Here is a 288,358-nt window from a genome sequence, read left to right on the forward strand (position 1 = left end):
GAGCCAACACTCTTCACTGTTGCCATGCTGGGAGGTGTAAAGTGCACCTATTCAACCCATAGGTTGGTTGTAACAAATTCTCCTTGAATCTCTTTGATCTTGGTTTCCACTATTCTCTGCAGCCGATTGCTGTTGGCTGTAGTTTAATTTAATTTGGCCAATTTTGTGTCAGGTCTGATTTGTCTGGCTCTGTATCAATTCATAATGTGCAATTTTGGGTTTGTGGTGGCTTGATCACAAGAGTCATTCAGAATTAACTCCAATTGCCCTACACTCCCTTTACTGTTAATAGTTTAGAACATTGTCTGAAAAACTACAATGATCTTAATTTCAATAATTCAAAAATGTTTCGCTGTGCAAAGTGCTCATTTGCCAACCGTTTGCTAGTAATGCAAGTGGAGAAAATAGTTTCTTATCCACCACATTTATTTTAAATAAAGCTCTCTAGAATTTGGAGGTTGAGATGAAGAATGCTGATCTGATACTCAGAAGAAAGTTTTGAATGCCATCACCGAAATACTCAAAATTATGATGTTATTTTATTGGAAAATACCCTTTAGTTGCTTTTCCAAACGTCAATCAATAGTGTATCTCATGAAACCTTTTAGCATTAGGTTAAACATTAGCAAGATGACCTACCACTGATTACCACTAATGCATTCCCTCAGTAATGAATTTGTAGTTGTCCATATTGAGTAGCACTTGAAAAAAGAATTACAGCATCATGGCACAGAGTATACTCTCCATGGGTGATAGCTTTATAGGGATTTTTTATTAACTCAGAGGATGAGTGCGTTACTGGCTAGGCCTGAGTTTAATGTCCATCCCAAAGGGCCGTTAAGAGGGCAGTTAAGAATCAAGCACACTGCTGTGGCTCTGGAGTCACATGAAGGCAGGCCTAGCCAGATAAAGGTGGCAGTTTCCTTCCCTAAAGGATATTAGTGAGCCAGTTGGGTTTTTCTGTCAATCGGCAATGGTTTAATGGACATCATTAGACTCTTCATTCCAGATTTGTATTGAATTCAGATTCCACCATCTGCCATGATACGATTCAAACATGGTCCCCAGTACATTACCTGGGTCTCTGGATTAACACGCTGGCAATAATACCACTAGGCCACTGCCTTTCATGATTCCATGGGTCTACAGATACCTATTACAAGCAGTTGACCACGCATAAGGAATTTTCAGATAGTTTAGTAAGAAGCAATAGATTAGATATGATACATTAGTTAATTAGAACAAAAAAGTACACTACCCATAACAAATTAAAGTTGTAAAAGCAACATTCCTGTCTTTATCTTAAGGGCGTGTTGCAATTCCTTTTTCCTCTTATGGTCTATCTTGTGTCTGAAGGAGGTGATAGCAAGGCACCGATGACATCAAGGCAGCATTTGACTGAGCGTGGGAATGAGGAGACTTTGCAAAATGTGAAATCAATGAGAATCAGATGGAAAATTTTCCATATATTGGAGTCATATCTCATCCATAGTCCAAAGGAAGTTGGTTGTATTTACTGGAAGCCAATCATCACAGCTCCAGGATATTACCGCAAGAGCTCCTCAGAATATGCCATAAGCCTAATGATATTCAGTTGCTTTATTCATATCGCTCCTTCCATCATAAGGCCAGATATGGTGCTGCTTTCTGTTGAGCGCACAATCTTCAGACCCAATTACAGATACTTAACATATCCTGCACACAAGGCCTGGACAACATTCAATCTTGCAATTATAACTGGTCTGTAAGTCATATCATCCAAGTGCGAGACAATGATCATCAACAAAAATGAGAAAGAATCCAACCATTCCTACTTCATGTTCATTGACATTACCATCACCAAATCCTCCACTATCAACATCTTGGGGGTTACCACTGGTCAGAAACTGAACTAAATCAATCAAGTAAATACCAGCTGGAAGAGCAAGTCAGTGGTTGGTAAGTGAAACAAGTAACTCATCTTGTAACTACTCAAGCCTGTCCACCAATGTGAGGCACAAGTAAGGAGCATGATGGAGTATTCTTCATAGTTATTGATGAGTGCAGCTCCAACAATGCTAATAAAGCCTGAGACCATCCAATACAAAGCATCCTACTTGACCAGAACCCTAGCCATGTTCTCTACCAATCAAGCAAATTGGCAGCAGCATATTCTATCTACAAGACGCACTGCAGTGACTCATCAAGGGTCACTTCAACTGAATTTTGCAAAACAGTAGCTTCAATTCAAAACAAACAATGATAACAGAACACCATAACTGGCAAATTTCCTATCTGGCTTGGAAATATTCTGCCATTTTAACCACCACCACCACCACGCCCCCCGACCCCCAAAATCACTTGGTTAAACTCCTGAAACTCTAGACCAAACAGAAGTCTGGGGTACTTACGTAACATGAACTGTAATTGTTGAAGAAGAATTCTCACTATATTGTCTCAATTATATTTAGGAATGTATAACAAACGCTGGCCTTGCCAGAAACTTTCACATTCCATAACCAAAACAAAAAAAAATTCAAATGTTGTTTCTTTGCTCGTTGTTGTTAGGTCCAGCATAACTACTGCACAATAAAGATCATTGACAGTTTTCAACATTTATTCCAAGCTGTTTGATTCAAACTTTGTATGTGAAAAATTGTTTGAAAACCTATTTTTCATTGAAAAACCCAACAAACCTTTCTGTAATATTTCATAATTATTCCAGAGAAGCAACACTTCAATGCAATTAGCATTGTGTTATCTGTGCATCAATAAGAAAAAACTAAGATTGTCATTCAGACTGTTCTTTAGGTATTCTTTTTAATGTAAAGGCAGCAGTTCTTTCTGCCTAATTCACAAGGTTTACGGTAAACTATCTAAATTGAACAGAGAAGGATCTTCCAGCCTGACAGAACTCTAACTTTTATGCTCTCTCCATAGGTGTTGTCTGGACTGCTGTTTGCAGAATTTAGTTACTGAAGATTGGAAATAGCTTAGCACTGGTACCCTGCATTTTCTAAGCATGGTTGTAAACAATAGGATTTTGAAATTCACTAACAATCCCAAAGGAGAAACTTACTATTCTGAGGAGTACTGTAAAGGATGATCAAATCTGCAGTCAAGTGGAAGATCCAATTTGGTGAGCACTGGTGTATGTGAAGCATTACTGGGGGAGACTTAAGGTTTGAACCCCACTGTTGGAGATCGTAAAATCTGAATTCAATAAGGATCTGGAATTAAAAGTCAATGATAAACTTGAAATCACTGTTGATGGTTGTAAAATGAGAATATGAATCCAGATCTATGGCAAAGTAGATTTGATATACAGTTAGGAGGGAAGCTGTTCATGAAGTCCTCAACATTGATGCTGGATCCCGTAAAGTCTCATGGCATCAGTTCAAACATAGGCAAGGAAACATCCTGATTACCATGTCCTGCCACCCACTCCACCACCTCATCCACCACATAATCCCCACGACCAACAAACACACACACATTTATTAACAAAATGTAGAGCTGGACGAACACAGCAGGCCATGCAGCATCAGAGGAGCAAGAAGGCTGACGTTTCGGCCCTTTTTCTGAAGAAGGGTCTAAGCCCGAAACGTCAGCCTGCCTGCTCCTCTGATCCCATTGGTACAGTATTTTTATTATGTAAATGTCAAGCTCCGCCTACAAAACAATATAATATATTCGGCCGCACCGGGTTGTTGTATTGAGTACAAACGCAGGGAAGGAGCTGTGGACCTCAGGTAAGTGGACTATGTTCAAGTCATAAACTTGACCTGGCCGTAACCAGGTTTAAAGACTGCGTAAATGGAAACTTTCACAGCAAGTTAAATAAACAAAATCTTGAACCTCCATCCTCGTCCATTCCACCGCCTGCCCCTCAGCAGCTGTCAGGGAGGGAGAAGGGTTTTAACGAAACGCAGGAAGAGCTGGGTCCTCGACAGTCTTTTTTTTTAAACGAATGAAACAACATTTGGAGGGAACCTGGGCAGGGACGAATATAAATGTAGAAAACCGGACGCCCTACTCCTCACAGGTACCCGCTTGATGGGCGTTAGTGGCGCGCGCAAAGACTGCACATCTGGCCCCTCCTCCCGATCTCCCCCTCCGGGCTTGTGCACAGGCTCGATTGCTTGGCCTTTGATTGGTGAGAGATCACACACTTAAGCCCGCCCCCAGCTGCCATTGGCGGGCTGAAGCTGTCAATTGGCCACGTCCCCTGACGGGGCTCGAGGCGGTGGCGGTTAGACTGATTCGGGAGAGCAGTCCGGCCGGTAGCTGACAGATCCACGGTGAATTAACCAGTTCCCGTCGGATAGATTTTGTTTCCTTTTCTGGGCTGAGCCTTCAACTATCCACTAACTTAATTGCTCCCCTCTCTGTAGCCCCGTCGTCGGAATAAATACTACATTTTTCTAGATGCTGTCAGTTCCGAAAGAGGGCCACTGGATTTGAAGCATTAACCCCGTTTTCTCTTCACAGATGTTGCCAGACCTGCTGAGTTTCTCCCAAAAAATCTGCTTTTGTTTCAAATGTATTTATTTTATGTTCGTTCCTGTGATGTGAGCATCGCTGGCCAGGCCACCATTTATTGCCCATCCTAATTGCTCAGAGGGCAATTAAGAGTCAACCACAGTTGCAGTGTATTCTCAACAAGTACTCAGTATCTGCCAAGGGAGAGAAACAGAATTGAATTATCGAACAATGTGATGGGCTACTCTTCACTTGCCTTCTTGGGTTCAGATCCAACAACATTCAAAAAGCTCAACGCTATCCAGGACAAAGCAACCTTGACTGACACCCGATTTACCACCTCCAGCATTCGCTGCTAACGTAAAATGGCAACATCGTGTGCTATTCACAAGATGTTCTTTATGGACTTCCCCCACCACTCCCATCAACAGTATCTTCCAAACCCACAACCTCTACCACCAAAAAGGACAAAGGTAGCAGAGACATGGAGACTTCATCACTTGAATGTTCCCCTTCAAACAATACAACATCATGCTTCGGAACTATGTCACTGTTCCTTCATTGTTACTCTAAATCATGGAATTCCCCTCCTGAAAGCACTTTAGGTGTACATTACTTGGTTTTAACAAGGAGATTCCCTGTAAGCTTCACAGCTGCGCATGCTCCTGTACTCCCCTCAGGGTGGTTGGCATCAGCATACCAGTCACAGCATTAACGGAAGTCTCTGCCATGTATGAGCATTGGAGTTCTGTGTAGCCAGTATAAATATTAGAGGGAACTCTGTTTAACACCAGCCTCTCAAGTGTAATTAGAAATGGAGAAATAAATTTTGACTTAGCCAGCAATACTTACATCCCTTGAAACAAGAAAAAACTTCTTCAGAATAACTGCTAATATGCTCATTGACAGCAATATGTTTAATCTTTTCAAGAGAGAAGTAAACGGTGCATTAAATTATTGCTGATTATTTTATTTTGGCCTGTGGTGAGGGAGAAAAGTTATTTGTTACACACAATGGAGCTGGTGTGGGTCAGAGAAGAAGGGAGAATCTTGGCAACAACTGGATGATGCAAGTCTATCAGTATCAAGCAGTGACAGTCTAGTGGTGATAGACTAACCTGAGATTATGAGGTTTCTGATGACAATACTAATTGTTCAAATCTAACTTTAGTCATATACTGTGCCATGAGATTACACATAGTGATTGAATACAGTTCTGTTGCTATTAATGGTCCATGGTTCCTTATGAATTCTTAGCTTTGAGCTTCTGAATATTTTCAAAATATACCTCATTTAATACAGTGGTAATCCCACACAATATGATAGAGTGTGTGCACATTATGAAGATTGGACTTTGGTGACTGCACAATGAATATGCAGCTATTACTGCTACAAATACTTTCATGAACAGAAGCATCTGCAACAAGAAGATCGAGGCCAAGATCAAGTCGGTTTCCACTTCTTGATTCTCACATCGTCTGCATTTGATGTCTGGCTCAAATGTGTCAGACAATAGGGATGACAATAAGCCAGTCTTGTCGTGGACATTGCTGCCCTTCATCCAGAGTACGTTCTGTGCCCTTGTAATCCTTAGTATTATTTCCAAGTGATGCTCAAAGGGAGTACTGTTTGATGAGCTGAAACAGAATAGCAGGAAAATTCATAATAGAATGTTAGATATTAATCTATAGTTGAGAATATAACTTGTGATTGTCTACTGCAATAATGTAGTAGGAAAAATGTTTTTAAAAAAGCTTCAGACAGCTTGCCATGTTTGCCGTATATGAAAACTGTCAGTTACTGCATGACATTCGGCCAGAGCTTCAGTAGCTAGTCGTGAAATCTCTGAATAAATAATAGTTATGGAAAAGTTTAAAGGATTTCTGTAGAGGTAGTTAGTTTGATTCTTTACTGATGTTTTCATGACAGCACACAGTAAATTTCTTGCTGACCTGATTACTCACAAACTAGGTTAAAATTTTATTAATGATTAATTTACTAACATTTTAAATTTCTTGAGTTTTACTTGTATATTGCAACAATGTTTAGCCTTCCAGTCAAAAGAGATCAGGCTTGAAATTCCATACCATCTTTGATGTGTAGTCAATCCTGTAAGTTAAGGATAAGTGAATGATTTTCACCAGATTGTCACCTGAAAAAATTAAAGTCGTCAGATTTCCTTTCCATGATGCTTATGCAGAGTTTGAAACCTAGGTTGTGGGAGTTGGAATGAGAAACATAAATAACGTTTGCTGCCAAATCTACTAAGGCTGGTGAGAGTGAGGAGCTTTGAAAATATGAGGAGTGTTAATTTAGCTGAGAACAACTTTTGGATTAATTCATTTATACATTTCGTCTGGACAATCTGCAAGGCAATCAAGACGATCGTTGTGCTAGTGGTTGGAATGGAGAGATTGTTCTTAGCCAAAGCTGCTGAGTGATATTGTATATCACTCCCCATCATTCACGGTTATGCAGGTTGGCAATAGATTGTATCATTATTTTGTTGCTGAGAAGTGCAAATGACTTTGGAAAATTTACAACTGATTATAACTGTTCTGGAGTAGAGGTCGATCCCTTTCTGATAATTAAAACCAAAACACTCAGAAAAGTTTGCCTCGCCTCATAATCTGGAAAAATGGAATGTGGTATAACCTGCCTGTCACCTCCCCATCTGTTATAAAGGAGTGGTGAAATAAAATGAACTCCTAACGGTAACTCTACAATCAATAAGTAGCAATTTACTTATCTGATTCTAACAGTTAACAAATTACGGAACTACTACAAACCAAACAATTCCTCTCACTACTAACTATTCCCGAATAAAACAAAATTCTAACAGTATGTTGTTTCAGTAGATGCTGAGCAGGTGCTGGTTGGTAACACTGTTGATGACAATTTCCATCACTTTACTGATGATTGACAGTAGACTGATGGGGTGGTAATTGGTTGGGTTGGACTTGTCCTGCTTTTAAAGTATATGACGTATTTGGGCAATTTTCCACATTGCCGGGTAGATGCCTGTGTTGTAATTGTACTGGAACATCTTGTTTAGGGTAGCAGTAAGTTCTGGAGCACCAGTCCTCAGTACTATTGCCAGAATTTTGTCAAGGCCCATAGCCTTTGCAGTATCCAGTGCCTCCAACCGTTTCTTGATATCTTGTGGAGTGAATCAAACTGGCTAAAGATTGGTATCTGTAATGCTGGGGATCAGTGGAGCAGGCCGAGATGGATCATCCACTTGGCACTTCTGGCTGAAGATTGCTCCAAAACTTCAGCCTTATCTTTTGCATTGATGCGCTGGGCATTTCCGTCATTGAGGTTGGGTATATATGTGGTCCTTCTCTTCCAGTGAGTTGTTTAATTGTCCACCACCATTCATGACTGATGTGGCAGTACTGCAGAGCTTAGATCTGATCCATTGGTTGCGGGATCACTTAGCACTGTATGTCACTTGCTGCTTATGCTGTTTGGCGTGCAAGTAGTCCTGTTTGGTGGCTTTACCAGGTTGACACCTTATAAACAAAGAACAAAGAAAATTACAGCACAGGAACAGGCCCTTCGGCCCTCTTAGCCTGTGCCGATCAAGATCCTCTGTCTAACCAGTCATCTGTTTTCTAAGGGTCTGTGTCCATTTGCTCCCTGCCCATCCATGCACCTGTCCAAATATATCTTAAAAGACACTAACGTGTCTGCGTCTACCACCTCCGCTGGCAACGTGTTCCAGGCACCCACCACCCTCTGTGTAAAGAACTTTCCACGCATATCTCCCTTAAACTTTCCTCCTCTCAATTTGAACTCATGACCCCTAGTAATTGAGTCCCCCACTCTGGGAAAAAGCTTTTTGCTATCCACCCTGTCTATACCCCTCATGATTTTGTCGACCTCAATCAGGTCCCCCCTCAATCTCCGTCTTTCTAATGAAAATAATCCTAATCTATTCAACCTCTCTTCATAGCTAGCACCCTCCATACCAGGCAACATCCTGGTGAACGTCCTCTGCGCCCTCTCCAAAGCATCCACACCCTTTTGGTAATGTGGCGACCAGAACTGTTCATAGTACTGCAAATGTGGCCGAATCAAAGTCCTATACAACTGCAACATGACCTGCCAACTCTTGTACTCAAAACCCTGCCCAGTGAAGGAAAGCATGCCATATGCCTTCTTGACTACCCTATTGACCTGCATTGTCACCTTCAGGGAACAATGGACCTGAACACCCAGATCTCTCTGTTCATCAATTTTCCCTAGGACTTTTCCATTTACTGTATAGTTCGCCCTTGAATTTGATCTTCCAAAATGCATCACCTCGCATTTGCCTGGATTGAACTCCATCTGCCATTTATCTGCCCAACTCTCCAGTCTATCTATATTCTGCTGTAATCTCTGACAGTCCCCTTCACTATCTGCTACTCCACCAATCTTAGTGTCATCTGCAAACTTGCTGATCAGACCACGTACACCTTCCTCCAAATCATTTACACATATCACAAACAACAGTGGTCCCAGCTCAGATCCCTGTGGAACACCACTGGTCACAGGTCTCCAATTTGAGAAACTCCCTTCTACTACTACTCTCTGTCTCCTGTTGCCTAGCCAGCTTTTTATCGATCTAGCTAGCACACCCTGGACCCCATGTGACTTCACTTTCTCCATCAGCCTGCCATGGGAAACCTTATCAAATGCCTTACTGAAGTCCATGTATCTGACATCTACAGCCTTTCCCTCATCACTCAACTTTGTCACGTCCTCAAAGAATTCTATTAAGTTGGTAAGACATGACCTTCCCTGCACAAAACCATGTTGCCTATCATAAGCCCATTTTCTTCCAAATGGGAATAGATCCTACCCCTCAGTATCATCTCCAGCAGCTTCCCTACCACTGACATCAGGCTCAATGGTCGATAATTACCTGGATTATCCTTGCTACCCCTCTTAAACAAGGGGGCAACATTAGCAAGTCTCCAGTCCTCGGGACCTCACCCGTGTCAAAGGATGCTGCAAAGATATCTGTTAAGGCCTCGGCTATTTCCTTTCTTGCTTCCCTCAATAACCTGGGATAGATCCCATCTGGACCTGGGGACTTGTCCACCTTAATGTCTTTTAGGATACCCAACACCTCCTTCCTAATGTCAACTTGACCTAGAGTAAGCAAACATCTATCCCTAACCTCAACGTCTGTCATGTCCCTCACCTTGGTGAATACCAATGCAAAGTACTCATTAAGAATGTCACCCATTTTCTCTGACTCAGTGCATAACTTTCCTTCTTTGTCCTTAAGTGGGCCAATCCTTTCTCTAGTTATCCTCTTGCTCTTTATATATGAATAAAAGGCTTTGGGATTTTCCTTAACCATGTTTGCCAGCAATATCTCATATCCTCTCTTAGCCCTCTTAATGCCTCATTTCAGATTCGCTGTACATTCCTGATATTCTTGCAAAGCTTTGCCTGTCTTCAGTTGCCTAGACCTCATGTATACTTCCTTTTTCCTCTTGGCCAGTCTCACAATTTCACCTGTCATCCATGGCTCCTTAATCTTGCCATTTCTATTCCTCAATTTCACAGGAACATCTTCTTCTGGTATGCCTGGTGTTGGTTCAGTCATGCCCTCCTGCACTCTCCGTTGAACTAGGGTTGGTCCTCTGGCTTGACTGTGATGGTTGAGTGGGGAAAGATGACGGGCCGTGAGGTTAATGATTATGCCAGAGTGCAATTCTGCAGCTGTTGATGGCCCACAGCGCCTCATGGATGCCCAGTCTTTCCAAAATCTGTCCCATTCAGTATGATGGTAGTGCCACAATGGGCATTATTCTCAATGTGGTTAATTTATAAGTGCCAATGCTGATTTGACTAAGGCAATAAGGTATGGGAGCAGAAGTAGGCCATTTGGCCTGTAGAGTCTGTTCCCCCTTTCAATGAGATCATGGCTGATCTGATAATCTTCAACTCCACTCTCCTGCCTTTTCCCCATAATTCATGATTTCCTTACTGATTGAAAATTTCAGTCTCAGCATTGAATGTATAGAAACTGGAAAGTTATGTTGTAGTTCTACATGATGTTGGTGAGGCTGCACTTGAAGTTTGTGTTCAGTTTTGGTCACCTTGCTATAGGAAGGATGTTATTAAACTGGAAAGAGTGCAGAAGATATTTACAACGATGTTGACTGGATGTAAGGGCTTGAGTTATGGGGAGAGGTTGGACAAGCTAGGACTTTTTTCTTCAGAGTATGGGAGACTGAAGGGGGGTCTTTTAGAAGTGTATAAGATCACGAGAGGCATTGATAAGGTGAATGTAGTCAGTCTTTATTCCAGGGTTGGGGAATTGAGGAGTAAAAGGCATCAGTTTAAGGTAAATGGGGGAAAGAATACATGGGAACCTTTGGGGCAATGTTTTTACACAGAGGGTGGTACACGTACGGATTGAGCTACCAGTGCAAGTGGTTGAAGTGGTACCATCAACAACACTTAAAAGGCACTTTTACAAATACATGGATAGGAAGAGTTTGGAAGGACATGGGACTAGTGCAGGGAAATGCGGCTAGCATGGTTGGACATTTAGTTGACATTGTCCATTTTTGGCTGAAGACTTGTCTCCGTGCTATAGATCTCTACGATTTTAAACATAATGTTCTCCTTATCTTTGTCCTAAGTGGGCAACCCCTTGCTGTGAGATCATGCCCTCTGGTCCTAAATTCTCCTGCACCTATTGTCTATTGTCTATTGTCTAAGGTAAACAAACTCTTTGAATCTACACTGACAAGCTCCACAGTGGTGCATGGTAAAATAGGACAGAGCCAGAAAATTGTCAAAGGGAGGTCAAGCCTGACAAATCTTTTAGAATTTTTTTGAGGAAGTAACGGTCAAGTTGAATGAAGCAAAGTCAGTGGATATGATCTGTTTAGATTTTCGGAAGGCCTTTAACAAAGTGCTGCAAAGAAGGCTGCTAAATAAGATAAGAATCCATGTGTTAAGGCCAAGCCACAAACTTGGATAGAGGATTTGCTGACTGGCAGAAAGCACAGAGTAGGGGTAAAAGAGTCTGTTTCACAATGACAGCTGTTGACTAGGGGAGTTCCACAGGAGACAGTCTGGGGACCATAACTCTTGACGTTATGCATTAATGATGTAGACAAAGGAACTGAGGACATTGTTGCTAAGTTTTCAGGTGATACAAAAATTTGTGAAAGGACAGTAAGTGGGAAAGTTGGAGAAGGACTTGGACAGGTAAAGAGAGTGAAGAAAGAAGTGGTCAATGGAATACAATGTGGAAAAATTTGAGGTTTGGTCGGAAGAATAGAGGTGTGGACTATTTTCTAAAAGGGTAAAGGCTTTGGAAATCTGAGGCACAAAAGGGGCTTGGGAATCCTAGCTTAGGAATCTTAAGATTAACATGCAGGTTCAGGTAGCATTTAGGAATGCAAATGAAATGTTAGTATTAATTTCAAGAGGTCTAAAATACAAGAACAGACATTAGCTAAGAGACTGTATAAGGCTCTGGTCAGACTGCATTTGGAATGTTGCCAGTTTTAGGTTGTGTATCTAAAAAAGGATGTACTGGTGTTCATGGGTCCAGGGCAGAAGGTTTAAAAGAATGATCCCAAGGATGGAGATCTTGTCATATGAAGAGTGGTTGAGGACTCTGGGCCTTTATTAGAGGGGGGTTAAAGGACGAAGGAGGGTGGTGGGATCTCATTGAAACTTACAGAATACAGAGAGGCCTGGAGAGAGTGGATGTGGAGAAGATGTTTCCGCTAGTAGGATAGACCAGAAGTCAATGGCTTAGCCTCAGAGTGTCGGGACCCTTCAGAACTGACATGAGAAGGAATTTCTTTAGCCAGAGAATGGTTAATCTGTGGAACTCATTGCTGTAGAAGACTATGGAGGCCAAGTCATTGAATGTATTTAAGAGAGAGATAGATAGCTTCTTGATTGGTAGGGGTTTCAAAGGTTATGGGCAAAAGGCAGGCGAATGGAGTTGAGAAACAAATCAGCCAAGCTTGAATGGTGGAGCAGACTCTAGGGGTCGAATGGCCTAATTATGTTCCTATGTCTTATGGTCTACACATCTTATTTGCTTCAATAATGTATCTTCCAGTTCTTCTAAACTTCAGTGAGTAAAAGCCCAACCCATTTGACTTCTCCTCATAAAAAAATCCAGAAACAATCTATTGCCTATAATGCTTGTACAAATTTCCTTGGATAAGGTGACCAGAACTGTTTACAGTATTCCACATATAGTCTGACAAGTGCTTTGTATTGTTTTAGCAAGACCTCCCTATTTTTATGCTAAATTCCCTTTGAAATAAAGGTCAACAGCCCATTTACCTTTTTATTATCCTCTGATTTTGGATGCCAATTTTTTTTTATTCATGCACCCCAAATTCCCTCTATCTTAGAGCTTTCTACAGTCATTCCCATTTAAGTAGTATTAAGCTCTTCAATTGCCCACTCACTTAACCAGTCCGGATCCCTCTACAAACTCATTATGTCATTCTCACTACTTGCCTTCCCACCTATTTTTATGCCATCCTCAAGCCTGAAGGTAGTTTATTCACTGCGTTCATCTATGTAATTAATGTGTATTGCCCAGCACTGATCCCTGTGACTCTCCACTAGTTACAAGTTGCTATCCTGAAAATTCCCCTTTATCCCAACTCTCTGTCAACTACTAATTAGCTAATCATCTTTCCATGCTAATATTCTACCCCAACACCATGAGCTCATTAAGTATCTTAATATGTGGTACCTTATCAAATGCCTTCTGAAAATTCAAATATATTACATCTATTGATTCCATTTTATCCTGTTTGTTACCTCCTCAAAGAACTCGAATAAATTTGGCAGGTATAATCTCCCCTTTATTAACCCATGCTGACTCTGCTTGATTATATTATGTATTTCAAAATTCTCTGTTGTTACATCCTTGGTAACAGACTTTAACACTTTTCCATGACAGATATCAAATTAACTGGCCTCAAGTTACCTCATTTTTTTCTCCCTCCCTTTTTAGATAAAGGTGTAATATTGGCAGTTTTCCAATCTTTCAGGACTACTGCAGAATCTCTGGATTCTGGGAAGTTTATGATCCATGCATTCACTGTCTCTGTAGCTCCTTACTTTAAAATCCTTGGATGCCGCCCATCAGGTCCAGTGGATTTTTCGAGCTTTAGCCCCATTAATTTCTCTAGGATCTTTTTCTCTAGTGATAGTCATTGTGTTTATTTCATTCTACTTTTAGCTCCTTAATTATTTACTATTTTTTAAATCTTTTATCAATTTTATATTACTTGCTGATTTTCCCTCTGTCATTTGCAATTTTTTGCACTTTTTTTCTTGCAATTTGATAGCATCCTTAACTTCCTTTGTTAACCACCTTTGGTTTACCCACTTCCTGCAATCCTTCTTCCTCACTGGGACCTAATTGTACTGCAGTATTCGGTAGCCTATGTCTGAGCATGTATTGTAGCACAAGCAACCTCTACTAGAACTTTGCAGTGGAAAATCAGGCTGAAGTCATGTCCCCTAGAAGCAAGCTCAGACTGAGTAAGGAGCAAGAGGGTTAACTGGAGGAAGGGTTAATTCACTCAAGGTCAAAGGAAAGAATTTATGCATAGGGCCAGAGGAAGTGAGAGAGGTCCTTAATGAGTGCCTCACATTGGCATTAATCCAGGTAAAAGACATGGATGATGATAAATTTAGAGAGGGATTTGTTGATAGTCTGAGGCACATTGATTGGATGAGATGTCAGGTGTTTTGAAAAACATTAAAGTAGATAAGTCCCTAGGGCCTAAAGGGATCTATTTCAGGTTTCTTAAAGAGGAAGGAAAGAGATTGCTGGGGACTTGGCAGAGATCTTTGTGTCTTCTTTACCCACTGGCAAGGTCCAGAGACTGGAGAGTGGTCAGTCTTTGGTCAAGAAAGGCAACATGGATGATCCAGGAAGTTATAGGATGGTGAGCCTTATATCAGTGGTAGGAAAATTGTCAAAGAAGAGAAGATTCTTCAGAACACGATATATTTGTATTTGGAGAGGAATGGACTTATGAAGAAGTCATCAGGGGAGGTCTTATCTGACAAACTTGATTGAGTAGTGAGTATTGAAAACTATTGATGAGAATAAGGTAGTACATTTGCCTACATGAACTTCACAAAAGTATTTGATAAGATCCCTCATAGTAGGCTGGTTCAGAAGGTAAAATCACATGGAATCCATGGTGACTTGGCAAGCTGGATACAAAATTGGCTTGGGCAAAGAAGACAAGATTGTTGTTGAGGGGGTGTTTTTCTGACTAGAGGTCTGTGATCAGTGGTGTTCTTCAAGGATCAATGCTGGGATTTCTGTACTTTGTGATGTAAATAAATGATTGGGATGAAAATGTACGTAGCCTGATTGTTAAGTTTACAGATGAGACAAAGAAAAGTTGGAGTTGTGGATAGTGAGGAACAATATGAAAGGATGCAGTAGGACATAGATCAGTTGGAAAGTTGGGTGGAGAAATGGCAGTTGGAGCTTAACCTGGACAAGTGTGGGTTGAGTATTTTTGGAGGTCAAATATAAGAGTAAAGTGTATAGTAAGTGGCAAGACCCTGAGGAGCATTGATATCATAAGGATCTTGGGGTCCAAATACATAGCTCCATGAAAGTGGCAACACGGGTGGATAACAGGCAGAGAAGGCATACTGCATGCTTGCCTTCATTGGTCAGGGCATGGAGCATTGAAGTTGGCAAACCATGCTGCAATTGTATAAGTCTTTGGTCAGGCTACGTTTGGAATACTGTGCGCAGTTCTGGTCATCACAATATAGGAAGGAGGCTTTAGAAAGTGTGCAGAAAATGTTTACTGGGATGTTTTCTGAATTGAGGTGTATTAGCTATAAGGAGAGTTTGTTTTCATGAGATCATTGGAGGCTGAAGGGCGACCTGATAGAAGTGTATAAAATTATGAGAACCAGGGATAGGGTGCATAGTCGGGGTCTCTTTCCAAGGGTGGAAATGTCGCATACGAGGGGGCTTAGGTTTAAGTTGAGAGCAGGAAATTTTAAAGGAGGTGTGCGAGGAAAGATTTTTAGAACGTGGGTGGTAGGTGCCTGGAAATCACTGCTAGCGGAGGTGGTAGAAGAGAATAAGATAGCAAAGTTCAAGAGGACATCTGGACATTCACATGAACAGGCAAGGAATAGAGGGCTCTGGACCATGAGTAGGCAGATGGGATTAGTCTAGAAAAGCATCACGGTCAGCAAAGACATGGTGGGCTGAAGGGCCTCTTCTTGTGCTGTACTGTTCTATGTTCTATCATACCATTATGATGTGAATACGGTTTGCAAAGAGGCTTGTAAAGCAAAAGGCAGTTTAGCAATTTGTTTTCTGACAGATATTTAGGGGAGGCAATGGCCTAGTGGTAATATTGCTGAACTGTTAATCCAGAGACCCAGATAATGATCTGGGAACGTGGATTCGAATCCCACCACGGCAGAGGTGGAATTTGGATTCAATAAACATCTGGAATTAAGATTAATGACCATGAAACCATTGCCAATTGTCAGGGAAAAACCCATCTGGTTCACTAATGTCCTTTAGGGAAGGGAATCTGCCGTCCTTACCTAGTCTGGCGTACATGTGACTCCCAACCCACAGCAATTTGGTTGACCCGAAACTACCCCCGGGCAATTATGGATGGGTAATAAATGCTGCCTAGCCAGTGATGCCCTCATTCCATGAATAAATAAAATCTAAGATTTCTAAGATGATGTAACCATTGGAAATGGCGTTAGCTTCATGGAGCCTAAACTTACTCACCTGATACAGTAAAATAGCTCTTGTTCTCCGACCTGTGGCACTCTGCTAGTACCCTTGCAATTGTCTGTCAGTCCATTATCCCCCATTGCTACTGATCTTCTTGAAATAATGAAGTCCACACTAGGCTTTCTAGGCCTGAATCTACTTGGTGTCACAAAAACAGAAATTGTTGGAGAAAATCAGCAGGTATGGCAGCATCTGAGGAAAGAAAGCAGAGTTGACATTTTAGCTCCAGTGATTCTTCTTCAGAACATGTGAACTGCTTGATGTTATCTCCCAAACTCCCTCCAGTGTCCTACACGGAAAGTAAGCAGTCTTGCACAAACCATTGGAAAAGTGCAGCATGCTAGTGTTAGGGCAGACAAAGTACATGTAAATCAGATTGTATGTGAATGCATAAAATTGCCTAAATGATTTTTGCACAAAAATAGAATGGCATGATTTATACATTTAGCAAATAACCTCAATCCAGGAAACATCCCAGTAAATCTCTTCTGCACCATCTGCAGAGCCTTCATTCTCTTTTGTGGTGGAAATATAAATGTTGGGATCTTCTGTGAGTGAAGTAAGGTGGAACTGTTGCTGAGTGGTGAACTAAGGAACCAACCCACAAAGGAACTGTTTAGGTTTTCTCTTCCTCTTTGTCCTCCTTCATTTTTTTAAAATTCATTCATGGAATTTGGGTGGCATTGGTTGGGCCAGTATTCATTACCCATCCTTAGTATCCCTTGACTGCCTTCTTAAATTTTAACAGTCCATTTCTAGACCCACAACACCATTTGAGTTCCATGAATTTGAACTGATGATGTTGAAAGAATGGTGTTATATTTCCAAGCCAGGATGATGTACAGCTTGGACAGGTGGTGTTCCTATTCCTACTGCCCTTGTCCTTCTAGATAGTTGTGGTCATGACTTTAGAAGATGCTGTCAAAGGAGCCTTGGTGAATTTCTGCAGTGCAACTTGTAGATGGTAAACACTGCTGCTACTGAATGTTAGTGGTGGAAGATTTTTGTTGGTGTTGTGCCAATTAAATGAGTTGCACTGTCCTGGATGGTGTCAAGGTTCTTCAATTTTATTGAAACTACCTCCATCCAGGAAAGGGGGGTATTACATCATCCTATTGATTTGCACCTTGTAGATGTTGGACAGGCTTTCAGGAGAGGAGAGTTACTTGCTGCAAGATTCCAAGCCTTTGAACTGCTGTTGTTGCCTCAGTAATTTTATGCCTAGTCCAGTTCAGTTTCTGGTCAATGATTACCCCTAATATGGTTAGTAATTGGTGAGTTCAGTGATGATAATGCCATTGAATGTCAAGGGTTATGATTAGATTCTCTTTTGTTGGAGACAATCATTGCCTGTCACTTGTGTGCAAATGTTACTTGTCACTTGTCAGCCCAAGCCTGGTAATTCAGGTCTTGCTGCATTTGGATATGGACTGTTTCAATATCTTAGGACTGATGAACGGCGCCTGAACATTGTTCACTGATAATTGCACATCATCACTTCTGACCTTATGATAGAGGAAAGGTCGTGGATGAAGCAGCTGAAGATGGTTTGGCCAAGGATGTTACCCTAAGGAAGTCCGGCAGAGATCCTCTGGAGCTGACATGACCAACCTCTAACGACCACAACCATTTGCCTTTGTGCCAGGTATAACTCCAAACAGTGAAGGACTTTGCTCTTGATCCCCATTGACTGCATATGCTAGGACTTCTTGATGCCAAACTTGGTCAAATATGACCTTGATGTGAAGGGCAGTAATTTTCACCTCACCTCTGAATTTCACTCATTTGCCCATGTTTGGACCACATCTACAGTGAGGTCTAGAGCTGGTGCCCTGGTGGCATGAGATGTCTTATCATGATGGCATAGTTGTGCAACATCCAGCAACTAATCAGAGGCTATCCACTCCTTGATACTCAGCAGCACCACCGGGGAAGTGGTGGCTACTGCTGCTAAGTTGAGGCTTAGATTGCTGAAGGACTCAGGCACAAGCAAATGATGGCAGAACCTGTGGCACAGTGTTGGAGGTGGGGTGTTGATGGCCACAAAGGCAGGCAATTGCTCTCAATGAAGACCCTGACTGCCATGTTCTTGCCTGATTAAATATCTCCTAGCATCTAGAAGGGCACATGATGATGAAGTAGAATTTCCACATCCGGCTCAATGCCCTAATTCGGCCAATGGAGAACTCACTGCCAGTTAATGGCACAGAGCATCTCCAGGAATAAGGAACTACCTGCTAAGCTTGGAAAAGAGAGGAGCCAGCAGCCTCACTATGCATTGAAATGACCAAATAAAAGGTAATACATATGATGTGCTGTAAGATTCTCACATCCTAAGACTTGTCGCCATATAAAAACAAAACATGTTTAGAAACGTGCACCAGACTGTTTGGGTTCATCACTGTCCCAATGGAATATTCCATTCTCTCCTCTCAGGCTCATTAACAAAGTTTATAAGAATCTTAATAGTTTTCTAATTTGATATGAATGAGTTCCACATTTTGTCCCATTTTCCATCTTTCCTTTGAAATTCTGGGTACATTTCAGATAGATTGAGATTCAGTGATGCCCTCTAAGAAGGTGAACCCACATTGACCCAGCACCCAAACTGGACCCTCCCAGCAAAAGCTGAAGATTCAGCCCATTGAAAATCAGATATACTTTGTTGAATATATCACCGCAAACATGGACAGACTATGTATTAGGAACTTAATAAATAATACTGGAGTATAAATTTATTTGGGCCCAGATTTAACAATGTAAGGGCAGCACACATATCTTATTCAAGGGAGCTGAGGACAATTCAAAATTGGGCCATGTCCAAATGTTACAGGTGAACTGTCTATTGTGCCTTTACAGGTAGTTTATTGATCAGAAGGATTGAGTTGTAGAGTGTTTGCTAGGTGGCTGTGACATCTAGGTGGAGTGCAGGACATGCCCCTCTCTATATAAATAGTGCTGAGATGGAGATGGTTGAAAGCTTCAAGTTCCGAGGTGTAAATATCAGCAATTATCGATTCTAGTCCATCCATGCCAAAATACAATCAAGAAAGCAACACCAATGCTTCTACTTCCTTTGAAGGCTAAGGAAGTTCAGCATGGCTGTGATGTCTCTTACCAATTTTTATAGATGCACTGTAGAAAGTACCCTATTTGGATGTATTACAACTTGGTATGGCAACTGCTGTGCCCAAGGTGGCAAGAAATTACAGAGTTGTGAATGCAGAACACCCCATCATGAAAACCAGCCTTCCTTCTATTAACTCCATTGACCCCTACCACTGCCTCAGGAAAGCAGCCAACATAATCAAAGACCTCTTCTTCCCACTGTTATCAGACTTATGAATGGACCTCTCATGTATAGAGTCGATCTTTCTCTGCACTTGCTCTATAGCTGTAAATTTTATTCTGCTTCCTGTGTTATTACCCTGATGTACTTAAGTAAGGTATGATTTGTTTGGTTAGCACACAAAACAATACTTTTCACTGTATCTTGGTATGTGACAATAATAAATCAAATCAAATTATCTGATAAATTGCAGAATGGTGGTGAAAGGATGGTGACTTGGACAGTGATGACTGGTGGATGTCTTGGACATCTGTAAAACATTCAGTTCTAATATGGTGTAAGAACATTTTGGCTGTCCTTGAACGTTGCTCATATCCCTGTGAAATTTATATTCTTGCTCCGTAATCTCAAATATAGACTTTTGTAATAAGTAACTACAGTTTGTTGCTCAGATTACTTCAGTTTTAAAGGAGAAATAAATTTTAATTTCCCATTCTTGGTAATTCAGAAAAGTTGTGATTTTAATATTTAGAATTTTTAATACACAGGAATGAAAATAAACAATACTTTTTTCAATAATTATGTTCTTCATAGACTTTGCCCATAGAAGCCTTTGAAAATTTAGGATCAATTCCCGTGAATTGAGATATTTTGTTTGATCATGGGGTAGTTCTTGTGTGCCTAAACTACTTTCACATCATTTACAATGGTAATTAACTTTTCTTAATTGTGTTTAGACTTATAGAAGTATCACTGAATATTGAATGGACTGTCAACATCCTGCTTTCAGCGTTCACAAGGAAGATTAAGGATCAGAGGCAACTGCCATTTTTTGAAAAATAGTGACAGCAAAAATGTGGCGTTCAATTACAAAATATTTGCTCAACAGCATAATATTTCAAAGCAGAATGCAAAGCCTACCAGCTGGAGAGAACGCTCTTCATCGTCCCAAACAAGAAGTTTCTCTTCAAGGTTACAGACACCACACACCCACAGCTTTTAAAATAAGCATGCCAATTTCAACTATCGGAAAAATAGAAGCCGTTGATAAACAGCGATGCATCATTGTTCACTGGGATGATGGAAGCCACAGCCAGTATCCTTATGTATGGTTAAGGGATAACTGCCAATGTCCCCAGTGCTTCCTGCCTTCAGCTAAAGCAAGAAAGTTTCCCATAGAAGATTTGGATATGAACATTTCTGCAGATAAAGTCATTTCGACTGATGCAAAGGTATTAGTACCTTGAACGATTCTCAATAGAGTGTTTGAAAACTACTATTTCCAGACTAAATTATTTAACTATGTATTAATCTGGAACCACTTGTTGTTGCATCATAAAAGGTCGATTTATAATCCAGATCAAACCTTTTTACCGTGATTAACTTTTTGTTACCATATTAATGTGCCACAATTTGTCAAATTGTCATGAAATGTAGAATACTCTTTGTCATTTTAACCTATTTAAGGGATAAAATTGAAATTTTTCTTTAAAAATCCATAGTAATGTAGAATGATATCACAATAGCATGAATAATTGAGGTAATTGGTGGCACAATGGTTAGCACAGCTGCCTCACAGTGCCAGGGACCTGGCTTTGATTCCAGCCTCAGGCAACTCTCTGTGTGGAGTTTGCATGTTCTCCCTGTGTCTGTGCGGGTTTCCTCCAGGTGCTCCAATTTCCTCTCACAGTCAAAGATGTGTAGGTTAAGTGGATTGGCCATGCTAAATTGCTTGTAGGGTTCAGGGAGGTGTAGATTTGGTGGGTTGTAGGGGGATGAGTCTGGATGGGATGCTCTGCGGTTTGGTGTGGACTTGTTGGGCCGAAGGGCCTGTTTCCACACTGTAGGGATTCTATGATTCTATAATACACAACAGCCTGATTGTGTGTATTATTCTTTTTAGATTATATATGGATGTGTCAGATCCAGTGGAAGTCATTCTCAAATTTGATGCATATTTTTCTGCTATTTCTAAAGAGCAGTCTGTTTATCCTGGCAGAATTTGAAAAGTTGCAGGGTTCAGAAAAATAACTGAAACCTCCAATAATCTTGAAATTATCTCATTTAATTACACAGTGACTTCTGGGCAGTGATTCATATATTTTAACTGTTCTAAAACAATGTCATTTTGTTTAGAAAAATAAAAATTAGCTCATGTATATATTTGTAAACACAATGTCAATTCTATTTTCCTGAAATGTTCTCTCCAGATCGAGGCAGGTGTGAACATTGAACGTTACACAAAATTACAGAAAACAAAATAACCTCAACTGAAAATGAAAGACAATAACCACTAAGTTAGTGACAACAAAGTGTGGAGCTGGATGAACACAGCAGGCCAAGCAGCATCTTAAGAGCTTTTGTGCTCCTAAGATGCTGCTTGGCCTGCTGTGTTCATCCGGCTCCATACTTTGTTGTCTCGGATTCTCCAGCATCTGCAGTTCCCATTATCTCTAATAGCTAACTTAGTTATCTTTTTCAAAGGACCATTATATGAAAATATTTAAAAACTTCTCAAACATAAAAACAGAAAGATTTTAAAGTCACAAAATGTTGTTTATTAAACAGTAATACTGGGCAAGATGTGAGCCAGAATATAAAATCTGACCTAGGGGTCGTGAAACCAGCGTCATTTGTGTCAGTGTAATTGATGACGAGGATTTGAACTTTGTTCTTGTTTATTGGGACTTGAAAGTCACGGCAACGATAACTACAAGGCACCTGAGTGTGTATTCCACTTAATTGTTTAATGGCCTGAGGAATAAACGGGCCTCTGCTTAATTTTGTAGAAACCAATTTGTGTAAATATGTAGTTCAAGTTTTTAAAATGAGTCTTTTTGAAGACAAAACTATTGGGTAGCTAATTATAGTAATTTATTTTCACCACTATTTGTCTGCTAATTTACAGTGTCAGTAGCACTATTTATTTTATTTTTGTTGCTTTATCATACTGCTTTATCCCTGTTTACTTCACATTTGGTCCTAAAAAATGGAATGGAGTGAGCAGTAATTTTTGGTAGTCTTATAATTTCTTTTCCCTGCACTATATTTTTTGTAATCTTACAGTAGGTATAAGATCTTAACCTCCCAGCAGAAGTTGAAAGCAAAAATTTGAAAACAGTGAAAAGATGAATTGCTTTGACATGGTTGAGTTTCATTAAAATTATGATTGAACCCTAAGATCAGTCTATCGATTTTCCTAAACTGTACACTAAACCGTGAGTTTAGTATTGCTCTGACGCACTAATGTAAATATTACCCACGGCAGAAGTGTCCTTCCTTGGATGCAACGCGATGCCTGTGACTTGGAATTTTCATTTACAAGGAGGAGGGAGGTTGTCTTTACAAAATATCAATATGTTTATGCTGAATGAATGTTACAGAAAACAGTAAGTTAAAAAGTTAATAAAATGTGAGGCTGGACGAACACAGCAGGCCAAGCAGCATCTCAGGAGTACAAAAGCTGACGTTTCGGGCCTAGACCCTTCATCAGAGAGCTTCTGGGAAGGAAGGGTCAGCAGACCCAAACTCTGGCTTTTCTTCACAGATGCTGCTAGACCTACTGAGCTTTCCAGCTTTTTGTATGAGTTTGTACCCATTTCTGGGAAGGAAGGGTCAGCAGACCCAAACTCTGGCTTTTCTTCACAGATGCTGCTAGACCTACTGAGCTTTCCAGCTTTTTGTATGAGTTTGTACCCATTTCTGGGAAGGAAGGGTCAGCAGACCCAAACTCTGGCTTTTCTTCACAGATGCTTAAAAAGTTACTTTTTCAATGACAATTTACATCTCCTTCTTCTCACATATTATTCAATATTAATATTGGGGTCTCTGAACAGAACATATTCTGAAAAATGCTGAAATGTTTCAAAAATCTTTTAGTTGGTATTTGTTAACCTGTTACTTGCTGAATAACATTTATATACGTGGATTTATTGCAGGAAAAGTAGAAAATATTTTCTACCATGTCTTTGAGGCCCCTTTTTCCGCAAGTTCAAATAAAAACTGTATCGTACTTAACAACAGATTTTTTACACGTAAAATATTCAGCACCTGAAGACTTCCAGTGTCCTCATAGGCACCACAGAGATTACTTCCTTCCTATGAGGCTTGCTGTTGCTAGCCAATAAAATTTGGTGAAGCCTATGTACCACTTAACATAACTTCTTTTCATCATAGAAAACATGACATCAACAGATAGTCAAGTGTGAAGAAAAATTATGAAACTGGTATAAATATTCTTTTGCATTCCGTCTGGGAACTATCTCCACTCTGTAAACGTCATTTATGCCAATAGCTCCCTGTGCCTTTCCTTCTTGTTTCTTTCCCCATCTTTCCCAATTCTTTCTCCTACCCTGACCCATCCAGTCTTATTACCTGAGTGGGTACATATCTGGCAATTCTTATTTTCAGTAGTTCAGTCACAGACAGATTAAAAATTATAAAATAAAAATACTGGGAAGACTCATTTACTGTTGCAATAAATGTATCTATCCAAACTTTGTAAAAAGGCAAAATCCTGTAAATTTTAGCGAATGTTGTAAAAAAAAAGTTTACATAGCAATACAGACATGAGATTTTAATTTCATTTATAGTCTTAATCAGAATTAACTCTTATTTCTTTCATGCTAATATGTTTCTACCCTTGGCATTTTAGTTTGCCCTGTTAGACTAAATCTTCAGCTTCATTCTTTGTGCTAGAATTTACAATGAAGACCCTAGAAAAGTTGATACTATTTAGTAGGTTTTATTGTAAATCAAATGCTTAGGAACTGTCAAAGTCCTAAGCACAACCTCAGTAAACCAAAAACACAGAGCCTTACCAATCTGGAACACACAAATATGTCTTCACTGTAGCTAATTCTCTTCTCACTTGTTTATAGACTCCTGGACATGTGCTCATCAGAGCTCTTTAAAATCTTCTGCGTGAATTACTCACTCATTGGTACACATAACCATGCCAAATCCACCCATTACATGATCAACTAAAAAGGGCAGTTAAATATAAATTCATGTGAAGTTAATCTAATGTGTAGGTATGTATCTGATGAGTAACTTAGGTAATGGAGTAATTGGAGCAGCACGGTGGCTCAGTAGTTAGCACTGCAGCCTCAGCACCAGCGACCCATATTCGTTTTCAGCCTCGGGCGACTGTCTGTGGGGAGTTTGCACATTCTCCCATGTCTGCATGGGTTTCCTCTGGGTGCTTCAGTTTCCTCCCACAGTCCAAAGATGTGCAGGCTACGTGGATCGGCCATGCTCAAATTGCCCATAGTGTTCAGGGGTGTGTAGGTTCTCGGGGGATGGGTCTGGGTGGGATGCTCCAAGGGGCAGTGTGGACTTGTTGGGCCAAAGGGCCTATTTCCACACTGTAGGGAATCTAATCTAAGCCATTCTTTGGTGTGGTCATTGCCAGTTACCCAATTACACTGCAAATCCCATCTACATGTATGGCTTAGAAGAGGTGGACGCGAGGAAGTTGTTTCCGTTAGGCGGGGAGACTAGGACCCGTGGGCACAGCCTTAAAATTAGAGGGGGTAAATTTAAAACTGAAATGACTCAACATTTCTTCAGCCAGAGAATGGTGGGCTTGTGAAATTCATTGCCACGGAGTGCAGTGGAGGCCGGGATGTTGGATGCCTTCAAGGCAGAGATCAACAAATTCTTGATCTCAGAAGGAATCAAGGGCTATGGGGAGAGTGCAGGGAAGTGGAGTTGAAATGCCCATCAGCCATGATTTAAATGGCGGAGTGGACTTGATGGGCCGAATGGCCTTACTTCTACTCCTATGTCTTATGGTCTTACATTTGACTATAATTCATCTCTGAAAATGTATTGGCTCTTAAGTTGATTGTGAATTTCATATTTTTCTGCACCCACAGTCCTTCAGCGGAAACAATGGGTTGACTTTCAGAGGGCCCCACCTTGACCTTGGGTCTGTCAATCATGAACTGAATGCCTTTGCAGAAGGGACTTCTGTGGGTTCGCTTGTCATGTTCCTGCATGGCAAACATTTGACACGCAGTTAATGCCAACTATGCAGGAAGAGACACTTAACTGCACAATTGGTGTCTATGTTTGGCCTCAATTTGTGTTGGAAGGCTTTCCTGGCACAGATTAGCAGGGTGGTGGCAGGAAGGTGGTAGGGTCTCCATCTCCCCATGTCCACCTCAGCCACGAAACTCCCTTGGGTTGGTCATTAAATTCCTCCTGCTGAGTTCATTAGAACATTAATTTGATAACATCTTTATTCTTTTCAATTTTGAAATGCTCATCTTCTAGTAGTACTTCTCATACATTACAATATTTCTTGAGCTAGGAGATGACTTAATCTGTTCGCAAATGTCTACCAAAAAAAATTCTTGGCCAAACCAAAGGTTGGCATTTGAAAGCAATTTCATATGATTCATTCCTCTAATTTTATCCCTTTCCAAGATTGGGACTTTGCTTCTATTCATGTCCTTACACAAAGGTTCAATTATGATTTTTTTAATGGGGGAAAATCATATTATAAATTCAGATTTTACTTTGAACTGTCACAAGACCTTGATGCACTAATATAACAAGTTACATATCTTAAAAATAAATATTTCGTGCTATTGGTATGGCTCTAAATACAAATGACAGAATAAAGTGTGATTTCCTTTCAAATCTGTTTTTACAATTATCACAATTTTCCTCCAGATTTCAGTTGTATGGCCTGACCAGCACGTCAGCGAATTTGATTCCAGTTGGTTAAAAGCAAGACGCTTTGCTCAAATAACAAGAAAAGAGAAACAAGAAGAGCTTTTCTTAACAGGTAAGACAATTATTGCTTCATTCTCTAAGCATTGCATTGAGGCAAGGGAATGATGCTCTGTGCTGTATCGGTTTACCGTGCTGTATCGGTTACCTGCAATGTTGTTATTTTTGGCTTAAAAGAGGAAAAGCAATCATAATTTAAATTCACCTTCTGTCTCCCTTTGCCTGTGACATAGTCTCAACCTGTTATGTGAAACAGTGTATCATTACTACGCTGGAATATTTTTATCAACCTATTTTTAGCATTAACTGAGCTTTCATTAAAAAAAACATAATAAGCAGTACCAAGCATTCCATAAGTTTATGCTGATTACCACTATTACCTGAAGGAAATATCATAAAAGTGGAAGTGAGTAGAATTTGGCTGCAATTGTATTTTTGCTTGCTCACGAAAAAATAATTTTGCTTCTTGCACAGTCTTTGCCAATTATTCGCTGTAGCTGCAAAGTCAGCTGCTCATCAAGTATTCTATTTCAGTGATCAAAGAACACTCCAGGCCACTAATCTGAGTATTGATCAGGTTCAGAAACCTGCTGGTTCTGTTTCAATTCCTCTGTGTCTGCTTTGGAAAGCGCACTACAGATTTTGTTTTAGACAAGGCATAGCATATAAGACTAAACAAAGAACCGTGGATGCGAGAAATCAGAAACAAAAACAAATTACTGATAAAACTCATCAGGTCGGGCAGCATCTGTGAGGAGAAAAGAGTTAACGTTTTTGGTCCAGTGATTCTTCTTGAGAGTGAGTTCAATAATATTTTGTTTTTAACAGAGCAGCCTCAGGATGACTTAATTGTAGTGATTAAAATTATCAGAGGCCAAAAGCAAGTAAATAGGTTTGCCCTCTTTCCATTTTTAGAGGGGGTCAAGAATCGGGGGCATTAATTTTTGCCTTCTTGAATGGCTTTAGTCCTTGGGTAGCTGCAACCACAGTGTTTTAGGAAGGGAGTTTCAGGATTTTGTCTCACGACAGGGAAGGAATGGTGATACAGTTCCAAGTTAGGATTGTCCATGGCTTGGAGCGTAATGTGGTGGTGCCTCTCACCTGTATTTGCTGCCATTCTCCTTGTGGCAGTGCAGGAGGCCCGTGATGGACATGTCGTCTGAAGAATGGGAGGGGGAGTTAACAGTCCATCTTCCGCACCTACACAGGCCCCAAACCCCACCTCTTCCTCCGTTACATTGATGACTGTATCGGTGCCGCCCCTTGCTCCCCAGAGGAGCTTGAACAGTTCATCCACTTCACCAACACCTTCCACCCTAACCTCAAGTTCACCTGGGCCATCTCCAAAAAACCTCTCATCTTCCTGGACCTCTCAGTCTCCATCTCAGGTAACGAGCTAGAAATTGATGTCCATTTCAAGCCCACCGACTCCCACAGCTACCTAGAATGCACCTCCTCCCATCCACCCTCCTGCAAAAATGCCAGCCCCTATTCCCAATTTCTCCGCCTCTGCCACATCTGCTCCCAGGATGAGGCATTCAACTCCCGCACATCCCAGATGTCCAAGTTCTTCAAGGATCACAACTTGCCCCCCGCAGTGGTCGAGAACGCCCTTGACCACGTCTCCCGCATTTCCCGCAACACATCCTTCACACCCCGCCCCCGCCACAACCGCCCCAAGAGGATCCCCCGCGTTCTCACACACCACCCCACCAACCTCTGGATACAACACATCATCCTCCGACACTTCCTCCATCTACAATCCAACCCCACCATCCAAGCTATTTTTCCATCCCCACCCCTGTCTGCTTTCCGGAGAGACTCCCTTGTTCGCTCCACACTCCCCTCCAACCCCACCACACCCGGCACCTTCCCCTGCAACCACAGGAAGTGCTACACTTGCCCCCACACCTCCTCCCTCACCCCCATCCCAGGCCCCAAGATGACTTTCCACATTAAGCAGAGGTTCACCTGCACATCTGCCAATGTGGTATACTGCATCCATAGTACCCGGTGTGGCTTCCTCTACATTGGGGAAACCAAGCAGAGGCTTGGGGACCGCTTTGCAGAACACCTCCACTCGGTTCGCAATAAACAACTGCACCTCCCAGTCGCGAACCATTTTAACTCCCCCTCCCATTCTTTAGATGACATGTCCATCATGGGCCTCCTGCAGTGCCACAAGGATGCCACCCGAAGGTTGCAGGAACAGCAACTCATATTCCGCGTGGGAACCCTGCAGCCCAATGGAATCAATGTGGACTTCACCAGCTTCAAAATCTCCCCTTCCCCCATCGCATCCCCAAACCAGCCCAGTTCGTCCCCTCCCCCCACTGCATCACACAACCAGCCCAGCTCATCCCCTCCCCCCACTGCATCCCAAAACCAGCCCAGCGTGTCTCTGCCTCCCTAACCTGTTCTTCCTCTCACCCATCCCTTCCTCCCACCTCAAGCCGCACCTCCATTTCCTCCCTACTAATCTCATCCCGCCTCCTTGACCTGTCCATCTTCCCTGGACTGACCTATTGCCTCCCTACCTCCCCACCTGTACTGTCCTGTCCACCTATCTTCTTTTTTCCCCATCTTCGGTCTGTCTCCCCCTCTCTCCCTATTTATTCCAGAACCCTCTCCCCATCCCCCTCTCTGATGAAGGGTCTAGGCCCGAAATGTCAGCATTTGTGCTCCTGAGATGCTGCTTGGCCCTCTGTGTTCATCCTGATTCACACTTTATTATCTTGGATTCTCCAGCATCTGCAGTTCCCGTTATCTCTGATACAATCAAAATCAAAGACACAGGTTTCATAGCTATTTGGAGTTTCTCCAAGATAGACAGCACCTGATTTATGAAGGCCCAACTCATGACAGCTTGAACTTACAAATTCGATCCCACACAGGGGTTTAATTTTAAAGACCTGACATCTGGATACTTCTTGTACTTATGAACAGCTGCTCTACATCAAACTGTATCTTGTTCTGACTTGAGTACAAATGGACTTGCGAACAGATTTCAGAATGGAACCTGTTTGCAACCCATACGCTTTGGCAATAAGTTCTACAGATTAACCACCCTCTGGCTGAAGAAATGCCTTCTCATCTCGGTCCTAAAATACCATCCTATCGCTCTGAGGCTGTGCCTCATCTCTGTTAATGGAAACAGCTTCTCCACATCCATTGTATCAAGATCTCTCAGTATTTTGCAGGGTTTCAATCCGATTCCCCCTTATTTTTCTAAATTCCGTCAAATCCAGACCCAGCGCCCTCAAATGCTGCTCGTATGACAAGCCCTTCATCCTTGGGATCATTCTTGTAAATCTCCTCTGAACCCCCTCCAATGCCAACATGTCCTTCTTTAGCTACAGAGCCCAAATTCCTCACAATATTCCAAAAAAAACAGTCTGACCAGAGCCTTATTCAGCTTCAGCAGTACACCTCTGCTCTTGTATTCTAGCCCACTTGATAGAAATGCTAATATTGCATTTGGCCTTCTGTCAACTGAGTTTTCATGTTAACCTGAAGAGAGTCCTGAATTTGGATTCCTACTTCGCTTTGTACTTCATATTTCTGAAGCCTGTCCCCAGTTAGAAAATAGTCTGCATCCCTGTCCTTCCTATCAAAGTGCACAACATCACACTTTCCTACTTGGTATTCCATCTACCACATCTTTGTCCATCCTCCTTGCCTGTCCAAGTCCTTCTATCCCCCTCTGCCTCCTCTCACTTGTCCTTCCATTCATCTTTGCTTGTTCCTTTATTCTTAACTTTATTCTCTCCAATTCATGTTATCTCAGTTCCTAATCTCTTTAGAGTTCAACATTTTATAATTCCACCTCTCTCTTTCCATTTTTCTTTTTTCGCTTCGTCTCTCTCTCTAATTCAGGTTTCCTTATTTCCAATTCGCTTTTCCCTTATTTCCCCTCACTTTCTATTTCAATTTTCTTCTCTTTGTCTTTTCCATTTCAAGTCTTTTCGTTTCTCTTTTTCTCTCAAAATCATTTCTTTCAATTTCTAGCTGAATCCTAGCTAATTCAAACAATGATGCATCAAGTTCAGGTTTCACTCCTTTTAGTCCTGGATGCTGGTAATTACTTTAAGCATTTTATCTCTATGAAATCCTGACTTCATTTCTACCTTCTACTTGTGTATTAACTCTCTTGGTTTAGCCTTAGTCAAATGTTTTGTATAATCCACGGATGTATCTGTTACTTCCAGAAAAATCTTAGCAACATTCCAACCCATTTTGAAAGTCTATTTTGTACAATAAACTTCACCACAACATTCCTGTTAAATGGCTAGTACTTCCACTTCTACATTTCTTGAAAAGAAACAGATTTGTCTTAAATTCAATGAATTCAAATCCTGCAAGAGTACCCATTATGTTGTAACAATGATAGTAAGATTGGCCATGTCGCAACCCAGAAGGTAATGTCATGGGCCAGATTTTCTAGTGAGTGACAAACTCACACAGTTGCCACTCTGGCCCTTCTGTTTTTTTTACAAAAGAAGAGAAGTCCACATTTCTGAGAGGAGATTCTGCTCTGGTTTTTCTCAGAAAAAAGAGGGCATACTTTAATCCTGGGAGTTCTGTTGTAGCGTGGAACTTTCAGAGGAAGGCACATCAGCTTAATTTGAAAATTAAAGGTCCAGACTGTGACTTTGACAGCTGTTATCAGAGGACAATTGTAAAGTAAGTGTGATGTTAGGTTTTTGGGAGGTTGGTGTTGCCAGCTGAGTGGGATAGTACGGTGCCAGGTATGTCAGATGCCTAATGAATGGTGTAGATGGTCAGAAGCAAAATGGGTCAGGAGTATAATAAAATGTGAGGCTGGATGAACACAGCAGGCCAAGCAGCATCTCAGGAGTGTGCTCCTGAGATGCTGCTTGGCCTGCTGTGTTCATCCAGCCTCACATTTTATTATCTTGGAATCTCCAGCATCTGCAGTTCCCATTATCTCTGGGTCAGGAGTATGGTGGTAGCTAAGTGGAGTGCTGTATTGGTAACATGCCTATGGAGCCTGCATAGGGTTTGGAGTTGGGTTTGGTCAGGCAGAGTGTTGAGTTCAATAGTGGTGCTGTTGGCGGCTGGGGAGGAGAATGGGTCCAGTGACAGCATTTCAGAGGAGTTTGTGGCTGGTTCTGCAATGGGCTTGGAGTGACCAGCAGGAGCTCTGGAGGGTCGTTCCAGCAGAGGGGTTGTTCAGGTGTAGATTGGGTGGGGATATCAGTATGGCTGTCGGGGTAATGGCGGGTCCTGGCCTAGGGGTTGAGGTGGCAGTGGGGTGGTTGTTGGGTATTTTGTAGGCAGGGGCTTTCAGTCCTGAGCAGTGAGGTGGATGCTTGGTCCCGGGACAGGGGTGTTGGATCCCTTGTGAGTGTCAGGTCAGGATCTAGGTTTGTAGGAGGGATGTGAATGAGATCATTATAAGGTCAGTTTAATAGTTACTCAGAGCTATACTATATATTTAATAGTCTAATTTTTTCTTAGTAATTATTTTATTTAAATTCATTGGAACCATTCAAAGTCTGTAATATATTTGGAGACTTTCACTGGATTCCAGGTGTAATGGAATTCAAGTGCAACATTCAATTTGGAGTATGCTACAATGTGTATTCCGTATGTTCCCCTGCACAATTCCAAGCTACACTTAGGCAACAACTGTCTGTCCAGTGAAAAATCTGCCCAAATATGTTTAATTTTTGTAGTTGGTTACCATGGTGTATAGTCACTCAAACATGTTCACGCAAGGCTGCAGATATTCAAACAATGGAATGTGAGTTTATTACACAATAGGAAAAAAAATTAATTGGAAAGATAATAACACAAACAGCAGAACAAAGGCTTGATCTGTCTTTCTCAGTCATGACATAGATTATAAGAGCATGGAGGTTATGTTTGAGCTGTACAAAACTTTGGTTAGGCCACAACTGGAGTAGTGCATACAGTTCTGAGCACTGCATTACAGGAAAGTTGTGATTGCACTGAAGGGACTGCAGAGGAGATTCACTGGGATGTTGCTTGTGATGGAGCATTTTAGCCATAAGACAGGCGGTATAAGCTTGTAGGTAACACATTGTAGCACTGGAGGACACAGCAGGCTGGGCAGCATCTGAGGAGCAGGAAAGCTGATGTTTCAAGGGATCCTGACCTGAAACATCAACTTTGCTGCTCCTCTGATGCTGCCTGAAATGTTGTGTTCCTGTAGCTCTATACTGCATTATCTCGACTCCAACATTGGTAGTTCTAACTATCTCTGGGTAAGCTTGTTTTGTTTTCTTTGGAGCAGAAAAGTGGGACCTGATTGAGGTGTGTAAGATTATGAAAGGAATGGAGAGGGTGGATCGAAAGCAGTTTTTCCTCTTAGTTGAAGGGTAAGTAACAAGGGGACATAATTTTAAGGTGAAACTCTGATAAAATAGTGAAACTTGATCTGTCTTTCAAGAAAACCATGCTGACTCATCCTGATTGTGTCATGATTTTCTAAATGTGCTGCTGTTCTTTTCTGAATCAAGAACTCTAGAATTTTTTTGGTGATAGATGTTTGGCTAACTGGCCTAAAAGTTTCCATTTCCTGTCTTTCTCCCTTCTTGAATAGAGATTTTTTTTATAGTTTCCTAACCTGCTTGGATCTTAGTGAATCTAGCAACTTTGGAAGACTACAATCAAGAAACTTGCAGTGGAACACACCGCTAGAAGCAGATGAAAGTTGTGGAAGCAAAGTCAGAAGAAATCTGATATACATCTAAATATTGAAGCTGACAATGAAGAATTCTAAAATATCTGGAATACTGTGAACAATTCTGGGCCTCTGATGTGAAGAAAAATAAACTGACATTGGAGGCAGTTCAGAGAAGGCTCCCTGGGCTGATTCCAAGTATGGAGGGACTGTCTTCTGAGGAGAGATTGTGTAAATTGAGTCTGTACTCATTGGAATTTACAAGAATGAAAGGCAATCTGATTGAAACATGCAAGATTCTTAGGGGACTTGACAGGTTAGATAGAGAGATGTTGTTTCTTCTTGTGGTAGAGTCTATGACCATAGGGCATTATCCAGAATTAGTTAGCATCTAAGACAGAAATGTTAGGGAAATTCTTCTCCCAGAGTGTGACAAAACTGTGAAATTCTTCACTGCAGAGGTTGTCAAGGTTGGTACATGAAGTATATTCAAGGCCTAGATGGACAGAATTTTAATCAGTGAGAAAATCAAGTGTTATTGGGAAAAGGCAGAAGAGTGGAGCCAAGGATTATCAGATCAGCCATGATTTTATACAATGACAAGCAGACTTGATGAGCTGAAAAGCCTACTTCTGCTGCAGTGTCTTATGGTTCTTAAATTGTTCCTTCTTGTTATGAATGTATCTCTATTAGAAAGGGGGATTTTTATCTGATAGGATGATGAGCGCTTGCTGCCTCATAGTGCCAGTGGCCCGGGTTCGATTCCCTCTTGGGCAACTGCCTGTGTGGAGTTTGCACATTCTCCCCGTGTCTGCGTGGGTCTCCTCCGAGTGCTCTGGTTTCCTCCCACAGTCCAAAGATGTGCAGTTTAGGTGGATTGTCCATTCTAAATTGCCCATAGAGTTCAGGGATATGTAGATTAGGTGGGGAGATAATAGGAACTGCAGATGCTGGAGAATCCAAGACAACAAAGTGTGGAGCTGGATGAACACAACAGGCCAAGCAGCATCTCAGGAGCACAAAAGCTGACATTTCGGGCCTAGACCCTTCATCAGAGGGTAATGAAGGGTCTAGGCCCGAAACGTCAGCTTTTGTGCTCCTGAGATGCTGTTTGGCCTGCTGTGTTCATCCAGCTCCACACTTTGTTGTCTTGTAGATTAGGTGGGTTTGGGGAATGGGTCTGGGTGGGATGCTCAGAGGGTCGATGCGGACTTGTTGGGCTGAAAGGCCTGTTTCCACACTGTAGGGATTCTATAAAAATAAAACAAACATCATCAGCACCTGCGACTCGTCCGTCAGTCAATCATCATTAAAACTTGTAGCAAGCAGCAGGCACCTAAGTCATGCATCCTGCTGATTCTATGCAAACCAAAGAACTATTTAATTTACGTGAAACTCTGTTAGGGTCAACAGTGCACATACTGGCCATAACTACTCTTCATGTTTATGGCAGCATGTGCAAACTCTGCCGCAGATTTTTGTTTGTGATACAGAGTCCTTAAAGTTGAAAGAGACATATGCAAATCCAGGCTGGAGGACTAGAGCAGATAGAAAATTAGTTTCCAGTCAACTCTGATCAATATTGTTCTGCTTGAACCCAGCAACTCTTTTACTTCTTCCCTAAAGTGTATTGAAGAAAATCCCGCAAGAGCTGCCTGATTGTAATACACATATCTTTATTACAACTTCTTTACAGATGACCTTTTTAGTTACTTCGTCAAACATTCACAGAGCTATATTTAAATGAGGACAAAAAAGATTGGCTTTTGAATGTAGTGTAGAGGATTCTGACCAGAAATCAGGGAATATTAAAGGCAACTTACATTTGCATAGGGCCTTTAATATTGCAAAATGACCCAAAGTGCTCCATAGGAACATTACAAATTAAAACTCCACTTTAACACAGAACAGAAGACATTCAGCTTGATTAAAAAAAATGTTTTTCAGAGTGTCTTAAAGGAATATGAATTGAAGAGATGGAATTTTGGACCATAGGGCCGAGGCAATCAAAAGTATTGCTGTCATGGATGGGATCATGAAAATCCCTGTAGGCCATTACAGGTGGGCAATAAATGCTGGCCTAACTAGTAACGCCACATCCCATGAACAAACAAAAAGTATCAGAAATCTCAAGATGCCATAATTAAAGGAGCACAAATATTTTGACAAGAGTGTGGGCTCCAAGAGATTCCTAAAATAGGGAGTCATGACCAGCGTCTGCACTGTTGACCCTAAAATGATTTCATGCAAATACAAATACTTATTTGATGATACAGTATTTGAGTATTACTGATAAAAGACACAAATTGTCAAAGCTTTTCATCTTGCTCTCATCCAGACCATTTACAAAAATAAAACAAAGGGGAAAACCCAACATTTATATTGGATGAAATGAGAGTGTTGACCAGTGCACTCTAATTGGTTGACACATTACCATGAAGAATGCAGCTGTTCATGATGATTGATGGTTAATATCCAGTATTTGTTTAGGTTTCAAAATAGGCAAGATGACTTTGATTAATCAGGGTACTTTCCTGAGAAATAAACTATTGAATGATAGTCACCTGTTATATTGAGTATAAACAGGTGTGATGCATACACAGATAGTAGGAACTGCTGATGCTAAAGAATCTGAGTTAACATGGTGTAAAGCTGGATGAACACAGCAGGTTAAGCAGTATCAGAGGAACAGGAAAGTTTGATGTTTCAGGTCGAGACCCTTCTTCAGAAATCAAAAATTCTGAAGAAGGGTCTTGACCTGATGTGTACATATATTTTTTTTCTGTCTGCAAATAACAGGATCCTTGGTGTCAATAATAGATAGCTTTCAGTATGTGCAAGTGACCCATTTGAATGGTAATCCTAAATTGGTTGTCAGTGTGTTTCTTTGCAGATATATTTATGCAGCAAACATTCAATTGCAGAATCATATCCAGTGTTGGACAATGTGTGTTGTGTGTTTTACAAGTGCAGTGTGGTTTGGTACAGTCAACTTCTTGCATGTTGTGAATAGTAAACTGTGGGTGTGTCCCTAGACACTTTTTTTTGCTGCAGCATGACAATGATTGTTGCTGGTGCAGCGGAGGTACAGCATTGAAGTGCAGAAGTATATTGCAAGTGGATCAGAGATCATGAGGGTTCTTATAGGCTGGCATATGTTGGATTCCAATGTCCATGGACTTGGCAGAGCCCACGGAGCAAGTCCTGAAATGTTAGTGTTTGATTTTTAATGTGAAGATTGTTCAGAACGTTAAAACTGAATCTGTCAGGTGCTTGCTCTGGTTTCCTTGTTTTCCTGACATTGAGTTTGTTTGCTACATTTAGCAAGATTGGAGGATGAATATTGGTGAGCTGAGTTAGACTGTTGAAAAGGTGCCTAGCAAAACCTGGCCCTTGTCAAAAGGCAGCTCAATGCTGCCTAGCAAGACTCTGCCTGTGAAAAGCATAAAAGATGGCATGAGTTGCTCCTGACTTTGGAATGGAACTTATCATACTTGTTACCTGAGTTTGCCACACATCTTGCTATAGCACACGTTGCTCGGACTCCTATAAGAATCTTACCATTGAACAATGTTGCAACTGGGCTCTTGTCAATGTTAGTCTTTAATTAAATAGAGAACATGCCATCATAATACAAACAAACCTTTCCCACTTGTTAAAAGGCTTTTGTGATTCAGCAAGAGAGCCTTTTCTCCAGAATATTCAACTTTTTACCTTATTTTTGTCATGTCCTAGATATTAACAGTGGGATATGGCAATGATAATGCCATTAAGGGAAGATAGCATGAATGTTGCTTTCCACATTTCAGCTGAAACCTGAATTTTGATGAGGTTTTGTTGTGTAAGTGAAGGCAGCTGCTTCCCTGTCTTCATGGACAAATGTAAACAAACATTATAACAGTGTGGAGCTGAATGAACCCTTCATTAGGCCCTAAATGTCAGTTTTTTTTTTGTGCTCCTGAGATGCTGCTTGACCTGCTTTGTTCATCCAGCTTCACACTTTGTTACCTTTGGATTCTCCAGCATCTGCAGTTCCCATTATCACGTAAACAAACATTAGCTTTTTTTTTAACATAAAACTCATTCTTCTCTAAATCTTATTCTGTTTTTCCCATCTTCTATTTCTACCTGCATTTGGGACCTACCAAGATTATATCCATGCTGTAGTTTTAATGTGTGTTCTGAAAGGACAATTATGGCATTTGAGATAATTAAAACTACGGGGGGGGGGTGGGTGATAAATGCTTTGATAGGCAGGTTTGACATTAACAGAAAATGTGATAATTGATACAAGTTCAGTCACACGTGAGAACCCATTGTAATGAAAAATATTGATCCTGCATATAAACTAGGATATTAGCAAGGGTGCAAATGATCAACGTTACATTGCATGAGGTGTTCCCATTTATTTATCTTTTAGTAAAATATAGAAGCCAATATTTGGGTGACTGGATTCCATGCCTGACAGCAGTTTTGTCAAAAAATGTCAAGGGTTCTTGCCAGCTTTTCATCTACTATCTGATCAATTTAGCCTGTGTGATGTATGTTAAAACATACTGTATTTTGTACTCACTTGTACCAAATGATAGCAATTGTTTTATTAGTACTTCATAGAAAGGCAAGAAAATTCATTACCAATTTTAAAATCATTCGTGAGTCTCGGCATACTACAGGATATTGTCAGTTATTATTCTTAACCACTGACTTCGTTCAGGTGTGCTTAAAATATAACTTATCAAATAAATGTTGCAGGGTTTAATCTCCAATATAAATTATTACCTGGGAATACTATCAGTGCGGAATGCTACATTCTCAGGCTATAAGACTAGATATTAACAGACATGTTACTATAGCTAATAAAATGTGAGGCTGGATGAACACAGCAGGCCGAGCAGCATCTCAGGAGCACAAAAGCTGACGTTTCAGGCCTAGACCCTTCATCAGAGAGGGGGATGGGGTGAGGGTTCTGGAATAAATAGGGGGAGAGAGGGGGAGGTGAAGGTGTTCCTACAGACTAAGGGGGTGGCCATGGGCACCCGCATGGGCTCCAGCTATGCCTGCCTCTTTGTAGGTTACGTGGAACAGTCCCTCTTCCACACCTACACAGGCCCCAAACCCCACCTCTTCCTCCGGTACATTGACTGTATCGGCGCCGCCTCTTGCTCCCCAGAGGAGCTCGAACAGTTCATCCACTTCACCAACACCTTCCACCCCAACCTTCAGTTCACCTGGGCCATCTCCAGCACATCCCTCACCTTCCTGGACCTCTCAGTCTCCATCTCAGGCAACCAGCTTGTAACTGATGCCCATTTCAAGCCCACCGACTCCCACAGCTACCTAGAATACACCTCCTCCCACCCACCCTCCTGCAAAAATTCCATCCCCTATTCCCAATTCCTCCACCTCCGCCGCATCTGCTCCCATGATAAGACATTCCACTCCCACACATCCCAGATGTCCAAGTTCTTCAAGGACCGCAACTTTCCCCCCACAGTGATCGAGAACGCCCTTGACCGCGTCTTCCGCTTTTCCCGCAACACATCCCTCACACCCCGCCCCCGCCACAACCGCCCTAAGAGGATCCCCCTCGTTCTCACACACCACCCCACCAACCTCCGGATACAACGCATCATCCTCCGACACTTCCGCCATCTACAATCCGACCCCACCACCCAAGGCATTTTTCCATCCCCACCCCTGTCTGCTTTCCGGAGAGACCACTCTCTCCGTGACTCCCTTGTTCGCTCCACACTGCCCTCCAACCCTACCACACCTGGCACCTTCCCTGCAACCGCAGGAAATGCTACACTTGCCCCCGCACCTCCTCCCTCACCCCTATCCCAGGCCCCAAGATGACATTCCACATTAAGCAGAGGTTCACCTGCACATCTGCCAATGTGGTATACTGCATCCACTGTACCCGGTGTGGCTACCTCTACATTGGGGAAACCAAGCGGAGGCTTGGAGACCGCTTTGCAGAACACCTCCGCTCGGTTCGCAACAAACAACTGCATCTCCAGTTGCAAACCATTTCCACTCCCCCTCCCATTCTTTAGATGACATGTCCATCATGGGCCTCCTGCAGTGCCACAATGATGCCACCCGTAGGTTGCAGGAACAGCAACTCATATTCCGCCTGGGAACCCTGCAGCCTAATGGTATCAATGTGGACTTCACCAGTTTCAAAATCTCCCCTTCCCCAACTGCATCCCTAAACCAGCCCAGTTCGTCCCCTCCCCCCACTCCACCACACAACCAGCCCAGCTCTTCCCCTCCACCCACTGCATCCCAAAACCAGTCCAACCTGTTTCTGCCTCCCTAACCTGTTCTTCCTCTCACCCATCCCTTCCTCCCACCCCAAGCCGCACCCCCATCTACCTACTAACCTCATCCCACCTCTTTGACCTGTCCGTCTTCCCTGGACTGACCTATCCCCTTCCTATCTCCTCTCCACCTATCTTCTTTTCGCTCCATCTTCGGTCCGCCTCCCCCTCTCTCCCTATTTATTCCAGAACCCTCACCCCATCCCCCTCTCTGATGAAGGGTCTAGGCCCGAAACGTCAGCTTTTGTGCTCCTGAGATGCTGCTCGGCCTGCTGTGTTCATCCATCCTCACATTGTATTATCTTGGATTCTCCAGCATCTGCAGTTCCCATTATCTATGTTACTGTAGCTCCTGTTCTTGGAACTAAAGTGAAGAGCTCTCCTTCATGATCTACAACTTTTGAAGCAAAAATAGTCTGTGATAGATTGGGTTCCAACATTTGATTTTATGACAAAAGGAAGAAATAAATGCAGGGATGGAGGACTGAGGCAAATTCTGAGTTACTACTTCACAGCAAGAATGTTTCTTTGTGAAAAGTCCTTTATCTGAGTTCAATAGCCAGGGACGAATAACTTTGGTTTTCTCCATCGTTCATGCTTAATCTTGGCTCTAATCCCCTGATGTGAGTAAGGAAGACTTTGCAAAGCCAAAAGTCTAAGTTTGTAATTGACTTCCTTACTGCTGAGGCTGAATATTGATCTTTCTAGTGTCATTTTTTTTTTGAGGCTTTGAAAAGATCACTTAATAGCTAGTTGTGACAAAGTTGTGGAAGATGTTGGACACATCACCCAAGGACTGCAATAGTCACTGAGCTTTGAAAATGCTCTTTTGAAAACAGAGCTGTGGAGAATGTGAGTGTGCTTCTGTGGAGCTGCTTACAGGAGGAACAAAAAGAGCTCCTTCTCCTGTCTGGAGCTCTGGTCCCTTGTGTCCCATTCTCATTTTCTGTGCATATCCCTGAATGGGCAACTGGGCTGGTAAAAGCAAATCTTGGATTGTGGTAGCATGTCACATGGGTCTTTTCTTGCCAGTCCTCTGGGTAATCAGAAGTCTGCTGACTGTGTTGTTCAAAGACTTAAAATAGGTGAATGCAGAAGACATTCATTTGCTTAAGTCTTCATTGCTATCACCTAAGAAATGGCATCAAGAGTTTACACGGTTTGTGACAATTACAAGGATTCGGGAGAGAGAAATTGTACGAAAGCTACAACGCATGTTTGGCTAACACAAATTGGCCGTAACATGATTGTTGAATGGTGAACGCTTTTTGGATAATGCAAACTCTCTACTGTAATGTATAACGATTTTCGATAGTGATTTCTCTAGAACATGATTTTCTATAGTGGAACGTTGTACTATCGTGTTCTGGGGGAAATGCCTGTAAAATTCTATAGGAGTGAATTGTTCACCATCTTGACTATCTCCTGCAATCTCTTGCTGTCTGTAGTTCCATCTATGTAGATTTGATATCTTTCTTCGAAAGAGAATAATGTTGGAGTAGAGCAGGAACATGCAAGACTTTCATTACAGATGGTTGTAAACCCAAGCAAACATTTCCCTATGCTTCAAGGAGCTGCAGTAAAATTGAAGCTCTGCTTTAATTTTTTTTCAGTGCTTTAGAGCTTTCCAAGTACTTGTGTAGAGTGTATACAGCTTGCATTTGGCATAGTTCCTATGTGAGTCTCTGCAGGCTGACATTGTGCTAACAATGAATTCATAGTGCCGAGTTTAAGATGCAAAAGATTGTTGCCAAAGGGCTCTCAGACAATTGTATATCTACAAAAGTTTAGAACTTATGTTTCTCCTCTCAGTGAGGTCAGCAATTGTTTTTGGCTTTGTGCTCCTATTTCTTTGTACTCGTTCGAATTGAAGGATGATATCCCTTGCAACAGTCTATCTGGCATTGTCTTCAGTATCTTTAATTTACAACTATGAAAAATAGTATCTCTCCACATTCTACAGCAGCTAGACAATTTTCCTCATCATCAAAGCAGGCTTCCTTTATTTCTGACGTGGTGATAGATTGCACACTGTACACTTAAAGTATCCATACGACAGACTTGTGAGAACAATTAGAGGTCATGCAGTAAAAAGGACAAGTAGCAATATGGATATAAATTGCTGAGTGATAGGAAACAGAAAGTAGTGGTCAATGGAAGTATTTTGGTCTGGGGGAATGTCTGGAGTGGAGTTCCCCAGTGGCTCATATTGGAAGCTTTTCTTTTCCTGATATACATGAATGATCTGGAGCTTTGGGTGAGGGAAACAATTTCAAAGTTTGTAGATGACATGAAACTAGGAAATATTGTAAACTGAGAGGAAGAAAATGTAGAAATCCAATTGGACATGGACAAGTTGGAGAACTGGTATGTTGCAGATAAGGTTCAATGCTGAAAAGTGTTAGGTATGCATTTTGGTGGGAAGAGCATTGAGTGAGCGGCAATATAAGGTAAGGGATATAATTCTAAAGGGGGCACAAGAGCAGCAGGTCCTGGATATACACAGACCGCTGAGGATGGCAAGACATGTTGAGAAAGTAACTAGTAAATCATATTGTGTCCTTTGCTTCTTAAATGGGGCATAGAGTGTGATGGGTGCTGTTGAACTCATATGACAGTTGTTAGCCCTCACCTAGAATTTTATGTACGTTGCTGGGTGTCACACTATAAGAAGGATGTGAACTCATTGGAGAGAGTACAGAAATAATTTAGGAGAATGGTTCAAGGGATGACAAATTTGAAATTAGATTGAAGACATTGAGATTGTTCTCCTTGGAGAGAAGAAGGCGAAGAAGGGATCTGGTTGAAGGTTTCAAACTCATGAGGGGACTAGAAAGGAAAAAAAAAGTGAGGAATTGTTCCCACTTGAGAAATGATCAAGAACTCGAGGGCCTAGATTTAAATTTATTTGCAAAAGAACTAAATGCAAGCTGAATTTTTTTAACTCAGCGAGTAATTTTAGGGTATGTTTATACGCAACTGGAATTGTGGTGGAAGCAGGTTCAACTGAGGCGTTCATGAGGGTATTGGTGATTTTTTGGATAGAAATAATGTGCAGTGGTGTGTGGATAAAGCAGATATTTGACAGTAGGTAATGATGCTCATTTGAATAGCTGACACCACAGGCTGAATGCCCCCTTCTGAGCTATATAAGGGCTTTTCCTTGCAAAGTTGAGAATGTGGGATTTTCATGGCATCCTCAGCTGGTGATAGAATTAAACCTGTGCTGTTAGCATCACTCTGCAATACAAACCCACCACTAAACCACCCGACCCCAGCCTTCTGGGGGCTGTAATATTCCTCTGATTCTGTAATGTTCCCATCTGGAAACTTTTCTGTTAAAAGTGATCCATTATAGAGATGACATTCTGCATTTGGTTATGAGTTGCAGACTTTAAAAATATTAAACTTTATGAAGGCTACTGTGTTTCCTCTTTAGTGTCTTTCATACACTCAAGACACCAGCCAATTTAAGCTGCCATCGGCCTTTAAGCAATTAGGCCCCATTGATAATGTTACCAGACATTTGCTTAGCAATAAGCTAGTCATTGATGCACAGTTTGGGTTCTGCCAGGGCTACTTGGTGCCTGACTTCACCGCAGCCCGGTTCAAAAATGGACACAGCTGAATTCCACGGGTGAAAAGAGTGACTGACTACTTTTGACATCAAGGCACATTTGAATGAGTGTGGCGCTAAGGAACCCTAACAACAGGAATTGGGGGAAAAACTCTCCACTGTTTAGAGTCGTGCCTGGTACAAATGTTGTAGTTGTTGGAGGTTAGTCATCTCAGATCAAGATGTCTGTGCAAGAGTTCCTCAGGATAGGATAGGGTCCTAACTCCAACCATCTTTGTCTGTTCATCAATGACTTTCCCTGCACTATTATGTCAGAAGTGGGGATGTTTGCTGATGCTCAATTGCACAATGTTCAACAGCATTTGTGACTTCTCAAATATTAAAGCAGTCTATGTTTAAATGCAGCAAAACCTGGAAAATATCCAAGTTCAGGCTTACAATTAGCAAGTAACGTTCATGTCATTCGATGGTCAGGCAACAATCGTCTGTAAACGAGAAGCTAGCATCATTCCTTGACATTCAATGGCATGACTACCACTGAAATTTCTGCTATCAACAACCAGAAGGATACCAAAACTGAACTGGATTAGCAATATAAAGAGAGTGGCTACACAAGCAGATCAAAGGTTAAGAATACTATGATGAGTAACTCACCTCCTGACTCCCAAGTCTGTCCAAAGCATAAGTCAGGATGGAATACCCCCCACTTGCCTGGATGAGTGTAGTTCCAAGAACATTCAAGAAGATTGATATCATCCAGGACAGAACTGCATGCTTGTCTGACACCACATCCACAAACATGCACTCTCCACCACCAATGCTCAGTATCAGCAGTGTGTGCTATCCACAAGATGTACTGCAGTAACTCGCCAAAGCAACCTACATAACACCTTCCAACACCACAACCACTACCATCTAGAAAGACAAAGGCAGCAATACATAGGCAGACCACCACCTCCAAATTCCCCTCCAAGCCATTCACCATCCTGACTTGGAACTATATCGCTGTTCCTTCACAGTCACTGAGTCAGAAATCCTGGAACTCTCTACTAGCTTTGAGTGTATTCAATGGACTGCAGTGGTTCAGGAAGGCAGTTCAACTGCATCTTTTTCAATGGCCACGCAGGTTGGGCAATAATTCTGGCCTAGCTGGCGGCGTCTACATCTACGAATGAATTTAAAAGAATTAGTTGTGCCTTCAAATAGAAGCAAAATACTGCAGATGCTGGAAATCTGAAAGAAATGAAGAGAATTACTAGAGAATTTCTGAAGAAGAGTCATACTGGACCGAAACATGAACTTTGTTTGTCCATCCACCGATGCTAAATTTCTCCAGCATTCCCTGTGTTTGTTTTAGTTATATCTTTCTGTTTTCAAGAAATTTGGACTTTGGCATCAACTCAAAGAATTTCCATGGTGTTTAAATCAGATGCAGTTGGAAATGGGTATGAGTGTCAGCTGTGGGGCTGGATGAGAATCTTTAACCTTGTGCACATTGCAGGTCAACTTGTTCTCAGGTGTTGCATTCAACAGCATGGGTCTCACATAAATTGGTGTTGTTTGTTTAATGAATGTAGAATTTCCTTCCCCAGATCTTTTAGTTTGACTTGTCCATCAATCCAGGCACCAGTCATTCACAAACCCTTAAATCCCATGATATACGGCAGATGGAATTCAACCTGGAAAAGTGTGAAGTGATTCATTTTGGAAGGTCGAATTTGAATGCAGAGTGCAGGGTTAAGGGCAGGATTCTTGGCAGTGTGGGGGAGCAGAGGGATCTTTGGGTCCACATCCATAGATCCCTCAAACTTGCTACTGAAGTTGATAGGACTGTTAAGAAGGCATATGGTGTATTGGCTTTCACTGGCAGGGGAATTGAGTTTATGAGCTGTGAAGTCATGCCGCAGCTCTATAAAACCCTGGTGAGACCATGTTTGGAATATTGTGTTCAGTTTTGGTCGTCTCATTGTAGGAAGGATATGGCCTTAGAAAGGGTACAGAGGAGATTTACCAAGATGCTGCCTGGACTGGAGGGTGGGTCTAATGAGGAAAGGTTGAATGAGCTAAGGCTTTTTTCATTGGAATGAAGAAGGATGAGAGGTGACTCGGTAGAGGTGTACAAGACGATGAGAGGCATTGATAAAATGGATAGCCAGAGATTTTTTCCTAAGGCAGAAATTACTTTTACGAGGGGGAATAATTTTAAGGTGATTGCAGGAAGGTATAGGGGAGATGTCAGAGGTAGGCTCTTTCCACAGAGAGTGGTGAGTGTGTAGAATGTGCTGTCGGCAGTGGTAGTGGAGTCAGATACATTAGGGACATTTAGGCGACTCTTGGATAGTTACATAAATGACAGTAAAATTTAGGATATGATCTCAGAGTAGGATAATAGGTCAGCACAACATTGTGGGCTGGACGGCCTGTACTATGCTGTACTGTTCTGTACCCACTGATCTTGGGACTCTCCCAATGAAGTTGCCTCCCATTATGCTCTTAGAAAATCTTTAACCCAACTTTTCTCATGGGTCTGATGAAACCTGGCCTTTTGCATTTTTTTTAGCAAGGTTCCATGTTCCATGTAGTGATGTCGGCCAACTTCAGATGACAATCTCTAAGCTGGAGTTCAGATGGTACCACATAATTCATTTAATGACTCGTGGTTGTGACAGATGAAATAGGCTGTGAAAATGTGGGATTTTTCTGTTCTAGCTAAATTCCTAATGCCCAGTGTCAAACTTGAGAGTTAAATCTCCTTTTCACTGATGTTAGCGGTTACATCACCAAATGTAGAAAAACAATTAAACAATTGTATTAAAAGAACTAATAACAAATGATATTTGAAAGAATATTCATCTTTTGATATTAAGCAATCCCGGTAAAAAGCTTAAAGAGGGTATTAGTCGTATAATTTTCCAAAAATATGCTGACATTTATAGTAGAACAGATATAAGTAAAATACACAGCAAGGCAATTAATGTCTGAAAGAGAAAGATAATGCAAGCTCAGGCTATAGCTAGAACAGCACATTACATTTAGTTTCATTATAGCTTTAATACATATCAGTTTTCCGCATTCGTTTAAAGAAGGGCTATGCAGAAAATGCCACACATTCAAACATCAATAAAGGATAACTTTTACTCATTGGAAGAATAGCTCTAAAGTTTGTTGTTTACCAGAGTTAGATAATGCTACTAGTTTATGTATGTATTTTTCATTTTGTTTGAAGTTGTGAGTGGGAGTGAGCGAGGAAAGTAAATCTCAGGTTATGCAAGAAGGAACCTGATATTTTTAATTTTATTGAAACATATAGATAGTCTGACAAAAGTTCCACCACTGTTCCTGTAGATTCCGTATGCTGGAAGTTATATGCTCTGCCCATTTTTATTTGGGGGTCGTGTAAAATAAAATAGATACCCAGCCCACCACTTTCCCACCCACAACAAGTTACCCCCATAATGTAGTAGTGATTGGGCTCTGAAATTGGCAGCCTATTCACCATATGTTAATAAACTATTTGGTCAGTGGAGGAGTCACGATCATTATTAACGACCACAACAACCAAAGAGTGGCATAGTGGCTCAGTGGTTAGCACTGCTTCCTCACAGCACCAGGGACTCAGATTTAATCCCACCCTCGGGTGACTGCCTGTGTGGAGTTTGCATGTTCTCCCTGTATCTGCATGAGTTTTCTCCAGGTGCTCTGGTTTTCTCCCACAGTCGAAAGATGTGAACACTAAGTAGATTGGCCAATGCTAAATTACCCATAGTATTCAGGGATGTGTCAGTGAGGGGGATGGATCTGGGTATAATTCTCTGAGGGTCAGTGTAGACTTGTTGGGCCAGAGGGCCTGTTTCCACACTGCAGGGATTCTATGATCTTATTATGTTAGTCAGATTTGAATAAAGTTAGAGGGAATGGGTACTTTGCTGGAATTCAACTTTTTTCAATAATTCTAAAATGACCTCTGATGAGAACACCTACAAGATAGTTATTTGGACAATTTTCAAAATTGTACAATCCTCCTGCCAACACTCAACTGGTTACCAGTTACATTTACTGTAAGAATCAATGGAAACGCCAAAATGATTACTGGAAATTAAACTGAAGCAAACAAGAGGGATTTGCTTCTCTCCATATTATCAAGTAAACTTTAAATGAAAAGTTCTGTTTGTGGAGCCACTTTGCATCAAAATATCAACAACATTTATGTAGTGTGGGATTTGTTCAAACAAACTATGCGGTAAATTCAGAGCAGTTTGAAGATCTGTTTTCTGAAATGCAGAGCTTGTACACCTTAGCTCTACCATCACTTAAATCAACAAATACAGTGGAGGGTGCCATAGCTTGTGAAAAGACATGAATTAAAATACAGGCAACTTCTGGAAAAACTCCTAAGCCACTGTTAACTGTTGGAAACATTATAAAGAATGTTCAATTTAATTAGACATTTTATTTAAACCAGTTCTGAAGTCTACACCTACAAGTTAAGGGAATGGACAAGTAAATTATAACCAGAGACCGTAGGAACTGTTGGTGCTGGAGTCTGAGATAAAAAATTATAGGTTTGGATGAAAGGGATAACAAGGTGTGGAGCTGGATGAGCACAGCAGACCAAGCAGCATCTTAGGAGCAGGAAAGCTCACGTTTCAGGCCTAGACAGGGTCCAGACCCGAAATGTCAGCTTTCCAGTTCCTCTGATGCTGCCTGGCCTGCTGTGTTCATCCAGCTCTGCACCTTGTTATCTCCAAATCATAACCAACTTTTATTTAAACTGATGTCAGAGAGCACAAATTGGGCTAAATCAAATGAATTTTGCAAACAAATGAAACTCAGAGCCAAACAACTTTATAAGGTAGGTTATGATTTTCAATACAGTATGGAGCTAGAGGAACAAAGCAGGCCAGGCAGCATCAGAGCAGCAGGAAAGTCAATGTTTCAGGTTTACTCCCTTCATCAGGACTTCATGGTAAACCTGAAACGTCGACATTCCTGCTCCTCTGATGTTACCTGACCTGCTGTATTCCTCCACACTGTATTGACTCTGACTCCAACATCTGCAGTTCTTGCTATCTCTGAGGTTGTGATTTTGTGGCTCCATAGTATCATGGAAACCGGATGAATAGCCAAAGTGCAGCAGATTATTTACTTTGGACCATCAGGACAGAACTGAAGTAAGCAAGTACAAAACTAAAAGTAATACCTTGTAAATTCTTGAATGGAGAAGGCTTGTTAAGTTCAGAAACCACTTCACTTCAGGTGAAAAGCTCCGTGCAAGCTGGAAGAACAGCACCTCATTTTCCTTTTCTGTACTCAATAGCAAGTTCAACAATTTTAGGGTTTGAGGCACTTTCTCCCATGTCCTTACCCCAACCCCCACACACTGGGCTTTGTTGTCACAATAGACAATAGACAGTAGACAATAGGTGCAGGAGTAGGCCATTCGGCCCTTTGAGCCAGCACCACCATTCATTATGATCATGGCTGATCATCCACTATCAGTATCCTGTTCCTGCCTTATCCCCATAACCCTTGGTGCCACTATCTTTAAGAGCTCTATTTATCTCTTTCTTGAAACTATCCAGAGACTTGGCCTCCACTGCCTTCTGGGGCAGAGCATTCCATATATTCACCACTCTCTGGGTGAAGAAGTTTCTCCTCAACTCTGTTCTAAATGGCCTACCCCTTATTTTAAAACTGAGTCCTCTGGTTCTGGACTCCCCCATCAATGGAAACATACTTCCTGCCTCCAGATTGTCCAATCCCTTAATAATCTTATACGTCTCAATCAGATCCCCTCTCATCCTCCTAAACTCAAGTGTATACAAGCCCAGTCGCTCCAATCTTTAAACATATGATAGTCCCGCCATTCTGGGAATTGACCTCGTGAACCTACGCTGCACTCCCTCAATAGCCAGAAATGTCCTTCCTGAAATTTGGAGACCAAAACTGCACACAATACTCCAGGTGCGGTCTCACCAGAGCCCTGTACAACTGCAGAAGGACCTCTTTGCTCCTATACTCAATTCCTCTTGTTATGAAGGCCAGCATGCCATTAGCTTTCTTCACTGCCTGCTGTACCTGCATGCTTGCTTTCATTGACTGATGTACAAGAAAACCCAGATCTTGTTGAACTTCCCCTTTACCTAACTTGACTCCATTTAGTTAGTAATCTGCCTTTCTGTCCTTGCCACCAAAGTGGATAACCACACATTTATCCACATTAAACTGCATCTGCCATGCATCCGTCCATTCACCTAGCCTGTCCAAGTCACCCTGAATCCTCATAACATCTTCCACACATTTCACCCTGCCACCCAGCTTTGTGTCATCAGCAAATTTGCTCATATTACTTTTAATGCCTTCATCTATATCATTAATGTATATTGTAAATAGCTGCGGTCCCGGCACCGAACCTTGTGGAATGCCACTGGTCACTGCCTGCCATTCCGAAAGGGTCCCGTCTTTGCTTCCTGTCAGCCAGCCAATTTTCAATTCAAGCCAGTATTTTGCCCCTAATACCATGTGCCCTAATTTTGCTTACTAATCTCCTATGTGGTACTTTATCAAAGGCTTTCTGAAAATCCAGGTATATGACATACACCGGCTCTCCCTTGTCCATCTTCATAGTTACATCCTCAAAAAATTCCAGAAGATTAGTCAAGCATGATTTTCCCTTCGTAAATCCATGCTGACTCTGACCTAGCCTGTTACTGCTATCCAAATGATTCGTAATTTCATCTTTTATAATTGACTCCAGCATCTTTCCCACCACTGACATCAGGCTAACCGGTCTATAATTCCCTGTTTTCTCTCTCCCTCCTTTCTTGAAAAGTAGGACAACACTAGCCACCCTCCAATCCACAGGAACTGATCCTGTATTGATAGAACATTGGAAAATAATTACAATGCGTCCACGATTTGTAGAGCCACCTCCTTACCACCTCCTTTGCAGACCATCAGGTCCCGGGGACTTATCAGCCTTCAGACCTAACAATCTATCCAACACCATTTCCTGCCTAATATAAATATCCTTCAGTTCGTCCATTACCCTAGGTCCTTCAGCCACTATTACATCTAGGAGATTGTTTGTGTCTTCCCTAGTGAAAACAGATCCAAAGTACCTATTCAACTCTTCTGCCACTTCCTTGTTCCCCATAATAAATTCACCCGTTTCTGTCTTCAAGGGCCCAATTTTAGTCTTAATCATTTTTTTTCCTTTCACATACCTAAAAAAGCTTTTACTATCCTCCATTATATTTTTGGCCAGTGTGCCTTTGTACCTAATTTTTTTCTCCACGTATTGCCTTTTTAGTTATCCTCAGTTGCTCTTTAGAGGTCCTCTGGCTTCCCGCTCATCTTTGCGATGTTATACTTCTTTTTTATCTTTATACAGTCCTTAACTTCCTTCGTCAGCCACGGCTGCCCCTGCCTCCCCTTAGGATCTTTCTTCCTCTTTGGAATGAACTGATCCTGCACCTTCTGCATTATATCCAGAAATACCTGCCACTGTTGTTCCACTGCCATCCCTGATAGGGTATTGAACCATTGAACTTTGGCCAGCTCCTTCCTCATGGCTCCATAGTTCCCTTTGTTCAACTGCAATACTGACGCTTCCGATTCTCCCTTCTCCCTCTCAAACTGCAGATTAAAACTTATCATATTATGGTCACTACCTCCTATTGGCTCCTTTACTTTGAGGTCCCTGATCAAATCCGGTTCATTGCACAGCACCAGATCCAGAATTGCCTTCTCTCTGGTAGGCTCCAGTACTAGCTGTTCCAAGAATCCATCTCGGAGGCACTCCACAAACTCCCTTTCTTGGGGTCCAGTACCATCCTGATTCTCCCAGTCTACCTGCATGTTGAAATCCCCCATAACATCTGTAGTGATACCTTTGCGATAGGCCAATTTCAACTCCTGATTCAACTTATGCCCTACATCCAGACTACTGTTTGGGGGCCTGTAGATAATTCCCATTAGGGTCTTTCTACCCTTAGAATTCCTCCGCTTAGAATTCCTCCGCTCTAGCCATATTGACTCTACATCTCCTGATTCTATGTCCCCCCTCGCAAGAGACTGAATATCATTCCTCACCAACAGGGCCATCCCACCCCCTTTGCCCGTCAGTCTGTCCTTTCGATAGCACGTATAGCCTTGAATATTCATTTCCCAGGCCCTGTCCACTTGAAGCCATGTCTCAGTTATCCCCACAACATCGTACCTGCCAATTTCCAACTGAGCCTCAAGCTCATCCACCTTATTTCTTATGCTTCGTGCATTCATATATAATATTTTTAATTTGTTACTCCCCTCACCCTTCTTATCAATCCCTATTTCACCTGACCATTCTGTATGAACCCTTCTTGAGTTTTCTGCTTGGTTGATTCTGTTATCTTTCCTAACTTCTCTTATTTTCACTTTCCCTTTAACTTCCTTCTTACATTTCCAGTATGTCCCCTCCACCCCCCCCACTACTTAGTTTAAGCACACCTGCGTTGCAGTGGCAAACCTGCCTGCCAGAATGCTGGTACCCCACCTATAAGGTGCAACCCGTACCTCTTGTATAATTTACATACCCCAGTGATCCAAGAATTTGAATCCTTGCTTTCTGCACCAGTTCCTCAGCCACACATTCAAGTCCATTATCTCTGAATTCCTACCCTCTCCAACCCGAGGAACTGGAAGCAAACCGGAGATTACCACCCTGGAAGTCCTGCTTTTCAGCCTTGTTCCGAGTTCTATGAAGTCCCGCTGCAGCATGTCCCTCCTCTTCTGCCCGACATCATTTGTGCTGACATGCACCACCACCTCTGGCTCTTCACCTTCACCCTTGAGGATTCTCTGCACTCTGTCAGTGGTGTCCTGGATCCTGGCACCCGGAAGGCAACACACCATCCTCAAATCCCGCCTGTTGCTGCAGAAGCCCCTTTCAGTCCCTCTCACTATGGAGTCCCCTATTACCACAGCTCTGCATGATGTCCGCCTCCTCGGCTCTGCCTCCATGCCAATTTTCGATTGGCAGACCTGTCCGCCTCTTGGACTGGCAGTGTCGTCTGTCTCGACAGTTTCCAAGAGAGTCAACCTGTTCACGAGAAGTACTTCCCCCGGGGTCTCTTGTATTTGAATTATCTCGTCCTTCCTCATTGTCATCTCCCTTCTCTCTTCTGGTATCCTCGGTGTAATGACCTCGCTGAAGGTCCTGTCCAGAAAATTCTCGTTCTCTCGAATGAGCCTGAGGTCATCTAGCTCTTTCTTTAGTGCTGCAACATGCTCCTTCAGAAGCTGAATGTGTTCACACTTTCCACAGCTATAGGAGCCAGAAGCATCATCAGTGTCCCTGACCTCCCACATCATGCACGAAGCACACTGAATCAGCTTGGCAGTCAAGTCCTTCACATCCTTCACCCTCTTCACCCTGGCGTAATCTCCTCACTCAGCCTCTTCACCAAGACTCCAGAGCCAAAGACGCGCACTTCTCTCACCAGACACTTCCCTCAACCCCCTTTTTTCTTGCTGCGAGTCTGTGGACTCTTAATTAGATTAGAGGAGGAGGGTGGGAGGGAGGCCCTACAGTGGTCTGCTATTACACACAACCCATTGTTAGCAGCTAATAGTTTCCATTTGCAGCTAATCATTCTCTTCAGCTGACCATTATCCACTCCTTTGTCTGTCCAACTGTTCTTCTTTTCCTTTGGGTTCTATCGCCACCTATCGTTTACTCCTTACCCCCTTGCCCCACCCTATTTTCTGCATAAAAACCAACATTTTCAAACTACCATCCGTTCTAAAGAAGGGTTATTGGACCCAAAACATTAACTCTGATTTTTCTCCACGGATGCTGCCAGACCTGCTTAAATTTTCCGGCAACTTTTGTTTTTGTTTCAGTGCTCTAGATTAACTTGAGTTGGAAAATCAGGTAAATTAGGGAGTTTTATGCACTTATTTTAAAACCTTTAACTTTCGTGATTACTATGGGAGAAGGTGTCTTGATTTCCAGTGCACTACTCCAGTACGTTGTGACAGAATAGGACTATGGAACCTTTACATCGACCTGAAAGATAATTTCACTGGTAATGTAGTTCTCCCTCAGTGCCGTGTTACAGTACCAGGATAAACAAAGCTCTCATGTCTCTGGAATGCACCTTGAACCCATGATTTCGAAATGAGCTAAGAGTGTTACCATTAAGTTAAAGCTATCTTTCAAATCTTGTGTCAAGGTGGACAAAAGATAAAAGGAGAACGTAAATTTAAGTGTGTATTCTGGAATTGTGTTCACTGTGTAGTTGTATGTGGGGAAAAACAGAAAGACCATTTTAGAAACTTCCCGTGGGTACTTCCATCAGGTGAATTAACCTCTCAGTCTACATTTGTGTACAGACTAAGAAAAACGCACCCAAATTGCCCCCTGCTTGATCAAACTATGGGTAAACCAATGTATTCACCTACATATATATAATATTATATATATAGATGAACAGGTCAGAAGCTAAGATTTCTACAGCAAATAACACACCTACACACTCCTCAGAGCCTTTCCACCATCTGTAAGTCATGAGTCAGGTGTATGATACATGAACGAGTGCTGTTGCAACAACACTGTAGAAGTTCACCACTATCCAAGGCAAAACAGCGCATTTGAGAGGCACTCCATCTCACATTTTCAACATTCATTCCATTCGCCAGCATTGTACAGCAGCAGCAGCATGTACTATCTATAAGATCCACCTCAACAACTCCCCACAGCTCCTCAAGTAGCTTCTTTCTAAGCCGCAGCATATACAACAGAGAAAGAAAAGGGAGCAAATGCAGGAACAGCAACTATTTTTAAGATCCCCTCCTAGTTACACACTATCATGACTTAGAAGGATATTATTATTCCTGTATTATCACTGAGTCAAAATTCCAAAACTCGCTCCCTAACAGCACGGTGGATGTACCTATACCTTGTGAACTGCATAGGTTGAAGGGGAAAGCTGGTGAGTACCTTTTCAAGTGCAATTCGGGAGGGACAATAAATGTTGGCGTAGCCAGTGGCATCCACATCTGTGAATGAATATAACAAAAGTGCAGGTATGCACCTTAACAAAGGCCTGAGACAGAATGTCCTTAGATGCTGTTTGCTGATGTGCAAAAATATCAGCCAGAATCTTCTGTCTATAGGATGTTGGGTATAGTGATTGTAACAAGGCCAGCTAGGTGGACCTCATAGAATATGAGTTCGCTGACCGGAGCTGTTAATCTGGTCCAATCAGGGAGCCCTGGCTGACAGAAAAGAATAGGACTGTCAGAGATTCTGTGCACACTGAGGGCGCTGGCTCTGAGGGCACTGGATCAGTGTCAAAGGCTCTCCATGTGTAAATAAAGATTGACTTGGTGACAGGATATTTCCCTCTCTGGTATTATTTCAACTGGTACATTCAGAAAAAGGCACCATCCCTCTTCCTTGCTCTTTAGTTTTATACACTGCTATTTATGAGATCCCCTGATCAGAGTGAGACAAGACTGGACTTAGTACCCAGTTGTCATTTGGCCTCGAGAAAATTAATTGTTTTCACAACATATTGATAGAAAATAAGTCGAGAAGCTTTATGTTTATGAGATAGCTTTTTGGAGCAGCTTGTGGTGGAGCACATTTGGGAACAGGTAATACTGGATTTAGTGTTATGCAATGAGGCAGACTTGATAAGCGAGCTTATGATGAAGGAATCCTAAGGAGACAGTGATCATAATATGATAGAATTTACTTCGCAATTTGAAAGGGAGAAGATAGAATCAGCAGTAAATGTATTACAGCTAAATAAAGGCAACTAAAGCATGTGGTAGGAGCTGGGCAGAATTGACTGGGAGAGGTGCCTAGCTGGAAACACTGTGGAACAGCAATGGCAGGAGTTTCTCAGAGCAGCCCAGGAGACACAGTTAAAATTTATTCCTAGGAAAAAGAAGCATGGCACAGGGATGATGAGGCAACCATGGCTGACAAGAGAAGTTAGGGATAGCAGAAAAGTAAAAGACAAAGCCTACAATGTGATACAGGGCAGTGTGAAACCAGAGGATTGTGAAGCTTAAAAAGACCAACAGAGGGCAACAAAAAAGAAATAAGGAGGAAGAAGATTAAATATGAGGGTAGGCTAGCCAGTAATATAAAGGAAGACTATAAGAGTTTCTTCAGATATATAAAGGGCAAAAGAGATGCAAAAGTGGTCATTCGGCTGCTGGAAAATGTTGGAGAGATAGTGGTGGGGAACAAGGAAATGGCCGAGGAACTGAATAATTACTTTGTATCAGTTTTCACAGTGGAAGACATGAGTACTATCCCAAAAATTTGAGAGAGTCAGGGGCAGAGCTGAGAATGGTGACTATCATCAAGGAGAAGTTGTTAGAAAAATTGAATGGCCTGAAGGTGCATATATAGGACCAAATGGATTATACCCCAAAGTTCTTAAGGAAATAACTGAAGAGATAGTGGAGTCATTAGTGGTGATCTTTCAGGAATCGATAGAGTCAGAGAGGGTCCCTGATGACTGGAAAATTGCTAACGTGACACCCCTGTTTAAAAAGGATGGAAGGCAAACGACTGAAAATTATAGGCTGATTAGCCTAACCTCGGTCATGGGTAAAATTTTAGAGTCCATTGTGAAGGATGAGATTTTTGAATACTTGGAAGTGCATGGTAAAATAGGGCAAAGTCAGCATGGTTTCATCAAGGGGAGATCATGCCTGATAAAACTGTTAGAATTCTTGGAGGAAGTAATGAGCAGGTTAGTCCAAGGAGAACCAATCAATGTTATCTACTTGGACTTCAAGAAGGCCGTTGACAGGGTGTCGCACAGGAGGCTGCAGAGTAAGGTAAGGGCCCATCGAGTTAGAGCTAAGGCACTAGCATGGATAGAATTGGCTGTATGGCAGAAAGCAGAGACTGGGGTTAAAATGGTCTTTCTCAGGGTAGCAGCCAGTGACAAGTGGTGTTCCGCAAGGGTCAGTGTTGGGATCACAACTTTTCACTTTATACATTGATCTATTTGAAGGAACTGAGGGCATTCTGGCAAAGTTCGCAGATGATACAAAGATGGGTAGAGGGACAGGTGATATTGAGGTGGTGGGCAGGCTGCAGAAAGATTTGGACAGGTTAGGAGAGTAGGCAAAGAAGTGGCAGATGGAGTACAACATGGGAAAGTGTGAGGCCATGCACTTTGGTAAGAAGAATAAAAGCACAGACTATTTTCTAAATGGGGAGAAAATTCAGAAGTCTGAAGTGCAAAGAGATTTGGGAGTTATGGTCCAGGATTCTTTCAAGGGAAACTTGCAGGTTGAGTCAGTATTCAGGAAGACAATTCAACTCTGGATTTATTTTGAGACCACTTGAATATAAAATCAGGGATGTACATCTGAGGCTCCATGGGGCTCTGGAAAGGCCATATTTGAAATATTGTGGCCAGTTTTGGGCCCCATATCTCAGGAAAGATGTACTAGCCCTGGAGCAGGTTCAGAGGAGGTTCATGTGAACGATCCCAGGAATGTAAATCTTAACATATGAGGAATGTTTGAGGACTCTAGGTCTATAGTCGATGGAGTTTAGAAGGATTAGGGGGGATCTAATTGAAAATTACAGAATACAGAATGGCCTGGAGAGAGTAGATGCTGTGAAGCTGTTTCCATTAGTAAGAGAGACTAGGATCCAGAGGACACAGCCTTAGAACAGAGGTAAGGAGAAACATCTTCAGCCAGTGAGTGGTGAATCTATGGAATTCACTGACACAGAAGGCTGTGGAGGTTAGGTCATTGAGTATATTTAAGATGGAGATAGAAATGTTCTTGTCTATCAAGGTGATCAAGAGTTACGGGGAGAAAGCAGGAGAATGGGGTTGAGAAACTTACCAGCCATGATTGAATGGTAAAACCAATTCGATGGGCTGAATGGCCTAATTTCTGCTTCTATGTCTTGTAGTCTTATGGCTTCAGCTCATCTTTTTGTCACTTTATTTAAGTTTGATATTTAGTGCACGCTCTATTTGAGAGGCCTCTACATTCTGGACAAAAGCAAAGAAGCTCCAAGACAAGGCAAAGGAGCCGAAATCACTGCATCACAAGCCTTTATCAATTTTGTTCTCCTTTTCACACTGAAACTAAGCACCCTCAGCTACAAAGGAAAGGAAACTTGATGGTCAAAGTCTACAGGTTTTATTTTTCTTTAATATAAAGTCAGCAGTTATCTCTTTTGATTCCTTTCTAGTACATGATTTTACTGTTGAGGGACCTACAAGACTCCCTGCTGCTCTCCCTGCTTGACAATTTTAATGGTATCAATTGAAGTGAATGCCTTGGAGCAGCCCCACTTACAAATAGTTGGGTATGAGACTTCAGGACATCACAACAAACATTTCAACGGTTTGACTTTGGAAATCCGTGTGAAGTCTAAATTCTCAGGAACCAGCTTTTAAGAAGTGGAAAACTGGCTAGGTTTCTGCCCTTGATCACTATCCAATTAAGTCTACTGAAAGTGCATGTTTAGAAGAGGATAGGATGAGTCTGGATTATGATTCTAGGAAAATTTCACTGTCAAGACTCACACGTGAACCTATTTAGGCAAGATAATCGAATCCTGGATTCTGGCCTATTTCATTTTAAAATTACAAGCACTTCAGAGATTTAGAGCATTATGCTGTATAGTATATCATGTCTAGTTACAAAAAACATACCATGGAGTTGAATATAGAATGCTGTGCCATGTGCCAAAGCACTTAGTATATTTAATAGAAAGACTTAGCTGGAAGTTTTCCTTAAGTAAATGACTTCAGCTTGCCTCTGTGGAAAGTTTTGTTCAGTTTCCTTTGTCAGAACATACAAGACTGATTTAATGCACTGAATACTACAGAGGAAACTACCCATGTCTCGCCTGGCTTGAGCAATTGGTGCACATGCCAGATGCAAACTAAGTGGTGGTGAAGGTTTCCAGAACTATCTGATTTCAGTCACAGAGAGATCACTGTGCTCATAAACTGGATTAAGACAAAAATAATGAATTTCAGCTCTTGTGAACTAACAAGAAAACATTGGAGATAATGTACAGAATCTTCCCAGCAATTGAGAGAAATGTTGGAGAATTGTGTGAGAAGTCAAGCAAAGCTTTTCTTCATTTTGGAGTGTCAAGTTGCATTTCTCGGTTACTTGCATGGAGAGGTTATTCTTGCTGTTAAGTGGTGAGAGGCCTATTGACAAACATTATCGCTCATTTTTACCCTCATTACTATGTAATCTTGTCTCATTAATATGCTGGTCCACGTTTTATGACTTCTTTCTGTCAAATAAAACAAGTGCCTTGAATTCCTAACATTACATTAAGAACAAGTAGCTGGTGACTCAAGTTAATCACTTGTTCTTCTAAACCTCCAAATTTGGATGCTCAACACCAATGTCTCAGGGCACAATCCAGTGCAGCAGCTGCATGCACCTCACATCCACTGATGCTGGCATCCAACTCCAGCCAGCTTTTCCTCACCATGATTGCCCATCTCTAATGCACTTAATTACACTTCTGCACTTCAAAGCTGCATTTTGGTGCGCAGCAGTACCTCTCATTGTGATGTAGCTACAAAGGCATCTTGCGTGCACAGACATGCACCCAGTTCATGGAATGGACTGGGCTGCATTTCAGGACTTCTAGTTTGCTTTCTTAGAGCTCACTTCACACCTACCTGGATGCTCACAGGCACTACGTACCTTAGCTTGCCTGGCCTTGCATTGCTTTTTAGCATTTTGCCCCCTCAGCCAGGCATAGGGTACTTGTGTCTGACTTGCCTTTTAGCACAGACACAAAGCCAGGAAGTTTGTCCTGGTTGTCAACAGCCATCAGTCAAGGGCGTGGGCATGTTTCTGTACGGTATTATGCTGTGTGAATCTCAAACCCACACCATGTGCAGTAGCATACATGGAAAATGCATTACATCTGTTTCCAGCCAATTTGCCATGTCTCAAAGTTTAGATGGAGTGGTCATTGGTCAAAGGAGACACCTTCAGTCAGAGAGTCCAAGCAGGATAAGTCAAGCCTCTAATATCAGTCTGGGAGGTAGGCATGAACTTTAGCTACTCAGGGCAGTCAGTTTCAGGATCCTTCCGTCTCAGCTCTTTCTGCCCAATGACGGGCAGGTTCCTCTCAGATTGAGAGGAAGGGAGGGCTTGAGTGAAATGAAAATGGGTGACACAGCTGAAAGTGTGAGTGCTACTGGGGGAAAGGTAGTGAGATGTCCCAAGTGAATGAGTAAGAGAGACAGTGCACGATTAGTTGTGTGCGGAATTGGTCAGCTAAGAGTGTTTGAGCAGCTAAGATATTGCATGAGAATGGTAAATCATGAGCCTTGATGGGAGGAGAGTGCAGATTTAGAATGAATCTGAGAGAGCAGATGTTGGCACTTCTGGTTGAGCAGAAATGATCATTGATCTACTTCCTATGTTTCTGAATGTTCCTTCCAACTGCTGATCCAGTTGACAATCTCAGCCAAACTGGCTGTGTCCCTGCCACGGCCTCATAATTCGGTCCTATCAGAAAAGAAATCCTTCCTATGCACCACCCCACCAAACAGGATGTGCAAATCTGTATCCATAATGCAGGGGTGCCAAATTTCTCTTATTTGCCATGTTCAGGGCAAATATCACGAAATGCGCAAGGCAGCTCTAGACTGACCAAGCTTGACGAAGTGAACAAAGGCCGTTTAAAAATGGTACCCGTAGAAAGGGTCCGAGGATATCATGCAGTGGTGAGTACTTTCCAGTCATGGAAAGTTGGAAAATCAGAATGGTATTGGTCAGGAAGAGTATCATACAGGCAAGGCAGATAGTTAATGAGTAGAATTTGGGATCATGGCCTCATAGACCGAAGCCGTCTGTGAAACTTGACCAAAATGTCACATCTAAACTATGGTAAGACTCAACCCAGTATTTTCTTCAAATTTAAACAAAATTGGCACAAAGCTCAAATGTGATGTGAGAAATGAAGAAGTCACAACTGAAACATTCTCTTATGTTGTAACACCAATACATTTTTATGTAGGGACTTATAAACACACGATCAAATGCTTCTCTAAAAAGTAATGGAAGATCTCTTGAAATAAGGATGCAATTCTTTCCAAAAAAAACTTTCCATACGTATGTTTGAATTTTACATCATAGTCCTTGTGAAAACATCTTGCAGTTTATAAATCATTTTTATGGTCCTTTTTGAGGACTGAGAATTAATGCAAATATTTACTCAAACCATGGCTGCAAAGTTGTCCTTTTCAGTAGGCTGTTTGATGTAAACATAAGAATGAGTTTAGTCAAATAAGATGCAGTTTGTCTGCAGGTGACATAGTTTGTTCATTGTGGATATTGTCCGTATTAATAATAAAACAATGAACGGTACTAGTTGTTGCAAGTATTTGTGTTGGATTGTAGTCAGGAGTCAGTAAATTACTACCTTCACTTTGTATATTTTTACTTCCTCACAAAACTAACAACCATAAGACAAATAAGGGGGATCTGACATATCTATTAAGTGATCTTTTATGTATTATTTGGACTTCTGCGTTGTTGCTGCTTACTCCTACCTTCAAAGGTGTTTTGCTTTGAGTCATTTTGACAGATCTCTGCTAGAGCTCAATAAAACAGCTCAATTTAGATAAGCATTTAATAGTCTCTAACTTCACATTAACATTCCTGTGTAATGTGTTAATACTTATTCAAGAACTTTGACATCTGGCTTTATTGCACATATGTTATATGTTAATGGATTTTGATTGGGCTATAAGCAATCTTTTATATATTCTCCCTTGAGACTCATGCCTATGATTTTGTAATTCTCAATTGGGTTTGCATAATCTTTGTATATGGCCCCTCAGCTTAGTTGCTTTTTTTGGCAAAAATTGGAGGAGTCATAAAAAGAGGTAGGATTCCTGGAATTGGGTCCCACCTGCAACTTTAGATAGCCCTAATGTCATTTTGACTCTATAAATCTGTTGATTTGTTATTTAGGAATTTATAACAGATACCTGTTATAAATTCTACGAGTAGGCTATACATGTAATTTTTTGAGTCAGAACCAAATGAAATGTCAACAATTTAATTTTATTTCAAGAAATGACAAGTTAGGAAATGTCTCTGGCTCAGTTTATTTCTGTAAATCTAGTTTATAATAATAGGCTACTTGAAACTGAAAAAGACATTTTTGTTACTTGACCTGTCAAAAAGTCCCAGATGATTGGAAAACTGCCAGTGTAAGACCCCCAGTTAAAAGGGCACTCACAAGTAATTATAAGCCTGTGCGCTTAAATCAGCCATTGACATAATGTTAGAAGTTCTTATAAAGGATATGATAGCATAACATATAATAGGATGAAGCAGAGTCTACTTGGCTTCATGAAGCTGAAATCATACCTGACAAATTTATCATAGTTCTTTGAGAAGGCAATTAGTTTTTTTTAAAATTTCATTCATGGGAAGAGTACGTCACTGGCTAGGACATTTATTGTCCTTCTCTAATTGCCCAAAGAGCAGTTACAAGTCAACCACATTGCTGTGGGTCTGCCTTCACATGTAGGCCAGAATAAGTAAGAATGGCGATTTCCTTCCCTAAAGGACACTAGTGAACCAGATGGGTTTTTTCTTGACAATCAACAATGGACACATGGTCATCATTAGATTCTTAATTTCAGAAGTCAATTTCCACTATCTATCATAACGGGATTTGAATTCAAGTCCCAGAATATTACCTGGGTTTCTGGATTAACAATTCCATGACAATACCACTAGGCCATTACATCCCTAATTGTGATAGTGGGATCGATAAAGGGGAAGCAATAAATGTAATATATTTGGATTTCCAAAAGGTGTTTGATAACTTACTACACATAATGCTTTTTAATAAGATCAGAACTAATGGTGTTTGGCATTGTTCATTAGCTTGGATAGAGCATTGACTAACCAACAGAAGGCGGAGAGTTGGGGAACAGCTACATTTTCAGGATGAAAATCTGTAACTAGTGGAGTGCCACAGTGATCTATGTGGAGACTAGAATTATATATATAAATCCTTTGAATGAAGGAAACAAATTATCTGTTATGGGTTTGTGGATGCCATAAAAATAGATGGGAAGAGAAGTAATGAAGATGATACAAGGAGTCTTCAGAGGGAAATAGACTGGTTAAGTGAGTGGCCAAAAACTTGGCAGATGTAATATAATGTGGGAAAATGTCAAGCTTTGCACTTTGGCAGGAAGAATACATGAGATTAATATTAGCTAAATGGGAAACACCGCAGAAAACAGCAACATAGGGGGTTTTCCTAATGCATGATTCACAAAAAGCTAGCATTGAAGTTCAGTCATTAATAGGGAAAGCAAATAGACTGTTGGCTTTCGTTTCAAAGAGAATCAAGTGTAGAAATAGAGAGATCTTGTTTAAACTATACAAGGCACTAGTCAGATCACACCTGGAACACTGCGAACAATTTTGGTCCTCTAATCTATGCTATGCTAAACCAGCATTAGAGGCAGACCAGAGAAGGCTCACTTGGTTGAATCTGCATGTCAAGGGATTTTCTTATATGTAAATTGGGCTTATACTTATCAAAATGTTGAAGAATGAGAAGAAACTTTATTGAAACATCAGATTCTTAGCAGATTTGATAGAATAGGTGCAAAGTGGTTGGTTGCCTGTGTAGGAGGGATCAGAGGACGTGATCTCTGAGCAATGGTTAGCCTATTTAAGATAGAAATGAGGAGGAATTAGAAGATAGTCAATCTGCAGAATTATTTACCCCAGAAAGGATGGATACATATCTCAGTCTTGAATATATGTTAAGTATGTTAAAGGCTGAGATAGCCAGCTTTTAATCTGTAAGGTCATGAGGGTTATGGGGGAAAGGCAGGAAAGTAGAATTTATGATTATCACATCAGTCAGGCTTTCATGGAATGGCTGTGTAGATCTGATGGGCTGAATGGCCTGTTTCTGCTCCTATGTCTTACGGTCTTAGTCTTCAAAAAGATACGCTTTTGTGTATTTCAATGGTTATAGGGTTAAATGGCAAATTTCAAAACAAACATTACCTCTGACTGATGTGATGGGAAATATACTTTATGATTACAGTTCAGGTCAGACGGACCATTTCATAGCTAACATAAGAGCCTGTTTCTTTTATTTGTTATGTTTTCTTTGCATCGTCTCATCATATAATTAATAATGAAAGTGGCCAGGGAGTATATTTACCTTAATAGTGGAAAAGTAATTAGCCATGCTTAACAGTGCATTTTAATGTTTTAAACATCTGCACAAGGTGCAGAGAGCCATTTTTAGAAATATTTATAATGGAATATTAATCATTTTGTTCCAGATCTTTTCCATTATGTAGTATGAAAACAAAATGTCCACACAGTATAAATCATATCGGTTTCAATCTGGTCAATGAGAGAAGCCTCTAATTTAAATTGGAACAAAACATTCTGTGCACAGTATTTGCTGTACTCATATTCTTTGATCCTCTTTCATATTTTGTGATCATCGGTGCGTATCTGTCTGACAACAATGAAATTCCAGTAAATCTATCCAGATTGTTGATCGCTAAAATAAGACAATCCAAACAATAAAAACTACAACATGGAATTTTATTCATACCAAATAGTCCAAAGGACTTCTTTGGTGTTGTGAGTTTTAAACAAGTGCCAGGCAAAGATCGTCTCCAACAAAAGCAAATCTAACCTTTACCCTTGGCATTCAATGGTATCACAATAAATGAATTCCCCACTGTCAACATCCTGGGGGTTACTGTTGTCCAGAAGCTAAACAGGATTAGCCCTAGAACTATTGAAGCTACAAGTGCAGGTCAGAGACTAGAAATTTTGCAGCGAGTAACTCACCTCCCAATTCACCAAACCCTGTTTACAATCTACTAGGCACAAGTTAATGATATGATGGCGTATTTGCCATTTGCATGGAGGAGTGCAGCTCTAACAATATTCAAGAAGCTTAACGCTGTCCAGGACAGAGGAGCCTATTTGATTGGCATAAGCATTCCCTTTAATCTGCCTATCTGTGTACATGTGCAGAGCTCATTTGTTCCATGTGTTGATGCAATCACAGCATTGAATTCCAATTCCAGGAGCCGCTGCTGCACATGGTCCTCAGAGGCTCGCACTCCCAAAAAGAAATTAGAAGGAACAGTGATTGGTGCTATGACTACCAACATTTACTTCCTCCGTCATTGAAACTCAGTAGCAGCAGTGTGTACTATCTCCAAGATGGACTGCAGAAATTCACCAACACTCCTGAGACAGTACCTTCCAAATCCATGACTACTACCATCTAGAAGGACAGGAGCAGCACATACATGGTAACACCACAAGGTGTAAGCCCCCCTCCAAGCCACTCACTGTCCTAACTTGGAAATATATCATCGTTCCTTCACTGTCAGTAGGTCAAATATCGTGGAACTCCCTCCATAATAGCATTGTGGGTCTACCTACAGCAAATTGACTGCAGTGATTCAAGAATGAAAAACACTGCCCCCTTCTCAGGGCAATTAGGAATAGGTAATAATTGCTGGCCCAGCCTGTGACATGACATCCTATGAATAAACAAAAAAAAACAGAATCCTCCTCCTCCTGATCTTTCGCCCTCCCTCTGGCCTCCAGCTGCTCATGTCAACCAGCTTCTGTGGCCTTTATCTGAGAAGGTGCCACGTGCGTCTTCTATGCTTCCATAAACGAGGTGCAGTGCACCCTTTAGAAACACTAAGGCCTTCCTTGCACCTGTGTGCAACAAAGAAGTTGGCCTGGTAGATCAAAACCCAACCTTTCACTTTCTTGAGTAGCAGAAAGACAGTGTAGTTAAGTTGTTGACTCTCCCAGGGTAGCAAATGCAAACCGAATTATAATCCTGCAGGGGGATCACAACTCTCCAAAGAGCTATCATGCTAACTGGAGCAATTGCACTCAGAACAGATGTGCTCTTACCTGGTCTAATCTCTACACTCCAGGTTCCTGACATCGAGGATTTCATAATCTGATTTGAATGGAGGCTGCTGACCATTTAAATGGCCAATTGCCTCCACAAACGCAAATATGTGAACCATGGCCTATCCCTCAATTCCACTCTGCAAAAATGGGAAATACTTTGTTCAGGGGCAGGACTTAAGATTTCCAACAGCTCCTGCAATTGATAGCACAACAGAGGGGCTCTCTGTCGAGGTGTATAGCCTTGCTCACATGGAAAATTTATCAACAGCATTTGGATTTTAATCCAAGAATGTTATTAAATACTGCTCAGAGCTTTTACTTATAATTATGCAACACACTATTTCTCTTTTTATGTAAACAGTTTTTAGACTGTCTACTTTGTAGTCAGTGAGAATAACAATAACAGACATTGCATTTTAAATTCAACTAGTAATTAATCACATGGATCAGGCTAAAAAGAATTTAGATGGAGTAAACGTCTTCCTTCTTTCTGTTCTGAGTATAATAGTTCAAGGTTCCGTTAAATGAAATGTTCAAAGCTTGGCCTAAGAGCTCTGAAATTCGGTTTTGTGGGAAACTTGTTTTGAATGTTAGTGCTGTTCCAGGAATCATATGTGGTTTTAATAGTATGACAGATTTATTTTCTTCAAATTTCCATTTGTAACTGTGAATAACATGCCACACCAATACAAGGCATGCATTATGCTCATAATTGGAAAACAATGGGAGAAATTTGACCAAGTTTCACGCAATTTCTTGGACGAATGAGGCTGGAAAAGTAATGAGGAACAAAGAAATGTCAGAGAACCTGAACAGGTTCTTTACTTTAGTCTTTGTGGTGGAAGACACCAGTAGTATATCAGAACTTCAAGAGAGTCAGGGGGCAGAGTTGGGTGTAGTGGCCATTACCAGGAAAGCTGGAAGGTCTGCTGGTGAATAAATGACCCCAACCAGATGGATTACACCCCAGAGTTCTGAAGGAAAAGACTGAGGAGATTGTAGAGGCATTGATGGTAATCTTTCAGGAATCACTGAGGTCAGGTAGGATCTCAGAGGACTGGAAAATGGCTAATTTAACACCCTATTTTGGATGAGACAGAAGACAGAAAATTATAAGCTAGTTAACCTGATCTTGGTTGATGATAAGATTTAGAGTCCTTTATTGAGGATGAAATTAAGAACAAAATAGTGGACAAAAACGCATCCCTCTCTGATGTGCTCAGTGCTTTCTATGTTTGGTTTGAACAGAATGCCCCAGACACCCTAGATACACCTGTTTCCTATGTCACTGCTGCAGCTGTCAGATCGGTCTTCATTAGAGTAAACCCAAGGAAAGTAATGGGCCCAGACAGACAGTCTGGCTGTGTGCTTAGTCCTGTGTGGACCAGCTGGTGGAGGTATTCACCCACATCTCCAATCTCTCCTTACTACAATCTGAAGTCCCAGTCTGCTTCAAGAAGACTTCCAGCTCCCCACTGCCAGAGAAAACAAATGCAACATACCTCAAGAACTAGCGCCCAGTGGCGCACCTCCATAATCAATGAAGTGCTTCGAGAGGCTGGTCATGGTCGACATCAACAATAGCCTTCTGGCTTGCCTCTTTGCCTACCACTGAAAGAGATCCACAACGGATGCCATTTCCCTTGCCCTGCACTCATCCCTGGGACATCTAGATGACAATGACACCTCCGTCAGGCTCCTACTCAATGATTAGACAGCACTGCCTTCAACACCACGATCCCTACCAGACTAATCGCAAAACTCCGAGACCTAGGCCTTGACTGCACTCTCTGCAATTAGATTCTCAGCTTCCTGACCCGCAAACCACAATAAGTGAAGATAGACAACAGCACCTCACCCATGATAATCCTCACACTGGCACCCCACGTGACTGTGTAGCCAAATTCCATACAACGCCATCTACAACTTTGCTGACAACACAGGCCGGGTATCAAACAACGATGAGTCAGAATACTACAAGGCCATAGAGTGCTTGGTGGTGTGTTGCAATGATAGTAATCTCTATCTCAATGTTAGCAAACCAAAAGAACTGATCATTGACTTCATGAAGAAAGGAAGAGGACACACCCCTATCTACATCAATCGAACTGAGGCGGACAGAGTCGAGAGCATCAAGTTCCTAGGAGTGACAATAACCAACAATCTGTTCTGGACCTCCCACATAGATGAGACTGTCAAGAAGGCACATCTACAACTCTTTTGCTCAGGCAGCTTAGGAAATTATGCATGTCCATAAGGACCATCACCAATTTTTACAGATGCACCACAGAAGGCATTCTCTCTGGGTACATAACGGCCTGGTATGGCAACTACTCTACCCAGCTCCGTAACCAACTACAGAAATTCGTGTGCTCAGCCTAGCCCATCATGGAAGCCAACCTCCCAACCATAGAGTTCGTGTACACTTCTCATTGCTGTGGAAAGGCTGCCAACGTCATCAAAGATTCCTCCCACCTTGGCAATGCTCTTCTCTAACCTGACATTTTTCCGTGTCCACCCTTGTCTGCCTTCCAGAGAGACCACCCTCTCTGGGACTCCCTTGTCCGCTCCACAACCCCCTCCAACCCCACCACACCCGGCACTTTCCCCTGCAACCGCAGGAAGTGCTACACTTGCCCCCACACCTCCTCCCTCACTCCCTGTCCCAGGCCCCAAGATGACTTTCCACATCAAGCAAATGTTCACCTGCACATCTGTCAATGTGGTATACTGCATCCGCTGTACCCGCTGTGGCTTCCTCTACATTGGGGAAACCAAGCATAGGCTTGGGGACCACTTTGCAGAACACCTATGCTCAGTTCGCAATAAACAACTGCACCTCCCAGTCGTGAACTATTTCAGCTCCCCCTCGCATTCCTTAGACGACATGCCCATCCTGGGCCTCCTGCAGTGCCATAATGATGTCACCCAAAGGCTGCAGGAACAGCAATTCATATTCTGCTTGGGAACCCTGCAGCCTAGTGGTATCAATGTGGATTTCACAAGCTTCAAAATCTCCCCTCCCGCTACTGCATCCCAAAACCAGCCCAGCTTGTCCCCTCCCCCTCACTGCAGCACAAAACCAGCCTAGCTCGTCCCCGCCTCCCTAACCTGTTCTTCCTCTCACCTATCCCCTCCTCCCACCTCAAGTCGCACCTCAATTTCCTACCTACTAACCTCATCCTGCCCCCTTGACCTGTCCGTCCTCCCCGGACTGACCCATCCCCTCCCTACCTCCCCACCTATTTTTTCCTCTCCACCTATCTTCTCCTCTATCCATCTTCGGTTCGCCTCCCCCTCTCTCCCTATTTATTTCAGAATCCTCTCCCTATGCCCCTTTTCTGATGAAGGGTCAAGGCCCGAAACATCAGCTTTTGTGCTCCTAAGATACTGCTTGGCCTGCTGTGTTCATCCAGCTCCACACTTTGTTATCTTGGATTCTCCAGCATCTGCAGTCCCCATTATCTCTCATCTAACCTCTTCTGTCAGGCAGAAGATACAGAAGCTTAAACACACACACCAACAGGTTCAAGAACAGCTTCTTCCCTGCTGTTATTAGGCTGCTGAATGGACCTTCTGACTTCAAATCTGTATCATTATGATAAAGCAAAGCAAATTGCAGAGTATTTAGAAGTGCATGGCAAAATAGGGCTGAGTCAGCAAGGCTTCATCAAGGGTAAGCCATGACTGGAAAATCTGATAGAATTCTATGAGTATGTAGTGAGCAAGTTAGACTAAAGAAAACCAGTTTATGTGATCCTCTTGGATTTTCAGAAGGCCTTTGACGAGGTGCCACTCAAAGACTGCTAAATAATATAAGAGCCCATGGTGTTAGGGACAAAATCCTGTCATGGATAGAGGATTGACTGACTGGCAGAAGGCAGGGAGTATGGGCAAAGTGGCTTTTTTCATATTGGCAGCAGGTGACAAGTGGAATTCTGCAGAAGTCAGCATTAGGACAACTATTACATGTACATTAACAATCTGGATGGAACGAACTAAAGACATCGTTGCTATGTTTACAGAAAGCACAAAGATCTGTGGGGGGAAGGACAGTGTTGAGAAAACAGGGAGACTGCAGAAGGACTTGGATAGACAAGGAGAGTGGGCAAAGAAGCAGCAGATGGAACACACTGTGGGAAGGTACACTTTGGTTGGATGAATAAAGGTGTAGCCCATTTTCTGAATGTGGAAAGCCTTTGGAAATCTGAAGCACAAAGAGATTCAATTGTCCTAGTTCAAGATTCGCTTAAGGTTAACGCGCAGGTTAGCAATTAGGAAGCCTAGGACAATGTTAGCATTCATTTCAAGAGGGCTAGAATACAACAGTAGAGATGTATTGCTGAGGCTGTATAAGGCTGTGGTTAGACCACTTTTGGAAAATTGTGAGCAGTTTTGGACCCTGTATCTGAGAAAGGATGCTCTGATGTTGGAGAAGTCCAGAGGAGGTTTACAAGAATGATCCTGGAAATGCAGGGCTTGTCATTTGAGGAGAGGTTGAGGACTCTGGGTATATATTGATGGAGATTAGAAAAATGAGGGGGACCTGATAGAAACTTACAGAATACTGTGAGTCTAGGATTGGGTAGATGTAGAGAAGATATTTCCTCGGGTAAAAGAGACTAGGACTCGAGGGCATGGATCAAAGTGAACAGATAACTTTTTAGAGTGAAATGAGAAGAAATTTCTTCAGCCACAGAGTGGCGAATCGGTGGAACTCATTGCTGGAGATGGCTGTGGAGGCCAAGTCATTGAGTGTCTTTAAGACAGAGATAGATAGGTTCTTGATTAGTAAGGGGATCAAGTGTTACTGCGGGAAGGCAGGAGAATGGGGTTGAGAAACATTTCAGCCATGATAGAATGGTCAAATAGCCTAACTCCGCTCCGATATCTTATGGTTTTCTGTTGGGAACACCACTGGTTGAATTTGTGCGTCCTATTCTCATTGCTTGGAAGAAATTTGCGTCAGGAACCCACCCGTGCCAGGACCATAAGCACAACATTTGAAGAAGTGGCTGCTTAGCCCTATTCAGTGAAGAAATACTGGTGGGCTGCTGAGATTGGAAAGTCAATTAGAGGCCTATATTGCTGAGAGATCAATCGTCCTCCCATCAGAGTTCGGAGCTGCCAATGTTGGTAGGGGAAAAGAAGCGTGCCTCAAGATGCTCTGAAGAACTTTTACAATCTTTAAACCAAAGTTGCCTCAGCAGCAATGACTACAAGGTGAATAACAGAACCAAGGAACGCACCTTAAACCTTTAAGAATCACTGGTTAGATCACTTCTGGATATGTCGCAATGGAAAGGATAACAAGCCATGGGAACTATATGGAAGAGATTAAATCGATTGAGTCAGTGATGAGGAAATTCCAGTATGTAGAAAGACTAGAGCAGCTGGAATGGTTGTCTTTTCAGCTGTTCTCTTTAGAGTAAAGAAAGTTAAAGGAGAAACGTGTTCACTATATTGAAGAATTTAGCGAGAAGGTACATGGTTAAGATAATTGATGGAAAGTCCAGGAAGAAAATGAGGAGAACTCAGTCGTTCTGAGGTGGAATTCATTACCTGACAGCGTGGTAGAAGGAAATGTAACAGTGACTTTCAAATGGAAATCAGATATATTTAATTAAAGGAATATTTAGCAAGGCTGTGATGAAAGAATATTTCAAATAAGAGTAGAAATAGACAAAATGCCCCTCATCTCTCTAGCAGTCAATTAGATCATTGCTGATTTATTATGTTAACTCTGTTTTTCTGTCCCATGTCCCCATTGCCTCATTTCATGTGCAAAACGTTCAAAAATTTGATTTTATGATGGCTATGTTATGATGGTTTCATATTTGGGATTTTGAATTAATAAACATTCTATTGATTTGTATGTTAGCTTGTTCATGTTCCTTTTTCTGTCTTACTATCTCTAAGATGTGTTGTATCAGTATAATAATTCTTAACTTTGTTGTCCATCTTCTGAAAGTGCCTGAGGATAATTTTGTTGAACTTTGATAATTGTAATTATGAGAAAGCTTCCAATAGTGTTTTCTTCTTGCCAAGAGATGACTGGCTAAGTTATTTTATATTTCTGGGAATATTTGTGGTTGGCTGAGTAACATTAGCACAGACAGTTGACAAAGCACATTGGGTTTTTGCCTGGTTGGTATTAACTTTGTCACGATACAGTGTATGATTAGTATGTCCAATTGTTGCTTGTAATACTTTTATTGCCACTTTGAGTTTAGGTTTCACTATTTTAAAGAAGACTGTAAGTCAGTTTGCTAAATGAGCCACGGGTACATTGGCGTGTATCTTAAACGAAGACAGCTATCTCTGAAGTACCAGCCTTTCATTATCAGGCATTATAAAACATCATTACGAACTAAATCAGATGTAAACATTTGTAAATTCACAGATTTTGCAAAATGGAAAATTATGTCATAGTTTTAAAATGCAATGGAAATACACCATTTAGTATAAAGACTTTTTCAAAGAACTTCCTAACTCAATGGTGTAGCTAGCAGCAATTTGAGCATGCACAGAATGTGAGAAAAAAGTAACTTCGATTTTGTTTAATACAATTACTTCTTTAGAATTCAAGTAAGCTAGACAATTAAACACACAGTATGTCCATTTTCATGCACATGTTTGAAAGTAATGTTTTGTGCTTATTTCTGGCGCGTGCTCTTCCAACGATTAAGAAAAGTTCATGCAGTCCATAATGGTGAAATGAAGGCTGAATTTTACCGTTGTTTAGCTTGGTGCCATGTTTGAGGAGTTTCTTAGAGGGTTTCCGACCATGGCTCAGAACAAATTTTCTCACATAGTCTTCTTACATAATTATACACCCCTGCTTTTTTTTATCATGCAATAGCAGAGGTGGAAGGCTTCACTGCTGCAAGGAGCATCTGGTGATCACACCGTGGGTGCCACATTTAAATCACAGTTCCACAGCATTGCAAACACTGCAAGCTATAACCTGGCCATCACGGTCCACCAATAACACTGAGCAAATTGATGGGAAAGGGAAGGCAGCACTCCTCTTTGCCACCAAGAACATTTAGGTCTTGGTGGACAGGATGGTGGAAAGGAATGTTGTCCTCTTTCTCCAGACCTCCAAAGAAGGCCGCTGCACCAGACATCCCAGGCTTAGATGAATCAGTGCTGTCTCCAGTGTGAAAGAAAACTCCCAGCAATGGTGAAAGAAGGTCAGTGATCTTCTGTGCTCCACAAACTGAGAAATAATGAGATGCAAATTCATGCAAATAAGATCCTCGCCACTTACTTACAAGATTCTCATCCAGGCATTAAAATCTTACAGCGAAAATTGACTTTCTGTTCTGGTGTTGGGAACAAGGTATTTTTCATTCTCACTGTATTCTCCAAACTGCTTACCATTATCCATGCCACTCAAGGACTGTGAAAATTCCATCCCAGATTGCTAGGCCATAGACTGGTAAACTATGTGCTCAACATACCCATAGTCAGAAAAGGTAGCAGCCTCCTCTTGCAGTAACAATATTTACATATGTTGCTAGGACACAGGTCCTGAAAGCCAGCTGAGGAGGAACTCAGCACCCCTAGAGGCAGCAGAACCACAGCTTTTGACATGAGTATTATGAAATAAAACAGCTTTAAGTTTACATATAGTTCTTTAATGAGAGGACTAAAAGCAGCTGGAACACATTCTCGGCAACAAAACAGTAAGCAGAGCACTACAATACTGAGCCTTTTTAGACCCTTTAAAGTTTCCAGGCATAATAAGACCATAAGACCACATAATATAATGATTCTGCATGGCACTATATTTAACTTTGTTCTCTGTATGGGCCATGGTCTCCTGAATGTACACAGTATCAGTCTTGAAACCTACAAAATATAGTCTTGTGAGCCCCTCTCACAAAGAGCAGTTGGCAGTTATTTAATCCAATGCACTATTTGTCACCGTTTTGGCATTTCCTGCTACGCTGACACAGTGTTATTCAGAGGTGGAACTTTACAGTTATTCTCAGTCAGCACTTATACAGAATTGAACTTCACCAACTGCAAGAAAGGAGTTTGATGTACGATTTGAATTCTAGCCTGCAAATCTTAATGAAATGCATTTTATGAAAGAAATTCCAAAGCTGAGGGAGCAGATAAAGATTCAAAGTGCCAAATGTCAACTAAATTAAATCTAAAATGCAGCTTAAATCAAAGGCTGTTATTTTGAACATACAGTAATAAAATTGAAGTATTTTGTGGAAGAAATTACTATGCATCGCGCCTGTTTTTAAGGCTCAAAGCATATCAATTAAACAGTGGGCCAGTCTGCTCCGAACATATATAATGGGACTTTTTTTGCATCTGAGGCAAACCTCTGAGTATCTTGTCATCTAGACTTAAAATAGAATGTGACATGCCTGTGGAGAAAGTTATATATTTGGCATATTTAAAATTTATACATATCAATGTACCAAACAAATAGACATAAAACGAAAAGGAAATGTACTATGAAGGTGGTGCAAACTGATTTACTTTGGTCATTTTTAGGTAGAAAAGAGAAATCTTGCAGCAGGATTGTACAACCTAAAAGTTGTAATACCATTAAATTTTCAACATTGTCACAACCATTAAAATATTTTTGACCACTACATCAGATCTTTCTGTTAAACAATTCTCTAACTTAAACGTACATATTCACATGTCCAAAATAAAGAGCTCAAAAATATTTTGTGGGGAGAACAACAGCATACCCTTCATGTCTTTTTGTAAGTGTGATAGTGTCTCCAATTTGTTTCCAGTTCCAAACTACTCAGTTAGCTTCATTTGTAAACAATTCTTTGGCTTCTGATTGTCTGAACATTACAGAAACCGAAGGTACAAGAACAGAGTCCACAGAATTACAAATTCTCAGAATTATTACAACATAGAAGGTGGCCATTCAGCTTGTCGTGCCTGTGGCAGCTGTACAAACAAAAGTCATTTTCAACTGTTTACAGTTTCAACATTCAAAAGACATTTGGTCAGGTAAATAAGTAGGAAAAATTTAGAGGAATGTGGATCAAACGCAGGCAAATGGGACTAGTTGAGTTGGGAAACCTGGTTGGCTTGGAAGAGTTGGGCCAAAAGACCTGTTTCCATGCTGTATGACTCTATGACTCTAGTGATTGAAATCATATTAAATGCTTTAGAAATTGTTTTTACCTCATTACTTGGATATTAAACAGTTAATCTTTGTACTCAAATGTTACTTTTTAATTCATAGACAGGATGTAGATAGACTGATGAACAATTCAGTTGTGTTGCAGTTTTATCTTCTTAATAACCTTGTTGGTTTATATGTTGCCAGCACATGTTCTAACTAAGTTTCAAAAATCTTGGTAGTACTTTATGTCTGGCAGTGAGGATAAATTTATTGTCTGCATTAAGCATCGCTACTTCCTGATTTACACACCACTGATAACTTTGGAGCCAGTTGATTATTTGGAAATTCTGAAGCATCTGAAAATAATTTTCATTAAACTCTGGAAAGTGAAGTTCCTCTTCCAGGCAGCTCCACACTACAACACATTCCTTCATTCGAGAAGGATGAATAGAGAGTGATGAGAAACTTTCTTTATCAAGGGCTGAAGGGCCTGTACTGCGCTGTAGTGTTCTATGGTAGATTGGCAAGATTGGAACTGAAATCAGAAGGCTTCAAAATTATGAAGGGCTGGATAAAATAGATAGGAAGAAGCTGTTGCCACTTGTAAGGGATCAAGATATGAGTGCACAGATTTGAAGTGATTTACACGCATAACAAATGTGGTGTAAGAAAAAGACCATTTTCACACAAGTGGTTCACTGCCTGGAAGTGTGGTGGAGATAGGTTCAGTTGATGCATTCAAGAGGGTATTGGATGATTATTTGAAATAATGTGCAGGACTCTTGGGGAAAGGACAGGAAACACGACAGGCCGATTGGCCTCCTTCTGCACCGTTACACCTCTGTGAAAGATCCTGAAAAATGTGGACCATTTTTACTGTCTTAGGAGTTTCCTCTCAATGAAGAAAAGCAGATAACAAAATGTATTATCACCTCCAATGTGCTGATTGAGGAAAAGACTGAGGTCTAGGATCTCAAATCTGCATCGAAGGCCATTGTTTACTGCAGAGTAATAATTATCATGCTGTTATCCCTGCTTCAGAAATTTGGATAATTTATAGCAGGAATCTCAAAATACTGGAGAAGTAACAAAAGTCACATCTTCACAAGACCTTCCAAATATGGTGGCAAGAGAGCTGGCCCAACAGCAGTGCCCTCTTCCAAACCAGCATGCCAACAGCAGGACACTGATCATTGAAAACAGGCTCCAATGGTCGGGACATGTCATTCATATGCCTGACATCAGAATCACAAAGCATGTGCCCTACGTGATACTTGGTAGGGCAGAAGATTGCCTGAAAGTTACTGAAAACACTTTAGGGATGTCCTTAGAGCATCCCTGAAGAGCTCAAACATGATTGCTGACTCATAGGAGTCCATGATTTGTAACAAAATTGTGGAAATTGCATGAGATAACTTAATAGAGGTCACTAAGGGACGCCCTCCTTGAGGCCAATTTTTGGTAAAATTCGGTCTATTATTATGGAACTCCTCACCCAAAGCGTTGTCCTTTTAGCACTCAATCAGCAGCAGCTCAGGAAGAACACTTTTCGCCCCCATTGCAGGGAATAAAAAGACAATGGATAAATACCAGCCTTGCTGTAAAACCACTCCATTATCGCAATTTATGCATGAATTTGTACAAATGATTTTCAAACTGACAAATGGATTGAGAATACAATTAGCAAAATAAATATTAAAATATGTACAGTTAATGCACGTTACTCTACAACAAGCAAGATTCTAGTTTTAGACATACCCTGGGTGACAGTGATGTTAAAAATATTTTGTGCCTTTCTTCCAGAAAATTTAAATCTGGATGTTTACACTTTGCGGTATATACTTTTATTTTGAAAGTAAATTTCCATGGCTATGGGTGCTAAGAAAAATGTACTGCTGTTAAAATATTCACTTATACTCTTGTATCCATAATCAGACAGAAGCGCTTTCATTAAGCTATGAGTTTAAAGATCAGGATGGTTGATGTCATTGTGGAAATATTGAAGCTGTGCTGAAGCCATCGTATTTATAATGACATCAGCCAGCCTAGACTCAAGACCTCAATGAAAACTTTTTGTACATCATGGTCCACTTGCTCAAGAGCTCTGTTCACTCATCATCTGTGAACCAAATAATCTGACAGCAGTTTGAGTTTAAAATCTCTATAGATCACTTCAGAGTCACTTCCACTCTGCATCTGCAGCCTCACACACTTTTGTGCCAATGGGCCAATTGACTTTGGCCTGCTGCAAAACACCTTTCTGCTCTTTCAGCTCTAACTTCTGTGGCACGGCCTTCATCTGCCTTGGCCCTACTCTTCGAACTTCCTCCCCCAACCTCAAACTTCTCTGTTTCTCTATTTTCTGCTTTATTTTTAAAAATTATATTGAAGATCCATCTCCTCAACTAATCTTTCAATCAACATTCCTAATACTTTGAATGAAATTAATTGAGTACATAACACTCAACAGGCTATTTGGCCCAACCAGTTTATAAGATGCTAAAGAGGATGGATAAAGTTGATATAGAAAGGATGAATCCTCATCTGAGGCAATCCAGAACAAGAGGGCATTGTTTTAGGACAAAGGGCATCAGATTTAAAGCAAAAATGAGGATAACTTACTTCTTTCAAAGGGTCGTGATCTGTGGAATTCAATACCCAAGAGTGCAGCAGTTGCCGGGACATTGAGTAAATTTAAGGTGAAGATTGATTTTTAATGCATTGAAGGGTTATGGAGACCAGGCAGGAACATGGAACTGAGGCTGAGATGAGATCAGCCACGATCATTTCAAATGGTACAGCAGGCTCGAGGGGCTGAATTGCCTACTCCTCCTAGTTCTTATGTTCCTACATTCATATTCTGGGGGCATTTGGTATTGCTGGCAACTCTGCATCACCAGGATGACTACTATGCAAATAACAATCTTGAAACTGAACGTAGACAACCAAGTGATTGTCTGGGTCATGTGAATGGGCCAGATCCTACCCATTCTGGGCATCTAGATACACACACAGCCTGTTAATGGCCTAGTGTGAGAAGTCAAACCATCCTCCTCCTCTTGAATCTAGTAAAACTGAGATTTTGTGTAGCACAGAATACAATTAAACCTGGAACTTTTCAGGTCCTTACGACTCAGATATTTAAGGGATGGATAATGTAGCTAAAGATTTTTGTTAAACTGAACATGAAAGAAAGATATTTAGGTTTGAATAATTGGGATGAAACAATCAATATTTATCAATAGTGTCAACTTGATGTTTTTCCATTAAATTGTATGTGAGAAATACAAATACTGTACCAACTGTAGGAAATAAAAACTGAAAGAACTGTGGATGCTGTAAATCAAGAACAAGAACAAAGTTGCTGGAAAAGCTCAGCAAGTCTGGCAGAATCTGTGAAGGAAAAAGCAGAGCTAACGTTTTGTGTCTGGTGACCCTTCCTCAGAACTGTAGTTGTTGGTCCTGGCAAAGTTGGGTACATGAGAACATAAGAACCAGGAGCAGGAGTAGACCATCCGGCCCCTCGAGCCTGCCCCGCCATTCAATAAGAAGGGTATACTTGGGAGTTATTAGTTGAACGAAATGTAATTGTTTTATCATATATGGCTAATTTGTATTGAATCGACCAATTTATTTTGGCAACTGTGAGTAATTTGTTTAGCGCTAAAATAGTGGGAAAGTTTTGGCATAATGACTGCAGTATTTTTTTGATGATCCATTGCTATTTTCAATCCAACATTTACATCTGCAGTGCATTTTTGAAGTGTTCTGGGAGACTGTTAAAAATGCTTACCTTGTACCTACACAGCAGAACTATGACACACACCACTTTGTGAAGTAATTCCAAGCACTGAGTGAGATGTCTTTTGGATGTCACTGACCTGCCATTGGTCCAAACTTAAGTAGATCTGGAAACAACCCAATGTAATAGATCTGTGCAATTTTTGATAAAGCACAAAGTAAAACTTAATATCCTATTATACACTAGTTTTTAAATTAACAGTTGTATAATTAAAGATCTTACTTGTATTTCACAACAAAACTTATATTGATTCCTCTATATGAACTGAAATAATTTACTTTGCAACTGCCCCCTGGCTTCCAAAGCTGATTGATCAAATACTAATTGCAGAGGCAGAAGAGGAATAGTAAGATGATTACAGTGAAAAAGGCTACACTGTTTTTCACAATTATTCTTTTGTTACAGTTTTATTCATGTTTCTGTCATGTCAAAAGCAGGTGCATTGCAGATGTGATGCTAATTACTTGGCAACTTAGGACACTGCTATACTCTCCTCAGATTTTAATCTGTCAACCAGTGCAGCTTGTTTAACTGATATTTATTATTCTTTGACCCATTAAGGCAAAATTCAATATTTCTTACTGAAACCACATGGTGTGCTGTTTCTCCCTATTCCTGACATCTAAAACAAAATACTTCTCAATGAAATCTTTTACTTGTCCATTTTGTCTTTCATCACCTCAGAAAATGCTAAATTGTTTTAGCTGCAAACAAACTGATGAAGGTCAATTTCCAGCAATGAATGGGTTACACAATTAGGGGTTAACATGAGCCTTATAGGTTTTAGGTTTTTAATTACATATTTGTATTGTTGGGATTTTGAGACTGTGTTTTACCAAACATTTGGTTTTATCCATCAGTATTTGTGCTTAAGTTGCTGAAAATAATCTGTCAATAAAATGGTTTAAAGTTCCTCCGAAAATGTCCAGCTTTCCACAGATGCTAAGCAACATTAATCCCTGATGTATGCGGCCAAAGTCTACAAGCCCTTCAAAGGCTATGAATGTTCGCCGCATTACGAGATAGAGCTTCAAAACTTGCTAAGAGTATGTACATCGTACTTAAAGAAGAAGGGAAGCCATTGACAATAGTGGAGCATTAGACATGGTGGCAGTTGAAGTGGCTGGAATATTTCCATTCAAGTGTCTAGGCAACATCTATGTAGGGAACAGGTTAAGTTGGAATGCAAATCAGATACTTTCACAGGTTAAAAAGATTTATTCTAAACCTTGTGAGGTTGGATGAACACAGCAGGCCCAGCAGCATCTCAGGAGCACAAAAGCTGACGTTTCGGTCCTAGACCCTTCATCAGAGAGGGGGATGGGGTGAGGGTTCTGGAATAAATAGGGAGAGAGGGGGAGGCGGACCAAAGTTGGAGAGAAAAGAAGATAGGTGGAGAGGAGAGTATAGGTGGGGAGGGGATAAGTCAGTCCAGGGAAGATGGACAGGTCAAGGAGGTGGGATGAGGTTAGTAGGTAGGAGATGGAGGTGCGGCTTGGGGTGGGAGGAAGGAATGGGTGAGAGGAAGAACAGGTTAGGGAGGCAGAGACAGGCTGGACTGGTTTTGGGATGCAGTGGGTGGAGGGGAAGAGCTGGGCTGGTTGTGTGGTGCAGTGGGGGGAGGGGACGAACTGGGCTGGTTTTGGGATGCGGTGGGGGAAGGGGAGATTTTGAAGCTGGTGAAGTCCACATTGATACCATTGGGCTGCAGGGTTCCCAAGCGGAATATGAGTTGCTGTTCCTGCAACCTTCGGGTGGCATCATTGTGGCACTGCAGGAGGCCCATGATGGACATGTCATCTAAAGAATGGGAGGGGGAGTGGAAATGGTTTGCGACTGGGAGATGCAGTTGTTTATTACGAACCGAGTGGAGGTGTTCTGCGAAGCGGTAAACAACTGCACCTCCCAGTTGCAAACCATTTCCACTCCCCCACTTCACCAGCTTCAAAATCTCTTTCATCTCTGATGCTCTCTGATGAAGGGCCTAGGCCCGAAACATCAGCTTTTGTGCTCCTGAGATGCTGCTTGGCCTGCTGTGTTCATCCAGCTTCACACTTATGTATCAGGATCAGTCCCAGATGTGATTGTCAGAGAGAGCTTGAGGCAGGAAGGGCATCTGGCTATAAAACCACCTACCAAATCCAAAAAGTGGTTGATTTGAATCGAAATGGCACTGAGGGCTCAACTGAAAGTGACATGCAAGTCACAGGCTTCAACCTGAGTCCTGTGAGAAATGAGCAAGCATTACCATCCAGTGGATAAGTATGACTAAAGAAGGAAGCACAAAGGACAAGTGACCAAGAAGTAGACAGAACATCAGCTGGTAGAAACTGAAATATCTAAAAGGGGAAGGGAAGGATTCAGAGAGTCATAGAAACTACCAAGTGAAGTATAAAACATCATGGAACATTGGTGGAACCCTGTGCTGAATGTGATTAGGAAAGCTCACAAAGAAACACGTGAAAGATCGTCATGGAGGAGAAGGGCCAGAAAAGAAATTTCATGGTAGAAAGAAAACACAGAAGGCTCAGTCAAATGAAAAAGGGCCTGTCAAAGCAGTGGAAGCTGTTGGAGCTCAAAGAACATAAACAAACCCATAAAAAAGGCTAGAGGAAATGCAAAGCAAATAATTACTAGAGAAAATTCTACAACTATGGAAGAAATAAACAGAAGTTTGGACATCAAAGTCAGGCAAAAAGACATCAAAATGGCAACTGCCAGAGATAGGTTAAGAAAAGATGTTGGAAATATTCATACAATCAAGAATGCAGGTTAAGTACATTTGTGAAAGAGGATGAAATTGAAGAGAAGTGGCACCTATAATTTAATTGGCTTACAAATGAAGAAAACCCATGAACAAAGGTAGAAGAGGGTGTCAGTGAGGAGCATCAGAGAGGAAAGGGGGCTGGCAAAAAGAGATTGAAGCCATCTGATCCACAGAGGGAGAGGAGAGGTACTGAGGCAAGTGGTGAAGATGGAGTTGCCAGGAAGAGGGAGATGCAAGCAGCCTGGTTTTGAAGGAGGAGATGCAATGTGAGAAACCTAAATATAGCAGAATTGAATTTAGAGTTGGTGCCTGCCGAGGCAAGGAGTGATCAGTCAGCATTTTGTCACCAGATAAAATGGGGAGAAACTAAAGGAAGAAGCAACATTTACTATTTACTTCATGTCTTTCTAAAGACATAGGTATTTCAGTTAAAGCTTCTCAAGTTTTGAAATTAAATACAGATTCATGTATATTATATATATTGGTGTCTTATGTTTAGAACAATGCAGTTGACTGATATTACAAATTAGATGATTTCATGTGAAATAACTGTTCCACGAGACGGGGTTTGGCATTTGGCATATTGCAATAACTGCACAAAACTAGTAAGAAAGCAATTAGGAGGCTTGAAGACTGTTTTGTGGAACACCTATAGTCAGTTCACGACAAATGACTACACCTCCCAGTCATGAACCACTTCAGCTCCCCCTCCCATTCCTCGGACGACATGTCCATCCTGGGCCTCCTCCAGATGCCACCCGAAGGCTGCAATAAGTGCACCTCCTATTTTGTTTGGGAACCCTGCAGCCCAATGGCCTCAATGTGGACTTTACAAGCTTCAAAATCTTCCCACCTCCGACCTCACCCCAAATCCAGCCCAGCTCGTCCCCACCTCCTTGACCTGTCCATCTTTTCTCCCACTTATCCGCTCCTCCCACCTCACTCACCTACCAGCCTCATCCCCGTCTCCTTGACCTGTTCATTTTCCCTTGACTGACCTACGCCATCCTAACTCCCCACCTATATTCACCTTTACTGGCTCCATCCCACCTCTTTGACCTGTCTGTCTCCTCTCCACCTATCTGCTCCTTTATCCACCTTCCGACCACCTCCCCATCTCTTTCTATTTATTTCAGAATCCCCTTCCCCTCCTCCATTTCTGAAGAAGGGTCCAGACCCGAAACGTCAGCTTTCCTGCTCCTCTGATGCTGCTTGGCCTGCTGTGTTCATCCAGCTCTGCACCTTGTTATCTCAGATTCTCCAGCATCAGCAGCTCCTACTATCTCTAAGAAAACAATTACTTTGCATTGAAGTACAACAGCTTTCCAGTAAGACACCTGTATAGCATGTTTTACCTTATGAGTAAATAATTACCTTCAATTCAAATGACAGACTGACTTGAAAAGAATTACAAATACTTTGATTTGAATTCCAGCAATGACAAAAGAGTTTAGTTCTAGTCACTGCAAAAACCATTTAGCACTTCAAATGATTTCACATTTCAATGCCAATTTCTATACTGTGAACATCGGTTGCCAGGAGTTTGTGCTGGATTACTCTGCTGCTCCTGCAATCCAGAACAAACCGGCACAAATGATCATAGACTTTTAAATACAAATTATCTTTGTATAAATCAAGTTTTTGTCTGTTGCACATGTTTCCAAAATGTTGCAGTAGAAACTGGGGCACCCACAGAATCAGACACTCCTACGGATTGAATTCATCACTGTAAGTTTCTAGTAATTGCATCCATTTGCAGATCTTTATGGCTCTAAGAATGAAGCTTATTATTCCGAGCTCAAGGGCTCTATTGGCAACCTCATAAAATCTTATAAACAATAATCCTTTTTCTTAATTGCTAGAAACTGGCTTTTGTTGGTATACTATCGAAACACCTAAACCCAAACCCACACACACGCACACACACACACACACACACACACCCACCTCCTATAAGGGTCCATTTGAAGCACAGAATTTGGGATAATGTAGGTCCATTATGAACTGAAAAAATTTCATTTAAATTTATTATTTCTGAATGCATGTCATTACATTGTTGAGCAATAAATGCTCCTCAAATTATTGAGTACCAGCCAATGAAATGGCAGCCTCATGACTAATTGAGTGTCTTATTTCCTACATAAATACCGGCCCAGCTTGCATTTTGAGTCATACTCGAATTAGTACAAAATTATGGGGCCTGAATTACAGAAGATGAAATCCCACACTATCTCGGAGAAGCTGAAAAATCATTGCCCACCTCAACAAAGGTGTTACACAAGTACCCATTTCACAACGAGCTAGAACAACTGAATTAATGCTTCATGAGTTATTTACAGTTGAGGAGAACTTGAGAAGAATGCTGATGGAGATGTAGAAGGTGGCAAGACAAGTAGGAAAATCGAAAGTACCAACACATACCTCTTAACAAGGTCATACATATGTGGTTCACCAAATGAAAAACTTGAGACATCTGACTCTGTTATTCAGAATTCAGCTTTAACGAATTTCCTCCTGATGAATCAAAATACAAATGCCACGAGCCCTGCCTTTGGTTATCCCACATTTTACCCATTTTGTAATGTAGAAAGATGTTTCAGGTACAGGTTCGATTAAGGTCAGTCATTGTTCCATTATGATTTTACCTGTGATTCTTTGCTTCCAACTTACCCTGGTTAAATTTCCTCTCATTCCATTGAAATATATCAAAGTATCTTTAAAATGTATTTTCGTCTTAAATTCTATTTTAAATGCTGCCGGGTGATTTTGGCTAATGGAAGATTATAAGATTGACAACATAGACTTAGATGTACTGTTGCCAGAGATAGGCTATTAAATTTAAATATTACAACATGCTTTGTGTGCAGACATTGAAATTAAAAGATTTTTTTCTGAAGTAAATGTGGTTTATGCAAGTATCAAATTCCTTTATTGTGGCATGTTGTAGTTATCTGTTTGACCGAGCTATATCTTAATCACTTTATTTTTATCTTTTATCCCCATTTTCAGGAGTCCATTAGCCAGAAACTCCTACTACAATTCATGGTGATAAATATAGTTTAATAGGCTTACAAGAGACCTATAGTCTGAGTTACCATTAGTCTATGGCAACCACAGTAACATCACAAACAACAGCGAAGAAAGCTGACTTTGGAGTGTGAACAATGCAGGCAGGGACCAAGATGAGCAGCAAACTAGCTGCAACTGCAGAGTCAAAAAAAGGGCCACAGCAGGAGCTAACTTAAAGATGCCAAGTTTTTGAAATCGGACCAATAAAAATAAGAGCCAGATTTTGGCAATTAAAACTTTTATAGGTTTTGAAAACAACATCTGAAATTATTATTGAAGGACTATGAGATGTAATAATTCCCTGCAAAGGCAATGCAGAGGTAAAGAGAATGTAACATTGTAATACAACAATTTTTACAGCTATGTGAAACAAATCTGAATAATTGAACTTGAACAGTTTTATCTTGTAGCTGGTAATGCAAGATATATTTTCCAGACGCTTGTACATCGTTCTTTGGTGTCTAAGTTGTAATACAGTATAATGGGAACCTTGTGAACTGGCTCTCGCGATAAAGCGACAAAAATTATATACCAGAAAGACTGGACGTTTACTGTGTTATCGCGATCTATGCAATGGTTGAGCGGTCAGTTGAGGGTGCATATGAGAAGGTTTTCTGCTAGTACGTTATATTTAAGACAAAGTTGCATTATTATTTAAGGGATTTAGGCTGCAAATAAAGTAAAACACTAATGTGTTTTTACATCAGTTATATGTACCTCATGTTCAACCAGAATATTTAATCAGCATTACAATCCTGATCCCATTGGTGCCAAAATAAGAAGTTTGCAATATGATGAGAAGGCATATGTTATGACATGATAAAATGTAAGATGATGTAACATTGATATCAGCAGTCACATGCTTCCCAGACTAAGAAGACAGGGTGGACTGACCTGTTATAAATCTGTATTACAAAGATCTGTGTGACGCATAATAGTGTGTTTAAAAAAAATGTTAGCTGGGACTCCTGACAGTCAGATAACTTGGACATGGATAAAGTAGAGACTGAGGTGCAGGACACTAAGAGTGGAGACAGTACATCTAAGAGATCAGTCTCTCAGCAGTGCAAGACTGAATCCGAAGTTGCAAACCTCCTGGAAGCTTAACCTTAAGGATCAAATCAAACCATGGTGGCAGTGATGGAGACTCCAATTTGGAGAAATGTTAGAGTTACAGAATGAAATCTTTAAGGAAAAGAATTAGCAGCAGACCAGGGAAAACAATTAGAAACTTACCTAGAGCTAGACATGTACTGAAGCCCATGACAGTGGTAGCATCAGTTGAGTTACTGCCCTTGCTACAGCATTTTGAAAATGCAGCATGCATACAGAGATCAGTGTCAGGAACTGTGGAAGGAGCAGTTCCTGTGATATTGAACAGCAAGAGGTTTGCAGGGCAAGAAGCTGAAGCAACTGTTAGTATGTTCCTGTACATAGTCAAGCCTGTAGCTGACAATGTCTTCATGAGACAAAGGTTGGAAGAAATTACTGCAAGTTTCAAGTCTATCCTTAAGGCTTTTGAAGTATATCTCAACCAAAATCAGAACCACATAACTGAAAGAGCACAATTTAACAAATATCCCAGAGACCAGGGGACCAGAGACCAAATAACTGATGCGGAAATAAAATATGAAATATGAACTAATTCATGTTTAGGTCATTAAAGGAATCTGTGAGGACAAATTGTCTGATATTTTACAATCAAAGGAGGACTTGACTTTGGACAAGCAATTCAGGATGTGACAGAGGCTGAGGTCAGGGTTAAAAATCAGGCCATTACCCCAGAGGAAATACAGAGGCTTCAGTTGAATCAGTCACTTGAATAGGCCACAATATAGTTCCATCTACTCAAAAGGCCTCACCTATGGGGAGAGAATGGGAATCTGGTACAGCAGCCATTTTAGGATGTTCACATTGTGGAGCAAAGCAATTCTACAGATGCCATGAATGGAGAGCAGTGTGTTTCTAATGCAGTAAGATTGGATGTTTGAAGTGGTTTTGCAGATTTAAATACACCACCTCCAAAAACCGAATGCAATTGCCGTGGAGAAAATTACTGAGAAGGGAAGAAATTTTTGAAAAGCAGAAAATTAAATAAATTGCAAATGAAGAACAACCAAGGAAAAACTGCTTTCTTCAGTGAAGTCAAAGAAGGCAGAGTCAGGACATTCACACAGGAAGTGAAAGTCACATGACAGGTATTACCTAAAATTCTACGCAGCACTTTTAACTGACAGGTTGCCTTGGTTTAAATTAGTAGTTGCCCAATCATCAACCATTAGACAATAAGGCCCAGGGGGCTCATTCCTTCAAGTATGAGGTCATTTCATTCCCACATTTATTCACAAGAGGCAAAGGATCAAACAATACTCTATGTCATAATGAGTAAAGCCATTTCAGTAGGAATGCAAGTATACAATTAAGTTTTCTGGAAAGAGTGACTACAGTATTATAAGAAGACAATGGAAAGGAATTTCATCAGGAATTCCCATTCTCTCGTTCAAGGTCCAAGAAAGATCAGGAAAGAATGTCAAATCACATTTCTTTAGGAGGTCAATAATATACTCCCAGGAGGGTTCTACTTCCATTGCTGGAGAAGGTTAAAGCACAGCTTGATAGTACAATATTGTGAGTGGAATAGCATCACTGACACAGCCAACAAGATGGAGTTCAGAGCTTGTAACAGACCCCAAGTCAAATGGTGAGCTCAGGCCATGTGTAGAGTGGACACATTGAATATAGCAGTCCAGAGAGACAACCAGCTAATGTTTTTGGTAGTTGGCAGTCTGAGAATACTAGCCCATAGCATAATTTTCAAAGTTAGATGGTACCATCCATCTTTGGCAAGTACCCCAAGCCTACAAGCCAAGGCTTTTAAATTATCTTTATCACATGTTTCAAGTAATTTTGCTTTAATAATCTACCCTTTGGAAGATTATCATTCACTGAAATATTTCAAGTTGGGATGTCTCAAAACCTGGAAAGGAGGAAGTGAATAATTTATCATTTAAATGACCTATTTCTATAGGACACGACAAAACGGAGCCCGATCACAGGGTGTGAACTTCTAAATCCCTTGCAGAACGCAGGCCTTACATTGAATGAGAATTGTTAACTTTCAAGGACGAGAATTCAATTCCTGGGCTACCTCATCTAAAAGGAGGAAGCCATAAGACTATCTGGTCCCAGGTTTTCCCAGTAACCCTGCACCTTGCTTTAGTTCAAAAGATCATTTTGAATAAAAGCCGAAAGAACTGCGTTTGCTGTAAATCAGGAACAAAAACAGAAGTTGCTGGAAAAGATCAGCAGGTCTGGCAGTCTGGCAATCATTTTGAACACCTTGGTTGAATCTGTCTCCAGCACAACTCCAAGCATTCTAGGTCTTAACTGTTTGCAGTGTGGTAAACATTTTTCTCACATTATGTGTTTTTTTGCAAATTAGTTTACACCTATGCCATCTCATTTTTCATCCTCTTACAAGTAGGAACAGCTTCTCGTGATCTGCTGTAGTCAAACCTCTCATAATTTTGAAATACTTTTAGATACAGAAAAGTTAGTGGAAGGCAGATGTTCAAGGATGGTGTCTGTGGAGAAAACTTACGACTTTTAAGGGCAGAATGAACCTAAACAGGGATTTAACTGAAAAGAAAATCGGAATAGTAACAGTCGCAGGAAAAGAAGGGAGCAGAATAGCAGTGAACTTCATTGAGAAGTGAGCCGAAGCTTCTCTTATAGAATAGCAATTTATTGTCACATGTATTTACAAAGCAAAATAGTGAAAACTTTTATAGCTAGCCTTAATTGATGATAGAAGTCGTAAATAAGAAGAAAAATGAAGTAAACATTCATCACAGTTCAATTAATGGCTCTTGGATTCAGGGTATGCTGGAAAACTGGGCCAAAACTGTCACACAGCACCAGGCCAAGACCGCCCAACCTCTGCAGGACTAGAACTCCACATTGGGACACTGTGCTGCTGAAATACTCAGAAGCCACTGAAAAAGACTTTTACGCCCGGACAAGTCCTCCACGCTGGGACAAGACTGCCATGCCAGGCCGAGAATGGTCCTCCTGGACAAGACCGCTGCACCCAGAGACCTCCGTGCCAGAACCAAGCCTATGTTGCCATTTCAGGCTGCTGGAAGTCACCTCGTTGCTGGGCTTAGGCCAGGAGAAGATGCCTTCTGCCGATGTCATTAAAAGATAATGTAGCATAATAATTGGAAACATTAAAAAGAAACATAGAAAGAGAAACAAAGTAAAGTGGACAGAATAGACAAGCTCCTGGGCTGAGGAGCCCACAAGTTGTGCAGCTACTCCACCACCACCTTGGATATCTGGGAGGTGAGATGTATTTTTTGGGATAAGAGACAAGAAACTAGCTCATGAAATTTAAATAGGACTAACAATGGTCATTAGGGTGACCCCGTCTAACCCCAAACTTGACCCTCCAATATCAGAAGTATTTACTATTTTAACAAAGGCAACAAGAGCATCTAAATGGTTGGTGAAAGAACACCTCCACTCACCTGAATGATCACATATATGCCCTTTGGAGTATCACACTGAACAATAACTTCACAATTACAATTTTCCTAGAATTTGGATCCCTCCAATTCACCTCACCTTCCACCTAGCCTTGCAGACTTATTTTGTAAAAGTTATCTTTTGTTTTGATGCTGAAATAGCTGCACAGAGGCTGATATCCTGTCACTAAGTCGCCCATTATTTATACATGCACAGTACATGGACTCTGACCAGCTAGCTCAGAGCCAGTCCCTAGAGTGAGGAGACTTTGAGATTCTTGTTCATATCTGTCAACCAGGGCTCCCTGATTGATCCTGGTTAATAGCTCCAGTCAGAGATCTCATACTCAATGAGGTCCACCTAAACCACGTTCCAATCACTACAGATGCCTTCTCTAAGCTATTTCTACCTTTTCCTGCAATATGTGAAAGATGACAGTAAGTAGGGGGAAGGATTTGGAGACTATACAGAAAATTAAAACTATTTATACTTCTCCCAGGAAAACATAGTTAATAAAAGTGGTGTAGTGACAAACAGATTTTTTTTGTGTTGGCTTAAAGTAATTTTCTGAGTGCAGCCAGGTGATTGTCCACTTCAATAATACTTTCATCACTGCTTATTTTGCAAGGAAGGAGAATGATGTCACAGCAACTCAGGATTAATTGAAAAGTTATGTGGACGGGTGATCAGATCAGTCTCTTTAAAATAATAAATGAATTTGAGAAGGTAGATACAAAGGAACAATACCCTTTGATGGAGAATTGAATGGACATGATCTTAAAATTATAGCTTTGCAATTTAGAAATGTATTCAGGAAGTATTTGTTCACACCAAAGGTAAAAAAAAATCTGCAGCTCTCCATCTGAAAAGACTATGGACATTGGGTCGGTTAGAGCTTTTGAGTCTGATGATTTACATTAAGTAAGGGTTATTAAGCTACATGAATTAAACACAGGTAAATGGGGTTGAGGCAAGCTCATCCATGAACTGGCCGAATGGTGGACCAGGCTGGAGGAACTGAATTTGTCTACTTCTGTACCTTCCTTTGAAGGCTGTTAGTTGTATTTATTGCTTTTTCCTGAGGCAACATTGAGGAATGCAGCTAAGGGACAATTGAAAATCATATATCTCAGACATGCTGCTCAATTGTACAAGATTAAAAATAGCCTTTGTCTGTTCCAATTCCAGGCAGACTGTAGTTCTTTCCAAACACAGAATCAAGTATTATCTACTAACTTGAGTTTCTCAAGGATGTTCCTTGAAGAAACTGGAGATAAGGTGACAAATTTAGCCTAATTAATGTTTCTTCTGGTTCTAGGGAATAAAAAAATTGCTGAATTGACTCGAAAACAAGAAAGTACAATCTCTGAGCCAAGCCCGTCTTGTTCAAATTCAACCTTTCAATTAATCCTGAGTTGCTATGACATCATTTTCCTTACTCGCAGAAGAAGCAAAGATGGAAGTATTACTGAAGTGGACGATCACTTGGCTACACTCAGAAAATTACCTTAGAGGAACACAGTAAATATAATGCTGACAATTTTTGGAGTTTTAGTTTGAGACTCAGGCCAACATAGTAAATATAATGTTGACACCTTTTGGAATTTTTCCTTGAGAACCGCAGATCATCTTTACCTAGCACTAGCCATACCTCCCTGCCATTATTAAACATTGATCTTTACAGTTTCATGTGAAATGTTAAAGTAGAATTACATTTTTAAAGAATGAAAGATAAACTGTGTTTAAAAAGCTGATATGGTTCCTCCCTTTTCTGTGCTTTAAAACATGTCAGTTTTTGTTTAAACGGAACTTAAACAAGTTTAACGTGTTGAAATAAACTAAAATATTACGCTATGTAACTAAGAAGTGTTGTTTCTTTTAAAGGGATTCTGCAGGTTATGTTATTGAATCGATGATTGTACTGATTCAGAGAAATTTTGGGCTGGACCTTCAGGGTTAAGAGTCTTACGGTTGTAATTCTAATCCGGGTTCTGTGCTGTATCAGCACATGTGGTGCAACATGATTTTTAAAGGCAAGGGTTTGAATGTAGTCCAGTTGGTGGTATTAAAAGCAGCCTGGACTTGGGACTTCAGCATGGAATTCAGTCTAGCCTCAGGATCAGTCAAATGTTTCAGGCCAATGACTGTGATGTAAGGTGGGTGATTTATATATAAATATCTCGAGTTGTGGGTTTAGTCTGTGTCCATGATTGTAATTATTTCTGCAGCCATGGTGTTTATTTTTTAAACACAGTTTGCTTGTGAGACTTCGTGGAGAGTAATGGGATTTTCTTTTCCTTGACTGAGTTTGACAAGCAAATAAACTAAATAGTTGTGTGTTAGGTTTTAGATAGAATGATCCGGAACTTGTTTTTCTTTGGCTTAAGAAAACAACCAAAAAAGCTCTTTTATTTCACATTTTGCAGAAATCTTAGCTGAGGCTGGATGTGAAAAACAGTTGCTCCTAAAGAATGGAGACAGTTTAGAACTGTTAAGAAATAGATTACCTCTGTGTAAGGAGTGCAGTTTTGAAGTGCTAGACCAGAAGTGTTTGGTTAAAACTCTAAATGGGTAATTGGAAGCTGTAGAAATAAACCTAATTATGTGAAGATCGAAGAAAAAGACTAGCAGATTATGAAGATAGAAATTGAAGTCACAGTTACATTAAGGCTATGTATGTGATAAAGAGGAAAATTCTTTCTGGTTTGAGTATTGTAATCATGAATTTACTGCCTATTTTGTGGAAAGATATCACATGAGATGTTTATCATGCTGCAAAGAGAAACCCTGAAGCAAAAACTGATTTTTTTTAAATGTTTGTATCAAGTTACTGAATAAGACCCATATTTTCACCATGACATTGAGCCTCTCCATCAAGGTGTAAATGACACCAAACATCCAGAATTCTATGTCGGGCCCTCAAATCTGGCATTTGTCATTTTCATCAGGTTGGGATTGGGAGGATGGTTTGTAGGTCATGTGAGTGAGTGTTTTGCAGGGGTGACTGGCCACTCAAATGATCAATTGCCTCTGATCTGATGCGGAAATTAAACCGGGTGAAAGCAGGCATGTTCTTAGTGCACTTGATTTGGATAGCCAGGGTACACCTTTGGAGAGTTAAGGGATATGTGTGGATATGGTCCTAGGACAACTTGGAAAATATCAAGATCTGTAACATCTGTCAAAATATGTTTTTTAAAGGAGAACACTCGGGCTGTAATGTTCCTGGATACAGAACTTTAAGTAGTAGAACTTTAAGTAATAGATCCAAGTCCAGATCTTGGTGAAACCTCAAATTGTCTTGTTCCAACTGTCATTTAATGCAGTATGGTAGCACAGCAGTTAGCCTTGCTGTTTCACAGGACCAGGCTTCCTTGAGCGACTGTCTGTGTTGAGCTTGCATGTTTACCCTGTGTCCATGTAGGTTTCCACTGGGTGATGCAGTTTCCTTCCACAGTCCAAAGATGTGCTGGTTAGGCGGATTGGTCATGCTAAAAATTACCCTGTAGTGATCAAAGTAGGTACTGTGCATTCACATTTTGACTGGCAGTGGTAAAATCTCCATGTGGGGTTAATGAGGACGAAGTGAGGGCGGGTGGAATGTTCTTCGGAGTGTCAGTGGGTCAAATGGCCTCTTTCTGCACTGTAGGGATTCTGTTGACTTTATTTTTATCTCCTCTCTCTATGGCTGTTTAGGTACTAGGTCAACTGGCATAGTAAAGGCAGGGAAAATGGTGGTAGGTGGAAGTAGGCACAAAGATGGCATAATATGAGGGCCTATGTGTAGAGTTCATTAAGTAGCATGGATGGGGAATGAATTGTGTGCAGGACTGAAGGGGAGCGAGGGAGACGTGAGGGCTGGAAGAATATATCATACTTTCTTCTTTTATTTTTAATCTTTTTACACAATGCTTGAACCCTGAAATAGGCTTTCCAACCATGCCCAAATCGAAAGTGGGAAGTATGAGCAGCCGTTTTTAAAAGCTAGGTTTGTGTAACTGGAAATTCTCCCACCTCTACACGCTTAAATAGGAATGAAAGTCGGGATTCACAGTGGCTGTCTGATTCACCTGGGGGCATACAACAATCGGTATCTGTAAGAGTCTCTCCTGCTTTAGGAGATTATGAAACATCAGCCAGTCAACCTGCATTTATGCAGTTCATTATTAAGTTATTTACTTGCACTTACTTCATACCTTATTTCAAGGCCTTATTCAAAGCACTTCACAAACAAAGTAGCTACTATACATTCATATTATGGCTAGAAACTTATGCCCTATAAAAGAAAGGAAGAAATAGCTACATACATGAAATATTTGAAATAGTAGACTTAATAAATCAAAGTTTACAAAAAAACTAGATTTTTAAAACAAAGTCTCCTTTAGGGTTCACTTCACACTGTTTCCATGTAAAGGTAATGGGGGTACTTTACTAATTTTTCCCATCTTCCCTAGATAGAACTCAAGATCAAGAACTTTCAATAAGTCATCTCCACTTTGTCTGTGACTCCAGGACTCCCTCTACAAATGTTTCAGTTAAGAATGGAATAGGCATGAATAAAAAAGCATTGTGTTGAATTCATTGTTCACATTATGGAAGAGTTTAATTGCTTATTTGAAAGAAAAATACTCAGGTCTGGCATCATCTTTGGAGAGTGAAACAAATTCAAAATTTCAGGCCAATGATCTTTCATCAGGACTTGGCAAATTAACCAACTGAGCCAGAGGTTTGCAGGTGTGGATCCTACTCCAGGATTTGCGTGTATAATTGAAGATAACATTTCAGTACTGGTGTGTCAGTATTCTGAGCTGACAGCGATGCAAAGTTTCAGAAACGATTTTAAACAGATGTTTTATTTGACTTTTCAGGCAAAAAAAGATGAATCAAGAGATCATTTGTTAAAAAGAAAAGTACTTAAAATGACATTTTTTACAAGTCTGAACATGAGTTCTAATTTGTTTTGAAACAGACCAACAGAATTGGGGGTCAGAACTTCAGATCCCTACTGCCAACTTTGAAGAGGTGCTGGACAATGATGAAGTTGCCTATCAATGGCTGAAAACTCTCCGTAGAATAGGAGTTATGCGTCTGAAGCATGCTCCAACAGAAAAAGGACAAGTGGCTAAACTGGGAGAAAGGATTGGCTACCTGAGGTTGACATTTTATGGGTAGGTAAAAGAAATAATTCAAATCATTATAACATGTTACGGCAAAGTGCAACTTTGAAAAATCAAGCCCTGCATATATTTAGCTATGCCGGACATGTTGCTCTTTGAACTAGTGAGGAAGAAAATTTGAAGCTGAATGGCACAGAGCGTCTTTGAGTTAAAGAAATTCTGTCTGATGAGAGGTCTCTGAATGTTTGAGCTGCAGCTAGTTGCAAAACTGCAAGTGTAAAACCTGGGAATTGAAAGCATCCATCTCTCCCTCTCTGTCCCTCCAAGTGGGGAATAGGATAGAAAAACCAAGGAAGCTTAAAATATTTTTTTTAAACCAGGTCTGGGTCCTATGTTTCAAAGTAAAGAACAACCATTGTTTCAGACAGTAGCGTGGCATCCATGCTAAAAATCAAGAGGAACTGCATGAGATAACTTAATCCACACTTGGCATCTAGACTTTTGATTTTCAGGATGTAATTTACCCAGAGAGTAGTCAAGAGTCAACCATCTGGAGTCACGTGTAGGCCAAACCAGGTAAAGATACCAGATTTCCTTCCCTAAAGAATGTTACTGAACCAAATGGGTTTTTCCAACAATCAACAATGGCTTCATGGCCATCATAAGAACCTGAACTCCAGATATTTTATTGAATTCAAACTTTACCATCTGCCATGGTGAGATTTGAATACAGGTCCCCAGAACTTTAGCCAAGTTTAAGAATTACTACTCTAGCAATAATACCACTAGGCCATTCAAGGCCCATCAAGGGTCCAGCTTTTCCTCCAAAGTGGACTCGTCTGCTGCAATAATTAACAATGGCCTCAGTGAGGGAATTGGGATCAATAGAAAATTAGCATCAAAGTTGCATTTTCATATAGGTGGATGTTTCCTAAAGAAGAATGCCAAAATTGTGGCAGCACATGTGGAAATGACTAGACATTGGCTTGATTGCAGAGAAGCCAGAAAAGGTGGTGAAATTCAAATCAATGTCCAGGGAAGTGAGTGGAGCAGTTTGAATGAAGAATGAAGGAGGACACCTCAGTCAGGAAGTTAGTACTAGAGTCTCAAAGGATGCTTGGCAAATGATGAGGTGTAGTTTTTTTTAAAAAGCTGTATATGTTGAAAGATAAGGGGCAAAAAAAAACAAGTATTCTAATAAGGTCATGTCGCCACCAGAGCAAATTGGACTGTATAGACAAGCCAACAAAATAGTAGAAAACAGGAATTACAGCCTAGCATTTGTACATTAGTCCATGTAAGAAAGACAACCAAATCATTCGTAGTGAAGGTGCGAATGGTAAGGGCATTATTCACAAGTGAGAAAATGTTTTTGAAAGCTACGTACATGATGTCAATGGTTATTTATCTGTTGCTAGGTCAAAGGTTCGTCAGTAGAAGAGGTAAGAATGATGATGAAGAAAATGGGAAGATTGACTTCTCAGAAACAGGCAGGGCAAGTGGAAGTTTTTGATTCACTGAGCCAGCAGTGAGTCCTATGTAAGGCTTGAAAAGACTACTGAAAGGGGCTGTGGGCTCATTCAAAAGGGATTTAATTCTCAGGCACTGTCAAGTACTTTTGAAATGCCTTCTCATTCACAGGAATATTCTTCCTATTAGAAATAATATAGAGTGAATAGGTTTGAGTTGTTTTTGAAGTAAACCAATCTTTTATACTCAACAAAAATGATGGATTCTAGCAAATGAATGTTTTAAAAGAGTCATGGGCCACTCCAGTTTAGAATATGTTCAACAAAAACAAGTTCTATTTGTACTTGAAGTCTCTGACTTTATCACCTCTTCCCTGAACACACTAATTTTTGTACCACTACATTTCCAGAAGAAGAAGCAGTTTTGTTCAACCTGGTTTGTATTCAGTAGCAGTCCCTAGTGGTTACTTTGTCCCATACATGCTCAATTATGAATATAGTGATGAAAATCTTGGAATGTGTTAATGCTGTTATTCATGAAAGAGTTGATTTGCCTTCTGACTTCAATATGCCTGTTGTTGTTTTGAATAAAGGTTGCTTTTAATTGAGTTACACTTAGGTTATAGGTCAAGTAATGGTCTTAAGCTACAAATGCTTAAGTGTGTATGCAGTCCCAGATAGAAATCACACAGTTAAAATTTGAAAAGAAAGTCCCTTCCCATGAATTACTCCCTGGCTTGCCACATGATCTCTCCTCTCTAGCCATGCCATGGTGTCATTATTTAGACTTACACTTACATTTTCAAGTTTCTTTTATAATTTCTTGCATGGCAGTTACTAGCTCTTTGACATTCAATGGCATCACCATATTAAATCCCCCATTATCAAAATCATGGGTTTATCATTGACCAGAAACTAAACTGAAAAAGCCGTATAAATACTGTGGCAACAATAGCAGGTCAGAAACTAGAAATCCTGCAGCTGATAACGCACATCCTGACTCCCCAAAGCCTGACTACTATCGATAAGTAACAAGTCAAGACTGCGATGGACTATTCCTCACTTAACTGGATAAGTGCATCTCTAACAAAATTCAAGCTTTATACCATCCATAAAATAGCTGCTTGATTGGAACAATGTCTATAAGCATTCAGTCACTCCATTACCAATACTCAGTAACAGCATTGTGTACCAGCTACAAGTTGCACTGCAGAAATTCACAAAGGCCCCTTAGGGAGCACACTCCAAATCCATGGCCACCACCATGTAGAAGGACAAGGACAGCAGTTGAATGGGAACACCATCAATTCTAAGTTTCCTTACAAGCTACTCATCATCCTGATTTGGAAATATATTGCCTGTATCACGGGAACTTGCTCCCTAATGGCCTTATGGTGTAACTACACCACATGGACTGTAGCAGTTCACGAAGGCAGCTTACTACTACCCTCTCAAAGGCAAAAGGCAATAACTGCTGGCCTAGCTAATAAACTCGTTTTCCAGAAATGTTTTTTTTAAAAACAAGCTAAAGTGCAACTTAATAAATTCACATTGAAGAAAACCAGGCATCACAAACCTGAGTAAATAAGACAATCAACTATGTATCTCCTGAGCCAACTAACAGATGAAAGGATTGTGAAATTAATGGTGCAAGGACTGAGAGGGAACGTTACTTGGAGTGGGCTCAAAAAGACAATTGAAGAAAAGGGAAGAAGATTAGATTAAAGAATGGAAGAAAAGGAACAAAGAAAATATGAGAAAGTGAACATGTAAGAATATTAGCAGGATGGGTTAGTAAATTTGCAGACGACACTAAGGTCGGTGGAGTTGTGGACAGTGACGAAGGATGCTGTAGGTTGCAGAGAGACATAGATAAGCTGCAGAGCTGGGCTGAGAGGTGGCAAATGGAGTTGAATGCAGACAAGTGTGAGGTGATGCACTTTGGTAAGAGTAACCAGAAGGCAAAGTACAGGGCTAATGGTAAGATTCTTAGTAGTGTAGATGAGCAGAGAGATCTCGGTGTCCATGTACACAGATCCTTGAAAGTTGCCACCCAGGTTGACAGGGCTGTTAAGAAGGCATACAGTGTTTTAGCTTTTATTAATAGAGGGATCGAGTTCCAGAACCAAGAGGTTATGGTGAAGCTGTACAAAACTCTGGTGCGGCCGCACTTGGAGTATTGCGTGCAGCTCTGGTCACCGCATTACAAGAAGGATGTGGAAGCTTTGGAAAGGGTGCAGAGGAGATTTACTAGGACGTTGCCTGGTATGGAGGGAAGGTCTTACGAGGAAAGGCTGAGGGATTTGAGGCTGTTTTCATCAGAGAGAAGAAGGTTGAGAGGTGACTTAATTAAGACATTTAAAATAATCAGAGGGTTAGATAGGGTGGATAGGGAGAGCCTTTTTCCTAGGATGGTGATGGCGAGCACGAGGGGGCAAAGCTTTAAATTGAGGGGTGAAAGATATAGGACAGATGTCAGAGGTAGTTTCTTTACTCAGAGAGTAGCAAGGGAATGGAACGCTTTGCCTGCAATGGTAGTAGATTTGCCAACTTTAGGTACATTTAAGTCGTCATTGGATAAGCATATGGACGTACATGGAATAGTGTAGGTTAGATGGGCTTGAGATCGGTATGACAGGTCGGCACAACATCGAGGGCCGAAGGGCCTGTACTGTGCTGTAATGTTCTATGTAAAATCTAACTACAATTAAAACTGAAGGAAAATTATTTTCTGCACTTCTAATTGCTAGCTGTGACAACAATATTTATTGCACATCTGTTCCTCATCCAAGCTTAGCTATTCATAACCATAATTACCGTGCATTTCAATGCTATTTGGATAGTGAATTCTGGATTAGATTACACCACTTAGAACATTTTCCCCTGACTTACTACCTGTATTCTGTATAGGGCATCAATTCCACCAACTGCATTAGAAGTTATTAAATGAATAGTGATATGGTAAAGCTACTTATAGGTTGATATCCTTAATTAGGAACTCCTTAAAAATGATTATGTACTCATATTTTATAGGTGATCCGGCATCGGGTCCCCGTTATGAAGAGAAAAAAAAAATTATAAACAGATCCCAGGCTTTCATTAGGTGGCTAGGTGACTGAAATTCTGAGAAACTTAAAAATGTTATTTAAAGAGTTGCATTAATACAAACATAAAACTGTGATAAAACTGTTGCCTGTATGCTGGAGTAATCTTTTCAGTATTTCATGACTAAAGAGCAATTCACTACTGTGTTGACAAGTAAATAAAATTTGTTTACTGCAACAGCCATGAAAAGATTATATCCTGATTGCGGCAGTTATTACTTTAGAAAACATATTTGGTCCAAGTTTAAATAAAATTATCCTTAATCTGTTAAAACAAACATTTCTGACTGTACGTAGTTACTAGTTTTAATTATAGAAGATATTACTCTCACATATATAGGAGAGATATATATCTAGAGATTGTTTTCTCTATTCATTAGACATTATTGAACAAATCTGATTAATTTAGGGGCCCACAAGTCATCCTAAACTTACTGCATTTTCAGCATTTTCTGTTGTTGGTTCACTTTTGCAGCACCCACGGTATTATTTTAAATCTTCTCAGTCAACTTAAGTGACTTTCAAACATGAAGAAGGAATGATTGAAATCTTGTCGGGGCAATAGGGGCCTTGAGCTTCGTGAACCAGTGAGACACTCACATTGCTTCCTTTCAGGCAGGTCTTCTGCACTTTGTGTCATTCAGGTACTTGTCAGACAAGTGAGGAGCCCTCCCCTGTGATCAAAGACTACATTCTCTATCTTTTTATCTTCTGCGCAGACCTCCAAGGACCGTAGATGATAGTCACTTACAAAATCAGTGGTCAATGCTAAGCACAATGTCAGAAGGCAACCAGCAGTGAAGACCATTGGAGCAGTCGCACAGCTTAACATTGGTTGAGGACCCTGGGTGTTAAACTCCCCTCCACTGAGGGCTGCTGGCCAGTCAGAACCCACGGGTTCTATGGAACATAATTGCCACCCAGTAGGCGGCTGCTGCTCCCTATATGATATGTACTTGAGGCCTAAGATTCCATGCAATCGCAGAGTATCTTCTGAACCTTGTGAGAACAAGAAATGTGATTGAATCAGGCAAGATTTGGATTCCCTGATGTGGGTTTGAGATGTGGAGATTAAGTCACCAGTGAGTTTGTGGCATATTAGGCCTCACGCCATCTTGTGGCCAGAGATTGGCATCACGTCATAGAACTGATGCCAACACAATGGGCCAAATGGCCTCCAACTGTGACTTATTGATTGTGTGAATATATTTGCGTCGCTTGAATACTCCATAGCGTAAAACATTTGTTTGTTTATGGCCTATCTTCCAGCTAAAGTCAGTAGCACATGGGAGTCTTGTGATAAACAGTTCACTTTTGTTTAAAAGCGATATGAAAAAGTTGGCTTTGACCAGTTGTGTCTGTAATCAGTTAGTTACCTTGTTGAAGTCTGTGGCACAAGGGAGGAGAGCAGGAGAATGATAGGTTGCCTGGAGACTTGGGACTGATGCGAGAGAGTCAGGTGTCACTTTGGGGGTGTGGAGTGGGATTGGGGGAAATGAAGAAGTGCAAAAGGTAAAGGTTCAGCCTAGTGCCCAGAGTTTGGTGGGAACAGTCAGTCACGTCAGAGAAATGAAGGGCCAAAAGTTAATGTCAGCGCTGTCCAAATGTGGGTCCATCACAGGGTTTATTTTATGATGGTGAAGAAATAATGATATAGTTCCAAATCAAAATGGTGTGTAGCATGAAGGTGGAAGTTGCTGAACTGACAGGCAGATACTGCAGATCAAAGTCAGATCCATCGGAGCTGTGTGTGGCCTCACTGGACCTGCCTAAACTAGTTGCACTCAGGTTGGACAAATGTAGAGGTAGTTGATCCAGTTGAATAAGTAGATGGAGTTGTATCTGCTACAATATGGATTGCAATTTGAGTGCCCTAAAGGATATTGCATATAGGAACAGACAACAATGAATATGTGCAACAAGAAAAGGACCAATCATGAAGTAGCTCAACTTATATTTTGTGAAAGGCAAACCTGGTGCCATATAGATACAAATAATTCACAGAATCACTACAAAACAGAAGGTTGCCATTCAGCCCAGATCTGTGAATGACTATTTTACTTAGTGCAATTCTCCTGTCTTCTACCCATAACCACATACATTTTTTACTTGTCAAATTATAGTCTAAATCCCTCTTCATCATTTGAACCAGCCTCCACCACAGTCTCAAGCAATGCCTTCTAGTCCCCTAGTATTTACTGCACGAAAATGTTTTGTCTTACACCACTTTTGCTTCTTTTGCCAATTACTTTAATTTTTTTGTCCTTTTGCTCTTGATCCTTTCTTAAGTAGGAACACTTTATCCCAATATACTCTGTCCAGAACTGTCCTAATTTTGACGACCTCTGTCAGATCTCCTCTCAACCTTTCAACCTTTTCCAAGGAAAACAATCCCAAGCTCTGCAATAACAAGGTGTAGAGCTGGATGAACACAGCAGGCCGAGCAGCATCTTAGGAGCACAAAAGCTGACGTTTCATCAGAAACCCTTCATCAGAAAAGGGACAGGGTGAGAGGGTTCTGAAATAAATAGGGAGAGAGGGGGAGGTGGTTCGAAGATGGATAGAGGAGAAGATAGGTCGAGAGGAGACAGACAAGTCAGAGAGGCGGGGATGGAGCCAGTAGAGGTGAGTGTAGGTGTGGAGGTAGGGAGGGGATAGGTCAGTCCGGGGAGGAGGGACAGGTCAAGGGGGCGGATGAGGTTAGTAGGAAGGAAATGGCGGTGCGGCTTGAGGTGGGAGGAGGGGATAGGTGAGAGGAAGAACAGGTTAGGGAGGCTGGGACGAGCTGGGCTGTTTTGGGATGCAGTAGAGGGAGCGGAGATTTTGAAGCTTGTGAAATCCATCTTGATACCATTAGGGTGCAGAGTTCTCAAGTGGAATATGAGTTGCTGTTCCTGCAACCTTCAGGTGACATTGTTGTGGCACTGCAGGAGGCCCAGGATGGACATGTCATCTAAGGGATGGGAGGGGGAGCTGAAATGGTTCACAAATGGGAGGTGCAGTTGGTTATTGCAAACTGAGCGTAGGTGTTCTGCAAAGCGGTCCTCAAGCCTCGGCTTGGTTTCCCCAATGTAGAGGAGGCCACAACGGGTACAGCAGATGCAGTATACCACATTGGTAGATGTGCAGGTGAATATCTGCTTGATGTGGAAAATCCTCTTGGAGCCTGGGATGAGGGTGAGGGAGTAGGTGTGGGGGTATGTGTAGCACTTCCTGCGGTTGCAGAGGAAAGTGCCGTGTGTGGTGGGGTTGGAGGGGAGTGTGGAGCGGACAAGGGAGTCACGGAGAGAGTGGTTCCTCTGGAAAGCAGACAAGGATGGGGATGGAAAAATGTCTTTGGTGGTGGGGTCGGGTTGTAGATGGCAGAAGTGTCAGAGGATGATGTGTTGGATCCAGAGGTTGGTGGGGTGGTACGTGAGGATGAGGGGGATTCTCTTTTAATGGTTACTGCGGGGACGGGGTGTGAGGGATGAGTTGCAGGAAATGCGGGAGACACAGTTGAAGGCATCCTCAACCCCTATTGGGTGGGGAAGTTGCAGTCCCTGAAAAACGAGGACATTGGAGATGTACGGGAGTGGAATGCCTCATCCTGGGAGCAGTTGTGGCGGAGGCAAAGGAATTGGGAATACGGGATGGCATTTTTGCAGGAAGATGGATGGGGGGATGTGTATTCTGGATAGCTGTGTGAATCGGTGGGCTTGAAATGGACATCGGTTTCTAGGTGGATGCCAGAGATGGAGACAGAGAGGTCCAGGAAGGAGCGAGAGGTATCAGAGATGGCCCAGGTGAACTTGAGGTTAGGGTGGAAGATGTTGGTGAAGTGGCTGAACTGTTCAAGCTCCTCTAGGGAGCAAGAGGAGGCGCCGACAGTCATCAACATAACGGTGGAAGAGGTGATGTTTAGGGCCAGTGTAGGTATGGAAGAGGAATGTTTCACGGAACCTACAAAGAGGCAGGCATAGCTTGGGCCCATACAGGTACCCGTGGCTACACCCTTAGTCTGTAGGAAGTGGGAGGATTCAAAAGAGAAGTTGTTGGGGGTGAGGACGAGCTCGGCTAGGTGGATGAGGGTGTTGGTGGAGGGGGACTGTTCGGACCTGCAGGACAGGAAGAAGGGGACGGCCTTTAGACCATCTGCATGGGGCATGCAGGCGTATAGGGACTGGACATCCATAGCAAAAATTAGGTTTTGGGGCCTGGGGAATTGGAAGTGCTGCAATCTATTTTCACAATCGAAGTTCCTCAGCACTGAAACCACTCTCTTAAATCTGTTTTATACTCTCTCCCAGGCCTTCATATCCTTCATACAGTATATCTTCCAGAACTGGATGTAATACTCCAACTGAAATCATGTTTTAAAACATTTCCATACAACCTTTTAGATTTCGGACTACATACCCCTGTTAATAAAGCCTGGGATTGTGTATGTGTTAATTGCGTTTGCAACTTATCTTTCTGTCTTTAGTGATTTATGCACATATACCTCACGTCCCTCTGCTCCTGTACTTGCTGTAGAGTTGTAACCTTTTGCTTAATATTGACTATCCATGTTCTTCCTACCTGAAATGAATCACCTCAATTTCATCCACCACCTGTCTGCCATTTCAACAATATTCTATGTCCTCTGAAGTTCTACACTATTCTCCTCAAGGCTTCTTCATTTCCAGTTTTTATATCACCCTCAGTGATAAAAACTGCATCCTGTATACCAAGGTTGATGTTAATATATAACAGGAAAACTAAGAGCCCAAATAGTGACGCCTGGGGAACTCTACCGCAAACCTTCCTCCAGCCTGGAGAATAGCTAGCAGCCACTACGCTGCTTCCTATCATACATGATGCTACTGTGCCCTTCATTCAATGATATAACTTTTCTCACCAGCAATGTATCAAAGACCTTTGAAAGTCCATACACACTATATCAACAGCATTGTCTTCACCAACTGTCTCTGTTGCCCCTTCAAAAATTTCAGCAAGTTAAATAGACATGACTTTTCTCTGACAAAATCCACGCTGGCTTTCCTTAATTACCATGCATTTGACAATGTGGTTGTGAATCTTTTGTCAAATATTATTTCTAGAAGTTTTCCCTCCAAAGTTAAACTGACTGCCCTGTAGTTAATGGGCTTGTCTTAATCTTTTTCAAACAAGAGTGTAACCTGGAGCATTGAAAAATTATGTTCACTGTCTTTGTAATTTCCGCTCCCGCTTCCCTCAGAATTCTTGGACGCATTTAAACTAGTCCTATGCCTTTAAGTACAGACAGCCTATCCAATACCTCATTATTATCAGTCATAAACCCTAAAAATAATGCTTTCTTCTTTAAGAGTAGTACCAATAAAATCTCCAAGGATGACTTGGACAAACAAACTGCTGTTGGAAAAATATAAAACAGAGAAATTAAATCAAAACAGTAAAATCAGGAGCACTTATAATTTCGACCAATACCCTCTAGCCACTGTAGGTTCATAGAAAGGGCCTCTCTTGGCAGATATTAAAACAGAAAGAAGTCATAATTTATCGTTCTGTGAAAGCAATTGGCCAGTACGAAGCAGTTGTTCAAGACAGAATTTACTGTAATACAGAACAAGTTTATACCCACAAGGGGCAGAAACACTATTTGCCAAAAAGACTACCAGACTGAAGAAGTGAGAGACAATGTAAAGCTACTAGAGAAACCTCACAAAAATGAAAGAAAGACCACAAATGGGCAGCGTACAATGACAAACAAAGGGTGACAAACAGATAGTAAAAGATATAATAAAATATTGAAAAGAAAATTAATATAAAAATCAACACTTTTTAAAAACAATAACATTAGGAAAGAAAACAGGATCGTCAGGGTGTCGTGTGTGTCTTTTGAAATCTGATAATGGTGATACTGAAAGGGAGGAAATGAAAGTGGCCAAGGTCATTGGAAGCCTGATGGGGTACAAGTTATAAGGTAGACACAAGTGAGTCTAAATTGAGAAAAGACTGAGGTGGTAATGATCCGGGCTCAAAACTAAACAAGCCTCTTGAAAGTAACATTCCATCTTCTTCCTTTAGTCAAAGATTAAAAGACTTAGAGACAAACAGAATTCAAATGCCTCAAGCAGAATAAAATTTAGAACACAAATTCCCCTAACTCTGGAAAGACATAGTTAATAAAGGATCAATTATTTATTGAGGAGGAGTGTTCAAATTAATCTTGGATTTTGCTCGACTGTTAATCCAGAGACTCAGATAATGTTTGAATCCAAGTCTAATGATGACCATGAATCTATTGCTGATTGTCGGAAAAACCCATCTGGTTTACTAATGTCCTTTAGGGAAGGAAACTGCCATCCTTACCTGGTTTGGCCTACATGTGACTCCAGGCCCACAGCAATGTGGTTGACTCTGAACTGCCCTCTGGGCAACTAGGGATGGGGAATAAATGCCGCCTAGCCAGCGATGCCCTCACCCCATGAATGAATAAAGAAAAACAAATTTGAAGTTACCCAGTTTAGGCAGTTGACTATTCACGTGTGTTTTTAAGATAGGTTATTAAGTGACAGCAATTTAGAGATGATACATTAGAAGCATAGCCAGGAGAAGTGTACAACCTGTTAAGTGTGATTCACAGAAGACAAGATAACAAAGTGTGAAGCTGGATGAACACAGCAGGCCAAGCAGCATCTCAGGAGAACAAAAGCTGACGTTTTGGGCCTAGACCCTTCATCAGAGACAGGGATGGGGAGAGGGTTCTGGAATAAATAGGGAGAGAGGGGGAGGCGGACCGAAGATGGAGAGAAAAGAAGATAGGTGGAGAGGAGAGTTGCAGTGGGAGATAGATTCCCTGAGGTTGGTCCGGAGGGAGGAGGGTAACTTCTTCAGGTTAGGCATTCCTGGAAGAGGCTTCGCAGTGAAGTTAACATTGTATCAGTGATAATGGGAACTGCAGATGCTGGAGAATCCACGATAACAAAGTGTGAAGCTGGATGAACACAGCAGGCCAAGCAGCATCTCAGGAGCACAAAAGCTGACGTTTCGGGCCTAGACCCTTCATCAGAGAGGGGGATGGACAGAGGGTTCTGGAATAAATAGGGGGAGAGGGGGAGGCGGACCGAAGATGGAGAGAAAAGAAGATAGGCGGAGAGGAGAGTTGCAGTGGGAGAGAGATTCCCTGAGGTTGGTCCGGAGGGAGGAGGGTAACTGCTTGGCCTGCTGTGTTCATCCAGCTTCACACCCTGTTATCTCCTTTGTCTTCCTTGATATCTCGTCATCTGTCATCCATCTGGAGAAGGTGGCTGCCTTTTGAGTACTGCCACCTGACAGGGCTCGCCCCTATCTCCGAGCAGTTGTTGATATACTTCACCTCTCGGGGCTAGCAGTTTATATAATGTCAGTTTTTTCACCTTTCTAACCAATGAATGCAAGACAAGTACCCAACATATCAGTATGGTCCCCTCCATCTCCCAGCTTTTTAGATTACACCATGCTGAGGGTCATTTCCTAGCCCTTACGAAATACTTGCATAGATAAGAGAATACAAAGGCCATATTCTACCAAGTTAGCAATGTCAAGACGGAAACAGTTTCTTTGCCTGGGTGACCTTATTGTGTCATGTAGATTTACAGAACAAGAAAAGACCCATTAGCCAATACATTCTTATCAGTATATTCTTATTTACAATCATAGAATTCCTACAGTGCAGAATGAGCCCATTGGCCCATCAAATCTACATCGACCTTCCAAAGAGCATTCCAGTCAGATTCATCCCCCTACTCTATCCCCATAATCCTGCATATACAATGGCTAATCTACCCATCCTGCACATCCCAGGACACTATGGGGCAATTTAGCATGATTAATCCATCTAACCTGCACATTTTTGGTGAGAAACCGTGGAAAAGACATTCTCAGAACTATGCGAAGTGTTAAGGAATTATTTCACACCCAAGCCGCCGATGATCATGGAATGGTTTAGTTTTTACCAATAGGTACAGCCAGAAGGAGAGTCCGTCACAGAATTTGTGACTGCCTTAAAGAGGTTAATGAAACATTGTGAATTTGGGAGGTTCCTCCAAATGCCTTGTGGGACTGTTTGGTTTGTGGCATCCAACATGAAGCCATTCGAATGGAAACTATTAACAAGGAAACACCTGGATTTCAAGATAACGTTTGAAATTGCTACTTCAATGGCGTTGGCTACCAGCAAATCAGTCACGTTGGTTGATGACGCCTGGGTGCAACAAGTGGTGGAAACTCGGCAAAGTGTGGTACCATCTATAGGATGGCACTGATCTGGCAAGAGTGGCCACAAGGAGACAACACATTGGTCTAAAAGCCCTGTGCGGCAGGTGTAAGTGAGTGGGCCACATTACCTGAAAAAGCCAGATATGACTCAACGAAAAGAGGTGTCTGAAAGAGATGTATCAGAGGGCAAGGCATATGGTGCATACTGCTAGTCAGGGAGTAGGCAGATCTTTTTATTTCTAATGACAATTGATGATCATAATACAGTGACCATTCATAAGATTAACATTTAAATTCTAGAATTTTTTCTATTGAATTTAAACTGCACCGGCTGTGGAGGTAGGTTTCGAACACATGTTGCTGCTGTACTACTCTGACCATCTGGATGACTAGTTCATAGACTATGTCACCATATCAGATTATAATAATGGCTCCAGCCAACATCCAGATTTGCTGTAATTATGCATCATGGAAGTCACTTTCCTGGTGTTAATTGGGAATTTTAAGCATTTTTTTAACAATTTACCATCACTGAGATCTGTTATTGCATGTTCCGTTCCTTTGAATGCATCTCATGGCTTTATTACGAAGGTTATGTTAAAAATTGAAAAATTTCCGTCATTGAATGTGTATTGCCAAATGTACAGGAATGATATCTAGATTGACTTGGATTTTCAAATTTAGAGAAATTTGTCTGTCATGTGTATGAGATTCCGTCATGCCAGATTGTTTACGCTGCTTTTATCTATTTTCTAATCAACCTGATCAGAGATGCTGTTATATACCTCTGGAGCAGGTAGGAATTGAATCCACGCCTGCTAACTCAGAGGAAAGAGCATTACCACCACAAGAGCCCTTTGATACTGTTTCTATTTGTTTACCCCCACACTTAGCTGGCTAATGAGCTTAGACTGAAATTTGCATGTTAGTAAACCTTGTCAAAATGAACACTTTCCAATTAGATCCCCATACACATATTAACTGTGCATGGTCTTCCTTCCTTTAAATAATGTTGGTTATGTTTCAAACATTCATGTAGCAACAACTGTGTCCTTTTATCATCATTTCTGAATAAATATGGGAAATGAGTCTGCACTTTTTATCTAGGAATTATCACAGTTGAAGTATGTATTAATGTGGGAAATATACACTTAACAAGAATTCATGCTCACAATGTGAAATCTTTTAGGAATAATAAATAAAAATGACTTTATTTCATACTTCATCAACTCACATGTGGTTACAGATGTATCTTTGCAGATTTTTGAAGGAACTTGTTAAATAACTTTTGCATAGAGACATGGTTTTAAATTTGTAAATCAAGTCTGTTTTCTAGAACGAGGTTGTATAGATCAAGGCTAGAAGTCGAACGTGACAGAAATGTTCTACCAACAAAAGTGGACCTACATTTGCCATAGCAGGACATGTATCAGCTGTTGGTTGGATTTGCCATTGTATGTTTAAATTTAAAACATTTTTCTGGGAAAGTTAATGAAAATGTAATCTGCTTGTGTCACAGTGAAGGAAATTTGGCACCTGCAACCTGAAGGCATAAGAAAAACCTGAGAAAATAGGAACAGGAGTAAGCTGTTCAGACGTTTGAGCCAGTTCTGCCATTCAATGTGATTCTTGTTGATCATCCAACTCAATACCTCTTCCTGCTTTCTCTTTTGATCCTTTTAGCCCTAAGAACTATATCTAATGTCTTGAAAATGGGGTAGACAAACTGGAGGCTAGAAGAACACAGCAGGCCAGGCAGCATCTGGAGGAGAGGAGCAGTCCATGTTTCAGATATTACCCTTCTACCTTGGATTCCAGCATCTGTAGTCTTTTTTTGTCTCTTCTTCTTAAAAACATTCAATGTTTTGGCCTCAATTGCTCCCCAGGTGACGGAATTCCACAAGCTCAGCGCTCTCTGGGTGAACAAATTTCACCTCATCTCAGTCCTTTCTGCCTATGTAATCTTAGACTGTAGCCCCTGGATTCCATTTCTTCAAATTAAATTAGATTAAAAGATAGTGACTTTCACAATCAAAGATGAACAAGGAAGTATAAATTAAATTGGGTGAATAAACAAAGAACTGAAACCAGGGTTGAGGGAAATTGCTTCTAAGAGAAAAGGAGAAACAGTCAAAAAAAAAGAAAATAAATCTACAATTTTGAATCACCAAAATCATTACAATCTGAGGAAGTGAAAGTAGTTCATATTAATTTGGACAAAGGTCTAACTTCATTCATACTTATCACATTGTTAAAGGGCATTTAAACTGCAATAGACAAGTCTCCATCTTCTGTGTGAGTTTATTTTACACTACAGCAAATACAGACCGTTCAGTACATTTCAATGCTGTGACAGTGTCATTTTTATTTAGCGTTTCAAACATAATTGAATCATATATCTGTCCCTTGCTTGAAGTTCCCATCATAATTTCACATCAATAATTGCTGATGTCAATAAAATAATTTTGGACAGAAAATAATGGACACTAAGTTTTAAAAGTAAAATTCATTTTCACAGTTCGCTATAAAAGGTGCTCTTGTGGTACTGCACATTGGTGTGATAACTGGAGGTATTGTGCATCAGTTAAATCTCTGATGATATTAACCCAAATGGTTACAGACACTACTGGAGAAATTGTATTAAGCTTTCATAAATGAGCAGTTTTAAACTTTCTCAATCCTTGTGAATACTCCAACTGACCAGTTCAGTGAGTTCTGATTAAGTGTGTGTCTGTTTGTAAACAATGGGATGAATTGCAAGCATGATGTTGTAATGGAGCAAGATTCCATGAGCTGCTGATGTGTGCAGATGTTTGTACTGATACAGAATTTTGAAGTGCAGCTGGTATAAATATGGACAAATTTGGACTGTAATCCAGACGAGAAGCTTTCTAGTCATAATCCTGGGGAAATATGACAGACTGACCACAACTCTCCAATGCTGCAAAAAGTTCAATTTTTGGCACACAGCAGTCTTACACATCCAGTCCAGTGCTAATTGACTTGGTCTGTATTGTCTCTGGGGGAATCATAGGTTCTGTCCCTAGCCTACCAAACAAAACCACAGTATTCTGTCTCTGAGCAAACATATGCCTTGCAGAATATCAAAATTGCTAACTATGTCAAGTAAATCATGCATTCTTGGCAGATTATTCCTCTTCTTCCAGACTTCTTTCCATCTTGATTATTTTTTTCTTCAATACCACTTAGGTGCAAGAAATTGAATGACTACACCTGATATTAGAGGACTATATTTTAAAAGAACTGGCTACATTCTTTGTAGAGATTCTGATTACATTTCTTTCATGCTGTAATGGTTGTTTATTTCTAATTCTATCTGTATCTTCATTGAGTGATAGAATCAGCGGCCTGATTTATAGTAAAGACTTAACTGTATCTATTCATGACTGCCAACAAATTGCTAGCAAACATATGAATGATTGCAGTACAATATCAAATGTTTTAAGGTAACAACTATAACAATTCACCATTTATAGCCTTTAAGATAGTCACATTGATGAAGCCACACATTTAACAGCTCAGCATAAATACCATATTTCCAATAAATTAGGTAAGCTTATAAAAGGTTCAGAAAATAGCTCCATTTTGCACCATGAAACTGATGCCATGTTTTGGATTTGTAGAAATTATGGTATAATTAGTTATATGAATGGTGTTACTTGTGTATTGCTTTATAGCTACCACCCATACAGATATGTTAAATAAATTTCAGTAAATTTATACCCCTTCCTTAATGAAGGCATTAAGTTTGCATTAAGATGGCTGCACCAGATAGACCATTCTAAAACATTTCTGTCATTCTCTATATGTTAGATGGTTATTTATATTTGTAGAAAGCACTTAAGTTAACATCAAGACTGCTGTATTTTCTTTGCATCTGCTACCACCTACCACTGTAGCTGAAATCATAAACTCTAATAAATTTAAAAATAGAAGACCAGGTTTTCCGTCAATGAATACGTGGCACACGTTACGCATGAATGCTAATTATTGCTCATAGACCTTCTATAAGATGTTGCAATGGAAGCTCCAGTTATCCAACTACCTGAAAGCAGTAGTCCCATATGGAGCACATGAGACTCATTTGAACTGAACAACTCTTAACCAATCATATCTGAAAAATTATTAATAAACAGTAGAGTCTGAACCAGGGAATGCCAGTTAAACAATATCACAATTTCACATCAAATTGTTAACAGAAAACAAAATTATGAGGGAAAGAAAGTTGGGAATAAGACAGAAGGAAGTGGTGTGGTGGTAGGGAGCTAGAAAGAAATATTGAAATAAAATTGTTGCTATACATTTGTAAATCTATCCCTGTTGTTAAAAATATGAAGGAATGATACTCCATTCTTGTTAAAATTTTCAGTTTCAGAGAGGTTATTCAGCACTAATGATGACTTATTGCACTGTTAGAAGGATATTTACAACGGAGTGGCTAAACCCTAACATTTTTGCTGAGTTTAATCAGTATATCAAGTAATTACAGCAAATGCACTTGTTCCATGCATTTCAGTAGGGTATCCCCCAGCACAACGCAATTATTGCACATCTTCAGGAGGTACAGGGCATCTTGGAGTGTAACTTTCTGATTTATGCATTTAACCATGCATCCCAGAACACGACTTACACATTAATAACAGTGAGCACTGATAGTATCACTGTTGTTTATACTACAATTTCAAGTCATTTTTGTGTAAGGGGATCCATATTAATACCCAAGTGGAAAATAGTGGGGGTTTTTTCAGTAAGAGAAAGGTCTTTACAATTGCTGTGTGTTAGACTAAGAAAATAAGGTAAATGTAGCTGTAAATCAGCTGGTAAACCCACAGGAACAAATAGAAAGCTTGAACAGCTGGATAATTTGGCAGGATGTTCTTCTCGCAATTGCCTACATTTGGCTAGAATCCCTTAAGGAACACAAGGCTCTGAAATGGTAATATGCCCACAAATAGTTTCAGAAGAAAAACTTCAGACTTGGACTTTGGAGATTACATTAAATTCTGCAATTCTTACCCAAAACAGGGTAAGAGGACCAAAGTTCCCAAAGTGAAGTTGTTGACAGCTATAAGAGAAGCAGCAACTGAGTTGCAAGATAGAAAGTTACTGCACTATGCTGTCATTTGTTCAGGTCTATGCAGTTGGAGAGTACAATTCAATATGAAGAAAACGTCCTGCAGAGGAGTGCCACAGTTGGATCTTCTGATTATTTTTCCACAAAAGTGTTTGAAAGAAAATGTCTTAAATTTTTTTTAAAATGTGCTGAAATATATTGGAAAGCGTAGTGAGCACTGATAGTCTCACTGTTGTTTGTACTCTTTATTTGCATGAATATAGAGTGATGTGAAAGAGTAGACAATTAAGATGCTAATTATGTAACTATGATTATTTCTTCATGGAACACAAATAAGGCGCTAACTTAGTCTCAGTAACAACTTATACTATTGCTTGGTTAGGTTACTGATTTCTGAGATTGTGAACAACTAGAAAAGTAATGTGAGAAATACGCCATCGGAGTAATCCAATTGGTGGGAGAGCCTGGATAATTACAGGGGAGGCTACATTCCACAGAGAGCCCACTCCCACTGGCAGAAGAACTGAGCTCCGTTTAGTCAGCAGCAGGAAGTGGCTGATGCAGGGAATTCTTCCATTAGTTAACTGAGCTCAGTGTTTAGGCAGTTAAAAGCCATTATCCCTCAACTCTCTGGAATTTATTGTGGATGCCATATACTTTAGGAAGAGGCTCTTTAGCCCTTTCTGTCCATGCCAGTCTTCAAGCCTGGCATGGACAGAAAGAGCTGAAGAGCCTCAATCTATTCTAATTTCATTTCCTAGCACTTGGCCCATGGCCTAATATGCAGAAAAAATTCAGGCTTTCATCTAAATATTTCTTAAATGGTGTGAAGGTTCTTGCTTCACCCTTTCAGGAAGTGAGTTCCACATACCCATGGTTAGAATTGTAGAATTTCAACTGTGCAGAAAGAAGCCATTCAGCCAATCGACTTTGCACTGACCCTCTGAAGAACATCCCCCCGCAAGACCCAGTCTCCCCAATGCTATCGCAATCACCACTCGCCCCTCCAACCAGAGGGCAATTCAGAGTCAATTAAGGCCAAACTACGTAAAGATGAGTTTCCTTCCCTAAAGGACGTTAGTACACCAGATAAGCTTTTCCTGAGAATTGACATCGTTAGACTCTTAATTCTAGATTTTTATTAAATTCAGATTCCACCATTGCTACAGCAGGATTGAACTCAAGACCCCAGAACATTACAAGAGCCTCTAGATTAATAGTGTCCCCATGTATATTTAGTTTTACAAAAATCATGTCAGGGATTCTCACATGAATCTCCTGTATTTCCTGAAGGCAGCCCAGCTAACACTGTCAGTGTCAAGTGCCAGCAGTCGCTCCCAGGAGAGGGGTCTTCTCAGCAATCAGTGGCCAATCTAGGGACACAGCCTCCACAAATGGATACTTGCTGAGACTATCTCCACCCCACTGCCTGCTCTTACAGTGGATTTGTTCAACCCCAGCTACGTCCTCCCTATGAAATCAAACCCAACCTGCTAACACTCACCCGTCTTCAGGGATCCAGCCATGATGAAGGCCTTGTTGAATTATTGGCAGCAGCTATCACTCCTGATGGCACCATTTGTAATCTAAAGCTGCTGCTTAATGATGGGTATTGATGCTGTAAAAGATGGGATTTCTGTCCTGCTCGGGACTTATGCCTCTAAGGGGACAGGTCCTGACACTTGCACACTGGGTGCTTCTTGAAGATGTGACCATAAGATGTTGAAGCAGAAGTGGGTTATTTGACATTCTTTTTGACATTCAGTAAGATCGTAGCTGACCTGATAATCCATTTTCCTGTCTTTTCCCCATAATCCTTGATTCCCTTAATGATTTAAAATATTTGTCTACCAGCCTTGACTATAATTAAAAACCCAATCCTGACTTGTACTCTGCAATAAAGAATTCCATAAATTCACCACCTTCTGAAACTGTACTACTAGTTACTCTGAGATTATGTGTCTGGTCCTAAATTCTCCTGTGAGAAACCACCACTCAGCATCTACCCTGTTAAGCCTCCTAAGAATCTTATGGTTTCAATAAGTTGCTTCTCATTCATCTAAACTCCAAGCAGTATAGGCACAACCTATTCGACCTCTCCTCAATTGATCAGCCTAGTGAATCTTGTTTGGATCTCCTCCAGTGCTAGTATATCTTTCCTTAGCGAAAGGAGTCCAAAACTGTTCACAGTACTCCAGGTGTGGTCCAACAGTACCTTATAAAGTTTTAGCAAGACTTCCCTATTTTTATACTCCATGTCCTTTGAAATAAAGGCCAACATTCCATTTACCTTCCATATTTCTTGCTGAACTCTTTGATGTGATTTATGCACAAACAAACCCCCAGATCTCTCGGTGCTGCAGTCTTTTTCCATAAACTAATATTCATTTTCTCTATTCATCCAGCCAGAGTACATAAGTCATATTTTCCGATATTAAATTTCATCTGCCAAGATATTTCACACTCCCTTAACCTTACGTATCCTTCTGTGACTCTGTTATCGTCATCACTTGCCTTCCCACCTATGTTTGTGTCATTTACAAACTTGGTAATAACACATTCGTACTCCTCTTCCAAGTGTTGTAAATAATCATGGCACCGGCACTGATCCCTGTACCACTCCACTCATTACAAGTTGTCATTCTGAAAATACGAACTCTGTCATCCATTCATTAGCCAATCCTCTATCCATGCGAATAAAACTACCCAACAACATTGGCTCTTAGCTTATTAAGTAACCTAACGAGCAATGCCTTATCAAAACACAGGTTTTCAATCAGTCCTCCAATGGTGGGTGAACTTGTATCAAATATTACCCATTGGGTGAGACTCTAACTCATTCACAATTTATTTCTTATGCCAAATTAAAATCAGCTCTAGACTCCAACACCACAAAGCAGAACGAAAACAAAGTTGCTGGTAAAGCTCAGCAAATCTGGCAGCAACTGTGAAGGAAAAAACAGAGTTAACTTTTCGGTTCCGGTGACCCTTCCTCAGAACTGGACCCGAAACGTTAACTCTGTTTTCTCCTTTGCAGATGTTGCCAGACCTGCTGAGATTTTGGAACCCCGCCCACGGCCGACGACCTCATCGCTCCGCCCACAACCTCCACAGCCTGCAACCCCAGAGGAGACAGCCACACTGAGCCCTGCCGCATCTTCACCATCCCCCCAGACCTCCCACTGACTGAGGACGAATGGTCAGTCCTTAGCAAGGGGCTCACCTTTGTCCCCCTACAACCACACATCAACGAATACCAGTCACGGTCGGACATAGAGCAGTTTTTCCGCCGTCTTCACCTCCATGCCTACTTCTTCAACCGGGAACCCAACCCTCCTTCCACTGACCCCTTCACCCGCTTCCAACACAAATCCTCCTCCTGGACACCACCCCCAGGCCTCCTACCCTCCCTCGACCTCTTCATCTCCAACTGCCGTCGAGACATCAACCGCCTCAACCTCTCCACCCCTCTCACCCACTCCAACCTCTCCCCCGCAGAACGGGCAGCCCTCCGCTCCCTCCGCTCCAACCCCAACCTCACCATCAAACCCGCAGACAAGGGTGGCGCAGTGGTAGTATGGCGCACTGACCTCTACATCGCCGAGGCCAGACGCCAACTCTCCGACACCACCTCCTACCGCCTCCTCGATCATGACCCCACACCCGAGCACCAAACCATCATCTCCAAAACCATTCACGATCTCATCACCTCAGGGGACCTCCCACCCACAGCCTCCAACCTCATTGTTCCCCAACCCCGCACGGCCCGTTTCTATCTCCTTCCCAAAATCCACAAACCTGCCTGCCCTGGTCGACCCATCGTCTCAGCCTGCTCCTGCCCCACCGAACTCATCTCCACCTATCTGGACTCCATTTTCTCCCCTTTGGTCCAGGAACTCCCCACCTACATCCGTGACACCACCCATGCCCTCCACCTCCTCCAGGACTTCCAATTCCCTGGCCCCCAACACCTCATATTCACCATGGACGTCCAGTCCCTGTACACCTGCATTCCGCATGGAGATGGCCTCAAGGCCCTCCGCTTCTTCCTGTCCCGCAGGCCCGACCAGTCCCCCTCCACGGACACTCTCATCCGCCTAGCTGAACTCGTCCTCACACTCAACAACTTCTCTTTTGACTCCTCCCACTTCCTACAGACTAAGGGGGTGGCCATGGGCACCTGCATGGGCCCCAGCTATGCCTGCCTCTTTGTAGGTTACGTGGAACAGTCCCTCTTCCGCACCTACACAGGCCCCAAACCCCACCTCTTCCTCCGGTACATTGATGACTGTATCGGCGCCGCCTCTTGCTCCCCAGAGGAGCTCGAACAGTTCATCCACTTCACCAACACCTTCCACCCCAACCTTCAGTTCACCTGGGCCATCTCCAGCACATCCCTCACCTTCCTGGACCTCTCAGTCTCCATCTCAGGCAACCAGCTTGTAACTGATGTCCATTTCAAGCCCACCGACTCCCACAGCTACCTAGAATACACCTCCTCCCACCCACCCTCCTGCAAAAATTCCATCCCCTATTCCCAATTCCTCCGCCTCCGCCGCATCTGCTCCCACGATAAGACATTCCACTCCCGCACATCCCAGATGTCCAAGTTCTTTAAGGACCGCAACTTTCCCCCCACGGTGATCGAGAACGCCCTTGACCGCGTCTCCCGCATTTCCCGCGACACATCCCTCACACCCTGCCCCCGCCACAACTGCCCCAAGAGGATCCCCCTCGTTCTCACACACCACCCTACCAACCTCCGGATACAACGCATTATCCTCCGACACTTCCGCCATTTACAATCCGACCCCACCACCCAAGACATTTTTCCATCCCCTCCCCTGTCTGCTTTCCGGAGAGACCACTCTCTCCCTGACTCCCTTGTTCGCTCCACACTGCCCTCCAACCCCACCACACCCGGCACCTTCCCCTGCAACCGCAGGAAATGCTACACTTGTCCCCACACCTCCTCCCTCACCCCCATCCCAGGCCCCAAGATGACATTCCACATCAAGCAGAGGTTCACCTGCACATCTGCCAATGTGGTATACTGCATCCACTGTACCCGGTGCGGCTTCCTCTACATTGGGGAAACCAAGCGGAGGCTTGGGGACCGCTTTGCAGAACACCTCCGCTCAGTTCGCAACAAACAACTGCACCTCCCAGTCGCAAACCATTTCCACTCCCCCTCCCATTCTCTAGATGACATGTCCATCATGGGCCTCCTGCACTGCCACAATGATGCCACCCGAAGGTTGCAGGAACAGCAACTCATATTCCGCCTGGGAACCCTGCAGCCATATGGTATCAATGTGGACTTCACCAGTTCCAAAATCTCCCCTTCCCCTACTGCATCCCTAAACCAGCCCAGTTCATCCCCTCCCCCCACTGCACCACACAACCAGCCCAGCTCTTCCCCTCCACCCACTGCATCCCAAAACCAGTCCAACCTGTCTCTGCCACCCTAACCGGTTCTTCCTCTCACCCATCCCTTCCTCCCACCCCAAGCCGCACCCCCCGCTACCTACTCACCTCATCCCACCTCCTTGACCTGTCCGTCTTCCCTGGACTGACCTATCCCCTCCCTACCTCCCCACCTACACTCTCTCCACCTATCTTCTTTACTCTCCATCTTCGGTCCGCCTCCCCCTCCCTATTTATTCCAGTTCCCTCCCCCCATCCCCCTCTCTGATGAAGGGTCTAGGCCCGAAACGTCAGCTTTTGTGCTCCTGAGATGCTGCTTGGCCTGCTGTGTTCATCCAGCCTCACATTTTATTATCTTGAGATTTTGCAGCAACTTTGTTTTTGTTCCTGATTTACAGCATCCACAGTACTTTTGGTTTTTACCATGAAGCATAAACTGGATTTTGGAACTGAGACATTGCGCATGCAAGGAAAGTATCAGAATTTGTGACTACGAGAGAAGTGAAGGGTCTAGGCCCAAAATGTCAGCTTTTGTGCTCCTGAGACGCTGCTTGGCCTGCTGTGTTCATCCAGCTTCTTTATTTTGAGAAAGAGTTAAAGGGCAAAGAAGCAGAAGCTTTTGTGCTCCTGAGATGCTGCTTGGCCTGCTGTGTTCATCCAGCTTCACACTTTGTTATCCTATTTCAAGCTGGATGTCCCAATTAAGTAGGTGGTATAGCAGCATAATTAGTTTCATCATAAAGCATGTTTATATTGGGACAAATCCTCAGCATTCTTGACTTTTGACTGTTCCACCATAGATGGCTGTGCATTAAACGATCTAGGCCCTAAGGTCTGAAATTATTCACTCACATTCCTCCCTTAAGGCATTCCTTATGTTGTTCTGTAAGCTCAGAACAGGCTGACGAGCACTGTTCATATTGAAATGCTTGTAAGATGACTGTCTGCAGTGTGAGTTCATTTGACTATCACAGACCAGGAAGGATACTTGCACATTGTTACATATCAATCCAAACATCCGCCTTTTCACAAAACAAAAGCAAATTTGCATGCACTATTTTAAAGTTATCCAAGTTACACACTATGCAAACTATGGTTCTCATGCATTATTTGATTTCGTCGCATTTGTGTGATTTTGTGTGTGTTATTTACACAAATAGGGTATCTGATCTTTAAAATGTTTTGAGTCTTGAGATGGTATATTTGTGGTTTACTCTTCAGTGTCTGCTGTTTCAAAACCATCTCAGATAATTCTCCTGATTTACCAGCTGTCTTAGACTCATCTTTCCTTTAGATGCATTAGTCCTGTTTGGCAAGGCATTCGTTACATTTTTTTGATTTAGGCATTAAGATTCATTTATGGTTTTGCAGTCAGACCCTGCATCATGATGTTTGTTGATCCGCCTATCAGTTGATTGGGTCTGCAAAACACCTGAAATCTTTGACGTATTAGTCTATTATTAATCTTATTGCCAAGGTGAATGGCTTTAGCGTTACATCTAATATCTCGAATATCAGAACTAGAACCTTGTTGTGTTGGGCTCTCAGGCTCCTTCATCCTCCCGGGGTGAGCATCATTCCATCACAGATTTTCAACTTTACCTTAGAGATTTCCATTTTTGGATCACTGTTTGGTGTAGCTTTATACAGGTCTGCAAAGCTCATAATGTTTCAGGGAGCCCCAGTGTCCATCTAATGCTTCATATTCTTTTGGTGGTCTCAATCTGCTATCTTCATCGCAAGAGAAACATCACTACTTGCAAGTTCCCCTCCGAGCCGGTCACATCCCTGACTTGAAAATTTATCATCATTCCTTCAATATCATTGGGTCAAAATCCTGGAATTTCCTACTCAATGGCAGTGTAGGTTTACCTAGAACAAATGGACTGATGTGGGTCAAGAAGGTAGATCACCACAACCTTCTCAAGGGCACCTGGGGATTGACAATAAATGCTGGCCCAGCCAGCAATGCCCATATCCCATGAATGAATTTAAAAAGCTCCATACCATTTTTCAGAATGCGTTCTGCAGAACGGTCACGCAACCCAAAACATTAACTCTGATTTCTCTCCACAGATGCTGCCAGACCTGCTGAGCTTTTCCAGCAATTTCTAATATACAGCATCCGTAGTTCTTTTGATTTTTACAAGTGAATTTTCTCCTTTAGAAAATATCTTGCCAACCTGTCCCAAGATGTAGATGTGATTCAGATGATTCAAACTGATATCTGTCAGAATCATGCTTGATTTGCTAGAATCATTCATTATCCAACAACTCCGTAGAAATTGTCTTTACAGTATTTTTAGGCTTTTTGTCAGCTTCATAGCTTTGTATGCAAAGGATTTCACTACTTTCCATTAAAGCACTTCTCCTCACATTAGACATGCCTTCTTTCGTTTTATGATATGACTTTCACATTATTTGCAACTTTGCTAGTTGCTTTTCTCCATCTTGTTGCATTTGAAATGTCTGTTTGTCAACATAGTGGTTAAGTCTGAGCTGCTTACTAACTCAGTGTACCAGTCTGGGCACCTTCTCCACATTGCATTCTAGCTGTAGTGAGGCCAGCATTCAGGTGCCCAAATAGACAAGTTTCTGAGAGCTGTGATAATCCAGCCAGAAAAGCTATTTTTACCTTGATCTCTAATATTAAACATATATAGCCTATAATTTACGTTCACTTGGAATTCAGAGCATGCCTTCAAGATTTTCATGTTTTTCATACACTTTAGAGAGATTTTGCGTTTAATACATTTTGAAACAATCTTCCCCTAACAGTGATGAATGTGGTAAATCTTAGCTGCGGTGGCTTGTTAATAAACTCTGTTGCAATCAAGTGGAAAATCTGTCAGTTCACTTTAATATCAACTTTCATTTTGACTCACCCAAGGCAGGAAACGTTGAAGCTTGACTTACCCAATGTTACAGCTGTGGTTTATTTCTTTGTTCCTTTCAATTTTTTTTTTAAAGTGGCTTTTACAATTCTAAACATTCCTGTATTTTTCTTTCAGAAGATGTGTTTCTATACAGCTCTTCCATACTCAGTTCAACTCCCACACCTGACTATGTTCTATGTTCAAAGCACAACAGTTGTGTGTGCACTCAAAACTGAAAATATCAGTGAAACTCAGCTGATTTTCCAGCATCTGTGGAACTGAAATGTTTTGGAGTCCGAAGAAGAGTCCATGGACTCAAACTCTGTTTCTCTATCCTCAATTGTCGCCAGACCTGCCAAAGTTCTCAAGCATTTTCTGTGTTTATTTCCAGATTTCCAGCATTTGCAATATTTTGTCTATCATAGTCTTATGTACTTCATGCCTTTAATGAAGTGCTTATAAGATGGCTGCTTGCAGTATGTGTGCCTTATGCCAAAGCTCACATAACTATGGCAGACAAGAAGGACATTTGTCCATCATTGTATTTCAATTAAACCATCTTTAAATGAACTTATTTGGCAAGTATTTGGGTCACATCTCTGTGATAAAGTGTCAAATTTTCTTCCACAATGTTCTGGTAAAATACCTTCTGACTTTTATTTATATGATTATGTTAAGGGTGCAAGTTGTTTAATAGTTGAATCCTTGGCTGTTGGGAAATAAAGCAGCAAACTTTATCATCTATATATTTCAGCTGTGAGTACACACCAAAAATATTTCATTTCCTTTGGGACTGGAGTCTTGAAAGCCACAATAAATGTAAACTTGTTCTTTATGTAATTCATCTCATATTTTGTTACATCAAGAGTTCTGTTCCGTTCACCTTGGGAGAGATTAAAGAATGTACCTGGAAAAGACATTAGCATCAGGTATGCATTATAAAGGATGTTTCAGACACCTACATTATGCAAAACCAAATTCCCTAAAATTAATTTGTTTAGGCTTCCTAAATGACATGCTGATGCAAGAATTTGTAGGCAGGGAGGGTGATCAAATATGCACCCTGTGTGCAGGTGACTGTTGTAAAGGAAGAAAGAAAAGCTCCAATATCCTACTACTTCATCCTCTTTACTTTTCACTGCCAACATTCTTGCTGTTCTTTCCTTTATGTTTCACAGCTAGTATATAATATACTTAGGTCCATTTAAGGGACATGCTTATGATATTACTGCATGGTAAAAGTTGTCAGTCTCCATCTTGACAATTCCTCTTGAAGTATGGCATGCTAAGGGAAGAATGCTCCAGTTTAAATCTGAATTGCTTAGCTTCACAATTGCCTGTTGTAATATATGTGAGATATCAGAAGCTGTAATAGAAGTCTGTTAAATCATTCGGTTCTTGTTACCTATGTTTTGTTCTTACATTACAGGAGCTGACACAAGTATCACCTCATTAGGTATGAGTAGCCTGGTGAAGTCCATTACCACCTCAAATGGGGGATTGAGAGACCAGAACAGAGCTGGGTTGATGGTGGCCATTTAGAAGGACACACATCCCAGATACTATGTCTTATCTCATCCTTCCTGGGCTCAAATTACTACTAGGACATCAATGACTTTCATCTGCTCTGATCTCACAATCACACATGGTGGTGCCCAGCATTCTACCTCTTAAAGCAACAATCTAATCACATCTATCATTCTCCTCAAAGTGTTGCGCATCATGTCCAATTCACATTTCAACCTCCTCCTTACTGCTATGTGTGGCTTATTTTAACTGCTTGGATCTCTGCTGGACCCATATATTTTTGTTTCCCTTGAAAGCAAGTTGCTTTGTTGTACAGTGATAAGTTTGACCATTCATCCATGAGAAAGTCTACAAATGCTATACATTTATGTACAATATCTAGACGTTGGTTAGTGAAAGCAAATTCCTGGTTGCAAGGATGTCGGGTCCTCTAGTGGCTGGTTGTGTATCCTGTGCCATGTGCAAGATCAGGAACCTCATTTCTTTTCACTATAGAGCAAGATATTTGCTCCCATAAGAGCATTTGCTTAATTTTGCAACCAGCAAATCATTCATAATTACTAAAGCTTTAGTCTGAGTAAATCAAGAGAATCTGTTTCCATATGCAGAAGAGTCTGTAACTAGATGCTTCAGACTTACAAAGGTAAGCAAAGGAACTAGAAGTGACACATGGGAAATGTTTTTAAGCAATTAAGATATGAGAGAGTGGTGAAAGTGGATTCAGTAGTGACTTTCAAAAGGGAATGAGACAATTACTTGATAAAGGAAATATGTTCTGGTGGTGGAAGAGTATCAGACAGAGTGAAATATCTGGATAGCTTTTTCAAACACTTGGCAAAACATTATGGATAGAATGACCTCCTGTGCTGTTTCTCATCCTAACTCTCATCCCAAGTTCCTGCAGTTTCAGTTCACTTCTCCTTAATCAACACTACCATTTCACTTACTGCTTGAAACCCCTTCACCAAGCCCTTGGCCTTGTTACTTCCTTCCTTCCTTGAAGAATCTCTACTATTCAAAGATCCTTTTGCTGCATTTTCTCCTACTCCTCAGCATTGTTTAATCTCTGATGGACCCTTGTATCTTTCCAATATTAAATGCATGTAGAAGTGGGAGCTACAGTAATTAAATGAGGAGAAAGAAAATTGCATCGTCATATCTGATGTTCAGAAAAGGAAACATTTGCAGCAAAAATAAGAGTCCTAAAAGTAAGTTGCATTGAAGCGGCTACTTCACAATACACAGAGGTAATCCTGAAAAGACCAAAGTATATGGTGGAATTACTTGAAGTGGAAGCAAATAAAGAAATTGGCGTTCAACAACAGAATGATAAGCAGTGAAGCATAAGCAGAGCTATGTTATTACTTTTCAAATCAAAGGCTAGGAGAGGGAGTTGGTGACCTTGATGCTGAGAATACTTTTCTTAACACTTTGCTGAAAGTTGGTGGTATCTTTCTGCTTCCAAGAGAGATCTTGTACAGAATATTATCGGGGTATGGATGGTGTGGACGATGATGGGATTTGACCCAGAATCAGGCAAGTCATCCAGCGTAGCTCATTTTGAGCAACTTGCTGTATGTTCTTTGCATTTGCCAAGTGGTTTAGCAAGTTTCTTGCTCGGCAGAGGCAAGTTGCCATGTAAAGGAGTTTAAAACTTGTTGCACACCTTATTAAAAGCACAACTCAACTCATTAATATGCAACTTCCTGTCTAACCAGATGCACCAAACAAGCTACACATAGAGAATTCTCAACATAGAAATCAGACCAATTTCCTGTGACCAGCTTGCCGCCGGCGGAAAATAGCCTCCATGTTGCTCAGCGTCAAACATCATCTTAGGACGTGATCCATTACCACCAACTGCATACAGCCCTTGCCCAAGGACATTGATATCCATCCTTTGCCAATTCCTTGTGACCATCATGGTCCTTTACTTGGCAGACTGCATAGGATGGACAAACTTGCATTAAAGGAGACTCTGGCAACTACCATTGAAAGGCTGAAGCAGGGACAGTTTGCACCCAGCTCATGGATTGGACCATGCTGCATCTCAGGGCTGCTCACTTATTCTGATGATCGTTCCTCAGCATCCAGAGTAGATGAGGGAGACGTCTTGCTGAGCAGTACACAGATTAACACCTACAAACATTACCAGCATAGCATGTGCTTAGACATCAAATGCCATTGGTGCTTTGAATCAAATATCATCAGTACTGTGACACAAATAAGCAGTAATAACTTAAAAGCAGGTGAATTCTGGCCAAAAGTGACTAATTGTCAGTGCAACTTCCTAGGCAGCTCTGGGAGGAGGGGAACAATTATGTGTTGTATGCAATGTGCGTATGGCGATGAACTCTAAGTGGAATGTGTTGCTGAGCAAAATCAAAGGAGAGTTATAGCATAACTCTGATGTGATGTGGAGACCACATTCTACCTACCAGCCTCATCCCCACCTCCTTGACCTGTCCTTGACTGACCTACCCCAATTCTAACGTTCCATCTACACTCACTTTTATTGGCTTCATCCCTGCCTCCCTGACGTGTCCGTCTTTTCTCCCACCTATCTGCTCCTCCCACTTCAATCTCCACCCCCACCTCCTACCTACCTGCCTCATCCCCACCTCCTTGACCTGTCCATTTTCCCTTGACCGACCAACCCCCATCCTAACTCTCCACCTACACTCACCTTTATTGACCCCATCCCTCCTCCTTGACGTGTCCATCTCCTCTCCACCTATCTGCTCCTTTATCCATCTTCCATCTGCCTCCCCCTCTCTCTCTATTTATTTCAGAATCCCCTTCACCTGCTCTGTTTCTGAAGAAGGGTCCATACCCTAAACATCAGCTTTCCTGCTCCTATGATGCTGCTGTACACCTTGTTATCTCTGATGTAATGTGTTTGTCGTACAGCTGGCATGGCACCGTCACCAAGTTAGTAAACATGCTATGACCAGGACCATGGGCAAACAGATGATAGGGTTGCTGAAGCAGTTCAGAGCATTCTCAGGATCCCCACAGTATAGTCCAGACGCAGTGTGCAGCAAAATCCTAGTATGGTGACTGCCTAACTGAAGCAGGAAACAAATTGATGTGATAGCTGCTGAACAACTGGGGTAGCAGAGACACATGTCTGAGAAGGAGGATGACATTGAGCTAGAGAAAGCTCTCCTTGTTCATGGCAGTATGCTGAAAGTGCATTGACCTGGAAGCCAGGCATGACCTAAATGACACCTGGTTCTAGTAGATCAGCATTGGGTGCAGGATGTCATCATGGAGTGTCAAGCAATCGTTGGTCAACGTCCCAGAATTGATTTACCTTGTGGGGCAAACTGCCGCCCTTACTCATTTCCTTTGTGTTCATTTTTGCCGGTTGTCTATAAATGTTAATGGTTGGACTTAATTTGAATGTGTCTCTATGAAGTTCCCTTATTGGGAAATGACAAGATGTGGGTGTCCAGTGGACACTGGGGAAAGAATAGTGGTAGGTTAAGTGAGAAAATTTAGAAATTTAGCCATTAATTATATTAATATGTCCTTGTGATAACTGTAAAGGGAGTCTCCTCCTTATCCACCACTATTCCTTGCCCCAGCCCCAGTGGAAGTAGTCCATATCCGAGCTTTGGCATCAGTTTGTTTGCGTTGATTTCAAGCATTTTCTTTTCAAACTTTGCCTCTGCAAAGTGTTTGGAAAAGAATAAACAAAGGCTCAGGGGAAAAAAGATATTAAAGGGGTGAATCTTATTTCCTTTTGGCCAATTGTGAGTTGCATTGACTGTTTGAAGGGTTCTTGTCAAGTGGCCCAGTGAGATTCCTCGCCATCAGAGATAATGGGAACTGCACATGCTGGAGAATCGGAGATAACAAAGTGTGGAGCTGGAGGAACACAGCAGGCCAAGCAGCATCTTAGGAGCACAAAAGCTGATGTTTCAGGCCTACACCCTTCGCCGTATTGTATGAAACGCACCTTATTAGCTACTTACCTCACCCTTATCGTAGCCATCACAGATTATTCTTCTCTGTGTCAGATTCTTCAAATGTATCTAAAAATGAGTGGCTTGAAACTAAAGTACTTGAAGCTTCTTTCCCTTCTCACAATTATTATGAATATTGTCACAGCATCAAGCATATCTCACGTCTGATTCCAGTCCCATCCTCCCACGTGCATTGCTCAGAATAACTCACCACTCAGCAGACATTTGCCAAAAGACCCTAGCACCTGTGCCATCTTGGAAATGCCACCCAGACAAGCATTGGCAATCTGCCTTCATTGTTTGGGCAGAGTAATGGCACTTCAGCCGCACTGCTCATAGTGCACAGCAAGCAAGGCTGACATTCCCTTGCATATACAACCCCATTCTGTCACTTAGTCACTGTTTAATCACATGGTTTACTTGCCCTTAGCTACTCCTCACAGCCTGTTGCTATGACAATACTCATAATAAATGTGTGAAGGGAAAGAAGCTCCAAGTACTTCAGTTTCAAACCACTTATTCTTAGATGAATTTGAAAAATCCTCACAAAAGAATAATCTGTGACAGATGCAATAATAGTCAGTTAATTAATGAGGTATGCTTGCTGTGATATGGTGAGCAATCTCGCAGAGTCATATGATGAGAATCCCCCATCCAACGCACCCTTGTCTGCCTTTAAAGAGAGACCACTCTCTCCACGACTCCCTTGTCGGCTCCCAATCCCACCACACCCGGCACTTTCCCCTGCAACCACAGGAAGTGCTACACCTGCCCCCACACCTTCTCCCTCACCTCCATCCCAGGCCCCAAGATGACTTTCCACATCAAGCAAATGTTCACCTGCACATCCGCCAATGTTGTATACTGCATCTGCTGTACGTGGTCTTGCTACCTCTACATTGGGAAAACCAAGCGGAGGCTTGAGGACCGCTTTGCAGAACACCTATGCTCAGTTCGCAATAAACAACTGCACGTCCCAGTTGTGAACCATTTCAACTCCTCCCCACCCCCCATTCCTTAGACAACATGTCCATCCTGGGCCTCCTGCAGTGCCGTAATGATGCCACTTGTAGGTTGCAGGAGCAGCAACTCATATTCCACTTGGGAACCCTGCAGCCCAATGGTATCAATGTGGATTTCACCAGCTTCAAAATCTCCCCTCCCCCTACTGCATCCCAAAACTAGCCCAGCTCATCCCTGCCTCCCTAACCTGTTCTTCCTCTCACCTATCCCCTCCTCCCACCTCAAGCCACACCTCCATTTCCAACCTACTAACCTCATCCCACACCCTTGACCTGTCCATCGTCCCCGGACTGACCTATCCCCTCCCTACCCTCCACCCATACTTTCCTCTCTACCTATCTTCTCCTCTATCCATCTTCGGCCCGCCTCCCCCTCTCTCCCTATTTATTTCAGAATCATCTCCCCATCCCCCTTTTCTGATGAAGGGTCTAGGCCCGAAACGTCAGTTTTTGTGCTCCTAAGATGCTGCTTGGCCTGCTGTGTTCATCCAGCTCCACACTTCGTTATCTTAAACCAGTAATGCAACTCACTTAGCCATGTCACCTCTTTTCCCTCAGTCTTTGTTCACTTCTTTTGCAAACGTACAATAATTCACAGCAAACACTTGGCAGAGACAAAGTCTGAAAAGAAAAGGGTTAGAATCAATCCAAACATGGTTTTTCGCTCACCAAAGCTTGGATATGGACTACTTCAATGGGTCTGGGGAGGGGAATAGTGGTGGATAAGGAGGAGACTCCCTTTACAGTTGTCACAAGGGCATGTCAATATAAATAATGACTAAATTTCTAAAAGAACATTTTTAGGAACAGATTAATCATCTTTGTGCAGATTCTTCAAATGTATCTAATAATAAACGGATTGAACTAAAGTGCTTTGAGCTTCTTTCCCTGCATACAATTATGAAAATTTTCATAGCAGCAGGCTATGTGAAGTTTCCAACAAACCAATATGGTCACAGATGCACAGTAAGGAGTGCCTCACTGTAGATTGTACTGTCCTTGGAATTTTTGCTTTTGAAACCATCAGGAATGGGGCTCCTCTTTTCTTCCCTGCCACACAACATTTGAGTAGCTCTCTGTCAAGCTGAGACTCAGAAACACACAGGCAACTTCAAACCAACAAGATGCTTTTCATGTTTTAATATTTGTAGTGTGGTAGTGATACATTTCTTTCCGTAAGGTGTAGCTACCTTAGTTAAAGCCCACTGTTTGTAAAGCATAACTTTCCTTTGGAGCTTTGGACATTGCTGACAATTTGGGATAAAATAATGAAGTTTTTTCAACAACTCAAAAAGTTGGAACTTTGGTCTTTTCTTCTCCAAAGAATTTCCTTTGTTTGAAACAAGCATTCTGTGTGTTGAGCGATGTATTCCAGGCTGTGTGTCCAAGACTTCTGGGATCACCAACGCTCAACTTTTGTCACTATACTTCATTCTAGATATGATTTGTTTAAAAGGCAAGTTACATGGACAGCAACAATAACCCTTTTTGCATCTTTTGCTTAAAATTACATTAAAAACTGGCAGAAGAATTCATTCTTTCCAGATTAGGACATAGAAATGAAGACTTTTTCCTTGTAATATAATGTGCTATATTTGACAGCAAATGAGCCATTTGTGTTTGTGTAATACAGTAGATGTGCCAGATTTGATTCTGATTAAAAAACATGTTATGTACAGAAAAGAGATCAAGTGGCAAACATACTTTGATACCATTCAGAATGATGCATCTGCATGTTACATCTATTCTGCTGTGGTTTAGCTGGTATTAATTTTCCCTGAACCATAAGGCTGTAGGTCCAAGCCTCACTCCAAGAGCTGAACATAAAAATGTAGGCTGAAAGTTCAAAAGGCAAGGCTGAACAACTGGCTCAGGGCAGATTCGATTTTGAGAACACCGCCTCTAAGATGATGTTAAGGTATACCTCCACTCAGTTCAGAAAGATGAATGAACAGCTGAAAAGAAAGCAATTAGGTTGAACTATAAGTTCTGTATACTGAATTTAATGAAACAATTACCTGTTTACAGGAAGACCTTGAGAAACTCACATATAAAATGGATAAGGCTCAGCAGGAACAATTACAGAAACATCAGCTGGAGTTCCAAATAATGATGGAGAAATTTAGACCTGCAGAAACAGCTGGAAATGCAGAGCACACGACAGTATATTGCTCATGAAATAATCTTTATAGAAAAGAATGCTAGCAATGATGATCAAGTGAAAGAACTCAAACAAGACAGAGGAACCCAAACAACTTTGAAGCACCAAGTGAAAGATGACCAGGCTTCCAAGAAAACAAAGAAAAAATTGAAGAGGCTGGACAGTTGTTATAGAAGGTCATGAGGAAACCATGCAGGACTAATAGAGCCTCTAAGTTTGATAGAATAAGAAAAATCTAGGATATAAAATCAGGAAATTTAAAGATGAGCTGGAAGCAGTTAAGGAACAAACCAGCATATGCTAAACAAATTAAATCATTTGACAGTTAAAAAAGATCTTAACAAAATAAAAAGAAAATGTCAAACATTTTAATAGCAATATTCTTTATAAACACTTAATTTCCATTCGAACCAGGTGACCATTTAACCAGACATTCAGCTTGACAGTTGTGATTTGGATTTTGCTAAACAATTTAACTATTCCAAATCTGATGTAGGTGCATTTTCCAGAGTGTGCACTCTCCTGGATACCGGCCTAAGAGTTTCCCTCCTCAGTTTAGGTCTAGTGGGTCTCTTTTGCTGTCTTAAATTCGCGTACCAGCAGCAACTACAGTGGCTTGCCGATTCAGATCCTGAAGAAAATTTGAACCATTTGGCCAAAACTTGGGGGTTTTTTTGGGTTTTGTTGTGGACTGACCTAGAGTCAGTCTGTTCAGGATATGTCCTGAGTGAGCTATGCAATTGTCTTCTCTCAAGGTTTGTTCCCCAAGCTCAGTCAGACTGGTGAGGGGTCTATTTCCATCAGAATACCTTGCAACGCATGTGTTTTGCTGCTTTTTCCAATGATAGAACTGGTTGTAGTGCTTGTTTGAAGTCCAGTTGGGCTTCAGCTGGTAAGTTCCTTTGCATGGCTACATCAATAATCCCACATATTAAATGGTCTCTTAGCATCACATTAAAGATTAAAACAAAGTCTTATGCCTATACTAGTCACCTTAAACAAGTCCAAAATGCCAATATGGATTGCCCTGGCTCTCAAATTGTTCAGTAAAACTGATAGCATCTCAAAATTAAAGGAGGCTTGGAGTTGTAATATTCCTTAATAGAATCTGTCAACTCTTAAAATGTTTTAGTATCTGATGCCTCAAGAAACATGAGGCTCCTAATAATCAAAAAAGCTGTGGGTCCACAAGCTGTCAGGAGAATTACTTATTGCTTTTCATCTGTCCAGGTATGATTTGCTCAGAAAAAATAATATTCTTTCCACATACTGGCCCCAGTCTTTGATGGCAAGATCACACAAGACAAGCTTCCCAAATAACAGCATGATGCCAGAAATGCTTACCCCCAAATTAAAGACAACTGTTGCAAACAAATTTCTTCAGGAGCACGCTTTTCTCTTAGCGTCTTTGAAATAACTCCACAAAGGCAGCTAGCCTGTCACTAATCACATGGCAAGCCCTTGAAACTGATCTAGCTTGCTCAGAGTGAACAAAATGTCTGACATTCCTATTCTAATCTGAAAACATGGGATCCCTGATTGGACCAGGTTACTAGCCCTGGTCAGGCAACTCATATTCTGTGAGGTCCACCTCGCTGACCTTGTTAAAATCACTACAAAGACCTTGCTGGAGAGGGAGCCAATGTAAATTATTCGCTTTTTCCTTGAAGAAAGTGAAGCAAATCATCTTGAAGTCAGAATTTCTGATAAATCTACTACTTAAATAAGTTTGCAGGTATTTTGAAAATTTTACTACTTTAAAATATCTCATGAGTAAGAAATCTACGAAACAAGAATACACTTATCATCCTGTTGAAGTGCCCATCCGCTTATATTGTTGTTTCTCAGATTCTGTAACTCAACTCATGCTTCCAATGTCCTCCACACCAGAAACCCCTTAGCTAATAAGCCATAAAGTTTTGAGGTAACAGATTGGAGGAATAAAAAAAAAGGTACATATCTGAGAAATACCTGATTTTAGGTAGGAGTTCAAATCTATGGGGCCTATATTTAAGGCGAGAGGAGAAAGATTTTAAAGGGGCCTGAGGGCATCTTTTTCACACAGAGGGTGATTTGTATGTGGAATGAACTGCAGTGGTAGATGCAGGTTTAGATAGTTAGGATATTTAAAAGACACTTAGACAAGTACATGAATAGGAAAGGTCTAGAGGGATATGGGCCAAACACAGGCACAGAGGACTAGTTTAGGGTGGGAAACTTGTTCACCATGGACGAGTTAGACCAAAGGGTTTGTATCCATGCTGTATGACTGTGACTCTGACTAGACAGTCTATTAGGGCCAATGATAAATCAACTAAACAGGTTCAATTAAGTACAATGTTGCCGAGAAGTTATTTCTTGATTATCAAATCTTAATCTGCACAGTAATATATGATGGAAATTGTACCCTTTAAATTAAACTCTGCTGCCTTTCTCCTTACAGTTTTAGTTCCATAGTGCCCTCTATTGAACCAAGTTAAAAACATAAGTTATCAACTAGAAAGGGAGTAGGTAAGCTAGAAGAATTATTAAAGCACGTGGTACTTCTAATCAAATAATTTACAGTTCCTTAAATCACATATTTATGAAGAAGCTAAATAAAGATTGATGTGAAAATGCAATGCTGTGAAGTTTTAAATAATGTGGTTGAATTAACCATTGCTTTATTTTAATGCATGAGAAGAAATTGAAGTACAATTATGATTATTTTAGTGTTGGCTGAATATTTTTGTATTAATTCAGGCTATGGGGGCTTTGCTGGCTGGGCTAACATTTGTTATCTATCCCTAATTGTACTTGAGAAGATAGTGTCCTTGAAGCACCATCATCCCTTGATCCCAATATTTTAGTTGTTACTATTGCCCTTACCCAGTTGCAATTGCACTGGAAGGGGACATTTTAATGAGGGCACTGGAGGACTAATGACCCAGCATCAAAACCGATGCTGTCACCACTGACCCAATCTCCAGGAATCCCAACACAATTAAGTCCCAAATTGGAAGTGAGAATCCTGCCACTAGGACACTTAACTTTAACGAGGACATTTAATTCCAGTTCTTCCATCCCACTGCAGATGGAAATCATATGCCAGAGAGCTGCCGGTGAATTAAAAGCTGGCAGTTTTCCCCATCATCAATTACTACTGAGGTCAGTGGGAGGGAAGAGAACAAACAGGATGCGTAAGATAGTGCGACCAATGTCTAATCAGATACAGAAAGATACACAAAATAAAAATAATAGAAGATTAGATTGAAAGAGTGAAAAAGCAAGAACACAAATATTTTTATGAATTGTTATTTTAAAGCTCAAATCCCCCAGTGACATATGAAACAGTGAAATTTGATTGTAAAAGTTGATTTTCAGCACCACTGGGGTTTTCAGGCATAATCAAGTTTTACCACGTTATTAATGAGGCTTCTTAGACTGAAATGGACAGCCTCCACTTTTTTGTCACTATAGTCGATTTTTACCAAAGTAAAATGTCACATTGTTCAACACATTTAGATGAACAACTAGACAGTGGGATGTCTTCTTTGTGCATCTCAGACAGCATTTTTTTGGATTATCATGCTTCGTAGCATATTTGCACTGATATGAAGTTGCTGTTTAATTTGTGCATAAATAGCAGTGCTGCTATTAGCATCAATTTCCAGATTCCAGCCGAGATTTTGGTTAATAATTTCAAGAAATATAAACGTCTATAGAAAAGTTCCAAAACTATTAGTTAAACTAGACAGCTGGCTCTAACTGGTATAATCTCCTTTACAATGATGTCTGGGCCCAGTGACAAGTAGTTACAAGTTGATCTGCTTTTGATGGAAATATTGCAGTGCAAAGACATTTGTTGCATTGCTAAATGCACTTTAATAGTTTACGCGATACCAATTTATGACTGTAAATAAACTATTAAAGGCAGGGAAAAGGGTGTACTGTTTTGAGCTCATTATTTTTGGCCAAATTAAGTAACACTACCTTTCAGGGAACTACCTTAGCAAGAATATGATATGATTTCATGTCATTTTATCTGCCTCTCTTCTTTTTAAAAGGCTCACCTGGCAAGTAGAAGATAAGGTCGATGCCAACAATGTGGCTTACACAAGTGGGAAACTGAGCCTACATACTGATTACCCTGCACTGCATTATCCCCCTGGGGTAAGACTGCTTACTTTTGCCGAAAACCCATAAAATTATTTCATTTTAAAAAATATAATGAAAAAATTTAAATGTAAAGCAAGCGGAAATATGTGGTGGGATGGGTACAAGCAAACTTTTTATTTTACTGGAATAAAAATGTCCACTGTTGCTTAGGCAACATCGTCTAACAGGACACGTTTGTCGAGTGTGAGTCGTCTCTCTCTTTGAAAACCATAACTTTATAAAGAAGAGAAAGGTGTTGTCATTCAGAATTTGGAACAGATTGTTGAGATGCTGAAACTTTCTGCTAATGTTTTAAACCCTTCTAGAGAAGTGAGGTAGGGGATTGTTGCAGGAGTGCAGGGACCATCTGGTATTTTCACTGGAAAGAAAAAGAACGTAGACGAGAGTGGGTACAACAATGATCAGAGCTGAAGTGATTTTAATGATTTCTGGGTGATATTTGAAAGGAAATTTTATTGGAACATGTTCTCTTTTCATTAAGTAAAAACTGGAAAATTGTTAAATTGTTGGAAAGTGGAAAGAATGCAGATTAAAAAGTGGATCCTGTTGTTTGCTGATGGAAGTCCAAGAAAGCAACCCAAAAAATTTGGAAGTATCCATGCATAGGTAAGGTGGAAGATTGAGTTATAGAGTTTTTAACAACATGCAAAGACACCTTTCAGCCCATTACGCCTATGCTGGTAATCAAACAACCCCCAAGATGGACCATCGTGTAAAAATGATGGAAAATTCTTCATTGTATCAACTCATTTCAATTCAGTCTGTTTTCTCTTCATTTGAGTTTTGAGTCATGGAAATCAGGAGAATTTACTTAATCCTCAGGAAAAAGATATTCCTTCAGTAGTCCTTATATATGTGTCAGCTATGACTCAGCCGCACAATCACCTGAGTGAGAGGTTGTTAGTTCAATCTCATCCTGGGAACTTGAGCGCAAAGATTGAAACTCCCATGCACTACTGAGGGAGTACTGCCTGTCAATCTTGCTGTCTTTTAGATAACTGATGCTCAGACTTCGAAGACATGAAAGAACAACCCCAGCACTGTTTTGAAGATCAGTAGAGTTGTTGCCCCTGTCCTGGCAAATATTTATCCCTCAGTCAACATCACAAAGAAAATATTTGTCATTAACACAAACCAACTGGCAAGAACTTGCGAGGCACAAATTACCTTCTATGTTTTCTACATTTTCCCACAGTGACTGTACTTCAAAAGTACTTCATTGACAATGGGGATCCTGGGGAATGAAGATTTTCTGTATATTAATTAGATTATAGATCAATAGAAGTTTGGAAAGGAGAGAAGGGAGGAAAGAAGGAGAGCAGAGAAATCACTTCTAAACAAGTGATAATTAAACATCCTAAAATACATATTTTTCAGGAAATTACTTTTTTTCAAATGTTCAATTAAATAAAATCTTTTTCTTCCATTCAATTGGCATCATTATTCAATATATTTCAGTTTCTGTGCTGGACACTTTTGAGGAAGAGGGGTTTCTTTTCTCTCAATGGCTTCTGTAACTTTGGAACTCTATCTCTGAAGGTGGTGGGCACAGGTCATTGAATATTTTTAAGGCAAAGGTAAATAGATTCTTGTCGGACACAATATTCAAAGGTTGTTAGGAGTCAAAGGGAACATGAAATTCAGAACAAAGACGTGATCTTATTGAGTGGGGAAGAGTAGCCAAACACCCTAATACTTGTATGTTCGTTTGAGTTATAGCTTGGTTATTGAAGGATTGTTCCAAGGAGTCCGGAATTCGAATTAAAGTAGCTTCAATAGCGTTCTTTAATCAGATTCCCTCTCCCAGGCTGAACCCTGGGATGGCAGGATGTACGTGTGATTTGATAAGTTACAACTATATTCACGAGAGTTCAGAAGGGTGAGGCGCAATCATATAAAAACAGGGTAAACACAGGAAGGATGTTTCCTGTCCCCTATTCCATCCCCTATTCCCAATTCCTCCGCCTCCGCCGCATCTGCTCCCACGATGAGGCATTCCACTCCCGCACATCCCAGATGTCCAAATTCTTCAAGGACCGCAACTTTCCCCCCACAGTGGTTGAGAACGCCCTTGACCGCGTCTCCCGCATTTCCCGCAACACATCCCTCACACCCCGCCTCCGCCACAACCGCCCAAAGAGGATCCCCCTCGTTCTCACACACCACCCCACCAACCTCCGGATACAACGCATCATCCTCCAACACTTCCGCCATCTACAATCCGACCCCACCACCCAAGACATTTTTCCATCCCCACCCCTGTCTGCTTTCCGGAGAGACCACTCTCTCCGTGACTCCCTTGTTCGCTCCACACTGCCCTCCAACCCCACCACACCCAGCACCTTCCCCTGCAACCGCAGGAAATGCTACACTTGCCCCCACACCTCCTCCCTCACCCCTATCCCAGGCCCCAAGATGACATTTCACATTAAGCAGAGGTTCACCTGCACATCTGCCAATGTGGTATACTGCATCCACTGTACCCGGTGTGGCTTCCTCTACATTGGGGAAACCAAGCGGAGGCTTGGAGACCGCTTTGCAGAACACCTCCGCTCGGTTCACAATAAAAACTGCACCTCCCAGTCGCAAACCATTTCCACTCCCCCTCCCATTCTTTAGATGACATGTCCATCATGGGCCTCCTGCAGTGCCACAATGATGCCACCCGACGGTTGCAGGAACAGCAACTCATATTCCGCTTGGGAACCCTGCAGCCCAATGGTATCAATGTGGACTTCACCAGCTTCAAAATCTCCCCTTCCCCCACCGCATCCCAAAACCAGCCCAGTTCATCCCCTCCCCCCACTGCACCACACAACCAGCCCAGCTCTTCCCCTTCACCCACTGCATCCCAAAACCAGTCCAACCTGTCTCTGCCTCCCTAACCTGTTCTTCCTCTCACCCATCCCTTCCTCCCACCCCAAGCCGCACCTCCATCTCCTACCCGCTAACCTCATCCCACCTCCTTGACCTGTCCATCTTCCCTGAACTGATCTATCCCCTCCCTACCTCCCCACCTATACTCTCCTCTCCACCTATCTTCTTTTCTCTCCATCTTCGGTCCGCCTCCCTCTCTCTCCCTGTTTATTCCAGAACCCTCACCCCATCCCCCTCTCTGATGAAGGGTCTAGGCCCGAAATGTCAGCTTTTGTGCTCCTGAGATGCTGCTGGGCCTGCTGTGTTCATCCAGCCTCACATTTTATTATCTTGGATTCTCCAGCATCTGCAGTTCCCATTATCAAGGATGTTTCCAGTGACTGGAAGTTCAGAATCAGGGGTCACAATCTAAGGAAATGGGGCCGGCCTATTAAGGACTAAGATGTGGAGAAATTTCTTCACCCCGGGAGCCGAGAGCCAGTTGAATTCTCTGCCGCAGAAAGCGGTTGAGGACGAAACATTGAATGTTTTCAAGAAGGTGTTGCAGTCATTCCATTGTATCCACTAGGGTTCTGTTTCTAAGAAACTTCTCAAAAGATAAAATTTGCAAGTGTGGACCCCATTAAAATACATGTGAAACCTTGGGTAAAAATTGCAAACTGGCCAGTTTTTGCCGCAGATGTTGAATTTTGTTGCAACATATTTTTTGGCGCAGATAGGTAAATTCGTGAGGCGTGAACTCACAGATATTGAGGATGTACTACAGATATATTTCTTGGTGTTGAAGGGATCAAAGGTTTTGGGGCAAAAACAGGTACTGGTTTGGATGATTAGCCATGATCATATTTAACAGCAGAGCAGGCTCAAAGGTTTGAATGGCTTATCCTACTCCTATTTTCTGTGTTCCTATATCAACAATGTCCTTTTAAAATCTTATGATTTAATACATCCAATATCATAAAGACCATTTTATCATTCTGATATCATTTAAAAGGTTAGGATGGATTAATAGAAAGTGTATATATAATTGCTCATTAATGGAGCATTTATGATGCTTGTGGAACCATATCTATCACGTCAGTTAGCAGAATATATTCATGCATGTGCAGTTTTTTTTGTGTCCAGACCAATAATCTTTGTGCCATAAGTAAATATGGAATGTTATGTTTGATCACCTTCAACCTATGTGCTTTGATTTTGCACGATAACAAGTTTTCAATATAACCAGTTCTTCCTGATCCATTATTATTTACATCCTCAAAGAATTCTAGTTCTTTGTCAAACACAATTCCCCTTTCATAAGTCCATGTTGTCTTTGAGTAAGACCATTTGTATATTTTAAGCGTACTGTTTTCACAAAAGTATAATAGACTCCAGCATTTTCCCTCTGACTGAATTAAGGTTAACCAGTTTATAATGCCTGGTTTTCTGCCTCTTGGCTTTTTTAAACAGTATGGTTACATTTGCCACCACAACGTACAGAATTTTGGAAGATGACAACCAATGTTTACACTAATTCGAAGAGTTTTTCCTTTACTATTCTGGGATGTAGATTATCGGGCTCTGAAGATTTATCACTATCAGTCCCATTAATTTCTTCAGCACTACATTTTTACTAATGCTAATGTCCATTGAGTCCTCCTTCTTAAAAGAATACTGCTTTCCTATCAACTGTGGGAAGTTTTTTTGTGTTTTCTTAAATGAAGATGGAACAAAAGTCATTGTTTAATTGCTCTTCCATTTTCCTGTTCTCCAATATCAATTCTCTCATTTCAGACTGTAAGGAGCCTACATTAGTCTTCCTTAATCTTTTTCCTTTTATATGCTTATAGAAATGCATGTAGTCTGCAATAATGTGCTTCACAAGTGTGCTCTAACATGCCGTTTTTAAAGAAATATTCTTTTAAATGTTCACAATCGACCATTACTGTGATATCCTTCAATTTACTTTCCCAATCCATCTTCTCCACAATTAAAAATGTGGCTTTAGAATACATTCATCTCTTAATCAATGTGAAGGCTGTCATATTTTGGCCAGCTTTTCCTGAAGATCTTACTGCACTTATGAATGAAACCTGTTTTGTTACACAAGTGTAGCATGCTACCTATATTCCACACCCTGTTTAGCCATGTTATTTGTTTACTTTCTTAAACCAAGTCAAGGATTTCCATTAATTATGTAACGGGCAGATTAAATTGATCATCTAGTGAGACTTAGAAATTGCTAATGGCAGCTGAAGCTAGTTATTTCTCATCATCCACTTTCTACCCACAGTAGCAAGATCTTGTTACTGCGTAGCTCCATGATTTACTGTTCTATGGAACGGTCTTGTTCCTATCAACTTGTCTTCCAAATTACTTTTGCCAACATAAATTGTTCTGTCTATAAGAAAAATAAAAATTCTCCATGATTATATTATTTCTTTCATTATAATCTCCTTTTATTTCTTGATTAATACACAGCTCTATAGCTGCTGTGGAGTCATAGAGGTTTACAGCACAGACAAAAACCCTTTGGCCCAATGTATCCAAGACACTTACATAGTGGAAGCAGGTCATCTGGCCCATCAAGTCTACACTGCCCCTCTGAAAAGCATCCCACCCAGATCTACTCCCTTACCTTTTCCATGTAATCCTGCATTTCCCATGGTTAATCCACCTGTCCTGCACATCCCTGGGCACTATGGACAATTTAAGTTGGCCAATCCACCTAACTTGCACATCTTTAGACAATGGGAGGAAACTGGAGCGCCTGGGAACTTGAGAGCAAAGATTGAAAATTATGGGAAGAATGTGCAAACTCCATACAGAGAGTCACCTGAGGCTGGAATCAAACCCAGATCCCTGGTGGTGTGAGGCAGCAGTGCTAACCACTGAGCCACATTTAAAAACGACTACCTAAGTGTTCTAAGATAACAAAGTGTGGAGCTGGATGAACACAGTAGGCCAAGCAGCATCTTAGGAGCATAAAAGCTGACGTTTCGGGCCTAGACCCTTCATTGGAAAAAATCCCATTTTCCAGCACTTTGCTCATCGCCTTGTGTGCCTTGGCATCGCAAGTGCACATCTAAGTATTTCTTAAATGTTATGAGGCATTTTTGCCAGTATCACCCTTTTATGCAGATTCAATAGTGAGAATCAGTGAGACTTAGAAATTGCTAATGGCAGCTGAAGCATTGCTTTCCATTCCTTCCACTTAAACAAATCCTGTTCTATGATGCTGTTGTCAATTTTCTCATCTGCCCTGAAGACCTAAGCCCTCGTCCATACAGGTGGCAATAGATCATACCAGTTAGTTAAGAGCAAAGATCCACAGACTCTTGTGTTGCAAATGTAGCACACTACCTATATTCCACACCCTGTTTAGCCATATTTTCTTAAACCAAGTCAAGGATTTCCATTAATTATGTAACGGGCAGATTAAATTGATCATCTAGTGAGACTTAGAAATTGCTAATGGCAGCTGAAGCTAGTTATTTCTCAACATCCACTTTCTACCCACAGTAGCAAGATCTTTCCTCACTCATGTACTTTTATCATTATTCACCATTAAGGATTCCCCCACAACTCCCATCTGCAGACTTAGAGAACAGATTCTACTTCCCTAACTACACTGAACAAAAACCAAAGTACTGTAGATGCTAGAAATCAGAAACAAAAACAATAATTGCTGGAATAAACGTTTCGGGCCTAGTGACCATTCTTTGAAGGGTCAATTTCTGCTTTTGTCCCTCACTTCACTGTTCCCTACCATTACAACGTTGCTTTCCATTCCTTCCACTTAAACAAATCATGTTCTATGATGCCATTGTCAATTTTCTCATCTGCCCTGCAGACCTAAGCCCTCATCCATACAGATGGCAATAGATCATACCAGTTAGTTAAGAGCAAAGATTGAAACTTCTCAAGCAGTACACTGGGGAGCCCCTTACCAGACTGGCAGTCACACCTGCCTGCTCGTTACCACTAACTGGATCCAAGCTAAAGGATGTGACTACCTCCTGGATTGACATGTTCAAATGACTCTTCCCTATTCTGATGTCATGCAACATCTGCACCTCTGGCCACAATTCAATTCTCTTAAATTGGAGTTACTTGCGTGGTTGGCATTTACGGCAGCTGTAGGTTGTCTTGGATTGAGGTGCTGTCCACAGTCTCTTGTGTTGCAAAAGTAGCATGCTACCTATATTCCACACCCTGTTTAGCCATTTTATTTGTTTATTTTCTTAAACCAAGTCAAGGATTTCCATTAATTATGTTATGGGCAGATTAAATTGATCATCTACTGGTAACACAAAGCACTAGATGTCATGGAGGCATAAAAAAAGCTTGCCTGCCCTCTCTGTATGGAACTCCTGTTTGCACCAATTTCCTAACTTTCCCACACAGTATGTCAGCAAATGATTTTAAAGTTATACATCTTTGTGAGCCTCATCCCAGGTTACAAGTGCTGACTCAAGCTTCCTGCTCACAGTAATTATTGTAGGTATTTCCTAACAAATTTGTTCAGAAATGTTATTACACATCACTGGAACAGGTGCAACTTGTTCAGGGGTAGGAACGCTACCACTGGACTATGAGGGGCTCTCTCACTAATTATTACCAAAACAGGTGATAGCTTGCAGCTGATTAGCTGTTAGCACCAGCTGCCCATCTGGACCATTTAAGTACTAAATAACTTACAACATTGAAAATTTTAAAATAAACTGAATTAAATTCAAAAAGTAAAGTAGATTTATCTTAAAAATGCTTACTCATTACTACTTAACTGAGTTCAATTCAGAGTGAGTTCCCAACTTTTAATCCGCTGTTTGTGATGTACTCCATTTTGCAACCACAGTTATAAAGTTTGACAGTCTCTAGGGAGGTTACTTTAATCATCAGCTCATTCAAAACTCTACAGAAAGTATTATGCCCTATACCAGTCAACCATCATTTGTATTCTCACTGATGTACTTTGGTATCCAGTCTCCAGCTCTTATAATCCTTGTGTTCAAACTTTTCTATATTCATCACCTTCCCGAGACAGTATTCCCAAAGTCTGCATTAGTCTAACTCTAGTCTTTGTGCATCCCTTTATTCCATCTTGGGCATATATCTTAAGGCCTCCAGGATCAATATTCAATCAACCTCTTTCCTTATTATTTGCCTTTTTATCTCCCTCTGTTCCTTTAAGGCCTTGCTTGAAGTGTATCCTTATGGCCAACACTTTTTCACAGGTCATTGTATTTCCTTCTTTGGCACATCATTTCTTTAATATGCCTCTGATGTGTCTGGAAACATTTCCTATATTAAAGATATTATGATCAAAGATTATTGAGATTAATTCTTTTTCTTTCTCCACACCCGAATGTTTGTAGCATTTTCTGTGTGTATTTCAGATTCCCAGCATCCACAGTATTTTGGTTTTCGGCAAATCCAAGGTCTTGTTTTGCTCCTTTATTGTGCACTTGGCATTTCCACTCTTTTTAACTTCACAGCAAAGTTCTTTAACTTGTGGCTAACAGATAACAATTCACCCATTTTAATCTGTATTTAACTGATCACTTCATGATGAAGCAATGACCCAGGTTGCTAGTCTATATTTAAAGCTGTCATCGCTGACTCTCAGCTTCATTGCTGGCTTTTTGAAGTTTCTTAATAGCATCTGAGAATTGAAGTTGCCATGTGTGGTGTCTGTCACCGCTGTATCTAAAATGACTGGAAATAGCTTGGGAGAATTGCAAACACTTGAGGATTCTTCGGCATCTCCTGAGACTGGTGAAATATTCCAAATCAAGAACACCCCCTAGTGGGTGAAAGTACATCAACAGTTTGCTTCTAAGGGAAAGGAGGGGTGAGTTCTTTGAACACAAAGTACTACTGGCTTTTACAGCTTTACCTCCTTCAATATTTTAAAATCTGTACACAGCACCACTTAGAATATTATTTGATCTCCTACTTTATTCATCCACCATCCACTGTAATAGCTGTCCAATATATATCATTTTGGAAAAATCTTGGGATTGTATATAACAACTTCAGGATGGGGTTTCTGGAAAACTAAAAATGCAAATGAGCATTCATATCGAGGGCTCTGTACAAACTTGACAGGCTTTTGACTTGTCGAGCAGTTGTCTGAGAAGCTCAATTGGCTATTGACCAACTGGTGATTATCTTTGGAAGAAAGAGAAGATCAGTTAAGATCTGAGATAATGGGAACCGCAGATGCTGGAGAATTCCAAGATAATAAAATGTGAGGCTGGATGAACACAGCAGGCCAAGCAGCATCTCAGGAGCACAAAAGCTGACGTTTCGGGCCTAGACCCTTCATCAGTTAAGATCTGTTCGGCATTGAATTGCTTGCAAAGTGCATACCTGGCAATAGGAGATCCAAAATAAATCCAGCCTCAATAGCAATCTAGCAAATCAGATATCAAAATCAGTCAAGTCTGTAAGGCACATAAGCAGAAGGTGGTGGAAAAGCTCAGCAGGTCTGGCAGCATCAGTGAAGAAAAGAAAGTCTTCAAGGCACATCAATTAGTGATTGATCCACCTTAATGAGAAGTGAAAGAGCAACCTCAGCAGGGACTGGCATTCATCTTTTTAGCTGGATGTGATAAAGAAAGCTAATTCTTTAATGAGAAGAATGATCTGATTTGGACTCTTTTAACAATAGTCATTTAAACTTCTGCAAAATACGTATGCACATGTACCCTCAGCCTTAAGTTTTCCTAACCTGCACCGTCTTTTATAAACTCGCAGTGTGATCCATGGGATGAGTTGTCAGGGAAGTGGAAGCTGCACTTATGGATTTGTCAGTGGTTTGACTGAGAGTCCTTTAAGTATGTTGATGAGTTTCCAATAATGCCAGACTAGTTACCCGACTCCCCCTGAAAAAAATGTCAATTACAGACCACCAGTGACACCAGCTGGAAAGCTTTGTGGCCCAGACAGTCTCACTCTCATATTTAAAGAGTAGGAAGGTTGGCAGCAATAAAAAAGTTTAAAGTCATTTTAAAAGGTGTTAACAAATAAATCAAAATATATTAGCTGTTTACTTTTGTAAAAGCATGCAGAATCTTAGTTTCCTGAAAGACCTTTTCTGTCACTGTGTACTGTCCTTGTGCATCTATATAAGCATTCCTAAGATTACAAAAATACCCTTGATAGTTAATCTCCAAATAAATTTCTAATGCATCCCTTGTTCCACATTGAACTACAGCCTTCCATCTAATGAAAAAGTTCATTCTCAACCCACTTGTGACACTAAATATTGCACAACATGTTTTGGTTTATGCTGGCAGCACTCTGTACATGGTGTGTACCCAACATGTAAACTGGAGAAGTATCATCAAAATATTGGGACTTGGGTTTTAAAAATCAATAATCTGTATTTTTTCAACCAAAATTTCAGCACTCAACTAGCACTGTGCCATGTTTTTAATGATATGCTTGACAATAAATGCTTCTAAAGAAAAGCATGAAAATAGCACTTTTAATCCATTAAGAATGACATTTTATTTTGCACAAGCTTTGCATTTTTCCAAAACCACAGAAAAAAGTGCGTTCATATGCACATAGGGACAATACATCCATCACTCAGCATTTCAGGAGAACTTCAGGTAAGCTTTAATTGAAGGCAAACTATAAAATTTACTTCTGTTGATTCTCCTAAGAAGGATTATTCATAGTATCTGACTTTGTTAAAATTGTGACGCAATCCAAACAAAATTCCTTCACCTATCTAGGGCTGCTGCTTCAGGATATCTGATAGTCTTAAAATATTCAAAGCATATGTTACAAAAATGCTATGTTGGGAAAAACTACAACTATTCATGAATCTTATTACTTCTTGCCACAATTTTAGTTGTGTCTTTTCAATCAAACTTTTCCACCAACACAGCTTCCTGTTTTTGCTGTGTCAACCATTATAGAAGGGACAACACCTCATTTTCTGCTCGTAGACCCTGCAGCCTTGTGGACTCAATATCGAGTTCAATAATTTTATGGCCTAAATTCTCCCATGACCCAATCCCCTGCCCCATGCAGGAGGCCTTGTTATCACATAGCCTGCCAAAACACACTACCCATTGTTTGCCACTAACAGTCTCCATTAACAGCTATTCACCCTCCTAGCCAGATCATCATCAAGTCCTTTGTCTATCCAACTGTCTTTCTCTCTCTTTGGGCTCTGTCTTTTATCCTATCATTTACTCCCTACCCCATCCCCCTCCCTATTTTTTACATATAAGCCAATGTTTTGCCAGCTACCATCAGTTCTGAGGAAAGGCCACTGGACCCGAAGCGTTATCTCTGACTTTTTCTTCACAAATGCTGCCAGACTTGCTGAGCTTTCCACTTCTGCTTTTGCTCCTGAAGTACAGCATCCGCAGTTCTTTTGTTTTTTATCATAGAATTTTTAGTCACTAGGTGGCTTTGTGGGCGTGTTTCTGAGGTTGTTCATCTCCATGACAGGCTTGTCTGTCTGTGTAAAATATAGAATAAAAACCGAAAGGACTGCGGATGCTGCAAATCAGGAACAAAACAGAAATTGCTGGAAAAGTTGAGCAGGTCTGGCAGCATCTGTGAAGAAAAATATCAGAGTAAACATTTCAGGTCTGGCATTCTGAGGAAGGGTCACTGGACCCGAACCATTAACTCTGATGAAGGCTATTGTATGGGAGCATTTTTGATGTGTTTAGAATTTTCTTAGCTTTCACATCGATTAGACTTTACTGAAATGTGCAGCCACAGTTCAGGCTTTTTAAAAAATGATTCATGAATTGCCTTCAAAACCGGAAGCTCAGCAGGTCTGGCAGCATCTGTGAAGAAAAACATCAGAGTAAACATTTCAGGTCTGGCAATCTCAGGAAGGGTCACTGGACCTGAACCATTAACTCTGATTTTTCTTCACAGGCGCTACCAGACCTGCTGAGCTTCTGGTTTTGAAGGCAATTCATGAATCATTTTTTTTAAAAAGCCTGAATTGTGGCTGCACATTTCAGTAAAGTCTATTCAATGTGAAAGCTAAGAAAATTCTAAACACATCGAAAATGCTCCCATACAACAGTCTTAATTTCACCCGCATTCATGTATAGGTTAAATAAAAACTGAAAGAACTGTGGATGCTGTAAACCAGGAACAAAAATAGAAGTTGCTGGAAAAGCTCAGCAGGTCTGGCAGCATCTGTGAAGGAAATATCAAAGATAACGTTTTGGATCCGGTAACCTTTCCTTAGAATTGGTGGTAGCTGGGAAAACGGAGGTTTATATGCAGACAAAAGGGAGACAGATGCAATAGTGAGTTAACAATAGGATAGAGCCCAAAGAGAAAGAAGAGCAGATGGATAGTCAAAGGAGTTGATAACAATCTGGTTAGGAGGGCGAATACTTGCTCTCAGCAACTTTTGTTTTTGTTCACGTGTAGGCTGTTGGTGAAGCTGATCTGTTAAGGTAAAATATTTCACTTGCAATTTGTTACCCTTTCCTCAACAAATGTCTTATGTTTGAAGCTGCTCTCATTGATTGATTTTATTGTCACGTGTACTGAAATACAGTGAAAAGCTTTGTTTATGAGTGGGACAGGCAGATCACTGCAAGCAAAGGATGAGATGAAAGGATGGTATGTTGCATCCCAGGTGCCAGGGCCCATGATGTCTTAGATCGTATCTTCAAGATCCTTAAGGGGGAGGATGAGCAACCAGCAGTCGTAGCACACATTGGTACCAATGACTTAGGTAGAAAAAGGACTGAGACTGTGGAAAACGAGTACAGGGAGTTAGGTTGGAAGCTAAAGTCCAGGACAAACAGGGTAGTTATCTCTGGGTTACTACCAGTGCCACGTGATAACAAAGTAAGATATAGGGAGAGAGTGCAGCTAAACACGTGGCTCCTGGGAGGGAGGTTTGCTAGAACTGTACGGAATGGTTTAAACTAGTTTGGCAGGGGGTGGGGAACCTGATTTATAATTCAGAGGATGAGGTATTCAGCCTTCCAATAGACACAACAAGGAGTGAGGTGTTTTATAAAGAAATGCGGTTGATGGAGCGTAACTGCAGACACTGAGATGGTTTGAGGGGTGTATACTTCAACGCAAGAAGTATCAGAAATAAAGCGGATGAACTTAGAGCATGGGTTGGTTCTTGGAACTACGATGTTGTGGCCATTACAGAAACTTGGGTAACTCAGGAAGATGAATGGATGTTGGAAGTTCTGGGATTTTGATGCTTTAAAAGAGGAGGGGGAGTGGCACTGCTAGTCAGGGCGAGTATACTGAAAGGCAGTTCGAGAATGATACGTCCACAGAGTCAGTTTGGGTTGAGGCCAGAAACAAGAAAGGAGCAGTCACTTTGGGGTTTTTTTACAGACCCGCGAATAGTTGCAGAGAAGTGGAGGAGAGGATTGAGAGGTAGATACTGGAAAGGTGCAGAAGTCACAGGGTTGTAGTCATGGGTGTCTTAAACTTTCCAAATATTGATTGGAAACATTTTAGTTGTAATAGTTTGAATGGAATGGATTTTGTCCAGTACATTCAGGAAGGATTCCTGACACGGTATGTAGATAGACCAACATGAGGCAAGGCCACTTTGGAATTGGCGCTTGGCAACGAACCGGGCCAAACGTTAGACCTGTTGGTAGGAGAGCATTTTGGCGGTAGTGATCATAACTGTTTCTTTCACGATAGTCATCTATAAGGATAGGTACATACGGCAGGATAAAGTTTATAATTGGATGAAGGGTAATTACAATTCAGTTTGGCAAGAACTGCGTAACATAAATTGGGAACAGATGCTGTCAAGGAAGAGCACCACAGAAATGTGGAGATTGTTTAAGGAATGCATTCTGCATGTGCTCGATATGTTTGTCCCTAGCAGGCAGAGAAGATGCAGTTGAGTGAGGGAGCCATGGTTCTCGAGACAGGTAGAACAACTGGTTAAGAGGAAGAAGGAGGCTTATGTAGGGTTTAGGAAAAGGGGAATGGAAAAGGCTTTAAAGGGATACAAGTTAGCTAGGAAGGAGCTGAAGAAAGGGCTTCGGAGAGCTATACGGGGGCATGAGAAAACCTTGGCGTATAGGATCAAGAAAAGCTCCAAGGCTTTTTACATGTATGTGCAGAACAAAAGAATGACCAGAGAAAGGGTAGAGCCAATCTAGGATTGTAAAGGGAATTTGTGCACAGAGCCTAAAGAGATAGGAGAGGTCCTTAATGAATACTTTTCTTTAGTATTCATAACTGAGAGGGACCTGGTTATGGAGGAGGATATTGTGAAACAGGCAGGTAAGCTAGAGGAGGTTGATGTTAGTAAAAAAGATGTTCTAGCAATTCTGAGGAAGTTGAAGATAGCTAAGTCCCCCGGGCCTGATGGGATTTATCCAAGGATTCTATGGGAAGTGAGGGATGAGATCGCAGGGCCTTTGGCGATGATCTTTTCGCCCTCACCGTCCACAGGTATAGTGCCAGAAGATTGGAAAGAGGCAAATGTCATTCCCTTGTTCAAAAAAGGGAACAGGGATAACCCCAGAAATTACAGACCAGTTAGTCTTGCGTCAGTGGTCGGCAAATTGTTGGAAAGGGCTCTGAGAGATAGGGTTTATGATCATTTGGAAAGGCACAGTTTGATTCGTGATGGTCAGCATGGATTTTTGAGGGGCACATCGTGCCTCGTAAACCTTATTGAATTCTTTGAAGAGGTGACCAAGCATGTGGATGAAGGTGGAGCAGTGGATGTGGTATACATGGATTTAAGTAAGGTGTTTGATAAGGTTCCCCATAGTAGACTCATGCAGAAGGCAAGGAGACATGAGATAGGGGGAAATGTGCCAGATTAGATTCCGGATTGGCTGACCCTTAGAAGACAAAGGGTGGTAGTAGACAAAAAAATATTCACCATGGTGCTCAATTACGAGTCATGTACCACAAGGATCTGTTCTGGGTCCTCTTCTATTTCTGATTTTTTAAAATGATTTGGATGAAGGAGTGGAAGGGTGGATTGGTAAGTTTGCGGACGATACAAAGGTGGGTCACATTGTGGTCAGTCCGGAGGGCTGTTCTAGGTTACAAAGGGACATTGATAGAATGCAGAGCTGGGCTGAGAAGTGGCAGATGGAGTTTAACCCTGAAAAGTGTGAGATGATTCATTTTGGAAGGACAAACTTGAAAGCAGAATACAGAGTTAACGGAAAGATTCTTGGCAGTGTGGAGGAGCAGAGGGATCTTGGGGTTCATGTTCACAGTTCCCTGAAAGCTGCCACCCAGGTAGGTAGAGATGTTACGAAGGCCGATGGTGTGCTAGCTTTCATTAATAGAGGGATTGAGTTCAAGAGCCATGAAGTTATGCTCCAGCTATATAAAAGTCTGATTCAGCCACATCTGGAGTACTGTGTCCAGTTCTGGTCATCTCATCACCGGAAGGATGTGGAGGCATTGGAAAAGGTGCAGAGGAGATTTACTGGGATGTTGCCTGGAATGAAGGGAAGATCTTACGAGGAATGGTTGAGAGACCGAGGGCTTTTCTCTTTAGAACGATGAAGGTTGAGAGGTGACTTGATAGAGGAGTGCAAAATGATCAGAGTTATAGATAGAGGAGACAGCCAGAGACGTTTTCCTAGGGTGGAGGTAGCTTTTACTAGGGGACATAGTTTTAAAGTGACAGGAGGTAGATATCGGGGAGATGTCAGAGGTAGGTTCTTTACTCAGACAGTTGTAGGGGCTTGGAATACATTGCCGGAGAGGGTAGTGGAGTCGGCCTCATTAGGAACATTTAAGCAGCTAATAAATAGGCAAATGGATGATAGTATAAGTTAGGGGTCGGGTTAGATAGACCTTCGGTTTCAGGTAAAAGTTTGGCACAACATCGTGGGCCGAAGGGCCTGCACTGTGCTGTACTGTTCTATGTTCTACGTTCTGTTAGGAATAAGATTTATGTGAGGATCATGTTAGGATCATCTTACAGCTAATACTGATGTTGTTTTTCAGGACCTTCATTGTTTTATTTTGAGCATTACAAAATTCATGTTGCTTGAAAGTAGAGCATCTAACCACTAATCACTAACTATTTTGGATTTTCCATAAAATGACTAATTAGTCTGCTCCTTTATCCATTGCTTGCCATGGTCCTTATTGACATCAATGACTGATAGGCATGAAGTCTCTGGGGAGAAAATTGTTAGAACGATAAGTAAAAGTCAAAAAAGATGCAGAGTTTTCTGTACGATTCTTTGGACAAAAATTATTTAAGGTAACTGCTTATTTGGTGCAGAGTTGTGGACATGTTAGTCATCTACCAGTGCCAGAGCAATCATCACACATTACGATTTCACATAGATGACCACATTCTTCAGTAGATGACTACCAGGGAATGCATAATTTCATTAATAGGGGAAAAGTTAGAGTATTAGGTGTAAGTGAAACAAGTCTTTTAGTTTTGAAAATATTAATGGGATCTAAAAACAAAGATTATCTCGAATGAAAATGAAAACAAAATATTCTAGATGTTGGATAACAAAGTGAGAAGCTGGATGAAAACAGCATCTCAGGAGCACAAAAGCTGGTGTTTCGGGCTGAGACCCTTCATCAGAGAGGGGGATGGGAGAGGGTTCTGAAATAAATAGAGAGAGGGGGGGAGGCAGACCGAAGATGAATAGATGAGAAGATCGGTGGAGAGGAGAGTGTAGGTGGGAAGGTGGGGAGGGGATAGGTCAGTCTGGGGAGGACGGACAGGTCATGGAGGCGGGATGAGGTTGTTAAGTGAGAAATGGAGGTGCGGCTTGAGGTGAGAGGAAGGGATAGGTGAGAGGAAGAACAGATTAGGGAGGCGGGGACGAGCTGGGCTGGTTTTGTGATGCAGTGGGGGGAGGGCATGAGCTGGGCTGATTTTGGGATGCAGTGGGGACGGGGGAGATTTTGAAGCTGTGAAGTCCACATTGATTCCATTGGGCTGCAGGGGTCCCAAGCGGAATATGAGTTGCTGTTCCTGCAACCTTCGGGTGGCATCATTGTGGTTCTGCAGGAAGCCCATGATGGACACGTCGTCTAAGGAATGGGAGGGGGAGTTAAAATGGTTCGCGAGTGGGAGGTGCAGTTGTTTATTGCGAACCAAGCAGAGGTGTTCTGCAAAGCAGTCCCCAAGCCTCCACTTCGTTTCCCTAATTTAGAGGAAGCCACACCAGGTACAGTGCATACAGTATACTACATTGGCGGATGTACAGGTGAACATCTGCTTAATATGGAAGGTCATCTTGGGGCATGGGATAGGGTGAGGGAGGAGGTGTGGGGACAAGTGTAGCACTTCCTGCAGTTGCATGGGAAGGTGCCAGGTGTGGTGGGATTGGAGGGGAGTGTGGAGCGGAAAGGGAGTCCCTCCCCCACTGCATCCCAAAACCAGCCCAGCTCGTCCCAGCCTCCCTCACCTGTTCTTCCTCTCACCTATCCCCTCCTCCCACCTCAAGCCGCACCTCCATTTCCCACCTACCAACCTCATCCCACCTCCTTGACCTGTCCGTCCTCCCCGGACTGACCTATCCCCTCCCCACCTCCCCACCTATACTCTCCTCTCCACCTATCTTCTCCTCTATCCATCTTCGGTCTGCCTCCCCCTCTTTCCCTATTTATTTCAGAACCCTCTCCCCATCCCCCTCTCTGATGAAGGGTCTAGGCCCGAAACGTCAGCTTTTGTGCTCCTGAGATGCTGCTTGGCCTGCTGTGTTCATCCAGTTTCACACTTTTTTTAGATAATAAAATGTGAGGCTGGATGAACACAGCAGGCCAAGCAGCATCTCAGGAGCACAAAAGCTGACGTTTCGGGCCTAGACCCTTCATCAGAGAGGGGGATGGGGGGAGGGAACTGGAATAAATAGGGAGAGAGGGGGAGGCGGACCGAAGATGGAGAGTAAAGAAGATAGGTGGAGAGGGTGTAGGTGGGGAGGTAGGGAGGGGATAGGTCAGTCCAGGGAAGACGGACAGGTCAAGGAGGTGGGATGAGGTTAGTAGGTAGCTAGGGGTGCGGCTTGGGGTGGGAGGAAGGGATGGGTGAGAGGAAGAACCGGTTAGGGAGGCAGAGACAGGTTGGACTGGTTTTGGGATGCAGTGGGTGGGGGGGAAGAGCTGGGCTGGTTGTGTGGTGCAGTGGGGGGAGGGGATGCACTGAGGATGCAGCCTCACATTTTATTATCTTGGAATCTCCAGCATCTGCAGTTCCCATTATCTCTCACACTTTTTTTATCTTGGATTCTCCAGCATCTGCAGTTCCCATTAACTCTAGATGCTGGAACCTCCATACATTTCCTGCCAAACCTGCTAAGTTCCACCAGTACTTTTTGCTGCTGCCTTGAATTAGTTTAAGATGACTTGCAGAATGTACAGTGTCAGCAAAGATTAATGATCATGGAATTGGGAACTTTTGTCTTTGCGTAAAAATGTCTTCGACTGAAAAGGCCTAACTAAAAATGCAAACACAGTGAACACATTCCGCCCTGGGGACTGAAGTAGCGCCTCAATAGTTTTCAGCTGGGAACCCTGTTTTGAGACTTAAAAGGACTAGGTAAAATTTCCCAACAAGTCTGTTGTTATCTTAATACTTCATTTGATTTCAAAGTCCTGTGTTGGGATTGGCAAAGAAGGGAAATGTAGACAAAGGAAACAAAATCAGTCTGCTGCAACTAAAATTGAGCCATCTTAAATATAATCAGTCTTTAATTAGTCTATCTTTCTAGGAGGTTCACTCCTGGAAAGGCAGTTAAAGCCCCTAAATTATTAACCTAGTGATTGATCATCACCTTATGCTGAAATTCATGGTTTCAAAGTTAATATTTTTGAGATAGACCTCAATTGAAAGAGGAATCTAGAAAAAGAAACTGATCCTTCCAGTGTCTAGAGAATCATACACTAAAACTGAAATTGAAAGCCAAAACTGTTCGGGAGACTGAAACTACACAAAGGGACATAGAGCCATCAGAGCTCAGTGATGATGTTGATGATCCAATGGGGCAGTACAGGAAGGCCGAAGAAGATGGAGGCTCGATCCAGAAGTTGAGAATAAGCTGATAAATATTTGCTCGAGTTATTAGTAGCCATACTAGTATTTGTTAACCCCAAGTATGGCTGCACTGGACTGTTGTGAGTATTATTTCATATTGTATTCTAGCAATGCAACCTAAATTCAGCCTGATGAATATTTCGCAGGCTGCTATGGAAGGCAAAGGAGGAAAATGCTGGGGCCTGGCAGATATATTTAATACTTTGCCGCCAACAGACAAAGTGCCACATGACTGGAGGATAGCCAATGTGGTTCCTTTGTTCAAGAAGGTGGCAGGGATAGGCCAGGTTATTACATACCAGTTAGTCTGTTGTCAGAGCTGGGGAAATTATTGGAATTAATTCTGAAGGACAGGATTAATCAATACTTGGTAGGGCAGGGATTGGTCAGGGATAGTCAGCGCGGATTTGTTAGAGGAAGATCCTGTCTAGAATAATTTAATTGTGTTTTTTGAAGAGATGACTAATTATATTGATGAAGGTTGTGCAGTTGATGTGGTTTTCTTCCGGCTTCAATAAGGTCTTTGGAAGGCTTATCCGAAAGGTCAAGCTCATAGGATCCAAGACAAGTTGACAAACTGGATCTAAAATTATCTCACAATTAGAAAGAAAGTTGGAAGCTTTTGACCACTAATGTACCACTGGAATGGGCACGGGGGCCCTTACTGTTATGTACATTAATGATTTGGATATGAATGTAGAAGGTATAATTAATAAGTTTGCAAGTGATACGAAATTGGCGGTATTGTTGATAGTGAGAAGGATGGTCTCAGCCTACAAGCTGATATGGTTAGCTGGTATATTGAGCAGAGCAAAGGCAGATGGAACTTAATCCTTTTAAGTGTGAGATGATGCATTTTGGGAGGTCTAATAATGGAAGGATGCACACAATTAATGTAGGCCCTTAAGGAGCACTGAGGAGCAAAGGGACCTCGATGTACATGTCCATAAATCCCTGAATATATCAACACAAGTAGACAGAGTGGTGAAGAAGACATACAGGATGCTTGGCTTCATTAGACATGGTGTAGAATATAAGAGCAAGGAAGCCTTATTACAACTTTATAAAAAAAAATTGCTTAGGCCACAGATAGAATACTGTGTGCAGTTCTGGTCGCCAGACAATCAGATTATTGTGATTGCACTGGAGAGAGTGCAGAGGAGCTTCACCAGGATGGTGTCTAGGATGAAAAGCCTGTTATGAGGAGAGACTAGATACGCTGAATTTGGTTTCCTTGTTAGAGATGAGGCTGACGGGAAGATCTGACTGAGGTATACAAAATTATTAGAGGCATAGACAAGGCAGAGCGTGAGAATAAATTTGCCATGACATGCCCAAGGTCAGAGGGCATAACTTTAAGGTGAGGAACAAATGGTTTAGAGGAGATTTGAAGAATTATTTTTCACCACTTGATGTTAGATATATGGAATGTGTGCTGCCTGAGAGGGTGATGGAGGCAAGTACTCTTGCAACATTTAAGAAGTGTCTGGGTGAGTACTTAAAATGCCAGAGCATAGTAGACAACGTGGCGGTAAACGGGATCCATGTAGTTTGATGTTTGTTGGTTGTCATAGACATGGTGGGGTGAAGGACCTGTTTCTATGCTGTGTGACTCTCTATGATTTTCTAAAGCTCTTTGCCTGCACCAAGGCCTTGTTACATTAATTGTGCACCCATAATTATTTATCAGTTATTAATGCAGAGACTGTTTCTTGGTGTTAAACCTTTTGTAATACTCCTATCTGATGTAATCAGGACTAAAGTAATATTACACTTAACCTACATTAAGAGATGCAACTAAATATTGTCCAAGCACCCTAACATCTAAAATCAGACAAAAATCTAATGAATGGGAATAAACTGCCAACACTTGTGTACATTCTAGTAGACCTGTACACTTGTACCTAATGTTAGAGTTAGATTTGAGAAAGATCATCTAAGTCACTTATTTCATTGCTGTTTGTGGGAGCTTGCTGTGCCCACTTCAGCTGCCACATACAGCACCTCACCACAGTGACTGGATTTCAAAACATGACAGATACTTTGTGATATTTTGAAAGTGCAGTCACAAGATCTCAGCAAGGCCTACAGAGTAACCTACAGAAATAAGCTCTGATAATATTAATAGAAAATAATGATGTTCAAGTTTCCTTAATACATTGAAGTTGATAAGACGCAACTGTAATGCAAACATCCACAACAAACTAATAATTCTGAATGTATTTGCTGAACGTCGACAAGGTAATCCTCTGGCAAAGGGCTTCCTATTGATGGATTTTGTCACATTTTATGCATTGACAAATGTTTCCCCTTGTGGGATGCCACATTCTTAGACACTGTAAATATTTTCATTTCAGAAAAAATGGTGTGGGCTATGTTTGTAATGATACCACTATCTGTACGCTGGCAGCTATTAATGATGAATGTAATGGTTGCATGGAACATTATTGATATGACAATCGCTCAAGTGGTTGGTTATAGAGTCCCTAATGTTTTCCAAGTTCAGAATTTTCTTTTATAGCAGCAAGGGAAGAGTTGTCATTGGTGTGGTGCAAATGCTCAAAAATATACAAAGTTTAGATAAACAACAGTGTTCCTTAGTTTCTATGCCGATCTGAATCAGTGTGACTGTCACCATCATCAGTCAGTAACGCTCACAGGCAACCGGTTAGCTGAAGCTTTCTCCCCCCAGATCCACCAAAGCTCCCAGGGTTCCAGATTCCCATAATTAATGGGAGTTGCTCCTAGAAGGATTGATTTTTAACTCTTCCTCCCTGGTGGAAACCAGACAAGCACACAATCAAAAATCGAAAGCGAAAATAACCCTTTCCGATCTGGCAAATATGCATTTTGAGCTAAAGCAGCAAGTCAGGGCTCAAACTACAATTTAAACTAAGGCCCAAGAGGGAAAGATTAGTTTTGCCTTCCCTGTCAGGTGAGATGTGACATTATAGAGGTTTAAAATATCATGAGGGGCGTAGATAAGGTGAATAGCAAGGATCTTTTCCCTAGAGTGGGGGAGTTCAAAACTAGCGAGCATATTTTTAAGGAGAGAGGAAAGTGTTTAAAAGAGGACATAAAGGGCAACTTTTTTTTACACAGCGAGATGCTCATGTTTGAAATGAACAGCGAGAGGCAGTGTTGGATGCAAGTACAGTTACAACATTTAAGAGACATTTGGATAAGTACATGAATAGGAAAGATTTGGAGGGATATGGGCCAAACACAGGCAATTGGGATGAGTTTAGTTTGGGAACATGGCCAGTGTGGGCTAGGTAACCAAAGGGTCAATTTCTACGCTGTATGACTATATGACTCTATAACTGCTAGAAACAGGGACCAGGGTCAGAAACAAATGAGTATTAGTAAAGAAAAATTTTTCATTTTATATATCCTTGAGCAGGAATTTTCCAATGTGCGCTACTATGAATAGTAATGAATATATGAGCTGCAAATTAGCCCATTATTTTCAATAGCTTCACACAAGCGGCAATAAAATTCTACCTTCTACTAGCTATCTCTAGCATGTTGCTCAAGAACTGGCTGGGGCAAAAGCCCCAGCGTAGAGTGCCTGCATCTCTGTTTAAACTAGCCATACTGTGAACATTTACTTGTCTCTTGCCCCAGATTCAGCTTCTTCACTGCATAAAACCAGCAGAAATTGGAGGTGAAACACAAATAGTGGATGGATTCCACGTTGCCAATCAACTGAGACATCTGAATCCTGAGGCATTCCGAATCCTCACCTCAGTTTTGGTTGATTTCACAGACACTGGAGTTGACTACTGTGATTTCTGTCTCCAATCCAAACATAGAATCATTGAGTGAGTACAAAAGCAAGCAAATGAATTTCTAGCATGTCAATGCTTCTGCAAAAACTTAGAAAATCAACGACAGTAGTCTTTTCCTGCTCAGTTAGTTCACTGTCAGAGTGGTGTCAGAACAGCATGACCATCTGCCAATTCTTTGGCGTATATCCTTTATATCTTCATACCAGGACAGTGGTTCAGTTGAGGCCCTCTGTAAGGAGGCTACTTCTGGGGATGAGGGGAGCACAGAAGAGGCAGGTCTGGTGCTACTGCAGCACAAAATTGGCAGCAACACCTCAGGGAGCCAGAGATTTACATGTGTGCCAACATTTACTTGCACTGCTATGCTGGGTGAGAAGGAAGAATATTCAAATTTGTTATTTCAGAACATCTGGTGAATATTCAGGCCCTGACTTCTAGTGGATGCGATGTGCTCCAGAATAAACCAAAGGAGGCAGGCAGCTGTAACCCAGACGGAAGGATGAATCAGTCCAAATGCATTCAGAAGGGAGCTCAAATTTTGTCTATTGCTGAGAAAATGCCTATGAAATGAATTGCGCAAAGTTTTTGGGGATGTTTGCATGTAAAATTAGCTAACTATTTTCAAAACAAGAATCTTGGAGACCATGCATGGTAGCTGCATGTCAGTAAGTTGCTGAGGGTAGAAGTTTTCCATTTTGTTAAAGTGCAGGGGTGAGTGTGTTAGGTAACAATGACCATGTCACCTCCACCACCAAGAAAAGTCTTCTGTTGACACATCGCAATTAGTTGTCTTAGAGCTGACATGCGAGTTTCTCAACAAATCGCCAGCGTCGTTACTGGTGTCCTAGGTTACCCAACATTGCCAGCCAATCAGAGATCAGCAGCTTTTCATAGAATCTTTGAATAGCTACAGTTTGGAAGCAGGCCATTTGGCCCATCGAGTCTATCCTACTTTTTTCTTGTAACCCTGCATTTCCCATGGATAATCCAGCTAGCCTGCATAACCCTGGACACTATGGGCAATACAGCATGGCCAATCCACACTAGCCTGCACATCTTAGGTCTGTATGAGGCAACCCCCACAGACATGGGAGAATGTGCAAACTCCACACAAGCAGTCGTGTGAAAGTGGAATTAATCCTGGGTCCCCGGCACTGTGACACAGCAACGCTAGCCACTAAGCCACCATGCTGCCCAGCTTTTGGGCACTAAAGTCCACCAGCCGGCACCTACTCCTTTGGGATCGAGATGCAAGAACTCAAGTACTTTATATACAATAATTAAGTGCTTTTTATACATTTTACACCGTTCTTGTAGGGTGGCGTTGCATGGGTTCACAGGATGAGAGGAGTCAGAAACAAGGCCGGGGGTCAGCTTATTTCAGCCATTCCTTGTCACCAACTGCCTCCAAATTTAGACAATTGAAACAGCCCCCATCTGGTAGACAAATCAGAAGCAAAAACTGAAACTGCTGGAGAAACTCAGCCTAGTCTAGCAGCATCTAGAGAGAAAGCAGAGTTATGTTTCAGGTTCAAGTGACATTTTAAGAGTCATTAACTCTTCTGGAGTCACCGGACCTGAAACATTAACTCTGTTTACTCTCCATAGATGCTGCCAGACCTGCTGAGTTTCTCCAGCAGTTTCAGTTTTGTGTATGATTTCTAGCATCCACATTTCTTTGTTTATTTATGGCAGGCAAATCGTCTTGGTTTCCCAATAATGAAACAATGTAGCTTTCTCACTCACTGGGAGATAGGTGATCAGGTGATGCCCTTAACTAGCCATGACTTTATTACTTAAGAATATTAAATGGCAGGAGTCAGGAAGGTTACCCATAGACTGTCATGTGAAGGACTGAATTGGCAAGACGGTGAGAAGGGAAAACAATTATTTGTTATTCATCCGGGATTGTGTGCCATTGCTGGCGGGGCCAGCATTTATTGCCCATCCCTATTTGACCTTGAAAAGGTGGTTGTGAGCTGCCTTCTTGAACTGCTGCAGCCCATGTGCCGTAGGTAGACCCACAATACCCTTAGGGAGGGAGTTCCAGGATTTTGGCCCAGCAACAATGAAGGAATAATAGTATATTTCCAAGTTAGGATGGTGAGTGCTCTGCAGAGGAGCCTGCAGGTGGTGACTTTCCTATGTATCTGTTGCCTTTGTCCTTCTAGATGGTTGCAGGTCATGGAAGGTGATGTCTGAGGAGTGATGGTAACTTTCAGGTCAATATCTCATAGATAATACATACTGCTGCTACTGAGCACCGGTGGTGGGGTGTCAGAATGTCCATAGATGTGGTACCAATCAACCAAACTCTTTATTCTGGATGCAGTCAAGCTTCTTGAGTGTTTTTGGAGCAGCACCCATCGAGGCAAGTGGGGAGTATTCCATTGCACTCCTGATTTGTGCCTTTAGATAGTGGTCAAATCATGTTGACCCTGGAGAGAAACTCGTCCTGGCAATGGGTACACCTTGCGACATCTTTTTGCAATGAAGACTCCTAATGCACTTATTGTGTGATCCTTCTTCTCCTTCCTTCTCGTTTGTACTGTACAAGTGCCATCCAATGTCCACCTCCAAAAGGACAGAATGTAATCATCTTCACTTAGTTTGCTAAAGTCTTCAGCATCACAAAGTCTCCTTTACACATACATATTCAATGTTCTTACTGTCACTAAATCCCTCACAGTCAACATCCTAGAGCTTACCAAGAATAGAAACTGAACTGGACCAGCCACATAACTGACTATAAGGGCCATTCAGAGGCTGGAGATACAGTGACATACAACTCACCTCTGTCTCCCCAAAGCCTGTTCATCATCAACAAGCACAAGCCAGAAGTCTTATGAATACATGGTGACTCACATGCTTAATTAAAAGCTGATAGACAACAAATTGGTGAGTTTGTCATTCTTATCAGGCACCTCAATACTGGCAGAACAACACCGAGATTGCTGGCCAATCAGTGGCTAATAGCTTCTGAGTCCGAAGGATCACTAGTTGAGGTCTACTCTAGAGGGGATCCAACAGCTTGAAGGTATGTTATTTTTATCTTCATGGGTAGGTGTTGCAGGGAGAAGAGGGTTTAGGGACTCATAGCAAAGGTAAGTTTTCAGTTGCAACCCAATTGCACACCATCCAAGGCCCCCGATTATACCTACTTTGAGGTGATTGGAGGCCTGCCCCAAAATTCAGCAGGTAAGTCTTCCTAATTCTTTAGTCAGAAAACTGGCCACCTTTCTCATCTATCAAAGGGGCAAGTGATCAGGGAGTTGATGAGTTGAGTTCCTCATTTGATTACTAAAGGACCATGATTGCTGGTGAGCCAAGAAAGTAAGCCATGGACAAAAACAGAAATTGCTGGAAAAGCTCAGCTTATCTTGCAGCATCACTGAAGAGAAATCAGAGTTAATATTTCAGGTCCAGCGTCCCTTCCCCAGAACCATGCATTTAATTACAGAAGTGGTGAGAACTTTCTGTCTAGGTCAACTTGCCCAATTCTTCAAACCACCTCTATTGCTCTTCCAAGGAAGGGAAACTCCCATGCAGTGTCAGAATAAAACATTTCCCATTGATGGTAACGTCTCTCATTGGGTCGTTAGCCTTTTGAACTCCCTTCCTCAGTGAGCAGTGGAGGCTGGACCATTGAATATATTCAAGGCTGAGTTAGACAAATTTTTATCCACGGAGACACGGCCACAATCATAACTTCCATGACATTGTGTATGCCATAGCAAGCTGTCATGTCTTGTGTTTTGATCCCACCCAATGGTAACCCAGAAGGAAATCCAAGCCACCGTCTCTATTAATCCGCCAGCATGAGGAAAAATGTTTAATTGATGATGAACTGTATCCCAGGAATGTCTGCTCTTCCAATCTGACATGAGCAAGTGATTATGCTGAGGTCCGTTTCTTGTTGGCTCATGCTCCAGTTTAAATTCCTCATGGTACTAGGGACATCTCTCCTCTATTGGACTGGGGAAGGAATATATCTAGAGCAAAAATCAGCAGAGCTGGATGTACTGTAATAATCTGCTGGAATGTATTTTGAGACATGGGCCCCTGTCTTCCTGTTAGAATCTGAGTCAGGGCAGTGTAGTGGTGGGCAGTGGGAATTAAAAACTCTGGGATCAGCTTTTGCCCACTGTATCCACTGCCTTCAGGGGCAAAATACATAACCCACGATGGTGGAGTTTTGTTCAAATGCAGATTTTGATGGAGCTTTCAGCAATGATAGTTACTGTGTCAAGCTAAATCTGACATAGAAGGAGCTCATGGGCCAGAAGAAGACCAAGACAGGCTTTTCTTTTAAATTTATACTTGTGGCCCACATACAACATTTACTATGAAGAAACTGCTCAGTGAAAAAGTATTATTTGTCCATTTATTCTTGCTTCATGGCTGTTGATGAGACATTGAGACTTTTGTGTAGCCATGTAAACTAATTGTGATGAACATATAGTGTTTTTGTCTAAAACTAAATTGAACTTGGCTTCCTTAAAACCAAACCGTCCTTACTGTATGAAAACTGACTTTGTTAAATCTCTAATAATTCTGTATCAAATTACTTAGTCTCTGCCAGATTTACAAAGCTGGTGCCAAGTTATTAAATTCAAATGCACATATCTCGCAATGTATTTAGTCAGAAGCTTTTTTTTAAATGTAACCCATACAGATTTATGTGCTCAGCTTGTCCTATTGAAATTGGAGTGTGTCGTAACCCTTTAGAGATTGATACGATAATTCCCTCACTGGGTGGGACATGAACATATGAAAACATGCAGCTCAGCATAACATTAGTGACATTTAAAACAAAAGACTGAAAACTTTCATGCATGTCAGGCAGCACTTGTGGAAAAAGAATCAAGACTAATGTCTCAGGCCAATGTCCTTGCATCAAAATCAGGGGCAGGTACTACTTTAGCATCCTGCAAATGCTTGAAAAGTGGTGTGAGGGATCTTTGGGGGCTTATGGTGGTAGTGGGTGCATTGACCAGGATTATGCAATAAAGTAGAAGCTCTGTGATAGACGAATATGTCACGAAACCAATAATGAGTTTTAACACATTGGACAGTTATGCTGGTTTATTTAACAAAAAGCCTGTGGATTGTTTTTGACACAGTGACTTTTTAATCCCCTTTTTCTAATTTGAGGGAACTGACCTACATTGACCCAGCTATGTACCTTGATATATGGCACAGCTGAGGTACACAACTAGCCATGTGGGAAGATCATAAGCCTAAGCCCATATGCTGCTACACTCCACGTCTGTCTGCAACATTGATATGTATTGTACAACCATGCTGCCAAATCTAAATTTTTACAATAATGAAAACTGTAGCGTACTTTTAACTCTAATACTGGTCTCTGGTACATCCTGGATTTTAATTGTTACACCATTGGTGTGTGTGGTTTAAATTGGCCCCCTCTCTTCCTAGCTTTTCACTTTTAGAGCACTAAATATGCACTTTTTTGTCCAAGCTTTTGGCCATCTTACCAAATATCTCCTCACATGACTCTGTGTCATTCTTCCTTTGATCATGCTCCTGTGAAGAGCCTTGGGACATTTTATTACAAAAAGTTGCTAAATTGTGTTGTCATTGCACTCTAATTCAACAATTTGTTCTGCTGAAGAATGTTATTTCATTCATTGAGAAAGATTATTGTTATTGCAAAAATAACTTTAAGCACTGACTGTGAGAGGGCTTGGGAGGGTTATTGGAAGGCTGGAAAAGCTTTAAAATCAGCATGAGAAAATGTTCCCTAATCCTTCCAAAGTGCTGGATAGCAATATGATCACAGGCTAAGTATTTTGACTGCTTCAAACAAAGATTTAATCTTTGTCGAGAATGAGAAATTTGCTTACATGGTGAATTCCTGAAAAAAACCAAGAGCCTTAAATACTGCTGAAAAAGGACACGTTTTATCAAAGCTTTTAATCAGCAAAACTTTTCATAAGAAATACCAATTCAAGGGGAAACCAACATTTATGCTGGACAAGAAGAGAGTACTGATTGGTAAAGGTTATACCATTGATGGTGCACCCATTAACTGCCAAACGTTGTTTAAATCAGGTTGTCTGATTGTTCAGGGCATTGCCATGAGAAATGAACCAGCACATGTTCAAATGTCTGTCATTTGTTTTGTTGAGATGGAAAAATCACAGTGCACTTTCAAAATCTCAACTGTCGAGCCTTTGCTCAATCTCGAAGGCTGTAAAGTGCAAAAGCTGATAATAAGGTGCTGTGCAGCAGGTCTAGGACAGAAATATTGGCATGACAATAGGAAAATTAGTAATACTGTATTAGCTGCTCACAATGCTGAGGAAGGTAATGTGACTGTGGTACCTGGTTTGCTTCAGAACATGGTCGAGCAGTTTCAAGGCTGAAGAGATTACAAGAGAGTTGCAGTGGGAGAGAGATTCCCTGAGGTTGGTCCGGACGGAGGAGGGTAACTTCTTCAGGTTAGGCATCCCTGGAAGAGGCTTTGCAGTGGGGTTGAAATTGTATCAGTGATAATGAGAACTGCAGATGCTGGAGAATCCAAGATAACAAAGTGTGGAGCTGGATGAACACAGCAGGCCAAGCAGCATCTCAGGAGCACAAAAGCTGACATTTCGGGCCTAGACCCTTCATCAGAGAGGGGGATGGGGAGAGGGAACTGGAATAAATAGGGAGAGAGGGGGAGGCGGACCGAAGATGGAGAGAAAAGAAGATAGGTAGAGAGGAGAGTATAGGTGGGGAGGTAGGGAGGGGATAGGTTAGTCCAGGGAAGATGGACAGGTCAAGGAGGCGGGATGAGGTGGTAGGCGCAACTCTCTTGTAATCCCTTCAGCCTTGAAACTGCTCGACCATGTCCTGAAGCAAACTAGGTACTACAGTCACATCACCTTCCTCAGCACCTGCCTACAGAACCGGACCATCCGCAATAGACTACAATCTAAATTCAAGCCTTGCCAATTTGGCCCCAGCCGTGACCACCTCTACACCCAGAACATTCAGACCATTCAGAAGCGTTTCTCCCTGCGAGTCCTGAAACAGACACTCGCAGCCATGCGCCAGCGCCTCCAGGCACTGCAATCCAGCCTGCCCCAGTTCAGAGCCTCCCACTCCCAGACCTGCAAAGGACCTCTGCTGTTTTTTATCCTCCGCAGGATCCACAGACTGAACACCCAGTTCTACTCAGCTTTACTGGACTCCAAAAATCGTAAGTACAACAAACTCAAACACCTCTGCTCGGTTCACAACAAACAACTGCACCTCCCAGTCGCGAACCATTTCAACTCCCCCTCCCATTCCTCAGATGACATGTCATCATGGGCCTCCTGCAGTGCCACAATGATGCCACCCGAAGGTTTCAGGAACAGCAACTCATATTCTGCTTGGGAACCCTGCAGCCCAATGGTATCAACGTGGACTTCACAAACTTCAAAATCTCCCCTCCCCCCACTGCATCCCAAAACCAGCCCAGCCTGTCTCTGCTTCCCTAACCTGTTCTTCCTCTCACCCATCCCTTCCTCCCACCTCAAGCCGCACCTCCATTTCCTACCTACCACCTCATCCTGCCTCCTTGACCTGCCCATCTTCCTTGGACTGACCTATCCCCTCCCTACCTCCCTACCTATACTCTCCTCTCTACCTATCTTCTTTTCTCTCCATCTTCGGTCCGCCTCCCCCTCTCTCCCTATTTATTCCAGTTCCCTCTCCCCATCCCTCTCTCTGATGAAGGGCCTAGGCCCGAAACGTCAGCTTTTGTGCTCCTGAGATGCTGCTTGGCCTGCTGCATTCATCCAGCTCCACACTTAGTTATTTTGGATTCTCCAGCATCTGCAGTTCCCATTATCAATGAAGATTCTTGTTTGTGTTTAATTAGTAAACGGAAGGTACATATCTATGGTTTAGTTAGTTGCCCACTAAGTAATGCCGTTCTGAAGAAGGGTCACTGGACCTAAAATGTCTGATTTCTCTCCACAGATCTGCTGAGTTTTTACAGCAATTTCTGTTTTAGTTTCTGATGTCCAGCATCCGCAGTTCCTTCAGTTTTTTAACGTTTCGTTGATGTTGATTTTAATTTGTTCCAGCAAAAGTCTTCATGTGAAGTCCTGCTGGTGTGATTCTCTCTGTCAGTCCATCAGAAACCATACACTTTAAAAGTTCTCAGTCCCTATGGGGAGCCATGATAAATTGAGGGCTCACTTGAAATGCAAATTCAGAGTCTTTGGAAAAGGTATGTTAGATTTTCCAGGGTTTATCCAGCAAAAAGTCAACATAGCTAGGTTCAATATGTAAGCATTTCTAAAGAAAGATTCTTTGTCTGTTAATGCCTACAACAGTTAACCAAAATTAATTTGAAGTGTGTGGTGCTGACAGTCCTGGTAATAAAAGTAGAAATTGTTAAAAGTATGGACTCAGTGCTTGAACTTTGAGGAGAAAACTAGCACTCAGTCTGAGTTCGCTGAAATTTAATGAAGCAACTGGAGTTTGAGATAGAAATAAAAAAAACCTCAAATTTGAGAAGGAAAGTTTGCAGACGACACAAAGGTCGGAGGTGTCGTTGACAGTGTAGAGGGCTGTTGTAGGCTGCAGCGGGACATTGACAGGATGCAGAGATGGGCTGAGAGGTGGCAGATGGAGTTCAACCTGGCTAAATGCGAGGTGATGCATTTTGGAAGGTCGAATTTGAAAGCTGAGTACAGGATTAAGGATAGGATTCTTGGCCACGTGGAGGAACAGAGGGATCTTGGTGTGCAGATACATAGATCCCTTAAAATGGCCACCCAAGTGGACAGGGTTGTTAAGAAAGCATATGGTGTTTTGGCTTTCATTAACAGGGGGATTGAGTTTAAGAGTCGTGAGATCTTGTTGCAGCTCTATAAAACTTTGGTTAGACCGCACTTGGAATACTGCGTCCAGTTCTGGGCGCCCTATTATAGGAAAGATGTGGATGCTTTGGAGAGGGTTCAGAGGAGGTTTACCAGGATGCTGCCTGGACTGGAGGGCTTATCTTATGAAGAGAGGTTGACTGAGCTCGGTCTCTTTTCATTGGAGAAAAGGAGGAGGAGAGGGGACCTAATTGAGGTATACAAGGTAATGAGAGGCATAGATAGAGTTGATAGCCAGAGACTATTTCCCAGGGCAGAAATGGCTAGCACGAGGGGTCATAGTTTTAAGCTGGTTGGTGGAAAGTATAGAGGGGATGTCAGAGGCAGGTTCTTTACGCAGAGAGTTGTGAGAGCATGGAATGCGTTGCCAGCAGCAGTTGTGGAAGCAAGGCCATTGGGGTCATTTAAGAGACTGCTGGACATGTATATGGTCACAGAAATTTGAGGGTGCATACATGAGGATCAATGGTCGGCACAACATTGTGGGCTGAAGGGCCTGTTCTGTGCTGTACTGTTCTACTGTTCTATGTTCTATGAAAGCGAATGTGAAAACTGAAACTTGAACCAAAACCAGAGGAAAATCTTTAATTTCAAGGAGAGCGACAGCAACAGAGATAAACCCAAATGGAAAAGTTGGAAAGAAAATTTGAACTTGAAAGAAAAAAATTGATTATTTAAGCAGGGGTTGGCAAGACAACTTGATAGTGAGTCAGCTTTTAACTCCTGGTTTTGATTTGGCAGAATCACTCAGTGAGGATGGAGTTGAAGTGCACTTGTATCATTTGACAAAATTATTATTAAACTGTATTGGCCCCAAGAGGAAGTTGGACTACTTTATTGAAAAATGTGCTTGTGGACAAAGCTTTAGATGTACACTTATTTCTTTCAGTCATACACTCTGGTAATTATGATAGAGTGAAAGCTGCTTTCTTCAATGCCTACAATTTTGTGCTGGAGCTTTCAGTACTTGAGAAACTTGAGGAAGTCAGACTCTGGTGGAATTTGCTGAAGGGAGGGAAATGATATTTGAGAGATGGTATAGTTCCATGAAAACTCGAATATGACTGAAAACCGTAGAGACAGAATGCTAATGGAAGAATTTATAAATAGTATCCATTTGGAATAAACTCGCACCTAGAAAACCCTAAAGTTTCTGACATAAGAAAATCTGCAAGTGACAATTACAAATTGTCTCACGGTCATTTTATCAACAGCCTTAATGAACTCAAACAGAAATGCTAGAGATGTGAGATCAGATCAAAGTGAGGGAATTGGCCCAGGGGAAAAAAATTCCCTCCCCCCTCAGAATAGTAAGTGAAACAGTCTGAAGGCTAGATTTGTTTCATGTGTAAGATTAATAGAGTAGCACAGGATGCAGGAAATAGTGGAGGATTGCTGTTTAAGAAGGAAATAACCATTTTCTTGACTTGCGAGGCAGACAAACAAATCATTTTTCTTATTCATTCACAGAATGTGGGTGTTGCTGGCTAGGCTGGCATTCAATGCCTATCCCTAACTGCCCACAGGGCACTTGATAGCCAACCACATTACTTTAGATTTATAGACATACGTAGGCCAGGCCAGATAAGGATGGCAGTTTCCTTCCCTAAAGGATATTAGTGAGCAAGATGGGTTTTTCCATTTGTTTTTTATGGGTTAACTGGTTCAGTCAAGTTGTTGATGCAGGTAAGTGACTGAACCTCCTCCAAAAATTTGCTCAGTTAAAAGAAACATTGAAAAGATGTACTGATGGGAATTGTTTACTCACCCTTTTGTTTAGAATTAATTTAGAATTCGGTTTAATTTCCAGCCCTGTAATTGTGAAGATTTTGCCTACTTTGCCTCATGAAGTTAAAACTACAAAATGATCTAAAAGAGTGAACAATATGATCAAGCATGGCTTGATCAAATACAGTCAACACGGCTTTGTGAGGGGTAGGTCATGCCTTACGAACCTTATCGAGTTTTTTGAGGATGTGACTAGTAAGGTTGATGAGGGTCAAGCTGTGGATGTGGTGTATATGGACTTCAGTAAGGCATTTGATAAGGTTCCCCATGGAAGGCTCATTCAGAAGGTCAGGAGGAATGGGATACAGGGGAACTTAGCTGCTTGGATACAGAATTGGCTGGCCAACAGAAGACAGCGAGTGGTAGTAGAAGGAAAATATTCTGCCTGGAAGTCAGTGGTGAGTGGGGTTCCACAGGGCTCTGTCCTTGGGCCTCTACTGTTTGTAATTTTTATTAATGACTTGGACGAGGGAATTGAAGGATGGGTCAGCAAGTTTGCAGACGACACAAAGGTCGGAGGTGTCGTTGACAGTGTAGAGGGCTGTTGTAGGCTGCAGCGGGACATTGACAGGATGCAGAGATGGGCTGAGAGGTGGCAGATGGAGTTCAACCTGGATAAATGCGAGGTGATGCATTTTGGAAGGTCGAATTTGAAAGCTGAGTACAGGATTAAGGATAGGATTCTTGGCAGCGTGGAGGAACAGAGGGATCTTGGTGTGCAGATACATAGATCCCTTAAAATGGCCACCCAAGTGGACAGGGTTGTTAAGAAAGCATATGGTGTTTTGGCTTTCATTAACAGGGGGATTGAGTTTAAGAGTCGTGAGATCTTGTTGCAGCTCTATCAAACTTTGGTTAGACCGCACTTGGAATACTGCGTCCAGTTCTGGGCGCCCTATTATAGGAAAGATGTGGATGCTTTGGAGAGGGTTCAGAGGAGGTTTACCAGGATGCTGCCTGGACTGGAGGGCTTATCTTATGAAGAGAGGTTGACTGAGCTCGGTCTCTTTTCATTGGAGAAAAGGAGGAGGAGAGGGGACCTAATTGAGGTATACAAGATAATGAGAGGCATAGATAGAGTCGATAGCCAGAGACTATTTCCCAGGGCAGAAATGGCTAGCACGAGGGGTCATAGTTTTAAGCTGGTTGGTGGAAAGTATAGAGGGGATGTCAGAGGCAGGTTCTTTACGCAGAGAGTTGTGAGAGCATGGAATGCGTTGCCAGCAGCAGTTGTGGAAGCAAGGTCATTGGGGTCATTTAAGAGACTGCTGGACATGCATATGGTCACAGAAATTTGAGGGTGCATCCATGAGGATCAATGGTCGGCACAACATTGTGGGCTGAAGGGCCTGTTCTGTGCTGTACTGTTCTATGTTCTATGTTCTATGTGAGAAAACAGGTAACAACATTACTTGAAACAAACAATGCAACAAACAAAACTCTCTTAAATGGTTCAGCTGCATCCAGTGCTAATGCCAATCAGCTTGAGGAAGGCTCTTAAACATATTTTAAATCTTCAAAATGATAAACCTCTTGCTAAGAAGTAATTGCACAAAGCATGAACTAAGTAGGAAGACAAAAAGCAATGAAAATCATTTAGATTAGATTCCCTACAGTGTAGAAACAGGCTGTTCAGCCCAGCAAGTCCACACCACCCCTTGAAGCATCCCACCCAGACCCATCCCCCTATAACCCACGCACCCCTGAACACTATGGGCAATTTAGCACGGCTGATCCACCTAGCCTGCACATCTCTGGACCGTGGGAGGAAACCAGAGCACCCGGAGGAAACCCCCACAGACATGGGGAGAATGTGCAAACTCCGCACAGACAGTTGCCCAAGACTGAAATTGAACCCAGGTCCCTGGCGCTGTGAGGTTGCAGTGCTAACCACTGAGCTGCCGTGCATCCATTTATGAATGGATGAAACTGTGTCAAGGTTGGTTAATACATCATCAATATGAATCTTAATGAATTATCAGCTGGCCAAGGAGATGGAATGTGCAGAGATTTAAGAATAAGGAAGTTACTGAAGGATGCTTTGCTGCTGGCGGTGTTGGAAGACTGAGTGAAGTGACTTTCAAAAGGACACTGGGCAATTCACCCGAATGTGACAGGTAGAAGGGAGCCTGATTCGAAAAGCTGGGAGGATCTCTTTTTAAAAGTTTTTATCTCTACTGGGACCAGAACCAACCCTCTGCCACTCAAATTGTCACTCATACCAAATTACATTTATCTATCACTCCTGTGCTCACTGATCTACATCGGCTCCTGGCCCAGTACTACCTTGATTTTCAAATTCTCATTGGTTTTTTTCAAAATTATCAATAGCCTCACCCATTCCTTCAGCCTCAAAGCCCTGCATGATATTTAAATTTGTTGAGTTCTGGCTTATTCAGCATCCCTGATTTTAATTGATCTACTATTGGTGGTTGTGCCTTTCAAGCTTAGGCTGTAAGCTTGAAACTCTTCTCCCTGAACCTCTCTGATTCTCTACCACTCCTTCTTTCTTAAAACTTTTTAAGGAACCACGCTTTTGGCCATTTTCCCGCATATCTTCCCCTGTGAAGTGCCTTTTCATTGAAGATACCAGTTACTACAGATCCAGTTATGTCAAGGTTATTAACATCCATGGAAAAGATTTTTAAATCTTTGCTTAGATTATTTTTGTTGTTTGACTAAAATGTATTATTTCTGTGTTAGAAGAGTTCATGATCACACAAACTGATTAGACACAGTGGCCAATTTGTGCAGTATGATCCTTCAGGTTTAACACTTACCAAATTTTGCTAATGCAACCATTTATTTCTAAGATTCAGGCAATTCGTGCTTGTTTGGAATCAACTTACACCATTTGATGAATGGACCAAAAGAGGCATGAAAGACATTAAATGACATAGTTGTTCAATTATGGAGATACCAAGAACATCAAACATTGAGTGTTACCGCCACCTATGGGAATTATGTATTACTGCCACTTATTGGTGGAAGTGGGCAGTGAAGTCAATTTTAACTGGAGTGGCTTGATGTAGTGGTTCACTGATCATTTCATGCTCATTCCTGGCTGCTGTCATTTTCAAAACGCCTTCCCCAAAGAACATTCAGTTCGTCCTCTTCAAGACTTAAGTCAGGAATGGAATTTGATTGAATGCTTTGCACTTACTGGATGAATGTATCTCCAATAACACTCAAAAAGCTTGGTACCACCTAGGACAAAGCAACTAAATTAATTGACACCCCATCCCCCACTATGTAAACATTCTCACCCTTTACCACCATGTAGAGGAACAGCAGAAAGCAGTTAAATATCAATGAGATTGCTGTAGTGCTGACGTCATGTGTAGATCAGACTGGTAAGGACAGCAGAATTCCTTCCAATAAAGCATCAGGTGATTCAATTGATGATACTTTCATTGTTATTCTTACTGACATTTGCTTTCAGTTCCAAGTGAGTAAGACCCAATTTTAATAGTAAAATTGGTTTCAATTTATCTACTGTTTAGGTAGTTTATCTCAGTTTGCAACATAAGTGACTTCCGTAATAAAATTCTCCAACACAGTAATAAAACTATTTTTCAGGGTTTAAAGAATATCATCCAGTGGAATGAGTTGAATTGAAAAGGCATTGTAGAGAGTACTTGTAGAATGTGTTGTATTTATAGACAAGGCCTTCTGTTCAAATGTCTCCATTTTGTCTTCCTGTTGCAGAGCCAGTGATACATCAGTTAAGTTTGGGCTTTTCACATTTCCCCTCTTACAGAAGAACCCCTGTAAACATTTGTCCTAATTGAGGAGGGTAGTGGAAAGGGAGAAAGTGGAAGAAATCAACACTTGCAAAGAGGAATGAGACAAACCAAACAGAGACATACAGAGAGAAGGCAAAATGTGGGGAGAAATTGGAGATTGAAGTGCCCTTAAATGTGCCAGTATGAGAAGGAAGGAAGACATCAGGTTTTTTGTTTATTCATTTGTGCAATCTGGGACATAATTTGCTGGGCCAGCATTTATTGCACAGCCCTAGTTGCCCTTGAAAAAGTGGTGTTGAGCCGCTTTCCTGCAGCATTGCAATGTATTTTTTTAAACTACAATGTCCTCACTGTCGGTAAATCTGCTGCCATTTGGAAGGGAGTCCCAGGATCTTGACACAGTGACACTAAAGGAACATCGATATATTTCCGAGTCAGGAGAGTGAGTGGCTTGGAGGAGAACTTACAGGTAGTGGTGGTGTTCCAATGTGTCTACTGCCTGTGTCCTTGTATATCGTAGCCACCATGGGTTTGGAAGGAGCTGTCTGAGGAGCCTTGGCAAATTTCTGCGGTGCGTCTTGTAAATGTTACATACTAATGCAACTGAGTGTCACTGGTAAAGTGAGTGATTGGCACTACAGCCACAAACAATCAAGTGGGCTGCTTCTTCCTGGATGGTGTCAAGCTCCTTAGGTGTTGGAACTGCAACCATCCAGGTAAGTGGGGAGTATTCCATCACACTCCTGTAAACGGTGAACATGCTTTGGCAAATGTTCAATTCCTGGCTTCTGACTTCTCTTGTAGCTACACTATTTATGTGGCTAGTCCAGTTCAGTTTCTGGTCTATGGTAACCTCTAAAATGTTGATAGTTGGGGATTCCTCGATGGTAGTACCGTGATCCCTGGAATGGTAGGTTGAAAGTACGATGAACGGCTAAGGATCGTGGGATTGTATTCATTAGAGTTTAGAAGGTTGAGGGGAGATCTAATAGAAACTTACAAGATAATGTATGGCTTAGAAAGGGTGGACGCTGGGAAGTTGTTTCCGTTAGGCAGGGAGATTAGGACCCGTGGGCACAGCCTTAGAATTAGAGGGGGGTAAATTTAAAACGGAAATGAGGAGACATTTCTTCAGCCAGAGAGTGGTGGGCCTGTGGAATTCATTGCCATGGAGCGCAGTGGAGGCCGGGACGTTAAATGTCTTCAAGGCAGAGATCGATAAATTCTTGATCTCACAAAGAATCAAGGGCTGCAGGGAGAGTGCAGGGAAGTGGAGTTGAAATGCCCATCAGCCATGATTTAAATGGCGGAGTGGACTCAATGGGCCAAATGGCCTTACTTCCACTCCTATGTCTTATGGTCTTATGGTCCTATGGTGATTGTTAAGGGACATTGGTTAGATTCTCTCTTTTTAAGTCTGATCATTGCCTAGCAGTTATGTGGCATGTATGTTCTTACCACTTGTCAGCCATAGCCTGGATATTGTTGAAGCCTTGCTGCATTTGGTCAGCAATTGTTTCAGTATCTGAGGACTTGCGATTGGTGCTGAATATTCATAGAATCTTAGAATTATAGAGTCCGTACAGTATGGAAGCAGTCCATTTCGCCCATCAAGTCCACACTGACCATCCAAAGAGCATCCCAGCCAGACCACCTCCTACTCTGTACCTGTAACCCTGCATTTTCCATAGGTAATTCACTTAGCCTGCACATCATTGGAGGAAACTGGAACACCCAGAGAAAACCCACATAGAAACAGGGAGAATGTACAAATTGCACACCATCAGTCACTGGGGGTGGAATCGAACCTGAGTACCTGCACTGTCATCAATGAACATCCGTCTTCTGAATTTATGATGGCGGGAAGCTCATTGCTTAAGCAGTTGAAGATGGTTGGGTGTGATGTTGGCAAAGTGCAAGGCAGGAACAGATAAGCTGAACATCAAAAGAAATGATTGAATAATCATGCAAATGTTTGACAAATGAGTTGTAAATTTGCTCTCACAATAAGAGCCTGACGCTGTAAATGGAATCCATGGCAGTAAGTAAAATCAAATTAAGTTATCAGAATATGAATTCAGTATTTATTTTAGACAGCTTTAATCAAGGATTATGATTCATTCATCGTTATCAAGGTATACTTAAGCCTGAATTTGTCAATAACGCAGCTATATTTAATTCAATTCATCTGAAAGCTATTTTATACTTAGGCATTTTTCTTCGGTTCAGTGTGCTTATTATCGGTCAGCTAACAACTCCATAGTTTTGGGCTGAGAACTTATTTCTGAAAACAAACTATTTGAAGAGATCTCTGTGCTGCAATCTAATACTCTTCTCTGTTTATCACCAATTCTCCTCCCCCTCTTTATCTGTATATAGTTTGGATCATAATGGAAAAATTGTTCAAATCAAATTTAACAATGCTACTCGAGACTCAATCCTTGATGTCCCTCTGGAATTGGTGCATCCTTTCCTTTCTGCTCTCAAGGACTACGTGAATCTTATGTACAAGCCGGAAAACCTAATTACTTTCAAGATGGAAGCAGGTGAGTTTACCAAACAATATCGTTTTCTGTTTGTTATTTCTGTTTAAAAGTGCTGCAATGTTTAGTGGTGAATGATTTACATCCTGCGTACTGTTCAATAGGCAATATTATCAATGACCAGTGTCTTCAAATTATGTACACATACGAAATATTTGCATGGATTGAGATATTTAATCACGATTTATAAAAATGTTAGCTCTGGTTTAGTTGTGGGGCAAAGTTGAAGAATTACTTTTTGGCCAAAATGTGACAGTCAACTTTTTAACACCTAGCCCATTGAAAATGTCACGACATTCCAGCCTCATTTGATGTATTTGATTTTCACTGACTTTGAACTTGCCCAAGGTTCATGCTATTGGCAGAAATTCCAATTGAAAATCAAGGCCCCTTGATATATTTGGCAGTGTAACATGAAAACGTGAATTTTAGAAAAACACGGGAAAAGGTTTATAATTATAAGACCTAGTGGGGTGCAGCAGAATAGTTAAAAGATTCCAAGATAAGTTCTTTTTCTCAAACTACTCCAGCATACATTGGAGAAGGTGAACACAGGGAGAACTCTGTGGATCCTGTAGCAAATCCTTGGACCTCTCCTTCGCTGGCCTTTCCTGCCCCAGCACATTATGGAACTCCCCGCCCCTACCACCTTCCTCAAACACAAGCTTAATTTGAACCAATTACTGTTCCCTGGAATCATTATTAATGGTGCCTTTCAACCATAGGCCTGAAGTATTGGCTGGCAGACTAATTTCAAGTAATAAAATCTAAGCTGCCAATTCAAAAATCTGACCAGTCACACTCCCTTCTGAACTAGTACCATTGTCAGAGGTCTTCCACTCTCCAATGCAAATTCCCATGAATCTCTCTGCATAAATTTATTTCAAGCGTTGGTGTGGAGAATTTGGGGAGGCATCTAAGAAAGTAATAATATTTAGGGAACCATCTAATCAGGAGATACAGACAATTCTCCATAACTGAGAGGAAGCCGATACATGACAACAGTACCACCTGCAAGTTCCCCTCAAAGACATGTACCATCCTGACTTGGAAATGTATTACTGTTCCTTCGCTGTTGCTTAGTTCTGTATCTCCCTTCCTAACAGCACTTTGAGCAGTAAATGTTGGCCCAGCCTACAGCATCCATACCCCAAGAACTAAAGAAGTAAAAACTGTAAAGTGCTTTTCAAAGAGCCTGCCATCCATTTCCTCTCATTGGCTCTGGTTCTTTTGCCAATCACTTTAAATCAGTTATTTATGCTGTTTATTCCACCCAATGGGAACAGTTTCATTCTACTTGGCCTGCACAGATCACACATGATTTTAAACAGAGCTATCAAATCTCCTTTTAACCCTCTCTTCTCCAGTCCCCAGCTTCTTCAGTTTCTTCATGTAACTGAACGTCCCTCAAGCCTGAAACAACTCTCTCAGCTGTAATGGATCACACCAAACCCCCCTCAAATATGTCAAGGAGATAGCTTAGACCCTAGCTTTTATTTTATTTCAAGACAAGTGTAAAGTGTTATGTTGCAGATGTAATTCCATTGGTTACACTATTCAGCTTTAAGTGAAACACACATTATTCTTACCTATAGATAACATACAAATAAAAGAAAGAAGAATTGGAATAATTTCAACTCTGTTGGAAAGTTTAACAGAATAATAGATTATTTAACTACTAAACAACAACTGTTGCAATGTAGCAATATCTCAAAAGCACACTGTTGGCAAACGCAAATTCACTAAAATAGATACATGCAATATGCATCCAATCCAGGAGGAAAAAACATCAAGAGAAAATTCTGGCAGACAGAGAGAGAACTCAGGCATTTTACCATAGCAGGGAGAGACGTTTGGAAGCTTCAAAACCCCAACAACTACTGGAAACTGAACTAAAAGCCTGCTTCTTTGGGAGCCTGACTCCACCCATTCATGCTGCTTCTATTGATCCAATTTTATTTTAAAAAGTTCCAAAGTCTCTCAAATTAGTTACTTTATTGGCTTAGAATAGACCATTTGGTACCTCTGTCTCAACCTCTCGTCATTAAAAGAAACAGAACAAAATGCACCCCTTAAAGCCATAGTATCATCACATGACACACTGTCAGTGCCTTCACATTCTTCCTGAAGTATGGTGCAAAGAATTGGACACGATTCTCCGTTTGAGGTCAAGCTAGTGTTTACAGAGGTTTAACATAAATTGCTTGCTTTTGAATTATATAGCCCTACTTATGAAGCCCAGAATCCCACCTGCTTGTGTGGAAACAAATAAAGAGTGAGAAAGATGGAAGAGACAAACATTGGGGAGGTGTAAGGAAGAGATGGACATGGAAAAAAATTACGATACCTTGATTGTTTACATACTTTGCTCAATAGTTTATGAGTAGAATCTTCCTCCGTAAGGTTGTACTTAAAGAAACATAGTTCCTGTTTTTAATTGCAGGAGATATACTAACCTTTGATAACTGGAGGATATTACATGGCCGTCAGAACTATATTTCGAGTGCTGGTTCTTCACGTCACCTGGAAGGAGCTTACGCAAGTTGGGACGAGGCTTTGTCACGACTACGTTGCTTAGAGAAGGCATTGTATGGCAACAAATAGATACTTCAGATATTAAAAAACGGTTGTAATAGAGCAGGCAACAATAAGCGATTTTTAGGATTAAAACAGTAAATTCTAAAATTTGACAATGCATGCCCCAGATATAATCATGTAAGAGAAGCAGGATGTGTGAGTTAATACTTATACGATTCTGGGAATAAGACAATGTTAGTATTTCAGAGGATCACTTAAATCAAGCATTTCTGACTGGGACGGAGGCTGGATTGGGAAAGTGTTACTGAACAGTGTTCCCTCTGAACTATGAGCCAATCCATCAAGCTGAATAAATGAGTTTTACTGCAAGTCTAGCTCACAAACAAAGAACTGGTGGCCTCCAATCTAATAGAAAATCAACAAACAAGTGGCAAGCTGACATGATTAATCAGTTAGAATTAAAATCCAAATTTCACCCCGGTTGATCGTTGGAGCACAAAGCCTCTCACCACTTCCCTCCCTCAACTCTCCCTTCCTCTTCCAGTCTCTTTGCCAGGTCTTCACTCATGTCATGCTGTGGCTGGAAAAGCTTTTGAGTGAGTGGTTGACTAGTACACTGTATTTATGCAAAAATGTGGTCTTAGAAAATAAAAATATGGAGTTGACTTATATGTTGTCAACTTTATGCCATGATGTAAGGTACAATATAAAGGAAAGTACTTCATCATTACATAAAATAATCACATATCTAGATTTTAAAAATCCACAATACAGTACAGAATTAAGTATGCAAATGTATGGAGTCTGAAGAAAAGGCAGAGGAATAAATATATGAAAATAATTGAAAAATGTTTTGCCACAAACAAAAAATTTCAATTCTACCAGTAAAAATATTCTATTTTCCAAGCTGTTTGTAGAAACCCAATTTATTGTTTGAAAATTTAGCAGCTGATTCAAGCAAATGAAAAATTCAATGAAATGGCAATAAATAACTGTCTAGAATGTAATAGGCCTCGGAGGCCAATTCCACTGGTGCTTTTAGGTGTTATGGAGTCTGCAAATGATGTCTGAAAATGAATTGTCACTTTAGTCTGTTTTTAATGCTGGGTATCATCTTTAACCTTGCGCTTGGAAGAGCCACCTTCTAGTGTATCATTAAGAAGTTAATTATCACTGTAATGTGTGCTTGCAATATAAGTACCAAACTGAATCCACTTGACAACCAATCAGCACTCTCCACTCCTACAGTCTGCAGCCATTTTCCTTTAGTATTCTTACAAATTGTTCAGCGCAAGACGAAAAGCTTCGACAAAAAGTGTCTTTCTCAGTAACATTGAAGGTCTGCACTGTTTGCTGCTGACTGTCTCCCATGGTATTTTCCCAGATGACCATCTTGGCAACTTGTACTATTTGCCACCTCTGGCAATATGTAGTACTAGGTAAGGTTCGTGCTACAACTGCCTAGGGTGGGGTTGTGCACTGGAAATAAAGCCCCGTTATACCCAGAGTCATCACAAATGTGAAAATCTGATTAAACAACTGAATTGCCAAAGTTTGAAAAACAAGAAGATGCACACCAGGTTTTTACGATTAAGAAGAAAATATCTATTTATTATAATCAAAGAATTTTAACAAGTGGCAAGAAAGAGACATGAATTGCTAACTTGTAACTATAAGTTAAAATTCTACCACTCTTAAAAATTCTTGCACACAGACAGACTCACAAAGATTATAAATGAGGAAAGAACAAAAATGTTGGTGAAGCACAATTCTAACACGAATTGGAAATACAGGCATTGTTGAGCGGTTTTCCCTCTGTTCTCTTCTGATGGGGTCATGGAATTTTGGATGTGCCAGTTCCCCATTCTTTCATTCATTGATGGTTGAAGATTTGCCCTTTCAGTGTCTCAGAAGATGTTTGTCCTCATTTTTCTGCCACAAAGGAATTTGCACAGGGAGAGAGTGGCAAGCTGCTCAGAATTTTCTTTAACTTCTCCACACAGAAAAGGGAGAGAGGGAGGTGCTTTCTCCTTCAGAGGCTGGATGGTCATGCAGTATTATTCAAACAAAAGTGTCACCACCCGGCCAGGAACCAATGAAGAAGTTGTTACAATGCTGAGTGCTCCTGAACAGACACAACTGGCCCTGATTGAAAAACCAATCAAAGTCTGTCACTGTGCAAGAGGTCTAGCACTTCATCCACTGCTTGAATAAGGCAACATAATAAATATAACTCATTGTAAGTTCTGGTAACTTTTTTTAAAACTGTGATTCAGGACAATATCTTTTCCCATCTTTTAGTTCTCTGTCCGGAAATAGAAGTTGTCTTTACAATTGTTTCATGGTATTTGTTACCACAGAGGGCTACAGAGACTGGTTCATAATGTATATTCTTGGCCGAGATAGAGACAGATTTTTAATCAGCAAGGGATTCAAATGGTGTGTGGAAAAGGCAGGAAATGGTGTGGAGGATTATCAGATCAGTTGTGATCTTTTATTGAATGGAAGAACAGACTCGATGGGTCAAATAGCCTACTTCTGTTCCACAGATCTACTGCCCTATTGGAGAAGAAATCTCTATCCTAAATGAGTGACTCCTTACTCTGGAATTGTGGCCCGTGATCTTAGACTTTTCCACAAGGGGAAATAACCTCTCAGCATCTCCCTTTCATGTCTCCAAAGAGTCTTATATATGTCAATAAGGTCCTCTCTCATCCTTCTAAACTCCAACGTGTATAGGCCAACAAATTCATCCTCTCCTCATAAGAGAATCCTTCCATACCTAGAATCAAACTTTTGAGCCCTCTATAGACTGCCTCCAATACCAGTATATTGTTCCTTAGGAAAGGGGGCCAAAACGGTTCACAGTATTCTAGGTGTGGCCTAACTGGTATCTTCTTTAGCTGTAGCAGGAGCTCCCTATTTTTTACTGAGTTCCCTTTGAACTGAATGTCGACATTCTATTTGCCTTCCCCATCACTGAATTTGTATGCCAACTTGTTATTTATGAATGAGGGTTTCAAAATCTCTTTGTGATTCAGCTTTCTGTAGGCTTTCTACATTTGAATAATAGTCAGATCCTGTATCCCTCCAGCAAAAGTGTATTACTTCACATTTTCCCACATTATACTCAATCTGCTCAATATTTACCAGCTCATTTAAAATTTCTATGTCCATCTATAGACACTTTGTGTCATCCTCACATCTGCAAAGTTGGCGATTTTTTTGCCTTCATTCAATGGGTATTGCTGGCTGGGTCAGCATGTATCGCCCATCCCTAGTTGCCCTTGAGGAAGTGGTGATGAGCTGTCTTTTTGAACTCTTGCAGTCTACATACTGTAGGTAGACCCACAATGCCTTTAGGGAGAGACCCAGCGACAGTGAAGGAATGGAAATTTATTTCCAAGTCAGCATGTTGAATAGTTTGGAGGTGGTGGTGTTCCCATGTTTCTGCTGCCCTTGTCCTTCAAGATGAAAATGGTTGCGTGTTTGGAAGATGCTTTCTTTGGTGAAGTTCTGCAGTGCACATTGTAGATAAAGCACACTGCTGTTTCTGAGAATCGGCGGTGAAGGGAGTGGATGTTTGTGAATGTGGTGCCAATCAATCGGTTGCTTTATCTTGGATCATGTGAAGCTTCTTGAGTGTTGTTGGTGCTGCACCCATCCAAGCATGTGGGCATATTCGTCACTCTCCTGACTTGTACCTTGTAGATAGTGGACAGGCTTTAGGGAGTCAGGAGGTGAGTTACTGTCCGCAGTATTCCTAGCTTCTGACCTGTCTTTGTAAACACTATATTTATGTGGTGAGTCAACTTGAGTTTCTCGTCAACGGTAACCCTCAGATGTTGATAGTGGGGTAATTCAGTGATGTTAACACAGTTGAATGTCAAATGCCAGTGATTAGATTGTCTTTTATGGGATATGGTCTTTGGCTGCATTTGTGTGGCGCAAATGTTACTTACTACCCGTCAACCTAAGCCTAGATATTGTCCAAATCTTGTCAGATTTGAGTGTGGACTGCATCAGTATCTGAGGTTCATGAATGATGCTAGCATTGTGCAATCAATGGCAAACATCCCCACTTCCACCCTTATGACGGAAAGAAGGTCAATGATGAAGCAGCTGAAGGTGATTGAGCTGAGCACACAACCCTGAGGAACCCCTGCAGGGATATCCTGGAGCTGAAATGTTTGACCTCGATCAATCACAACCATCTTCCTATCCACCAGGTATGACTCCAACCAGCAGAGAATTTTACTTTGATTTACTAATGTCACATGTACTAAGACACAGTGAAAAATATTGTTTTGCATAACAAATCAGACCAGACAAATCATACCTTACATTGTTATATCAGGGCCTGGATGTGAGTTTGCTCACTGAGCTGGAAGGATGCGAGCAAACTCACATCCAGAAACTCAACCTGAGCTACAAATCTTCTCAAAACTCATTATATCAGGGTAATAGAACAGAATGCAGAATGTAGTATTTCAGCTATAGAGAGTTTGCCCAATACCCATTGATCCCAGTTTTACTAGGGCTCCCTGAATCCAACTCGATTGAATACAGCTTTGAGGTCAAGGGCATTGACTTTCATCGCACCTCTGGAATTCAGCTCATTTGTCCATGCTTGCACCAAGGCTGTGATGTAGTCAGGGTCTGAGTGGCCCTGTTAGAACTCAAACTGGGCATCACTGTATGCGTATTGCTGAGCAGTTGCTGCTTGATAGCACTGTTGATGACACCTTCCAACACTTGCCATCTTGAAGATGTCCTCCTTATCCCAACTCTTCGGTTAGCTAGCCTATCCTGTATCCAAGCTAATATATTACCGCTAACACCATGGGCTCTTGTTCCATTTACCAGCCTAGTATGCAGTACCTTATCAAGTGCCTTTAGAAATCTCAAAACATATTGCATCTACTGGTCAGAGATAATGGGAGCTGCAGATGCTGGAAAATCTAAGATAACAAAGTGTGGGGCTGGATGAACACAGCAGGCCATGCAGCATCTTAGGAGCACAAAAGCACAAAGGGGATGAAGGGTCTAGGCCCGAAACATCGACTTTTGTGCTCCTGAGATGCTGCTTGGCCTGCTGTATTCATCCAGCCCCACACTTTGCATCTACTGGTTCCCATTTACTAATCTTGCCATGGTGTACCAGTCCAATCCACTCCTGACTGTTAGTGTAAGTTGGAGTGAGAAGCTGGTCCACACTGCTCCACACAGATCTTGTCTACCTAGAACTTTAGGGTAAACACTGCCTACATCTTGTTTTAGCACGTCCAGACAAGTTCAAATGATGGCAATCAGAAATTGTGAGCTAAAGCTAGACTTTCATATCGTCCTGTTAGCAGTTATTCAGTTCATGTTTTCACCTTTGCCCTCCAGATTTCCTGGATTCAGGTAAGAGACCAGCAACACTTAGCTTTACTCAAAGTTCCATCTCTTATCTAACTCTTCTAGAACTCTTAACAATGCACTTAAAATAAAACAAATAGTGTGGGCTGCAGATCTGAAACAAAAACAGAAATTGCTGGGGAACTCAATAGGTCTGGCAGCATCTGTGGGAAGAAAGCAGATCTAATATTTTCAGCCTGGTGACTCTTTATCAGAGTCCTGATGTGTCACATGCAGCAAACCTTAATCCTCAAAAGCCACATATTAAAAAGTCTTTCATCTTTTCTGCCATTGTTTCACCCCCTTGTATTTCCTCAATACATTCCAAAAGTTCAAAATTCACTCCACCAGTGGAAATTCCATCCCTAAACATCCCTCTTCTCTTTGAAAACTTAATTCTTTGACTGAGCATTTATTCGTCTTGAATAACATCCTCTCCTTAGGATCATTGTCAGGTGATGAAGGAGCTGTGTTCGGAAAGCTTGTGATTTCAAATAAACCTGTAGGACTATAGCCTGGTGTTGTGTGACTCTGATTTTGACCACCCCAGTCCAAACCAACACCGTCACATCATGGCTACCTCAGGATCAGTGTCAGCTCTTACCTGATTACACTGTTGAGCCTTTAGAACTGCCTTCTAGGCACTTTTTGACATCACGTGAAAATGAGCCCGAGTTCCACCAGCTCCAGAGTTGTGTAACAACATCTCCGAACAGGTTGATTAGAAAAACAGGTTAAATGATTTTTTTAAAAAGTTAGCAGTTTAGATATTGAATCAAAATATCCTACTGTACCTGTGTATTAGGTTTATCTTCTGTCAGTATGTGATATTTTTTGAATTAATGCAATGTCTTTTGTATAGCCACTTACGATTGTACCAACTGAATAAGTACGAATATTCATCCAGCCCATCTTATAACTTTTGATGATTCTTATCCACTTCTGTTTCATACTCTATGTAGATTTATAAAATTGCCCACCATGTAATCCTGTTGATTAGTTTGATATTGCTTTGTTTAGCATTGTAAATAAATTTATGATCTATTTTTGAATGTAATTTAGCCGTTTTAAATACAACAGCCACATTAATGCATTCCATTAATCAAAAGGCCTCCAAAAACTGCACAGTCATTTCAAGGCAATCTGAGTCAATGAACTAATCGTGCTAAAGAAACAGAAGTTGTTGGTGAAATGCAAGAGGTCTGGCAGCATCGGTGGGGAGAAAGCAGGCTTAATGTTTCAAGTCCGGTGACTCTTTGTTAGAACTGAAAGCAGCTGGGAGTAGGTGGTATTTACGCTGAATGAGATGGGACGATCGATGGGGGTATAGTTGAACAGATAGGTGGAGATGGAGCCCAGAGAGAGGAACCATTCCTTCTGGACTCCCTGGTCCACTCCTCCTCCATTTCCAACACCTCCCCACATCCCCACGACAACTGTCCCTGTAGTCGCAGAAGACGTAAACCTGCCTTTTCACTTCCTCACTATCCAAGGCCCCAGTCATACCTTTCAGATGAAGCAGTGATTTACCAGAACTTCACTCAATCTAGTCTATTTACTGCACACAACATGGTCTCCTCTACATTGGGGAGTCAAAGCACATACTTGGTTTCCCTTTGCAGAACACCTATGTTCTGTCCACAAAAATGACCCTGAGTTGCTCCTTCTGCCGCAACACACTACCATGCCCTCTGGCCAACATCTCTGTCTCAGGCTCACTGTAGAGCTCCAGCAAAGCTCAGTGCAAGCTGGAATAGACTCTGGATGAAATGTTAATTTTGCTTTCTCCCGAAAGATCCTGCCAGACCAGCTGAATTTCACTGTCTATTTCTGTTTTATGTTTCAGATTCCCAGCGTCTGCAATTCTTTGTTTTGTTATATATAATTTCGCTTTCTATCCTAGAAGAATGGAATCAACAAGTGACTGTGTGTACGGAACAGGCTTCACCTACAGCCAGTCAGAATTAAATCATGCTCTGTCTGGTCCAATCAGAGTTTGTGGATACCGCTGATCAAGTTGTGGTTGTAATCTTTGGAAATCATTATTAAGTCCTCACTTCAGTAGTACAGTGTGCAGAAATCAGAAAGAAGACTTTCAAAAAAGAACTTCATCCCAGTTAACCAAGAACTAGTATTCCATTGTAAATCAGTTGAATTCAATGTCTTGTTTAGTGTCACTTGTGTTGTATTTGTTTTGATATCAATACATTTGTGGACCTTGCTGAAACACACATGCCCAGAGTGGTTTTGTATTTGGTCAGACACTGAGTCTTAGCATGAGGGCTAAATTGGATGTCAAAATTCTAAGCACACATTATATTTCATTTAAAAATCTGGAGAGTGAAGATCTAACTGTACAGACACATTTGTGTTGAATGTCAATGTGTCCCTAGTTGGCAGCACTGTCAAAGTGTGCTGAACAGAACATTGTATTTCACAGACACTAGTTCATGATCGCTCCTGCCGCAGCAACAGCCAAGGTACTTTTTCACTTTTAGAAATCAATATACTCAATTCCCATTTCAAGTGATCAGGAAGGTGAATGCAATAGAAAGATAAGGAACTTTACCACAGTTTTGTATCATATCTGTAATTCAGTGTAAAGTCTTGGTCTCTTTACTTGAGACAGGATATTAGAAGCCTTTCAGAGAAGGTTTATTCCACTGACTTCTGTGATGTAGGGACTGTTTTATGAGGAAACGTGGATATGTTGGGCCAGTTTAGATGCATGAGAGACGGCCTTTCAAGACATAAGATTCTGATGGGACTTGACAGTATGGAAACTGAGATGATTCCTCTTGTGGAAAAGACTGAAACAAGGAGAAGGGTCTAGGCCCGAAACGTTAGCTTTTGTGCTCCTGAGATGCTGCTTGGCCTGCTGTGTTCACCCAGCTTCACATTTTATTATCTTGGATTCTCCAGCATCTGCAGTTCCCATTATCTCTGATGCTTTGAGGGTTTTTCTGTTTAAAGTGGAGATGAGGAGGACGTTGTTCTTTCAGAGCATTGCTGGAGTGGAATTCTCTTCCCCAAAGAGCACTGACTATTTTATAGACAGGGTCAGATAAATTCTTGATTGACAAGGAAGTCAAAGAGCATAGGAGGTGGACATGAAGGTGGAGTTGAGGCCGCAATTAACACAGCAATGAATTTGTCCAATAGTGGAACAGTCATGGGCCCTGCTCCTAAACTGTACATTTATATGACTTTTTCCAACATATTTTCATTTATTATAGAAATATGAGTGCTAATCATAAACCTTTTGCTGTCCTGATTTAATTAGCTCTGCTGCATAAATATAGCTCTAGGTGATCATTAAACAATGATTTGACGTTTTGTTTAGTCTACTGTGTGAAATTTACTTCAAGGAATGAACTGATTGTAAAGGCAACAATTTATCTTTACATGGCATCTTTAATATAATGAGACATTCAAAGGCACTTCATGGGAACATTACAAAATGAGGCAGAAGGCAGAATGTGGGCATAAAACTCTTTTTCAGGAATGCAGCCAGTGGAGTTTGGCAGGTGTCTGTGTTGGCACAACTATTCACATTATACTTTAACGAGCTGGATGAAGGAAATTGCGGCATTGTTGCTAAGTTTGCAAATAGCATAAAGATAGCAGGAGGGACACGTCGTGTTAAGGCTAAATGGGGAAAGGCTTCAGAAATCTGAAGGGATTCAGGAGTCCAAGTTCAGGATTCTCTTAAGTTTAACATACAGGTTTAGTTAGGAAGACAAATACAATGTTACCAAGGTTTTTGAGAGGGCTGCAATAAAAGAGCAGAGGTGCGGCTGTGTAAGGCTCTGGGCAGACTGTATTTGGAACATTGTGAGCAGTTTTGGGCCCAGTGTCAAAGGAAAGTTGTGTTGACTTGGGAGGGGGTCCAAAGGACATTCACAAGATGAAGCGCTTGTCATGTGAGAAGCAGTTGTTGATCTTGGGTCTGTACTTGATGGAGTTTAAAAAGTTTCGGGGAGTCTGATTGAAACTTACGGAATACTGAGAGGCCTAGATAGAGCAGATCTGAAGAAAATGTTTCCACTAGTTGGAGAGACTAGGACCTGAGGGCATAGCCTCAGAGTGAAGGGACGTCTGTTTTGAATTGAGATGAGAAGGAATTTGTTAAGCCAGAGGGTGATGAATCTGTGGAACTCATTGCCACAGAAGGCTGAAGAGGCCAAGTTATTTAGGGTCTTTAAGACTGAGGTAGATAATTTTCTGATAAATAAGGGATCAAAGGTTACAGGGAGAATGGCCTAATTCTGCTCCTATGTCTTACGGTCTCATGGTATAACAGCAAGCCATGTAAGGAGATATTATGTCAGATGACCAAACGTTGAGTCAAACAGGTAGGTTTTAAGAAGTGTTTTAAAGGAAGAAAGTGAGGTGGAGGTGGGAATTCTAAAACATACAAGTTGACAATTTCATGAAGCCACCAACATCATTTCATACTCCTGTGCAGAATAACTCATTGGTTCATCTACTGAACTTAGAAACCAGTGGTCATTATCAAATTACAGGTATTTTATCCTGGCATCCACAAATATTAAATAACTTACATTTTCACTAAATCTATGACCTCAGCTTACTGTTGATTACATTCTTTTCAATTGCCTTATCACAATGTGACTTCAGTTGTACCCATATATATTTCACTTTGTACTGTTGCTAAAGAATGAAAAATGTACATTTGTGCGTTGTCTTAAAAAGATAACATGCAGTTAAAGCACTATAGGAAATCACTGTGGGAATGAACCTAGCTTCATACATTACTTCGATAAGCCATCTTTCATTATGATAATTAAGTTGAAAGTAGGCGACTAGTTCACCACAGACACACACATTCACCAATTATTTGTCCAAGCAAAATGATACATGATAAAGTTGGTGCCTGTGGGCTGTGTGCAGGTTAGGGATGAATGAATCAGGCTCCAGTCAGACTCTGTTTGATTCAGTACAATCTCTGCTGACGTCCCACCGCGGAACATAAAACCAATATATTCACTGAGCCTGCCGCCTTAATTATATTGGTTTATGGAGATCAGTTTGGCTTCAAAGTTGGTCAAAACCTGCCTTCTAATGTTCAATATGATTCATCCTAATCAGGAGTGTCAACTTAGCGCCCACATAAACCAGACCGACAACTGATTTAGGTACGTTCCCTGGCCGGCCTGGTACAAGATTTCATCCTGAACTCAGTCCTTTCCACCCATTAACTTGCAGATTTGCATCCACTTCCAAAAGCCACCCTTCTATTATCTGTGATTTTTCTTTATTTTAAAACTATGCCCATATAATACAGAGGATGCACAATAATAGGTGACTTTAGCATGGCATTTTACTTTGTTCAATCTGCGCTAGTAGCATTGTTTAACCTATATTTATGTAGCACCTTCAGTGCAAAAGAAATTACATTGTAAAAGATACCACAGAGCTACTTTGTGATATTTGGTCAAATGACTGAAAGCTTGGTCAAAAAGGTGGCCGTTAAAGAGCTTGTTAAAATGAAGGAAGCATGACAATGAACAAGTGAACTGAGGAAGGGTTTTGCATCTGAGTAATTCTAAGTGCAGTCACCAACAGTTGACCACCAACAGGAGGAGAAACATTGCAAGTGATACTCCAGCTGTCTTACGAGGAGGGGTTGAGTGGGTTACAACTATACTTGTTGAAATATAGAAGAATGAGAGGCAGCCTTATTGAAATATACAGAAGACCTAGGAGACTTAACACAGTTGATGCGGAAAGGTTACAGTCGTAGAGTCATTCAGCACGGAAACAGATCCTTCGGTCCAACTAGTCCATGTTGAACATAATCCCAAGCTAAACTAGTCCCGCTAATCTGCTCCTGGCACATATCCCTGTAAACCTTTCAATTTCATGTCCATATCTAAATGTCTTTTAAATGTAATTATGCCCGCATCCGCCACTTCATCAGGAAGTTCATTCCACACACTCACCACCCTCTGCATGAACAATTTGCCCCTCATACCTTTTTTAAATCACTTTCACCTTAGAAATGTGTCCCTTAATCTTGAAATCCCCCACCCTAGGGAAAAGACAACTCCATCAACTCTATCTATACCTCTCATTATTTTATAAACTTCTATCAGGTCGCCTCTCAACCTCCTATGCTCCAGTGGAAAAAGTCCCAGCCTATCCAGCATTTCCTTATAATTCAAACCTTCCATACCCAGCAACATCCTAGTCAATCTCTTCTGAATACTCTCCGGCTTAATAACCTCCTTCCTTTAACTGGGCGATCAGAAATAGACACAGTATTCTAAAAGACGCCTCAGCAATGCCCAACATAACCACAGCATGGCTTCCCAACTCCTAAACTCGAAGAACTGAGCAATGAAGGCAAGTGTGTCAAATACATGTTAACCGCTCTGTCCTTATGTGATGCAATCTTCAAAGAATTATGTACCTGCACCCCTAGGTCCCTCTGTTCAACAACACTATCCAAGATCCTACCATTAGTTGTATAAGCCCTACTCTTGTTTGTTGTACCAAAATTCAATACTGCACATTTATCCACATTGAACTCCATCTGCCATTTTTCAGCCCATTGACCCGTTTGATCAAGAGCCCTTTGTAATTTTAGAAAACCTTCTTCACTGTCTACAATGCCACCAATTTTGGTGCCATCCTCAAACCAACTAACCATGCCTTCTATATTCTCATCCAAATCATTTCAATAATTGACAAACAAAAGAGGACCCAGAACCGATCCCTGTGGAACACCACTGGGGACAGGCCTGCAGTTCAAAAAACAACCCTCCACCATTAGTCTCTGCCCCCTGCCATTAAGTCAATCCTGTATCCAATTGGCAAGCTCACCCTGAATCCCTTAAGACCTAATCTTACAAATTAGTCTACTGTGCAGAACCTTGAAGGCTTTTCTAAAATCCAAATAAACGTCTACTGCTCTGCCATCATCAATTTTTTTGGTAACTTCTTCAAAAAACTCAATCAAGTTTGTGAGACATAATTTTCCTCACACAAAACCAAACTGATTATCCCTTACTAATTTTTGCCTAAATGTCAATAAATCCTAAGTTTTATATTGACCTCCAACAATTTACCCACAACCAAATTCAGACTCACAGGTCCATTGTTCGCCAATTACTCGTTACAACCTTTCTTAAACAAAGGGACAACATTAGCCACCTCCCGTCTTCAGGTAGGTAAGAACGAAAGTAGGCAAGAACAAACCCACCACCTGGGTCATACTGGAGAGGTAATATGCTGAGTCTTGTCAACAGTTGCAGTCAGATGATGAAAGGAAATGACTGCTAGTTTATCCTTCATGAAGTCACCAAGGGTGTTCTCTGTGACTGCAACAAGAAAGAGCTGTTTCAATATTATCGTAAGATGGGACTCCAAGAAAAGGTAAGTAGATATTTGGGAACTGATGGATCATTCAGACTTTTGGAAAGGAGCGGAAGGTTGGAGATGGAAGAAAAGCTTGCAAGGGTGGTCAAATTGACGGCTTTTTTTTAAACAAATTATCATCAGAAGACAGATAACATTCTTCTCCCATGCACCATCCCTACAAGCTGTCACAAAGTGAAACCTTCAAGATCTACCTTCAAATTATTTCCATTGAAAAGTTACTATAATCAGGATGATAGTCTCAGCAGAAATTGCCTGGTTTAGCTTATATTGTCTGAGTTCTTCTTGTTGAATTACAGACATTAATCTGTGATGCTGAGGCAACTAGCAGCAAAAGATAGGATAGACAAAGATAGCACAGTGTGGAGCTGGAGGAACACAGCCAGCCAGGCAGCATGAGAGGAGCAGAAAAGTTGACATTTTGGGTAGGGACCCTTCTTCAGAAATGGGGAGGGGGAAGGGAGGTCAGAAATAAATAGAGAGGAGGGGTGGGGCTGGGGAAGGTAGGTGTGATGGTGATAGGTGAGTGCAGGTCGGCAGTGGCAGGGATTGGTCAGTGAGGTGGGAGCGCAGACAGGTGAGAGAGAAGATTGACAGGTTGTGTCAGGTCAAGGAGGCGGGGATGAGAGGGAGAGTTGGTCATGGGATGAGGCTGGGGGTGGGGAGATTTTAAAACTGGTAACGCCCACAATTAGGCCATTGGACTGAAGGTCCCTGAGGTGGAGGCCACTGGGAGGTGAAGTCGTATGTTGCGTACAGAGTGTGGGTGCTCGAGTAAATGTTCTCCGAGCCTGCACTTGATCTCACTGGTGTAGAGGAGGATACATCAGGACAGTGGATGCAGTAGATCAAGTTGACAGATGTGCAGGTGAACCCCTTTCTGATATGAGAGGTTTGCTTTGGGCCTTGAATGAAGATGAGGAGGCAGGTGTAGCACTCCCTGTGATTGCAGGAAAATGTGCCGGAGGTGGTGGGGCTAGTGGGGAGTGAGGAGCAAACAAGGGAATCGTGGAGCGAGCAGTCCCCATGGAAGGCAGATAGGGGTGGGGAGGGAAATATATTTTTGGTTGTAGGGATGGATTGTAGGTTGATATGGAGGTAGGTGGGGTGAAATGTGAGGACAAGGAGGATTCTGTCTTTGCTTTTATTGGGGGGAGAGGTTGTGTGGGCAGAGGTATGGGAAACACAAGAGATATGGTTGAGAGCATTTTCGACCACTGGTTGGGGGAGGTTACCGTACATCTCTGATAGACAAAGATAAACTTTTCTCACTGGTTGGGGATTCTAGAACTACGGGACATGGTGTGAGAATTAGGGCCAGCTCATTCAGAAGGGATGTTATGAAGCACTTCCAAACACAGAGGGTGATAGAAGTTTGAATCTTTCTTCAGCAAAACACAAGTGATGCTCAGGACAATAAAATGTGAGGCTGGATGAACACAGCAGGCCAAGCAGCATCTCAGGAGCACAAAATCTAACGTTTCGGGCCTAGACCCTTCATCAGAGAGGGGGATGGGGTGAGGGTTCTGGAATAAATAGGGAGAGAGGGGGAGGCGGACCGAAAATGGACAGAAAAGAAGATAGGTGGAGAGGAGAGTATAGGTGGGGAGGTAGGGAGGGGATAGGTCAGTCCAGGGAAGACGGACAGGTCAAGGAGGTGGGATGAGGTTAGTGGTTAGGAGATGGAGGTGCGGCTTGGGGTGGGAGGAAGGGACGGGTGAGAGGAAGAACAGGTCAGGGAGGCAGAGACAGGTTGGACTGGTTTTGGGATGCAGTGGGTGGAGGGGAAGAGCTGGGCTGGTTGTGTGGTGCAGTGGAGGAAGGGGACGAACTGGGCAGGATTTGGGATGCGGTGGGGGAAGGGGAAGTGATGCTCAATTCGTTGTTAGTTTTAAATCTGAGGTTGAAAGTTTAAGTACTGGAGTACACAGGAGGATGAGTGTAGGGAGGACATGGTCAGGATCTCACTGTCACAGGGGTGTGCTGGCAGACAGCAAGCTGGATTGAAGTGTATCAGAGATAATGGGAACTGCAGATGCTGGAGAATCCAAGATAATAAAATGTGAGGCTGTGTGAACACAGCAGGCCAAGCAGCATCTTAGGAGCACAAAAGCTGATGTTTCGGGCCTAGACCCTTCATCAGAGAGGGGGATGGGGTGAGGTTTCTGGAATAAATAGGGAGAGAGGTGGAGGCGGACTGAAGATGGAGAGAAAAGAAGATAGGTGGAGAGAGTATAGGTGGGGAGGTAGGGAGGGGATAGGTCAGTCCAGGGAAGATGGACAGGTCAAGGAGGTGGGATCCACTGTAACCGGTGTGGCTTCCTCTACATTGGGGAAACCAAGCGGAGGCTCCGAGGCCGCTTTGCAGAACACCTCCGCTCAGTTCGCAACAAACAACTGCACCTCCCAGTCGCAAACCATTTCCACTCCCCCTCCCATTCTTTAGATGACATGTCCATCATGGGCCTCCTGCAGTGCCACAATGATGCCACCCGTAGGTTGCAGGAACAGCAACTCATATTCCGCCTGGGAACCCTGCAGCCCAATGGTATCAATGTGGACTTCACCAGTTTCAAAATCTCCCCTTCCCCAACTGCATCCCTAAACCAGCCCAGTTCGTCCCCTCCCCCCACTGCACCACACAACCAGCCCAGCTCTTCCCCTCCACCCACTGCATCCCAAAACCAGTCCAACCTGTCTCTGCCTCCCTGACCTGTTCTTCCTCTCACCCATCCCTTCCTCCCACCCCAAGCCGCACCCCCATCTACCTACTAACCTCATCCCACCTCCTTGACCTGTCCGTCTTCCCTGGACTGACCTATCCCCTCCCTACCTCCCCACCTATACTCTCTCCACCTATCTTCTTTTCTCTCCATCTTCGGTCCGCCTCCCTCTCTCTCCCTATTTATTCCAGAATCCTCACCCCATCCCCCTCTCTGATGAAGGGTCTAGGCCCGAAACGTCAGCTTTTGTGCTCCTGAGATGCTGCTTGGCCTGCTGTGTTCATCCAGCCTCACATTTTATTATCCTGGATTGAAGTGTGTCTATTTTAATGCCAGGAGTATCCGGAATAAGGTAGGTGAGCTTGCAGCTTGGATAGGTACCTGGGACTTCTATGTTGTGGCCATTTCGGAGACATGGATAGAGCAGGGTCAGGAATGGATGTTGCAGGTTCCAGGGTTTGGATCTTTCATTAAGGTCAGGGAAGGTGGTAAAAGAAGGGGAGGTGTGGCTTTGTTGGTCAAGGACAGTATAACGGCGGCTGAAAGAACCTTTGATGAGGGCTCATCTGCTGAGGTGGTCTGGGCTGAGGTTGCCGAGGAAGGTTTGTCGACTGAGTCACTATGGGTGGAAGTTAGGAACAGCAAGGGAGCAGTCACCCCACTGGGGGTTTTCTACAGACCCCCAAATAGCAGTCGGGAGATCGAAGAACTCACAGGCCAGCGGATTGTTGAAAAGTGCAAACGGAACAGGGTTGTTGTTATGGGTGACTTCCACTTTCCCAATATTGATTGGGACCTCCTTAGTGCAGATGGTTTGGATGGAGCCGTTTTTGTCAGGTGTGTTCAGGAGGGTTTCCTTACTCAGTATGTGGACAGGCCAACGAGGGGAGAAGCCATTTTGGATTTGGTGCTCGGCAATGAGCCAGGACAGGTGCCAGATCTCGTGGTGGGAGAACACTTTGGTGACAGTGACCCCAACAGCCTCACATTTACCATTGCCATGGAAAGGGAAAGGAGCAGTTACCAGGGGAAGATATTTAACTGGGGAAAAGGAAACTATGACGCTATCAGACAGGAGTTGGGAAGTACAGATTGGAAGCAATTGTTCCACAGAAAGGGCACAGCAGACATGTGGAGGCTGCTTAAGGAGCAGTTGTTGCAAGTGATGTATAAATTTGTTCCTCTGAGACAGGTAAGAAGGGGTAAGATTAAGGAGCCTTGGATGACGGGAACAGAGGTGCTGCTCATCAAAAAGAAAAAGGCAGCGTATGTAAGGTAGAGGAAGCAAGGGTCTAGCACAGCTTTAGAGGATTACAAGCTTGCTCGGAAGGAGCTCAAAAGTGGACTGAGGAGGGCCAGGAGGGGGCACAAAAAAGGCTTGGCCGGAAGGATTAGGGAGAACCCGAAGGCATTTTACTCATATGTGAGGAATAAGAGAATGACCAGGGAGAAGGTAGGGCCGATCAGGGATAGCGTAGGGAACTTGTGGGTGGAGTCTGAGCAGAAAGGGGAAGCCCTAAATGAGTTTTTTGCTTTGGTTTTCACTGAGGAAAGGGACCTTGTTGTGAATGAGAACTTTGAGGAGCAGGAAAACAGGCTTGAACAGATCAAGATTGAGGAAGTTGATGTGCTGGAAATTTTGGCAAACATTGAGATTGATAAGTTCCCAAGACCAGACCAGATTTATCCTAGGTTGCTCCGGGAAGTGAGAAAGGAGGTTGCTAAGCTGCTGGCGAAGATCTCTGCTTCCTCACTCTCCATGGGAGTCAGACTGGAAGTTTGGAGGGAGGCAAATGTTGTTCCTCTTTTCAAGAAAGTTAATAGGGAAATCCCTGGAAATTACAGACCAGTCAGTCTTACGTCTGTGGTCAGCAAAGTTTTGGAAAGAATTCTGAGGGATAGGATTTATGACTATTTGGAACAGCATAGCATGATTAAAGGGAGTCAGCATGGCTTTGTGAGGGGCAGGTCATGCCTTACAAATCTTATTGAGATCTTTGAGGAAGTCACGAGACAGGTTGACGAGGGTTGAGCAGTGGATGTGGTGTATATGGACTTCAGCAAGGCATTTGATAAGGTTCCCCACGGCAGGCTCATTCGTAAAGTCAGGAGGTAGGGGATACAGGGTGATTTGGTTGTCTGGATTCAGAATTGGTTGGCTGACAGGAGGCAGAGAGTGGTTGTAGATGGTAAGTATTCTGCCTGGAGGTCAGTGCTGAGTGGTGTCCCGCAGGGCTCCGTTCTTGGGCCTCTGCTCTTTGTAGTTTTTATAAATGACTTGGATGAGGAGGTTGAGGGGTGGGTTAGTATGTTTGATGAGACAAAGGTTGGAGGTGCCGTTGATAGTATCGAGGGCTATTGCAGGCTTCAGCGAGACATTGACAGAATGCAGTGCTAGGCTGAGAAATGGCAGATGGAGTTCAACCTGGATAAATGCGAAGTGATGCATTTTGGAAGGTCGAACTTAAAGGCTGAATATAGGATTAAAGGCAGGATTCTCGGCAGTGTGGAGGAACAGCGGGGTCTTGGTGTTCAAGTGCATAGCTCCCTCAAAGTTGCCACCCAGGTGGATAAGATTGTTAAGAAAGCATATGGTGTTTTGGCTTTCATTAACAGGGGGATCGGGTTTAAGAGCTGCGAGGTTTTGCTGCAGCTCTACAAAACCCTGGTGAGACCACACTTGGAATATTGTGTCCAGTTCTGGTCGCCCTATTATAGGAAAGATGTGGAGGCTTTAGAGAGGGTGCAAAGGAGGTTTATCAGGATGCTGCCTGGACTGGAGGGCTTGTCTTACGAGGAGAGGTTGACTGAGCTCGGACTTTTCTCTCTGGAGAGAAGGAGGAAGAGAGGTGACCTGATCGAGGTGCACAAGGTAATGAGAGGCATGGACAGAGTCGATAGCCAGAGACTTTTCCTCAGGGCAGGATTGACTGCCACGAGGGGTCATAGTTTTAAGGTGTTAGGAGGAAGGTATAGAGGAGACATCAGAGGGAGGTTCTTCACCCAGAAAGTTGTGAACGCATGGAATAGTTTACCAGTGGTAGTCGTGGAAGCGGAGTCATTCGTGACATTTAAGCGACTGCTGGACATGCACAAGGACAGCAGTGAATTGAGGGGAATGTAGGTTAGGTTATTTTATTTTTGGATTAGGATTATTCCACAGCACAACATTGTGGGCCGAAGGGCCTGCACTGTGCTGTACTTTTCTATGTTCTATGTTCAATGTAAGGCAGGACAACGCCCTACAGGGAATTGTCAACAATATTTTCCACATTGCAGCTAAATATGCTGATGTAGCACCAACTTGGAAGTTCACTTAGCAGATTTTGTTTTTAAAATCTTTTACTTGTAAATTGCGTTTTGGTGCGTTCAGAAAAACACAAGTGGCTTTGCGAGTCTTACAAAATGTAATATAACCACTATTTGCAATAACACAACATTGCCACAAGGTGTCAGTGGTTGTGTTTTTCAGTCAGAATTTCCACTCCAAATCTACAAAATGGGGTAAACTTTTGAATTCAAAAAGACAGTGCCCTGCATTATATGATGTTATGCGGTGTTGCTGATATATGAAACAGTGTGATATTTTGACCAACTTGAGCAATTTAATTACACACAATAAAAAGTTCCGTTCTCATTTCTAGCTGTCACATTATCATCGAATTACAGAAGTCACGTTCACAATTGATTAGCTCATACGTAAATTTCTGTTTTCTTTTGCAGCTTCTCAAAATATACCTTTTATGTGTACATGCTTTTTCTTGTAAAAAAAAATCTAAACAGCTGAAGTGTTTGGCCCAATCCCAAACTGATCCATTGTGCCTGGCAACAGATATAGTGTTTCTAGATCCCAGTCGAAGTGGGTAATCTCCATCCAAAATATCAGTGCCAGCAAGCCATGTCCATACCTAGCTCTCTGGGAATGCTCCCACAGACTGGAATGTCTGTACTTTTCTTTTATAGTTTTCCCAGAAACCATGTCCACCCTGAAACCCTTTCTGCCCTAGTTTTGTTCCCGACACCAGTTCTCTCACTAAACCTCAGCTACCACCTCCAAAGTGTGGGACTTCCTTAATGAAGCTGACATAATTCACTTGCCCCCACCCACCCTCAAACACATTCTCTCCACTGCACCCTCAATGCCCAGACCTTCACTCAGGTTGCATTTTTACCCAATTTAACTACAAACTGGACCATTGCCCCAACCACCTCCTCCTAAAAGCTGAAGTATTCAACAAATAAGCAGAAGCTTTGTTTTAATTGGGGCAACTCTGCTTTAATTTTTCATTTCACTGGATGTGGGAATCATTGGTGAGGCCAGTATCTATTGCCTATCCCTAAATGCAGAGAGGGCAGTTACATGTCAGCCCCATTTGCTGTGGATCTGGGGTCACATATAGACCAGACCAGGTAAGGGGCAGCAGATTTCCTTCCCTAAAAGACATTTGATGGTTTTTTTTTAACCAATAATCAACATTGTAGGTATTGGGCTAGCTTTTAATTTCAGATTTGAATTGAAATTTCACCATCAGCGATGTTGGGATTTAAACCAGCACTCCTAGAACATTAACTTCAGGTTTTAAATTAATATCTATTGACCTTAGCACTATGCCACCACCAATACCTCTCTTTCTCATAATTAAGGAAGCTCTGGATTGTTTCTTTTCCTAACATGCAATGTGTATAATTGCCTGTAATTCGCAGCTGGCTCACAAAGTCAGTTTTATACCCAGTGCGACATAGTTCAAAATTGCCTCTCTGCCAATTTTTGTTTGCTGTATAAATATATGCACAACTTATCACAGCCCCAAAAATATCAAAGATAACAAAGTGTGGAGCTGGATGAACACAGCAGGCCAAGCAGCATCTTAGGAGCACAAAAGCTGACGTTTCGGGTCTAGACCCTTCATCAGAAAAGGAGGACGGGGAGATGGTTCTGGAATAAATAGGGAGATGGGGGAGGCGGATAGAAGATGGATAGAGGAGAAGATAGGTGGAGAGGAGACAGACAAGTTAAAGAGGCGGGGATGGTACAGTAGAGGTAGGTGGGGAGGTAGGGAGGGGTTAGGTCAGTCCGGGGAGGATGGACAGGTCAAGGGAGCGGGATAAGGTTAGTAGGAAGGAAATGGGGGTGCGGCTTGAGGTGGTTGGAGGGGATAGGTGAGAGGAAGAACAGGTTAGGGAGGCGGGGACAAGCTGGTTTTGGGATGCAGTGGGGGAGGGGAGATTTGAAGTCTTGGAGATCGCTTTGCAGAACACCTACGCTCAGTTCGCAGTAAACAACTGCGCCTCCCAGTCGCAAACCATTTCAACACCCCCTCCCATTCCTTAAACGACATGTCCATCCTGGGCCTCCTGCAGTGCCATAATGATGCCACCTGTAGGTTGCAGGAACAGCAACTCATATTCTGCTTGGGAACCCTGCAGCCCAATGGTATCAATGCGGATTTCACAAGCTTCAAAATCTCCTCTCACCCCACTGCATCCCAAAACCAGCCCAGCTCGTCCCTGGATCCCTAATCTGTTCTTCCTCTCACCTATCCCCTCCTCCCACCTCAAGCTGCACCCCTATTTCCTACCTACTAACCTCATCCCGCTCCCTTGACCTCTCCGTCCTCCCCAGACTGACATCTCCTTTCCCTACCTCCCCACCTACACTCACCTCTACTGGCTCCATCCCGCCCCCTTTAACCGTCTGTCTCCTCTCCACTTATCTTCTCCTCTATCCATCTTCCGTCCGCCTCCCCCTCTCTCCCTATTTATTTCAGAACCCCCTCCCCCTCCCCCTTTTCTGATGAAAGATCTCGGCCCGAAAAGGCATCTTTTGTGCTCCTAAGATGCTGCTTAGCCTGCCGTGTTCATCCAGCTCCACACTTTGTTATCTCGGATTCTCCAGCATCTGCAGTTCCCATTATCCCCAAAAATATCAAGCTGTTCTTCACGATTTATTCAACTATGAATGTATTGGACCTGATGTTAAATTGTCCAATGCTAGCAATGTGCACAGTGCCTTTCGGCTTGCCCTGTAAAACAATAATCCAAGTTAAGCAAACAACCAGTAGGAGGAAGAAAGAAACTGGGAAACACAGTTCAATAGCACCAGCCAATATGCTTCAATGTAGTATAACAAGGTGTGGAGCTGGATGAACACAGCTGGCCAAACAGCATTAGAGGAGCAGGCAAGCTGACATTTCGGGTCTAGACCCTTCTTCAGAAATGGGGGAGGGGAAGTAGATTCCGAAGTAAATAGGAAGAGCGGGGGAGGCAGATCGAAGATAGACAAAGGAGAACATAGGTGGAGAGGAGACAGACAGGTCAAGGACACAGAGATGGAGCCAGTAAAGGTGAGTATAGATCTTGAGTTAGGGAGGGGTCAGGTCAGCCCAGGGAGTGCGGACAGGTCAAAGAGGCAGGATGAGGCTAGTAGGTCGTAGATTGGGGTGGGGCTTGAAGTGGGACGAGTGGACAGGTGGATACATTCATCCAGCTCTACACTTTGTTATTTCAGATTCTCCAGCAGTGGCAGTTCCTATTATCTCTGCTTCAATGTGTTGTTCCTTTTGCACTTCCTTTCTCCAGATAATTTCATTCTTTGCTACACTAATTACAAAGTCTCTTAGTTACTGGTTAAAGGCAACAGACTGTAGTAACTGGTAGCGGAAATAACTGGTGTCCTTTGGTACTTCTACTGCAGAGAGATAGAGACACAATATCTGCTCTTCCAGCAGTCCAGCAGATTCTTAGCCTTTATTATAAATTCCCAACTTGTTCATCTGCACTGGAGCCAGAGTTGCCCTCAGGCTGATGACCTCTGGCATCCACAACTGGTCACAATTCCACAAATCAACATTAGTTATATTAAATACAAATATACATATGTATATTTATATATATAAATATTATTATTTAACAATGCTTTAACAATAATGTAATGATTTTTAATAATTGCAATTTATTATAAGCATTTCTCATAAAATGTTAGTCAGTGGCATATTATTGGTACAGATTATTCTAGACAGAGACCATGGTCAATGACTTAGGAACTATCTTGTAGCAATCCCCCCTCCCTCATCATCTACACACCACAATGGACAAAAGAGTGCTTGCAAATGGCAGAAAGGTAGAAGAGAATTCCTTGTTTTGAAGCAAAAGATTCTGTGCTCCCATTGCAATCTGACACGACAACACTCTCAATCATGCCCCTACCATTTTAGTTCATCGACTTCCACACTATTTTTCCGTCCTATTCCCTTTTCCCTTGTTTTCTTCCTAGCTGGTGTTATTACTGGACAAGTCAGATACCAAACCAATATCTGGCTTAATCCCAAAACCAGTCCAACCTGTCTCTGCCTCCCTAACCTGTTCTTCCTCTCACCCATCCCTTCCTCCCACCTCAAGCCGCACCCCCATCTACCTACTAACCTCATCCCACCTCTTTGACCTGTCCGTCTTCCCTGGACTGACCTATCCCCTCCCTACCTCCCCACATATACTCTCTCCACCTATCTTCTTTTCTCTCCATCTTCGGTCCGCCTCCCCCTCTCTCCCTATTTATTCCAGAACCCTCACCCCATCCCCCTCTCTGATGAAGGGTCTAGGCCCGAATCGTCAGCTTTTGTGCTCCTGAGATGCTGCTTGGCCTGCTGTGTTCATCCAGCCTCACATTTTATTATCTGGCTTAATAGGTCTTTTTTCTTTTTTAAAATTAACGCGGTGGTCTTTCATTGAGGTGCAAGCACCCAAGGCTGAGGATTTTGCTTTAATAACAAAACAGAAGTTTATATCAAAAGAAATGGGGCTAAAGTAGCTAAACTGGGTTATACACATTTAATAAAATTTAAAAGATTTCAAAACACACAGCAAGATAAAATCTCATCTACCCAATACCATCACTTTACACTACTCAAGTACCGGAAAGAGAGTTCATTTCTGCATCACATCTCTAGGTTTAACTGAACTTTTTCTTTTAATGCACAGTCTTAAAGAGTTTAATAACCTCTTCTTTGATTCCTGAGAATGGAGCTTAAATTTTCTTAGCTTCAGATATCCCCTTTATGGTAATAACAAACAATTCTGAATGGAATTTTCAAACTAAAATGCTTACACTGATGCAATATACTTCCTCACTGGTCCGAAACAACCCCTTTCTACAGGAGGAAATGTTTCTCGTCTAACCCCAATCGAGTGTCTAATCTACAGAATTTCCCAAAGCAAAAATCAATTCTCGACTCTCCTAAACCAGAAACCAGCTAATATCTTTTAAACGTTAAATAGCTTGGGACTCTTCTCATTGGATTTCAGACAGATGAGAGGTAGTCTCACTGGATATAAGATCCTTAAGATGCTTGACAGGGTAAATGCTGAGAGGATGTTTCCCCTCATGGGAGAGTCTAGGGCGAGAGGTGATAGTCTCAGAATAAAGTATGCCAATTTAAGACTGAGTTAAGAAGGAGAGTTTTTGGAATCCTTGCCACATAGAGTTGTGGGATGTAAAGTACTTGTACACACTTAAGGCTAGGATGTAGATTCTTGATCAGTAGAGGAGTCAAGGGTTATGGGGAAAATCCTGGAAAGTAGACACAAAGAATATTGAGTCAACCGTGATCCAATTGAATGGCAGAGCAGGGTCAAGAGACCCAATATCCTACTCCTGTTCCTGTTTTTTATAGTACTATTGTGTTCTTAATATTTTAACGGTAGACTTTCACCACATTGCCAGATAGGGAGATGGGGATATCATGGTTATGTCACTAAACTCATAATCCAGAATCTCAGGCTAACATACTGGGGACATGGGGTCAAATCTCACCCTTGCTTGACAAATTGGGATGTGATGATCAGCATCAGTGATGGTGAGCTTAAAACCACCTTTTATTCTTCTAAAAACCTATACTAAACTATACTGTTCCAAACTTTAGGGGCGACATTGTGGCTCAGTGGTTAGCACCACAGCCTCACAGGGCCAGGGACCTGGGTTCAATTCAAACCTTGGGTGACCGTCTGTGTGGAGTTTACACATTCTCCCCGTGCCTGCATGGTTTTCCTCCCACGGTGTTCAGGTCCATTGTTCCCTGAAGGTGACAACGCAGGTCAATAGGGTGGTCAAAAAGGCATACGGCATGCTTTCCTTCATTGGGCAGGGTATTGAGTGCAAGAGATGGCAGGTCATGTTGCAGTTTTATAGGACTTTGGTTCGGCCACATTTGCAGTACTGTGTGCAGTTCTGGTCACCACATTACCAAAAGGATGTGGATGCTTTGGAGAGGGTGCAGAGGAGGTTCACCAGGATGTTGCCTGGTATGGAGGGTGCTAGCTATGAAGAGAGGTTGAGCAGATTAGAATTTTTTCATTAGAAAGATGGAGAATGAGGGGGCACCTGATTGAGGTCGACAAAATCATGAGGGGTATAGACAGGGTGGATAGCAAAAAGCTTTTTCCCAGAGTGGGGGACTCAATTACTATGGGCAATGAGTTCAAAGTGAGAGGATGAAAGTTTATGTGAGATATGTGTGGGAAGTTCTTTACACAGAGGGTGGTGGGTGCCTGGAACACGTTGCCAGCGGAGGTGGTAGACACAGACACGTTAGCGTCTTTTAAGATATATTTGGACAGGTACATGGATGGGCAGGGAGCAAATGGACACAGACCCTTAGAAAATAGATGACAGGTTAGACAGAGGATCTTGATCGGTACAGGCTTGGAGGGCCGAAGGGCCTGTTCCTGTGCTGTAGGTTTCTTTGTTCTTTGGTCCAAAGATATGCACGCTGGGTGGATTGGCCATGCTAAATTTCCCATAGTGTTCAGGCGTGTGAATAGGGGATGGGGATGGGCTTGGGTCTGGGCCTGGGTCCGGGTGGGATGGTCCAAAGGTCAGTGTGGACCTGTTGGGCCGAAGGGCCAGTTTCCACACTGTCGGGATTCTATGATCTATATGGTTCACTAATGCCTTTAGGAAAGGAAATCTGCCATTCTTACCTGGTGTGGCCAAAATGTGACTCTATATGCATTGGGTTGTCCCTAAACTGGCCTATCAAGACATTAAGTTCAAGGAGCATTCAGGATGTGCCACAAACATTGGCCTGGCCAGTAATGGTAATACCTCATAAAATTAGAAAGAAAGAAGGCTTCCCAAGACTTCATGTTCACATAATGCTGATCCAGACAATAAAATGGACCAAAAGAAATAGGAGTAGGAGTAGATCATTCGGCTCTTTGAACCTGATCCAAGATTCCAGTTAGCCTGACATCGGTAATGAGGGAAATGCTCAATTCTGTTCCAACAGGTTTAATAGCGGAGCACTTGGAAAACAATGACAGGATTGGAAGAGTCATCATGGATTTATGTAAAGGAAATCACGCTTGGCAAATCTACTCGAATTTTTTCAGAATGTAACTAATAGAGTAGTTAAGGGGGGGAGCTTGTGGATATGGGTTTACTTTGACTTTCAGAAGGCTTTTGCTAAGAACCCATGTAAGAGATTAACTTGTAAAATTTAAGGACAAGGGATACTGTATTGAGATGGAGAGAAAACTGGTTGGCAGACAGGAAACAAGGAGTAGCAATTAAATGGTCTTTTTCTGAATGGCAGGCAGTGACTAGTGGGGTAATGCAGGGATCGGGGCTCGCACCAGCCTATCCACGATAAATATTTATGATTTAGATGAGAGAACTAGATATCTCCAAGTTTGCAGATGACAAAAAACTAAGTGGGAGGGTGAATTATGAGAAAGATGTGAAGATGCTTCAGTGTGATTTGGACAAGTTGAATGAACGGGCAAATGAATGGCAGATGAGTATAACATTAATAAATTTGCTATCCAAATAGCGATAGACAAGGAAAAAGGGAGGCATGAAAAGACCCGGGTAAAATTATACACCAGTTGTTGAAGGTAAGCAGACAGTGAAGAAAGCAAATGGTACGTTGGCTTTCAAGTACAGGAGCAGGGATGTCTTGCTGCAATTGTACAGGGCCTTGGTGAGACCACGCCTAGAGTATTGGAGAATTGTGTCCCGTTTCGGTCTTCTTATCTGAGGAAGGATGCTGTGGCAATGGAGGGAGTGCAACAAGGTTTGCCAACTGTTTCCTGGGATGATAGGGCTGACATTTGAAGTGAGACTGGATCGATTGGGACTACATTGGAAATGAGGGGGAGATCTCATTGAAACCTATAAAATTCTAATAGGACTAGAGCTAAATGCACGAAAGACATTCCTGATGGTTGGAGAGTCCAGAATCAGGTTCAAAGGGTATTGGATAAGCCACTTATGAATGAGAATGAGGAGAAATTTCCTCACCCAGAGATTGGTGAGCCTGTGGCATTCTCTACCACAGGAAGGCACAATATTGAATTTTTCAGGAAGGAATTAGATATCAGAGATAATGGGAACTGCAGATGCTGGAGATTCCAAGATAATGAAATGTGAGGCTGGATGAACACAGCAGGCCAAGCAGCATCTCAGGAGCACAAAAGCTGACGTTTCGGGCCTAGACCCTTCATCAGAGAGGGGGATGGGGGGAGGGAACTGGAATAAATAGGGAGAGAGGGGGAGGCGGACCGAAGATGGAGAGTAAAGAAGATAGGTGGAGAAGGTGTGGGTGGGGAGGTAGGGAGGGGATAGGTCAGTCTTAGATAGAATTAGATATAGTTCTTTCTCTAAAGAGATCAAAAGGTATGGGGGAGAAAACGGGACCAGAGTAATGATTGGATGATCAGCCATGATCATATTCAATGACAGAGGAGACTCAAAGGATAGAATGGCTTACTTCCGTTCCAACTTTCTTTTTGTCTGTTATTTCTACGCCATCCTGGATGACAACTTATTTGAATTCATGTTCCCAGAGTTCACTGTAACTTTGTCCTATATACTCTGAAATACATCCCAATTTAAATCTGTAGGAACTCACTCCAAGTAGAAAACATTTCAATGTGGTTTGAATATCTCTGCAGTGAGTGCGGGGCAAGAAAATATGGGACAGATTCCAAAAGTCTGGCATAGCAACATAATCTATATGTACTCACACTTGCAACATTCTGCCGCAGCTAATTCAGCAAATGGTAAGAGAATAAGCAGCTCATGGATTTCAGAACCTTCCAGAGACAGTAATTATAGGAAATATCTTCAAGTGTGGTTTCGTACCCAAAGCAAGGAGTGGTGCCTTTAAGCCTAATAGGATGTTTTGCCTGAACAAGTATGTAGCTCCCTCAGGAGAAAAAAGCCGCCAGTGCTTTTCAGACAACATTCCTGTCTGTTTGACAGCATGTGCTGAAGTTAGCTTACTTCATCTGTTCCTTCCAAACTCACAGTATCAGGGCCCCAGGTTCAATTCCACCCTCGGGCAACTGTCGATGTGGCCTTTGCACAATCACCCTGTGTCTATGTGGGTTTCCCCCGAGTGCTCCAGTTTCCTCCCACTGTCCAAAGATCTGCACACTAGGTGGATTGGCCATGGGAAATACGGGCTCACAGGGACAGGGTAGGATGGTGGGCCTGAGTGGGATACTTTTCTGAGGATCAGTGCAGACTCAGTGGGCTGAATGGACTCTATCTGTAGGGGTTCTAAACAGGGAGAGACTTCAATTTGGAGGGTCAAGGAGATGGAGAGGCCACGATTTGAGGGCCAAGGAGATGGAGAGGCCATAACGCAAGGGCCAAGGAGCAGGGAGAGGTCACTGCTTGGAAGGCCGGGCTGGATGATCAGCCATGATAAGATTGAATGGTGGAACACAAAACTGATTTCTTATTTTCCATGTTTCTGTGAGTGGTGATGAAGGCCTTCAATGCCAGGAGAATCAAACGGCTGGTTCAGGAGCTGAAACAGGATCACTGGTGAGAAAGACATGTCCCAAGCAGCAAGATACATATTATAATAGTTCAAACTTATTTTCTTTCAAAAATTATTTACCAAAGTAGGGATATGGCAATGTGAAATATTTCAATTTAGGGTGTGTAATGTTTAAGTATTTGTTTCTTTCTCATTAGGAAGTTTCTACAGATCCTGACCACAGTTTTAACATTACTTCCTATGGGAACCAATGCTTCAATTCAAGTTGACTCAAATAATGTCATGATTTTCAGGGATGTAATCTCAATTTTAAGTGAGGACTTTACTGTCTGAATCTATTCTTAATGACATCAGAACACTGCTGTAAAAAGACAAACTTAGTCAAAGCTTTTCATCTTCACTCATCAGGACATTTTGCAAGAAGAACAATTCAAAGGTAGGCAGAGAGGATATGTACATGCACGATGCCAGCTTCAAAGTGACAGAATAGGTACCCATGATGTAGAGGTGCTGGTGTTGAACTGGGGTGGACAAAGTTAGAAGTTGCACGACATCAGGTTATAGTCCTTTATTTGAAATCTTAAGCTTTTGGAGCACTGCTTCTTTGTCCGGACTGAGTTAAACCTGCCTGATTTAAAATTTAGACCATGCCAGGCAGTTAACTGTCAATTATCATCCATTCAGCATTCTCATGGCAATGCCTCTAACAATTGGACTCCACTTACCAACCACGGAGCGTTTTCCTCTCATACAGTATAAATGTTGTTTTCCCTTTAAAATGGTATTTCTTGTGATTTGTCCTGATGAGGGCAAGATGAAAAGCGGTGACAAAACATGGGGCGGCACGGTGGCTCAGTGGTTAGCTCTGCAGCCTCACAGTGCCAAGGACCCAGGTTCGATTCCAGCCTCGGGTAACTGTCTGTGTGGAGTTTGCACGTTCTCCCCATGTCTGCGTGGGTTTCCTCCGGGTGCTCCGGTTTCCTCCCACAGTCCAAAGATGTGCAGGCTAGGTGGATCGGCCATGCTAAATTGCCCATAGTGTTCAGGGGTGTGTGGGTTATAGGGGGATGGGTCTGGGTGGGATGCTTCAAGGGGCAGTGTGGACTTGTCGGGCCGAAGGGCCTGTTTCCACTCTGTAGGGAATCTAATCTCATCATATCTTTTTCAGCAAAATCAAGTTTTGTACTGCCAAATGATATTGATGATCATGTGACTCTCAGGTGTTATTACCAAGTATTAAATGTATTTTAAAATGCTGCTTACAACAAATATAATAGCTTAATACCACTGTAGCCTGCAGATCCATTGGTGACCATTCAATGAACATTGGATAGAAATACATTCAATGATAGCCCAGTGTAATCTCACCAGCAAGCCTTGGAAAATTGGTTTATTAATTAATTAATTGTCTCTTTATTTTACGGGAGTATCTGGACATTGAGGCTATTTTGGAGCCTTTACTCATGTCATTGGACTTCTCCCTTTCCTTGTGCAGGAAGAGTTTGCAAATCTGTGGCTATCAATCTCTATTATGCCTGCTAATGGTTTTTCCACAGAATTGGCTGCCATTATCTATATTTTGGGACAGTCCTGCAAGCACTCTGCATTGGCCAATGTAAAAAAACACAATCCTCCAGTAAAACCTTTCCTGGACTAATGCCTGTGGTGAAATGAGGCAGTTGTTTCAGAGTACACTCTCTGACTTTCTGGTGAACTTATGTAATCTAAAATAGATTTTAACAAAGATGCCCTTAAAAAGGGATAACTGTAAACGCATACACACTGTGCTTTACTAATAGCACTGAACACATCCCCCTTAAATGCTTGGTTAACATTTTCAGTAGTTTAACACAAGCTGTCAGGAAATTCTGGCAATGAAAAGTTATAGGAACACAATGTTTATTCTGATGTTTCCTCTTGATATGGAGCACAGATAGGTTTTGCTGGATTAAATGAACTAATTTAAAACTACATTGCATTTGTATGTGATGCAGAAAATGACAGTCCTGGATCATATCCACTGCTTTACTTTCATACAGTCATATTCTAATCAATGGCACTACAAACAGTTCACATCAAAATTCATGTAACACAAGAATCAAAGTGACAATAACAATTGAAGAAAGTGAGCCTTGTTCTGTTGCTAACCTTGGGAGTGAAATGAAAATTGTTGCTTGGTGGTTCAGAGTGTTGCTGAAAAAAAAGGAGACATGTTTTCAAAGCATTTCATCTCAGACTCATGGAATAGAATCACAAGAGTACAAAAACTCAAGGGGATAAGTGATTTATACTATTTTTCCCCCTTTGTGATTTGAAGTCTTGCAAATCTGCTCTGAGTGGAAGACAAAAATCTTTAACATATGTTTCCTTTATCAGTCAGAAATCACACAACACCAGGTTACCATCCAACAGTTTATTTGAAATCACAAGCTTTCGGAGCCCTGCTTCATCATCAAGCAACCAGAACTGTTGAAGAAAGCAGCTCACCAAGTGGAAATGAGCAATTAATACTGGCCAGCCAATGATGCGTATGTCCCACATGTGAATGTAAGAAATAGTTTGACCTCTTCCCACTCCTCTACCCTCTAAATTGTGACCTCTACCCACTGCTCAACCCTCCAAGTTGTGGCCTCTCACCATTCATCAACCCTCCACACATCCTCTGTCCACATCTCAACAGTCTGCGTGCACAACTCCTCATTGCCCATGCCACCCTCCAGCCATTTATAACTCATGGGCTTGCAATTTTGTTCAAGATCCAGATTCAATGTGAAGTGGGCTATGTTTTAATAAGGGAGCAGCCTGGGTAGGATTATTATTCTCATTTCTGTAACCATAAATCTACACCAACCACCAAAGACCATCATATGGCATTTATTGTCAGTTGCAGAGATAAAAGCGTCCCCACTGCAATGAAGGAATGTCCTGCCATCATGTTTATTTGAACAAGATGCATTACACAAATGCAGATCTTGCCTTTCGAGCCAAGTGCCGCATGTTGAGTATCACTGGATAAGCAAAGTAAAACAATAATTTTGCTAACTTTATTTTATTAGAAATGAATTGAATTGTCATCCACTTGTTATGAGCTTATTTTGCAACAGATTTCTAGCACTTGGATTGAATGCTGGTGGACATTGTTTACATCAAAAAATTCTTGCATTGCATCATTTACTGATACAACTTCTTGCGCACTTTCATTTAGTGTACACTTTACTAATCCTTCACAACCCTTTGTCCAGTCTTTTGCACATGCACACCTGAGGGCAATAATCTTCATGTAAAGAAACCACCTTTTAGTTTGTTAAGCAATTTGACTTCAAATATGGGCCAATTTGTTAACATTGGAGTTAACGTAGCTTTCGTTAATTGTGAATTCTTGTGTTCTGTTCTTTCCTGAGCCTATCGGCAATATTTAGAATTTACATTTAATTTTGTTTGATGATATTATATTTTGCTAGCTACACAAGTCTCCTCCCTTGGAGAAGATTTAAGTACTTAAGTTTAATTTAGCGCAAGTATCAAAATTGGTGCTAATTGCTTCCATTTTACTATGCAATCATTATTTATTGACAGGTTTGGAAAAAGTCTAATCCTGCTGAAATTCTAAATAGTTGCTTTCTTTGTTACAAAAGAAAACTCCAAAATAAAAAATGGAAAAGTTATTCTACATGAAATGTAACTGAAATGACTACAAGTAACTGAATTTATATTAGATGGTCTGTTCTGTCGGTAAAGTTTATTTCTCTTGGAAGGTTAAAGTTCGATGAAATGTTGAGCCCATGCAATTATTTCCGAGATGGGATATTCTCAATCGTCAGCTATGTAGATAATAAGGATTTTTCTTTCCTTGTTTTTGCCTATTAGAGCGTAGCTTAGCCATCATGGATTGGTATTTCCTGCACACCTTTAGATGTGGATAATTGGGGTGCTGAGCCAACATCCAAGATAGAGCAACCTCAGATGCAACTGTGTTAGAATCATAGAATCTTAGAGCTATTTAGCGTATTGAGTCACACCGACCATCTGAAGGTCATCCCATTAAGACCCACCCCATCCCTGTAGCCCTACATTTCCACAGGCCAATCCACCTAACCTGCACACCCTGGACGCTATGGGCAATTTAGCATGGCCAATCCACCTAACCTGCACGGCTTTGAACTTAATTCACTTAATTTTCTCAAAGTATTTCTCCATCAGTTCCTGCACTTCATCTCAGTTTATTACAGTAGCACTATCCAAAGCAAAATAGATGTGCATGCAAGTTATCTTGTAAATGTACTGACTCAAAATAATTGCAAGACTATCCAGGGATTATAGGGAAAGGTTGGATTTTGTTCCGAAGATATGATTCCCACCTCCCAGTGGAGAGCTACTGGGAATCCAATGTCATTTGATTGTGAGGCACAATGTGATTAATTTCCAGTCAGACAAATTACTAAGTGGCTGAATTTCCATCTGATCTTCCCGAGGTGGGACTGAAATCCCACACAAGACAGTTGCTGGATATCAATGTGTCAGTGCCAATGACTTGCCATGGGAGAGGGCTAGGAATATAGAAACGTAGAAAATAGGAGCCGGAGGAGGCCAATCAGACCATCGGGCCTGCCATTATGGCCATGGCTCATCACCCAACTCAATAGACTGCTCCTGCTCTTCCCCCAAAATCCTTCAATCCTGTTATCTCCAGGTGCTATATCCAATGCCAAGGGTCACAAACTACACAGATAAACAAGGACAGCATGGACCTAATGATGGAGGGAAGTTGACAATGGAAGGGGACAAACAGAGCAGAAGGCAGGGTATAGCTGATGGTGGTCGCTTCCCAATTCTGGATCGCTCAATCAGGCACTGAGTGCTTGTCAACAAGGGAAACCAACTCAGCATCCTTTGGGACCCTTGAGAAAACTGTGTGATTCACATTAAAACCCTGAGCCAGCACTAAGTCTATGCAGCCTTAGGAATGACTGGCTTTAAGTTATGCATAAATGAGCCTAACTACCAGTTCTGCTACCAGTATAGAGGCTCCCACATCAGCCCATTGCGAGTTGAGGACGGTTTTTCCAATGTTTGTCCAGTTAATCTGGCCTCAGTCGTTGGTAAGATTTTACAACCCGTTATTAAGGATGAGATTGAGGAGTACTTGGAAAAACATGGCAAAATAGGGAAGAATTACCATAGCTTGATCAAGGGGAGGTCATCCCTGACAAATCTGTTAGAATCCTTTGAGGGAGTTAAATGAGCAATTTAGACAAAGGAGAGACAATGAGTTTGATCTATCTGGATTTCCAGAAGAAATTTGACATGATGTTGCACAAGAGACTACTAAATAAGATAAGAGCCCAGTGACCTAAGGGGCAAGTGCTGGAATGGATAGAAGATTGGCTGACTTGCAGGAGGCAGGGACTGGGTATAAAGAGGTGGCAGCCAAAGACAAGTTGAGTTCTGCAGGAGTCAGTATTGGAACTACACCTATTAACAATCTGGGATGAAGGAACTGAGGGCATTGTCGCTAATTTTGCAGATGACACAAAGGTAGGTGGAGGGGCAAGTACTGTGGAGGAAGTGAGGAAACCACAGAATGACTCAGATGGGCCAGGAGGGTGGGCAAAGAAGTGGCAGATGGAGTACAATGTGGGAAAAGTGTGAGGTTATGCACTTGCGTAGAAAGAATAGAGGTGTAGACTATTTTCTAACTGGGGAAAGGCTTCAGAAATCTGAAGCACAAAAGGACTTATGAGTCCCAGTTCAGGATTCTCTAAGTTTAAGATGCAGGTTCAGTCAGCAGTTAGAAAGATAAATACAATGTTAGCATTTATTTCCAGAAGGCTAGAACACAAGAGCAGAGATCTACTGTTAAGACGGTATAAAGGTCTGGTCAGACTGCATTTGAAATATTGTGAACAATTTTGAGCCCTGTATCTAACAAAGGATGCATTGGTGTTGGAAAGGTCCAGAGGAGGTTCCTAAGAATGACCCCAGGGATGAAGGGCTTGTCATATGAGGAGTGCTTGAGGACTTGAGATACGTACTCAACTGAATTTGGATGAATGAGTGACATCATTGAAGTTTACAGAAAATTGAGACACCTCAATAGAGTGGATGTGGAGATGTTTCCACTCGTGGGAGAGACTAGGATCCGAGGGCACAGTCTCAGAGTAAATGGACAAAACTTTAGAATTGAGATGAGGAGGAATTTCTTCAGCCAAAGGGTGATGAATCTGTGGAACTAATCGCCATAGAAGGCTGTGGAGGCCTAGTCACTGAATGGGTTTGAAACTGAGATAGGTAAGCTCTTGGTTAGTAAGTGGTCCATGGTTATGGAGAAAAGGCAGGAGGAGGGGGCTGAGAAACATATTAGTCATGCTCGGACAGTGGAGTAAACTTGTTGGATTGAATGGTCTAATTCTGCTGCTATATCTTATGGCTTATGGTCTTATGATGTTGGGACTTTAATGAGATTCCCACTGACATTCCCATTCAGGCAGGCTCCACTAGAACCAATCCCAAGTAATTGTTCTGATGTTTCATTGCTATTGTGAGCCGTTGAAAGGAAACATTGTCCTCTTTGAGACTTATATCACGTTTTGTGATTCTTTGCATGCTCCTGGCATCAGTATAAAACATATTAAAATTCAAAAGTTGCTACGATTGCCCTTGATGTACCTAATATGAATGAGTTGGCAGACCTACCGTTCAAAATTTTAATTTTCTTACTTAATAAAGGAAAACCTGTTGTAATATTAGGGCTTTCTTGGGACAAAAGATCTCTGCCTTCACTATTCCTCAGAACTCAGCCTTGACTATGTGTTGTATTCCATAATCAACTGGCAGAAGGTGCCATCTGAGTAGAATTCAATCTTCATGTTCTTTATCGAAACAGGATGGTCCAGATTTTCTAATATGAGACACAAAGTGCAGCATCATTGACAGGAAGTTAGCTGTCAGGAATGGTGTGGAAATATTAATGCAGCAGATTGGCCCTTGAAGACCATAAGATGTAAAGTGTAGGAGCAAAGTAGGCCATTAAGTCTGCTCCACCATTCAATGAAATCGTGAAATCTGATAATCCTCAACTCCACTTTCCTGCCTTTTTCCCATAACACTCGGCTCCCTTACTGATTAGAAATCTTTCTATCTCAGCCTTGAATGTACTTTTGGAGCCTCAGTCCTTCTTCAGGTGTTAGTGAGAGAGGCAGCATCAGACTCAGAATTTATAACTGACACTACCTCTCTCACTAACACCTGAAGGAGTGAGGCTCTGAAAGCTTGTGTTTTCAAATAAACGTGGTGGACTATAACTTGGTGTTGCATGATTTCTGACCTTGGCTACACCAGTTCAACACCAGCATCTCCATATCTTGAATGTGCTTAACAACCCAACTTCGACAACCCTCTGTGATAAAGGATTCCAGGGGTTCATGGCTCTCTGCAAGAACAAATTCCTCCTCGTCCTGGTTCTAACTGAGCAATCACTTAATCTGAGATTATGCTCCCATTCTTCCAAAAGAGGAAACATCCTTTCCGCATCTACTTTGCAAAGTCAACTGAAAGCTTTGTATGCTTCAGTAATGCCTCCTCACATTCTTCAAAGCTCCAATGAGTACAAGCCCAGCCTACTCAACCTCTCCTCATAAGAAAATCTTTCCATTCCCAGGATCAAGGGTTGAAACTTCTGACAGGCAATTACGTGGTGTCCAGAATTCTCTGACGAAATCACAATTCTGAATTGGAGCTGGGGTTTCAGAGGGTTCTAACAGACTGAAGTTACAAGAAACATTTGGAGAGCTGATACCTGCTCTGATCCCAGGGGAATAAGCGAATTGAACACTCCAACCCACCATAGCATCATCTCTTTGACAACCCACATAACCCTCCCACACCCTGCTAGACCCAATGCAGCCCCAAACTCATGGCATCTCCTCATCCACACGTGTGCCATCTTTCACCCATGATTTGTCATGAGAAAGTGCCACGGTTTCAACATTGATCCACCTTGGTCCTGGCTCTGTACCTTTCCTGGCCAGACTGGTTTAAACTGAAGACGCTGCTGACCCAGAGGTTTCACAGTGAGAGCTCTACGGATGAGTTTGTAGACTTTACATGCAATACAAATGGGGAGAATGGTTTCCAAACCTGGTCAGGTCTGGGCCAACTTTCCCGTTTTACATGTATATGTATGTCCAAATATAACAGATGTTGTCAAACTGAAGAAATGCTCACTGCATTTCTCCTTTCTTCCCACCTTTCTCTTCATCTTTTATTTCCATAACCTTTCAAGAAGATTTCACATGGTGAATGTTGGTTGGGGCATGCTGGTGGATTTCCCTTGAGAGTGAGTCTATGATGAGGGAGCACCATTTAAATATAAGAGGTAGCCCATTTAAAAGTTCAATAAAAGGATTTTTGTTTCTCTTTCCAAGGTTTGAATATGTTTGGAATTTTCCCTCTGGATACCAGTGGAGGAAGTTGTTGCACGTAATCAAGGGAGGTGATGGTCCAATGGAGTTAGCACAGCACAATTACTCCAGAGATCCAGGTAATGCTCTGGAAGCCTGGGTTAAAATCTCACTTTCACAGTGCAAATTGAATAAAAGTTTGGAATTAAGGGTTTAGGTTTAAGTTTAGGTTTTATTGTCACTTGCACTCAAGTACAGGTTACAAAAATACAGTGAAAAGTGTACAATGTCGCCATGCTCAAAGCCATTTTAGATAAAAAATACCTCAGCACAAAATCTTATTTCTTTATTTCTCTATTTTTGTAACTAAGTCTTCTTCACATTAATGCAGAAAAATAAAGGAATAAAGTTAAAATGTCAAAAATTACAGCCCTTTCTTGAGCTATGAGCCTACAGATGCTCCACGCTGGGCCTCCCAAAGAGGGCCCGCTCTCTCCCATAGTTTAATGATGACCATGAAGCCAGTGCTAATTGTAAGGAAAAACTCACCTCTTTCATTAATGCCCTTTAGGGAATAAAACTTCCATTCTTACGTGGTCTGGCCTACATGAGACTCCATACTCACAGCAATGTGTTTGACTCATAGCTGCCCTCTGAAATGGCAAAGCCAGGACACTCAGTTGTATCAATCAGGAGAAAGGAACAAAACTGGAGAGTCCATCTGTTATTAAATCCTGAAACAAAACAAAGTTGCTGGAAAAGCTCAGCAGGCCTGGCAGCATCTGTGAAGGAAAAAACAGAGTTAATGTTTCAGGCCCAGTGACCCTTCCTCAGAACTGGATTATTATTGACTCCTGCTGGTCTACACACTGTGAATGGACTGCCATAATTCAAGAAGGCAGCTCACCATCACCTTCAAAAGGGCAATAAATATTGACCCAGCTGATGGTGCCCGTATCCTGTGAATAAATGAAGAAAATGCTGTAAGACGGATTTTAATTGACAAAGGAGTGTTGGGCTTTGGAGGACAGACAGGAAAATGGAGGCCACAATCAGTTCTGCCTCCATTTTATTGAATTGTGAAGCAAAACTGAGAGGCCAAATTGTCTATATCCACCGCTACTTCTTTTGATCTTACATTCTTATTCGTGTTTCTGGATGTTTTCCTTTGGGTCAAAGAGAAACCTCGGGAATGTGCAAATATTTGCCACACATTGAAGTTTCAAATGTAGTGATGAACAACAAAATATGAAGTAAAATACTCAAATTTAATCTTTGGAATTAAACCAATAACTCCTGGATCAGAAGCCAATGATGAGTCATCCACACTGTTCAGTTTACATAGACAGTATTTTCAATATACTCTTCTGCCGCCCTCCATGAATGTGACCTTATCTAAAATTCTGTTGCTGATATATTAACTCAAACCCATTTACCCAACATCCTGGCACCTAGTGTGGCTTCATCTTGCTTTTAAATTCTCAGCCGTGTTTTTAAATCACTCCATAGCCTCCCCATGTCTGTAACCTCCTCCCGCCCTATGACCTTCTTGCATCCTTCTGCTTTTCTAATAGTCTTGATCATTCAGAATTTTTATCAACCCGCTAATGACAGCCATGATCTCAGCTACCTTAGCCCCATACTCTGGAATTCCCATCCTAAACCCCTCTACCTCTCTCCTGCACATTCAACAGCCTCTTTAAAGCTCATCTTCTGAAACAAGCAAATTTTTGGGCCCTGCCATAATTTCTCTTTATGTGGCAAGGTTATGACTTTTTTTCGATTTGATTCCTGTTAAGCAGTTCTGTGATTTTTTTATGAAATTACAGGAGCTATGTAAATGCAAGTTATTGTAGTTTATGGTGTTTTTTTTAGATTAGATTCCCTACAGAGTGGAAACAGGCCCTTCGGCCCAACAAGTCCACACTGCCCCTTGATGCATCCCACCCAGACCCATTCCCCTATAACTCACACACCCCTGAACATTATGGGCAATTTAGCATGGCCAATCCACCTAACCTTCACATCTTTGGACTGTGGGATGAAACCAGAGCACCTGGAGGAAACCCGTGTGGTTTATTTTGAGTTTTAACACAGGATCAGGGCCATTGAGTCAATTGCCCTCTCTTGCAACCCCTTGAAAATTTGATACAATGGCAAGTCACAATAAACATGAAAGTTCAAATGTAAGGAACTTCAGTAAATTCACAAATGACAAAATATAAAGCATTTTTCAGATGTTCAGCTCTAGTGTGTGTACTGTAATGTAGTAAAACATGCAGGACAATTGTGTTTGTTAGGCTGTGGGACAGCTGGCCCCTTTCACTGTGAAAAGCTGATGGACAAGACCAATATCTGACTGTTTCTTACAGCAATGGGGGTTAGATAGCCCAGCTTAAGTCAAACAAAAGTCCACAAGGAAAATAGACTTCTTTGGAAAATGAACACAGTAATTAGAGGTAGGGGCAAATAGAGGTCATAGTTTCACAGTAATATTTAAAACAGAAATGAAGGGAACTTGCTCCTCTCAGAGGATCATGAATTTGCTAACCCAGAGTACGGTGGACGCTGACATTGTGCAAATTTAAGGAGGAGATAGGCAGATTTTCAATTCGTAATGGTTATGGAGAGCAGGCAGAAAAGTGGAGTTGAAGCTGAGATGAGATCGGCCAGGATCGTATTAAATGGTGGAGCAGGCCCAAGGGGCTGAATTGTCTATTCCTGCTCCTAGTTCTTAAGTACTTATGTTCTTAAACATCTTCAATTCCTGTATTTTATACTGAATTTGGGATCAATTCAAGTGTGTCAGTGAGCCGAATATTAAAATGCATTGAGAAGCTTTCACTGCTGAATTCATAATAGTTTTGGTCGCCGCATTATACGAAGGATATGTTAGCTTTAGAGAGGGTGCAGAGGAGATTTACCGGGATGCTGCCTGGACTGGAGGGCAAGTCTTAGGAGGAAAGGTTGAGGGAGTTAGGGCTTTTCTCATTGGAGCGAAGAAGGATGAGAGGTGACTTGATAGAGGTGTACAGGATGATGAGAGGCATGGATAGAGTGGATACCCAGAGACTTTTTCCCAGGACAGAAATGACTATTATGAGGAGGCATAATTTTAAGGTGATTGAGGAAGGTAAAGGGGAGATGTCAGAGGTAGGTTCTTTACGTAGAGAGTGGTGGGTGCGCGGAATGTGCTGCCGGCAGTGGTAGTGGAGTCAGATACATTAGAGACATTTGAATGACTCTTGGGTAGGCACATGGAGGATAGTAAAATGTAGGGTGTGCAGGGTAGTTTGATCTTCGTAGGCTAATAGGTCAGCACAACATCGTGGGCCGAAGGTCCTCTATGGTGCTGTACTGTTCTATGTTCTTAATAGACATATGATAAAGAGGTTTTTGGCATTAGATACAGTTAGATGTATGATTTGGTTCAAACACCTGGATGTCTTTTTTAATACCTTGAGACTTGGGATGGTGTCCACAGGCTTTCCCATGTTAAAAGTTAGATGACACAATCTTCCCAACTGTGTGTACACCTTAGCAAAGGTGCATTAGGCAGCCCAGTCTCTGTACAAACTATAACCCCAACTTTAATTTGAGGCAGGGGGTCAGCAGGAAAGGTCCACGAAGGGCAGAAAACCATTACTGAAAACAAAACATGCTGGAAATCACAGCGAATAAGGCAACGTCCGTGGAAAGAGAGCAAGCTAACATTTCAAGCATAGACGACTCTTCATCAGAGCTGCCATTATTTCAGCATAATCAAGAAAACATGTTTCACAGCTATACGTTGCACTGTTCTTTATGCAAATTTTCAATTGTCCAAGAATTAGTCAAAAGTGCCTCTTAACACTTGAGGGTTTATATCTGTCCTTTTCCTTTCTCTGTCAGTAACTTGTAATCCTAAAACTGCATGAGAATATTAGTGGAAATCCATCCTTCTTGCACAGACTGGGTGAATCTTCCTGTTCTGTCTTAACTCTCACAAATTTGATCTTTTCAATGTGAGCATCAACTTGTACCTGCATTCTACTATTGTAAGCCATTGGGACTTGCAACCTTCAGCTTCCCTCTGTTTTCCAGAAACTGACAGACAAACTCCGTCTGTGACTTAGCAGGGATATCTTAGAAATCCTTCCTCTCTCAAAGGCCACTTCCATGGCAGCATGGATCATACTGACCTTGTAACCAGGTAGAAATGTGCTTTATCTATCCTTGAGAGCCTGTTTCTTTTTCATCTTGACAGAAAATGCCAAGCACAGCTGTTTACAACATGACATTCTCCAAATTCTCTGGAACTTTGAAGACTCAGTCTATCCACTGTTAGCACACCGTCTGCTGCCATGTCTAAGTGTAAACACTCTGCTAGATATACAAACAGGAGGCTAGAAGAACCAACAGCAAGCCAAGCTGCATATGGAGGAAAGGAGCAGTCAATGTTTCAGGTAATACCCTTTGCCAGGATTGAATACCTGAAATGTTGACTGCTGCTTTTCTCCAGATGCTGCCTGGCCTGCTGTGTTCTTCCAGCCTGTTGTTTGTCTACCTTGGATTCCAGCATCTGCAGTTTTTTGTCTGTAATCACTTTGCACCTTCTTCTCAGTAAAAGAATTGAGGCCATCTTTAAGCTTTGAGTATTAAGCAACAAAAGCTTGTTGTCAGGCAGACCTCAATGCAGGTCACATGTCCCTTTCATTTTACTTCAGTATAAAGACACGTCCCCAAAACATAACAACCACTTAAACCTCACAATTGCAACACTTCTACCTTAAAAATCTCAAATCTCATGTAACATTTTTATTACTGATCAAGTAGGGTTACAAACCATTAACCAGACACTCATTGCCATTTCTAGATCTGAAAGTTTTGAATTGTTTTCTATGAGTTAACTCTTAATGTTGATCACTCCTGTTATTCATCAAAGCAACTGCAGAAACAAGATAAGAAATAATCCTTCACAAAAGATATTCAGGCCAAGAACTGATTCAAGAGCCTTGACTGAACAGTAAGGTGTGTGGCAATTCAGTGTCTCTAGAAACACCCTGACCAGCATGTCCCACATGCTCATTAAAAACCTGGAATCTCCGTCCTTTGTAGCAATAGCATTGAGGTTGCTTCAAACAATGATTAAAACTTTACTCTGATATGTTATTTTAGTTTATCATCAGTGACAATCTATCGTAAAGAAAATGTTGTTATGGCTCCACTGCAAATATGTTTACGACCAGAATTTCCTTAGCATTCACACTCACGATAATATCCTCAAGTCATTAATGATAACATAGAGCTGCATAGAATGACATGGAATCTACAGCACAGTTACAGACCGTCCAGCCCAGCTGCTCTGTATATGTATTACTTTTGGCTTGGCCATTTTAATCTTGATGGGATTTTTGAGTAAATGATTGTGGAACATTCTGTTTTGTACATTTTAATTGACTTCTTAAGTGCCTTTTAAGGAATGTGACACTGAGAAAAATAAACACTTTAATCAGTTAAAAATTTTCTCTCTAAATTTGCTTATTCTAGCTGATGAGTTAGTCCAAAAATTGCAGTCGTGAAATATTGGACATTCACAAGATTAACCCTCGAGTTCATCGAATTAGAGCAAAACGCTGCCAATGTTGGAAATGTGAAACCAAAATAGAAAATGCCAGAGAAATTCAGCTAGTCTGGCAGCATCTGTGGAGAGAGAAACAGAGTTTTAAATCTGATGTGTCTCTTCAATGATTCCGAAGGATTCGTTTTTGAATTCTCCAGCAACAAGCCAGATGTTTTCCTTCTGTGCTGTAAACTTCAAAAGTTCATTTGATGGGAAAAATGAGTGACCTCATATGAATGAATTGTACAGTATAGATTATATCAGCTGCCAAAATCTCACACTGCTGCTGACAAACTACTGATTTTGATTTCAGGCAGCTAATGTTCGGGTCATCTGGTCAGTGCAATATTGGTCCACAGACTCAAGTGAAAGTCTTACTAGCCTATGATTTGCGACAGTTGGAACTTTTTTTTATAGAAAGAAGTTCAGTTTTTCTTAAAAGTTAGTTTCTTAAAAGGAAAGTTCAGTGAGCTTTATATGCATCTCAAAACAAAATGTCCACGACACACAATCTCTATAGTTAGCTTCATTCTTTCAATGCAGATTACTACCATTTTAACACAATGATTAGTACAAATTTTGTTATCTCACATATAATGCTCTTGTTTTATTTTCTTTTTGGATTGCATTGTACAGGAGGGTATAATTAAGGGCTTATGCAGTCATGACAATCACAAAATTTCTGACAGACCGGTTATGGCAAGTAAATGTCTTATTAAATCCTTACCACACCCTGCTGTAAATCCAGATTAAAATACCAATGGAAAAAGAAGAGAATGATAGGAGGGTGGGGACAATTAGGTGTTGGCATGCAATTCAATTGCATCTGCCAAGTTACAGATGAAACTATAGTTGGTACCTGTAATTTGTTCTTGCATGAATTCTGTGAAATCACCCAACTGACCTCAGATTTTCTCACAACAGAACAAAGTGGCATTTAAGCCTTACTTTATGAAAGAGTGCTTCGTGATCTCAGCTGGGTTGGTGAAGTGGGAGCAAGAGTGGACAATTCAGCCACTTGAGCTGGAGCATTTGATATAGTCATGGCTGATCTCCTCTCAGCCTCAACTCTACTTTCCTGCCTGTTCTGCACAGCCTTTCAATCCATTACTAATTAAAAATCCATCTCCTCCTTAAATTTACTCAATGTTCTAGCATCCACTCCACTCACAAATTCCACAGATTCACAACCTGTTGAGAGAAGTAATTTCTCCCCATCTCTGTTTTACATCTGTTATCACTTGCTAAAACTATGACCTCTCATTCCAGATTGCCCCTTATGAGGAAGCTTTCATTCTATGTCTACTTTGTCAATCCTGTTTAGCATCTTCTTTATCTCAATTAGATCTCCTCTCATCCTTCTAAATCCCAGACAGCATGGCCCTAAACGGCTCAATCTCTCTTCATAAGACAAACCCCTTATCTCTGAAATCAATCTATTGAACCATCTCTGAACTGCCATCAATGCAACTATATCCATCCTCAAGCAAAGGGTACCTCAAATCACATTTGCAGCACTTCCCTGCCTTTATTCCCTTTTTCTTTCACAATAAATGGCAAATTTCCATTTACCCTCCTTACTACCTGCTGTACCTGCATGCTAGTTTTCTGTGATGCATTTGCAAGGACACCCAGATCCCTCTGCACTGAGCTGAAGTAGATGTTGTACGAGATTTAGCAAACACTGACTTGGAATGAGAAAGGAAAATAAGTCTGGGCTCCCAAAGCACTAGGCACTGCTACGAAGTGCACACAAGTAGAACTGTGTGTATTTCGCTTTACACTGCACAGTCAATGAGCTTTGTAAGCTACAATGCAAAGGAAGGCCAAACAAGCAGGCAACCAGCGAGCTCATTGTGTGAATGGGATAATGTCCCAGCAAGGATCAGCTCTTTTAAGAATGAAATCAATATAAATTTTAAAAAGGGTGCGTGAGAGTCTTTTTATTGGTGTGTGGCTGTTGGAGCACTGGGAATTTTTTCACACTGTTTCAAATCTCATTGGGTGGAAAACAAAGATTTCACTGACCTTGAACTCTAATCATCCAATAGGAATGTTTCAGATTGTATCAGTGAAAAAATGTACATGCAACATTGTAACTTTGTTTATTTGTACCTAGTCTAAAATTATAAACTGTTATGGTGAACATTAACTTCTCTCAAGTTTTTCTCAGTAATCTGGTGTTTTCTGGCTCAGTCATTAAAATCCGATTCTATCAACAGTCTTTTGGTGAGCTCAAAACATTGCTATAAATATTAAAACAGATTTTTGTCTTTACTTTCTAGACAATCATCTGTTAGATAATTGGCCAGCCTTTACAGCAAGCGTAAGTACAGGTGTAGAGATAATGGGAACTGCAGATGCTGGAAAATCTGAGGTAACAAAGTGTGGAGCTGGAGGAACACAGCAGATCAAGCAGCATCTCAGGAGCACAAAAGCTGATGTTTCAGGCCTAGACCCTTCTGATGAAGAGCCTAGGCCCAAAACATCAGCTTTTGTGCTCCTAAGATGCTTCTTGGCCTGCTGTGTTCATCCAGCTCTATCTCTTATAAGTACAGGAGTATATCATTTACCCCTTCAAACCTACTCTGCCATTCATTATGACTATCGCTGATCTCAATGCCCTGTTCCTGCTTTCTCCCCGTACCCTTTAATCCTTTTCTGCTTAAGAACCATATCTGACTCCTTCTTATAAATCTCACAGGATTTTCAGGGGTTAATGTTGAAAAGTTAAACTCAAATTAATCAGATATATATATTACATTTATATTAACACATAAGCGTTAACCTGTCTATATTTCATTCGTGCATACAAGATAGCTCTGAATATACATGTTGAAAAATTTCTGGTGCTGGTTAACACTGAACTGCGTATCTGTCAAAATGTTTATAATTTTTAGTGGAGCCTTCCTATGTCTGTAATTTAATTGTCATGGCATCAAATGACATATTGAGCAACTGAAAACCTAGCAGTGGGCACATTCTGTACGAAGGTACATTTGTTTTCAGCCAGAGTTTGTTTTGGACTTTTGTGCTATTGTAATGCCTGAAGAAACAAGAGTAAATTTTGGAAATAAGGCTAAAATGGCAGAAAAAAATTGATCTAGCTCCTTTAATCAGCACAGGGGAGCATATGCCTCCATCCATTATTATCATCATGGCCTGTGGGACAGAAGGCTCAGGGGTTGGACATTTGCAGGAACTATCTAGTTTGGCAGTTATACGTACCGTATCATTCATAGGTTGCATTGTCTCTCTTTCTCTGTTTCTTGCTCTCTCTGGTTATCATGGGTTATTCAGAGAATATTATTTAAAGTCTGAAACAGGCTTGAAAGTATAGACTGATAACAAGCTGGGTGATGCTTAACTTTTTATTTCTCTACTCTTTTATTTTAATCCCAAGATCTGTAATGCTGCACTTTTTATTTCTTTATTTTTCTATTTTTTTTCCTAAGAATTTGTACCTAAGAATCTGCACCTAGGTACCTTAGTACCTAAGATAACACCATAAGTGGCGACTTATAAAGTTTGAATACCCATAATGTGGAGGTGCCAGTATTGGACTGGGGTGGACAAAGTCAGAAGTCACATACCACCAGGTTATATCAGGTGAATACTTCACCCGATAAAAGGGCTGTACTCTGAAAGGTCATGATTTCAAATCAATCTGTTGGACTATAATCTGGAGCCATGTGATTTCTGACTTCATTTGAGTACATGTGACAGTGAAGCTAATTCAACATAAACAACAAGGAGCTTGCCAGTGAGTTTGCTCCAATGTTATGATACATTCACGTCAACAAATTTTCTTTCCCGCAGTCTGCTGAGACGGTCAAATCACCCAGTGGAAAGTTGGATTCCAGCATATGCTTGTGACTTGGTTCTACTGATTGAGATTCTAACCCAGGCTTTTCACGAAATGTGCATTGTGTTCAACTCCAATACGTTCATTAAAAAAAATCTGTTTTGCAAAACTGAAAACCTTTGTTACAGATTGTGCAACAATGTTTAAACAAAATTCAGATTTTCAAATGATATTGACAATAATTCTGTGGGGACTGCAAATTATCAATAGCTGCAATTATTTTCTGGATGGGGAATGGTTAACAAACCTTCATGCCACACACTGCAAAGTGTCAAATCCCTGAGGATTTTTAAATATCCCTGACAAGAAGTAGCATGATATTCTTTATTATAATAAACTGTTAGGATCCATTTATCAATTGAGAAATCAGGACAAACTATGCATAACATCAACAGGCCAATTAATAAAAGTACAGACATGTGCACCTCAGACACAATTATTAAGTAAATCATTTCGCAAAATAAAGAATTTGTTTTTGAAATGTATTTTGCCTGTTGCCATGGCACTTAACCAAGACAAGGATGGTCTTCGTAATAATGATTGGAAACATATCTCACGAGAAGACTAAACCATCTTTGATGAGTCCCAAAATAGGCCTGCTGTGTTATTTTGTAACTTCCAGACCAGACAGGCAGCGTTACTTTAAGATTGTTAAAGATATGTGACATTCCAATATAAAGGTGCTTCAGTCATATTTTTGGTGAAACTCAGCCGGCGTAGTGTGTTCAGTCAGTCATATTTGTCGTATGTGTGTATTGCACAGTAACGTCAGTAAGTACAGATTCCTGAATATGGATGGAATCCCCTCAGACCCTGAGCAACATTGGATGTAGCTAGGAGTTTGGAAGAATAGTGTGAGATATTGAGCAGATCCTTTCTCAATGTCGGCAGAATCAAGCAGCATTTTCCAACAAAATTCTGGAGGTCAAGATGAGCTTCTCACTGGTGAGCAATGAGAGGCCTATTACAAGGGATTATTGCTCATTATTGACCTCGTTATGAGATAATTTCAGATAACATAGTGTGAAGCTTGATTAGCACCTCAGACCAAGCAGCATTGGAGGAGCAGAAAAGTTTGACGAGACCCTTCCTCAGAAATGGGGCGGGAAGGGGTTTCTGAAATAAATAGAGAAACAGGGGAAGGTGGAGAGAAGATGGATAAAGGAGGAGATAGATTGAAAGGAGATAGACAGGTCAAAGAGGCAGGGTTAGAGCCAGTGAAGGTGAATGTAGGTGGGGAGTTAGGGAGGGGATGGGTCGGTCCAGGGAGGACGGACACATCAAGAAGGTGGGATGAGGTTAGTGGGTAGAAGATGGGGGTGGAGCTTGAGATAGGAGGAATGGTAGGGAGGTGGGGACTAGCCGTGCTGGTGTTGGGATGTGGCCGAGGGAGTGAAGATTTTGAAGCTGGTGAAGTCCACATTGATACCCTTGGGCTGCAGGGTTCCCAAGCGGAATATGAGTTGCTGTTCCTGCATCTTTTGGGTGGTGACATTGTGGCACTGCAGGAGGCCCAAGATGGACATGTCATCCAAGGTGCTGGTCAGGGGGTGGGGGTAGATGAAACGGTTCGCGACTGGGAGGTGCAGTTGTTTGTTGCGAACTGAGTGTAGGTGTTCTGCAAAGCGGTCCCCAAGCCTCCGCTTGGTTTCCCTGATGTAGAGGAGGCCACAACGGCCTCAGGGAATACTTCGTGGACAGATGTTGTATGGAGCCCATGTCCATGGTCTTTGGCATCTAACACATTCCAGCCTCACTGCATCATCAGCACATCTCTGATCCATCCCAAGGCATTTCTGCAATTTAAAACGACGCTTTTGGATCTCAGAGCACGTCTTATTTTAGTGCTGCTGCAAGGACACTTTGAACAGTGACAGGCACCCAGCTCACAGACTGGACCAGGGCTCATTTTCTTAGCACACACTCACTCTGTCCTAGCTTGGATGCTCACAGCATCCCTGCCTTGTCTTGTTTTCTTGCACCTTGGCTCCTCAAAAGCTCACAGTACTGTATCGTGTCTTCCTGTTCAGTGTAGACAGAAAGCCAGGCACTGTGTCATAGCTGTCAGCAACCATCGGCCAGGGAAGTGGACAGTTTAATGCGTGACACTGACCGCCTCAAAGTCACACACACACAACAGCCTATGCGGCAAACATACTGCATATGCAACAATTATATGACCATGTCTCAAAGTCAAACGGGAGTGGTCCTCAGTCAAGCCAAGGGGTCTGTGCCAATCAGGGGTAGGTTCCCATTCAGTCAGTCAAGGGTTTCACCCAATATCACTGTGAGCACAGTGAATCAATCAGAATCACGGCCCTCTCCTCACAGGTGATGACTGGCATTCTGTTGACTTTCCGTAGGAATTTCAATTAATTAATGAAATAATCGTTATATTCTGGTTCAAAGAATAACAGAAAAGGAAAGATAAACAGTCAAATTCCTCAATGCTTTGAAACAAAGGAATAGGAGTCGTCACAATTTCCAGTATATCTCTCATAATGACCACTTGACACTCTCAGCGGCATGGAGTGTGCTGGTGTAGCCTGGAGCGAGACATTCTCTGTGGCATAGTGTGTGCTGGTGTAGCCTGGAGCGGGACCCTCTCTGCAGCATGGTGTGTGCTGGTGTAGCCCGGAGCGGGACCCTCTCTGCAGCATGGTGTGTGCTGGTGTAGCCTGGAGCGGGACGCTCTCTGCAGCATGGTGTGTGCTGGTGTAGCCTGGAGCGGGACCCTCTCTGTGACATGGTGTGTGCTGGTGTAGCCTGGAGCGGGACCCTCTCTGCAGCATGGTGTGTGCTGGTGTAGCCTGGAGCGGGACCCTCTCTGCAGCATGGTGTGTGCTGGTGTAGCCTGGAGCGGGACGCTCTCTGTGACATGGTGTGTGCTGGTGTAGCCTGGAGCGGGACCCTCTCTGCAGCATGGTGTGTGCTGGTGTAGCCTGGAGCGGGACGCTCTCTGTGACATGGTGTGTGCTGGTGTAGCCTGGAGCGGGACCCTCTCTGCAGCATGGTGTGTGCTGGTGTAGCCTGGAGCGGGACCCTCTCTGCAGCATGGTGTGTGCTGGTGTAGCCTGGAGCGGGACGCTCTCTGTGACATGGTGTGTGCTGGTGTAGCCTGGAGCGGGACGCTCTCTGTGACATGGTGTGTGCTGGTGTAGCCTGGAGCGGGACCCTCTCTGCAGCATGGTGTGTGCTGGTGTAGCCTGGAGCGGGACCCTCTCTACAGCATGGTGTGTGCTGGTGTAGCCTGGAGCGGGACCCTCTCTGCAGCATGGTGTGTGCTGGTGTAGCCTGGAGCGGGACCCTCTCTGCAGCATGGTGTGTGCTGGTGTAGCCTGGAGCGGGACCCTCTCTGTGACATGGTGTGTGCTGGTGTAGCCTGGAGCGGGACCCTCTCTGCAGCATGGTGTGTGCTGGTGTAGCCTGGAGCGGGACCCTCTCTGCAGCATGGTGTGTGCTGGTGTAGCCTGGAGCGGGACCCTCTCTGCAGCATGGTGTGTGCTGGTGTAGCCTGGAGCGGGACCCTCTCTGCAGCATGGTGTGTGCTGGTGTAACCTGGAGCGGGACCCTCTCTGCAGCATGGTGTGTGCTGGTGTAGCCTGGAGCGGGACCCTCTCTGCAGCATGGTGTGTGCTGGTGTAGCCTGGAGCGGGACCCTCTCTGCAGCATGGTGTGTGCTGGTGTAGCCTGGAGCGGGACCCTCTCTGCAGCATGGTGTGTGCTGGTGTAGCCTGGAGCGGGACCCTCTCTGCAGCATGGTGTGTGCTGGTGTAACCTGGAGCGGGACCCTCTCTGCAGCATGGTGTGTGCTGGTGTAGCCTGGAGCGGGACCCTCTCTGCAGCATGGTGTGTGCTGGTGTAGCCTGGAGCGGGACCCTCTCTGCAGCATGGTGTGTGCTGGTGTAGCCTGGAGCGGGACCCTCTCTGCAGCATGGTGTGTGCTGGTGTAGCCTAGAGCGGGACCCTCTCTGTGACATAGTGTGTGCTGGTGTAGCCCAGAGTGGGACACTCTCTTGGGAATGTGTGTGCTGGTGTAGCCCAGAGTGGGACACTCCCTGTGGCATGGTGTGTGCTAGTGTAGCCTGGAGCGGGACCCTCTCTGCAGCATGGTGTGTGCTGGTGTAGCCTGGAGCGGGACCCTCTCTGCAGCATGGTGTGTGCTGGTGTAGCCTGGAGCGGGACCCTCTCTGCAGCATGGTGTGTGCTGGTGTAGCCTGGAGCGGGACCCTCTCTGCAGCATGGTGTGTGCTGGTGTAGCCTGGAGCGGGACCCTCTCTGCAGCATGGTGTGTGCTGGTGTAGCCTGGAGCGGGACCCTCTCTGCAGCATGGTGTGTGCTGGTGTAGCCTGGAGTGGGACCCTCTCTGCAGCAGGGTGTGTGCTTGTGTAGCCCAGAGCAGGATTCTGGTGGTGGTATGCTGTAGTAGCGGAGAAGGAAACATTGGAAGCCCTTCAAATTTTTTTAATATTTTATCTGTCAATGGTGCTTATGCACGAGTGACAGTACTCACTTTTCACTGTATTTTGTAGCAAATGTTTGTGACATTAAAATGATATTCATAAGAGGATATCTATATCTGCTAAATCGTTCAGCAAAGCACTTATAGCCAATGCCAAAGACTATACCATTGATGAACTGCTGGAAAAAGGATGCAAGTATGACTCAATTGTAGACGTTTAGCAATATCTTTAGGTGCAATCATAGAATCATTGTGGAAACAAGCCATTCTGTCCAACAAGTCAACACCGATTCTCCAAAGAGTATCCCACCAAGATTCAACACCTACTCTATTGCTGCATTTTCCACAGAATCTGAGATAACAAGGTGTAAAGCTGGATGAACACAGCAGGCCAAGCAGCATCAGAGGAGCAGGAAAGTTTGATGATTCGTGTCAAGACCCTTCTTCAGAAATTTCTGCTGTGTTCATTCAGTTTCACACCGTTTTATTATAGCAGTACTACTTGCATTACAATTCTTTCAGGAGACAACAAACAGGTGAAATCAGGGAAACCTGTAAATGTAATATATTCAGATTTTGAAAAGCTAAGACACCACACATGTTAATTTGAATAAGATTTAAAAGACCATATTTTGTAGCTAGTATATTAGCATGGATAGTGGATTCGCTAATTTACAGAAGACGGAGTTGGAATAAAAGACTCACTTACAGGCTGGCAAGCTGTAACTAGTGATGTGCCGATGAGAACAGTGCTAGGGCCACAATTATTTACAATGTATATTAATGACTCAGGTGATGGAAGTGAATGTACTACAGCCAAGTTAGTGGGTGACATGAAAAGAGGTGGAAAAGCAAATGGTGAGGATGACACAAGGATTCTGCAGAAGGATATAGACAGGTTAAGTGACTTGGCAAAAACTTGGTAAGTGAATTATCATATGAGAAAATGTGAGGTTATGCATTTTGGCAGGGAACATTGAAAATATGAAAATTATTTAAGTGAAGAAAGACTGCAGAAAGTTGCATCAGGATTTGGGAGTCCTTGTAAATGAATTACAGAAAGCTACTGTACAATTTCAGCAGGCAATAGGGAAGGAAAATGCAATGTTGTCCTTTGTTTCAAAGGTAAGTATAAAAGTAATGAGGCTTTGCTGAAACCATGTAAGACACTGATCAGATTTCATCTGGAATACCGCAAATATTTTTATTACCTTTATTGGAGGAAGTCCGGAGAAGGTTCACTAGGTTGGTCCTGCGTTTGGGGGGATTTTCTTGTGAGGAGAGGTTGAGTGGGTTGGGCTAACACTCATTGGAGTTTAGAAAAATGTGAGGTGACCTTACTGAAACATATGAGATCCTAAAAGTTTCAACAGGGTAGATGCTGAGAGGTTGTGTTCCCTTGTGAGACAGCATCATCTTAGAGTAAGGGTTTGCACAGTTAAGGCAGGGATGAGGAGGATGAGGGATTTGTGTTTTCTTATTATTTCAGGCAACTGTCGAATCATTAAGTATACTCAAGACTGAGACAGACAGATTTTTAGTCAGTAAGGGAGTCAGGGGTTATGGGAAAAAGTCTGGAAACTAACAAAGAGGACTATCAGATCAACCATAAATGGTAGAGCAGACATGATGGACCAAATTGCCTAATACTGCTCCAGCATCTTATGGTCTTATGAAAAATGGCACAATTTGGTGCAGTCCACACACAATATGCAAACCAATCCGCCCAACAGTTCTTGCATGCACATTTAGTGCCAGTATGACTCATTGGGATAGACAGCCTAAAATTCTATAACTAAAAGAGCTGGATCTTCTGTTATTGGTTTGCCAACATGCACAAATCTACAAAGGCTCATGAGTGAAGCACAGAAAGTTCTGGAAAAGCTCAGCAAGTCTGGCAGCATCCATGAAAAGCAATCTGAGTTAACATTTAATGGCTTGTGAGTGCATGTGAGAAATGTCGAACCTAGCAGTTCCAGGATCAGGTGGAGCCTCTACATCCACACAATGTTCCATCCTCTGCTTGGACAAAAGTGACAACAGACCTATTGCCAGCTCATGGTGAAGACTACATCCTTGAGATGGATTGCATCTCTAAATCTCCCATTGCCTAACAATTCAGCAAAACTGTTGACACACTGAGCACTCTTTTCAGTTCATTCATTGTCCAGGATTGGATAGCATCTGACAACCAACCACAGTTCACTGGCAAACTATTTCAAGACGTGCATACTAATTTGGATTGATATATTGTTCTTCATAGCCAACTGGTGTGGATTGGAGGGGAGGGCCAGTGAGGACTGGAGGGGAGGGCCGGGGAGGACTGGAGGGGAGGGTCGGTGAAGACTGGAGGGGAGGGTCGGTGAAGACTGGAGGGGAGGGTCGGTGAGGACTGGAGGGGAGGGTCGGTGAGGACTGGAGGGGAGGCTCAGTGTGGACTGGAGGGGAGGGTCGGTGAGGACTGGAGGGGAGGCTCAGTGTGGACTGGAGGGGATGGCCGGTGAGGACTGGAGGTCAGTGTGGACTGGGTGCTTAGGGTGTGGATGTTGTGGATTCTGGATCAGGCAAACAATTATCTAAGCAACTAAAAGATTTCTAAAATAATAATGATCTTTCATTCATTAAACAGCCAGCCAGAAAGTAGGAGGTCAGAATCCATCACTCTAGTCCAACAGTAAAACAAATTATCAAGTCTGTCATACATTTAGGAGTTGTTTTGCATGCTAATCACTCATAAAATGTACCATATCAATCATGGACTAGCCATAGGGCAGCATGGTGGTTCAGTGATTAGCACTGGTGCCTCACAGCACCAGGAGCCTGGTTCAATTCCAGCCTTGAGGGCAATGGTCTGTGTGGAGTTTGTGCATTCTTTCTGCATCTGCGTAGGTTTCCTTTGAGTGCTCTGGTTTCCTCCCACCTCGTAAAGATGTGCAGGTTAGGTGGGTTGGCTATGCTAAATTGCCCCCAGGGGTTTACAAGTGTACAGGCTAGGTGGGTTTAGCCATGGGAAATGTGTAGTTAGAGTGGGCTTGAGTAGATGCTCTTTGGAGGGTTGGTGCAGATGCGATAGGCTAAACAGCTTCTATCCACACTATAGGGATTCTATGGCCTTTTACCACAAAACTTAAAATGTAAAGTTATATAAGGGTGCTTGGAATTTAAACTGGGAAGTAGCGTACACACCTGGTGTAACCTGAGTCACCACACATTCAGGTTTTACATTAAGCACTTAGTCAATATTCAGCTTCTATATAACCTAGTGGTGATCTTTCCAAATATAAAAGTTTTTGCAGAACTGGGAAGAAACTGTCTCTCTTCCTGCCCCTGACCCAGTCTCACTGGCAGCAATCAAGTCAACATTTCCCAATAAAAATAAACTAATCAGGTAGTTCTAGGTCCTCCATCTCATACTTGGCATTCTTTTTCACATGGCTATAGGTTCAATTGTGCAGACAGAGGGGAAACTGAAGCAAAAACAACATGTGGAATGCATCAGTCTCATAATTTTCAACATGAGCGGCTTGTAATAGGCCTTTCTTATTGCCAAGCACAACCTCTGTAATTCAACAAATTATACAGTGCCCCTGAGAATTGTCTGTGCGCAGCTGTTTGGCATTTGTGTGTGTGTGTGTGTGTGTGTGTGTGTGTGTGTGTGTGTGTGTGTGTGTGTATGTGTGTCTGCCTCTTTGTGTGTGACTGTGTGTACGTGTGTGTATCTGTCTGTCTGCCTATCTGTGCCTATGTGTGTGTGTGTGTGTGTGTGTGTGTGTGTGTGTGTGTGTGTGTGTGTCTGCCCCTTTGTGTGTGACTCTGTGTGTGTGTGTGTGTGTCTGTCTGTCTGTCTGTCTACCTGCCTATCTGTGCCTGTGTGTGTGTGTCTGCCTATCTGTGCCTGTGTGTGTGTGTGTGTGTGTGTGTGTGTGTGTGTGTGTCTGCCTGTCTGTCTGTCTGCCTATCTGTGCTTGTGTGCGTGTGTGTGTCTGCCTATCTGTGCCTGTGTGTGTGTGTGTCTGTCTGTCTGTCTGCCTATCTGTGCCTATGTGTGTGTGTGTGTGTGTGTGTGTGTGTGTGTGTGTCTGTCTGTCTGTCTGCCTATCTGTGCCTCTGTGTCTGTGTGTGTGTGTGTGTGTGTGTGTGTGTGTGTGTGTGTCTGTCTGTCTGTCTGTCTGTCTGTCTGTCTGTCTGCCTATCTGTGCCTCTGTGTCTGTGTGTGTGTGTGTGTGTGTGTGTGTGTGTGTGTGTGTGTCTGTCTGTCTGTCTGTCTGTCTGCCTATCTGTGCTTCTGTGTGTGTGTGTGCGTATACGTTTGTGCCTGGAGGCTTCCCACCACTGGAGTTCTCCAGGTCAAACTAGGACAATGGGCTGGTCTTGCAGTAATTGGATTGTTGCTAGTCCCTGCAATAATTAACTACTGAGAGTATTTACATATCAGCTAAGGCCACACACGAGGCATAAACAATTGAAAGCCTCGCCACACTTGCAGATAGCCAAAAACGTAGCCAAGTCTATACCCAATCCACACGTACAAAAAAATTGCTTAACTTCTGTCATTTTGTTCCACGTTGAGACTGTACCATCAGGCTATTGCCATCCCCCAGCTGCCTTGATACTGGGTAATTATATGAGATAGTGTGAAAGAATAATGACTGTTAGCTTCATATCTCTGCTGGTTATGCTACCGTGGCCAGGGAGAGGGTGTTGGTGGTCTCTTGAACTATTTGAGATGCTCAATGGCTGTTGGAGGCCCTCAGTGCACCATTACTGTTGTTTAGTAATAGGGGCAAGGGGGTGTTCATGCCAAGTCCCAAGGCTTCTGGGTAAACCCTGCCCCACACTACTGCACAATGCCACAGCCTTGCCAGGCTCCCACTCCTCCCTGACACCCTCTCTCCTGTACCTAATAGATTGGCCTTGACGAGGGCACCCCCGCATGTCTTGAACTTCATACACCAGCAATACCCCTACTCATAGGCTGGTTGCAGTTCCAGTAATCACCACTTCTCCTGGTGTCACTGCTGTAACTGCTGGCAACTAGGCATCTCCTTGTCCAGAAGCTCTTGGAGGTGAAGCATCCTTTCTTTTCTGGGGAAGAGGGGTGACTGGGGGCAAAACCCCCAAGCAATTTAAAGTGACTTCCCAAGTCTATGAATTTCCAGCTAGTGGGCAGTGACTCAAACAAAGCCTAAAATTCAGCCCTACATTTCAGTCATTGCATAGAATCAGAAACATATTCATAAAATGCAAAACCATCAAAAAGACCAAAGTCTCTACCATTTTTTTCCTCAATTTTATTGTCCTCTGTTTTATACTGACCCTCTGGTGAATATAAGCAGATCCCTCAGACTACAAAAGCAAAAACACCAACTGCAGGGAAAGCTCAGCAGGTCTGGTCGCATCTTTTGGGAGAAAGCAGAATTACACTTAGAGTCCAGTCACCCTTCTTCAGAACTAATGCCTCTCTACTCTTTTAATAATCTGCTGAACACAGTTACACACTGTAATCTAAGTGCTAAAGTTTCAATACAAGTTTACTATATCTTTCCGACCTTCTAATCCTTCCGCTCAAGAAATAAAACTTTATGCTTGCTTTGCATTTTCATGGCTTGTTAAACTGCGATGCAATGTTTAGTGATTGGTTAATCTGTGTACTGAGATCTCTTAGATCCTTATCCAATCTACACTTGCATGTTTCAAATAATAAGTAATGTTATATCAGCATTGAACTTTATTTGCCAATTACTTGCTCATGTTGTTTATTTTAATGATCTGTTGTAGTTCTTCTCAGTAGTGAATATACTATCTTCCAATTTAGTGCCATCTATAAATTTAGAAATTGCATAATTTCAGAAGTGGGGATACTCGGCAATGATTGCACAATGAAAAGCACCATTCACAATTCCTCAGATCCTGGAGTTATCCGTATGCAAATGCAGCCTGACCTGAACAACATCCAAGCTTGGGATAACAAGTGGCAACAAGCATTCATTCAAGCAAGAACAGAAATTGCTGGAAAACCTCAACAGATCTGGCAAGATCTGTGAAGCGAAATCAGAGTTAATGTTTCAGGCCTGATGATTCTTCCACAAAAATAAGTGTTAGGCAATGACCATCTCCAACAAGAGAGAATCTAACCATCTCCCTTTGGCATTCCATGACATCTACATCTATGAATTCCCACTATCAGCATCCTGAAGGTTACCATTGATCAGAAACTTCATTGAAGTGAACAGGTTTGCCCATAGTGTGTGTCTCAAGAGCCTTGCAGAGGTCTCATGATGACAGCAAGTGAGAAAAGATACCTCTATATGATTCCTTTCAATCCAAACATTGAGGGTCAAAATTCCACTCCTCAGGAATGGATGTCCCACTCTCAAGATTGTCTGGCAGCTCTTGGAGGTGCAGGTACAAGAATTAAACAATAGACATGGCTCGGATGACAGGCACTTGCACAAAGATTGAAAGTGGGCATCACATCCAGGTAAGTCTCAATGCTTTTTGAGAGGAGTCGAATTGTGCATGAGAATAGGGCAAGGTCATAGGGGAGCAGATTTTGGAGTTCGAGGCAATGGAGTTGCAATCTAAGCGGGGTGTCCTTTGGGCATTGGGGCACCTTGTAAAAAAACATATCTCCCATCCTTCCTGGCCTTTCATCAACATTTGTGAAGAAATGGCCCGGCCATGCTCACCCACATTGTGTTATGATAGCAGAGGCAGAAAGAGATCCTCAAATGGACAATAATGAAATAGTCATTTGGTACAACAGAACTAGAGTATTTCTGAAAAAGACACATTGTGTTGAAGATTTTGACTTGCACTCATCAGGACAATTTGCACGAAATACCAGTAAAGAGGAAAATCAGCATTACTACTGTGTGAAAGACGTGTATTGATGGGTTGGCAGGTAGAATCTGATCAGTGGAGGCAATGGTTGATTGTGTTGGTTTTCCCCTTGAATTGGTATTCTTGTGAATTGTCCTGATGAAGACAAGGTGAAAAGTGTCGATAAAGTGCGTCTTTTCTCAGCAACAGAAAATAATTGGCCCCTAAAGTGCCACGACATGCAATGGTGGGCGAGTGGCTGTCTTACATAGTCCTCTGTATTATTGCAATGGGATGGTCAGAGAGATGGTGCCCTGTAATCTAGTATGTGTTTTGAAATCCCTGCTTAGCAAAAATGCCCCACAGGGAAGTGTAAAGAAAGGCTGTAAATTCCATCCTGCTACTTTAATACTCCATACCCACATGCCAACATTTTGCTGGCAGTTCCAATGGCTTGCTGTACTTGTATGTTAATTTTCTGTGGTTATATACTAGGATGCCTGGATCCCTCAATAATTAGCATTCTGCAATATTTTCCTCATTTAGATAATATTCTACTATTCCTCCGAAGTCCAGGAATATTTAAGCTATCACCAGTCCTCTGGAACTATACCATTTTCCAACAAATTATTTCTGCACTTGGACTTGCACTTGAATACTTAGGACTTGGAAACAGATGAAGGAGTAGTTGTCTCATTTGAAGGAATTTGGCAAGAATAACATTAATGATTATCATCATGGTATTAGATCTATTTGGTGATGTCTAAAATACTTGATTTGACAACACTATTAAAGCACAAAGCTCATTTCTGAAAATGGGTCCTGACCCGAGACATCAGCTTCCCTGCTCCTCTGATGCTGCCTGGCCTGCTGTGTTCCTCCTGCTCCACACTGTGTTACCTCTGACTCCAGCATCAGCAGTTCTCACAATTTCCTGCAAACAACTGATGTATGCAATTTGGATTGTCTCAAAAGCTTGGGAAAAGTTAAGGAATTAATTTTTCTTCAGAGGGTAGTGGATGCAGTAGTTTTAAATATCTAATTCAGTCAAGATTTACAACAGCTATATGTCATGAAGATTTTTAATTATATTACATGCAGTGGTCAAAAGAAGGGGATTAGTCGTCTTACAATGGCAAACAGCTTGAGCTGAGCTCAGTTCCTAGGTAAGTCAACTGAGACACAGCTTTTGAAAATTGCTTAAACATCCTCTCAACATTTTATTTTGGAGTTGTAGACATGGTTTATAAAATTCCAGCAAAGCCACCCTTTGTATGATGCTCTTAATCATTCAACAGCTTCTGTTTTTATATTGCATGTTTGTGAGTCTGCCCTATTTCCTTGTCAGCCAAGAATTATATTTGCTGCCATTTCACTCAGCTCGATTGCCAGAATGCCAAATCGCCCTCCAAGAATCTAACTTTGGAAGAACAACTTTGTTACCGTGCCAGTAATTTTCCTTCTTGTAGTTATTAATCAGCTCCAATCAGTTCAGATTCCTGGTTGACACTTCTGCTTGCTGATAGCTTTTTGCAAGATGAGATGTGCAGTGACCCGATCATAAACATTTGGCACTTCATGTGAAAAGAAGCCCTATGTCTCAGAAACTGTACCTGCTCACTACACACTCAGAGATACCATTTTGATCTTGTTCATGCAGTCTGATCAAGTCCTTAAACTTAAAACAGGCCTGTGGTTACAGTTAAGCTCTGTCAATATTAAAATAAGTGGATGTACTATATCAGTTTGAGGGAGAACTATTTCCATTGTCACCAAAGATATGTTATTATAGATTAACATTGCAGGTTGCCCCAGTAATTTTGTTTTTCATCTTAAAGTTTGCATTCTGACATTCAAGTTTCACAACACTCTCAAAGCAAATGGCTGCACACCACAAGATTACTTCAACCTCTGCATCATCACATTCCAGAGTGATGCCTTGCCATTGTGAAGTAAAGTAAGGTTGTTCTACTAAGGCACGATTTAACATTGTGGAGATGGCTGATACACTCAGGTGTGTTTATAATTTATTGCATAAAATGATTTAATTGAAGATAAGATGAGGCAAGTTTTTATTTTGATGGGCTAATAAGGATTCCAGTAATGTACACCACCTGTTGCAATTTGAGAATTTCTAGGTGCCTTCAACAAAAAAAAGGCAGAATTCACAGACCAGCTGTGAAAACAAACTAGAGAGTTTCTCTTTCCTTGTTTGACATTTAATGTCAGAGTAACTGGTGCTGAACTGGCCCTGTCTTACAAAGCTTATTCTGAAGCACAAGTTGCTAAATTGCTGTGCCTCTGTAGATTTTAGGGCCATCATTAAATTGATTAGATTTTTTGTCACATTTTAATTTTCAATATAGTTTGTAGGCTTCCATTAAAAGGTTAGATAGTGATAGGAATACAATGTATCAAAAACTGGTGCAGATCACACTTTATAACAGACCATATATCTTCATTTAAAAAATGACTAAAATATTTTGACATCAACCATCATCATTGGAGGTCCCTTGCAGATGAGGATGACTCTCAGGGTGAGTCTGTAGGTGGCTATACAGATGTGGCTACTGCAGGTGAGGGTCACGGGAAGGGTTGGGTGGGGAATTGGTGTGGCAATCTTTCGCTGTTTTCACTTGGTTTCCACTTTCTTCCCAACAGCAAGTCTCAAAGTGCTTGACGCCTTCCTGGATACTCCTCCGTCACTTTGGACAGCCTTGCGTCAGTGATTCCCAGGTGTCTATGGGAATGCTGCACTTTGCCAGTGAGGCCTTGAGGATATCACTGAAGCACTTCCCCTGTCCATCTGGGGCTCGCCTGTGGCTTTGAAGCCAGGAGTAGAGCTCCTACCCTGTGTTAGCCATGCAGTCAGCATACCCAACTCATCGTAGCTGATGAAGGATGGTCAGTACCTCGATACTGGGGATGTTGGCCTGGTGGAGGACGTTGGTATTGGTGCGTCTTTCTTCCCACAAAATTGCAGGATTTTGCTCAGGCAGCGTTGGTGGTACTGCTCCAGTAGTTTAAGGTGTCTGCCGTAGTCAGTACACATCTCAGAGCCATACTATAGTGCCAAAGTATTTATTCGGAATGACAAATCAATATACAGAATTAAAGTAGTATGGAAAAGCAGTACGCAGAATACGTAAAATAATTCCTAATGAGCTTACTGCGATTCATTGCAAATTTAAAATTGAATATCGACTATAAGCTGAATAATGTGTGGTATTTTTCAGATACCAGGTCTGGCAAGATGGTATATGAGTATGCGGTTATATTCCACACACCAGTATAGAATCCTGGCAGTGTTGGCATCTGAAAAATACCACACATTACCCAGCATGAAATCTATATTCAGTTTTAAATTTTGCAAAGAATCACAGCTAACTCATTACGAATTATTTTACATACTGCTTTTCCATAGCCATCTGATTTGCCTTGGGTAGATTGGCTGCCATCTTTGGGAACCCTGCAGCCCAATGGTATCAATGTGGATTTCACCACCCTCAAAATCTCCCCTCCCCCCACTGCATCCCGAAACCAGCCCAGCTCGTCCCCACCGAACCTAACCTCTTCTTCCTCTCATGTATCCCCTCCTCCAACCTCAAACCGAACCTCCATTTCCTACCTACTAACCTCATCCCACCCCCTTGGCCTGTCCATCCTCCCTGGACTGACCTATCCCGTCCCTACTTCCCCACCTACACTGACCTCTACAGACTCCATCCCCGCCCCTTTAACTTGTCTGTCTCCTCTCCACCTATCTTCTCCTCTATCCATCTTCGGTCTGCCTCCCCCCTCTCCCTATTTATTTCAGAACCATCTCCCCATCCCCCTTTTCTGATGAAGGGTCTCAGCCCAAAACATCAGCTTTTGTGCTCCTGAGATGCTGCTTGGCCTGCCGTGTCTATCCAGCTCCATATTTTGTTATCTCGGATTCTCCAGCATCTGCAGTTTCCATTATCTCTGTCTGCCATCAATCCGTTTTATTGGTATTAGTCTTAAGTTACTGTTACAAAATGAAGAAGGAGACCCACACAAAGTCTTCAGTTGAAGATTGATTCAATCTCGATAAGTACAAAATTTTTTGTTGCATAACCATGAATAGTTAGTTACTTTACATCCAAGATACATTATTTTCTCTCATGCGCATATTACTGCTATTGGAAGATTCTGGCACACACAGCTAAACTGGTCAAACACTGGATAATAGCTTCCAGAAGTAGTTCTTTATATTTTGATGGGAGGAGCTTATCCCATGATCTCAGTTCAGGTTCATAAGTGCCTGAAACAACAGTGTCCACACATTTAAGGTGATTAGCAAAGGAAGAAAAGACAGCATGCAGAATGACATAGTTAGGCAGCAGGAGGTTTAGATCTTGAATGTGCTGAGAGTGTGGTGAAGACAGGTTCCATCATAGATTTCAAAAGGGAGTTGGACAGGCACCCAAAGAGAAAAGCACCACAAAATGACAGGAAAAGAACGGGAAAATGAGGCACACTAAACTGCTGTAGCAGAGAGCCATCACAGACTCAATTGACCAAGTGGTCTCTGTTATGCTGTTCTCTGATTCTGTGCTATAAAGTGACCATAACAGAAACGCTCATTATCCCACAATGCGGCTGGGTCAAGATTCCTAAAGAAAGACATAAATTATGGAAAAAACTGCACAGAATTTCTGCACTGTCTACCATCTGGTCTGGAATAAATCCTCCATATGGAGCCCATCAGCTGAACCACATGGTGTAAATAGATTTAATGTCAGTTTTGAGCAACATGTACTGGAATGAGACAGAAACCCACGACTACATCATCATTAAATTCTGCAACCTGATTAATGCTGGTCATAGTCTTTTCATCCTGATTAGATGAGAAATCCATACTGTGAATATCCTGATAAAATAAATGAACATCTCACAGAACTTGTTCTACTGCAGAAAGTCATAGATTCAATGGTCTTCAGAAAAATTCAGCTGCATTTGCCAGTACTGTTCCCATTCTGTGTGGAAAAAGTATGATTATGAATTATTTAACATCCTTGAGGTAAATACCTAAGTGACACGAAATGGGATCATCTCAAGGCAGGATTAAATGAGCAGTTGGAGATGATACTGAAGAAGTATATAGTTTGAAATTTTTTTTGACATTTATGAATAAACCGTGCAGCAGTAGATGCTGCTACTCAACTAAAAGGAATTGCAAGAATGTGGTGAAATGTTGGGTTTGACAACTGAATTAAATTGGGATGTATGTTGGGAGCCAGTAGGTTGCAAGTTCAAACAAGACAGAGTATGCTCTGTGGAACAATATTGAGGCAATTCAAGCATACTACTTTACAACTTCAGTAAAGTAACTAAAAAAGGAAAAAACTACACTACAGACATACAGTTGGTAAAATTGTCCCCTCTTGATTTCAATAAAAATTTATACATAATACAAATAAATTATAAATTTACATTATAAACATATAATTTGGCTGCATTTGCAAGAATTGCAAGAACACTAACTTGCATTTGTACAAAGCTTTTAATATAATAAGGTGCTTCCCATAAGCATTAAAAGGCAAAATTTGATACTGAAACACATGGATGGTCTTAGCACAGATGTCCAAAAGATTGGTCAAAAAGATAAATTTTTAAGAAGTTTCTTTAAAGAGGAGAAAAAAATAGATGGAAAGGTTCACAGAAGAAATTCCAGAGCTTACAGCTCTGAAAACCAATGGTACAGCTACCACTCGTGCAACAATTATAATTGAGGCACTCAAGAAGCTGGAGTGTGATGTGTGCACATATCTCAGAATGGCAGAGGACTCAAAGGGGAATTGATATTTAGTTAATGAAACCAGTGATTCTTGATATTTGAAAAGTCAAACAATGTCAAATCAAATAGCATAAACGATGAAAGCAAAAGATGTTGTTCAAGGAATGCTGGGTTTCTTGGGAATGCTGCACATGATGCCAAAACTTGTAGGATTTTGGGTCACTGTCAATCTAATGCCCCTTCATAAGTGCCCTTGAATTGAGTAGCTCACTGGTCCATTTCAGAGGGCATTTAAGAGTCAAACACATTGTTGTTGCGGGCCTGGAATCACATAGGGGCCGGACCAGGAAAGGATGACAGATTTCCTTCTTTAAAAGACCATAGTGAACCTGATAGGTTTATAGAAAAACTGATGATAATTTCATAGTCAGAGTCACTGAGGTCCGCCTTCCTTTCCAGATTTAGTGCCTAACTACATTTAAATTTCATCATGGGAGGAATAAACCCTTGCCAGGTGATGTTAGGCTGTTGTCTGATTACTACTACAGTGTCATAACCACTGTAGCTTCATGTCCTGTCAAGTTCCTGGACTATTGACTGAATAACTGCTACTTTGTCCACTTTGGAGACTGTGGGCCTATGGCAGACTATGATTTGACATTGGGTGAAGGTAGTTTAAGCTGCACTAGACAGTGATCTCCTACCCACACCAACCACAAGATTTGCCATGCTCCTGGCTTATGCTCTGTAATGAGATGACCACTGGTAACTACACAGGAAAAGCTGACCCGCCCCGAGCAGATATGACAGGCACCCTTGGGGCCGTCACTAAATTATACTTCAGAACTGAAAAATCTCCCCGTGAAGGATAGTTAGAGCCCACACAGAGTAAGATCGGAACTGGAGGGGTAGGTCATGCCTTACAAACCTTACAGAGTTTTTTGAGGATGTGACTAGAAAAGTTGATGAGGGCCGAGCTGTGGATGTGGTGTATATGGACTTCAGTAAGGCATTTGATAAGGTTCCCCATGGTAGGCTCATTCAGAAGGTCAGGAGGAATGGGATACAGGGGAACTTAGCTGCTTGGATACAGAATTGGCTGGCCAACAGAAGACAGCGAGTGGTAGTAGAAGGAAAATATTCTGCCTGGAAGTCAGTGGTGAGTGGAGTTCCACAGGGCTCTGTCCTTGGGTCTCTACTGTTTGTAATTTTTATTAATGACTTGGACGAGGGGATTGAAGGATGGGTCAGCAAGTTTGCAGACGACACAAAGGTCGGAGGTGTCGTTGACAGTGTAGAGGGCTGTTGTAGGCTGCAGCGAGACATTGACAGGATGCAGAGATGGGCTGAGAGGTGGCAGATGGAGTTCAACCTGGATAAATGCGAGGTGATGCATTTTGGAAGGTCGAATTTGAAAGCTGAGTACAGGATTAAGGATAGGATTCTTGGCAGCGTGGAGGAACAGAGGGATCTTGGTGTGCAGATACATAGATCCCTTAAAATGGCCACCCAAGTGGACAGGGTTGTTAAGAAAGCATATGGTGTTTTGGCTTTCATTAACAGGGGGATTGAGTTTAAGAGTCGTGAGATCTTGTTGCAGCTCTATCAAACTTTGGTTAGACCGCACTTGGAATACTGCGTCCAGTTCTGGGCACCCTATTATAGGAAAGATGTGGATGCTTTGGAGAGGGTTCAGAGGAGGTTTACCAGGATGCTGCCTGGACTGGAGGGCTTATCTTATGAAGAGAGGTTGACTGAGCTCGGTCTCTTTTCATTGGAGAAAAGGAGGAGGAGAGGGGACCTAATTGAGGTATACAAGATAATGAGAGGCATAGATAGAGTTGATAGCCAGAGACTATTTCCCAGGGCAGAAATGGCTAGCACGAGGGGTCATAGTTTTAAGCTGGTTGGTGGAAAGTATAGAGGGGATGTCAGAGGCAGGTTCTTTACGCAGAGAGTTGTGAGAGCATGGAATGCGTTGCCAGCAGCAGTTGTGGAAGCAAGGTCATTGGGGTCATTTAAGAGACTGCTGGACATGTATATGGTCACAGAAATTTGAGGGTGCATACATGAGGATCAATGGTCGGCACAACATTGTGGGCTGAAGGGCCTGTTCTGTGCTGTACTGTTCTATGTTCTATGTTCTATGTTCTATGGAGTGAGTTGCAGAGGAAGGCAGAGTGTCCACAAAATGAGTTTTCCTCAAAGAGAGGAGAGAAACCAAAAGCATTGATGAGAAAAAAACCTTTCCTTAAAGCATCAGATGACTTGAAGGGTGAAATGAAACTGTGCACCAAACAGCACAACTTTGACTCAGAGTGAGTCAGTGCTGCTCCCGGGTGAGGTTGAGAATGTAGGTGACAGCAGATGGTATTATACGTGGATCTGAGCTTGTTCACATTTTAGATCAAGGGTCCCTCATCAGAATCGTTTGAGCATCAGAAACATAAACTTTGCTTCTCCTTTGACAGACAATTTACAGCTGATTGCCTGACATTTTCTGTTTTTGCAACAGGGGAAGGGAGATTACAGTTTGAAGCTGGGATCAACGAAAATAGCTTTGATCCTCCCAATATTTAATTAGAGAAAATTTCTGAGCGACTGGATTGGATGTTGGACAAACAGGCTAATAATTCAGGAGGCTTGGCAAAGCACATCATAATCTTGAATCGATTACCATAAAACTTGATGGAAGATGTAGGTTTTAAGAAGCGTCTGTAAGGATGAGGTCAGTGATAGAAATGTTTAGAAAAGAAATTTATTCTCTTATAAAAAGTGTATTAAATGCAAGCGTCAATAGTTGGTTTCCAGATTCATAAACCTTGTGGGAGTTGCATAATTTGCAGTATTGTAGTGGCAAGAATATAAAAGAAAAGTTTACTTTCTTCTTGTCAAAATTACAACCGCATATTTGCTTTATTAGGCAATAGATTGGCCCTCTGATGGTGTTAAGCATCAAGAAGAAGCCCCATATAAAGATTTCTCCGTAGATTACAAAACATTTTCTTCAAAGTTTATGTTGGATATACCAAAGAGTATATGCTAATGGTTTTAGCAAAGTAGGCCTCAAAATAACCATTCAGGTAAGTAAGTCCAACCTCCTCAAAGTCATACTCATTCAGGGGATTTAGGCATCATGATCCATATCAACAGTGGATGCCCATTCTGACCTGACCTCGACTTGTCTTCTTGAAGCTTTACAGTCCATCAGGTGCAGGAACACACACCATACAGTTAAGAAGGGCCAGAATTTTGATCCAGTGACAATGGAGAAATAGAGATACAAGAGCAGAGATGTACTCCTAGACTGGTATAAGCCACTGGTCAGACCGCATTTGTAAGTTTGTGAGCAGTTGTGGGCCCCATATCTAAAGAAGGATGTGCTGTGTTGGAGGGTCCAGGGAAGTCTGCAATAATGAACCTGGGGGTGAACAGCTTGTCATATGCGGAGTGGTTGAGGACTCTGGGATCTGTACTCAATAGATTTTACAGAAACATACAGAATACTGAGAGCACTGGATAGAGTGGTTGTAGAAAAGATTTTTATACTGGTAGGAGAAACTGAGGGCACAGCCTCGGAATAAAGGGATGACCCTTTAGAACTGAAATGAGAAGGAATTTCTTCATCCAGAGTGTGGCCAATCTGTAGAACTCACTGTTGCAAAAGACAGTGGAGGCCAAGTCTTCAAGTGTACTTAAGATAGGCATAGATAAGTTCTTGATCAGTACGGGGGGATCAAAGGTGACAGAGAGAAGATCGAAAAATGGGGTTGGGAAAAATATCAGCCATGATCAAATAGTAAAGTAGACTTGACCATCTGAATGGCTTAATTGTGTTTCTATATCTTTTGGTCTGTATTTCCAGGGCAGGATGGTGTGTGGCTTTGTGGGCAATTTGCACATCATGGTATTTCCACGTACCTGCTACCCTGTTGTTTAAGTTGGTAGAGGTCATGGATTTTAAAAATTCTGGAATCTAATTCAAGATCCAGCTCCAGCCACTGTTACTTACGCCCATTGCCAGTAGTCTTACCATCGTGAGTTTTTGTTAAACCTGCTGCTGTTTAAGAATCAGCCATGCCACCTGTCCTCCTCCAGTATGGAAATATATTTATTGTTTCTCTTTGCCTCCCTAATTTCTTGAATGAAACAATTTGGAACTGACTATATCAATGTCTCTGGACAAATAACAGCAAAGAAACTTAATGTTCTGGACACTTAGGTTTGAATTTTGTCATGATGGGCAATGAAATTTGGATTTAATATAAATCTAGAATAAAGCCTAATGGTGACCATGTAACCGATGTTGCCTGTTATATGAAACCCGTCAGGTTCATTATCTGTAGCCTTTATCTGGTCTGATCCACCTGTGACTCCAGACCCACAGTAATGTGGTTGACTCTTAGCTGACCTGTGGGCAATTAGGGATGGGCAATAAATGCTGGCCTAGCCAACAATGCTCACATCCCATTAAATAATTTAAATAAGCACTGTTATAGGTTGTACCCATTTTCCAAAAGGATCAACTATAGAGAACACACACTCTTAAACAGATATAAGTGACTAGGTATATCATAGATACCTTCTAACCAACCAGCTTAGACATGTTATTACACATCACTGGAGCATACAGGACTTGAAGCCAGGCCTCCTAGTCTAGAGGAAGGTAAGCTACCACTGAACCACCAGAGATAATGGGAACTGCAGACGCTGGAGAATCCGAGATAACAAAGTGTGAAGCTGGATGAACACAAGCAGCATCTTAGGAGCACAAAAGCTGACGTTTCAGGCCTAGACCCTTCATCAGAAAAGGGGGATGGGGAGAGGGTTCTGGAATAAATAGGGAGAGAAGGGGAGGTAGACCGAAGATGGATAGAGGAGAAGATAGGTGGAGAGGATAGTATAGGTGGGGAGGTAGGGAGGGTATAGGTCAGTCCGGGGAGGCGGACTGGTCAAGGGGGGCGGGATGAGGTTAGTAGGTAGGAATTGGAGACGTGGCTTGGGGTGGGAGGAGGGGATAGGTGAGAGGAAGAACAGGTTAGGGAGGGGGAATGAGCTCGGATGGTTTTGGGATGCAGTGGGGGGAGGGGAGATTTTGAAGCTGGTGAAATCCACATTGGTACCATGGGGCTGCAGGGATCCCAAACGGAATATGAGTTGCTGTTCCTGGTGCTCCTAAGATGCTGCTTGGCCTGCTGTGTTCGTCCAGCTCCACACTTTGTTATCACAGAACCACAAGAGTACTGGGTAGCAGTATGCTAGATCAAGGGCAGCCAATCTGGATCTTGGACCCACCTCATTTATGTTAGTCTCCACCACATTCTTATCATCAAGCCAACTCAAACTACCAACCCTCAGAAACCCTTGAACTTAGGTACGTATTTGTCCTAGTATTCCATCATTTTGATTATTGAAAAGAGACAATCATTCAAAAATGGTAGTAGCATTATAAGATTACATTTAAAATAAAGTACGACTTAGAATTTCTCCTATTTTATCTAAATGGAACTCCTAATTTACACTGATTTTAAGTAACAGTCATAATACCTATTTCTGCTGGGGTAAAAGAAACAATTTAACATTTGAAACCAAATGCTGTTATAAATGGTCTTTATTTGCCAAATATGCACTTAAAATACTCATAACAGCCAATTGAAAGACAATCTACCAAATGCTGTATCAAAAGTCAACTTTTCCCAAATGACAATAGGGCAATATCCCTTCCCATTCTCCTTCTGTCATTGTCATTGGCATCAATTCATCCATAAACAACGTAGTGCTCTCTCTGGTACACATGAAGGTGCCCTGAAGATATTTTAGAATATTTTACAGGTCTTAGGCAATTAAATCATAAATAATATTTATTAACTGAAAGTTAAAAGGAATTATGATCAAAGGTTGATGCCGATGAAATAAAAATACAACACCCACTTAAGTAAGAGATAATTAACCCTCTGTTATTTTTTTACAAATACATGGAATGATTACAAAATAGATCAATTAAACTCCAGGCAGTGGGGGGTGTTTTCCATTAACATACGGGCCTAAATATCATCTGGTCTGGATACTTTATAAATATCTGAATTCAGCTCCCCCACTTAGGAATCTTTGGTTGAAAAGCCAAGTGGGTAGAAGCACTTGTGGAGTGATGGCTTACCCAGGGAATAGTTAGCAATTACTATATCTTTATGGCATTTCATGAAATTGGATCTGCATTCAAGAAAACATCTTTCAGCAGTATATGATTCTCGTACTTGAGATACGTCAAACTGTATTAGCTCTTGACAGAAATTACACTCATTTCATGTTGAAGCTGTTAATCCTTATTGAATGTGAAACTTAAAAACTAGTATGACTGCCAATCTCAGTAATGTACAGAACAGATGGTTTTAAATATGAGCATCATTGCATCTGAGGAAATATGCATTAACGTAAAGAGGTCCTGTCCAAAAGGAATGAGGTGCGCGGTGTTAGTGTTAAAGGAGTGAAGTCTCCACAACAGTGACAGCATGAAGCTGGGCCATTTTAATTTATACATAATACTTAAATACCATAAATAAGACTCTTTGTTGAACTGTTTGCAAATAGCACATATGTCGTTGGGCAGTAGCAGCAAAATTCTCCGAACTTTATCAAAAATCCTTGGACAGCACCTCCCAAATGCATGACCACTATCATCTAGAAAGACAAGAGCAATCCTGCCATCTGCAAGTTCCCCTCCGAGTGACTCACAATCCTGACTTGGAAATATATCACTGTTCCTTCATTATCATTGGGTCAAAATCCTGGAATTTGCTCTCTAAAGGCATTATGGGTCTACTTACAGCACATGGACTGCAGCGTTCCAAGAAGGTAGCTCACCAGCGTCTTCTCAAGGGCAACTAGATATAGGCAATAAATGCTCATGTTCAATGAGTGAAGTGGACCAAAGGCAAACTGATGAGTGGACTTTCCAAGGTGATTAGACAGATAGGTGGAGAGGTAAACTATTGGTTGTTGAAAATTCATTATGGTAACAAGTAGTGAATTATGATGATAATGCAAATATAAGCATAATTCATAACATAGTTATAGGCATTATTGAAATAAAACTGAATTATGAAAGAATAAAAGATTTGCAGATTTAAGAACATTTCATGTACAAAAAAGTTAAGGGTAAAGTCACCAATGTCCTATTGAACTATAGAGCTGCTCTTTCATTAGAGAGAGAACTGGTGGTGGGTTAACTTTTGGGTCACCATGCCCTAGGAGAAGGGAGCATTTGAGGAGGACAGTCCTTCATAGTAATTTCAGTCAGTGCTTTACAAACCAAACATCCAGCCAACTGAGCTAACCAACCTGTGGAAAACTATGCAAATAATTAGAGTACATTGCAAAGTGCAGGTGTCCTTAATTTACAGAATAAAAAATGAAAAGGTCTCCTGTAATCTGCATTTTCCACTAACATCCATAATTCAATTGTTGTCAGGTTGGATTTATTAAATTCTCAATAATTTACGTTATTAATTATCACTGTAACAGGAAAAGAGAAGGATTCCAAGACCAGGGGAGGCCTAAGCCATTCATTGCACCACCAACAGAGAGCACTCCAGCTCATCCTACATTACATGAAATTTGAAACGTAAAATTCAGAATAAATGATCTGGTCATTTTCAGGATTCTGTCATTGATAAAATTTTCTTGTCAGCTTCAGGGCTTGATATCACAGCTGCAATCTTACATTAATATCTTATATACAGTCTGAACTATGTCACAGCACCCAGCACTGCAACATTAATGAGAGCCATACCTGTCAGTGACTAATGGCCTTGATGCCCCTGAAAACCTGGTTAAGGCAGGAGCTATAGGACAACCTTTACTAAGTTTGAACAATACAAGCACAGTAAGGGAATCGATAATTTTAAAATTGGATTGGTGAGTTTTAGGGAGGACTCTGCCTTGGAATGGCAGCTGAACTGAAAATAGGGCTGAGTCTTGGCTATAGGACATGACTGGTCACTGATTGGGAGTGCTCTTGTACTTTGCGACAATCCAACCATCTGAGCTTGTGCACAGCATGAGAAACTAGCCAGGAGTTTGTTCTGAGTTGAAGAAGCAGAGCAGTACTTCTGGAGAGCGAGGACACAGGACATAGCCCCTGGACAGTAGTAGTTGCAACCAGGGAGCTGGAGGCCACATTTGAAAAAAGACACTGGAGAACAACCTGGTCACCCCAGTGGGATGCAGTGTCAAAAGAACTGGTTGAGCAGCTGAGCACTAACCTGTCACTGGGCCATTCTAAATCTGAGCCATGTTGCTTGCTGAACGCTGAAGAAGCAAGAGTATCTCCAGGCTGAGTTGGAGCTGTTGTCAAAGGAAAATTAGAATAAAACCCTTGATAGAGAAATGTTGAAATCCTTCAGGTGGAAGTCAGAATTGGCAGGATTGCATTTTTGTCTTCTTCATTCTTTATGTCACCTGATCCTTGGAAATCTTTGCTAAGACATTGTTTCTGAAGAAGATGATTTTTCCCATTTTCCCATGTGTAGTCGCTCATTTATCAACCCTCCTCATGCAACACAGCAGAGACAGCAGCTGTGCTGCTTATACCTTATGATTTGCCTCTATTCCATGCTCCAGTACATTGACACACTCGTTCTCTTTGCTGGCTGAATTTCAGAGTTGATATGTCGATAAAATCAGGGAGTACTATATTAGGCATTTTCAGGCATTCCAAAGAAATTCAAAGCTTGCATTAAAGCAGCATGGTAGCTCAATGGTTAGTGCTGCTGACTCACAGTGCTAGGGACCCAGGTTCAATTCCACCCTCGAGCAGCTGTGTGTGTAGAGGTTGCGCATCCTCCCTGTTGGGTCTGCATAGGTTTTCTCTGGGTGCTCTGGTTTCCTCTTGCAGCCCAGATATGTACAGATTAGCTGGATTGGCCATAGTGTCCAGGAACGTGGAGGCTAGGTCAATTAGCCATGGGGAATGCAGGGTTACATGAATGGAATGGAATGCTTTTCGGGATCAGTATGGACTTGATGGGTCACATGGCCTTCCAGACCATAGGCATTTGATTGAATTTTGAATGAACCCAAGAAAGATTAAAAGTAGCAGAATAGAACACCACGTAATTAAACTTCAAAAATGTAAAAGGAGATTCACATACAACTTAGTTCAGGGGGCATAAATGTGAGGAAAATAGTTTTATGTTGTATTAAGGGGATAAAATTTACAGATTGTACAATTTCTTTCATTGGAGGAACCAGAATGGAAGTCCCTTTCCCTCACCAGCATTAATGGGTTAAGCCAGTGTCTGTGGATGCTCAAGTAGCTGAAGCCTTGTTGTAAACAAGCAGGACATGGCCAGAGTTGTGAAAGGTACAAAACCTTTACAAGGTGGGAACATCTATTCAAAGTCATTCTATGGTTCAATGCTCCTCCCTTGTATCCTTGGTTCACTAATGTCCCGATATTTCTTTGAAAAGTTTCAATTCAATTCTACTCACTTTTGAAGAGCCAACAGTGTTTCACATTTATCAAAACATCATGGATTATAGTTTTATGTGAAAGTTTGCATAAACAAAATCTCACAGATCCTATGGGTTCCTTGCTAAAATTCTCCCAGACCAGCAACATTATTTTAAACTATTTATTACATCTTTCTGGGAATTTAATCAGTGTTTGAAACAGTTCAGAATCTCAGAGACATCATGTTCTGTAATGATTTTGCAGTTCTTTGTTTTGTGATTCTATCTTTATTGATTGCATCACTGCTAAAGCTGTATCATGTTATTTCTATCTATCTTACTTGGAAATAAACCTAGACTTTCTTTTAGCCTGAACATGATAGCATATTGGAAGAAGGCAGGCAAACATCATGCATGCACTCAATCTTGATAAAATTGTTTTGTACATTATATTATAATTCAGACGTTATTTTTGAAATGAGCATATCATCTTACAATGGATAGAAATGATGGTGGAGGCATTTAATTAATGGACATTTCACAGCTCTACCTCATGGTTTTGTGAGAGAGGGCGCAGAAGGTTCATGGATAGCTTTCTTGCTGTACCGCTAATTGGCGCCCTTACACAGGCATTACATCACCTCACCTCCGCAATCATCCTGGGAGGGTAGTCACGCATTCAGGGACACAGTGCCTGACGAAAGCTGTTAGCATTGGGAAGGTGAGGAGGCGGGTGCTAAGAAAAGGTCCTAGGCATTGACTCCTGCTGTGTCTACTGGGACTGCTCCAATCCGTTAACCTACATCCTGACTGCTCACTAAGTGGCTTCCGACAGGTGCATTACCATTGCTCCTCCAGTGGCTGTATCTGTAATGCAGAGCTGCGGGTCTCTTACTGACCAGCAGCTCTCGGGGTTAGGATTCCTGTGTGTGAGGTCCTTCACTGCCAGGCAGGACTCACTACTGACCTCAAAGGAAGTGATGCATGGCCCACTGTAACTCTCCAGCTGGGGAACAAGACACCCATCACCGACATGAGCTATTGTTCTGTAGTCAGAACAGGAAGCAAATATTGGTAGCAAATGCAATTTGCATGCTTGCAAATCCCTTGTCAGTAAGATTATGGAATATTATGAAAGGAGACATTAATTACCATATGATGTTAACTGAATCTTTGTGAAAAACATGTTAATCATGGGAAAATAAATATGTCCTTCACAGACATTTCCTGGTATTTAATGTCTATTGCTGAAAAGACTATTCTTGTTCTTTAAAATACATAATATAAATGTTTTTCCTTTAAAATGTGATTTCTGTTTTATTACAGCCTATATACTTTCTCCTGATCATCCTTTTCATGACCAGAAGCTGAGAGATGAGGTGCTGTGACAGCTACATGGTTTTGCAAAGGTGGTGTTGCCAGTTTTAGTGCAGGCACAAAAGAACTTTAGGCAGCAACTCATCATACACTCTATTCATCTGCAGTAAACTGCAAAATGATTCTCTGTTCAGCTCTGTACTAATTCAGTTTGCATATGGTCTTCAAGTGACTAGAAAAATAAGCAGTCTGGGTCTAATTAATCACAATCTTGAACAGAGCGATTCTATCGCAGAGTGCATGTGAACTTATGAACTTGTTTGACTTCCCCTGAAATGTGTGCCAATTTTAGGAAGCTGATTCTATGAGGATAACTTAAACCACACGCCATGTAGAGAGAACCAATAACACATGGGAAAACTAAACTTGCGTTATTAATACTCGGACCCTTTAACTGTTCTACGACCACAATAGAAAACAGATTAACCTGATTATCATTATCCCTAGTGTTAGCAAATATATTCACTGTCCAAATGCTTATCAAGACAATGTGATGTTAATTATACATCATCAAAAGTGTTAGCATTTGGTAAAAACTTTTTTTTTCACATTGTGATTGACAGGCCTAATGCAGTTTTCAGAGTCAGTTCTGGAATGAAAGTTAATCTCTATTTTCTCTAATTTTCCATACTTTTGTTGGTATTTTTTTGGCCCCATGGGCTCTTAGACAGCATAGAAAAAGTTACAGAGCAGAAAGAGGCCATTCAGCTCATCATTCCTTCATGATCTATGTAAATCAGCTGCATATTCCAATCACACTTTCCAACATCTGACCCCAAAAAAGGGTCATAGAGTCGTACAACATGGAAATAGACCCCTCGGTCCAACCAGTCCATACCGAACATGTTCCCAAACTAAACAAGTCCCACCTACCTGCATTTGGATCATATCCCTCCAAGCATTTCCTGTTCATTAACTTATCCAAATGTCTTTACACGTTGTAACTATACCTGCATCACCACTTCCTCTGGCAGCTCACCCCACACATGGACCACTCGCTGTGTGAAAAGTTGTCTCTCATGTCTGTTTTAAATCTTTCTCCTCTCACCTTAAAAATATGTCCCCGGCTTTGAACTCCCCCACCCTAAAGAAAAGACCCTTATTAATCACCTAACCTATCTTCCTTGTGATTTAATAAACCTCGATAAGGTCACCCCTCAATCCTCAATGCCCCAGTGTAAAATGTCCGTCTTTCCATGTCTCAAACTCTCCTTTCCCAGTAACATCCTGGTTAAATCTTTTTTGAACCCTCTCCAGTTTAATAATATCCTTCCTATAAAAGGGTGGCTGGGAATGCACACAGTACTCCAGAAGAGGCCTCACCGAAACCCCTATACTCAAAGGTTTGAGCATTGAAGGCAAAGATGCTAAATGCTTTCTTAACCACCCTGCCTGCCTGCGGTGCAAATTTCCAAGAATTACACACCTGAACCCCTAGGACTACAACAATACCCAGGGTCATGCGGCTAATTTTATAAGTCCTGCCTTTTTCATTTTAAAAAAATGAGATACCTTGCATTTATCCAAATTAAACTCCATTTGCCATTCCTCAGCCCGTTGATCCAATTGATCAAGATCTCTTTAGAATCATGGATAACCTTCTTCACTGTCCATTGTACCTCCAATTTTGGTGTCATCTGCAAACTTTCTAACCATGCCTCCTATATTCTCAACCTTGCAAGTTGCAGTGGTTCAGGAGCAGATCCAGGTTTCTTTTAGATGAGTTGAGATTTTCCTCGTCAACCATCAATGTAGACAGAATCCCAGACCTTAAAAACCTTAGAGTGGAAATGTTTCTCTACTTTCGCTCGAATCCACCTACCAACTGTCTTAAATTTTTGCCCCTGGAAATGACCTCTATGTTATGGGCAACAACTTTAGCATATCAAATCTTTCCTCATAATTGAAGTTTTCAAACTCTGGCAACATTCTTGAGAGAGATTTCAGCCATGTTATCATTCAAGGGATTAAAGTGAGGCTGAATGGTCTTTACTCTAATGTTGGGAGTATCATAGGCAAGACAGATGACCTAAGGGCCTGGATTGATACATGGAACTGTGATATTGTTGCCATCGCAGAGATGTGATTGAATGAGAGGTGGGACTAGTTACTCAACATTTGGGGTGCCAGGTCTTCAGGTGAGACAGGAAGGAGGTGGTATTGCATTATTAATGAAGGAGTTAGTTATTTCAAAATGGAGAGACAGTATCTTGGAAGGGGCTTTAAATGGGCCTGTAAGGATAGAGCTGAGGAATTGAAAAGAGGCAGTCACAATGGTAAGAGTGTGTCATAGGTCCGCACTCAACAGACAACAGAGGGGCAGATATGTCGACAATTTGCTCAGGTGTGTAATATTAATGATAGGGATAATTATTTTATGGACATTCATGTTCCCAAATAGTAAATGGAAAAGTCAATGCAAAGACTTTAGAGGGAGGCTGCTTTCTTGAATTGTATTAAGGAGAGATATTCATGCCAATAAAGAACAGTGCATTGCTGGGCCTAATTCGGGGAAATAAAGCTGGATAGGTGTTCAAGTCAATGGAGGAGGATTTTAGTGATACTGATCACCACTCAGTACGTTTTAAGTTTGTTATAAAAAAGGAAGGAGATACTCTATAAAAAAAGGGGCTTTGAATTGGGGGAAGGCACATTTTACTAAAATAAGGCAGGGGTCTGGCTAAATTAGACTTGGAACAGCTGCTGAGATAATAGGAACTGCAGATGCTGGAGAATCTGAAATAACAAGGTGTAGAGCTGGGTGAACACAGCCGACCAAGTAGCATCATAGGCCCGAAACATCAGCCTTCCTGCTCCTATGATGCAGCTTGGCCTGCTGTGTTCATCCAGCTCTACACCTTGTTATCTCAGATTCTCCAGCATTGGCATTACATTAATGCTTTTACATTAAAGAGAAAAGGAATTGCCAGGGAAAGGAACCATGGTGGCCCATTAGGGACCAAGGTGACAAATGCATGTGGAGCCAGAGGACATTGGTGGGGTATTAAATGAGCACTTCCATTTTCAATTGGGAGAAGGAAGATATGTTACAGAATTTGGGCAAAAGGACTGTGAGGTTCATGAGCAGAATGACACAGGGAGCGTTGAAGTAATGGAGATTTCAATGGGCTTTGAAGTGAGTTGTATCCCAGGCTGATGTGGGGGGTGAGGGAAGAAATTACAAGGGATCTGACACAAATTTGTAATTGCTCTCCGGCCCGAGAGAAAGTGCCAGAAGACTGGAAGGTAGCTAATGTGGGTCTGCTTTTCAAAACAGGTGGCGAGGATAAACCAGCAGATGACAGACTGGTGACTGATAGGGAAACCATGGAGAAAATTGAGAAGGAGAGAATTTATCTCATCTTGGAGAGACAAGGTTTGAACAGGGATAGTCAGCATGGCTTTGTCAGAGGGAGATCATGCCTGATAAGTTTGATTGAATATTTTGAGGAAATGACCAGGTAGGTAGATGAGGGTAGCGTAGTTGATATAATTTATATGGGTTTCAAAGCACATGGCATTCAGGGTAAGTTGGTAAGTTGGATCCAAAATTGGCTTATTGGCAGGAGACAGAGGGTACAAGATTGTTTATGTGACTGGAGGTTGGTGTCCAGAGGCGTACAGGGAGCAGACCCTTATTGTTCATGATATATATAAACAATATATATCCCTTATTGTTCATGATATATATAAACAATATAGGCAAGAGTGTAGGGGTAGAGGGAGATAACAAGTGAGCTTGTGGATGACACAATGATTTGCCAGGTGGTTAATAGTGACAAAGAAGGTCATAGGTGACAGGAAGGTTTTGACAAGTTGGTCAGATGGGCAGATCAGTGACAGGTGGTATTTAACCCTAAAAAGTGTGAGGTGATGCACTTCAGAAGAATTAGCAACCAAGGGGAATACACAATGAATGACAGTACACTAAGAAGTTCAGAGGAAAAGAGGATCTACAGATCCTTGAAGGCCGCAGGTTAATTGGGTGGTTAGAAGGGTCTAGGCCTGAAACGTCAGCCTTCCTGCTCCTAAGATGCTGCTTGGCCTGCTGTGTTCACCCAGCTCTACACCTTGTTATCTCAGGCTTTCAGGATACTTGCCTTTATCAATTGTGGCATAGAGTATAACAGTAGGAGGTTATTGGAGCTATGCAAAACTTTGGTTAGACCACAGCTGGAGTACAGTGTGCAGTTCTGGTCACTGCATTATAGGAAGGATGTAATTGAGCTGGAGGTGGTACAAAGGAGTTTCACCAGGATATTGTCAGGGTTGGAGCAATATAGCTACGAAGAGACGCGAGAAAAGCTCGGGTTGCTATCTTTAGAACAGAGAACATTTAGGAGGGACCTGCCTGAGGCATATAAGATGATGAGGGGCATGGACAGAGTGGAAAGAAAATTGGTAGAGTTGCCAAGGGGCAGCTAATCGATGTAGTAAATTTGGACTTTCAGAAAATGCTTGACAAAGTCCCACATAAGAGATTAATGTGCAAGATTAAAGCATATGGGACAGGGGAAGTGTATTGAGATGGATAGAAGACTGGTTGGCAGAGAGGAAACAAAGATTAGGAATTAATGGGTCCTTTTCAAATTGGCAGACAGTCACTAATGGGGTGCCATAGGGATTTGCGCTAGAACTCCAGTTATTCAGAATATATATTAATGATTTGGAATGAGGGGTCAAAATGTAACATCTCCAAGTTTGCAGATGATATCTAGTTGGGTAGGAGGGTGAACTGTGATGAGAATACAGAGATCCTTCAGCATGATCCGGACATGCTTGGTGAATGGGCAAATCAATAGCAGATGCAGTATCATGTGGATAAATGTAAGATTATTCACTTTGGAAACAAAAACAAGAAGGCAGATTACTAAGTGAAAGGCTGTAAATTGGGAGAGGGGAGTGTGCAGTGGGACCTGGGTGTCCTTGTGCACCAGTTGCTGAAGGTAAGCATGCAAGTGCAGTAGGCAGTAAAGAAGGGAAATGGTACATTGGCCTTCATTGCAAGAGGTTTTGAGTACAGGAGCAGGGATATGTTGTTGTCATCATACAGGGCCTTGGTGAGACCACATTGGAATATTGTGTGCACTTTTAGTCTCCTTTTCTGTGGAAGGATGCTCTTCTCTTGAGGGTTGGTAGTGAAGGCTGATTCCAGGGATGGCAGGTCTGACATATGAGAAGAGAGTGGCTAGGTTGGAATTGTTTTTGCTAGAGTTCAGATGAATGAGGGAGGATCTCACAGAGACTTTTATAATTCTAACAGGACTGGACAGGGTAGATGCAGGGAGGATGCTGCTCGTGGTGGATGTGTTCACAGCCAGGGGTCACAGTCTGAGATTCCGGGTAAATCATTTAGGACTGAAATGAGGGGACATTTCTTCACCCAAAGTGTGGTGAGACTGTGGAATTGATTACCACAGGAAATAATTGATGCCAAAACATTGAAAGTACTCAAAAGGCAGCTATATATAGCACTTGGGGCATATAGAATCAAAGGTTATGGAGAGTAAGACAATCAGCCATGAACATGAAGAATGGCGGAACAAGCTCAAAGGGCTGCATGGCCTCCTCATTCTCCCACCTCCTATTTTTCTATGTTACTAAAACAGCTGTTAGATGAAGTGTTAATAACGAGGGAACATAATTTTAAAGTGAACAGCAGGAAGATTAGAAAGGATTTGAGGAAAAATTACTGTTGAGTGAAGAACCTCACAATATTTTACAATTGAAAATGTACTATACAAATACAAGTAGTTTGGGTAAGCAGTTCAAACATCAGTGTTAAAGAGAAGAAGACAGAGTTTTGCACAAATAACTGCATCATTAATTTGTGAATGTCTGGAATTACAAAACAGAAAAATTACAGGTTAATATTAAACTAAACTAACTAGTTTTAATTAGTGCTAATTAATAAGATTAGAATGGTACATTTTGAGTGGTGTTTATCATTGCTTTGAAAAGAAAATAAATTGCAAGTTCAGTGGTGGTGTGGGTAATGCGCTGGATATTGCAGTAAGGGGCAAAGGTACAAAGCTCACCACTTACTAGATGCCCACAGATTTCCTGCGCGGATTTAAGAAGGCATTTACTGCCATCATGTTCTGATCCAGTGTGGCATCTTTGGTATGGTATCTATAAGGTAAACAACAGCAAGACTCCGCATTCAATCAGACTGAAAACATTTCACTGAGACAGACAGGCCTCTTGTCTTAGAAGCAAAGGATGGCGGTATGATGACGGATAATGGGGGGCATGATGTTGCGTACAGTTCAGGCTGGGTAGTGAAACCAATTTTGTGGTTCAAACGAAATGTTTCCCTCAGGCCCTACTTAACTTTATGGCAGGACCTCTTAATGGGCTGTCATGTTCAGTTGCTCTTTGTTTTGTTATGTATGCCTGGCAACTGATTTCTGTTCACTGAACTTGATCAGCTAATCTTGATCATTGACTCAGAGGAAAGTAGCAAATACCACAAAAGCTATAGGAAGCTGAGTTATAAGGATTTAATGATTGAAGAGATATTTCTGGGCAGAGATGCATCTGTTGCATATTTCGAGAATAGGCCCATCTCTTTGGGAGGAATAATAGGAAGGCAGAATACCGGGTCAATGGAAAGATTCTTGGTAGTGTGGATGTGCAGAGGGATCTTGGTGTCCATGTACATAGATCCCTGAAAGTTGCCACCCAGGTTGATAGTGCTGTTAAGAAGGCTTATGGTGTGTTAGGTTTTAGTGGTAGAGGAATTGAGTTCCGGCGCCGTGATGTCATGCTACAACTGTACAAAACGTTAGTGCGGCCTCATTTGGAGTATTGCGTGTAGTTCTGGTCGCCCCATTAGAGGAAGGATGTGGAAGCATTGGAAAAGGTGCAGAGGAGATTTACCAGGGATGTTGCCTGGTCTGGAGCGCAGGCCCTATGAAGAAAGGCTGAGGGACTTGACGCTGTTTTCGTTAAAGAGAAGAAAGTTAAGAGGTGACTTAATAGAGACATACAAGATGATCAGAGTGGATAGTGAGAGTCTCTTTCCGAGGATGATGACTTAAGCTTGTACAAGGGGGCATAGCTACAAATTGAGGGGTGACAGATTTAAGACAGATGTCAGAGGCAGTTTAGGGCCGAAGGGCCTGTTCTGCTCTGTATTGCTCATTGTTCTATGTTCTATGTTATAGGCTGCTTTGAGAGATAAACTATACAGGTTTATGAATCTGTTTCCTGTCCACAGCCAACCAGACTGGGAAGCTGGTTAGCTACAAAGGTGGGTGGGCCTCCACCTGGGAGAGGGTAAGGAAGGGATTAGAAAGGGCATGAATTTGGAGGGAAACAGTGGGGCATTAGAAGCAGAGAGGAGATTTAGACAGGAAAGAGGAGTTGAGAAGGTTCACTGGGGAGAGATTGGAAAGTTTCTCACAATACATTCCAGGAATTATAAATAGGTTTTCAGGAAATAAAATAAAGGTTGAGAAAGGCAGATGAGATTATGAGACAGAGAGAAAGGGGGAAGAGAGACAAGTAGGAGAAGTAAAAACATGTTATCGGTAACAATAAACTTTTGGAGGGATGAGACTCCACTCCAATGAGATTACGTTTCAAGATCATGTGTTATTTGGCAGTCTTACAAAAGTTCATAGAATTATTCTATTATTATTAAAGAGACTGGGGTTCTAAAGAGGACAGCCTGAGATACAACTTACTTTAAAACCCATCAAAACCTCCACTACCTCAACACTCCCTATGTCATTCTGTTCATGAAGCTCACAGCCCCCTTCCCCAAATTTACGTATAATTTGTATATCTACATTGTGTGCATTAAGGACATGCATCAATTTATTTTCTTTTTTGAGTTCTGACTGCTACCAGGTTGTCTGGAAAATTGTTTACGTGATTTATTCTAAAGCTTTTAAAAATCCTTGAGATGAATGGTTCAGTGCTTTAGAAACAGGAGCAAAACAAGGGATCATGGCCAAGTTGTCCTCTGATACTGGGAGACAGACACAAAGACTTTTAGGAGAAAAGAACCATCCAGAAGGTCAATGGGTGTGTCGGTTTCTTTCCGAGTAAAGCACATCAATCAGAAAGAAAATAAAGGCTGTAACATCAGTAGTGCTGTTTAATTGTCTCTAAAGCAGTCGGGAAAAAGAAAACATGGCTGTGATTTAGGAATTTGTGACAGAAAAGCTCCAGGACATAAGGCCTAAATGTGTCAGATAGGAAGATATCCTACCAAGTGGTTGAATTCATGAGTTTAAGGAGCAGGTCTTATGAACTAAGTGAGTTGTTTTAGCCGTGATAATGGGAACTGCAGATGCTGGAGAATCCAAGATAATAAAATGTGAGGCTGGATGAACACAGCAGGCCCAGCAGCATCTCAGGAGCACAAAAGCTGACGTTTCGGGCCTAGACCCTTCATCAGAGAGCTCTCTGATGAAGGGTCTAGGCCCGAAAAGTCAGCTTTTGTGCTCCTGAGATGCTGCTGGGCCTGCTGTGTTCATCCAACCTCACATTTTATTATATTGAGTTGTTTTAGCAGTTAGTTTAAGGATCCCACGAAAATTCATTGGCTAAAGAAATAACTTTAAGTAAATGCAGAAGTACCAAACAAATATATGAATCATGAACAGTTCTAGATGACACAATGCTTCTAGCCTGCTACAACATTCAACAAGATCGTGACTGATCTGATTGTAACATGAAATCCATAATCGCCCCTACCTGTGATAACATTTCAACTCCTTGTTTAACAAGAATCTGTCTATCTCTGTCTTAAAACCATTCAAGGACGCTGTTTCCACCACCTTTCCAGGACAAGAGTTCCATAGACTCGCACTGCTCCACCACACCCTACCCACCCCGCACCCCCCACCCCACAGCTGACAGCAGGGATTTTCCTAATCACCGTTCTAACTGGTGACCTCTGATTTTTAAAATTTGGCCCCTATTTCTGGAACCCCTCAGGATTCGATTTGTTTCAATCAAATCACCTTCTACTCTTCTGAACTCCAGCAGATGTAAATCTGCGAAAGAGATAGAATTGCTTGCCACTGAACAATGAAGTTTAAAGCGAAGTATCCACAAACCTGCCTGCCCTGGTCGACCCATTGTGTCAGCCTGCTCCTGTCCCACCGAACTCATCTCCACCTATCTGGACTCCATTTTCTCCCCTTTGGTCCAGGAACTCCCCACCTACGTCCGTGACATCACCCACGCCCTCCACCTCCTCCAGGACTTCCAATTCCCTGGCCCCCAACACCTCATTTTCACCATGGACGTCCAGTCCCTATACACCTGTATTCCGCATGCAGATGGCCTCAAGCCCCTCCGCTTCTTCCTGTCCCGCAGGCCCGACCAGTCCACCTCCACCAACACCCTCATCCGCCTAGCCGAACTAGTCCTCACCCTCAACAACTTCTCTTTCGATTCCTCCCACTTCCTACAGACTAAGGGGGTGGCCATGGGCACCCGCATGGGCCCCAGCTATGCCTGCGTCTTTGTAGGTTACGTGGAACAGTCCCTCTTCCGCACCTACACAGGCCCCAAACCCCACCTCTTCCTCCCTTACATTGATGACTGTATCGGCGCCGCCTCTTGCTCCCCAGAGGAGCTCGAACAGTTCATCCACTTCACCAACACCTTCCATCCCAACCTCAAGTTCACCTGGACCATCTCCAGCACGTCCCTCACCTTCCTGGACCTCTCAGTCTCCATCTCAGGCAACCAGCTTGTAACTGATGTCCATTTCAAGCCCACCGACTCCCACAGCTACCTAGAATACACCTCCTCCCACCCACCCTCCTGCAAAAACTCCATCCCCTGTTCCCAATTCCTCCGCCTCCGCCGCATCTGCTCCCACGATGAGGCATTCCACTCCCGCACATCCCAGATGTCCAAGTTCTTCAAGGACTGCAACTTTCCCCCCACAGTGATCGAGAATGCCTTTGACCGCTTCACCCGCATTTCTCGCAACACATCCCTCACACCCTGCCCCCGCCACAACCGCCCAAAGAGGATCCCCCTCGTTCTCACACACCACCCCACCAACCTCTGGATACAACGCATCATCCTCCGACACTTGCGCCATCTACAATCCGACCCCACCACCCAAGACAATTTTCCATCCCCACTCTTGTCTGCTTTCCGGAGAGACCACTCTCTCCGTGAATCCCTTGTTTGCTCCACACTGCCCTCCAACCCCACCACACCCGGCACCTTCCCCTGCAACCGCAGGAAATGCTACACTTGCCCCCACACCTCCTCCCTCACCCCCATCCCAGGCCCCAAGATGACTTTCCATATTGAGCAGAGGTTCACCTGCACATCTGCCAATGTGGTATACTGCATCCACTGTACCCGGTGCGGCTTCCTCTACATTGGGGAAACCAAGCGGAGGCTTGGGGACCGCTTTGCAGTACACCTCCACTTGGTTCGCAATAAACAACTGCACCTCCCAGTCGCAAACCATTTCAACTCCCCCTCCCATTCTTTAGATGACATGTCCATCATGGGCCTCCTGCAGTGCCACAATGATGCCACCCGAAGGTTGCAGCAACAGCAACTCATATTCCGCTTGGGAACCCTGCAGCCTAATGGTATCAATGTGGACTTCACCAGCTTCAAAATCTCCCCTTCCCCCGCCGCATCCCAAAACCAGCCCAGCTCGTCCCCTTCCCCCACTGCACCACACAACCAGCCCAGCTTTTCCCCTCCACCCTCTGCATCCCAAAACCAGTCCAACCTGTCTCTGCCTCCCTAACCTGTTCTTCCTCTCACCCATCCCTTCCTCCCACCCCAAGCCGCACCTCCATTTCCTACCTACTAACCTCATCCCGCCTCCTTGACCTGTCCGTCTTCCCTATCCCCTCCCTACCTCCCCACCTATACTCTCTCCACCTATCTTCTTTTCTCTCCATCTTCGGTCCGCCTCCCCCTCTCTCCCTATTTATTCCAGTTCCCTCCCCCCATCCCCCTCTCTGATGAAGGGTCTAGGCCCGAAACGTCAGCTTTTGTGCTCCTGAGATGCTGCTGGGCCTGCTGTGTTCATCCAGCTTCACATTTTGTTATCTTAGATTGACTGTTCATTGAGTTTTGAGTATCTGTAAAATTGGTATTGAGGGCAAAAGGCTTGATTCTTTATTTCTGATCATTCTAATAAGATTGCTTCAACTAGTTCTGATTCATTCCAAAATAACTGTGCGTTATCTCCAATCTGATTTTCAACATAAAATTGAGGTCAACAGATCAGTGGGTGCACAATTTTAATTAATTTTAAGAGGTACTCACTAACTCTGGTTTAGGAATGACCTATTTTGATTTACTTCTCTCTTAAAATTAAATACAGCTCCATACATTTGAGATGCAATTTACTTGCTCTCAATCCTGAATCTTGCCTCTGATTTTTCACTAATGAAAGGGACTTACAGCTCAGAATCAGCAAGGAAGGCCCCTTTTGTTAATATTGTACTAAATACTAAATTGATTAGATTCTAGCTGAATTGAATCCCTTTATTTTAATTCATGGGAAGTGGGCATTGATGCCTGGGACAGTATTTATTGTCCTTCTCTATTTTCCCCTGAAAAGGTAGCAGTGGTGAGCTGCATTCTTGAATTTCTGCAGTCCATGTGCTGTGAGATAGAGCCACAATGCCCTTAGGGCGTGAGTTTCAAGATAAATTGCAGAAATGAATGAAATTAGCTGAGCCAAGAAAACAACTAAATCTAAAATCCAACTTCAATTTCAAAGCTGAACTTTAAGTTTGTAATATCTAACTGAACTAAAGTTGGAAAAACATGAAAATGGCATTAAAGATGGAATATGATGTTGAAATGCAGTGCATATTTCCTTTCCATTAAGCCATAAACATAAGTGGTCTAAGATATTAACAGGATTTATGTCAATATTATTTTTAAATCTTTACAAAAGTAGGTAATATATAGCCATGCAAGAGTATCTACTGCTTATAACATCAAACATAGAATAATCTATGACAGGCAAGAATGACATCTGTAACATTGAAAACATATGTTACAGTTCTACCAATTACTACAACAGATACTGTAATAGATACTGTTATAGTGTGTAGATACATAACTTCTAAAAATAAATTTAGCTTATAGCTGAAAGGATGACCCAACAATTATTCACATTTTAAGACATTTACGTAACAAAAGGTTAAAGATCTCTTGGCCAAACACTTACATTTTTGGCAACCTCGAACTTAAACAATTGGCTACATATATTCTTCTTATTTTTACCACAACTGAGGAGACATAATTCATGGGCATATGCTATACTGTCCAGTAATAGATATTCAATTCTCCTAAAATTGGTCCAAAATGATTATTCACTGCAGTGGCTTTGCTTCTGTTCTTTTTGTTTTTCAGCTTCATAAAATCTAACCTCAGAATTGTTCTTCAGAGACTATTATATTGGATCCTTTCTAACGGGAGATAGGAAAATCTTCAGATTAATTTTACCTACTCATAAATTTATTATTTTCAGAGCAAGAACTTCTACCTCTGTTCTGGCACATAAATCAGAGATTTTAGCCTCTAGCTATGTGCTCTCTCTCTCTTTCCCTCTTTTTCTCCTATAACATGGCAGGCTAACACAACTGTCAGTGATATTTGAGGAATGCGTATAACCCAAAGTTTGAAATGGGCTCTTCTGCAGCCTTCCACATGACAACATGAATCACATGGATCTTGCATCCATCTAGAGATGCTGATCACCTATCTTTCAGACCTTATCTTTACTTATTTTGGAATCAATTGAACAGGTCAAAGATTCCCACTAATGCCCTAACAGTCTACACAGTTTGACCACCAGTATCACAGCTTCTATTGTCTGTACCATATACTTAGTCTAGACCTTTCTTTAAACTTCAGCATCCCCATTACCTAGGCCTGTTGTCATGTGGATGTCACCACAAGTCAAATGAACCCCTTCATTTACCCTAAATTTAAAGGCCTACTATCTAATAAACACATGTACCACAGAACTGTAACAAATGGATAAGCTTTCCCTTATGGTTAACACAAGAATTTTCAATAAAATGCAAATCCTACATACCAGACTTAATGGCCAATAAATTGGAATTGAATAGGTAAATGCTATAACTTAAGTTCCTTATTTAATGGTGTCAATGAATGGAAATAAAAATCAAAAGAGATGTAAAAAGGGCAGTTAATTAGCTAACATCCATTGCACAGTGTTGGCACAAGCTCAAGATCTAATCCATTGTTCAATCTTGGATAGATTGCAGTAAACTACAATGAGCCCTCTGAACTAGCCGGAGTGAGATGGTCACATTTTCCAGACTGCACTAGCCATTTATATATGATGAAAATTAGTTATTAAGGATAGAGATCTTTATCGAATAACAACAGCAATTTGTATTTATATAGCACCCTTAACAAAATAAAATATCGCAAGGCACTTCACACGGACATTACAAATTTGGCTCCAAGTTGCATAAGGTGTAATTAGAGCTGGAAGCCAAAGTTTTGTCAAATATATAGGGTTTATGCAGTGTCTGAAAAGAAGAAAGAGACAGAGAGGCAGAGAAATTTAAGAAGTGAACAGTAGTTAAGCAAATCAGCAAAAAGTCTGCCAGTATTTTGCTAATGAGCTTTGCCTAAATAAGTTTGCTCATTGGCAGGGCTTGTAACCTAATGGTAGAGTCTGAATGCCGCCGTATTTTATCTGCACTGTTTTACAAGCTGGTCCACAGGCGTTCATCAGCAGGTTACAATAACAGTTCCAAATTGCTGGAGTCTGGAAAAAGCACATTTAAAGCTGCCCTGGAAAACCTGGCAGCCGTTTTATTATTTTCCCTGGCACATTCAGTTACTTTTTACATTGTATGTAAGAGCTGTAGATTTAATCATCAGCCAATCTGTACTTTGTAAGCTTTGCTCTATTGAATTGCATGAAATGCAGTACCTTAATGCTACCACTGAATAAATGACCTGTCTCTCAAACCTGTACAAATTGTTCTCCAAAGAAGGTAATGAAAATGGTAATACACTTTGTTCTTTGTACATTGTACTACCTGGCATCCCAAATAGCACATTTAAAATATTGTCATATAAATTAACATATCAATAACTAAGCTTTACTGAGAATAAACAACAAACTGGAAGTCAATTATGGAACTTGCTGAGCAGTCTTTCCAGTTTGCTTCTGATCTTAAACAATGATTGGTGAAGTCAGAGCCTTTGCCCAGGTTCTTCTTGCTTAAACAAAATACATTACAACATGCAGAACATTATAAACATGTTAGATATATTTCAGGACTGTGTCTTTAACTTAGGATAATGTGAGCTGCACTGAAATCTACCTAACAACAAGCCTGGATGATGTGGATGTTAAAGTTTAAAGGAAGCCCTGTGTTGTTTTGCTGGAAAGAAATTGTAACTTGTCTGCACCCAGAAATAATGGTAGCGGCATCTGTAAGTCACCAAAGTCCAGGGAAAGTATCTGATTCTCAAGTTGTAAATACTTGTGCTTTAAGCGTCTGTTTACATCCAAGGTAAAACAAAGTTGGTGTACAAGGAAATGAGAGACTCATTAATCTCTCGTTTAGAATGCAGAACATCACAGTTCATATCGTACAATACCTAGTTTCTTCCTTGTGTCAGCTAAATGCACAGGGTGAAAACTACCCAGAGAATTTAATGTTGAACTCAAGGTTGAGAATTACAAAATCTTCAGAGAGAACACCTAATGACAGCGCCGAGATCATCTTTAAAAAATGAAATGATAGAAAGGCTAATTAGTCATTCTTAATGCTCCAGAAAAGATTTGTGAGTAGGATGATCTCTTTGAAACTGTAAAGAATTGGAGATGCTGTTACAGTTCAAGATGGCCTCATTAAGGACAGAAAGCTACCGTCCGATATTTCAATGGTGCCCTGCTGTATATAGAGCAGGTACCAAGTGATTCAATTAGCTCCTTCATACGTTGCTGTAAATTGTGATGAAATGTGTTGGCATTAGGAGCTTAATGAAGGGAAATAGCATTTTATACAATGAAAACTTAGACGGGTATATGCCATATGTTTGGTATTTTAACTAATGCCAACACAGTCTACAGGAATAGTGCTTGAAGATTGGAGGATGGCAAATGTTGTCCCCTTGTTCAAGAAGAGGAGTAGAGACAATCCTCGTAATTATAGACCAGTGAGCGTAACTTCGGTTGTGGATAAAGTATTGGAAAGGATTATAAGACATAGGATTTATAATCATCTAGAAAGGAATAATGTGATTCGGGATAGTCAATACGGTTTTGTGAAGGGTAGGTCGTGCCTCACAAACCTTACTGAGTTCTTTGAGAAGGTGACCAAATAGGTGGATGAAGGTAAAGCAGTTGATGTGGTGTATATGGATTCCAGTAAAGCATTTGATAAGGTTCCCCATGGTAGGCTGTTGCAGAAAATACGGAGGTATGGGATTGAGGGTGATTTAGCGGTTTGGATCAGAAATTGGCTAGCTGTAAGAAGACACAGGGTGGTGGTTGATGGGAAATGTTCATCCTGGAGTTCAGTTACTAGTGGTGCACCCCAAGGATCTGTTTTGGGACCACTGCTGTTTGTAATTTTTATAAGTGACCTGGATGAGGGCGTAGAAGGATGGGTTAGTAAATTTGTGGATGACACTAAAGTCAGTGGAATTGTGGATAGTGCGGAAGTATGTTGCAGGTTACAGAGGGACATAGATAAGTTGCAAAGCTGAGAGGTAGCAAATGGAGTTTAATGCAGAAAAGTGTGAGGTGATTCACTTTGGTAGGAGTAACAGCAATACAGAGTACTGGGCTAATGGTAAAATTCTTGGTAGTGTGGATGAGCAGAGAGATCTCAGTGTCCATGTGCATAGATCCCTGAAAGTTGCCATCCAGGTTGACAGGGTTGTTAAGAAGGCGTACGGTGTGTTAGGTTTTATTGGTAGAGGGATTGAGTTTCGGAGCCATGAGATCATGTTGCAGCTGTACAAACCTCTGGTGTGGCTGTACTTGGAGTATTGTGTGCAGTTCTGGTCACCGCATTATAGGAAGGATGTGGAAGCATTGGAAAAGTTGCAGAGGAGATTTACCAAGAAGTTGCCTGGTATGGAGGGAAGGTCTTATGAGGAAAGGCTGAGGGACTTGACGCTGTTTTCGTTAAAGAGAAGAAAGTTAAGAGGTGACTTAATAGAGACATACAGGATGATCAGAGGATTAGATAGAATGGACAGTGAGAACATTTTTCCTCGGATGGTGATGGCTAGCATGAGGGGACATAGCTTTAAACTGAGGTGATAGATTTAGGACAGATGTCAGAGGTAGATTCTTTACTCAAAGAGTGGTAAGGGTGTGGAATGCCCTGCCTGCAACAGTAGTAGACTCGCCAACTTTAATGGCATCTAAATGGTCATTGGATAAACATATGGATGATAATGGAATAGTGTAGGTTAGATGGGCTTCAGATTGGTTTCACAGGTCGGCGCAACATCGAGGGCCAAAGGGACTGTACTGCGCTGTAATGTTCTATGTTCTATGTTCTATGTCATTGCCTTTTCGAACTCGGTCAACATTGAATGGCACACAGTAAGACCATAGCAGACTATGGAGTAGTATCTATGTTTTCTGTTGACTGTGAGAGGTCCCTGCCCCTCTCCTATGTGGATAATAAGGAGTTATGTCCTGAACAACATGACTTTTAAAACTAACCTTAAAGGCTCATCTTCTCCAGCAATATCATTTACTTGTCCAGGTGACCAAAGCAACCATAAATACTGCCTATGATAGTATGGCAATGTAAAAATAATAAATTTGCTGTGGAAGTTTGAGATGCTGTCTATGTAGAGGAAATCCTTACTAAAAATGCAATTATTCAAAATAAACAATATTATTGTTTCACTTCAATAGTAATTAGTTGGGGTCGCACAAGGATATGAAGAAGTCAAATCCTTCTTTCTAAACAGGTATTTCATTGTTATTGACAAAGATGTCCAGAAGATACTGTTAGAGCATTTAACTGTGCCATTGAATCCACTTTTACTCTCATCGACAGTAGGTGTTTTGGTAGTTCCCTCAGCTACATGAAATTATTCTCTGGTACTGTAATCAGATATACTTTGGGCAAAGTATGTGCAAGGCATGTTAATCCTAAATAACAATGACGCACATAGAGATGCAGACCGCATCTGAGAGTCCAAAGACATCTAAACATCCTACCGAAACTATGTGAGTTATCTAAACAAATAATGCAACAAACTAACCAATTTGGAGAATTTACATACTCCAGTAATCCAAACAATTAAACATGTTTCAAAAACTGAAATCCGGCTCATCAGTAATGTGGGCAAAGATAACAAGGGATCTTTCTATTATGGGATTCAACTTTCTGCTGTTTATTACTTCTAATGTCTGACTTAACTGAGATAACCTTGTCAAACACACAATTGAAGATCTTTTCTCATTAATTCAGGAGAACTGTTCTCAGAGGATGCTAAGAATTAGTTGGACAGTGAAAAGAGCCAAATGAATTTGACTACAGGAAAATTGGAGTCCCAAAATTTCAAAGACATTTAACTAATGTAAAGAAGCAGAAATTGAAAGAGCACAAACATTAGAAAAGGTTGATGTTGTGTTTCAACGGTTTGTTGTATATTTTATAAATCTCAGAACAATAAAGAAATGGCATCTATTTCTAGATGTGTAATGGATTTATTTACAATGTTTTAATATATCAGCAATTACAATATAACTGCAATCATATCTATCCTAATTTCTTTAGCTGTAAGTCAACCCCTAGGCTTAACCAATCAAGCACAATGAATACAGATACAGTACCAAACTAACATTATTGATTACACAATCTAATTGAACGAAACAGTGGAATGAGGAAGAGATCTTGTGTTGTCAATGCTGCAAGATGAAACATCAGGACAAAACAGGCCAGTTAGATAAAACCAATTCAATTCAATTCAATTGTCAGTGAAGGATAAGTTGGGTGGGCATTATCAGATGAAGGGGAGGATTGTCAGCGATGAGCAGAATTGCAGTGGATAGAGATACCTACAGCTGCATATTGATTGTAGCTAATTCTGAATGGATGGGAGAATTATGAACAATGTAAATTTTCAAGAAGGGCAATGATAGAGTGGTAAAGAGCGAATGTTCCAAAGTTGACATCACCAGTTCAAATTTGGGAACTCAAACTAACCCCATAGGAGCACTTCTACTATCTGCAGCAGTTCAAGTATGAAGCCAGAAAGGCACAAGTGGGATGGGTAATAAATGTTGGCCTTGATAATGATGCTCTTATACTGTACATCAGTAAACATAGGCATTGCCTAGACTTTAGTAACTGTTTACCAGTTAACATGATTCCCTGCAACGATTTCTTCCAACAACCTACCAAAGGAAACTGACGGGCTTCCAAAGAAGAAGTGCTATAAACTTGTTGTCACACATAAACGTTTTGCGATATCTAGGAACAGGTACAGGTTGGGGTTGTTATGTCCGATACTGAATCGGTTTAGCCAACAGCGGTGTGTGAAAACCAGGATAAACTTAATGTTCTGCATCTCATGCAGCTTCTCTAACAATGTAGTATTGTTACATAGAACATAGAAATGTACAACACAGTACAGGCCCTTCGGCCTACGATCTTGTGCAGTGGAATAATCCTAATCCAAAAATAAAATAACCTAACCTACATTCCCCTCAATTCACTGCTGCCCATGTGCATGTCCAGCAGTCGCTTAAATGTCACGAATGACTTCGCTTCCACGACTACCATTGGTAAACTATTCCATGTGCTCACAACTCTCTGGGTGAAGAACGTCCCTCTGACGTCTCCTCTATACCTTCCTCCTAACACCTTAAAACAATGTGATCTCATGGCAGTCAATCCTGCCCTGAGGAAAAGTCTCTGGCTATCGACTCTATCCATGCCTCTCATTACCTTGTACACCTCGATCAGGTCACCTCTCTTCCTCCTTCTCTCCAGAGAGAAAAGTCCGAGCTCAGTCAACCTCTCCTAGTAAGACAAACCCTCCAGTCCAGGCAGCATCCTGGTAAACCTCCTTTGCACCCTCTCCAAAGCCTCCACATCTTTCCTATAATAGGGCGACCAGAACTGGACACAATATTCCAAGTGTGGTCTCACCAGGGTTTTGTAGAGCTGCAGCATAACCTCGCGGCTCTTAAACTCGATCCCCCTGTTAATGAAAGCCAAAACATCATATGCTTTCTTAACAACCTTATCCACCTGGGTGGCAACTTTGAGGGAGCTATGCACTTGAACACCAAGATCCCGCTGTTCCTCCACACTGCCGAGAATCCTGCCTTTAATCCTCCATTCAGCATTTAAGTTCGACCTTCCAAAATGCATCACTTCGCATTTATCCAGGTTGAACTCCATCTGCCATTTCTCAGCCCAGCTCTGCATTCTGTCAATGTCTCGCTGAAGCTGGCAATAGCCCTCCATACTATCAAAGGCACCTCCAACCTTTGTGTCATCAGCAAACATACTAACCCACCCCTCAACCTCCTCATCCAAGTCATTTATAAAAGCTACAAAGAGCAGAGGCCCAAGAACAGAGCCCTGCGGGACACCACTCAGCACTGACCTCCAGGCAGAATATTTACCATCTACAACCACTCTATGCCTCCTGTCAGCCAACCAATTCAGAATCCAGACAGCCAGATCACCCTGTAACCCATAACTCCTGACTTTATGGATGAGCCTGCCGTGGGGAACCTTATTGTTAGTGCTTAATTTCCTGTAAATATTTCCAACTTTAGATTATGAAATTTATTTTTAGCAGTAAGAGGGCTTTGAAGTAGCAGAAACAAGTTGTGACTAAGAAGTTTTACACTGGTTAACTTTTGTTCCTTTAATAGATTTTGCTTGCTGCTTATCCTTCCAATTTTGAAATAACTGCACAGAGGCCGGTATCCCGTCACTGTAGCCCACCAGCTTGAAGTCAGTCCTTAAAGAGAGGAGTTTCTGAATCCAATTTATATCTGTCAGCTAAAACTCCCTAATGAGCCCAGGTTAACAACCCTAATCAAGGATCTCATTGTCAATACGATCCACCTGGTTCCAATCACTATGCTTTCATTCTCAGCTATTTCTCATGTGTAATTATTTGTTGCTTCTTTCATTTTGGGTTAAATTTTGTTTAACCCTTTGGTCATGTGTGATACATTGAAAAATTCCATTGTGTGTTTTGTTCACTTGAGGCTTATATGTACATGTACAAGCAGAGGTAATGAAGGATTCATGTTCACCAGTTCATGCAGTTCAATTTCTAAATGTTCCTGTCTGAATACATAATTGCTTCTGTGCCAAAAGTTTACATCATGGTCTATTGTTTGATTATGAAATTTGACTTAATCAATTGAAAAAACGTGTATGCATTTGAGCTGCGAAAATACAACAAAGGAGTGTGGAACATTGATTGACAAAATGTGTCAGATCAAGCATTAAAGATTGAAAAGGTGGGGAGTGGGGCAAAGAATATCTTGAGGCAATTTGACTTGTTTAACAGGCGCAGGGAATGGCAAGACAATGTTACCCCTCTCGTGATGGAAGTGATTGTGTATATTATAAATTTTACAATGCTCACTCATTTCCGGGATTGTCACACATGGTCCAGGGCTAAACTCACAGCTGGCTGGCTGGACCTTCAGCAGAGGTCTGGCTGTAAGCGGCCAGCACAAATTAAAGCCACCTCACACTTCTTACAGGGGAGCAACAAGTGCCTGTGAACATGCTTCTCACAAAGAAGGAGGAGGAGCTTTGCAGCCGCAGGTCAACAAGGGGGCTCCAGGTTCACTGATGTAGTGCTGGAGGCCTTAGTGCAGGAGGTAGCATGAAGGAACATAGTCATATTTCTGCTGGCAGCCAGGGGCCCTCCAGATATATACTTTGCAGGGAATAGGAGCAGATTTTCTCACAGGTCAATAGAAAGAATCTGGCCCCCAAGGGACAAGCTGTACAGCCAGAAGGTGTTCAAAGACTTTATTTTATTCATTCATAGACTATGGGCATCACTGGCTAAACCAGCATTTATTGCCCATCCATTATTCTCCATAGGGCATTTAAAAATAAACCATTTTGTTGTGGATCTGGAGTTACATGTAGGTCAGACCAGGTAAGCATGGCAGATTTCTTTCCCTAAAGGACATTAGTGAACCAGATGGGTTTTTACAACAATGAACAGCAGTTACTTGGTCATCATTAGGCCAGCATTTTGTTTCAGGCTTTTTAAAAAGATGAATTCAAATTTCACCTCACATAAATGGTTGTGATCTGTGATTGCATGTTTAAAAATTGCGGCTTGTGCATCCACACTGTCATGCTGACACAACATTCAACCTGTAACTCCTCCACTGGCAATTGCAGGACTCATGCTTAACATTCATATGTTCTGCCTGACAATCACACACTGCTGCAGACAGAACTGTAAAGACCACCATACTGACCTTTTGGAAATAGTGCCCCTCGTGCAAACCATAGATGCCCTCCATTATGTTGAATGGAAATGATTACTGACCTAAATGGGATGGACTTGGAATTGATGTGTCAGTTCAAAATTGAACATCGATGAGGCACTGTGGGCCATCAGTAGCAACCTATAACCTCATGGCCCCCCAACATATCCCTTGATCTATCATTACAATCAAACCAGGGTACTAATCATGATTCAATAAGTATTGTCTGACAGAATATCAGGAACTCCAACAGGAGGACTAAAAATAGGGAATATTAAAAAGCCACTTGAATATACACTTGAATTTCCATCATCTTCAAAGTTACAGATCAAGAGCTAGCAAGGAGGATTTGGCTGATTAGTTCTTTCCGCTTGTATAGACACAAGAGGCTGAGTGGCTTCCTTCTGTACTGTAGATTCCTATGATTTCAGTTGTGCTACTTATCTGTTCCTCCGAAATTTTACAATGCATTGGTTTGTCTATTTCAAAATGTTTTAGTTTGTGGGTATTGATTTTCTCTCCAACTGTTATGACTTAAATGGAAATTACGAATTCTATTATCAAAGAATACTGTGACATTTTTTAAGGGAGAATGGCAGATTTCATCTGAAGAAAGTGTGAAGTTGCTGACAGCTAAAACTCTCACTTGCCAGCACTTTTGGGACTGCCCAACATTGTCTTCAGAAAGCATCAAAGAAGATTAAGTTTCAACCTAAACTTCTGGAAACAAACCCAAAGACTGCCATAAAGACTTAAGACCTCCTTGCATTGGATATGGTTTTGTTATTTCTGTAAAATTGCAGCGAGATATTGAAAAGTACTTGAGGCTATTCTGATTCCTTTCATGAACATGAACCTGCATTATTCTACGTCCCCAAGACCTTTTCCTCAGCTTCAAAAATTTCAACGTCTTTACGTTTATTACGGCACTGACTACAGTTTTGACGATGTAATTCCCCTTTTAGCCAGTTGTTAGTTTTTGAACTGAAGCTTAATCCAAATTTAACAAACCTCAGCTTCTCTCGAAGATTACATGAATAAGAATAAAGGAAAAACTGCATTATAAGGTTGTATTGTGCACTAGTCAGATCAGTCATGGTCTTATAAAATATCAGAGTAGGTTAAAGGGATCAAATGGGCATCTCTTGCTCTTATGTTGAAAACACTGCATTGTTTTATTAGTTTGTGTTTTTGATTGTGGACTGAAATGGGGAAAGAACTTTTTTTCAAAAATTAAAGACTATGGAAGAGATTGCTGCACAATTTAAAAGTAAACTACCAGCATATTTTTTAAGTGCTGTTTTCACTATTGCGTGTTCAACCAGTTAGTTGCAGATGAGCTGGAACCAGGAGGCATGAATAAAGTAGGATTTGGCCAGCAACAAATAGCTAATTGGACAGCAGTGTGGTGACCAGTGGTTAATGATAAAAGTCTTCCGCCTGCCAGCAATTAAGTGATTGGTTCCAAGATAGCTGAGTAGCTTGAAGGTGCGTATGACATAGCCAAAAACATTCAGACTTCTGGAAGGGGAGGTGTCCTTTGCTCTGCAGTAATAAATACATAAAGCCTGAAGTTAGTCAGTTTATCTTCTCTCCCAAATGTTGCTGGTTTTAACCAATAAGACAAGGACTTCATACATTGTGAGCCAGTCACTCTGTGCTTTCTGCAAGTACATGGAAGTTCCTTTCGTAGAGAAGGGAAATCGAGGATAAGCAAACCCTGGCAAGACAAAAAGATTATAAAATGTGAGGCTGGATGAACACAGCAGGCCAAGCAGCATCTCAGGAGCACAAAAGCTGACGTTTCAGGCCTAGACCCTTCATCAGAGAGGGGGATGGGGAGAGGGAACTGGAATAAAGTTCCCTCTCCCCATTGCCCTCTCTGATGAAGGGTCTAGGCCCGAAACATCAGCTTTTGTGCTCCTGAGATGCTGCTTGGCCTGCTGTGTTCATCCAGCCTCACATTTTATTATCTTGGAATTCTCCAGCATCTGCAGTTCCCATTATCTCTAAGACAAAAAGATTATCTCAGTTATCTCTTATTATCCCTGCTTTTCGCTCTACTCTTAATAACACCAAAGTTTCTTTTTATATCTGTCTATAAGTGTGCGTAGGGAAGGTTTTATAACTGGGTTAGTGTTTTAACTATTATATTTATATGTCAACAGTTCATTGTTGTTTTCTAATAAGAAGTTTTATTAACTACACAAATGTGGTCCATGCTTTCTGTCAACCTCTGAAAAGACAGGTATATAGTGGAATCTTGTGAGCTTTGATAAAACCTGTAACTTTTGTGACAATTCTGGGCCCCGCAATGAGACATGACAATGTGCGCATGTTCAAATGTAAGAATGTAAATGGATGTGTAAAAATACATATATATGTACAGCAAGGTCATCAGAGCCCTACTCTCTCAATGAATGAGACAATTGGTAGTGAGTTTAACCTGAGGCTCTCCACACCTCAGGCAAGGGATGAGGCTGAGATGGTGGCATATTCATGGTAACCTCAGGCAATGCAAGAATTGAACTCATACTGTTAATATCATTGCATTGCATACCAGCCATCTATCCAACTCAGCTACCCAACTTCCGTCAGCACCATCTGTAGATGCTTCTTCTGTTGTGCCCAAGCCAAGAAGATGGAAGAGTGATGTAGAAATATAGACAGAAAGTGCTGGAGAAACACAACATGTCTGGTAGAATTTGTGAAGAGACAAAAACAGAGTTAATATTTCAAGTCCAATCGGAGTCTTCTTTAGAACTTCTGATTTGCATTTCAGATTCATAGAATCCCTACAGTGTGGAAATGGCCAATCAGCCCAACAAGTCCACACTGCCCTTCCAAAGAGCATCCCACCCAGACCCAAATCCCTATCTGTGCATTTCCCATGTGTAGCCCATCTAACCTAGACATCCCTGGACACTATGGGCAATTTAGCATGGCCAATCCACCTAACCTGCCCATCTTTGGATTGTGGGAGGAAACCCACACAGACATAGGGAGAATGTGAAAAATCCACACAGGCAGTCTCCTCAGGGTGGAATTGAACTCAGGTCTCCAGCGCTGTGAGGCAGCTGTGATCCATCCAGAAACAGGTGAAATGTTAGTTTCTGGAGAATGTATGAAGTAGTGTTTTCTTTCTATAAACTATGAGAACGCAATTTGCATTGATTTGGCTTGTATTCATGAGTACAGCAGATCAAATGATGATCTGTTCTAACTATTTAAGAATTCAATGGGTGTAAATACACTTAACATCTATCTCAGCCTCCAGTATGTAGGGTCTCTCAGTTTTCATTCCGGCAGTTGGGCTCTTGATTTGCATTCACGACTGTCAGTATTGCATGCAAGGTTCCTCTGGTAAGCATGTCCAAGCCAAGGAGACAGAATCTTAAAATTCATGAGGTCCTTCTGCATAGAAAATTTAGGAGAAATCTAGAGACCTGCTGCTTTTTGTTTTATTAAATCATCAGTTGTGGATCTTCTGGCCAGGCCAGGATTTACTGTCCATCCATAGCTGTCCTGGAGGAACTGGTTATGAGCTGCCTTCCTGAACCATTGCATTCAACGTGTGGTGTAGATAGACCCACAATGATGTTAGGGAAGTAGTTCCAGGATTTTGACTGAGCGACACAGTGATATATTAAGTCAGGATGGTGTGTAGCTTGGAGGCAAACTTGCAGGTGGTGGTGTTCTCATGTATCTGCTACCCTTGACCTTCTAGATGGCAGCGGTGGTGGGTTTGGAAGGTGACTGTCTGTGTGCATCTTATATAGTTCACACTGCTGCTACTGAGCTTTGGTGGTGGTGGTACTGAATAATTGTGGATATGGTGTCAATCAAGCAGGCTGCTTTGTCTGGGGTGATGTCAAGCACCTTCACTGTTACTGGAGCTGCACTCATCCAAACAAATAGAAAGTATTCCATAATACACCTGACTGTGCCTTGTAGATGGCGGACAGATGTTAGGGAGTCAAGAGATGAGCAAATCATTACAAAATTCACTATGTCCGACCTACTCTCGTAGCCACGGAATTTGTATGGTTCATCTCGTTCAGTTTCTAAACAATGGTAACCTCCCAGAATGTTGATGGTGAGTGTTCCAGCGATTGTGATGACCCTGAATGTCAAGTGCAATGGTTAGATTCTCTCTTGTTGGAGATGGTCGTTGCTGGCACTTCTGTGGTGTAAAGGTTACTTGTCACTTGTCAGCCCAAACCTGTAGTAGCTATCTAGCCCTGAGACCTGTTGTCATGATATGGCACACTCTTATGACTTGTGCCATTCTCACACATCCACTGCTCAGTGTTGTCCTTCATCCAACCATATGGACCACTCTTTTTGCTGTCCCTCATTTTGCCACCTGGATGGGAACTCTGCAGGTTTTCACCTTTGATCAAAGACCCACAATACTAACATCTTCTTTTCTAAAGGTATGGACATTTGGCACGTTGTTGCTTCCATGTCTGAAATTAATGATGATCTTTGCTAGGCAGAGGTATCGGGTGATATGTGTGAAAGAATTGTCATGGGTATAAACAGGCCGTTATCTGGCTGAATGAGAGAACATATTCAAGGGAATGAACGTTTCAATTGATCCTATGTTACTTGAAATAGGACAGTCAAATCTCTTTGCATTGAGCTTTAGTTTACATAATGTAGTTCCTGCTTGTTGAAGTTGCTTTTTCTGATTATTTGTCAATTAACATTGTGTCAGCAGTAATAGGCTGGGCTCAAAGATAGTGCAGTCCTATTTTCATTGAATAAGAGCATTATACCAACCTGGCAGATGTTGTAATTAACATCATGACAGTGAGCGAAACAGACACACACACACTTGCAACAGTCCAGCCGCTGATTAGATAAGGTAATCTATAAGATTACAAATAAAAGTCTTTTTGTCTGACATACTCCACAATACTGTTCTTTCTTACAAATGGAAATGATCTATCTTAAAAACTGGCAGAAAGTCACACATTTCATCCTTGAAATCTGAATTTTACAAGCAATCTGCTGATCCTGCTTGACCTTAGAAATTTACAAGCAGCTTTAACTTCTTGGATCACCAAAGGAAACCGCTGAAGCATTGGCTGTAAAAAAAGATGGGCCATATCATCCACTAACAATCACAGTTCTGACTTGACTATGAGCACAATTTAAGAGTCAGCAAACAAAACTGCAACCTCCTCTTATGTGCATGGCTAAGTTCGGGTTACAGAAGTCTGTTGCAGGCAATTCCACTGTGAGGTTGAGCGTGTTTTCTCGCTATGTCTTACCAAACTCACCACATTAACCACCTACCCTCCCACTTTATCATCTGCCATGTCTAAATCTAGCCCCATTTTACAACACACCACTCATTGGCAATTTGCCAGTCAATGGTTATCTGCCAAAAGACCAGCATCCCTTGCACCCATACCATCTTTAATAGACTGCTGTGTAACCATGCAGGCATTCTGAAACTGCTTTGTGCTCAGTTGCAGACAGATTTTGAACAGAAGGGGAAGATGGCACCATGATTCTCTGAGAGAGACTCAGAGGTCTTGGTGGATGGGATGGTCCGGAAGAAAGGTATCTTTTTCTTTTGGAGGTGGGTGGGGTGACCAACAGAGAAGACCATGACACCAGACCCTGGCAATCTGGTCTGAGGCCACCACCTGGGTCGGTGCCAGAAGAGCAGCCAGCCATGTGCTGTGCCATTATCCATTTAATTCATCACATATGCCCACTTCCATCACTCACTCACACTCATTCATTAGAAATCATTAAATAACATGGAATGTTAAAAATAAGTAAATAAAACTATTTACACCTAGAATGATTAAGTATCAATGACATTAAATCTTTTTAAAAAACATTACGCTTAGGGTTAATGAATAAGAATAACATTTAGGTGTCTAAAACAGAAAAATTAATAAAAAACTTTGTAAAACTTAGAGAAGTGTCATTACATGTACCTTTCAGAGTTACTCTCTGATGTTTCCTTCTGCCCTTAAGGGATGTGCCAATCTATTTGTAGTCACAAATCTGTCCCTCTCATACCCTGTGCCAAGGCTCAGAATATATGCCTTGATGGAGGTTTCTGAGGCAGGCCACTTTTGGATTTTAAGCTCTACAAAACAGAGAAGTAACTGAGCATTTCTTAAAAATTATTACCATCAGATTTATGCATTCAGATGGTAATCAGAAATTTTGGGCCTGTGATTCCAGCACTGCCGGGATTGGATTGTACACAAGTGTGAACTATCTCTTAATGAAATGTTAATATGATTTATTGACAGGCTATTTCTCTCAGCATAGACATTTGTAACATAGGAGTGGAAATAATAGCAGCAAGTGGGGAAAGAAGTGGCATCATTTTTGCACCAGAACGCCTGAACATTGCTGAAAACATTACAGCTTTGCAAACTTAAAAGGTGGGCTTTAAAAGAGTTAACCAATAATTTCAAACACTTCGATTAATTCAATTTCTCAAACTATGATGGCAATAATTGGGCACATTGGACAAATGATCAAATTCAAGGTCTGCTCCGCTCGCAGATCCTGTCCTAACATAATTGAACTAAAGGTGGCTTTTCAACATAATGGTGTTCAAATAACTAATTTGAAATACTATTCAAATCATCTTAACTGGAATACATAAATTCTGGTATCTACACTTACAAATAGTTTTGCTTTAAGTTGTTATAATTTCAGGTCATTTAAAGTAGTATTTCCTGGTCAATGATTTGACATTTCGGCAGACCTTATCCCCTTTGATCTAGAAGCTAGACATTCATCAACAACCTACTCAGTGCAGATTGCATGACCTTGAGTTTTACTGACCCTTTCTTGCAGCAATTTTCTTAGTACATAATATGGCTTTGTGAAATTGCTGAAATCTTATATTTGGACTGCAAATTTTACAGGCCATATTTATGTTTACGATAATAGATCTCAAAATGTTTGAATTCTGTGGCACTTAGCAACTATAATAACTTACATCCACAAAGGCATTAAAACTAAAATTACCCAGTTTGGAAAACTTCAGCAGAGACTCTAAGAAACTTCTTTAGATTATAGCAATCTTGGTAGAGAGATCTGCAAAAATAAGAGAAATCTTATAAAAATAAATTTGGAACCCCGTTATTACCTGAAAGAATTACTCCAAAGGATTTTATATTTCAAACACTTTTACTGTACAAGAATTAACAAAGGAGGTACCACTAACTTATCACTATATTTTGTAAATGTTAATTTTATAAGCAAAAGAAATCTTATTTGGACACTCAACAATTTACATTTATTTCCCCCAATTGTCCCCATCTTTTTAACTGGATCATATGAATTTCTTCACTTCATCTGGGTCCAAAGCAAAGTGTTCCACAATTGTCAGGAATTCACTTTGATCATCTGAAGTGTCAGATTTAGATTCATAGAATCCCAAAAGTGTGGAAGCAGGCCAATTGGTCCATATCAACTCCTCAAAAAATATCCCACCCAGACCTACCTCCACTACCTTATCCATGTAACCCTGCATTTCCCATGGCTAACTTATTCAACCTGTACATCCCCAGGCACAATGAACAATTTAGCATGGCCAATCCACCTATCCTGTATATCTCTCACTGTGGAAGGATACCAGAGCACCTGGAGGAAACCCACACATACACAGGGAAAATGTGCAAGCTCCATACTGAGGATGGAATTGAACCTGGCTCCCTGCCACTGCTCGGCAGTAGTGCTGACCACTCAACCACCATGCCCCCCATAACTTCTTATGGTCTTTCCACTGACATCCAACTGGACAACCTTCCAAAAGGTCACATTTGTGCACTCCCTAACTCAAGTATAGGCTTCACTGAATTCTTCCTTAGTGTCTCTAAATCAGACGTACCTCTAGTTCCTGACGGCTTTCTGATTCTAGCTCCAGCTGCTTTACAGCACCTGTTGGATTCTTCCTTCATTTGTCTCAAAGCTGCTCCCAGGCTGAATTCAACTTTCTATGAGATACAACCCAGACAAACCTAAAACCAAATGAAAAACCTCCCTGTATTATACCCCCCAGCACCATGTCACCCCAGGATGTCCCAGATAGAGATTGAAACTAATTATCTCCAATCACAAATATTATCTTTGTTTCAGGGAAACTATATGAACACTTCAAACCCTCTGCTGAGACAGCAATAGACAATATTTCACATGTGGTTTCCAATATGTTCCACTACGACACAATAAAATAAACTTTGGCTTGTCATTATTTTCTTTACCTGCTTCTCAAACCAGGTGTTTCCGTTTATCTTGCACTTAAAAATATCAATCTGCAAACTAAATGCTGTAATCTTAAATCATATAAATTATAAAAATAGATTTCCATAACAAGTTGAAAAAAATTGCTCAATAGAAATCTGTCCAATTCCACTTTTGTGAGCACTTGCAATCTAGAAACAACATTCCATTTATAAGTGATACTGGGTTTACTCTATGGAGTTCCTAGTTCCTAGAGATTTGGTTAAATGACAATTTTCAGCAAAGCTCATGTTAAATATAATTGGAAGGATAAGTCCAGCATTTACAATCCAATCAAATAATAGCAAAGTGCTGTGGATGCTGGAAATCTGAAATACAAACAGAAAATGCTGGAGGAACTCAGCAGGTCTGGCAGCATCTGTGGAGAGAGAAACAAAGCTAATACTTCGAGTTCAAAGACTGTTCGAAAAAAAGATGCTGCTGGTCCTGCTCAGTACTTTTTCCGTAATTAAGTTCAATTAAAAGGTCAATTTCAGAGCGGGAGGCTGTATGAATTTCTTAAGGGAAAATCTTGTTTATCTAACTTGCTTGGCTTTTTGGTGTACATGGACATTTAAATACAATTTTTTCATATTCATTCACAGGATGAGGGTAGCATTTATTACCCATTCCTAAAAGCCCAGAGAGTAGTTAAGTGTCAACCACATTGCTGTGGGTCTGGAGTCACATGTAGGCCAGACCAGGTAAGGATGGCAGTTACCTTCCCTAAAGGGCATTAATGAAACAGATGGGTTTTTTCTGACAATTGGCAGTGGATTCACAGTCATCTTTAGATTCTTAATTCCAGATATTTATTGAACTCAAATTTCACCATCTGCCATGATAGGATTTGAATCTAAGGCCCCATGACATTATCTGCGCCTCTGGATTAACAGTCCAGTGATAATACCACTAGGCGATCACACCCACCCCACACTACAGTGCCTCACAACAGACTTGTGAGAGGTGTTATGGCTCATGGAATAAAAGGGAAAGTAGCAACATGGAAAAAAGAATGGCTGAGTGAGAGATAGCAGAGAATAATTGTTGATGGATATTTCTCTGGCTCAAGGAAAGTTTGTAGTGGATCTCCCAATGGATTGATATAGCGGCTATTGTTTTTCCTGATGTAATGATGAAACATCCAAACAGGTAGGTAAGGAGGAAGTGTTCCTGCTTGTAAAAGAATCGGGAATTTAAGAATCATAGATCTAAAGTGATTTGCAAAAGGAGCAAAAAAAACCTTTTCATTCAGTGACTTGTACGGATCTGGAATGCACTGCCTGAAAGTGTGGTGGAGGCATATTTAATCAGTGCATTCAATGTTGGTTAAGTAACAATAATATGCAGAGTTATGGAGATAGAACGGGTGAATGACACAAAATCATGATGTGCATTCAGAAAGCTAGTGCAGACACAATGGGTTGAAAAAGCCTCCTTCCGCAGCTTAACTTCTTCTGTGAGATCACTGAAATTCATTGACTCCGATCGGTCTGCAATAATCTGAGGGAATAGAACTGGAATAGGGAAACAGCAATCCTGAAGCAAACGCTGTTGATTACATGTAAAATGTGGTTGGACTCAGGTTGAAAAGACAGAGTTATTGGAACCTAAATCATACTGGAAGATTCACCTAGCTTGAGCTGAAAATACAATCATCAGCATGTCCCCCACAGCAAAAACAATTCCGAGGAAATTCCTTAGAAATTACACAAACAAGAAAATGAACGTGGAACAAACCTTCGAGCATGGAAACTAGCTTCCAACTGTTTCTAGGAGAATAAAGTGTCCACTTAGGTGACAATGTAAAGTAATGGTAATTTTAGTTTATTTGTTACAGTAAAAGTCTTAAACTTGAAATCTTATCATCTTTTCCATTGGCCATTGGAATTCAAGTATCTTTTTAAAACGTACAACAAACTTTATTTTAACCAGCACCTTATATCCCAGCCCTCTTAATAAACCAACAAAAACCATATGCTTGTAATACTGAGATAACAAGGTGTAGAGCTGAATGAACATGGCAGGCCAAGCAGCATCAGAGGAGCAGGAAGAATGACGTTTCGGGCCTCGACCCTTCTTCAGAAAATGCAGTTACTACTATGCCTGAAATATTGTAAGTTTACTGTATTATCACAATCTCTGAGATGTTTGAGTAGTCAGCTGAGGGTGCAATGAGAAGGCTGTTTGTCAGTAAATTTTATTTAAGGCAAAGTTGCATTATTGTTTAAGTGATTAATACTGTAAATAAGTCTAACAGTGATGTATTCACCCCTTGCATTATGTTTCTATTACTTACCATGTGTTTTTACATTGATTATGTGAGTCTCTTGACCAACCAGAATATTTGATCAACCTGCACACGCCTTGTCCCTTGGGTGCTAGTTAATAAAGGTTTGCTGTATTGGATCTCTATGGAGATTATAACAACACATATTTACATAGTACCTTTCATGATGTCCAAATGACAAATGGTTTGGAAATTATGTTAAAAGAAATGCAATTGTAATTTAAATTCCTGCCAGTGAAGTAACTTGGGTATAGAATATCATTGTTGTTATAAGGGCTGCCTCAAATATGTCCTTCTTTATCTGCAATCAATGATTCCTTGTCCCCACTGTGGTGATGGGGCTCTCAGGCATGTCCAAGCTTTCCCATACTTTTACCTTCACCCCTTCCCCTCCATCTTCGAACAACCACAGGCTTCCCCTTGTCCTCACTTCAGCATTGAAGGATTCTACCATTTCCACCAATTCCAGCAGGATGCCACCACAAAATATACCTTCCCCTCCCTCCCAGTATAGAGCAGTATAAAAAACACAATTTTCCACTTCCCTTCTGTTCTGAAAAAGAATCATTAGATTCGAAATGTTAACTGCGTTTCTTGCTCCACAGACTCTGCCAGACATGTTGGGCTTCTCCAGACTTTGTGCTTGTATTTCAGATTTCCAGCACTCAGCAGGGACTGCTCCATCTGTGACACCTGGTTCACTCCTCCATCACATTTCCCACTCTCATGTGCAATTGCAGAAGGTGCAACAATTGCCTGCTTACCCTTTCCCTCCTCACCATCCAAGGTCCCAACCCCACCTTCCAGGGTAACCAGCAATTTTCTTGCACTTTGTTCAATTTAGTCTACTGTATTTGCTGCTCACAATACGGTGTCCTATACATTGGTTAGACTAAATAGACACTGGGTGGAATACCTCCAGAAGGCTTTGCTCTCATCACAGCTGACCTATTTTCTACTTTTCACATCCATCATTAACACCTATGTGGAGCTGGAGGAACACGCTAGGCCAGGCAGCATCAGAGGAACAGATGATTTGGTTTGGGACCCTGCCGTCATTAACTTACTTTGCATCTCAATCTTCAATTACTACTCTTTGTAATCCCACTGTCTTGCGCTCATCATCTGGTCCATTCACTCCTCCTCTCACTTTAAGAACAGTATAAAAAACACAATTTTCGACTTCCCTTCTGTTCTGAAAAAGAATCATTAGATTCGAAATGTTAACTGCGTTTCTTTCTCCACAGGCTCTGCCAGACCTGTTGGGCTTCTCCAGACTTTGTGCTTGTATTTCAGATTTCCAGCATCTGCAGCATTTTGCTTCCTTTCCGTTGTATAGAAGTTCAAGGGAATTTGGAAATGATTCAAAGTAAAATTGGAGGGAGGGGAATTACAATAATTAAACTCATCTACAAGCTTACATTGACTTAGAAATTAGAATAGGTTTTGAAGGAAGCATTAAAACTTGACTACAGAACAAAATTACAGCTTATCCTCAATTTAGCACATGTCTGATACTTGTTTACAGATTCTGTTATAAAGTTGCAACAATTTTAGCTTCTCAAGAAGCTCATCTTCATTTATTTTCCGAAGGTAAAAGACAGAAACATAATGTAAATGTGAGCTGTCACAACTGTGTGTTTTTCATTTATACCTTTAACTTTCAACAGGTGATAAATATTCATTACATATACATAAAACAAAAGAGGAGATAGAACATAGAACATAGAACATTACAGCACAGTACAGGCCCTTCGGCCCTCGATGTTGTGCCGACCTGTCATACCGATCTCAAGCCCATCTAACCTACACTATTCCATGTACATCCATACGCTTATCCAATGACAACTTAAATGTACCTAAAGTTGGCGAATCTACTACCGTTGCAGGCAAAGCATTCCATTCCCTTACTACTCTCTGGGTAAAGAAACTACCTCTGACATCTGTCCTATATCTTTCACCCCTCAATTTAAAGCTATGTCCCCTCGTGCTCGCCGTCACCATCCTAGGAAAAAGGCTCTCCCTATCCACCCTATCCAACCCTCTGATTATTTTATATGTCTCAATTAAGTCACCTCTCAACCTTCTTCTCTCTAATGAAAACAGCCTCAAGTCCCTCAGCCTTTCCTCGTAAGACCTTCCCTCCATACCAGGCAACATCCGAGTAAATCTCCTCTGCACCAATTCCAAAGCTTCCACATCCTTCTTATAATGCGGTGACCAGAACTGTACACAATACTCCAAGTGCGGCCGCACCAGAGTTTTGTACAGCTTCACCATAACCTCTTGGTTCTAGAACTCGATCCCTCTATTAATAAAAGCTAAAACACTGTATGCCTTCTTAACAGCCCTGTCAACCTGGGTGGCAACTTTCAAGGAACTGTGTACATGGACACCAAGATCTCTCTGCTCATCTACACCACCAAGAATCTTACCATTAGCCCTGTACTTTGCATTCCGGTTACTCCTACCAAAGTGCATCACCTCACACTTGTCTGCATTAAACTCCATTTGCCACCTCTCAGCCCAGCTCTGCAGCTTATCTATGTCTCTCTGCAACCTACAGCATCCTTCGTCACTGTCCACAACTCCACCGACCTTAGTGTCGTCTGCAAATTTACTAACCCATCCTTCTATGCCCTCATCCAGGTCATTTATAAAAATGACAAACAGCAGTGGACCCAACACCGACCCTTGCGGTACACCACTAGTAGCTGGTCCCCAGGATGAACATTTCCCATCAACCACCACCCTCTGTCTTCTTTCAGCAAGCCAATTTCCGATCCAAACTGCTATATTTCCCGCAATTCCATTCCTCCGCATTTTGTACAATAGCCTACTGTGGGGAACCTTATCGAACGCCTTGCTGAAATCCATATACACCACATCAACCAGTTTACTCTCATCTACCTGTTTGGCCACCTTCTCAAAGAACTCAATAAGGTTTGTGAGGCACGACCTTCCCTTTACAAAACCGTGCTGACTATCCCTAATCAATTTATTCTTTTCTAGATGATTATAAATCCTATCCCTTATAACCTTTTCCAACACTTTACCAACAACTGAAGTAAGGCTCACTGGTCTATAATTACCAGGGTTGTCTCTACTCCCCTTCTTGAACAGGGGAACCACATTTGCTATCCTCCAGTCATCTGGCACTATTTCTGTAGACAATGACGAGTTAAAGATCAATGCCAAAGGCTCGGCAATCTCCTCCCTGGCTTCCCAGATGATCCTAGGATAAATCCCATCTGGCCCAGGGGACTTATCTATCTTCACCCTCTGAAGGATTTCTAATACCTCTTCCTTGTGAACCTCAATCCCACCTAGTCTAGTAGCCTGTATCTCCGTATTCTCCTCGACAACATTGTCGTTTTCTAGAGTGAATACTGTTGAAAAATATTCATTTAGCACTTCCCCTATCTCATCTGACTCCACACACAACTTACCACTACTATCCTTGATTGGGCCTAATCTTACTTTCGTCATTCTTTTATTCCTTAAATACCTATAGAAAGCCTTAGGGTTTACCCTGATCCTATCTGCCAACAACTTCTCATGTCTCCTCCTGGCTCTTCTGAGCTCTCTCTTTAAGTCTTTCCTGGTTACCTCGTAGCCCTCAAGTGCCCTAACTGAGCCTTCACATATCATCCTAACATAAGCCTTCTTCTTCGTCTTGATCAGAGATTCCACCTCCTTTGTAAACCACGGCTCCCGCACTCTACAGCTTCCTCACTGCCTGACAGGTATATACTTATCTCGGACACACAGGAGCTTTTCCTTGAATAAGCTTCACATTTCTAATGTGCCCATCCCCCTGCAGTTTCCTTCCCCATCCTATGCTCCCTAAATCTTGCCTAATCTCATTGTAATTGCCTTTCCCCCGGCTATAACTCTTGCCCAGTGGTATACACCTATCCCTTTCCATCACTAAAGTAAACATAACAGAATTATGATCGCTATCACCAAAGTGCTCACCTACTTCCAAATCTAACACCTGGCCAGGCTCATTACCCAGTACCAAATCTAATGTGGCTTCGCCCCTTGTTGGCCTATCTACATACTGTGTCAGGAAGCCTTCCTGCACACACTGGACAAAAACTGACCCACCTATAGTACTCAAACTATAGTGTTCCCAGTCAATATTTGGAAAGTTGAAGTCCCCCATGACAACTACCCTGTCTCTCTCACTCCTATCGAGAATCATCTTTGCTATCCTTTCCTTTACATTTCTGGAACTATTCGGAGGCCTATAGAAAACTCCCAACCTGTTTCTAACCTCAGCCCATACTACCTCAGTTGACGAGTCCCCAAACATCCTTTCTGCAACTGTAATACTGTCCTTGACCAACAATGTCACACCTCCGCCCCTTTTACCATCTTCTCTGTTCTTACTGAAACATCTAAATACTGGAACTTGCAACAACCATTCCTGTCCCTGCTCTATCCATGTCTCCGAAATGGCCACAACATCGAAGTCCCAGGTACCAACCCATGTTGCAAATTCACCCACCTTATTCCGGACTCTCCTGGCATTGAAGTAGACACACTTCAAACCAACAACTTGCTTGCTGGTGCCATCTTGCTTCCCTGAAACTTTATTTTGGACCACCCTACTCTCAACCTTTTCTATAGTCGAACTACAATTTTGGTGCCCATCCTCCTGCTGAATTAGTTTAAACCCACCCGAATAACCTTAGCAAATTTCCCCCCCATGATATCGGTACCCCTCTGGTTCAGGTGAAGACCATCTTGCTTGTAGAGGTCCCACCTACCCCACATGCTGGTGTAATGATAATATTACCAAACTAGTAATCCCAAACTCAACCTAATGCTTTGGGAATGTGGGTTCAAATCTCACCATAGCAAATGGTAAAGCTTAAATCCAACAAATTCTGGAGTTAGGTACTAGTCTAATGGTGGCTGTGTAATGACCATAGAACAATTTCCAGAATAACTCAATTTCAAATTCACCAATTTTCTTTTGGCAAGGGGTACCTGTTTGACCTGTGAGTGTTCCTGCATGGAGGTCATCTATTCCATCCACTTTTGCATTTAATTTTTCTTTCTTTATTCACAGCTTTATTTTCCTGATTTTAATCTATTTGTCTTCTGTGGAGAGATGAAACCAGTATGGGGGAGAGTGAAAAAGCAAGCGCAACACGGAGGAGGGTGAGCCCAGTGCAAAAGACAGCAAGACAGTGTGGGGCAGAGCAAGTCCAACACAGATGAGAGTGAGCCCAATGCAGGGGAGATTGTGCTCAGCATGGCAATGATAGAGGACCCCCCCAAACTTGTGGTGGCGGTGGTGACAGCATGCAGCCTGCAGTCTCCAGGCATCTGTGGCAGTGTAGAGTGTGGAGAGATCAAGTCCAACGTGGAGGAGGTCAAGCCCAGCCTAGAAGAGATTGAACAATTGTGAGGAGTGCAAGACCAGCATAGCTAAGCACTTAAGAAGGGCTGCAATGTTGAACTTTTAACCTTTTTTGTTTCTACTTTGTACTAAGTTGGGCTTTAATGTTGAATTTTTAACTATGTTTCCTTATTTTTCTAATTTTTGTAGGTTTTGTTCCAAGGTACCTTTGTACCTAAGATAGCGCCAAGAATGATGACATTGTAAACTTTTCACTGTATTCCTGTATCCTCGTACTTGAGTATGCGCGACAATAAAGCTTAATTCTAATGTGACTCCGGACCCACTGTAACATGGTTGAATCTGAACGTTCGAAGTAATGGCCAAACAAACCATTCAGTTCCAGCATTGAGCAATAAATGCTGGCCTGGCCCATATTCCATGAACAAGTGAAAACAGATCAAAGTTCAATTCCTACCTGCCACAGAGACGTGTTACCTCATTTTCTGACAGTCTAATTAAAACATTTGTTTTAAATATTCTACACCAAAGAATTAAAGGAGGACATTTAAAAACCCAGTTTCTTAGATTGTTTTAGGATAAATGGCATTTTTCAAAGACATGTATATGCTTCTGAAACAAATATACAAAAAATGTCAGAATTTTGACTCAAAGTCCTTCAAGAAAACATATAAAATGTACATCAAACACAAAACAATTGGAGAATTTCACTCAGCTCTTGAAGAATGTATAACAGCATGAAAACTTCAATTGAAAAGACTATAGAGAATTAATCTCATCTCCCTCACAATCTCACCAAGAATTTAAATTACAATTGCATTTCTTTTAATGTAATTTCCAAACTACAATTTATGTACAAGCTGTTTAATGGAAACAAGATTTAATACTATGTCTTTGACAGATTATGGCATTATCCTCTTCCTGACTTTATCGAGGTATTCAAAATTTATTTAATTTGCTCAGAGATAATGGGAACTGCAGATGCTGGAGAATTCAAGGTAATAAAGTGTGAAGCTGGATGAACACAGCAGGCCAAGCAGCATCTCAGGAGCACAAAAGCTGACGTTTCGGGCCCAGACTCTGATGAAGGGTCTAGGCTCGAAACGTTAGCTTTTGTGCTCCTGAGATGCTGCTTGGCCTGCTGTGTTCATCCAGCTTCACGCTTTATTATCTTATTTAATTCGATGTCTGTTTTATCTTTGCTACAATTTATAACTAGCACAGTAGTTGAAATGTTGCAGTACACTTGATGAAAACAAGTAAAAAGAACTGCAAAAAACTTTTACTCTCGGGTTTTATTGTATCTCCAACATGTTATCTTAAATATAATTACTGATTCACTGAATATCTAAAGGACCTTAAAACTACACTCAACAATCCTTTCCCTTCAAGAGGCATAGCCAAGTATATCTCACCTTTTCCTTGGACTGCAAATCAGCTGTTGCCAGGTTTCAGAGACCTCTAGTGCTAGCGAGATGGAGGGAGAGAGAAAGAGAGAGCGAAACGCAAGAGAAGCTGGGGCTGTTGGAGAGACAGAGGGAGAGTGAGAGAGAGAGAGAGAATTAGAGAGAGAGAAGGAAAGAAGGGCCAGAAGGGGAGGCAGGAGAGCTGGGGAAAGGGACAGAGATGGGGAGAGAGGAGTGGGGGGGAGGGGTCAAAATGGGGAAAGGAGGAAAACTAGTTTTGGAAATTGTAGTGGGAATGCTGGCATTCAGTGGGGATTACAATATTAAAGGGGGGCTGCTCAATATATTAGTGGGTGAGGTTGAGACAGCATTGGAGGAAGAGGGGTAAAAAAAGAGAGATTGCTGGAGATACTAAGAAGGTCTGGTTGTATCTGTGGGGAGAAAGCAAAGTTAATGTTTAGAGTCCCGTGATTCCTCATCAAGGACCATGCAGGATTGGGAGGCTTTTCAATTTCGAGCAGTTTCCAGGGAGGACTGTGTACTCCTAGACCTGGCACATTTACTCGTTACGCCTGGGTGCTGGGGAGATAAAGTAGGCAGTTGAAGACTTAGATCGACAGCTTGGATCAGGACTCGATGAAGTACAAAAGTTGTGGGGTTGACGGGGAGAGAGACAGCAAAAGAGATAGAACATAGAACATAGAACATAGAACAGTACAGCACAGAACAGGCCCTTCAGCCCACAATGTTGTGCCGACCATTGATCCTCATGTATGCACCCTCAAATTTCTGTGACCATATACATGTCCAGCAGTCTCTTAAATGACCCCAATGACCTTGCTTCCACAACTGCTGCTGGCAACGCATTCCATGCTCCCACAACTCTCTGCGTAAAGAACCTGCTTCTGACATCCCCTCTATACTTTCCTCCAACCAGCTTAAAACTATGACCCCTCGTGCTAGCCATTTCTGCCCTGGGAAATAGTCTCTGGCTTTCAACTCTATCTATGCCTCTCATTATCTTGTATACCTCAATT

General features: G+C 41.7%; 1 protein-coding gene across 5 annotated transcripts; it reads left to right on the top strand.

The window, feature by feature from the left end:
* Window positions 1-3,661: 3,661 nt before the first annotated feature.
* Window positions 3,662-180,898, top strand: bbox1 (butyrobetaine (gamma), 2-oxoglutarate dioxygenase (gamma-butyrobetaine hydroxylase) 1). Of its 5 annotated transcripts, none has more exons than XM_048545120.2 (8): window positions 3,662-3,731; window positions 20,291-20,785; window positions 26,235-26,349; window positions 93,095-93,293; window positions 132,161-132,266; window positions 154,792-154,988; window positions 171,751-171,917; window positions 174,358-180,898. In XM_048545120.2, exons 2-8 carry the CDS (start codon window positions 20,408-20,410, stop codon window positions 174,516-174,518), a joined length of 1,323 nt encoding a protein of 440 aa, XP_048401077.1. In that variant the 5' UTR covers window positions 3,662-3,731; window positions 20,291-20,407; the 3' UTR covers window positions 174,519-180,898. The 5 variants fall into 5 exon arrangements, with proteins under 5 accessions (XP_048401077.1, XP_059508133.1, XP_048401078.1 ...); XM_059652150.1 differs by lacking the exon at window positions 154,792-154,988 and adding an exon at window positions 162,110-162,162; XM_048545121.2 differs by lacking the exon at window positions 3,662-3,731 and adding an exon at window positions 4,230-4,280.
* Window positions 180,899-288,358: the final 107,460 nt, after the last annotated feature.

The sequence above is a fragment of the Stegostoma tigrinum genome, chromosome 17 (genome assembly GCF_030684315.1).
Source record: "Stegostoma tigrinum isolate sSteTig4 chromosome 17, sSteTig4.hap1, whole genome shotgun sequence".
Classification (NCBI taxonomy): Eukaryota; Metazoa; Chordata; class Chondrichthyes; order Orectolobiformes; family Stegostomatidae; genus Stegostoma; species Stegostoma tigrinum.

Excerpts from the sequence above, each read along its gene's own strand:
- bbox1 (XM_048545120.2), top strand. The coding sequence starts at position 20,408 with ATGTGGCGTTCAATTACAAAATATTTGCTCAACAGCATAATATTTCAA. Across the intron at positions 93,294-132,160 it reads CTGAGGTTGACATTTTATGG|GCTCACCTGGCAAGTAGAAG; the intron begins GTAGGTAAAAGA and ends TCTTTTTAAAAG. Across the intron at positions 154,989-171,750 it reads TCCAAACATAGAATCATTGA|TTTGGATCATAATGGAAAAA; the intron begins GTGAGTACAAAA and ends ATCTGTATATAG.